This window comes from Macrotis lagotis, chromosome 7 (assembly GCF_037893015.1).
Source record: "Macrotis lagotis isolate mMagLag1 chromosome 7, bilby.v1.9.chrom.fasta, whole genome shotgun sequence".
Lineage (NCBI taxonomy): Eukaryota > Metazoa > Chordata > Mammalia > Peramelemorphia > Peramelidae > Macrotis > Macrotis lagotis.
The window spans coordinates 119796205-120038870 of NC_133664.1; the positions used below are offsets into that span (position 1 = coordinate 119796205).

Sequence of the window (242666 nt, forward strand, 5' to 3'; positions counted from 1 at the left end):
CACTCTCCAAACATCTAGAATCATTTAAAATAAAATGAAAGCACACCCACACATGACACAGCCAGTATCATTGTTCTAGTGTCTGTATATTATGAAATATTTTTTATACCAAATGACTCTTTTAGGAGGTCTTAATTCTCTGATTTTGCCCTTTAATGAACTTCACATTCTCCTTACAGACTTGAAGCTTTCTGTGCTGCTTCTAGAGCAACTAGAATATTTGTACATGCTATATGTGACATATAGTTGAGTTTAGGAAATGACAGTTCACACAAACTTCTCTTAATTAGCCTTAATTGGCTGGGAAAGACCTTAATTCATATTCAGTGGCACTGTTGAATCTTAGTAATTTCGGTATTTGACAGAGGGGGAATCACAAAGGTTATACAGATATCTAGTGCTGAAGATCCTTCATTTTCTGTTCCAGGAATGAGAACAGTGCTTTTATAAAGCTCAGAAATACTCTGCTTTTATAGTGTAGAGGGAACCCCATTTCCAGGATGGTTCTTGTTAAGGTATGTAAGAAAGACAAAAGGTCAGAGAGTCACAGAATAGTGAGTACAAAAAGACCTTAGGAGAATATCTAGTCCAGCCCATTCATTTGATAGTATTATTATACCAAGTCTGCTGCCCTTTTCCACTGCACCTTTTGGGCTGTAGCTAATATCCTGCTCTTAGGCCAGTTATAGGGCAGGGTAAGTGGGGATGGATCATAGACTACATTCCAAATACATTATGTATTTGAAACTCTGACTTTGACTTGTGGTATTCCGAATCTTAGATCTGTTTTTTAATCTCTATGATTCATGATCCCCAAGTTTGTAAAATGAGACTTTGTTAATTCAGACTCCATGGAGTTAGAATTTGTGAAAGTTAAATGCACATTAGACGGGTTTACTCTTTTACTCTCTAAAGAGAAAATTAATAGTATAAACAAGAGCATAGGATCTATATTTAATTCACTTAACAGAACAGACTGTTTTGAGACTTTGATACATTGTATGCAAATAGGCTTGCTTATTATAAATCATTCCTATCTATTCATTAAAGCAGGACATGTGCCTGGAATGACTTTAACAATCACAATTAGGTTGCCCTTGAAAGTAATAAAATTGCATTTAAAAAAAAAATCCTGTAATTAAGAACTCTCACTAATTTAGTCTTTCTCTCAATTATTTAGTGAGGTTTTGTTGTAATGCCCTTTCTTCTTCAAAGGCATTATGAGAATTGAAAGTGTTTGGTTTTTTAAATCTGCTTGTTCAAGCTCCTTGAAGATATGTATACTTTAAATAAAAAAGGAATGCTTATGAGTAATTATCAGGAATTACTTCTACCACCACAGCAGGTTTTGTAGGAGAGCTACTTATTGAAGCCCACTGCTTCTTTTACCTCTTTTTATTCCTATCCTATGTAAGGATGCTACCTTGCAGTACCACCCATCCTAGCTTCACAGAGCCCTACTTTGATCCTGGCTCCTTATGTCTCCTGTGCCAGACTTAAAACATCCCAGGCAATCTAATCTGGCAAGTAAGTACAAGAAAGGATTTATTTATTTATTTATTTTTTAATGGGAAAAGTGGCCCTCACAGATCTTGTTTCTCATTAACATTTTTCCAATCATTGCTGGAAAGTAATAATAATTGGTGGTATATGTGTGCATATAATAAAATGAAAACTAGCATACTAGATTAGCTAGAGATCTGATCCAAATTAAAATCAGGATAATCTTGTTCAAACTCTGCCTCTGATACATACTGAGCTCATGACTCTGGAAAAGTCATTTACTTTCTAAAGGACCACAAGAATCTTGCTTTTCTGGATGGATAATATGGTTCTCAACTTCCATTTTAGGTGTACAGGAAGCTTATAGCATTCTTTCTAATGAGATGTTAAAATGCCTTTAAATGTGATCTTTATATTATGAATTGTATTAAAATGGTAATAACCATTTGACAAATAAAATAAATTGGGCAGCTTGATGATGACTGGCCTTGGAGTCATAATTGGCTGTGTGGCCCTGGGAAAGTCACTTCTTTGAGAATGAAGTATAAACATAATGAAACAAATTGGTCATATTCTGGTGTCTCCCTGAATTAGGGGAGCCATTCAAAGATTAGAACAGTTGGGGAGTAAAACCCTGAAGGAGAGATTTCTCTGTCTTCTTCCCACCATGGTTTTTCCCCCCAACTAATGATTTTTTGTCCTTTGTTCTAAAGAAGACCAAGACATTAGGAAGGTGATGCCATGACAAGTACATGAATTGGATTTGAATGAGGAGAGCTGTGCTAAGTCACCAGCCTCTCTTTCTCTTCTAGAGCCATCTGAATCCGGTGGCCAGATACGAATCAGGATGACTGGAAATGGCCCTGGATGTGAGGCAATCAGGGTTAAGTGACTAGCCCAAGGTCACACAGCTAGTAAGTGTCAGTTGTCTGAGACCAGATTTGAACTCCCCACTTGACTCCAAGGCTCTATGCAGTGCCCACCTAGCTACCCGATTAGTAACCATAGACCCAAGGGGAATTTTGGGGAGGACTTATAATTGTTATCTACTGACATGACTATTAATGAGAAGCACTCTGATAGGGGTTCTGACTTTTTTTTATTAGGAGTTCAGACTTACAGGATAACCTCACAGAACATGAAGTAGCAACAACTTTCTTGAAGCCCAATCATCAGGTAGAAATATACTTTAGGTTAGTATCCCAGAGGGGGTTCTGTATCTCTCCTTTGTGGAGAAGGTGCCAATTTGCATGGGTGGAGGAAACTGCTCACCTGGAAATCTTGTCACTTCTGCAATCAATCTATTTCCACAAATAGACACACAAACATGTGTGCACTGTTCTAAGATTTGCAGCATGATTTCTTTAAAACAAATAGCATATGGTATAAATATTATTTTCATGAAGGAGGCTCATTCTAAAGCTACTAAGTTTTTTGTTTTTTTAGATTTTTGCAAGGCAAATTGGGGTTAAATCCTTTACCCAAGGCCACACAGCTAGGTAATTATTAAGTATCTGAGGTCGGGTTTGAACTCAGGTCCTCCTGACTCCAGGGCCGGTGCTCTATCCACTGCACCACCTAGCTGCCCCTGAAGCTACTGAGTTTTGCAAGTGGGATTTTAACCCATCTTTGCTGATTCAAAGTCCATCTCTTTTCCAACTACAAAAGTGAATGCAAACTTATGTAGTGTGTCATATTGACTCATAATATTTTTGAGCAGACTTAATAATTACCCTCCACAAGCTTGTCTGAATTAGATTGATATATTAACTATAGAACTTTTGAAAATTCCAGCTTTATTATTTTGAGTTATAGTGATTGGTAGCAAAGTCTATGAAAAATCTATCCTGGTTAAATACTTATGATTTTTAAAAATGTTAAACTGATAATAGAGTGTTGTTCTTACTGTTCCCTTGTGTCCAACTCTTTTGTTACCCCATTTGGGATTTTCGTAGCAAAGATACTGGAGTGGTTTGCCATTTCTTCTCAATTTCATTTTGTAGATTAGGAAACTGAGGCAAATGCCCAAGATCCAACTAGTAAGTGTCTGAGGCCAGATTTGACTGTAGAAGATATTTTCCTGTCTTCAGACCTAGCATTCTATCCATTGTACCACCTAGCTGGGATAAGTAGTAGACCATATTATTTTATTGCTCTAAGGAACTCCCTTCATTGATGCTGAGGGTACCTGCCTAGAGAACCCAGCTAGAATGTAACAGACTTGAATCACCTGGTCTTTCTGCCATTAAGACCAACTCTCTCTGCTAGGTTACCTCTCCAACTAATAATAGTTATTAAATGTTCAATTTGGGTAAAATTTATGGAGTGAACTGGTATTACTGTAAGCTCCATGGGGGAAGGAATCATATATACTCAGGAGTGTGCTAGCACCACCCCTTACCTAATTAGACTTTAGAAAGTAATAGGGGGAAATGTTAATTAAGTAGATTAAAAAGTGTTGTGTATATACTTTTCTCCCTTGAGTACTGGTTATTAAATATTTACCAGCATACTTAAGTATACTTAAACTTTTTATTTTTCCTGGATCCTAGGACAGTAGTTTGAATAGAATTATTTTAAGGTGTTTTTTTTTAAGGGACAGTCAATCATTCTATTTGGAGGAAACAGGATTTGACTCTGTTTAAAAATGTTTGTCTTTTAGAGTAAATTAGGTTAATACTTCAGTTTTTTAAAAGAACTAATGCTTGGGGAAACTTTTATTTTAATAGTGATAGGTAGACTAATCAGAAGAAACCCAAGAAGTTTAATTTTAAGTTATTTGAAAGATATTGCTGGAGTTCAAAATGAGACAAATGAATTTAATAGTTTGGATTTTTTATTTTAAAAATTTCAAAATTGTTTGGGAGCTATCACAGATGTGCATCAATATTAATTTTGCACATAGTACCCTTACTTTTATATGTATACAAATCATAAGTGACCATATTCTCTTATTTTATCTGAACTTAAATAAAAAAAGAGAAAATTTCCAATTTGGGGAATACAAAAGGAGAAATAGAGATATGAAACCATGACTTTTTTTATATGTATACCTTTTTTAAAAAATGGACAAGTGCTCCTACAGTTTACATAAAGGAAGTAGAGTGACCTGCCCTAGCTCTTTGGCCCAGGATCCTGGCAGTACCAGCACACCCCTGGGAAGGGACAGGAGGCAGCATGTGTACTGAGGATGAACCCAGCCACAGTGTTCTATCTTCTCAACCTGCCTTGGGAATAGCTCATAGAGGGCCCAAACACCAGGCCTGCTTCCAACCAAGCCCCTCAGCTAATGCCCGACTGATGCTGGGTAACAAGAAGATGTTACTGCTGTGGTAAAATGATGGGAAGAGGAGCAGCCTTTAGGAAACGATCATGGGAAATGAATATGGAGTTGATGGTTCCAGGGCCCTCACATTTACCTTCACAATTCACTGTGTATTCTGACCTAGTCTCTAATGTTGGTCTGACAGATAAGAAAATAGTATCTTATTGCATGGAATCATAGGTTCTTTCCTGGGTCACTGGGGATTTTGGAAATGAGTTCTAATAAATAGGCCTCTAAAGAAATTACAGATGTCTGGTGTGTTCTTCAAATAGGGCTTTTTTTCACTTTCATTTTCATTTTTAGACTTCTGAAGTTAATGGCACTGACCTGCACAGTTTCCAGTGCTAAGAAGTCTGTTTTAGTTTTGCCCTTAGGTTTTAATTGTTTTACTTCTATGTTGAATCAAAAAAAAATCCCCTTCAATAATTAGTCATATTTTTGGTGAATTTTTTTGTCTCCCTCCCAAGTACTGTATTACATTGACTTTTACCTTCCTCCCTTTTCTCTTTGTTATTTGTATTTATAATCTTGCAATACCCTAGGCAAGGGCCTGAATGAGGGCAATGGAAAATTCAGAGATATGTGAGTGATGTTGCTATGGTAGAAGTGATTAGACTTAATGGATAATGGTGTAAAGGAATGGAATAGTAAATAAGCCTGGGTAACTTAGAGGACAGGTATCTAGGTGGTATGGGAGATACAGTGAGAACCCTGGAGTCAGGAGAACCTGAGTTCAAATGTGACCTCAGATATTTATCAGCTGTTTGATACTAGGCAAAGACCCTTAACCTTTTTTGCCTCAGTTTCCTCATCTGTAAAATGAGCCAGAGAAAGAAATGACAAATCACTTCTCTTATCATTGCTAAGAAACCCAAATGAGATTATGAAGAGTCAGAGACAACAGAACCCAACAACAAAAGTTCATTTGGAGCAAAGACTAGGCAGAAATGCCGAGAAGAAAATTGTTCTACCTTCATGCTTGAGAAGAAAATGTACACTATTTGTTGTCATCCTTACTAGGGAAGGGAAAGGAATAAATATTTATATAGTTTTTATTAAATATTTATGTATATTTATATAGTATTATGTAGTGCTAAGCACTTTTGACAAATTTTATCGCCTTTGATCCTAAAAACATCCACTGCTGTTGTTATCCCTATTTTATGAATGAGGAAACTGAAGTTAAAGGACTTTCCCAAGGTCTCACAGCTGGTAAATGACTTGAAGCCCAGCACTCTAACCACCGAATCACCAGCTATACCACCAGTTACCCCTAACTCCCCAGCTTTCTTTCATCTTCTAATCATTTCTCATTCATCTCAATAAACTCTACATAGTTCTTGAGTTGGAAGAAGCCTCTTGGTACAGGCCCCCAATTTTACAAATGAGGAAGCTTAGGCTCAGAGAACCTACAAAAGGATCTGAATATTCCAGTCACCCCAGCTCCAGAGCCAGTTAGTGTTTCTTTCTACTCTACTAGTGGTATTGGAATTGATTCCATTAACTCAGATACCTTCCTCTCCTAGGTTCAAAGTCTTGAAAAGAAATTCATTGGGAATCAATAATATAACAAAATCATTAACATAGCCAAACAAAAAACATTCAAAGCCTTTTTATTTTTAAAACCATCAGCACTGGGGAGAACCCCTTTTCTGTATGAGGAATAATATCCCATTATGCCTATCTTGTTCTGTTTTTTCAAAATATATTACTTTTGATATTGCATCATCTTTTGTCCTTTTAATTTATTTTGATACTTAGATGCTAGTAAGCACAAGCTGATTTTTGTTACTGCACAATGTACTTATAATAAAATCAGATTTTTTAATGATGAAGTATAATAAGGACTTAGGAAACAGAAATCCATGACCTTATTGCATCAATTTCCCCAATGTGTCCAGGTTTGCAAGAATGAAATTCAGGAACACATTCAAACACAGAGTGGAACCTTTTGGTGAATTTTAGCATTTCTCCTTTGGGTTTTACACACTGCAGTGTGTGTTAAGATTAGAGAAAACTCTCTCATTCAATCAGTGCTGCAGCTGGTGTTTTGTTTGGTTACTTTGCTCATTGCCTGATCTTTAAATAATATTGAAAAACAGACTTTAAAATAAACCTTGAATAGATGTGACCTTTAGAGAAGCAGTTGCTTCAATAATTAAACTTTCTTTCCTCCCTGCACATTGCTTTAATCCTCTACCTCTCCCCCCCCCACTTAATTGGGAAGATTATGTCAGAGAATTCCATACATTTCTTCACTTTTTGTACTGTATGATCTACTCATGACTACATAATCCAAAGAGAGTATACTCAAATTTCTCTTACATTTTTCTGAGACCTGGCCTCTACATAATTTGCTTGTGGCATATCATATGATTCTTCCCTCACTAAGGATTCATTTAATATTCTCACTTCTTGATTATGCTGTCTACCCTACAGAAAATAAAACTGATAGGCGTGCTACTGAGCAAGAATTTAAAGGGAAAAATACTCTTTTTCTGTGTGTGTGTGTGTGTGTGTGTGTGTGTGTGAGAGAGAGAGAGAGAGAAAACATGTTTTTTTATTTGGTTTCTACAGGGATGTTTTGGTTTTTTAGTCTCCTCCCCTTCAGATTGACTCAAACTTTGCTTTCATTATAAAAAGTATGTACTAAATGGACTGGGAGTGGTAGTAATGTTCCAGGACTGAAATCCTCATCACTGAGAGAGGTCTCACTTGAGACTCTTTTTCATGAATGAAGAGTACAGCAACTCTCAGAAGGTAATGATTTGATGTTTCAGAAATTATAAATGGCCATAGCTTTGTCGCTGCCTGCTAGAAATGATCAGTTTTCTACAGACAGGATAACACTTGTTTTCTCTTGTGTCTTAAATTCTCTTGCAATTTTCCAAGGTGATCACATTGTTGTTATGGTAACCATAGGAAGGTTTCTCTCTTTATGATTGTTTAGCTGGAGCAGATTTACTTTGATAAACTCCATAGGATGTTTTTCTCTTTGCTTTAAGAAACAAGAACAGCCAAATGCATAAATATTTATTTGGGTTGTTTTTTGGGCAGTTTCTTGTGAGACTTCAGTATAAGGAGTTCCGATTTTTGTAGGTGGTTTCAGTGTAACAAAAAGATTAAAATCAATTCCAGATAGATTCCTCTGCTCCCATAGGACTTGCTGAATTTAATTTAGAGGTGCATTAGGGGTTCCCATACTTGGGGTTCATAACTTTGATTTTATTATATTTAAGAGTTAGGATTTATTACCAGAAGGATAATGCAGTTTGGTTAGTATCTGAGTTAACTGGTGTTAGTAGTGTTGTAGCTATAACTTGTTCTTTTTCTGTTAATATTTGAGAATAGGGGCAGTTTGAGTGATGCATCCTCTTTGGTACTTCACCCAAAATGTCCCTTAGGAAAGAAAATTTTGAGGACAGTCTGAGCCCTGGTTTTCCTTGTAATATCTCTCACAATGTACTTTATTGTGACCTGAGACTTTCCAACTTCAAGAAAGTTTTTAAGTCTAAGAGGAAGATGATGCGCTTGTTTCCAATTTGGAGCAACAGAATTTTTCCTTGAGGAAATAAAATAAAGCAAGCTTCATTGATGTTAAGGAATGTGAAGGGGTCCCTTGAAAAGTCACATGAGTATTTACAGATAAGTGCCTTCTAAGGGCAGAATGAGTTTGGGTTTGGTTTGGTTGGTGGTTGTGGTAGTAGTGGTGGGTGGTTGTTTCTTAAGAGGAGAGCAAGGGAGGAATCTGAGAACTCTGAAGTGGGGAGCAAGCCCAGAGACTGCTGACAGAAGGGAGCCCCCCAGCCTTGGGGAGGGAAATGGGGATAACGCAGGACATTTCTGGGTGCAAGGGCTCTCAGGCATCCAGCGTCTGGTCCTGAATGTTCCTGTCAGAGGAGTCAAGGAAAGGTGAAACCTGCTAGAAGTCGTCATGTGAATTGGGTCGGGCTGGGGAGGCTTGTTTGTTCTCGGGGAGCTCGGGAGTGTTTAGTCAACAAGCAAACCGACGGAGGGAGACAGGGTTTCAGTGTGTGCAGCCAAGAGAAGTGGAGGTGCGAATGCACGTTCAGTGATGTCAGGGCTTACGGGAGAGGGTTTCAAAAGGCAAAGGCTGCAGTAAACAAGGTCAGAGTGTCCCTTTGTGCTGGGAGGTTTGTTTAGGGAGCTGGGAAGCAGGGCTGGGACACGGGTGAAGTCATTTGTCAAAGCAAACAAACTTTGAATTTGTGCCTTAAAAAAAAAATGCTGCTGTTTAGCCAAATTCAACCCAGGAAAGCTGAGCGTCCTTAAGGAGAACTTAGTCTTGCCTTTAGTCACTCTGTGTTTTTAAACCGTGGCCCTCCTGTCTTTACCTGACTTTCCGCTGTTACCTCCAAGGGACTGAAAATACCCCTGGAAAAGCCCTGGAATTCTCCTTCAGATTATTAGAGACTAGCGCTTTTCCTTCTACCAAAGCTGACCCTTTGAAGCACTTCCATCTCCATTTTCTTGAAGTTTTGAACCGTGAGAGGCAGCATGGCCCTGAAGCTAGATCCCCTGATCTTTAGTTAGGAAGGCCAACGTCTGACACATTCTAACTGCATGACCTTAGGTAAGGCACTTGTGGTATTCCAGGCCCTTTCTAAGACTAGAACTTCCAGAGGAATGGCCCATCTCTGGAGACGGAGAGTTTTCCATCCACGAGTTACTGGTCCAGAACCTTTGCTTCAGTCAGTCCCAACATCTCTGAGTTTCCCACTGGCCTCTAGAGTTAATCCATACTGCTACTGTAAGGAGGCCAGAGAGCAACCTTGTGGGCCTGGGTCTGAGCTGCCAACCCATTTCCTCCCCACCATGGTGTGTGTGTCTGTGTGTGTGAGGTAACAAGTTGGTCCACTCAGCTGGGTGTGTTTGTAGTAACAATAGCAGCAGTGCCACGTGGCACCCACAGAGGTCATGGCGTTGTTCTCAGAGATAGTGCACAGGTCCTCAAGAGCTTCCCAAAGAGAGAGGGAGCCTGGGGGCCTTGGGAGCTCATATGATTGGGATGACGAGGGGTGTCACACAGCAAATTGAAGAGGAGAAAATGGATCTTCTCAAGTTTCCATCTGAAAACAGAACCCTTGAGGAGGACACATCCTTCACCTTATTTCAAACAGACTCATTATGCTGGGAGACCTTAAGTAAGTTTGACTTTTTTTCAACTCAGTTTTTGTTTTTTTTCTTGTCTCACAATTCTTCTGCATGTTTTTTATTTGACCTTCCTGACTGTTAGATATTTAATATCCCCTGCAGATACTCATTTTGTTCCTCCATTGGAAAGTAGATGATAAAAACCTTCTGGGGGCATGGACCTTGTTAAAAAAAGTCAGTTGTTTTTGGTGCCCATATTCTATCTCACTTCGTATCTCTGGCTTTCCAATACCCAGTAGGATTTCAATAAATATTTGAAGTTTTTTGGGTGAGGGAGTGTGAAGGGGGGGAAAAAATACTGAGAACCTTGAGGGAAAGCCAGTGGCACAGGTAGAAGTTTTTTGATCACTGACATCAGAAAAATACAATCACTGAACTGTTGGACTTTCAGCATCCACTCTTAGTGACTTAGTTTACCACATTTGTTTACCTTTAGAGATTGAAGGTGTGTTTGTGCATGACAGATTTGACTGCAGAGAACCTTTAGGGGAGGACTCCATGGGGGGAAGGGGAGAGGTGCTGGAGGGAGTGGGCTATGGCCAATCATCAAGCTACAAGTAAATGGATGGCGCAAAAGACATCGTTGTGTAATGCTGAAAAGTTGAGATTCAGCATCAGTAATGGCATTAAATATAGAGGCAACCCACTTTGCCACCAAAGCTTGAGGATTTTTTCTCACTCATATTTAAAGTATATCTACCTTAGAGACTTAGAGATTCCAAATTTGACTACTTCAAAAATTGAAAAGAAAGAAAAAGAAAACCTAAGAAAGATCATTGACTATACAAAATACTGAGTTTCTGGCACTTGGTCCCTTATCTCAACCAAAGATCATATTACTTCACTTCCTTCAGATTCTGTTTTCCCCTCTATAAAATGTGCCTCTCAGAAATGCAAAGCCAAATAGAGAGGTGAGGATAATTTCATGATCCTAACACATTATCTTCACTTCATCAGTCAGTTATTTGAACTTGAATTGTTTTTTCCCCATTTGATTTTGAACAATATATTTGTTACTTTGAAGAAAATAGTACATTATATACTAGTGTGAGACTGAAAACCAAAAGTAATTGCTTATTTTTCTAGATCTAATACAAATTTACTGTTGGACCCTTTGAGAGACTTTTTGTGAACCTTAGTTAGCTTGCCTAAACAGTAGGAATATTGGAATTTGTCTCCTTTTTAACCTCAAAATGAAAATTTATTAAGAATTGGGATCATGTGTGTACATACATATTTTTAAAGAACTTGATCTCCTCACACATGAATAATCTGTGAATCAAAGGTAGTTTGATATTCATTTAACAAATAAGATTGAGTATCTAGAGAGAAGCTCTTTTAATGCCCTTTAATTTTTCCACAAAAATTAAATTTATGGAGATTTTGATCAGAGAGCAATTTAAAGCAAGAATGTTTTAATTAAATATTTACAGACTCTTCCTTGTTGTGGAGTGTTGAGAACTAGAACTACACCATCTCTGAGCTACCCTTCTTAATTAAAGGTGAAGGTGACATCTGCCTCCTTTCATGCCAATCAGCAGGGGGTGAGGGGTCCCAAGTGGAAGGAAGCATCCCCTCTTTCTTCCTTCCTTTTTATAGCCAGCTTTTTCCCTGGGCACTGACCCAGAAGATTATTAATGTCTCTCTCCAAATGGATGGTAACACAAGTGTGCCTGGCAGCAGGGGGAAAAATTTACAGCAAGTATTTTTCCAGTTAATATTTGATATGAATATTATTGTAATCCCTCTGATAGTTGTTCTCACCATCATTTCTGAGTACTGTGGACATGAACATGTGCTTCTGTCTAGTCTTTTACATTCCTTTGGGGCATAATCATGCACTGACAACATGTGACCACCTAACTGGGATGTATAGGAATGGTGTTCTTATCAAGCCCAGGGACACCTGTTAATTATGACATGAGTTTTGGCATTTCAAGAGGAAAAAAGCAAACCAGGGTATTTAGCCGGTGGTGTCCAAGTCATTCTGTGGTTTGCTGAGGCCTCTTGCACAAATCATTGAAATGATTCACATTATTCATCCCTAAGTTAAACAATAAGCCTTTCAGTTCCTTTCCCATGAAAGCAGGTTACAAGAGCAATTAGCTACTTTCGGGTCATGGACTAATTTCTTTAGAGATGTGTAGGGTATGGACTACTGTTCTTGAACTTAGCATTGAATTGTACTTTTCTACCTCAGTGTCACTTTTAAATATCTGGTCAATACTAGTTTTAGAGGTTTTGAAGAGTGTGCATATTATGGTGAATATTTCCACCTCCCACCCCCTTAACTCTGTTTATTAGGTTAGTTAAGGAAGAGTCTACATGCTCTTGGTTTAACCAAAAATTTCTGAATGCATACAATAATTTTCATTTTCTATTCATATGTAGATCAGAAAAACCACTAGTACTGATAAAAAAAAATGTTTCAGTCCTTACGCAAGGAAATTTTTTTTAGAGCATACTTGGTTAATTTTAGAGTGCTTTGTAATCTCTTGGAAGTTCCACATTGCTTCAAATTGAGCATACATGTGAGTGATTCCTGATGTGGGAGTGATGGTAATAGTTAGATTTCTAACAGCATCTTACTTTTTATGGTATTTCTTAAGTTCATTTCACCTTTAAGATATAAATGGTCTTAAATTGTTGTGATCTGCAAAAAAACAATTAACAGTCCTTGAATTTTGAGAAGGGACCCTCTGTTTTGCAACCTCAGCAGTCTTGAGTTCACTTCTACTCAAGGATGTAAAGTAGTAGATATCTATATGCCTTGGATCATTTTCTTATTTTTTTTCAGGTTACATTTGTGGACATTCAGCTAGGTAGTTGTCTGTTTGACTTTTTTAGTTACGCAGTATTCATTTTTGGAGATTTTGTATATAAAATGAGGTACATTTATCCATGTCTGATTATAAAGTAATTTGACAGAATTTTTAACAAGCATACCAGAATTTAGGCATCCAGATAAATACTGCCTCCTCTAAGCATGGAGGAGACACACACATTTAAAAAAATGTAAACATTTTTTAACTCTTCTTTTGAAATTCCCTTCAGAGTTAATTCCATGAAGAAAGTTTATTTGATTTTTGGAAACAGTTAAGACATTCAAGGCTAAGTTAGGTAAATAAAATATGATCAAGCCAGAGTGATGTTCTTTTTTTGTGAAGAAAATATATAATGACTATAAAATTGATGACATTTTTCTTCGTTTGTAAAGTTATGCACTCACAAAATTACAAAACTTGGATGGATCTTCGAGATCATTTAACCCAACCTCCTCATTTTACCACTTGGGAAACTGAGACCCAGGAAATTTACCCAACCATCCCTTAACCTCATTGTGAATCAGACTAAGAGTAGGAACTTCCTTTCTTTTCCCTTCTGTCTCTTCTATGTCTCTGAAGGTAACAGAGGCATTAAAAAGTTGTTCTTAGTCCTTTCCCTTCCTTGTGTGTAAATTTATGTTCTGTTTGGGACATAATGATGAGGTGATAACCTCAAAATGACTTTTTGCTCTTAGAGGAAGGAATAATCTTTTAATCTGATCCAGTCATTTTAGACCTGAGGAAGCTCAGGTTCAGAAGGGTTTTATGTGATTTTTATATTGACCTCTTTGGGACTCATTCTTTTCATCTGTTGATTTACAGGACTGGATTAGATTAGGAAAAAATCCTTTCCTCAAAAAATTCAATGAATCTTCATCAGTCAGAACCACATGAAAAAACTAGTCTTAAGAATTTGCAGCCATATTCCATTTTGTATAGAAAAGAGAAAAATAAATGGCAATTTGAAAAGAATTCTAAAAGTGTTATGAACAGTGTCAGTATTGTTAGATTAAATTATGGTCTCCCACAATGAATACATTTGAAGGACAGTTGCATGCTTGTATATAAACAACAAAATACATATTCTTACCTCTTTGTTTATAAATTAGTCTCATTTTACGTGAGTGTATATTTGTGTGTGTATTTGTAAAAAAAGTTTTGTGAAGCCTCGTTTCATTTTGTTCTTCTTGGGTTGCAAGGGCTCTTAAAGATAGAATTAATTGTATTCTAGTCAGCAGTTTATGCTACCTATGAATCAGAAGTCTGTGCTAGTTAGCTAGCTAGACGACACCAGGGTTGAATAGCTTGAAGCTATGCAACTGACACTACTTTTTTCCAATATCGAATGACGCCTTTAGTCAAAAAGCTTGTTCTTCCCCACACCCAATATCCTTCTAGTGTATTGTTAACAAAAACAGTTTATATTCCATGTTTAAAGATCCAAATGTTAAAAGGATCAACCTCAATTACCTTCCAGACTTCTTCTATTTCCATTTATTTTTAAGAGACTCAGAATTCACATATAAAATAATGTCTTTGTCACCTGCATTACTGGTTGCTAGGGATAAGTTTTCATCTCAAGAGTAAAAGCTACAGTATACAATATCTTGGCCAAAGAATAGTGATTGACTCATTGCCTTCAGAAAAGACAATTATTTGGAAAGGGTATCCCTCCACTAAGGTAGTCGAGCCGTGAACAGCTGCCCTAGCTAGGCACCTCTGAACATTTTTGACCTAGGGGATTGGACTGGTAAAATCATACCCTTTATAGACTGGGAAACAAAAAATAGTTTACCCATGATAATAATAGTATTCGAAAGAAACTGAAGAGCCAGCCTTAGACCCCAAATCTCCGTCTCTGAGTTGTGTACTTTCTACATTGGCATGCTCTGTACCATTCAGTTGTGGCTTGACTTGAATGTTTCTAAGAGCTCTTAGCAAGAATAATAATAATGCCAGAGGTGACATTATGAAGATATTCTACATGAGTCTGTTGAACTTGTTTAGGAGACTCAGTTTTAACTAATTTGGTGGAACCTATTTTAAATAAGGTGATTTTTGAAAGACTGCCCACCCAGTTATATTTGCATGTCACCTCTGTGAAAAACAAAAGTCATTCCTGTTTCAGTAGCAGTGTGTGGGATCACCTGCTGGGTTATATTTTTAGAGACTTGACTTTTCTGTACAGCGGCAATGACGCAAGTCATTATCAGTATTTGTATAAGATAATACTGTAGTGTAATCAAGCAATGATTTGGGCAAGTGCTTCCTCTGTCAGACTTTAGCTTTTATGTTTCCATATCATTTGAGGGACAGCTCTTTGGGCAGCCAACTTCCTTGGTTTGCATCTTTCCTCTCCAACTAGAATCCATAGATCAGCTCCCTGGGTTTTCCAGGACCCTTCCCAAGTTGTTATGTGGCAGGAAAGGGGGGAGAGAAGGCGGACAAGCCTGACATGAAACCACCACTGATGTGTCTTCAACTTGGCTTTTCATTCATCCTTCTTTTCTAGTGCAAGGGCATCCTCCACATTCCTGCTTCTGCTGGGATGAGAGTGGATCTGCATGAACTTACATGTTGAATTGTATGTCTCCAGATGTAATCATGTACACACCTGCCATGAGCAGCATTCTGGACAGTGTCTTATGTAACGCTCTCCGTGAATGGGCTGGGGAGGTTCAGTGCAGGTCTTTTAAAATATTAACCTCTTGTCCAGTTTTTCTCCTCCCCAGATCTTAGCCACCATATAGACTCACACAGACCTGATCTGATCTTCAGAGTGGCCCCAAAAGCTAATTCTTTTGGGGTGATATTGCTCCACTCAGATTTTGTTCTGATAAAATCCAACAATAGGACCTGTATCCAGGTTTCCACAAAAGTAGGTAAAAGAGATACCCATGTCCCAAACATGCATAATTTAATTAATGTAATTATTGAATACAGGATGACATTTGTTTTACTCCACAGAATTCATAGAAATTCATCAATAAATACAGGAACAATGTTAAAGGACTTTACAATAAGCTGGAGACAGCACTGTGCTCCTTCTTCTCCAATGGATCCTACCTTTTCACAATTTCTACACATGTTCTTACACTCTTTCCTCCTTCTGCCCTATGCCCTTATTGTGCTGTGGTTTGCACCCCTTATGGAAGGAAAATTGTAGTCTATGACACTGTGCAGATAGCTCTCTCTAATTGAAGACTACAAAGTCTAGGCCATGTGTTCTTCTCTATTATGTCTTCAGTCCCTTGCTGCCTCTATAACTATTGGGGTCCATGTGAAGATCCTCTTTCTGCTCAGGAAATTACCGTTCTCTAGATAAGTCCCTTTTCCTACCTCCTATACCAGCTCTGCAGACATTCATCTTGGTCATGTAAATGAGCTACATCTCCTACTGCCACATCTTTCCCACATTGACATAATGACTTCTATTTGGAGTATAATCCCCTACCATACTTGCTTTATATCCAGGATCTCTCTAGAATAAAAGCAAATGGAAAAGAGCAGGTGAGAAGGAAATGGGATGAGATAAAAACCTTGAGTCTTAGAGGACGATTCCTTTTTAGGCCAGAGTGAAGGAGTTCATTTCAAGGGTCTACTTTCTCAAGAATCTGAACTAAACTATTTATTTCATCTTGGGAGTAGTCTCAGTCACCACAGCCCACCCTCTATAAGATTGACTAACACCAAGGAACCAGTCCATTCCCTCTCTAGGGATATCTAATCAAAAGTTCCAAAGAAAGACTTAACCCTTTGCTTAGATCTTCAGTCAAGAGGATCAGTGAACAACGTCTCTGATTAACTCCTTACATAAAGAATTATCAAATAGTATTTCTTTGTGACTTCCTGGGGTTCTTTGACTCTTTCATTAAATTAAAGCATCAATAAAACCCCTAAAGCTCAGGTAACTCCTGGTCCTAGTTCTGTTTTTTATTTTTTTCTAACACCACCTACTTTGTTTCCTGTGGTCAAAAAGACAAATCTTTTTAGATCATCATTAAATCAAGTCACTTTACTTCTTAAGGAACCATTTTGAGTATAGAATCCATTATGCATCCCTACTTAATAATAAATTTTGATTAGTCAGACCAAAAGTTAGAGAAGCTTACAGAATTCATTTAGGATTTTCTCTCTGGCATAATAAAGCAGTATTGTAATTAGTTAGTCAAGAAGAATGATGATGGTTCCTGGCAAACCAAGAATAAACAGTGTTAATGTTTTCTGTATGGCTTAGGGAAGAAAGCAGGCTGGTGATGTTTAGATAGATCATATAAAGAATATTTTATAATATCTATGTGTTAAAATTGCAAAGTCAAGAACAGTCTTTGTTTTACCTTTTTGATGTCAGATTTAGAAAGAATTCAGTCAGCAATTAGCAATAATTCTACATAAATAATAATAATAATTCTACATAAAATAATAATTATGCAATAACCGTCTTCTGAGCAAGCCAGAAAATTTAAATTATAATTAAATGTACTGTAGGAAGCAGATCTTCCTGTTGACTTTGGAAATCAAGCCAGGTAAAGCACAGGTCATTATCGGGAACAGTCATTCAGATTATCAGACAGATGTGGACATGTAAAAAGTAATTCTCATTTTCATCATAGTTCCTTTAAATTATAACTACTTGATTCTATTTTAACATAGGGAGCCTATATTAGAGAAGAACATAGTATTTTCATTCTTCTGGTTCCCATTATAACACTTGGTTGCACTTACTACAGATAAAGGAATAAAGGTGAACAGGCAGGTGAGCAGGTAGACTCCTAAGGGGGGCCAGAACTACAGAGACAACTGTAGAGAATAAATGCACGTTCTGGGCTTGCAAACTCCTAGGAGTTAAGCTGGAAGAGACACTAGAAATGATCTAGTCTAGCACCCCGCCACACACACACACTTCCATTTTACTGGTGAGAACATAGAGAGCTTTAGTGATTGATCAGAGTCATGGGGTGGCCATGTCTAAGAGGATCTAAGTCCTCTGACTGGAGGATCTGTGTTCTTTATGCTATCCTGCAAAGTCCTTCCCCCACCCCAGCTTCCCTGTCTAGGTATGCACATGTATGTGTAAATGTACATAGGTATGTATAAATTGACTCTCACCCTATAGAAAGTGAGTTCCTTTACAGAAGGGATTACCTGGAACAAATCTGCCTACAGATATCACTAGATTCTTAATCACTAAATCACTAGAGTAAAATGGCTCATTATAAATGCTTGTAGATCCACTGGTGGGGTATAACTTATTGAGGTTTTTTTTGTAAGATCTTAATCTTTATTTTATATATTTATTTGATTGTTTATTTTCATTAAGTTGTTAAATTTTTAATAAAAGCTTTAAATAAAGCCATGATTTGAGCAGCTTAAAAAAAAGATTCCTTTGTGTGGTAGATTGTGTTGCTGGCTTTGGAATCAGAAATTTGTTGTTCAGTCATGTCCAATTCTTTATGACTTTATTTGGTTCATTTGCCATTTCCTTCTATGGCTCATTTTCAGATAAGGAAACTAAGGTAATAAAGTGGATTATGTAACTTGCTCAGGATCACATAGCTTAGTAAATATCTGAGGCTAGATTTGAACTCAGATGAGTCTTCCTGTCTCCAGGTCCAGTGCTCCATCTACCATGCCACCAGTTGTCTGGAATCAGGAAGACTTGTCAAATTTTACCTCAGACATTTAAGGGTCTTTTTCTCAAACTAATACAAGAGGTGTTGGTGAGGTGAGATACAAAATGTAAATAAGATGTGATTCCTTACCTCATTGAGCTTTTAGTTTAGTGAAGGAAACCCTCATACAGAATAATAAATGGTAAGTGCAACAGAATGGCAGAATTCAGAGTACTCTCTGAGTTTCAAGGGGAAAATGTCTTCACTGTTCTGAGGAATTAGGAAAGTCTTCATGAAGGAAATGGTCTTGGCGTTAGGCATGGTAGGAATGGAAAATATATAATACATAAAATACTTAGGTTTACAAAGGAAGCTAGTTAGATTGAAATGGAAGTTATCAATTTTTTTTAAGAGTTCACAGACCCAGGTAAAGAATTCCAGGTGTAGAATGAGAAACTTCATTAAGGCAGCAGATTGTCTTCATTTCAGAGAATTGAAGAAAGAATGCACTGGTGAAAAAAGAATGCGTCATTTAAGGAAAACTACTCAAGTTCATTAGTGAAGGGTGGGACAGAGGAGGAGGTAATAGCTCAATGGGGCACAAAGGTTAAAAAAAAGCTTTTTTTTTCAAGTTTTGGGAAGCTTTGGAATATGTTGAAAACTGACTTGAAAGGACAACTCTTGATTAGATCAGTTTTGGAAGAGAAAGAGATCACACACAGTGTTTGCTAGCCAGCATGTCTCAGTCATGACAGAAAAGTGGTGCTGCTTATTGTTATTCCCTCATTCCGTTCTCTGCCAAACCCAGTGACTTCTGTTCTAACATGTGGTGACTTCTTCCTTAGAGACCCAACTCTTTCCAAGTTGCCACAACATTCTGAATTAGATGCAAAACCATCTCTTCCCCTCGACCTTTGCCAAATCTGAGTCAACCAACCCAAGATTCTCTTAGTTTTAGTATTTACTTGCTAGCCATTCATTTCCATCCAGCACGCATACAGAAGAAGTAGAAAATACACAAGATATCATTGTAGGAGGTGTTTCTTGCCTTTGTTGAACCATGAATACTGGGTAAGATAATATTCCTAATTAACTTTGGAGTTGAATTTAGTGCCTTGCACTGAAAGATTTTAATATTTAGGTTAAATGTAACTTCACAGGTCGTGGAAAAAATTCTGGAAAGAAAACCTTCACAGGAATCCATCTAGAATCAACCAGAAGAGATATGGATAATACAAATTAACAGGTAGGGCAAAAAGCAACTATATTTTTGACTGGATTTACAAACACCTACATGTGCATTCTAAACATGATTGTACATTTTAGTTAGCCTTCCTTCACCTCCTGGTTTGATCCTATTCTCAGCATCCTGAGCCTTGCCTGGAAGAGAAGAGATAGCCTACTTGTATTCAAGAGTTTTGTTTACTTGTTTTATTTTATATTTAAAAATAATTTGACAGAACATGAAAAAAAGTCAAATGAGTATTTTTCCATTCAGTTGAAAATTGCTTGATCTGATAATTTTTTTCCCAGGTAAATTGACTACCTCTGGAGCTTACTTTGATACTACTCTAAATCAAGGAACTAGGGCATTTCTTCATTCTTTTGAAGTGTGCTATTGTTGAGTTGTTTCAGTCATGTCCAGCTCTTCATGACACCATTTGGGGTTTTCTTGGCAAAAATAATGGAGTATGTCATTTCCTTTTCTAACTCATCTTTTTTAGACAAGGAAACTTGTCTAAACAGGGTTAGGTTAACAAACAGGGTTAAGTGACTTACTCAGAGTCCTACAACTAATAAGTGTCTGAGGTCACATTTGAACTCAGGTCTTCCTGACTCCAGGCCCAGCACTCTATCTTCCTTGTCCACTTGAAGTAGACTCCACTACCTTCTGATTAAAAAATACAGGTTTTATAGGGTGATGTTTCCGTTTAGAGTTTCATTTCAATGAGTTCCTTTATAAAGTATCACTTTATAGGATATGATTGTTTTTGGTCCAGATATGTGATTTCATTAGATACTCCTACTGCAGAAACTGAACCCTATCACCAATGTGTAACTTAAAGTCTTAGAAATTAATTCCATGTCTCTGTTGATGTTATGAACCAGTAGTACTTTGCTAAAGTGAGACTTGGAGATAAACAGGTTATAGTCCTGAAAAAGACAAATAACTTATAATTGTTTAAGTAGCACTGTAAAATTTGTGGGAAATTAGGAGATAGGGATCTGTAACGAAGCTTACTTCTTAAAAGTATATTTAAACATAAGATAGTGTAATAGTCAACGGCTGACCTACCGTGTAAATATGAAATATAATACTATGTAAAAGAAACAAATTGCATGTGCATATATACATTAAGCATATGGGAAACACATTAGGTATCAGATTACATGTGCATGTACATGATAGTATATCTGTATGTATATCTGTAATAATATGTAAAACTGTGGTATGCATATAAATGCATTTAACTTAAACTCGCAAACCTATCAAGTGAGTTCTACTTGAAACCAGAAATGTGAAAATAATTCACAGTTAGATGGTGCTTTAAATCTTGTGAAAAACTTTTCCTATAACTCTGTGGGAGTAGGTCATTCATTTTTCAGATGAGGAGACAGACTGGAAAAAAAAGATCAAATGACTTATATAGGACAACACAAGTGTCAAGGGTCAAAATCTGAACCCTGGCCTAATCACATATAGACATGCATCTTTTTTTTTTTTAAGTTTTTTGCAAGGCAAATGGGGTTAAGTGGCTTGCCCAAGGCCACACAGCTAGGTAATTATTAAGTGTCTGGGGTCGGATTTGAACTCAGGTACTCCTGCCCCTGACTCCAGGGCCGGTGCTCTATCCACTGTGCCATTTAGCTGCCCCCAGACATGCATCTTTATAGCAATCTGTTTAATGATGAGATCAGTTAGAATTAATGCACAGTAATTTAATTGGATTTTTTTTTTTACCATGGACCATGATTTTATTAGTTCTAGGACACTCCAGGTGAAGAAACACTCTCTACTGTGGGCAACTGTTGTCTAACTTAGAATCATAAAAGAAAAATCGTTCTGGAAATGATTGACCCAGGGTTATACTTCCAGTATGATTTAGAAGTAGGACTCAAACTTCTGTTTTCCTGATCCTAAGACTGATTCTATCAACTATGCATGTTAACTCCCACAATAATTTCAGAATGCTTGAATAATATTATATTCATAGATGTCTGTGTATATATTTATGTATGATTTTGTGTGTGTGTGTATATATATATCCCTAAATATATATATAGATATCTATAAATAATATTATTCAAGCATTCCAGAATAATTATGTATATTTAATGTATATGTATATATGACTTTTGTGCATTTGTATACATTTATTACATCCATCCATCCATATACATATATTATCCCTTACATAACTATTCCCTATCTGATATATAATATGCAATATATAGGAATATGTATATAATGTGTATATGTATGTATTCACTTTTCCCTAGTGATAGAGGCTCAAGGCTAGAAGCAGTTACTATGAGAGAGAGAGAGAGAGAGAGAGAGAGAGAGAGAGAGAGAGAGAGAATGAGAACCCATCTTTCTAGAGAGAGAGAACAGTAGAGCAGCTGACATACAACATAAACTGAATATTGGGAGGAGACTTGGATCAAACTATCCTGAGGAGAAGTTTGGTGCCAGAATGAACTGAATTCTCTGAAGAGACATCTGTTCATCCATATGTAGCCCCCTCCTCAGGAAAAAAGCTCTACTTTTGAGGGAAAACCTAGTTATAAGAACAAATCTCAATGTTCCTTATTGAAATTCCAAGAATAAACGATGCCCAAGTGAGCCTGTATTTATGATTCTGGGTCATAGATTACTTGTTCTTCTGCATGTCCATGAGTACACGTTCTGTTGTGTATTTTACTATTTCTTCTCATATATCAAAAAATTATAGCAAGTTAAATCCTTAAGGGGCGGCTAGGTGGCTCAGTAGATAGAGCACTGGCCTTGGAGTCAGGAGTACCTGGGTTCAAATCCGGCCTCAGACACTTAATAATTACCTAGCTTTGTGGCCTTGGGCAAGCCACTTAATCCCGTTGCCTTGCAAAAACTAAAAAAAAAAAAAAAAAGTTAAATCCTTAAAAGAACTTCCTGTTGCTGTTCAGTTGTTTCCAGTCATGTCTGACTCTTCATGACTCTATTTGGGGTTTTCTTGGCAAAGATACTGGAGTGGTTTGCTACTTCCTTCTCCAACTCAATTTACAGATGAGGAACCTGAGGCGTGTGACTTGCTTAGGGTCACATAGCAAGGAAGTGTGTTGGAAGCCAGATTTAAACTCAGTAAGATCAGTCTTCTAACTCCAGACCTGGCTCTCTATTCACTGGGTCACCTAGATGTCCATTTGCTGAATTAGAAAATAAATTCACATTTAATCTCATACTTCTCTTAAAAGATAAGAGCCGATATATTTATGGCCCTTCATTATATAATAATTATATAATGTTTTGTAAAAGTACATTATCTCATATGTGTGTGAATAAATAGTCCCAGAAAAACTGTATCTGCTTTAACATATTTATTTTTCCATTCCTTTCACCCTAAAAATTGCCTTCTTCTGCCTTCTCCTATGATTGGTGAACATATTATTAAATTATAAATTATATATATATATATATATACTACATAATACAAATTATATGTAAATTTTATATATATAAATTATACAAATTTTAAAAACTATAAATTCTCACTATATATCCAATTTATTTCCTTCATGGCCAATATTATTTTTAGCCACCACAACCTGGGCACCATGAACACAAATAATTTATGTGACTACTGGTGTTGGAGACCAAAGGAAGAATCTCCTTGGAGGTTGTAAAATTAAAGAACAAAGACTGATGAATTGTGTCCCCTGATACCTTCCATTTCCCTTTCACAGCATAAAGGGGCACAATGATAACTACTTAGCATCTTCTTCTGTATAGAGTGAATTCAGTGTCTTCCTATATAAAATGAAAGTTTATATCATGATATATTAGCATATATATGTGTTTATATCATGCATCTACAAGCACACATTTAACATATAGTTGTAGTTCCTATGGTCTTTATGATTATTGAATGTAGACTACTTCAAAGTGAATCTTTCATCTGTTTTCCCAGATCACATAGGAAACCATTGGACTATGAAAACAGACTAGGAAAGCTATAGACTTGTGTGTTTTATGGGGCAAGGGTGGAAGAGTGTTCAGTGGGGACTATACAAAGACTCTTCTGACCTGGAACATCCCTCAAGATCTAGAAGAGTATGCCTGCCAGTCACCTCCAGAAGAATCCCAAGGAATGCTCTTTAGTATTGATTAGGAGATAGATTTACAAAGCCAAGGAAGTGTTTTTTCCTTTAGAGGCAGTATGGACTTAATGGTCACCTTGTAATCCTTACTGGAAAGTCACTACATCATGAAGTTTTCCTCTACAGTATACTCGGGAGATAGCAAGAATATTCTCCTTGTTATTGCTTGGAGTTTTCTTGGCAAAGATACTGGAATGGTTTTGCCATTTCCTTCTCCAGCTCATTTTACAGATGAGGAAACTGAGGCCAACAGGATTAAGTGACTTGCCCAGGGACACACAGTTATGGTAAGTGTCTGAGGCTGGTTTTGAACTCAAGAAGATGAAAGCCCAGTATTCTATTCAGTGCATTACCCCTCTGACAGTACTTTCATTACCAGGGTAGTAATCTGAGACCAGTGCTGTCAGTATTGTGAATCCTGAAAGTGATTGGAAAAAACCACTTCTTGTTCCATGCTTGTTTATTCCAGCACATCACCCGATTATTCTGTGGAGCAGCCCAACCTAATAGAAACTTGCTATGAACAAGTCAAGGGTGACATGACCATACTCTGGTCCTGGGGGGGGGGTCATTTTAATCTTGTTAATTTTTTAAAGAAGCTGGGTCCTTCTGACCCTCCCAGGGTTTTTTCAGGGCAGCTGTGCCAAGAACTTCACAGATTAAAGACTTTTTAGTTTAACTGAACCTTTGACACAGTGCTGAGAATGGTCTCTCTGGACTCACAGGACACTCCCCACCCATCTACTCACCCCATCGATTGCCAGGGGAACTGTGTTTATTTGACTATGGCAGGGTGGTTGCTTAATTCTATAGCAAGATTAAATTATCTAAAGTCATTTATTGAGTGACTCAGTCATATATGGATCAGAGACTAGAACCCAGATTTCCTGACCCCTCCTTGAGTACTTTTTTCACTGCCTCCCAAATATCACATTTGCTTTTTGTTAATAAAGCATATTTCATCTGGATAGCTGGCAGTAGTTTTATATGCTCAATTTTACTGTAACCATGATCAAAATTCCTTTTTATAAGCAAGCAAATCAAAGCACAGAAAGAAAGAAGTGACTCACTTGAAGATTTTGTGGAATTGGGAATATATCTGGGAGGTCAAAGCTACTGAGACTTTCTCTTCATTGTACATTCTTATGAACTGAAGCCACCAACTCTTTATCACTGACCACAAGATTATAGCTCTATTTTGGAACTCCTTGTGCATTGAAGATTAAAATGAATTGTTAGTCCCTGGAAGATGGTAGATCCAGTTTTTAGTCAGTGAGAGTATACATTTAATGTAAAATTAACATAGCCATTAGAAATGGTAGTTTTCTGCTTGACTAATAGCCAGTGCTAATGTGGAAATCCACCCCACCATTTCCCAATTTTCTAAAACAATAAAAGTCAGTGAAATAGAAGAGCTCTAGGAGAAGAGTTCTAGGAGAACTCTAGATTATAAATTCTTTGTGAACGGAGACTTTGTCTTTATTTTTTTGTACCTGCAACTCCTCGTTAGATACAATTGACAAATATTAACTGAGTAATGATTGAGGAACATCTATATAAAATCTTTCTGAGTGTTATTACTACAGTAAGCCAAGAATATTCATAAAGTTGGTCAAGAGCTCTTCCAGGCTTAAAGTACAAACCCAGATGTGGATGCTCAATGGAGCCAAAGCTCAGGAATTAGGGTGGAGAAAAGTTGCTCTCAGATGATCTAGAAAATTCACAACTTTTACACCAGTAAGAGAGAGCGAGTATTGATTTTATGCCTTTTAAAGATACAGTCAGCAAGTCCAGGAGCCTAAGAATTATCTTAGACTGCAAAAGATGGGTCCAAACCCCATACTCAGACCACCCCAATCTTGACTCTTTAATGTGTTTAGAATTGGTTCATAGCCATTTAGGACATCAGGGGATAGGAGTATTCTTTGTTAATTCTCTACTTTAATGTAAAATCAGTTTGACTGAGTACCTAAATAGATTCAAGAAATTCAGGTAAAATTAAACCAGTTTTAGAAATTCAGTTCATTATTTCAATTCATTTCATTTCTTATTCAGTTAGTAGCCATTCTCAGACCATGTGATTTCTATGATAATATGTTCAGATTTTTTTTCCCTTTAGAAAGCCCATTTTCTTCACTCGTTAGCTCTTTGGAACATTTTAAAATTTTATGTTTTGGAAAAGTAAAGCAAGTGGAAAGAGAACTGAGTTTTAAGCCAATGGACATGAGATGGAATCCCTACTCTGCTGCTGAAGATCATTCTGACCTTAAACAAGTCACTTTTCCTTTATGGGACTCAGATTCATCATCCATAAAATGAGAGATGATTGGACTAGATGATCATTGAAGTTTCTTCCAGCTCTTTGATTTTGTTACATTGTGGGGCCTTTTATGTGATTCCTAACACATAGGCACTGTATAAAACACATTCATTTCTTCATGCATCCAGACAATGAAGGACTTGTATTATCTGTTTCTACAATGCAGCCAGTCTGCTTGGCTGTCAGTTCTGTTGTTGTACTTTGCTCTTGATGACATCTGTTATCTTGATCAATAAATTATGTTAATTGTGAGGTGTTCTTTGACCGAGAATGTTGCTTTTTTTTGCAGCAGCAGCCACAATGGGCATACTCACGTATAGTTTTAACTTGGAAGAGATTGACTCATTTGCAAAAGCTGAAGTTATTGTTGGATGGAGAATGAAAAACCAAGTATCTTTCCCTGAGTAAAACATAATTTTAAATATATTAGAGGTTTTGACATCCCAAATGGACTGAGTCTGAAGAATGTCCTTTAAATGGAGTTGCCAGAATTTTCATTGTTCTTTTAAATCCATTCATTCAGACAAGTCCTAGCCTTCTTATTTCCTAACAGGCTGACCATTCTATAATAGAAGCATCTAGCAGAGATAGCCAGCAGTCCTAACAACTCTGACATCTTGGAACTGAGTTCAGTTGTGGCCTTTTTCAATAATATCTTATTTCTACGATTTACTTTTGCCCTGGATGCTCAGGGTGAGAATAGTATTGAAACCCTAAAACATTTCGTTGAAACAAATGAATAGTAAAAAATAAGAGACCACATTTCTGAATAAGCATGGTGCCATTTCCCTTCTCCCTAGAGTAATTTTGAACTCCAGCTCCACTAGAATGCATGACCCTAAAAAGGAAGAAGTGACCAGTTTCTCCAGTCTGTGTGGACACTACGACAGGCCCAGGGTTGAAGACTTTAGTGAGAAGTGCCATCTGTCTCTAGGTCTTCACTTTGTGGAGCTGATTTGTGATTCCCAGCCACTTGGCCTCTAGGATTGCCTTGACTGAGGCCCCACTTAACTCCTCCTGCTATTGTGGTTGCTGTTTGCCAGCTTTTCCATGGGCAGGATGTTTCATGGACTCCTGTTCCAGGCAGGTGTTGCCACATGGATTCTAACTACAATCAAACCTGCTGTTGCTGTTGTCCATTCTTGGACGTCTCCATTGCTGTGTATGGTCACAAATCTAATAGTGATCTTGTTGCATTCTTTCACTTTATTTTCTCTGTCAAGTTATTTTGGAATTTTTTAAGTTCTTGCTCTACATTTTTTAAAGATTCTTTCATTTTGTTTTGATATTCTCATGGTCTCAGGAAGCCATTTCTTTTTTGTTTGGCCCATCTTCATTTTCATGGGGTTCAGTTCTTGATAACTATTAATTCTCCTTACCATTCTTTCTCCCTATCTATCCTTTCCGTTAATGTTAAATTTTGTAACTCTAGTTCCATTTCTCTCAGATACTCATGTGATAGTTAAGACCAGGACAGACTCTTTTCTGAGCTGCTTCTTAACCTTGTGTACTTACCTGGTTTTTTGGATTGGGGCTTTGGTGTTCTGGAATCACATGCTCACCCATAGTCTTAGAAGGAAGGGGCAGGACCTACTCTTTATCCTGCACCTGCCGTAAAAGGCTAGTCTTACTTTCTGCATGAATTCCTAGGTTTTGGCTCAGTCCTCTGGTAGTTGGCTTAGATCTGAGTCTTTGTTCCTTTTCTGTCTCTTCCTTGCACAGTTCCAGAACCAGAGTTGGCTCTACCCATTGCTGTGAATCTCACATTGTTGATTATACAAACACATTGTTGATTATAACTATAACAGTTCTCTTACAAGATCCCAGGAGGATTGCTGCTATGATGCTCTCTTGGGTCTTTCTCAATATCACCTTCTTCCTTTCCCCCCATCCTATTGGTTCCATGTCTATTGAAGGTAATTGAAAGTATTCTTTGGTTATTTTACCTATTTATATGTTGTTCTCCTATAGACCTCTGGTCTTCCCTAGGCTCTTACTGGGAAAAATGGAAAAGATTTGAGTAGGTCTAAGTGGCATTTGAGAACCTAAATCTATAAGATTCTGCTCCCTGCCAAGCCAGCTCACTGCCGCTCTTATCTTCTAGCCCTTCAAATTAGTATCTACCAAGATTTTTTAAAGCTAAAACTTTAAAAAAAAAAGATTTCTAAAAGCTATTTCAATGTTTGACTCAAAGGGAAATAGAATCAGTGGGAAATTGTAGCAACTCCAGAAGCTTAAAAAATTTATTAAATATCTTAAACAAAAGAGTAGGCTTCAAATGCAAGTTGAATCTGAATAAATAAGTCTGAAAATACTGACAGGTATCATTATAATAATTCTGATTGAGGATAGAGCATTGGGTTTGTAAATGATGTTACAAATATTTTAAGCTGAATCTTGATGCCAGATAAATAGTTACTGAACATATTAACATCGTGACTACCATCATTGTCCAGAAGTTCTAGGTCTTATGTGAACAAATTAAGTTCTTGACATGTGTTAAATCTAGATCTCATCTGATATTTTGGCTTCCTTTAAATAACCAGATGGCTACACCATTTGTTTCATATCAAGACATGTAAGGTTTGAATTAAATTGTGTTTTTTGGATTTTCATTTTGTAGTTTAGTCTTCTCAAAAGTTACTGCTTTAATGAACTGATCTGTTTTAGTGTTATACCTAATTGGAAAGCCTTGAGCCCTTAACAAAATTTTTATCAGTAAAATCAATTAAAATTCTTTCCTTTCTCTTTTCTCCATCTCTGTCCAACTTCCTTCTGTCCTTAAATTAGAACAAGAAAAGTGTGTTCTCTCTGTGTAGACAAAAAAAGAAAAACAAAATTTAGCTTTAATATTTAATTAAGGGAAATTAGATAGCATTTATAATCTTAAAAGTATCCTTCCTATAAAGCCAAAACGAGGGTTATAGAGAAGTTTGGACCATTAAAGTAACAGTATCGCCAAAAAAAAAAAAGTTTAAATTGTCAGTTTATCTTATTCTTGCTTACTCCCCAAGGGTAATTAGACAAAAATTATTTTTATAGTAGGGAACAGCATATAAGATTATCTTATTTATGTAAAATAGCAAAATTAAAAGAGTCTGAAGACTGGATTTAGCACTCAGATATTTTGTTTATTTTAATCAGAACAGAAAAATGAATTCACTGATTGGTATTGTAGTGAATATTACCAAAATTTGACATTTCTTTTTGTCTTTATCCTTGAATATGAATCAACTTTGCAAAGGTTTATTATGATGACTATAAAACGTTATGACTTTAAGTCATTTAATTAAAGATGTGAGAATTTAGGTGAAAATTTTCAGACTGGAAATCCGTGCATGTTTTGTATGACTCAAATCCAAATCATGTGCCTGTCTTGGCACCTCCTTGATATCGTGGTCTTCTTTGAAAATGAAGGACAGGGGCGGCTGGGTGGCGCAGTGAATAGAGCACCCGCCTTGGAGTCAGGAGTACCTGGGTTCAAATCTGACCTCAGACACTTAATAATTACCTAGCCGTGTGGCCTTGTGCAAACCACTTAACCCCATTGCCTTGAAAAATTTAAAAAAAAAAACCCAAAACTGAAACAAAAAAAACAAACAAAAGAAAATGAAGGACAGGGGCGGCTAGGTGGCGCAGTAGATAGAGCAGGAGTACCTGGGTTCAAATCTGACCTCAGACACTTAATAATTACCTAGCTGTGTGTCCTTGGGCAAGCTACTTAACCTCATTACCTTGAAAAATCTAAAAAAAAAAAATGAAGGACAAACATTATTAAACTTCATTCCACTTGTGCCACTTTACCTGGAGGAAGAGTCTTTTACATTTCTCAAATAATTTAATACTTGATTTCATGATTTTACCCGCCAGTCAGGGTTCAGTAGAATAATCAAGTTTGTTATAAGATATTAATGCTTATAAGCAAACATAATAAAATAATGAATACTGTTTGTGGTGGCAAAATAATACTATCCTCTATTAATTACAGATACTGATAAGGAAACCTGGCTATAAAATTGTCCACACTGAAATAGTGAAATACAGAACATTTTTCTTGCTAAGTGCAGTGCTGATTTTTAGTAATAGGTTGTCTCATATATAATATTTTTGTATTTCACATTTTTAAACTTTATTTGTATTGATATCATTTGTTTTTATATCAGCTTCATTTCCAAATGTATCCTTTCTCCCTACTTCCTACCCAAGGAATCATTTCTTGTAACAAAAAATAAAAAGGAAAGGGGGAAAAAATAGTTTCCAAAAAAACTGATCAACATGTCAGCCAAGTCTGATAGTATATGTGATGTTCTACATTTATAGTACCCCATCTGTCTGATGAAGGGAAAAAATACGTTTTCTCATCTCTTTTGGGAACAAACTTGCTAATTATAATTATACAACATTCAGTCATTCCCCACCCCCCCACCCATTTTTTGTCTTTCCATTTCCATTGCTTCAGTTATCATATGAGTAGCTAGGCAGCACAGTGGATGGATAGAGTGTTAGGCCTACAGTCAGGAAGACTTATCTTTCTGAATTCAAATCCAGCCTCAGACACTTACTAGCTACATGACCTGGCAAGTCATTTAATCCTGTTTTCCTCAATTTCTCATTTCTAAAATAATCTGGAGAAGGAGAGGGTAAACCACTTTAGTATCTTTGCCAAGAAAACCCCAAATGGCATCATAAAGAGTTGTACAGGACTGAAGTGATTAAACTAAATATAGAGATATAGATAGTCATCATATATATTCTTTTCTTGCTTCTATTCACTTTACTTTGCATCAGTTCATGTAATTCTTCCTATGAGGATCAGAATTCTTCCTTTTTTAATATTTGTTGCAATGAGATAATATTTCTTTATATTCATGTGCCACAATTAGACTGAAAATTCCTTAATAAATGAACATACACTTTGTTTCTGGTTCTTTGATACAATAAAAGTAGCAAAGCATTACTATAAATCTGTTGGTGTATATGAGACCTTTTGTTACTGTCTTTGACCTCCTCAGTGTATATATGTGATTTTAGGATCTCTTGGTGAGATGGTGAGGACATTTTAGTCACTCTTAGATATATATGTTTATAAAACTTCTGTGGGACCTTGAACATATAATTCATTTTGAAAAATAGATAATGGTGTCTGGTAATAAAAATTCAGAATCTAGATATTTTCATCCATTATTCAAACACTGGAAGCTGACTACTAAGTGCTCATATGTAAAGGAATTGCAAAGACAGTACCATTTGTACCTACAAATAAAACTCATCTCCAGGCACTTTCAGGAGCATCCCAACCATTTCCTAGGAAACAACTCCCATAGAGGCAATGTGATGTCACACGTCTGAATGAGCTTGCTTCTCTGAATATAAATGCATCAACTATATAAATATCTAAGCCATCCCTAATATTTTCTTTAGCTTTCTCCATTTTACTCAGTTCTATCTGAAGCAAGTTGAACCGAAGCATTTTACATTGATTTAGGGTAACTTCTGAATAGAGAATGTTGATGGCTCAGAATTTGTTCGACCATTTTCCCTTATTTTGTTTAGTCAATGCCAACCTTCTATTACTGTAATAGAGACTGGATAAAAATTGAACTTAAACTATTCCTAAATCAGAAAAAAAACACTAAAGCCTGTGCCTTCAGTTTGGAGTTGGGGTGTTTTGGTCCCTCCAAATGGCTCCTGGCCATTATGATGTCAAAGATGCCATTCAGAGGAGAGAGAAAGGAAACAAATGCTTCCATTCACATCCGTAGAGTAATCTTGCAGTCAGACTTTTTTTCCCAAACATCCAAAACATTCTCTGTCCAGTAGAACTATGCTTTCCACGCCTCAGTGACCTGGTTATGTGTGAGAAACCCAATACTGACCCCCAATTCTATGCAAAGCAGCTCTTCCACCCTTATTGCTCTCAAGCTAGGACTTTATGTCTTAAGTCTTATTTCTGCTTCTGCTATACCTCTTGCTGCTGCTTGTTATCAGTATCATCATCATCTTAAAATAATTTCTGCTGGGGATGCTATAGAAATAAAATTATCATCTTGTATATGTAACTTCCAGTTGGGTTTTAGAAAGAAAAATATAGTTTAACATCTATACTCTAACATTATTTTTAGATTCAATGACATTGTTGGAAACAAAAAAAAAGAACTTTTAGAGTAATCTCCTGAGTTGAAATCTGGACATTTTTCCAAAAAAAAAGTGGATGGAAGCTATAAATAAATGGTCAAGGGATATAAACAAGCAGTTTTCAAAGGAAGAAATCTAGGTTACCAACAGCTATATGATTTTAAAAAAAGTTCATTCACTAATTAGTCTACAAGTGCCAAAGAAAACAATTCATAAAACTCCACTTGACAAACATCAGATTGATAAAGATGATAAAAAATAAGGAGAAAATACTATTGTTTGAGGGGCTGTTGAAAAAAACAGATATATCAGTGTTTGATAGTGCTGAAATTTTTTCCAGCCATCTGGAAAGTAATTTAGAATCAGTCTCTCAAAGACATGATTGTGCCTATGCCTTTTTACTCATTAAAAAAAACTACTACTTTGGTACTTCCCCAAAGAGAAAGGAAAATAACCAATTTGAACAGGGATATTTATAGCAGGTATTTTAATAGTATCAATTAAACTGGAAACAGATTAAGTGCCCATTAGGGAATGGCAAAATAAATTTTGGAATATGAATACAATGGAATATTATTTGGCTATAAAAATTATGAAAAAAGTCATTTCAAAGAAACCTGGGAATACCTGTATGAATAGATGTATAATGAAGTGATTACAAACAGTAGAAAGGTTTATATAATACACTGTAAAGAGAGATTTGAAAGATTTAAAAATTTTGATCAATGAAGTGGCCAATCACAACTCCGGAGGCAAAGCACTCATCTCCTAAGAGAGAGATGATAAATTTAATATGCAGAATGAAATAAAAATTTCAAAGTAAGTCAATGTTAGAATGTTTATTTCGAATTTTTGTTACACATGTGTACTTTGTTTTTATTTGGGAGAGGAGGAAAAGGAAGGCTAGAGATAATAGAGTAGGCAAAAGGAAGGAAAGAGAATGATTGAAATAGAAAGACAAGTCAGGAAAAATCACAGACAAGCCAGGACAGTTTTGAAAGTTAAATATTGAACACTATTATTTTAAAAGAAATGCAAGCTGTATATATAATAGAGATTTGTAAGCTGCACATGTACAGTTTTCTTCTGTTTTCCTTATGTGAAAATGCCAGAGGCAAAGTTGCATCCTCTTTTGGAGTTTTGCAAACAAGGGGAAAATATATTGTAGTAATAGAAATGGAACATCTTATCAATGTGTGGATTTAAGTTTGTGATCAGAAATGCATTCCTCTTAACAGAGCCCTTCAGTCAGAGGCTTCAGATCTATTTAGAACAGTGAAAGAAAATAGAAATGAAGAATATAGTGATGAAACTTTTACTGCAAGCACTGACTGATTCAGTTTCTTTTAAAAATCTATTTCAGTTGTGTACTATTAAAATTACTGGAGAGGTGACTGATGCATATGAAAGCACAGCAACTAAATGACATATCTGAGACTAGATTTTGACTCTGGCCTTTAGTTTAGACTCAGCGCTTTATGTCTACTATATCACCTAGCTACACTTAACATTTTTAAGATAGAAAAAACTCAACTTGAATAAATTCTGTAAGGATAACAACACTTTTATTGGAAGAGAATTTTAAACTAAAAACCAATATTCATTTTTAATCTCAAAAATCCTTATTCTGCGACAGGTGATAGCCATTAATTTCACCCTATACTCTAGATGTCAAATAAGAAGGCAGAAGGGACTAAAGCTGTTTTCAAGTTTTTTTGAATCCAACAGTTGAAAGATAATTGCAGTTTTCACTTTAAATGATACTGATTTTAGATAATGTACCAGGACATTCAACTACATTGAGTTTATTGTGGGAGAACATGAGCATGCAAATTTGCCTAAGATATAGATAAAATTCTTTGCACCTAGCAGCATATGTGTGAAGATTTCAAAAAGAAAAGAAAGTTTAAAGCACACTGATAAAGTATTTTAAATGAAAATAATAGCATTTTATTATATTTTTAGGATTATTTTCAGATATGGTATTCAGTAAATAAAAATTTTTCTCTATAACTACTCTTTTCTATTTGAAATCTATTTTCTTATCTTTTGATGTTGTATTATATATTAATAAATAGATTAAAGATCATTTAAAAAACTTAATTACATATTTTCATTAGACTGGAACCAAATACCATATTTTGCATATAATTATAACTTCAAATAATTCAAATGCAAATAAAGTTAATTTTAACTTCTAGGATAGAAAGTTTGTGCCCTCTTTAGATTCCCTTTCCTTTTTCTCTGTTCCCATCTATTTCCTTATTGAATTTAATGTTTCTACCTTAAACTTTGTGTGTATTCAACATTCATTTACCTAGTTCAAATAAGAGTAAATTTCATGAGATTTTGCATTCCTTCTTCTATGTATATTCTTCTTACTCATTCTAATATGAAAAATGAGTTTTTCCCCTTTCATCTTTTTTTCCTAATGTATTCCTTTTCTTTCCTATCTTAAAACGATTAAGAATGAACAAAATTACTATCAGGTCTTGTGTTTCTTTTTCCTTTTTCTCTTTCTGATCCTTAAATGGGATTCTAAAATGACCTTTGTCTTTTCTACTTCTCTTGAAAATAAATTTATCATTATTTGAACCATTCCACTGCTCAAAAGCATTTAACTTTCTAGACTTCTTTTGTCTTCAATGTTTACAATTCAAAGATTCAAAGGTATAGTTCTTCCTTTTTCCATCAAGAATGCTTACTTGAGGGTGGCTAGGTTGCGTAGTGTAGGGTGGCTAGGTGGCGTAGTGTATAAAGCACCAGCCCTGGAGTTAGGAGTACCTGGGTTCAAATCTAGTCTCAGACACTTAATAATTACGTAGCTGTTGTGGCCTTGGGCAAGCCACTTAACTCCATTTGCCTTGTAAAAACCTAAAAAAAAGAATGCTTACTTGAAAGGTCTCTAAACAGTTAAAGATCCATTTTCACTCAGTGTAAAGTGAGTGTTTAATAAATGTATGTTTATCTCTTCACTATGGAAAGTTATTTTTGGTTGGAAGTCTTGTTTGGTTGCCTTTTAGGATATACTATTCCAAGATTTTCTCTCCTTCAGGTATTTGTTACATTGTCTTGGGTTGTCCAAACTGTGTTTCCTTGGTATATGAACTTTTTATTTCTAGCTACTTTATTTCTGATTGGATTTATTCCAGATCTAACGTGTTTTCTATTTGAAATTTCTTTCAAAAGGTAGCTAGTAAATGCTTTCTATTTTCATGCTGTTGTTCTCGTACATCTGTATAATTTGATTATTTGTATTTAAAATTTATCTTATCACTTAACAAATTTATTTCTTCTCATTCTTACCTTCCTCCCAAAATAAACAAAAATAGAATATCTGTATCAAGTATATATCATCAAGCAAAATAAATTCTCACAATGATCATTGTCAAGGATGAGTATCTTATTCTGCATATTTATCTAGTCTCATCTTTCTCAGCAGGAATCATGATGGATCCATTTTATTGATCAGAGTTCTTAAGGTTTTTAAATTGTTTAATTTTACAATGTTATTCTATATAAAAAAGTTCTCTTAATTCTGCTCACTGAAATATTATTAGTTCATCTAAGTCTTCTCAGGTTTCTCTGAAGGCATCCTTTTTTATTTTACTAATTTTTTTTTACTTTTTCCATTACATGCAAGCAAAAGTAGTTTTCTGCATTCATCTTTTGCAAGCTTTTGAGTTTCTCATTTTTCTACCAGCCTCCTTTCCCTCCCCCATTCTCATGGTAGCAAACAATCTTATATTGGTTGTACATATACTTTTCCTGTTTAAATATAATTCCATATTAGTCATGTTGTGAAAGAGGAATCAGAACTAAGGAAGAAAAAAATCATAAAAGAAAGAAGCAGAAAAGATATTTTAAAAATTGAACATAGCATGTGTGCTTTGCTCTATATTCAGACTCCATAGTTTTTTTCCTCTGAATATGGGCAGCATTTTTCATAACATCTTTCAGGCCTGTCCTTGATCACTGAACTACTGAAAGGAGCTGTGTCCATCATAGTTGATCATCTCACTGATTTATGTGGATTTATTTTATATCCTGCAAATTTTCTGAAATTATGGTTAAAATTAATTTTTGTTACTTAATTTTGTTACTCTCTAAATAAAACATCATATTATCTTTAAGTTGCTATTTGTTTACCCTTTGCCCATGCTAATTCTCTTAATTTTTATGCCTTTTTGCTATAGTTAGCATTTTTAGCAGATACTATATGAAGGAGTAATGACGACAGTGCATTTACTTGTTTCAACTTTGCATTAAAAAGGCCTCTAAATTATCCTCATTATGTATAATATTGACTTTTAGTTTAGTACTTCTAACTTTGTTAAAGCAAAAGTTCGCTCATTATGTATTCTAGTGTATTGTATTTTTTTTACTTTCAACTTCATTAATCTCCTTGAATTCATAATATCTATTTTGATGTTTCATTGCAATTTCTTAATTTGTTGGATTTCTTATATCTTAATTGCATACCCACTTTATTGATTTATTCTTTTTCTTTTTCATTGTTGTTGATTAAAGGTTTTTGAGTTATAGTTTTACCTGCAAGGACTTCTTTGGTTGTAGCCTAAAACTTTTGTTATGTTGTCATAAACTTTAATTAAATCATCTGTTATTTCTTTAATTTGTTCTTTGACCCATCAATTGTTTAAGATTTATTTAATCCAATTTTTACTCCTTTCTTCAGTGGTCCTTTATTGAATATAATTTTTATTGCATTGTGGTCAGTAAAGGAAATGGTGACCATCTCTGGTTTTTATGCAATTGTCTTTAAAGATTTTTATACCTCAACATATGGTCGGTTTTTTTAAAAAAGTTGTCATGCATGTGTACTCTTTTCTATATCTATTATCTTTGTCTACAAATTCATTCAGGGTCTTAATTTTGTTTTTAATTCCTTTTTAGGTTTCATTTGGGTTACTTCTGAAAGGGCTACATTGAGAATCCCCTACTATTACACTTTTATTATTTCTTGTTCATTGTGTAACTCATTTGGTTTTTCCTCTAAATATTTGTTTGCTTAGCCGTTCTGGACATATATGCTAAATATTGGCTTTAGTTCATTGTCTTTGATGCCTTACAGCAAAATATCATTTCCCCATTTATCTGCTTTATAATCAAGTCTATTTTTTTGTCTGAGACATTGATTGCTAATCATTTTTCCCTTTAGTTCAGCTGAAGCATCATAGATTTTGCTTTAGCCTCATATTTTAATTTCATGTAAGTCTTTGTTTCAAGTTTCTCTCTCTCTCTTAATATATATAGATATAGATATCTAGATAGATATAGATACAGATACATAAAATATATGTGCATAATTTTGAATCCTTCCTTCTAATCCATTTTACTATCCTTTCCCATTTTAGGGATAAGTTCATTCAGAATTAAAATTTATTATTTGTATATTTCCCTCCATTCTTTTCTGATAAACTTAACCTTTTTTTGCACTTTCCACCCTCTCTTTACAAATAAGAAGAGGGTGGTGGGAGAAGCACGTGCTCAGCACCACCGCTCCCCACTTGATTCAATGAGTTTTCGCTTTCTAGCTCCTCTTTTCATTCCCTCACTCATACCTCAGTCACAGTTTCTTATCCTTTGTTTCCTTTCAATTCTGTCTTCATGATTTCCCTCTGAATTTATAGTTTATTTTGTTTATGACTAAACTGTCTCATAACCTATGCTCCCTCTTAGTCCCCCTTGCTTTGCTGTTTAGTTGAATGCATTTCTAAGTGAGTTTTTGTTTTTTGATTTTTGCAAGGTCAACGGGGTTAAGTGATTGCCCAAGGCCACACAGCTAGGTAATTATTAAGTGTCTGAGGCTGGATTTGAACTCAGGTACTCCTGACTTCAGGGCCAGTGCTCTATCCACTGTACCACCTAGCTGCCCCTATTGAATACATTTCTAAATAAATTTATATGGGTGTATGCATTATGCTTCCTTCGAAAACTTTGAATGAAAGTAAGGTTCAAGTGATGCCACTCCCTCTATCCTTCCTCATTAGAATAGACTTCTATTTTCCCAACCCAGGTATGTGAAATGAGGTCTCAGTACTTCCCCTCATTTCCTTCCCATTTTCCTTTATTTAAAATAGTCACAATTTCCCCAAGCCACTCTCAGATCTTGTATTTTATTTAACTTTTAAACCCATGACCCCAGTAACATTTGAGTTCTGAGTAGACACTTGTATTATCTCTCCTCTTGCATTAGAATGTAAACATTTAATTTTTAAAAACTCTCTTCCTATTTCTCACTGACATTTCTCTTTTTTTTGTTCCTTTTCACTCTTATATTTTTATTTCAAAGTTTATACTCATCCTTGAACTTTTTCTTATGAATTCTTTTAAGTCCTTTATTTCATTAAAGGCCCCTTCCCCCCCCATAAGATTATGCTGTTTTTCTGAGTATTCTTAGTTGTAAGCCTATATATTTGCCTTTTAGAATATAGTGTTTCATCCTTGCTATTCATTTATAGTGGTATCCACTAAATCCTGTGTTCTCTTGGTCTTTTTTTCTTTCTGGCTTCTTTTCAGTATTTTTTCCTAGACATAGAAGCTTAGGATTGTAGTAATGATATTTCTGAAAATTTTTATTCTGAGGTTTCTGGTAGGACTTTTGTGTTTATTTCATCCTTTTGTCCTAATATATTTAGGAAATTTTCTTTCATAATTTTTTGAAATAGGATATTCAGATTTTCAGGTGGTCTGATTCTTAAAAATTTCTCATTGATCTGTTTTCCAGGTCACCTTTTTGTGACAACTCTTTTGTATATTTGCTAAATCTCTAAGAACTTTCTCCATGACACCTATATAAGGAAGTAGCCTTACCTTTATTTAATAAATTAGAAACTGAAGTATTGAGAATGTTAAATGACTTGCTCAGAGGTATATAGATAGAAAATGAAAGAACATGCACAGCCTCTTCTTCTTAAGCAACAGTTATTGCCCCAAGCTGTGACCTATTCAAAGACCTATTTTTTGGTGGTTGTTCCTATATCTGTTTTTTTCCCCTTTTTTCCTCCCTTTACATTGGAAGATACTGCCATTATTGAATTGTTAGAATTTTTTTAAATGACCATTGCTAGGTTTTCCATGAAGCCCTCTTTTTTTATGTTTTAGGGAATGGTCTAAGTGGCATCTGTTCTCAGACCATCCTGTACTTTCTTTCCTTTTCTTAGCTATGATCTGGGTGACCAAAGGTTGTTGATTGAGCAAGGTGCTTGACAAAGGGATTTCTCAATGAAAATATGTTGAATTATCTAAGTTAGCCCTCATGTGGAGTTTGGAAAGGCACCCAAATAGCCAGAATAAACAAAAGCTTTCTTAGCCTCCTGGATTAGGGAATAAAAGCAGTCATTTTCTACAGATGTATTAGTCACAAGAAATCTTATTTGTTTGTGTTATTTTTGATTCTCTCTGTCTGCTTTGTCTCCTTGGGAGCTATTTCCAGAAACTGGCATTCTTCTCTCCATCAAACATGGCCCATTTATGGTTACTATGACATTTTATCAAGTCTTCTCTCAGCTATTGTAGTTCTACCATGTGGGGACTCTGGCTCTTTTCAAGGTTTCCATAGTTCTCTTCTAAATTTGCATTTTCCTTTAGGACTACCAAGCCATACATTGCAGCTTGGCTTTTTTATCCTGGGTAGTCTCAAATTCTGTATAGATAGCCAGTTCACTTTAATATTCCATGACTGGACCAAATAGAAATGAATGACTATGACAAAGCAAGAAATATTAAAGCAAATTACATATTAAAGCAAATCAAGAAGTCCTTTTGATAATATAAGAAAATATAAAACATCTGATAAAAATTGAATGATGTGGAGACCAAGAGAATGACTATCACAGCTTCATGAGAAATAGAGCCAGTTTTTCAGAAAGATCCCAAAGTTGAGAGAAAAAACATTTTAACTTGAAACGTATTTTAACTTTTGAACAATTAAAAATTAGAGGTGGTACAGAGGTTATAAGCAATGGATTCTTTCTCACCAGGAACTTTCAAATCTAAGTTAGCAGTTCTGGTCAGGTAGAAGTTGTACCAGGTGGCCTTGGAGGTGGCCTTGGAGGACCTTACAGCTCTTGGACTTTGGATCTTGTGTGTGAGAAGAGCATTAGGCTTCTATGCAGGATTATTCAGCAGTCAGGTAGAGTTGGAGAACTGAAGATTGGTGAAAAGGTCCAGGTTAGAGGCACATGTAGAATTATGGATCAGAGCTTGGACACATTAAAGTGATAAGAGTAGGCAGGATCATTTCTTGTGAGCTAAGGCTTCTAAAGCTGTGGTGTATGTCCAAATCATGGTTAAGCCCCATCAATGGAATGCTTTCCAAGTCCTTATGTTGTAACCCACAAATTGCTACACCTTCATCATTTAAAAAACAGCTAGTGACTTGTGCATGTTTGAATGTTTATTTTTTTTAGATCAGTCTTGCTCAGAGACAGATTTCACTAAGTCCTGTTTTATAAACAAATCTGTTCATACATTCCTTCTATCATTCTGTATCTATATGGATTTTGTTTTGTTCTTCTACTTCCCTCTTCCCCTCCTCGATTTACCCACCCACCAGTACACAGGAAAATTTGAAATTTAGTGACTTTTAATACACAAACACTAGAGAACCACCCCCCCCTTTGGTAATGTGTATAAACACACTCAAAAACATACATCTTTTGGACTTTTATATTCTCAAGGTTTTTAAGCACTTGAGATAAATACAAAGTGAATCTAAGGACTCATGAGATCCTTCTACAGAGCTTATAATTCTGATGATAAAAGAAGACCATTTTTGCAATTTCTTTCTCTGCCCCAGGTGGAATTAATCATCCAGTATGATAAAGCTCCAGTCATTTTCCTCCTCCGCTCAGAGAGGTCTATATTCCTTTCTAAGATTGTATAGTTAGTGACCTTTTGAAGGAATAGGATATTGAAATAACGATATAGTTAATCACTTCTTACCTATATAATTTTTTTTAGTATTATAACCAGGTTCAAGTTTTATGGCAGGAAGTCTTTGAGAGAATATTTGATTTTATGATTCAAATACAAAAAATCTTATTCCAAGCCAAAACTTTTTTTTAACTGCTTAAGGAAGATGCCATTTTTCTCATAAATGTAATAAATTTTCAAACGTTTTACATATTGTGTTTAATTAGAATTATGGCCAGACTCTTACAATCACATTCTTGATGCCAATTATTCTTATGGCAAGAAGAGCCATTTTTAGTTACCATTCTGATAGGAAGTGAGAAAATTTTAGTCTTTAGGCATTTTAATACCTCATGTTCCTCTTCCAACTGATTAAAAGGAAAAAAATTATGGTAGACAATCCCAAGCTAGGTGACTTAGTGGATGGACTGCTGACCAGAAGCCAAAAAGACTCATCTTCAAATGGAGAAGTTATGAAGAATCAGACATGATTAAAACAACAAATGAGGTTTTAAAATTCAGCCTGAGGCCCTAAAGGATTAAGTAACTTAGAAGCACAGAATTAGACTAAGAGGGGTCATTGTAGAGGACTCACTGTTTCACCACACAGTGAGGAAGCAACAGAAACAGAATTTGAACTCAGAGCCCTAGAGTCAAAATTGCACTCTTTCCATTCACCCTACTACCTTACCTGCCACAGCAAGTAAGCATCAGAAGCAGAACTTTATCCAAAATCATATTATTAGACCATACTAATTTCATAAAAAAATAATTTTTTACAAATGTTGATTTTAATGCCAGAAATTTCTTTCCATGACACTTTGCTCAGTAGTTTAAGTTATGCCTTAAGTTACTGCTAATCATTGATTAGCAGTAACATTGTTTTCTTTTTAAAGCATGTGTTTTCTGAAGGGTTTTTTCCTGACTTGTTTTGTTTTTTCTTTTACCTTTTTACCAATTCTTACTTGTCCACCTGATAATTCAGAATGAGTCCCTCCTCTGCCCAAATTGCAACTGGAGAAGAAAGATCATTGTCAGTTTGAATACATTTGGCTTTGTATCCATGTATCTATGTAGAATGTGACATTCATGTGACCAGGAAGACATGTCTCTAGTGGATGAATGAAAATAGATATAAAGAGTTGTTCCAAATATGCACATTTTCCTTTGGAGGCATCATCTTCATACCAATGGATAGCTCTAGTTTCTATTTGCATAGACACTCTGAGTAACCTCTCCCCTAATTGGGCTAACATTGATCACTGAAGAACATGAGCATGCTTTCTGAGGGTACCTACTCCCCCACCACCACCACCCAGGTGCTCTCTAGTTTACTAGGCTTCATGATAGTTTAATTTACAAACTAAAGGACCAGCATCTGATCTCATAGAGTCATTTAATTCACTTGTGAAACACCACCTCTCTAAGGATGTTGCATTTTTGGAACAACTCTCTGTATCTATTTTAATTTTCCATTAGAGTAAGGGGAGAACCAATACATGCTCCTCTCTTTCAGAATAAGGGTACTTGGCTCTTTCATTCTGACAGCTCTCCTGTGATCATTCCTCCTTTATACTGTTATTTCCCTCTGGACCTGGAACCTGCCATGAGTTCCTTTTTACCACCACTATCACTACATTGTCCAGCCAGAAAATGTGGTCTTTATTCAGTCCTCATTTGTTTCCCACTATTCAGTATTACTCTAGTAGATACTTCTAACTAGCTATTCCTCTCAAGAAACTAAATCTTGACTAGCTAGTATCCAAGCCAAGCCACCATGGTATTATAATTCCTTCATTCATTCATTGGCCGGTGTTTCTGGGTTCTTTAAACTTTTATTTCATAACCTAGTCACCAAATAAAGAAGTATCTTCTAGTGCTTCTAAGAACACTTTTTAAAAAAACCATCCAGACAGATTTGTTTTCCACCACTGGTTAGGTCATGGTGGTCACAAGTTCAGAGTTAAGGAGTCAAAGGTGTTTATTCATTTATGTTTTTTTCCTAGGGTCCAATTATATTTTAAATAGAAATCCATGCCTCCCTAAGCTACCAGTTAGAAAGAATCACATTAAGAGTCTAAAATAATGTCTTCTTTTACATACAAAGTACTGAGTCTCCAAAAAGAACTCTTTAGCATTAGTCAGTAATTTTTGATTCCTCTCAGGGTAATTAATTCCCCTCTTTAAATTTTTTAATTTTATTTTACATTTTATTTTCTTTAAAATTTTGATCCCCCTTAAGGTGATGTCAACACTTGTTTTTCTTACATAACCCACTTCATTGGCTAGGGAATTTACCGCTTGTATATCACACAAACCTTCAGTCTTAGCCAGAGCTAAGAAATACAAAATGTCACATTTTAGCTATTGATGACTAGTTTCAAAGAATGGCTTAGTGTGAAAGCTGTTGAACTGCACTGCTAACGTGACTGGTCTAATAAGTATTTTGCTACCCATGACAAAGATTTTCAAGTTTGAAAAAATCCTTTCCCCTGATGCCTAAGGAAATGATATATAAACCTTCTTAATTTCTGCTAAGTTGATATGTAATGAAGTAGATTATTTCCTTATCTGACAATTGAGAAAATCGTTATGTTCTATTCACCCAAGGGTTAATTTTCTAACCAGGTCCAGACTAGTTCTCAAGTCTAATTACTTTTCTTGTCACGTGTAGTGAAGGTCTAAGCATTTGTGAAATGTTGGGATTTTTCTTCCTGATGTTGTTCTCTTTTGATTATATCGATTATAAGTAGGTCAAAAAATCAGATTAAAATAAAATTTGTCTGTTAAATGGTGATCATTTTTCAGGCTTTGAAGTTATTTCTCCTTCCTGTGGATTTAGTTTTTCCCTATTATTTTAAAATAAAAGAAGAAATCACAAGCTTTTTTAAGCTACTCACTGGAAGTGAATGTCCTCGTGCTAGTTACTCACCAGCATCTGAATAGTTGACAGGTGACTCAAAATAAAACGCTAAGGGAGGGAAATCTATTTGAGAATTTCCATCAAGGCAGGGGATTATGTACAGGGGCATATAGACATGGAGTTTTATTCTCAGAGGGAGTGGAAGAAGTAATTGGTCATGGCGTGTCATCTTGTGGCATGATGATTCAGGAGACTGTTGGTGGAGGTCACCAAGACACGTGGCTGCAGCCTCTGAGGTCTTTGTTCACTTCTCAGACAGCAAACCGTCTCCTAAAACTTAATGATCCCCTCTAAAACCTCCCCTTACTGCCCAACAATGATTCTTTTCCAGTGAATCATTTCCAGAAATGAATAGCCACAGTTTTTTGGAATGAATGTTGTGAAATCCCTTAATTCATAATGGCAGGTTTTCAGTTTGTGGTTTTATCAGACAGAATTTCTCAATATCAGAATGAATTTTTAAAATCTATTTAATGATGTGGAATGTAAAAATATTCCCAATTTTTTGTTGACAGTTATCACGTGTGTATATGTGTGCATGTGTATGTATATTTACACACCCGAAAGTGTAAGTTCTTGGAATTGTGGAATCATTGCCAGGAGCTAGTGATTTCCTGTGTAGTCAGTTGCTTGCTGCATGAAATGTTGAATGCAGTGAGTAGGTGGTAGTTTTAGGAGGTTATTACTAAACTAATTTTCATCATCTTGAGTCATGCACTTAAAAGAGGGTTAGCAGCCTCTTAAATACGCTTGCTTTTTTTGACTTAGACAGTGGTGCTGTGGAACTTCAAGAAGCAAGTGCAGACTTTTGGAGACTGGGGATAGACTGGAGAGTTACCGAATCTGTTAACTGTACTGGGGAAACAGGAACTCCTCTGAGGATGAAGGGTGGCGTTTTTGTTTTTACTAGTTTGCTGCTTCTGTTGCAATTTACGGCATTACTCTCTCACGTGGTGGGTAACAATGAAGACCATCGTTGAAAGAGACTGAAAATGGTGCAACAGATTTGTTTTTTAGGGGAAGAAAATCCATCCATGTGTGTCCTTGGTTGGGGTTTTTTCCCTCCTAATGATGTAAAAATTAAAAACTTCATTTTGGATATGAAGATATTTGCTACATCCTGGTATTATTTGGGAAATTTGTGGGTGCTTCATATGGTGGACTCTCACACGAATGGTTGGTAGTACTTAAATCCATGGAGAGAAGACTATAGATACAGTGAGTGCATTTAGGAAAATTTGTTCTCTTTCCAAAGTGGATTAGTTGTTGACCTACTGACTCATTTCAAAGGAATTAAGAAAACAGCTTATTGTGGTTTTCATTGTTGGTCCTGAAGGATTCCAGTGTCTGTGTGCTTACAAAATAAGATGAGCTTAAGAAAGGTAGCTCTAACATTTGCTTTTTTTTTTTTTAAACTTCTTTGGTGTCCCAAATGGAGGTTAATTTTTATACATCCAGGACAATCTGATCTGCACTGGATGATCCTGCTGGAAATCAAACAGTGGTAAGTTAACACATAAAGCCTAAAAGATCTTTTCTGATTAGTTTATATCTTTGCATTCTAAAATAATATTTCTTAAAAGGGAAAACTTTAAAGTGTAGTATTTTTATGAAGAAAAATACGAGTATTAAGAATTTTCAAATGAACACATAACTTAAACAGCAGCTATATTTTCTGTGAAGTAATTGGTTATGATGGATTAACATCTTCATAGTTCTGTTTATTTTTTATTTGTCATGCTTATTATTATTATATTGTTAAATGACTTTCTAGTGTTAATTAGCTGATTACCAGTCTTGGGACAGTAATACTTTAGCAACAATCAAGGTTAGGGAAGTATAGTACAAATAATTATTACAGGTATACTAATGAATATCATTAATTGGTTACAGGAGAATATGACATTAGACTGAAATGATACCACAGGAGGCTATTTTGTGAGAGTAATATTCCAATAGCCAGCTGAACAATATTGTACTGGGATTTGTGGAGTTTAGGCCTATTTATTTAGAATGTATTAAGTGATGTTCTTGTAAAACAACACTGATCAGGGTGATACTGTATGAGAAAGAACTTTCTTTGTAATGTCCTTAATAGTCCTTATATAAAAAGATAATATGCCCAAGATAGTATGCCCAATTTCACCAAATAAACTAAAAATATTAGAAACCATTATGAGTGTATTTGACAATCCAGTAGAAATTGTGGAAGAGCAACCACAGGCATTAAAATACATGTTTCATTACATAGATTTCCATATATGTTATTCCCTACCACCATCATATTATGTCATTTTTACTAATGCAACAAATGTAACTAGATACCATTATTAACAAAAGTTAAGAATTATATTTCTGAAGTTGTACTAATCTTCCTACATGGCAGTATCCTTCTCAGTATTTCATTTCTAAATAACCTGGGTTTCTGAAAGACAGTGGAAGTCTCAGAATTTCTCTTCCACTTTTGAAGTGACTAAGGAAAGTCCATGTTGGCAATTCTTCCTTCAAGAAAGAAAAGATCAAGTCAGAATTAGAAAATGAAAACAATTGTGTCAGTCTATCTAATTCAGTTTACTGTTTCTAGCTGAACTGTCTTAGAATGAAACCCATAGCCACGTCTTCTTCCACTTCCTAATGAATTAGCCTTGTCATTAAAAAAAAAGAAGGAGGTGTCAGGATCAAGGAGAAGTTATTCAGACTAGTTGCTAGGTGGGGCCATGAAAAGTCTGAGGAAAGGAAAAGATTGGGGAAAAAAATGTGACTTGAATGGAATAAATAACAGGCTATATTGTGTATAGTTCCAGGATCCCTAAAATTTTATCATGTCTCCAAATCTGACATGCTATTCTAAAAACATTAGGTGAGAATTTTTGTCATGCTTTATTCCCTTTTTTTAGAATGTAATTAAATGACTTGGAATTGGGAATCCGGCCTTTCTGAAATTTGTGACCTTTGAGTGATAGTGCACAGTTATACTCCTAGCTCCCCCGGAAACTGGGCCTGCTAGATCGCTTTAGTTAAAGAATTTTGAGATTCAGGGGGTTTTGCTGATGGACTGTTCACGCTGTCTGACATCAATATGGTAAGCCCTGGGAATGGAAGACCATCAGTTTGCCTAAGAAGGGGTGAATAGCACAGGTTACTAATGGAGCAAGTCTGAGTTTCCATATCTATTAGTAGTGGGATCAGGCCTATGAGCAGACCCTGTAATTCCTATTCCAGCCTTGAGTGAGATGGAGGGATCTAGACTTTAAAAACAAAAAAGAAAACAACATGTGGATGATTAGGTACGATTAGAAATACACCAGAAGTTCAAACCTACTACAATAATTAGAAAATAATCTTAGAGAAGCAAGTTGAAATTTTGTAGAGATTGCTAGAACTTATAAACCAAAACAATATAAACAGAAGATGGAAAAGTACTGGCTAGACTCGGAGAAGGAGGAGATAAGGACTGGGGGTCATAGTTGACCACAAGATAAATCTGAATTAGTAATGTAGTACTATTGTGAGGGGAGAACCCAAGATGATTATGAGATCTATTAAAAGAAGCATGACATGCAGAAGCCAGATAATATTCTGTATTAGTCAGACTCTTAGCAAAGTAGGTACACTTGTATTTAGCAAAGTAAGTTCTTGTCATTATGTTTTTTAAAAGATGTGGCAAAATTGTAGAAGATTGTGAAGATCATAACCAAAACAATGAAAAGAATGTGGATGAACCTCATGAGGAAAAATTAAGAATTGAATTTTATTCTAGAGAAAAGAGGTCTGATGAATTCTCTCCAGTTACAGAAAACCAAGCAGGAAGAGATGAGTGTAAATACAAACAAGAAAAATTTGATTATACATACTTGCCCAAAGTTATACCCCATTAGTATTTATTAATTACTTGGTAGATATAGCAGAACTCCCTTATGAAAAATCTTAATAAATTCTTAAGTGAAGTGGTAGAGTCTGTTCATAAGGTAACAATAAGAAGAAAGTAAAGAGAAGTCAATCCTTGGTGATAAAGTATTGAGCCAAATGGCCCTTCCTATGTTCAGGAGGCTATAGATGAATTGTTTTATGGATACTGAGATTACAAGAGTATTAGAATCTTTTGGTTTCCCAAATTAATTATTTTTTATTCTCTGGTATAATAACAGATTTATTTTACCTGGGTTTTCCTTCAGTGTATACGTAGATTTAATTTTTCAAGAAATTTTTAAGGATATCATTTAAAAAAGGATGAATGAAGAAAGCCATAGCAAAAAACAGGAAATTTTAATCTTTGTTTAATTATCTTCATTTGTGTTTCAACAAGGGATGAATATAAAACACATGCACACACATATACCTTAGTATATATGGTAGGAAACCAAGACTGTAATTAGAATTATTATTATTATTATCTTGGGGAAAAAATAGGAATTATGATTTTATAATGGAATTGTTTTATTAATCTCAAGTTTTAAATTTAGATTTAAAGAGAAAAAAATACTGGACTTTGAGACCCTAATTTGAATTTTCCTTCTTATACCTCCAAATTATGTGACCTTGGGTAAGTAATTTAACTTCCCTGAGCCTTAATTTCCTCATCTGTAAGATAAGCATAATGTTTGTATGCCTGTCTCACAGTGTTGTAAGGAAAGTGCTTTCCAAACTGAAAAAGAGCCTTTGGATAGCAGTGTTTGGACTTGGGGTTTCTTTAAATATAAAAGACCTCAGAAGTGTTAGGAGTCCAGACTTTGAATCCAAGTTTCCCTCACTCCTGGGTTAGCTCTTTATCCAATACACTGTACTGCTGTTTTTTTTTTTAATGAATTGATTCTTTTTATTTAATTAATTAATTTATTCATTCATTTCATTCATTTATTTATTTAGGGTTTTTCAAGGCAAATGGGGTTAAGTGGCTTGCCCAAGGCCACACAGCTAGGTAATTATTAAGTGTCTGAGGCCAGATTTGAACCCAGGTACTCCTGACTCCAGGGCAGGTGCTTTATCCACTGCGCCACCTAGCCGCCCCTACATTGTACTATTTGTCATATAAATGTAAGTTATTATCTTTGGATAATAGGATTTTCCGAATCCATTGTAGATGCATACTGTGTGCACAATAAGGTCCTGGTAATATGTACTACTGAGGTGCTTTTTTATAGGTTGACATTCAGTCATGAAGAACTTATTAAGTGATTATTTGTTTGGGGGGCATTATGCTAAGCTCTGAAGATTCAGAGAAAGGCAAAGCTCACAATCCAATGGGAGAGACAACTATGTACAAACATTGTATTCATTATAAAGTAGAACATCTCAGAGGAGGTCTGGGAAAGACTTTTAAAGGGAGGAAGATAATGACAAGACAGCGAACAAAAATAGTGACAGAAAGATTGCTTTGGAAATTTGTGGGGTTTTTCCCCTTCATTTTTATGAATTTAAGGATGTTCCTTGAAGCCAGTTTTGTTTTACCAAAATAATGTCTTATAATAAGATATCAGTGGCAGCTTGGCTTTGTAAAGAGAGCCAGCCACCAAGTCAGGAATTCCTGGGTCCTAAATCTGCTCTGATACAAAATGACCCTGTAAATCTGGGCAGGCAAGACACCTCAATTTCTTGTATTTGTTTGATACAATGGTAAAAAAAAAAAAAAGAAAAAGAAAAGAAAGGGAAAAAAGTTCACTGGATTCATAATTAGAGTACCTGACTTGAGTCCCTACTTTGCTACTTCCTCCCTTGGGGAAGCCCACCTCTTGACGCCTTTCGGTCATTCTCTTCATCTACAGCATGAGATGGTTGAACTAGACACGCTCTCTCAGACTTCTGCTAGTTCTAAAATGCTATGAAGGAAGGAGACTTCTTAAACCTAAACTTCTTAGACCTTTAAAAAATGTTTTTATTGATTTTTTCACGTCTTGCTTCAATTTTCTTCCTCCCCAACCTGTCAAGAATCATTTCATATAATAAATAATATTTTTGAAAGACAGGAAAAAAAGATGAAGAATATCTCATCCTTTACCTCCATCATAATCAGTGTTTGTGTATCAGTCAACAGAACACCTGACCTGATTTGTTAATAATCAGTGGAAAAGTATGGTTAAGTAGGGAGAGGATCTTAATTTTGTTTAAGAGCACTCCAGTTATGTGTTGAGAATTTTTATCCAAACATTGCCTCTCTACTTTAGAAAAGCAATTTTCTCTAATGTCTTGCACTGGGGATAGAGTGTCAGGCCTAGAATCAGGGAGGGTCTTAAGTTCAAATCTGGCTCAGCCACTTACTAGCAGGATGACCCTGAGTGAGTCACTTTAACCCTGTTTGCCTACAGTTCCTTATCTGTAAAATGAGCTAGAGAAGGAAATGGCAAACCACTCCAATATCTTTGCCAGGAAAGCCCCAGTTGGGGTCATGGAGAGTCAGACATGACTGAAACAACAGAATAATAAAAGATAGCCTAACAACTATTGTATTATACTTTGTAGGAGAGTTACTTGGCTCCTGGATCAAAAAGATTCCTACCTGTACTGAAGGAATCGTTCCTAAATGGGTATAAGAACCACTAAAGGTCTTCCATAGTTCAGATGGAAGGAGGCGTCTCACAGCCAGGCAATCAGATGAAGTGAGGTTTGGCAGTAAAAGACTTTGGAACTATAGTAGAATCACAGAAACCAATAGGAGAGAAATAAAGGAGATAGCGTGAGACTATATAGTAGTCTCATTTACGAAGAAAGAATAGAACGTAAGAGGGTAGAGATATAACTTTTAATTGAGTAAGAATAATTTAGTGTGAGACTATATAGTAGTGTCATTTAGGAAGAGAGAATAGTATGTAAGACGGTAGAGATATAACTTTTAATTGATTAAGGATAGCAGTACTCCAGTCCTATATTCCTTTAACTCTCCGTCTCTCTGTAGTCTACCCTTCTCAGTTTATAAATGAGGAAAATGAGGTAGAGAGATACTATGTACAGCATTTCTAGGTAGGTTTTCATCCAGAACTGACAAAGTCTCCACATAAATGAATTACTGAAGAGCAGAAAAGAATGATATCACAAGATAAAAATTGATATAAGCAATAGGGTGTCTCCTGAAATAAAGTTATGTGACCAAAGGAATTCTTGGTAGAACCACTGATTATTTTATTAGAGAATGCACTTTAGCGGGACTACAGTAAAAAATATCCTTGGGATCAACAGGCAGAGCAATCAGTGACTGACTGTAAGAGAACCCTGCCATTCTGTATGATGGGGCAATTTCAGAATCACCATGAGGAGAGGAATTTAAATAAAGGTGACCTGAAGGCCTCCTCTAATTCCCAGCTACTCCACGGTTCAGTTTTGACTAAGTGAAGTCCCAAAGAACCAAGGCAGCTGATCAATTCCAGTGAGATCTGAAGGGATGGAGAGGAGACTGAAGTAGCCTGAACAGGGGCTTACTCGCATCATCTTCAAGGTGAAGAAATGGAAACTCATAGGCCATATGTAGTGATAAAATTGGGATTTGAACCCAAGTCTCTCAACTTCCGATCCACTCTTCTTTGCTCTTATGCTTAGCTGGTATTCCTGTATCCTCTTGTAGAAACTAAGGATCTGAAAGAATTCCCACACAGAACTTTGGATCCAACACGTTCCCTAGTCGCCTGCCTGTCTTTGGGTTGGTAATTCACTCTTCCCTTGGCTTCAGAAATTTAAACTATCAATTATCATTCTTTTCTGCTCTTCAGCAATTCATTTATGTGGAGACTTTGTCAGTTGATCTGGATGAAAACCTACCTAGAAATGCTGTACATAGTATCTCGCTACCTCATTTTCCTCATTTGTAAACTGATAAGTGTAGACTACAGAGACAGAGTTAAAGGAATATAGGACTGGAGTACCATAAGCTGTTTCTCTCCAAGCCTGTTTCTTCCTCTGTAAAACTGGGATAATCACGCTACCCACTTTATAAAGTTGATTTGAACAAAGTACTTTCTAAACCTTAAAATGCTGTGTACAAGAGAGATGATAGATTCAGGATGAAGAGGGAGACATTTTTGGACATGGTCAATATTGGGATTCATTTTGTTTGATTCTGCACAATAAATAAACAAACAAACAAATACATAAATGTCTCCCCATGTGGGGGGAGAGTGGCATGGAGAGGCAGGAAAATCTATTTTTGTTCATCGAAAAAATAAAAATTTCATTTAAATCGGGAAGCATTGTGTGTAGGGGGAAGGGATGGAATGGGAGAACTAGTTTTGTAGTGACAAAATCTGATTTCACCCCTCTCCACCACTTGCGGATCTTGTGACCTTGAGCAACTCTGTAGAGCAGTTTTCTCATCTATAAAGGAAAGGAAAGGGTTTAAATACATGACCTCAAAGGCAGTTTTCAACTTTGATGCTATGTCAATAAGACATCATTATGGGAATCTAGCTTACTATAATGACAAATACCTTGTTTCCTTTAAAACCGTGCTCAGGTCTCATTGTCTATGCTGGTGCCCTCCCTCCATCCTAAAAGAGTTTACCCGGTATTTCTGTATATGGTATCCTCCAATAGAAGGAAGGGACAGCTTTATTTTAGTCTTTACATTCCTAGTCCTTGGCACACAATAGGCATTATTAAAAGAGGAGTCATTCTTGCACATAGAAGACAATTTTAAAAACCAACATTTTCTGATTAAACAATTTAGGCAGCTGTGAGTTAATTATGAGATTATCTCATATTCTGAGTGGATGTGAATGCAGACGTCTGACACAAAATTGACCCAATCATTACAAGTAAATGCTCGAGCTTAGAGTTCCTCGGGTTTGCATGATTATGAATTGCTTTGCCAAGAGTAAGAGAGACATTTAAATCTCTCCCAAGTTAACCTGTTCTTTTTTCTGACTAATATAATGAATACTGATATAATAGTCTGTTCTTCCCACAGGTAGCTCATTTCAAATGTATGTCTTATCACAGTGGTTTTCTTATGCATTTTGATTCACTTACTTCATCCACATCCAATTTTAAAACTAAAATTAACTTCTTGTGAAGTAAAATTATATTATTTCTTGGAATTTTCCTTAGACCCATGGAAATAAAGAGCTAATAATATTTTTCTGAATAAAAAGTTGGTTTCTTTGGGATTGGAACTAAAGCTAATCTTGTTTATTTATTTTATATATGCACACACATATATATATATAATATATATATATATTAGAGAGAGAGTCATACATACTTGGGTGTTTGTATATAAATTATTTGGATAAGAGAACATATGGTAAAATCATCATGTTTGTAGATGATGCCAGATTCTTTTAGTAGTAAGGTACTTAGCAGAAGGGAGACACTTCATAGAGATACTGTTATGGCTATGTGAGTGATACGCCCCAGGGATGTCAAAAAAGGGAAAAAAGGCTCCATTTTTACCAAAATAGTCATAATAGTACTTTCTGTGGTAGCAAAAAAACTGGAAACACAAAGGAGAATGACTGAACAAATAGTGTTCTTTTGAATCCAGTATAATATCATTGTACTGTGTGAAACATGATTTGAGTAATTCAGAGAAGCCTGGGAAGATTCTTATGAACTGCTGATTAGTGAGGTATCCAGAACCAAAAGAACACCATATGTAAGGACTAAAAATAATTTAAACAGAAACAAGATGTTTTTTTAAAAAGTAAGAGAAAACCAAACTTTGATTAATTATAATAATCCATTTGGATCTCCAGAACAAATGCTAAATAAAAAATTCTTCCTTTCCATAAATAAAAAAAATAATGTGTCACTTGATTTCAGTTAACTTCTCAATATTTTTATTTGTTTGTTTGTTTTTTTATTTATTGTTTTTGCATGGCAGTGGGGTTAAGTGGCTTGCCCAAGGCCACACAGCTAAGTAATAATTAAGTGTCTGGGCTCGGATTTGAACTCAGGTGCTCCCAAATCCAGGGCCAGTGCTCTATCTACTGCGCCACCTAGCCGCCCCTAACTTATTTATTATAAGACTGGATTCTTTGGGATGGAGAGGGAAGAATATATATCCACCTCCCCCCAAAAGTATCTAATATGGAAACAAAAGGCATAATTAATAAAGTTTTTTTAAATTATGTAAATACACTCCAAACTAGCAGAATAAGAAGCTTCATTGTAAAATATAAAGAGATGCATTTAAGGAAAAATATTACCAACTATTAATTAGCTTTGGTTGAATTTAAAATCAAATAGATCCCTTAATTATTTGTTTTCATTTTTATTTTTCTAGTTCAAATGTATACTAGTTACCAATATGATGTATTGTGAATACTCAAAAGCATGGAATTTGATGTGTTAGGGTTAGATGGATTTGTCTGATTTCAATTCCAACCTATGCTATTTAGTAGTATAGATTTGATCAGTTTATTTTGCTTTGTGGCCTAATTACATATGTGTAGAGAGTTTAGAGGTCATTTTGCCTTCCTGAAGGTTCTGCCAACACTGTATAAGCCCTTATACTAAGTGGCAAGGTTATAAATTGAACCTGGTGACAGATTGAATTTTTTTTTGTCTGTTGATCAATCTGATTAAATTTGAGGCAAGACTTGTCATTAGCTAAAGGTTGGCCACCCTCAACAGCTCATGAAACTATATTGCCAAGGAATGAAGGGTAATGAATTTGTTAAAATTAAGTCAGTTATTCTACCCAGGTCAGCAAGATACTGAATTATGCAGCTAATTCTTTCTTCACCTCCCACTTTCCATCTGGTCTAATAAGTATGCTTTGATCTGCCTTCAAATGCCATAGTTCTTTCTCTGGATGTGGATGGTATTTTCTACATGATTAATTTTCTTACTTTTCATTTCAAAGTCTATTTTCACTTTTGTTTTATGTTTCTTTCCTTCTTATGTTTTTCTCTTTTGTTCTGATTCTTCTTTCACAATATGACTAATATAGAAATATATTTAACATAGTTGTACATGTATAACCTGATTCAGATTATTTACTGTCAAGGGGAGGGGAAGGGAAAAGGAGAAAAATATGGAATTCAAAATCTTACCAAAAAAAGTGAATGTTGAAAACTATTTTTATATGTAATTGGAAAAATAAAAAATAAAAATATTTTTAAAAAATACAGCAACAAAACAAAATTAATCATGTTCTTTGACCCAGTGATTTTATTGCTAAGTCTTAGAGGGTCATTGATTTAGAACCACAAGGGACCTTGGAGGCAATTAAGTCCAACCTTCTCATTTTTCAGATGGAAACTCAGGCATAAAGTGGTTGAATAACTTGCTCAGTTCACAGAGCTGTCAGATGTCTCAGGTCTAACAGAGTCCAAGATTGGGATTCTGCCTCTTGGTCATAAAGATGAAATTAAAAAGAAATGGGGGAGGGAAAGGAAAGACCTGTCTGTGCAGAAATAATTCATAGTTACTTAATTTGTAATAATAAAGACTTGGTACTACCTGAGTGTCAGATGCTTAGAGAATGTCTGAATAAATTATGTGTATTTGTGAAATGTGAATTTTTTGTTGCTATTATAAAAATTGGAAGAATCAAAAGATAGACATAAAGTGATAAAGAGCAAAAACAGTACAGCCAGCCTGGCACAGACGTGTACTACAATTGTCCAAAAGGAAAGAAAACAGAGCCAAAGGTTAGAACATTTCAGGCATGTCTAGAAGGGGGCATAGAGCAGATCTGAATTGTTGTTTATTTGTACATTTATTTCATTCAATCTTGTTGAATCAAATGGCATGATATGTTTGTGACTATTAGGTTTTGTGCCTCTCGTTTAAGTTGATAGATTATTTTTGGTGATGACTGTCAGCAGCTGTCCTAACCCTAGAGGACATTCCACTCTTGCTGGTTCAAGTTGGGGCATCATTCTCTAATCAGCTGAACCCTCATCTGCAGTTCCCTTTTATCTTCTGTCCAGCATCTCTGGAGAAAAACCCACCAGACAGCTCTCCTTGGACTTCTCCTCCATCATTCCCCTAACCCATATTGTGATAGAAAACAGTAAAACTGGAATCAAAACATCCAGATTCAAATTCCAGAGCTGTTACTTTCTTACCTGTGTGACTTTGGACAAGTGACTTCACCATGCTAGACCTCAGATTTCACATCTGTGTAAAAGATGAGGTAGAAAGACCAGATAGTCTCTAAGGTGTCTTCCAGCATCAAATCTATTGATCTTGTAATCTTGATAACTTCAAATCTCATATTCTATTTAATTTACTTAACTCATTTTGGTCCCTTGAAAATTCCTTTGGGACTGAGGGGGCTAGCCAATTTGGAGTATTTTCTCTTTGCCCACTCTTTACCTATGTCAAAGGTAAATATATTTTTCCAAACCAAAAATCAAACTACATAATCTGACTAAGGATATCTCTTTTATGGAGTCTCATGAAAGCTATATGAACTGCTTCCTGAGTTCCTTACAATTGCAACTTCTCCAAACTGATCAGTTTATTCTTCTCTGTGACCTGTCTTTGAACCTAGTTCATTTTTAACATTGGCTTATCCTAGATGACATCCCTGTTAGCCTTTCAGGTGCAAGATTGGGACTAGATTATATCTTGAGTCCCTTCCAACTCTAAAATACATGCTGTGACCTAACTAGTACCAGTATGTAGAAATTATCAAGACATATATTTGAACAGAAAAAAGGAAGAATTTCCTAATAATAACTGCTATTCAATCATGGAATGATGAGACTGTGTCATTGACTCTTTGTATTCAAGTAATTTTTCAGTCGTGAGCAGCTCTCCATGACCTCATTTGGGCTTTTCTTGTCAGAGATACTGGAGTGGTTTACCATTTCCTTCTTCAGCTCACATTACAGATGAGGAAACTGAGATAAATGGGGTCAAATGATTTGCTTGGAGTCATATAACTGTTAAGTGTTTTAGGCTGGATTTGAACTCATGAAAATAAAATTTCCTGATTCCAGTCTCAGCTCTTCATCTCCTATGCCTCCTAGCTACCTATACTTATTGACTATAGGATAGCTAATTATACATTTTAATGTATTTTTTAGTTCTATAAAGAAATATTTTGGTAGTTTGTTATAAATGTGTTAATTTGGGTAATATTGTCATTTTATTAAATTGACATGGTCTTACCTTGAGCAATTAATACTTCTCCATTTGTTTAGGTCTGTATTTTTGTAACCAGCTTTATCGTTGTATTGATATAGTGATTGTAATATGTTTTTATTAATAGATATCCAAATATTTTTATGCCATTTTCTAGTAATGGAATTTCTCTTTCTATCTCTTCTTATTGGATTTTATTATTAATATCCAGAAATGCTTAAGATTTATGTAAACTTAAATCCTGCAACTTTCAGTTCATTTTTTAATCAATTCCTTATGGTTCTTCAGATAGACCAGCAGGTCATCTGCAAAAATAGTTTTGTTTCTTCTTTGCTTGTGTTTATTATCTAATTTTCTTTTTCTTATTGCTATTGCTAGTGTTTAATACAAATGGTCCTTGAATTTTGTGGGGAAATGTTTTCAGCACCTATTAATTAATATATGATAATGTGATTCTTATTATTTTGTGTTACTAATATGATTTTTGTCATTTGAACTTTTCTTTGTATAGAACAAACCTGAATTCTTCATATAACTCCAACCTGGTCATAGTCTATTATCTTTTTTTAATATGTTGTCGTAGTCTCAATATTTTATCTAATTTTTTTGCAGCAGTATTCATTCAGGCTATTGAGTTTATGGTTTTCTGTCTCTGATTACTCTCTAGGTGAGGTAACAATATCATATTTGAGTCAAAGAAGGAATTGGATAGGATTCTCTTGTTTTCATTTTTATTTAATATTGGAATTAATTATCCATTGACTATTTTAAAGAATTCATTTTTAAACACATTTTTTCTTTTTTTTTCTACTTTTCATTTTGACTTGCCTAACTTTTTGTTCTCATGGTAGACTGTTTAAATAATCCCTTTCTTTTTCTATTAATTTGAAACAATTTGTTTTTCCTCTCAAAACAACTAACTGTTTAATTTTTTTTAAAGATTTCTAATTTTATCATTTCAATATAGTTTTTGACTTCAGTTTTGTTATGTCTTAATCTTTGATTTTTAGAAGTTCTTTAGTTGTGGTTTTTCATTAATTTTCTATGTTTCTAACTATATCCGATTAATTTATTGGGTTTTTTTCTCTTTTTGTTGGTAAAATTATTAAAAGACTGCAGTAGCTGCATCCCAAAAGTCATGGCAATTCTCATTGTTGTCATTGTTTTTGATCAATATTGTTTTTATGATTTGTTCTTTAATTGACCAGCTCCTAAGCATTAAATTATTCAGTCAGTAATTATTTTTAATCAAAGGTCCTTTATCAAATATAACTTATTGCATTGAAGTCAATAAAAACTATGCTTGGTCATTTTTTATAAATATGAAATGAACAGCAGAAAAATATTTAAACTTATTTCTGTTCTCATTCAGGAATTACCAGAGATCTACCATATTTAACTTTTCTGAATTTCTATTCATTTTTTATCTTCTTTCTATTTGATATTTTTGCTTGATTTGTCTAGGTCTGAAAGAGGTATGTCAAAATCCACAATCATTATAGTTTTACTCTCTATTTCTCTTTGCAGTTCAACAAACTTTTAAGTATTTAGATGCTATGTGATTTGATGTATAAATAGCAAATATTGATATTTATATTTTCTAGTTGATGCTTTTAAGCATAATATAGTTTCCTTATTTATTTCTTTTAACCAAGTCTCTTACTTTTTAACTGAGGTAATGATTGCTACTCTAGTTTTTTAAAATTTTTGTCTGAAACATAATATATTTTGCTTTGAATCCTTTATTTTAACTATGCAGAGTTTTCTGTTTCAAGTCTATTTTTTATAAAGATTGTTGGAGTCTGCTTTCTAATTCATTCTGCTTTTCTTTTTCTTTTTATGGGTGAGTTCATCTCATTTGTGTCAACTGCTATAATTATTACAGTTTTAATTTTATCCTATCCTCTTGTAATTTTTCCTCTCTTTGCTCCATACCCCTTCTTTACAAAGATGCTAAAAAAAACAAGAGAGGTGCAGCCAGGTAGTGCAGTAGATAGAACACTGGCCCTGGAGTCAGGAGGACCTGAGTTCAAATCTGGCCCCAGACACTTAATAATTACCTAGCCGTGTGGCCTTGGGCAAACCACTTAACCCCATTGCCTTGCAAAAAAAAAAACCCAAGAGAATGTTTAATTAAAGATATATACTTAACACGATCTATAATTGAAATGACCTTTCTTCTCCACTGCTCTTCCTTCTCTGTATTTTTCCAGTCATAATTTTTTATTCTTTATTTCTATTGCCCCTTCATATTCCACCCTCAAATATTCAAATTTGTTCTGCTTATGTTTAATTTCTCAACCAATTCTGTCTTCCCTAATTGAATATCTCCACCTGTTTCTCTGCTGAGTTTGCTATAGTTCTTTAGCATATTTTGTGTTCACCCTCCCTTTGTCCAGTTCAAATGAAAGTGAGATTTATGTGATGCTTGTGTCACCCCCCCTTCCTCCTTGTTTGTATATTCTTCATCTCTTACCGATTTTTATTATGTGAGATGAATTCCCACATCTTCCACAATTCAAGTCTTACTGTACATCATTTGACTCAATAGTTACGTCACTGCTCTTTCCATTACAGACCTTTAATCAACTCCTCTTTTCAGTATCTTAAAAAGTAACAAATGTATACCCAAAGATCATACAACCTTCTTTATTGGTTTAGTAAATAAAGTAGAAATCAAGAAGAATTTTTGCTGTGGTCTGTCTATTGTAGAACATTCTGTTGATCATTAGAGGACTTGTCTGGAGTATCCATTCTGACCAGCATGATCTCTCCCCACTATTGAAGAACAGTTCAAGAATGCACAGTCTGTCTGATACAAGGCCAGTCCACCTTTGTGGATTCAAGGCTACCAAGTTATAAGGTTATGCTCCTAAGCAGAATCAGGATCAGAATTTTCAAAATGGTGTCAACATACAGAAATCTGTTATCTGAAGAAAACCTTTGTTAGAAAAACCTAAAATGAAATGACACACCTGAAGTTATACATTTGACATTTCCAAGATAAGTCTGAACAGATCCAAGATTCTGTCAATGAAGGGAGGAAATTCTTAATATTAAGATTAAGGGGAACTTTAGTGAATTTAATTTCTCCCCACTTTTGCTCCCCCTTTCCCCCCCCTTTTTAGATTTTTCAAGGCAATGGGGTTAAGTGGCTTGCCCAAGGCCACACGGCTAGGTAATTATTAAGTGTCTGAGTTCGGATTTGAACCCAGGTACTCCTGACTCCAAGGCCGGTGCTCTGTCCACTGCACCATCTAGCCGCCTCCCCCTTACTCCTTAAATTTCAATGTCATCTTTCAAGTAGATTGGTGGTAAATAACTCTTTTAAGCTTAAGTGCCTCTGTGGCAGAGCAAGTGCTTCCCTTCCTCCTGTGTTGGGGGTGATTGAGGAACCCGTTGGCTCAGGTAAGGCCCATGAGCCAGTGGAGGCTCTGAGACCACACTGGGGCTAGGGAGTGAGAAAGTGAATGAGGTGGGAGGTATGTGTGCTTGGGCGGATGAGAAAGTGAGTAAGAGAGTATGTGAGTGGGTGGCTAATTAGGCTGGCGAGCAAGAGAATGCAGGAGCGGCCCGATGGCTTCCTAATTAAACACTTGAACAGAGCTTAATAACAGTCTGGACCCGGCTGCTCCCCGGGCCTGCAGGGGAGCCTTGTAGAGGACAGGAGAGAGTTGGCAGCTCCCTCCAGACCTGTGGGCTCAGGCTGAATGACTCTGCTCCAGGGCAGGGGCTGCATCTGGTCCCATTTTATCTGCCACAGATAGGTAGTAATCCAAGGGAGACCGAATGTGCCGGAGGAAGGGAGAAATAAGGAGAGAACCAGGGCAGCAACCTTTCCTAAATATTTTAAAGCCTTTCAATTAAATACTGTAAGGGTAACCTTTGAAAGGTTTCAGGGTTAATAATAAACTTATTATACAGGGGGTATTTTGTGTGAGCTTATAAATGAAGAAATAGGAAATATGTTTGAATTCCCCATTGAGGGGTGTTTAACCATAAGAAGAATTTAGTTAGACCATGTGCCTGTTTGACAGGTTTGGCAAACCCTCTACAAATCCCAGTTATCCCAGTAAGACACACACACACACACACACACACACACACACACACACACACACACACACACACACACAAAATGTTTGGCGAGTTTGGGTGAAAAAAGAGGAGAAGGACCTATTGAAAAATGGGAAGGGTGAAACATTTTAGCAGACTAAAGTCAAATTGTACTTTGCATAACTTTTGGGGGGGCTTACTTTGGGGATGTGGAACAGGGATGAGGTGACTGTCTCCATGAAGTGTGTGGGAAGAAGGATAGGGAAGAACTTTCTCTTAGATTCCTCCTATTACTGATTATTTTGGAATGATAAGAGAATATATATTGAAAGTAAAGCTTAGTAGTAAACACAAGATCAGTTCAGGTACCAATAATCCTGTATGCAGGACAGGAGAAGTGTATGATTTTTTTGTGGAATTGATTTGAAAATTTGCCTGAATTGGTCAACCATCCCTGCCATTCAAATACTCATTTCCATAGTCCCATGGGCCCTTTCAAGAGCAGCAGCAATGGGGAGGGGGAAGAGTCATTTTCTAGAGCACAAATGAATTCATTATGGCTTTAGACAACCTTAATCTTGCCACGTTCTTCTCAGTTTTTCTGTAGAAGACCCTCCCCATACAAACACTAATCAGCCTTGGATGACCAAGTGAGGCAGAAGTGATGATGATAAATAAATAAATGTGTGAAGTTGGTGGAGTTTAAAATAAGTATGTTAATAATCTGAAAATTCAGGCTTGTATTGGATATTGTGTCTTTGATCACAGATTACTCAACATGTTAAATTCAACGGAAATTATTTTTGTGGTGGTTTTTCATCAAGGTCCTTTCTCTAATTTAAAATATGGCACAGGTTAGAAATCTTAAGCAGAAGAGGCAAGGTGCCTTCTTTCTTAGGAATGAAATTTGCTTTCAAGTGCTCTCTCTACCTAGCAACAAGAGTATACACAGTCACGAGATTCAATAAGTACAGATGAAAAGAATAAACCTTATGCTTTTTGTTGTTTCCCCCTTGTATTGTGATGTTTGTGCCAGTAGCAGGATTTTTGAAATATTATTGTAAGCATGCCTCATCCTTTGCTATTTTTCCTTAAGGGTGTGTGCTTCCTTCTCGGAGTGGTTAAATGTTCTTTTAATCACCACTCCCTCCATTTTAGGAATAAGAAAATGAACTTCGAACTTGGCAGAGGGTGGGGGAGGGAAGTTTTATAAACACTGTGGTTCTGATCCCTCTAATCTTTACTACCTGTAGGGACAGGTGAATGCAGAGAAGCTGCTGGCATGGTTGCCTGGATTTTTTCAAGGCTATGAGTTACACAATCAAGCAGAAGAGTCTTTGAAGCTACAAGAAGAGGTCAAAGCAGCATGTTCACAAGGTGTGTTACTCAGAAGTTTCCCTTTACAGATTTTATATGCTTGATTACCTTTAGGAATTCCCATGGCATCATTTGGCCAACTCTAGGTGAGCCGTTGCCTCAGATTCTACATTGAAATGGGTATTAATAAGAAGGAAGGAAAGAGAGAAGAGAAAAAAAGAAGGAAGGAAGGAGGGAAGGAAGAAAAAGCAAAAGAAGTGATGTGAATTTAAGTTGTTCCAAGGTACCAATTTGAGGCATGATTATCTTCCACCACTGCTGTTTTTAAACACTTCATTATTATAACCTAGACTGTAACCTGGCATGGTATGTCTGTAAGGAAAAAAAGATGACAAAACTATCTCTTATTTTTACTCAGGAGTATAAGAGAACAACTATTTAAATGCTGTAGATTGTATTGATCAAGCTGTGCTGAGCTTGTGTCTAGGACACATTGAAAGAAGTGAAAAATTTACTTAGGACCATATCTGGAAAAGTAAATATTGCATAGCCATCTTCCCTTATGATTTTGCAGCTAGAAGACTTGGGGAAAAGGAATTTGCAATAATTTAGCATGTACATCATTTTGCCTCTCTATTATATCTTAAAATAGCCTTTAAAAGCAGCAAATTCATGGTTTGAAATGTCTCCCTTTGCTCATTTCTCTATAGAAGTCCATCATTATCAACTTGGTATATGAAGCTGGAACTTAATGTTTCAGAGAGATTACTTATATTCTCTTGTAGCATGCTAGTTTCTAAACTATCTCATAGATAAGATCCTTCATGAAATCACAATTCAAAGACTCACATGGATCCCTGTTTTGTCTTAAAAACATATATTGATTTTCTCAGAGTGAACAACGTTTGCCTTGTATTGGAGAACAGGCTCTTAAACTAGTGGTTTTTAATGTGAGTGAATCACCATTATCTTTATAAATCTGATGTTGTATTGTAAGTCTAGCGGGGAGACCCACACAGACTGCATGGGTAAACAAAGACATCGCAATCTTTATTGAAGCCTAAAGAGTTTATAAATGTGTTTAAGATACTATTAGGGCCTAGAAGAAAACTGGGTCTTGGGGTAGTTAGGTGGCACAGGGACAGCTAGGTGGCGCAGTGGATAGAGCACCAGTCCTGGAGTCAGGAATACCTGAGTTCAAATCAGGAAGACACTTAATAATTACCTAGCTGTGTGGCCTTGGACAAGTCACTTAACCCCATTGCCTTGCAAAACAAAGAAAGAAAGAAAACTGGGGGTCTCTATTCCCATTTCATTTCTAGTCATTGTTTCTATTGTGAGGTCATGCTACTCTTGCACATCTTTCAATAAATTAGATATTAGTAAGAGCTGAACTCAGTAGATTTCACCTATTTATAATTATAATTCCTCCTTTCCAACCAAGAGCCAGTTCTAACTTTCAGTAATGAGATGAAAGACATGAAACTCTTGTTATAGGTTTATAAAAATATACAATTAAGGGGTGGCTAGGTGGTGCAGTGGATAGAGCACTAGCCCTGGAGTCAGGAGTACCTGGGTTCAAATCCAGCCTCAGACACTTAATAATTACTTAGCTGTGTGACCTTGGCCAAACCACTTAACTCCATTGCCTTGGAAAAAACCCCAAAATAAACAAGCAAACAAACAGTTATACAATATTCAGAGTATATGTCTGGGTTCCCACAGGAAAAGACTTCTTTAACCCAGCAGTAGATTGAAATATCTTTCTTTTAACAAGTAGGCAGGTATTAATGGAAGGCAAAATAGGATTGTCTGAGAGAAAATGATTCAGTACTCTACAGATAGAGCTAATAAATCTGTTTTAAAAATACAAATATGTTCTTTGATCTTCATTATGAGCACATTCAAGGAGAGTAGCATGGAAAGTTTTCTTTTCCTCCCTCTTTCCTTTCCTTTCCTTTTCTCTCTTAAATGTTATATTTCTGTCTATCTACATACATGTGTATAGAGATTTCATGTACAAGATAGATAAAAAGGTTAAGCCAAGAGGATCATTTGACCCAGAGGAGCAGGAGAAAAGAGGATGAGTTGTTGGTACCCCTGCTTTCCTGTGACAAGTCTCAGAACAAGATGCCCATAGATATGTCTTGAACCAGAAGGAATCCCCACAAGGATAAATGTCTGTTTTCCCCTTGAACTAGAGTAACCTTCTCCCCAGGATATGATTTGAGAATTTCCTCAAAGAATTCAGTCCAGGCATGTTAGGAAATGGATAGGTCTAGGACCACCAAGCCTGGAATTGAATCTTCCCCAAAATTTATCAGGGTCTCCAACAAACCTTAGCTAAAGCTCTCCTAAAAATGGAGAGGGGCAGCTAGGTGGCACCGTGGATAGAGCAGCAGCCTTGGAGTCGGGAAGACCTGAGTTCAAATCTGCCCTCAGGCACTTGATACTTACTATCTGTGTGAACTTGGGCAAGTCACTTAACCCCACTGCCCCACCAGAAAAAAAAAAGGTAAAAATGAAGGAGAGCTCCAAATAGACTAGCAGGATATGCATGTTAGAACAGAGCTGTTCACCAGTTGGTACTGGCAACCTCCAGACATTTCTATCACATGGAAATTTCTCTCTCTCAGTCTGTATTTATTATTCTTATGCAGAAACATGTTCCCCAGAAGTATGACATTGATATTGCTTCATTGAACAATTAGTTACTCTTAACATTTAGACTCTCATGAGATAAAAAGAAATATCTTTTCCATTCAATTTTCCTTGAATGTGTTCATAGGGGACACCTAAGAAAATATTTGTACTTTTAAAAGTTATCAATTGGCTTCATTCTGCAGGATACTGAATCATCTTGTCTTAGATGGTCTCATTTTGCCTTCCATTAAAAGCTGCCAAATTATAAAGGTCTTCCAATTTCTTGGTGGATTAAAGGAAGTCTCTTTCACTGTGAACTTGTTCATTTTTCTTCCTTCTGAATTGCAAAATTCCAATTGACTGACTAGTAATATTAAAGCAAGAGTCCTTTGGGGAGGTAATAAGAAAAACAGAAATAGAGCCTCTTAGATTTATAAGAGCTCTAGATCTCCTGTAGCCCAAATCCCACCCTCAAAGGTAATAAGAAAAACAGAGATAGAGCCTCTTACACTTAGAAGGGCTCTAGTTCTCACATAACCTAAATCCCACCCTCAAGCATAAAGTGTTTTCATGTCTTTCCTGAGAAGTGGCCCTTCAGCTTCTTATTGAATGTCTCCAGTGATGAGGATCTTACTACCTCAAGAGGTAACCCTTTCCATTTCATAGACATTCTAATTCTTAGAAAGGTGTACTTTTATTGAGTCAAAAATATACAACCCTGTGACTTTCTAGTTTTATATTCTGTTTCTTATACTGAACAGATCTAGTCAATCTTTATGACATTCCTTTATGTCTCTAAAGAGAGCTAACTTGCTCCCTTCTCTCCATCCCCCACTCTTCTTATGTCATAGTTTTAAATATCACTCATTCCTCCAACAGATAATACACTAATTAGGAAGCTAAGGACAAGGCAGTAAAGAAATTATACACATTGAAAATGGATTTTTTTAATTGTTCTATGTATCATTTGAGGCTAAATGCAAAATTTATATAGTCTATTATGGAGAAAGAAAATCTCTGAGTAAATTATGAATCATTTTGAAAAATAAAAGTATCCACTAACAGTAAATTATTAATTTTATATGTATAATATAAATAAATTATCTTCACACATTCCCTAACATTAAATATCCTTTATTATCATCTTCATAATATGTTATTCCAGAGATCCAAGTTTAATCATTTAGATCAGGGTGTTTTCTTAGCCTGAACTGAATTGAGTGCTTTGCTTAATGATATGACCTTCCATGTGGGCAGGGGGAAAGAGGGCCTTTCATGAACAATTGTCTATTACTGCCATCTGGTGGTAGACTCTATGCCATCATGAGTCCCTAACAAGGGAGCATCTCCTGGTTGGACCAGTGATGGACAAGAGGCTGAGCTCCACTTTTTGTCTTGGCCAGGAGCTTTGAAAATGATCATTTTACTTTTCTGCTTCTGTACATGGAAAATGCTCATCCATGTAAAACGTGACATCTTGAAAAGTCTTTCAATAAAGACTGTAAGTCACTGAAATTTCTAATTCAAACAGCATTTATTAAGCACCTATTGAGTACAGAGTTGACCCAAAGAAGCTCAAAATCAAACTATGGTAAAAAAAAAAATCAGATAATAATTAAATAATGTTGAAGATGTCTTGGAATGAAGGTCAGTAAAGATGATAAAACATTCTCATCTCATAAATAAAAAGCTTGGCAGATCACTTTTTAAAAAATGTGATTTCCTATGTCTGTAACATCCCTGCACAAATTATTCATTCATTCATTGAATATTTATTCATAACCTATCTTCAAGGTACCAAAAAACTATCAAGTAAATATGAGACAGAACCCCTGCCCTCAAGAAGCATATCTAGTTGACAAAAAAGAAAAAAATTAAGTTAAATATGAGTTAAATAATAGCATAACAACATGGGATATTACAAGGCAAAACATGATTAAATGCCAAATAAATGATACAGCTACTAATAAATTCAGCAATTAGAGACATTGCTTTGGACTAGATTGGTCTTGAGTTCTGCATGCAAGAGATAAGATTTTAAGGTGGGCCTTAAAAGATTTATATTATTTAGATCTCCCCTGTACAATAAATTCCAGTGGTTTCCTTTTATCTTTAGGATTAAATACAGACTATTTTATTTGGCATAAAGCCTTTCAGAAACCTGCCTCTAGCTTACCTTTCCAGATTTATTTTGCATTATTTACCCTTTCACTGAAACTGTGGCCTAGTCAGATTGTCCTTATTCTTCCTCTTATATGATGTTATTTATATATATATATATATATATATATATATATATATATATATATATATATATATATATATATATGTCTTTACATAGGCTCTCCCTCTGTACCTGGAATGTCTTCCCTCTTCCCTAAAGCCTCTTAGAACCCATCGTGTCCCTCAACACTGATTCATCTCACACGCTATTTCCTACATGAGGCCTTTCTGGTTTCAGGATCCTCTTCTCCAAATTATTATTTTATTTTTGACTGGACTGTGATATCATTGATATGGGTAGGTCTTGAGAACAAAATGACCTCTAATTTGCACCTATTCTCAAATCTAACATCTTAGAAAGTTGAATAAGGCACTAGGAAATTAATTGACCTACACTATCTACAACTTTGTATATATCAGAAGTGAGTTTTGATTTCACATCTTACTAATGCTAAGGCTAATTCTGTCCTTGCCTTCAGGCTGCCTCTCGCCTCATATTGATGTATACTGCTCTGAATACATCTTATCTCCCTCAGTAGAAGCATGAACTCCTTGAGGGCAGGGATGATTTTATCTTTGTTTAGTGCCTAGGACAATGTCTGGTATGTCTTAATAAATACTTAATTAATTGTGTGAGGGGTGGAGAGAAGATGGAAAGGCATTCCAAATAGAATGAATAATCTCTCTCTGATTCTCAAGATAAGGCTCTGAAATTCAAGAACTGGTGCACTGGTGGGGAGAGTGTTGGAGATGGCAAATTTAACAACTTTGTGTAGGAAAATCATGTAAAGATACTAATAACCACAAATAGTATTTATATAGTCTTTTAAGGTTTGAAAAGATATATATATATATATATATATATATATATATATATATATATATATTCTCATTTTATGCTCACACAGCTCTGGGAGGTAGGTGCCATTATTATCTCCATTTCATGATCTGGAAACTGAGGCCAATAGAGTGACTTATCTAGGGTCCCACAGCTGGTGAGTGTCTGTAGAGAGATTGAAGCTCACATCTTCCCTACTCCAGGCCCACTCTACCAACAGCTCTCTAGAAGATTAAGCCAAAAATAAGATTGGGAGCAGCAGTCTCCTAGTCAACCCCAAGGTGTGATGAGGCCACAGTTAGAAGCTGCTGCAAGTTTGGCATGAGGATGTGATCTCTAAGAATCCTTTTAGGAAGAAAATTAATCTCTTTACAGTTTACTCCATCAACGAGTTGGAGATGCAGAAAAGAGGTACAGAATTGGGATTTTCCCCGGGACCTTTCTTCGCCTTTTAGCATGGCAGTAACTGTCCCAAGCATCCGGGGCTTAGTCAGGGCCAGAAAAGCTTTCACTGAGAAGACCCTCTAGTAAATCCTGGCACCTCCTGTAAAACTGGAAGGACACATGGAGCTGTGAGTGGGGTCCCCTCTGCATCATCTGCCCTTTTTGAACCAGGAGTTACAATGTTGGAAGAACATCAAAGTCAACTCAACCAGCACTTATTAAGGGCTGATATGTTCCACGCTTCATGCAAAGACCTGAGGATTGTCCTTGTTCGTTTTCAGTTGTACCCAACTCTTGGTATGTTGTTTGACAAAGATACTGGAGAGGTTTGCCATTTCTTCTCTGGCTCATTTGATAAATGAGGAAACTGAGACAAACAGGGTTGCATGACTTGCCCAAGATCACACGTCTAGTAAGTCTCTAAGAACAGATTTGAACTCAGGAAGATGAATTTTTCTGACCCGAGACCCACAACTCAATCCACTGTGCCACCAAAGGCTCTCACTAATGTAGCAAGGGAGACAACATGTTACCAACTGTGTCCATACAAGATACGGACAGGATAGATCGGAGAGAAACTTAAGAGTGGAGATGTTGGGGCGGCTAGGTGGTATAGTGGATAAAGCACCAGCCTTGGAGTCAGGAGTACCTGGGTTCAGATCCAGTCTCAGACACTTAATAATTACCTAGCTGTGTGGCCTTGGGCAAGTCACTTAACCCTGTTTGCCTTGCAAAAACCTAAAAAAAAAGAGTGAAGATGCTGATTCTAATTAAGGAGGACTGGGAACGACTTCTTGCAGGAGGAGCCACTTAGACTGAGATGCAAAGGAAGCCAGAAGGCAGAGGTGAGAAAAGAGCATTTCTGACCCAGGGGACAGTCTGGAAAAATTCACTGAGTAGGAAGAAAAAAGTGTCTTTTTTGGAGTAACTATAAGGAGGTCCATGTCTTGTAACTACAGAGTAGATTAAAGAGAAAAATAAGGTGTAAGGAAACTGGATATAGGAAATAATCAGGTTAGGAAGGACTTTAAAATCTAAACTGAGGGTTTTATATTTGATCCTGAAAGTAATAGAGTTTTATAGAGTAGAGGGTGTCCTGATCAGAACCAAAGGTCAGTTTGACAGATGTGAAGTGGGGGCATGCTTGAAGATGGCCCAGGATGAAGGGTTTGAAAACTATCATTGCTTCAATCACCATTTCCACAGAATTGGTCTTACCTTATTAAAATAAAAGACTGCCCTCTCCCTCACACTCAACCCCATTCTCAACTTATTATCTGGAGCTATATTTTAAAGTTTTGCTAATGCCTCACTTTTATATCTCAATACTTTGCAAATACATATTCCCTTCTTTGTTACCAATAACTTTGCTTATGGCAAAAGAAAAGAAATCCAACCAAGACATTGACCCTATTCCATTAAGGGTTTGAACCTCCATTTCTCATGACTAAGAGTGATCTCCCCTGCTTTTTTTTTTTCAGTAAACACTCACGCAGCAGGTCTCCTCCTTGAACCAAATCACAGTAGCAGAAGGTCTGCCCTAAAGAGGCTGTAATCTTCACCCAGAGATTTGTGGAGCCTTTGACTGACAGTGCAGCAGGCCAGACCTCTAATCAGGAAAACTGAGTTCTCATTGCTACCTGATCATTAAGCTATAATGGCCTGGAGAAAATCAGATAACTGATATGGGACTTAATTTCCCCATCCGAACAGCAAATTTAGACCAGATGAATATTTATCATCTTATGATTCTATTTTGTGTCTCTTTGTATAGAATCACCAGATAGATGGATAGGTGGATGGATAGATGGTTAGAGATGGATGGATAGATAGGTGGACAGATAGTTGGATGGATAGATAGATAGGTAGAAGAATAGAGAGAGATACATGGACAGGTAAATAGATGACTTGATAGGAAGATGGATGGATAAATGGATGGATGGATAGACAGATGGATCATTTCTTTCTCTTACCACAAAGCAGAATAAAAAACTAAAGCTGACTTCAGATAGGCAGATAAGACAGAAGGAGGCAGAGATAGAGGGATGTAGAGGAACGGAGAGCACATTTCTTATTCTCTGCCAAGAACTGTTCTGAACTCTGGTAATGCAAATACAAACCAAAAAAAAAAAAAAAATGCAGTTCCTCACTTGAGAGAGCTTAAATTCAAATGGGGAGGGGGGAAGACATCAATCAAGAAGAGAGATGCATACCTTCCGCAAGGTTGAGGGTGGGGGAAAGTTCTGAGAGGCAGGAGTGGGTGTGGAACAGAAGTGACTCTTGTGGGAAGAATGGTGTGGGGCAGGGACCCTCCAGTCATAGATAAGCCACTGGGGAGGAGGCATCCCAAGGGAAGAAGACTGGGGACAGGTAATTTTCAGTATTGTATTTAAATAGCTTATTAAACAAACAAGAAAGATGTTTTTCTTATTGGAGAAATGAAGAGAAGGTAATAACAATGACATTGCAGATTTTTCTGAAATAATAGCATTGATTCCTTGATGTAAAAAAATAAGACAGTTCTTTAACTAAAGATAATAATGTTAGCTAATGGCACCTACTGCATGCCAAGGTACAGCCAACTTGAGTTCAAATGAATCTTACCACTTTACTCCTGAAGAAAGGGGTTAACAATTGGGAAGCCGCCCCTCTCTGGGCACTGCCTTTACCAGGCCAGGCTTGTTGCTGCTTTGGATGTTGTACACCAGTCAATGCTGCCCGTCCTCTCAAGCACATTGAAAGGCCCAGGATTCGTTTCTGGAGCACACAAAGCCCTGGTGCTTGGCCATGGGTTTGCTCTGCTCCAGCGCATGGGAGTGGAGGAGGGCACAGCGTGTCCCTGTGCAAGGCCTTCTCATCAGGCTGCCAGACATGCAGTAATCTGTGACCTGAGATTTGGACAGTTTCTGCTTTTGCTTCCAGTTGTTTACTCTCCCTACATTGAGACTTAAACTCAAAGAAAATACTCAGGCAATACTCAGACTCTTTTTGTCCCCACCCAAAATTTTCCTCATAGAAGAATTTCAACTAAATTACACTAAAGATTGAAGTCATGCTTTTTCAAAGAACCTGTTCTATGACTTTGAATACTCAATGTCTTTATTAACTTAGATCTGTCAAACCTGAATTAAATTCCCTGGAATCCTTTGGAAATTACAGGTACTGATGAGTTAAAAAGATGAGGAGGTTTTATTCAACTTACTGTATATGCAGTATGTGGAGAATACACACGGTTTGGACCCAGCTCTCAACTCTTTACTCCCTGTGTGATGTGAAGCAAGACAATTGGCCTCAGTTTCCTCATATGTAAAATAAATAAGCAGGTTAGACTGGATGAAATGAATGAAATATCTGGCTCCCACAGTTTATGGCCATTTGGTCATAAAAGACCACATAAAGCTTTAGCTGTCTGATGAAAATATAACATGGTATAATATAATCACAATGATTATATTATGATATAATGATATGTTATGATCTAATGATAAAATGATATAACATAATCACAGTATTTTACTGCTGTCAAAGTCAAGTGTGAGTGAGAGTGAGGAGTCAGTATGACATTGAGACTACAAACCTCAGAGACTGAGGAATGATGAAACCTTTTGATAGTAATAGGGAAGTTAAGAAGAGTTTTCCCCTCCATAAAGTTTTTGTGAGGAAAATTAGTTTGGTTCAGGATAAGTTGAATTTGAGAAGCTTTTGGAACATCCGGCTTGAGATGTCTAAAAGATGATTTTGTGATAATATGACTGTACCTGAGGTGAGATGTCTAGATCTGGAACTCTTGTAATTTTTTCAGTGAAGTATGAACCAATGCGCTCTCAGCTTAGAGGGAGGAATGGACTTGAGGGATGGGAATCAGACTGGAATAGCCTCTGGAGAGTGGAAGAGTAGCTCTATGAGGGAAGAGTCAAAGTTTGGCTGCCTTGCTGCAGGAAGGGCCATTTGAGATGAGAAACAAACTTGTGGTAGAGCAGAGCATCATGGTTTCATGACTTTCTGCATCTCTCTTCAACAGAACTATATTAAATATTGGTGACAATGGGTGTTTTTGCTTTGATCTTATTGAAAGGCCGCTCATGTTTCTATTGTAAATAATGCTAACTCTAGGTTTTAGAGAGATAACTCATATTAAGGAAAAGTGCTTTAATATGTGTCAATCTTATTTTGCATTGACAAAATCATATGATTTTTATTTGTTTTTGTTATTGATGTTGTCTATTATTCATAATTTTCCTGGTGTTGCACCAGATCCAAATTTTCTGGGTTAAATCCAACCTGATTATAATGAATAAATTTTTGAATATGTTATTGGCAGACTCTTTGCTAATATTTTATTTACTAGTTTGGCATTTACATTCTTGAGAGATATTGGGTCATAGTTTTCTACCTCTGATTTGTCTTTTCCTTGGATTTGAATATCAGGACCATATTTATCTGAGAAGAGTTTGGCAAGATTCCTCCTCTCTCTTATCTTTACAAACAATTTTTCTAATATTGAAGTTAATTTTTTTTAATGTTTGTTAGAAATCTTTTGTAAATTCATCAGGGTCTAGGGGTTTTTCACCATTTGGTGAAACTCCCTTAGAGTGTTTATCAATGACTTGTTCAGTTTAGTGAGGTGGGAGGAGGGGGTAAATTGTACGAGATCGTGATATTTAAATTCTTTATTTCTTGTTCTCTTAATCTTGTATTTTTTATTGTTATATAATTGGGTATATGATAGATTATAGTAATTTATTTTCCTTTCATTTGTTATAAATTCACTTTATTTTTTAAATCAGTTATTTGGTTTTCTTTTTATTAAATTAGCTAATACTTTGTATATTTTATTAGTCTTTTTTGAAAAATCATCTCCTTATTTTTCATCCCAACCAAAAGATTTTTTCTGTTGTTTTACATCTTTATCTTTTCAGAATTCCTATTTTGTGTTTATTTGTAATTTTTTGATTCATTGATTTTCTAGTTGTATTATTTCACACCCAATTTGTTGATCTCTTCTGTCTTTCATTAATTAAAGTTCTTAGTGATATAAAATTTCCCCCAAACTACTCTTGACTGCATTCCAGAAATTTTGGAATATAATTCTGGAATGAAATCCTTTATTCAAATGGAACAAAATTCTTTAAAATATTCTCAAACTCAATTGAGAAAATTAAGGAGAATATGGAGTGGGGTAGGGGGCACAGTATAAAATATTAGTAACAGGAGCAGCACTGTTTCTAGAAATAAACTATAGATCATCTAAAAAGTCAGAAGAATTAGAGAAAGAATTTGGGAAATAGATTTTTAAATCTAGCACAATATTTTAGCACTGGTAACTTCAACTGTTAAACTCTTCCTTTGACAAAAACATAATATCTCGTATATTTGGGACTTGACTTAATGATAATTTCTTTCTTCAGAAGTAGAATGACAAGGCAACTCCAATTCTGTATCTGATCTTCACCACGTTGGAAGGAATAATTGTTAAAGTAGCAAAGATGAGAAATTTAGGGGCAAGTGATCACATCATGATAAAGTTTTATGATAGAAGAGAGGATAGCTAGGCATAGTTTGATGTTCACACTAGATGTGGGGAGAAAGAATTTCAAGGGCTTCAGGGAAAAGCTAGGTTGACTAATGTTTGGGCTAATATTTTGCTAAGGAAATTGGCCCACGAAAGGTAGTAAGCTTTCAGCAATTAAATTTTTATGACTCAAGGAGGAGGAAAAGTACAGATGACTATAAAGACAACTTAAATTGTAAACGGCACGTCTAGAACAAGAGAAGCAATGATGAATGTAAAAAGGTAGGATAATCATAGAAGATGACTTTACAGCTTTGGTTTTTCTACTACAGAATTTGCTTATCCCATTGCTGAAAGTGGTTCCAATTGCAAAATTAGGCCATTTAGGCAATAGCATAATGTGGCTTGGATTTGGCTATATTGTCTTCCAGATTCAGAGGCAGTGAAAGGAAACTACTTAATCCTGATGCTATCCTTTTCAGGTCTCCTGAATTATGGGCTGCTTGGTCATGATGTTGTAGATTTAGTTGTAGAAATAGAAATCTCCAGGTATCTTTTGTTCATTCTGTTTTCCCTCCTTTTCTTCTGTTATTGGATCTCTAGTTTTGCACCATATTTTATCTCACTAGACATCTTGAGAAGCAAACCTTGATGATCTGTGAAATAGCAACTAGTTCCCATAGCAACAACCACACCTCAACTTCTCAAACACCAGGAAAAGGAGACATATGTCACTGCCTGAACAGCAACTTTTCCAGCCCCTATTTCCTAAGCAGAAAGAATGGTTTGATTTGGTTTGCTTATTTTAATCATCATTTTTTCCTTCTTAAAAAAATTCTTTTTTGCTGTGACAGAGAAGGAAGATACTTAATGGGCAAAAAGTATATTTTTGTTATTATTCTAGAAGACTTAAAGTGCAAACAGCTTAGATTTCTGAAGTATTAATATTTTTGTTTAAATTTTAGATGCTGATCTTCAGATCTTCTGCCTCTGTGTCCTCTTGAGAGTCAATGGGAAGGTTTTTCCAATCTATATAGACTGCTTCTGTCTCCCATGTAAGTACAAGCTTGATCTTATAAATTATCCAGTGAATAAAACTTGACAAGATGTTTGTCAAATGAAAATGAGAAATTGGTTGATGAACACGTCTTAGCCTCTGGTCTATATTCCTGGATTCCTAAGACATAATAAATTAGGAAATATTTAATGGTTTCTACCAAACTCCTATGTTACCATTTATTAAGTCTCCATTAGAGGAATCTCTAATAATATATCCACTTAAAATTCAGGATGCAGACCCAAGGGTTAAGATGATCTCAGTATAAGAAGAGGAAGAGTTCAGATAAAACTAGTATTTGTAATTTACATTTTAAAATATGTATAAAACAATTTTTCAAATTATGAGTAAAAACAATTTTAATCCTCATTTTTCATAATTTTTAAATTCCAAATTCTCTCCTACCATTTCCCCCATTGAGAAATCAAGCACCTTTGATAAAGGTGCACAGCAAAACATACTTCCATATTAGTCATTAGACAAACATTTTTTAGCATTTTTTAAAATTTTGAGTTCAAAATTCTTTCCCTCCCTCCCTCCCTTTTTTCTCCCCTCCTTGAGAAGGCAAGTAATTGGATATAAATTAAACATGTATATTCATTCAAAACTTTTCTATATTGGTTGAAAAAGAAAACGGACCAAAAAAGCAAGAATAATCCTTTTTAAACAGAATTCTTCAGTCTGCATTCATAAGCTGTCAGTTCTTTCTCTGGAGGTAAGTAGCATTTTTCATCATAAGCCCTGTGGAATTGTCTTGGATCATTCAATTGCTGAGAATAATCAAATCTTTCACTGTTCATCACATCCTTTATAGTTGCTGTTACCATGTACAGTGTTCTCCTGGTTCTTCTCATTTCACTATATATTAGTTCATGTTAAGTCTTCCCAGATTTGTCTGAAAGCATCCTGCTTATCATTTCTTATAGCATAATTTGTAATCATATGTTACAACTTGTGGTATAAGAAACAAGTATTATACTTATTTTTGTTTCCTTGGTCTTGAGTTCTTATTTTTTGGTCTGTATTTTCTTTTGCAACAAAGCTAATATAGAAATGTTTTGCAGGAAGAACAAAGAAAGGAAAGCATTAGAAACAATGCAAAAAACTCCCAATAACTTAAATAAAATTGAAATAAATCACTATTTACAAAAAAATCCAAATTGACAGAGCAAGTATAGAATCTGAAAAACACAGTCATAGAAAAGAAATTAAGCAGGTCATAAAAGAACTCTCAAAGAAAATAATATCTAAACCAGATAGACTTCTCTAAAAAATCCAAAGCACAATTCATTGTAATATTATATAAATTATTTACAAAAACAAAAAATAAATATTTCTACCAAACTCCTGTTACATGTATGGTTCCCCTCTTAAACCAGGGCAAGATAAAGTAGAGAAAGAAAATCATAACACTATTATTTCTTTTTTAATTAATATTTTTATTTATTTGTTTTTCTAATAACATGCAACAGTAGTATTTGCCATTCTTTTTTTGCAAGGTTTTGAGTTTTACATTTTTCTCCCTCCCTTCCTTCCCTCTTCCTTCCCCAACAGAAAGCAATTTAAAATAAGCTCTACATGTGTAATCATGCTCAGCATAGATCTATATTGATCATGTTGTGAAAGAAGAATCAAATCTAAACAGAAGGGAAAAATACAACATAATATATAGAGCAACTTTTAAAAATTGAAGATAATAAACTTTGATCTGCTTTTAAAGTTCACAGTTCCCTCTCAGGATATGGATGGCATTTTCCTTCACCAAGTGTCTTAGAATTGTCTTTGAATATTGTACTGCTGAAGTGAACAAGTCCATCATAGTTGATCATTACCTAATGCTATTGTTAGTGTGTATAATATTCTTCTAGATCTGCCCATTTTCACTCAGCATGAGTTCATGTAACAAGCTTTTTTGAAGTCCTGTCCCTCATGATTTCTTATAGAACAGCACATGTGCTAATATTTCTAATTATTATTCATGCAAAAAACAAGACACCTCAACAACATATTTAAAAGATAATGTGCTGGCCTACAGCTAATCAAGGTGGAGACCTAGAAACTCATCAACCAGGGGACAAGTGTGAAAATTAATAGAACATGTGGAGAAGATAAAACTACCTTGTCCAGAATGGTTATGATGAAATTAGTGAGAATCTGATTGTTAGATAGATAGATAGATAGATAGATAGATAGATAGATAGATAGATAGATAACTTTTATGTTGAATCAAGTATTCTAAGGAAAAAAATTCTGGGTGAAAATTTAGCCTAGTAGGGTTAAAAAGTTATTTCAGTTGACAATTTAAGTCTCATACATCCAAAAGTTTTAAAAAAAAAAAACACACAGAAAGGTTAGAATTAGAAGGGAAACCCTATCAAAACAAAAACTTTGGAGTGATTTCTCATATCTAAGAAATATAGGATGCTGATTCAAATATGTCAGAATAAGAGTTTTTACTCATTAGTCAAATAGCCAAAGGATATAAATAGGCAATTTTCAAAAAAAGAATGGAAGTTATCAATAGGAAAATTTTAACATGTTTCAAATAATTTATAATAGAAATGAAAATTAAAATTATCCTGAGCTTTCCCTCTAACATATCACATTAGCAAAAATAATCAGAAAAAAAAAAGAAAATGGCTATTGTAGGGGTTGTGGGAGAGAAAGTACATTAATATATTTGTTGGTGGGGTTTAAATTACTTCAACCTTCTAGAATGCCATTTGAAACTAGAACCCAGAAGTCACCAAAAAGCTTATCTGCTTTTACCCAGCTATGTCACAATTAGGCCTAAAAAGATCAGAGGAAGAACACCCATATTTATACACAAATATTTATATTAGCTCTTATTATTGTAAAAAATATTGGGAAAAATATGTCTGTTGATCGGGAAACTTGAACAAATTATGGCATATGACTAAAGAAGATCATTGTGCTCTAAGAAATAACAAAAGTGATGGCTTCAGAGAAACCTGGAGGAACTTGCATGAACAGATACAGAATAAAATGATCAGAAATCAGAGAACAGTTTATAAAATAAAACATCAAAAAAAGTAGAAAACTTTTAAAGCTATAAAAATTTTGATTGATTCAATGCCCAGTCAAACTCCAGAATTTGATGATGTTTCAAGGTTCCCATCTCTCAGCAGAGAAGTGAAGTAGTAGAAGGAAAGAATGGGAGATTACATTTTAAAAAACAATCAGTAATATAATAAAGTTAGTTAACTATAAAAACTGCTCAAAAGGAGGGCTTCGACTGTTTTGGTGGGAGGAAGCTAACTGTTGGGTCAGTAAAAGGGAAGGAAAGAAGGAAGGAAGGTAGCTTTTTAAATACTCATTGTTGAAGTTGTCATCAACATGCACATAATGTGTTTTTTCACTTGATGTTATTTGTTATATGTATGTGCATATGTCATCTAGTGCACGTGCTGACACAGTTAAATCATGCTAATATATCATTATATACTAACTGTTCTCCTACTTGTAGGCATTTGATTTACTGCCAATTTTCCTTATTAAATTTTACTGTTGTGAACATCTTTATGCATTTTTTCCCCTTTTACAGAAATGTCTTTATCTAGTAACAGAGTTTTTTCCTAGCTGTTATTTGTTGTCGTTGTTGTTTCTAGGTTGCTCTCCAAATGTACCATAAAACCAATTTACATTATCACCAATTGTTTACAGGAGATCCCCGAAGGAATATTAATATAAGCACTTGTTGACTGTACCATCCTCATTTTGCAATTATACAGGTAGGTAGAGGACCAGTTGGTGGAATGTCCTGTAGACATATCTTGATGGTACCTCATTCCATTTAAAAAGAGTTGATATCCAGAAAAGAAATCCTTAGTCATAGTGGCAATGTGCAACATATTATCTAAAGGACAGCTCACAAAAACTAAAGTCTAATTCTTTAATGTGACATCATCAATGCCGCTTCTTTAATTTCCTTTTCTTCTGTTTGTATTGAATGTAATAGAAAAAAAAAATATTGTACTACATTTTTGTCTTTTAAAAAAATAACATTTAAGATGCTTCTCTTTTTATAATATTCCCTGGGACATTCCAATCCCTTATTTGGTAAATTGCGGTCCCCCAATCTCTCCATTTTCACCCATTCTACCCAGAAGTTGTTAGAAGATTTTTAAAAGATCATTTCCTCTTTTCATACAAACTATCTATTTTCCACTTCTGAAAAAGTGAAACAGAAAATGAAAGGTCTAGGATTAGTAACCTTGTGTATCCATGTGTAGTGTTAGTTGTTAACCATTTTTCTGGAGGCAGATTTTTCTGGACTGTGTTAAAAATTAATTAAGCACCGGCCCTGGAGTCAGGAGTGCCTGAGTTCAAATCCGACTTCAGGCACTTAATAATTACCTAGCTGTGTGGCCTTGGGTAAGCCACTTAACCCCATTGCCTTGCAAAAAAAAAAACCCTAAAAAAAAATAAGGGCTAAGATACTTGGTGTGGTATGCTTCTAAGGTGCTTAATTATGGTCCCTTTAAAAATGATTAACAGATCATTGAGACTGGCACCTTTGTAGACATTGAATCTAACAATGACATATGAGGACACGAATGAGGAACAAAGAATATTCAGACAACTTGAAGGATTTTATTTCTTTCTTGAAGAAATGAACAAATGAAGTACTTCATTGCCTCACAAACTGATTTTTCCTTCTGGTAAAAGGATCTCATCATCCTTCCCTCTCTTAAAATAAATACTTTTTGAAACACATCTTGTCATCAAAGAAAAGAGAAGAGAAAAAAATTAAAGCCTAGTCATTCTTTAGTAATTTATTCATGACATCAGATATTAGGAAAATATATTCAAATGACAGCTGTTAACAAACTCAGGTGATGAGTTTCTAAGGTACTTCTAATACAGCTTGTCATTGACCCTGGTGATGAGATTAAAACAGTCAATAAAAGGTTTTGTTCTGGGTTATGAACCTACTAACCTCCTGCATTCTCCCCTATTATGGATTTAATACCAAAATAAAAAATTTCTTTTTTTAAAAAAAAAAGAAATATGATCTAATTCAGTGTACTATCTTGTCTTAGAGACCTACTTTTTTTTTCCTTTCTTGAACCCAGAAAACAGGATTCTTTTGTCTTCAGTTCTTTTCTAATTTAAATAAGAATTTATGATTCAGGACAACAATCAGCAATGTTGAATTTCAGTTGTTTTCAGCAACCTTCACCATTTATTGACATCAATTTACCGACCCATTGAGATTATTCTGTCCTGTCTCCATAGCAACTGATGGCTCTGCCCCATTTTATTTACCCTGTAAAAGACCCAGGCACCACTCTGAGTCACTGTGGGACTCATGCCTTGTAAGAATATGCTCTGACTGACCATGGGCTGGATCCTGATCTCTGCCTCTGCCACTCAACCTGAGTAGGAGAGAGGCTAATACAAGACTTTCATTGGCACAATGCTTTATGCAAAGAATAGTTGTTGGTCTGTCAGTTATTGCTCAGAGGGCTATAGGAAAATCAAAGAGGCATGAACTTAGCATATGTCTAGCTCTTCATGATGAAACTGAGCTTAATGTTCATTAACATTCATTCATTTAACATGCCATTATTACCAGGACTTTTAGTAAAGGGGGGAAAGGACATTTTGGAGAAGAAGAGCTTAGGAAATGTAAATAATTCCTAACTTGAATGATCAGGTTGGGGGGCTGGAGCATCCTCCCTCTCTCCTTTCACTAAATCCACACAACATAGTCCAGACTGGTTTTGGTTTTGAGGCAGCCTGCCTCTAATAAAAGAGAAGTTAGGCCCTTTTCTTCTAGCCCTGGTTCGATGGGTGCCCAAAGAGCAATTTATCCAAAGTTTAGATTTTAACTTATATCTAGAACAGGAACATGCTGGTGAACGTTTACAACTGACTCTCTAAGGAAGAAAAAATGTAGCTGATATACTTTTAAATTTAGTCTGCATTATTAATAGTTTTTCTGTCAGTTTCCTTAAATCTAGATAATAAAATAGTAAATCAAGACTAGATTTGTAGCTTGCTGATTTCCAAGTGTAAATGCCCATTCTGAACATTTAACAAACAATTCCAATTTTAAAAAAATAGGAAAAAAAAAGTAGAAATAAGAACTTCTACCCTAAATTCCTAGGAAGTTGAAACTTACTAACATAAGGTATTTTCCAGTCATGCTAATTTTCATTTCACTTCCTCTCCATACTCTTCTCCTCACAGTATATGTTTTCTAGTTAACCAGACCAGGGCTTACTTAGTCTCATCCCTGAGACACAGCAGGCGCTTTATAAATGTATATTGATTGATCTGCATCAGGAATGGTGGAGTAATTGGCAGAGATTCCTCCCCTTGGCACCAGCTAACCCTGATTGAAGGACCCTAAACCAACAACATCTTGAACTCCTGAGGTGGCCTCCAAATTGTATGGAGATTGATATTTGTTTTTCTGAAATCAAGGAAGGACAGAGAAGGCAGCCCACAAGCCAGGGTCAGACTTGCCCTGGCAGGACATGGGTGTTAGCTGCCACGTGTTCACTCTGCGTGGGAGGGAGGGTACCAGGCAGGGCAAGCTGCCCGTACCCCCAAGCCTCACCCGAAGTGAATTGAAACAGTCCTGGCCTGACCCACAGCCAGGAAGAGAAGTGGCATTGGGGGGGGAGAATGGATCCCTTTTGAAGAGCTACTAAGTCATTTTTCTGAAGACCACCCTAGCTCAATTTAATGTAAATAACCCAAAACATATTGTTCAGGTTTTTCCTTTCTAGGTCACCCCAAGTTCATTGTAACAGGAAACAACCTGAAGACCAAGTATGATTTTAAAGCTTCTTCAGGAAGCTGGTTTCATATGGTGGTTTAGATTTAACTACTGAGTGTCTAGCACCATTTGAAATCAGTGTTCTTGGAGGAGAATGGCTGCGCTTCTCAAGCTAAAGGGAGTCAGTTGTGGAAAGCCCCATGGTCTGTAAGTAAAAAGACAAGACTGTTTTGAAATGTAGCTTACAGTAAAGAAGCTCCAGTTCTTAGAACTGCCAGTAATGATGCTATAGAAATATATTTCTTGGTACTGTTGTTTTTCCCTCTTGTAATTTCATAATCATAAGTAATTTTTCTAGCAATTTCAACTTATCCCTTATTGTTTGATGTAAAAATCAACATGTTGTGGTTAAATAGAATTTAAATGTGTAGTAGGTAAAATTCTAATGGTTTTCTATGTCTTCCCCATCCTCAAAGGCTTCCATGACCCCTTAGAGGATGACTGATTTCTTTTGGTGTTCAGAGTCAATATCATTTTCTAGCACCATTTGAAATCGGTTATAATGATTGGGGAATAGCACCATTTAACAGATTGATGAAGAGAGAATACAAGGACAATATTTAATCTCATTAATAATAGGTTAGTGTTGCAAAGAGAAATATCAGTTTCTTAGCCTTGGTTATAAATTGTTATATATATAAATTGTTAGAACCAAATGATCATGAATATGAAAGCATTTTGAAAACTTATGTATTCTGTAAATGTAAGGTTATTAGTAGTGGTATTGATGAGGTGGGTCTGCCACGGACAGATTATTTTTTCTTTTGCAGTTTAACAGTTTTTTCTTGGATTGTTCCAGTTGCTGTAGTCATGTTAATATATGTATAAACTGTTGATATCTGCTTCCTATGTTCCCTCCTACACCTCCAAACAGGATTTCAATTCCACCTGGGAATCCCACCTTGGGCTTCTGATTGGTAAGGATTCACTTTATCTTGCCTGGACCCAGCCCTACCACAGTTCTTCCTGGCCAACATCATGTTCTGCCACAGCATGCACACCTTCGTCCTTCCCTTCCTCTCCACCCCTTTCCAACTCCACTTTGAGAGTAGCAATTAAAACAACACAACCTTGCATTCCTCACTTGAACGAGTCAATCCATTTGCCTTACAGCTTCAACCGCCATCCCCACTCTTTCCTTGTCCATCACTCTCTGTCCTACCTAGGACTTTTCCAGATGTGTCATCTTCCCCTGTTAAAATATAAGCTCCTTGGGAGCAAAGGACTGTCTTTCTTGGATGCTTAGCACTTCATCCATCCCTCATTCATTCTTTATTGAGAAGAAACAAAGCATAGTACATAGAGAACTGCCCTTATGGTTGGAAAGACCTCTGCCAGTCTATTTCTGAACCCAAGCAACTCTGCTGAGATTATAAATAACAGAACAGAGGTAAAAGGAGCTTTTAATTTTGGGGGAGGAGGGTTGTTGGTTTCTTCTAATTGGCAATTCTTATTCAGTGGAATCATTGGTCTAGACTAAAATCTGAAAAGACAAATACTGGCTATTCAGTTTTATGTTAATTCTATTTTAGGAAGAAACTATCTTGGTGTGGCTAGTCTTGCTTTTCAGAAAATTAACCTGAAAAGGAATATAATTGGTGATGATCCCCAATGATGTAAAAGGAGTAAGGCAGCATTTCCAAGTCTACTGTGACCATCTCAAGGGGACCAGCTTAGAAGCTTGTATTTATCTTTTCCTCCAGGACTTGGGGATCTGCTCTGAGGCAGAAGAACTGAGACTGGGGTCAGGAAGACATGAGTTAAAATCTCATCTCAAACACTAATTAGCTGTATGATTCTGGGCAAGTTCTTAGCCTCTGTCTGCCTCAGTTTCTTCAACTGTAAAATGGGAATGGTAATAATAGCACCTGTCAAAAATAGCATTGTCATTAGGTTCAGATAGTATTTGTTATATGCTTAGTGTGGTATCTGTCACATAGTAGTTGTTCCTTCCTCATTTCATAACTTTTGGCATAAGTATGGCCTACTTATGGTACAACAGGCTACATATACACATTTCCTACCTTGTGGACAATTCTCACATAGCATTCCCTCCCTCATCAAAACTAAATTCAGAGTTTTGAAACTTGCTGAGTCTTCAATCAATTTATCCATCAATATTTACTAAGTACTTACATGCAAAAGGAGAGACAAAAGTAATACAAGCTATCAGCAGCTGCTCCTTCCCAGAAAGGCATAATAGAGATAGATGTGTATTTATATGATATATACATGCATATCTGTGTATATGTGTGTGCTAATTCTTTGAAAGGGTGAAACTGCTACTGTCACTCATAGGATATCATTGACTCTTGGCAATACTTTGGGTTTTTTTTTCTTTTTTCCATCTCATTAAAAAAAGGAAAACATGCCTATTGTAACAAATATGTAGGAAAGCAAAAACAAATGACTAGGGCAGCTAGGTGGCTCAGTGGATAAAGCCCCAGCCCTGGAGTCAGGAATACCTGGGTTCAAATCTGGTCTCAGACACTTAGTAATTACCTAGCTGTGTGGCCTTGGGCAAGCCACTTAACCCCATTTGCCCTTGCCAAAAAAACCCAAAAAAAGCAAAAATAAAAAATAAAAACAAGTGACCATATTTGTCATGGCCTATATTATGTGTGTGATTGTGTGTGTGTTTTGTGTATATATGTGGTAGATAGATAGGTAGATGTATATTCTTATTCTGAACTTTGAGTCCATTATCTCTAGAAGTGGATAGTATCATTGATTCTCTGGAGTTATGGTTGGTCAATGCATTGATTAAAGTTCTAAAGCCTTTTTTATAGTGTTCTTATTCTATAAATTTTTTATTCTATAAATTTTTCTCCTACTTCTGCTCACTATATTCAAGACTAACAAGTCTTTCCAGGTTTCTCTGAAACCATTCTGCTATTGTTTCTTATAGCACAATAGTATTTCGTTATATTTATACATCATAATTTGATGAGCACCCCTTTAGTTTCTAGTTCTTTGCTACCATGAAAAGATCTGTCATAAAAGTTTTTGTGCATGTGGATCTTTTTCTTCTTTCTTTGATCTATTTGAGATATAGAGCCAACAATAATATTGCTGAATTCACGGGGTATGACCAACTTATTGCCAATACTATACAAGCAAGGTAAGATAAAAAAAAGTAGCAGTCACAAGGATTCCTTAATAAGACCAATTTTACCTGTTTTGCTAATTATGTTTGGTTTAGCCAGGCCAATTTGTTAAGTAAAGTTACATATCCTATTGCAGTTCCTCCTGTGATCTGTCAACAGATAACATCCTGTTTAGCCTCATTTCTTTACCATTTAACCATATTCGAATCCATCACCATTCTTGTTACTCCTCCTGTTAAAGAAATATATATATTTTTAGGGATGGCTAGGTGGCACCGGCCCTGGAGTCAGGAGTATTTGAGTTCAAATCTGGCCTCAGACACTTAATAATTACCTAGCTGTATGGCCTTGGGCAAGCCTCTTAACCCCATTGCCTTGAAATGAAATATACATATATACATATATATATATATATATATACACACACACACACACACACACACACACACATATACACAAATACACATATATTTGGAGATTTGCTTTGTAATTTGAGAGTGAAAATGGAATACTTGGACTTAAAATGATTGAAAAAAGAATCCCTTTCCTCATTTATTCATATATTATGATGGATAAAATGACAGTGTCACTAGGAAGCCTGAGGAAAAAAAGCAGGAGTAGCTTAAATTGTTTTTACAATTGAGAATATATTCCATTGTGAAAGATAGCAATCATACATTTAACAAAAATTTGTTAGGAACAAATGCACAAACTAAGCAAAATCTGAGACACAAAGGCAAAAATTCATATTAATAAGAATAATACCAAAGAACAAACAGGACACAGTACTGGAAGTTTGTGAAAGCAAATTCTTAAACAATTCTTCCATGTAGCAGTGAGTCTTACTGCCTTACTTTTATTGGCAGATTTTTCCAGTTTTCAATCACGTTAGTCCTAGGAAAGACGGAAAGGGCTGCTAAATGCTCTAAAGTATTGATGTTGGCAAAAAAAAAAAGGTAACTTATACTAAAACCTTTAAAGGAAAGCTAGAGACTCATTTCTCCTTAGCCAAGACCCATGGCCCCGGGGAGTCCTGTTGACTTGATGTCCATCTACCCTCCTCTTCCTCCTTCTATCAGAACCTTGAATCCTCCCCTAAGGGCTGCTAAGCCTCATCTTGTCTGGGTCTAGGCCTCCATTTTTATGCCCACCTCCTTCCTAATCCTCATGTGAGGTCTTTCTCCATTAAAATGTGAAAAAAGAGCAGAAACTGTCTTAACAGTGCTTAGTACATTGTCTGGCAATGCTAAGAGTTTAATAAATGTTTTATCTATATCTGTCTAATAAAAAGATAATAAAGATCCTATGAGCTACTGAAGTGATCATATAATTAGAAAATGCAACTTTAAGTTTGCAGAGACTCCAAGGCTACTTCTGGGGGGCATGGTGGTGGACCCTGAAGTGTTACATCTGAAGTAGAACTATTAACAATTTATTCTTCCTAAATATTAAGCTCAAGTACAGATGATGTCAACAGTCTGTATATTTCAGGACCATGAAGCCCTAGTCACCTTGTCCTAGTTATAACTCTAATCCAGTATCGGGGAGTTTTCCCTGGATGCTTGGATATGGTGTCCTGAGGTCCTTACATTGATTAGTCGTTGCTCCAGTCAATGACTACATACTCAAATTCCAGTCATATTTCTAGGCCATCTTCTCATCAACCACCATGTTGTTAGGTTCTTCTCCATCTCCAGGAAATATAATCAAATCAAGTCTCTCATTGTCTCTGCAAAGGGTATATTTATCTTCTTCCCTATGGCTCCATTCACCAATGTTTTTTTCCCAACCCATAATATTTCTTTTTTAATACCATTCCCCTATACTTTTGTCTTTCTTTATTAAATGTAAGCTTCTTGAGGGCAGGGAACTGTTTATTTTCTATTTGTATACCTTTTGCTTTATCTAGTGTTTTTCATAGCTAGAGTTTAAAGCTTTTTCATCAGTTAATTTAATGAAAATTGCCTAACATAATTAGTGAGAGGTGTGAAATAAAAAAAATTCAACACAATGCAGTGGATAGAACACCAGGTCTGAAATCAGGAAGACCTGAGTTCAAATCTGGCCTCAGATATTTGCTAGCAAGTCACTTAACTCTATTTGCCTCAGTTTCTTCATCCGTAAAATGAGCTAGAAAAGGACATGGCAAACCACTCCAGTATCGTTGCAAAGAAAACCCCCAGAGGGTTCATGAAGAGGTAGACATAACTGAGAACAACTAAAACAACTTTACCTTATCAGATTATCCTTGTCATTGCTTTCATCTACTAGCATGGCTAATCAAGAGCCATATAAAATAAACTAGAAAAGCCATACAAAGGAAATGGTAACATAAATATATACAAATGCAGAAAAGTGTAAATATAGGGACGTGTGGGAGTTCATATGTGGATATTTTGAGAGTTTATAAAAATATATCTTTATAATTTATATGCATATATCTATATATATATATTTATACACACACACACACACACACACACAAATATGTACCTGGACTTGGGTTCATTGAAAAAAAAATTACCTACATCTTGTTTGTAATTCTATTATGCATTTTAATGATTATTTTTGAGTGTGACCCCTGCTAAAAAATATAACAGCCCTGTGATTCAAACTTGTAGCATTCAATTGTGATATCTTTCTGTCAAGCAAATGATTATAAAACTAAGGAAATATTTGTTCAAGCTAATATATTTTAGTTGGCAATCAAAATAAAAACATTATTGTAAACTATGAATATGCCATTGGTTATTACCTATTTGTAACATAACCTCAAGTTTCCCTTAGATGCACACATTTCTATGTGTATCTTTCACATCTGTTTTAACTAGACTCAGGATGTAGATTCTTGTTTCACTTTGCCCCTGTGATTGTGAGCACGTTGCTTGGCCTATCTTTCCTCCACTTTTCCCCAGGATAGTACTAATTTACTTCACTAAATTTTAGCAATTATTTTAGTTATTCTCTGTAAACACTTAGTAATTATAAAATATTGTAAGAGCAAGTGTCATATTATGAATAATAAAATTACTCACACCCTCTATTACTTAACCTCTAGCTTTATTGTATATAGCATTCCAAGAAGACTTTAAAGATTAAAACTGTTTGAAATTAAACTACTTGGAATAGGGGAAGTGTTGCCATTACAGGAGATCCAGATCTCTATAGTCCCTTAATCTCTGGTAGAGTTTAAGTAAATAAATGTTAGTGGGACAGCCAGGTAGCACAGTAGATAGAGCACTGGCCCTGGAGTCAGGAGGACCTGAGTTCAAATCCATCCTCAGACACTTAATTACCTGTGTGACTTAGAACAAGTCACTTAACCCCACTGCCTTGCAAAATCCAAAAAAAGAAAAAAGAAAAAAAGAAAAAAAACCATTAGAGAAAAAAATGAAATGACAAGAAATTAGCAAATAATTAAGGTTTGTATAAAACAAAAAAAAGCAAACTAGACATGTCAGTTCATCTCAGTGGCATAGGTGGAGGGGTAGATAATCATAGACTATAATGAGCAAGTTTGACAGGATACTTTTCTGTGATAAACAATTTTTCCGTGATTTAGAATCAGTCTCAGTTTCTTATCACTAGAATCCATATTGTTGTTCAATCATTTTCAGTCCATATATGCGTATTTCAAGAGTTTATACAAATATATATTTATAGTTTATTTCTATCTTCAGATGTACCTGGACTTAAGTTAAAAAACACATCTGACTCTTTGTGTGACTGAATTCTGAGGGTTTTTTGGCAAAGATACTGGAGTGATCTGCCATTTCCTTCTCCAGCTCATTTTACAGATGAAGAAACTGAGGGAAATGGTTAAATGACCTGTTTAGAGTCAGAGCAAATTATTAAGCACCAGATTTGAACTCTGGAAGGTGAGTTCCTGACTCCCAGTCTAGTGTTCATTTTTAGCTGCCCTGGGGCAGTCATAGGTAGTAAAAACAAGAGGTAAATGGTGAGAGTTGAGAGAAAAGAGATTTGGACAAATCCCTTACCTTCTGTGGCTTCAGTTTCCTCCTTTGTAAAATGAGGGAGGTAGATTAGTTGATTTGTGAGGTGTCTTCTAGTTTTAACAATTTTACAATTCTTTCTGTATAGATAGATCACAAAATCACAATACTGAATGCAAGAGTCAGGAGAGACTTGTTTGGCCGTCTAGTCCAACTTACACATAGAGAGGAAGCCCCTCTTTTACATACTAAGAAAGTAAGCCAGCCTCTGCTTGAAGACTTCCAAAGAGAAGGGGAACCACTAGCTTAATTTATTAAGAATTTTTTCCTGACAGCAAGCCTAAATAGGCTTTTTTTCCAATTTCCACCTGTAGTACCTAATCCCTCCTTTTCAGATTTTTGAGGACAGGTACTTTATATCCCCACCTGTTTAACTCTACTTGCTTCTACAGGCTAAAAATTCCCAGTTCCTTGAACCAATCCTCATATGATATGGAATCACCACCTTTCACTGTCCTGGCTGCATCAGGTCCTTCTACAGTTTATTGATGTCCTTAAACCATCCCAAACCAAATATAATTCTCCAGACAGGATTGATGGAATCAGAGTGTGGTTGGAATATCATCTCTTTATTTCTGGAAGCCAAGTCTCAATGTTACATTAACTTTTTTGGCCACCATATCACTCTGTGGGTGTCTGTTGAGTCTGCAATCCACTAACAAACTTTTCCGAAAACTGATAATATGGATTCCTAGCATTTATGCAGGATCTTCTGCATGCCAAACACTATACTTAATACTTCACAAACACAATCTTATTTTATCCTCACAACCCTAGGAGGTAGATGCTATTATTATTCCCATTTTATAGTTGAGGAAATAGAGGAAAACAGGAAGTGACTACTAATAAGTATCTAAGGTAGAATTTGAACTCGGGTCTTCTTGACTCTATTATCAGAACTCTATCCACTGTACAACCTAGCTTCCTCTGTATCAATCCATGTATTCCCCATCTTGGTATTGTGAAGCTCATTTTTGTAGCTGAGTAAAAAGCTACATCTAATCCTATTGAATTTCATTTTATTGAATCCAATGTTCTGACCTATCTTTTAGAGCTTGATTCGCTCGTCCAGTGTGTTACCCACCTCTGCATATTTGATGAACATACCATCTGTGACTTTATTCGAGGTGTGCCTATGAAAAAAGGATCAAGAACAACACCCTGCTTGCTCCCCACAAGGTTGACATTGCACCATTAACAATTACTCTTTGAGTTCAGTTAATCAGCTAGATCTGAATCCATCTGATTGTTTTGTTGGCAAATCTATAGCTCTCCATTTTTCCCATAAGAGTATTGTAGGATGCCTTATCAAGCTTTGCTAAAAGCCAGTTAAAACCAATCTATAATACTGTTCTCATCTACTGGTTTGTTAATCTTGTCAAAAAAGGAAATTAGCTTAACCAAACATGACACTCTTGATGAAGTTCCCTGCTATAATCATCACTTTCAATTCTACTTGTACACCAGCCACCTCTTGAATGATCAATTTTACTGGAACCAAAGCTAAACACACTGGGTTATAGTTTGATCCTTCTTTTCCCTCAAAAAAGCCAAATTACCTTGTTCTAAAACAGTTATATGCAACATTTTCTTCCTTGGCTACCCCAGTCACCTGATTTATATTCACCTTTCATGTGAAGACATGTCAAAACTGTTGTGTATGCATCAAAATTTCATTCTTGAATGACCTTAAGGCTAAGATTACAAATACAATCCTTTCAGTCACTGAGTGGCAGCTGATGAAAGTTTGTATAAAGTTTGAAAATCAGCTAGAAGTGATATGTAGCAGAAAGAAATTATGATGAATTTTAAATTTAAAAATCAGTATTTTAAAAATTGAAATAGTCTTCCATAACTTTTGAAGTTATTAAAGCTTAAAACTGCACTAAGATATTTGAGGCACTTAGTATTTGCCCTTCCTAATCTTATGGTCTATCCCTCATTTCCCATGATCTTTTAGATATCACTAATAGAGGCTTAGCAATCACATATACCAGTTTTTTTTAAGACTCAAGCATATAATTTACCTTAACCAGGTGAATTGAATTAAGTGGCAGTCAGGACTTCTCTTACTGTCTCCTTTCCATATTTATCTTGGCTATCAACTCGTCATTTTTCCTCTTATCTTTAACAGTATAAAGATCATTGTCCTTTTTTTCTTTAAAAAAAAGAAAAATCAAAATATAATTTTTTAAAGTGAGTGTTCATTTTGTCTATCTGAAAATCAGTAGATTCATAGGAACCAAATCTTGTAGTGTGTATACTCAAGCCCTCAACTGTATCTACAGCCTATCTCTCTTAATAGCTGACCTTGTCTCTTATTCAATTTAGAAGACTAAAACTTAGATTCCAGCTCCTTTATCTCTCTCCTTGGACATCTCAAAACCTCTCTCCTCCAACCTTCTCCTCATTCCCTTAGACAAAACTTACCTGTCATCTGAAACACCCTCTTTCCCCTAATTCTCTGGGAGTTTATTTTTTCAATCATCCCCTTTCACTTTCAACTTGAAGGGATTCCTCTCTCTTTTCTTTCCCCTTTGCTTATAATGGAAAAGCTGTTCCTTATTCCTCAACTTCTGACAACTGGTATTTTTAATTTTTTTTCATTTATTTAAGGTAATGGGGTTAAAGTGACTTGCCAAAGGTCACACAGGCAATTATTAAGTGTCTGAGGCTGAATTTGAACTCAGCTCCTCCTTGCTCTAGGGCCCATACTTTATCCACTGTGCCACCTAGCTACCCCTGACAACTGGTATTTTTAAACAAATATGAACTTAAAATAAAACAGGCATTTCCATATCATAATAAAATAGAAAAAAAAATTGTACCTGAAACTGCAAATTTGTTGTGTATAAATTGCTATTCCTTTTTTTGTTGTTTTTGGTTTGTTTGGGTTTTTTTTGCAAGGCAAATGGGGTTAAGTGACTTGCCCAAAGTCACATAGCTAGATGATTATTAAAGTGTCTGAGGCTGCATTTGAACTCAGGTCCTCCTGACTCCAGGACCAGTGCTCTATCTACTATGCCAGCTAGCTGCCCCTCCACTGCACCACCTAGCTGCCCCTTGCTATTCCTATTAAATATATAATGAAGGTATCACATAACTTTACTTTTTTCTTCCCTCTCCTCCCACCCTTGAGATGCTTGCCATTACACACAAATGTAAAATTATACACACACACACACACACACACACACACACATACACACACACACACACATATCTATTTATCCATTCATTCTCTAGATACAGATAGTGTCTTCCTTGAAATGACCTTTATAATAGATTTAGGTATTTGTTTTAGTCAAAATGACTCATTCACTCAAATATGTTCTTAAAACAATATTGTTATAACTGTATACAACGTTCTCTTGGTTCTGCTCATTGCACCCTTCGTTATTTTGTGCGAGTCTATTCATGTTTTTTTCCTAAGATAAAACTGATATTGGCTCCATAATACAAGAAGTCAGAGAAGTCATCTCCAATTCAACGAACACTTATGAAGTATGTACAGTATGCAAACTTCTGTACTGGAAGTGCAAAGACAAAATCAAAAGATCTTATCTACAAGATCATACCTTCTGTTGGAGTAGGAGAATATAACATGGTCACAGTTGAATAAACACAGAGGAATGAAGATGCTTGCATGTCTTGTAGGAAGTGCTACCTGGGCGAGGCTTGAAGGAGAACAGAGATGAGCAAGAGCACCTGGGAAACTGAATGTTTTAGACAAAGGGAAAAGACTAAAACAGAAAATACAAGAGTTGAAATCATACGGAATAAAAAAGGGAAAGAAGAAAAAAAGAAAGGGCTGTAGTTTGTGTTAATAGACTGATACCTAGTGAGGACTTGGTATTTTGCTGTAAAGGCAAATAATTAGAGAAGCACTGAGGTGACTCCATTGTGTGGTAGATTTTACCCAAAATAAGACTTCATTCATATAGGAGAAAGCAATATCTTGTTATAGGTTCAGTTTGACACTTTTTTTTATCATATTGTAGCCACTTGCTATTTGAGTTCGGTTCTGCCTATGAAGAATCATTCAGACTTGGGAAAACAAGGGTGGAAATAAAACAAAAAATTATTTTTTTGTTTTGTTTTTTACAAGGCAAATAGGGTTAAGTGGCTTGCCCAAGGCTACACAGCTTAGGTAATTACTATGTGTCTGAGACTGGATTTGAACCCAGGTACTCCTGACTCCAAGGCCAGTGCTTTATCCACTGTACCACCTAGCCACCCCCAAAACAAAAAATTATTAAAAAGGTTACAAGATATAGGAAGGGCGAGAGAGAGAGAGAGAGAGAGAGAGAGAGAGAGAGAGAGAGAGAGAGAGAGAGAGAGAAAAGAATAGCCAAGAAGCATTGGTTGGGCCACAGGTTGGTAGAGAAGACTGTGGCCCTGAGCCAGGGTCCAACCCAGGTTTTTAACGTCTTCTAATCCAGAGGGCAAAAGGTGTACTCCCTTTCTCTTACTGGACCAGGAATTAGGTAGAGGGCAAAGCCCAAAGAGATCAGGATACAAATATTACATTAAACAATGAATCAATGGTACATTAAGAAGGGGGGGGGGTCTCACCCAAGCAGCTTTTAAGATTACAATTGTTTCTGTTACAATCATAATTCTCTACTTCTAGTCAATTTACAGCTCCAACCAATTTCTACATTCACAATTCTCTTTATCTTTCCCCTGCATCAATATAAATCAAAACACCTTGACTTTCCTTGATTCTTAACCTTGGCTGCAGGGGTATCAGGTTCTTATGATATGTAGAATCCCTGAGACCTCATGGCAGCCGTCATAGCCCTGTTTCACTTTTTTTCCCCTGTTTGAACACGTGCCCTTCTGGTCATTGCTTATGAGAATTTTTTATTATCAGAGTTTGAGCCTACCAGATGAGGATTCTATTTGATTCTGGATAGCACATAAAATACCAGTAGTATCCAGAAAGTTCATGGTGTGATTGATTAAAAGGTTTGTAACTGGTTCTCTAATATGAGCATTCTCTTGAGCACTCTACATTCTTTAAAACTGAAGCATCAGAGGACTTGCAGATAGATCACTTTACTCATCTGTACAATGAGGGGGACAAGCTTATTCCAACTCTAATTCCTAAGAGCCAATGATTTGTTCAACATTATTACAAAGTCAGTGAGAATTAACTGGGCCAGGTCTCTTTAGAGCTTATTATTTCTAGGTCTCTTTAGAGCTTATTATTTCTAAAAATTGTAGTATCTTGTAGAAAAGTTCCATTTTATTATGGATTTGATATTTGGTTGGAAGTTTATTTTATTTAATCACTGCTCTTTGGGAGGTGGTATTGGGTAATTTGCCATTTTTTTGTTTTCTTAATTTTAAGAAATCTTTTGCCTTTCAACCATTCATCCCCACCCTGTAAAGGGGTGAGCATCTAAGGACAGTGAGCATCTAAGGACAAACTTTATCAAACTTTTCTGGAGATACTTGGCTTGTACAAGCTCATACAGTCCAGGGGGCCTCTGTGCAAAGTGACCACCCATGCCCAGTGTTTGAAAACAATAGAAATTGCCTTAGAAGGAAATAAGCAAGTTGGCTGAAGTACGTGGTATGTGGGTGTGGTGGGGAAGCCTTGGACCAAGCTGTGCAGACTTGTTTTCTTAGGGTAAGCACTTCCTGAAGCCAAAGAAGAGATGAGGGGCCAAGGAAGTCATTATTGTTCCTGAAATCCAGTGGAGGTCTGTGGGTGGGCAGGGACTTGTGCCGTCATGGACAGAGGAGCAGGCCAAACAGTGGAAGAGGAGGAGAGAAGGGTAGTAGTGGCACCATTCCCAAAGCAACTGTTAATTCTTTTGTCTCAAGCAACAACAAAAAAATTATTTTTCAAACTGGCCCTATACCAGCCCTATTCCAATAAAGAACATGTTAAGAGGTACCACCCACTATGGGTTGGGCAGAGGATAAAACAAGCCTGGCATCCAGGATTGTGCCAGGGGTTTGATGAGGCATGAGGTGACAGGACAAAGGTAATAGAATGTGCCAACTGAATGCCAACCTTCTTAGTTGTCAGAACTGGTCTCTGAAAAAATCATAGCCTTTGGATGTGTTTTCATGTAAAGCTTTTTTTTTTTATTCTCTTGCTCTTTGTAAGCAACTGCCACTTGCTTATGGTTTCCTATGACTTCAGACCAGAGGGGTCAGTAAAGGAACAGATGGATTTGTGAATGAACAGGACTTTAATGTTTTAAAAAAACTGACATCATTATCTCCATGATAAACATCAACATTACTCTTTGAGATATGCAACACACATAACATAATTTGCTCTTGTAGGGCAGGATCCTACTCCTGAACAAATACAAATAATCACATTGCTCAGCAATCTTTATTTAAATTGCTAGGTAATGACAGGGCAATGGGCTTGGAGAAAGACTTTACTTCATCATTGGCTTCCTGTATGATCCTAAAGAAATGACCAAATTTATTTTTCTCATCTGAAAGATAAGGTCCTTAACAGCACCTCTTAGAGGCATCATGAAGATAACAGTTGACAACGACAATCAGTGTGATCATGTCTATAATGAAACTAAAGTTCCCTAAAAGGGGAGTAATTAAAGCAGTAATGTGTGTGTGTGTTTGTGTGTGTGTGTGTGTATGTATTGCCCACCTTCATGCCATCAAATCTCACACTGTTCCTGGGTGTGTTCCTGCAGAGTTCAATCAATCCTGAGTATTTTAAATGATGCCCATGGCTTGTCATGTTGGAGTAGTATCTCAAAGGATAGGAACATGTTGCAATGAGTTCTTAGGCATGTTCTGTAGTGTGATTGGTAAAATAGATTAGTATGCAATCTTGTCTTTTATGTCCTAGAATGAGTAAGAGTGCAAGATCCTATCATGTCTTGATGAAACCAAATGTAGAATAATCTTAATGGTGAGATTTTATTGATTAGTAACTGCCAAAGTGTAGCCCTACAGTATCTATCATAGTAAAGGATTGGTTTAGTCGGAATTTGTATTTTCTATAGAACTAAACTCCACTATGTCTCTGAAGTAGGTCAGACAAATAAACCATTTCTTGCCTTCCCTCTTTTGTCATTATGCCCACCTTTTCATGTCCCCATGGACCATAAGCATGCCTGATTCATCAATCTTCCACTATCAGTTCAAGTCCATGTTCATTGTTTGCATGGTACTATCTATCCGTCTCATCCTCTGCTGTTCGCTTTTCCTTTTGCCTTTTTTCCCAACATCAGGACTTTTCCATTGAATCCCATCTTCTTGTTATGTGCCCCAAATATTTAAGTATCAACTTCAGAAGTCAATCTTCTAATAGCCTGAATTTATTTATTTATGTATTGACTGGTTTTATCTCCTTACTGTTCAAGAGACTTTGGAACATCTTCTCCGGCACCACAATTCCCACTCTCACCATCAATTTCCCTACCACAACTCCTATCAACTTAGAATCTCTTGTGACATGAATCTCAGAATTGGCCCCAACAAATTCTGAATAACATCCATGACTCCACAGAGCTGAACTTTGGAGAGTGGTATCCTCTGTGCTGTGGAATCAAGTGGTATGACATCTCTCCTCCCCAGGAAAACTGTTCACTTTAGGTCTGTATAGTTCCTTGGGGGTATGCTCCTGAGCATGTTTCTCAGGGGTTTATTTATCCAAGTAAATTGAAACCAATTTCCTCTAGTTTTCTACTAATAATCCAAAAACGTTTTACCCTTCAGATGTAAAGTATCTTTACCTCATTGGCCTTTAAAACTCAGAGGCTCCTGTTATTCATGGATACTATTAACACACTTGCTTTTGTACCCCTCAGAATAAAATCAGGGAAAAGAGCTCCCTTCTGGGTGAGTTTTCAGATTGCTTTGGGCCTAAGACTTTGCAATTTATGCTTGACCTTTCAAAGGTCTAAAACAAGAGGGCTAGGTCCATCATTTCCTCCCAGATGTCACAGGCCAGGATCTCTCCAGAACTCTCGCATAGAACTTTCTAGGCTACAAGATTCAATCTCCCTAGAAATTTTCACTCTGGACTAAAATTCAGAGAACCAGCATCATGGAGGATACTGGCCACTGATTATTTGAACCACGAGAAGAGGAAAGGGCACATCCTTACATTTCATCATCTAAAGGCTTAAGGGTGCATCTGTCATCTACTGCCTATCAAGCATGTTGGGTTTTGGAGATCAGGGACAATTTACCTCAGTGTGGATCAGCACCATGGTCAGAGCCTAAGACAAAGCAAACTTGGGTCAAAAGTACAGAAGGATGAAAGGCCGCTGTTTTGTCAGATGAAGGACCTCTTCCTTTATTCTTCTAGCCCTTGGACCTGCCAAAGGACACATTCTTCAGATTGTTCCTAGAAAATGGACCTGTGATTACTCTCCATTTTACTTTTTCCTCATTTACCTATTACTGTAGATATTGTAATAACCATATTCACCAAACCAAAAATCAGAACCTATTATGTTTGGAATTATGATGTTTCTTTTACAAAGTCTGATTTAAGATAAAATTTTATTCTTGAAATCAGAATCTCCTATCCATCTCCACCTCATATCACCTCTATCTATCTATGCCAGAACATCTAAAATGTTGTATCATCTTAACTATTATTCAAGTCTCAAGATAGGTCTTACTGCTTTCCTCTTCAAATTCTCCTCTTGGCTCCTTTACAAGTCCCCAAATGAAATTTTACCCTGAAGAGATCAGATTACTGTAGAATACAATAGTTCTTAAATGATACGCTCCTTTATATACATTATGTTACCATGTAATCTATTTTTTCTGTTAAATATTTATGCTTATCACAACACTATGGTTTGGCTTGTCCACTTTGTTCACTCAGAACTTTTTCTATATAATTAGGCCATATCTCCTAAGTATTTTGAACCCTTTCAACCAAAACTTTGTTGTGCCTTTTAATGTGAGGCTTTTTAAAATTTTTAGCTTGCATACAAATACAAAATACCAGCCTATAAAGTTTTTTAAACCAAACTCCATAACTAAGTAGTCAAGCTCACTGGGCTACAAAGATGTACTGGAAAAGCATCCTGAAGGTATGATGTTTATTTTTCCATTCTGAGATATTGGAGCAGCCCTGAACATACACATATAGATGTACATATATACACACAGCATATCTCCCAGGTTCAGAATCCATCTTGAAGATTTTGGCTGAAGGTATCAGAAAAAGGTGGCAAGAGCTTAATTGTGGTTTATTTGGCAATATAAAATATGAGAAAAAAATGCTCTCAGTTCCACTTTTCCTGAACTCCTGTTATCAGTAGCTGGACTTTACTTAATAAAAAAACATCTCCACCTCAAATGTTCATTTGAACTGTTTGTGCCTAATCCATGGTAGCTCATTCCAAGCTCATCTTGTTCTGATCAGTCACCATTGGACTCACTTTAACTTGACCCCAACGAAATGATGCCATTTTGGTCCTGTTGAAGAATGAAGGACAACAACCAATAAACTCTCCATTCTCTTCCTGAGATTACATTTCAAGTACAAATCCTCTATCCTGTGTCTAAGTAACATGTGTCTGCAGGTGACCTAAAGAAAAAATTCATGCATTTAGAGACATATCAAGTAACTATGGTGCCCTCTTCTTAATTCCAGACTTATTGGTGACACAATTGCTTTACCATCATTAAATTTAAATAGAAGGGCATTATCATAAACATTTTTTAGAAAACCTGGCTAGTAACATGCCAGAGACAATAACCAATAATCAAGAATTCTCTGAAGAAGTAAATCAGAAGAACCAGGGCAGGGGCCATCTTACTCAGCACCTTAATTTTATAATCCAAGATTTTAGGGAAGTAGATGGGGTTTTTTAAAATTAAATTTGCAAATGGCACCCAAACTAGAGGATGAGACAAATGTTCCCATGGACCAAAATATGATTTAACAGCTCCAACTGAAGTAGCAAGTTTTTTCCTCAACCCATGATTCAGTTTCCCCATCTGGTAATGGGACACATCAACACATGTTCCAATTTCCTTGAAATGTTAGAGAAGGTTAAAAACCTCCTACTGGTAAAGAACTCCAGGATTTGGAGAGGAACAACTTTCTCAATCTCTCCCTGATAAAGGCCCACTTATCATCAACTACAAAATATGACATTGGTGGAATCTTTGCTCTTCAAAGCTAACTTGAAGTCAACTTAGGAACTTTCCACATGATTTAGAATGAATTAAGTATTGCTTCTCATACACATCTTGCCTCCACATTATCTTCCATTACATCTAAGTCTTTTTCCACCCTAGAAATTTAATGTTATCATTCGGGTATCTGATGATTAGAGATCAAGAGAAAGTCGATACTTTATGCACATAATGTTTTGGTTTCTTATTGTTGTGTAACAGAAGTTATGAGTTGCTGCTAATCTTTTTCCTCCCTTGGGGAAGAAAGAGAGAGAAATTATATCTATCTACCCAAACAAATTAAATCCATAAGAGAATCTCACTAGGAAATATCCACAGATTAGCACAAGAATTAATGAAGAGAACACATTTTTCTCTCAAAGATTGTACAATTTATATCCACAATGTACTGTCATCCAATAAATTCCAACAGAATGAACAAATTAATATGAGGTGGCTTTGTTACTAGCGTCCTACATTTGTTTCTTATTCTGCCCAGTCTTGTTCTGCCATGAACTCCTTGGCTAACTCACATCCGCATTCTGCTTTTTATGAACTTTCAAATGTTCTGCCTTGTTGAGCACATGAATTATTCCTCTAATTTAAAGATGGAATGTATAGAGTCAAGGCAGGGGATTACCTGTGACTGTGTTTCATTGGGTTTCAAACACCAACAATCTATCAGAACTTTGTTTATCAAACTCTATGTTTAAAAATAATTTTCCCTAGCATATCTGGATGAACAAGCACCTTGCTCTATATAATTCACATTCATACTTAGGTTACCACTAGTATAAAAAATAAAACAAAAGTTCATTTATCTGTCAACCAGAACACTGCTGAGCAAAACTTCTGTCTTAACCAGTTATCTTGATGTTATTGATGAATTTTGTAGCATACCAAATGATTCTGAAGGGCTTTTTCAATTAGTTTTAATGTGTTTTATCAGACTTGATTTCTTCTATCACTCCCCAGGCACTTTCTTCAGTCACCTATAACTTCATAGGAGTTGTCCTGTCTGAGCCTGCCTCCCTGAGCAACCATTCCAACTCACTCTAGGTACCTTCTCTGGTCATCTACAGCTCCACTGGACATCCCTAATGGATGAGAGCCTGCCTCAACCCATTCCTCAGTGATTAACGTACTTCCACTCTACCAAATCCTCCCCATTCCAGTGATTCTGAACTCCTGCCTGCCATTGTTCAACCTTGCTCTCCATCTCCTGTTGATCATTCTCTTATTTCCATATCCTTTAAGACATCCTTGACTCCAGTCTCTGTAAATCCTATTCTAAAACTACCCACTCCTCCTTGGTATTCTCTGGAATGCCTGCTCCAAAGCTAACAAATGAGTTTTCATCTTAAATGCCTGGCTTTCCCTCTTCTTACCCTCATTAAGCCTGATCCCTTCCTGCTGACCCAGGTTCCTGGCTATATTTTCTACACTGTTCTTACACTTATATCCCCCAATTCAGGGGTCATCATGGGGGAGATGAGTTCCTCCTTGTTCCTCATTGCCTCTTCCAGATACTCTGTATCTTTTTAGAAATCTCTTCTTCTTTATGGTTTATTCAATTCATATTTTTTTTACCCTATCAAAGCTCTAGTGGCCATTGTCTTCCAACCTCCAAATCAGCCTTCCTTAATAAGTTCATCACCTGGTCCTTCCTCCTCAACTCCTGTCATACTAGGGGACCTCAAAAGATATATTGATATTCCCTGAAATACCCTCACCTCCCAAATCCTCAACTTACTCTTTTCCCATAATCTATCACTTCTTCCTAACCAAAGCTGTATTCCCAGAGTCTTACCCCTGTAAGTATTCCAGATCCATGTTCAGAAACTGTGAATTTGTCTTATATTCCCATAATCTGTTGCATTTCACTTCTCCCTCGTCTTTGCTCTTCATATTATCACAACCTCCAATCCTTTCACCTTTCTGAGGTCATCATCCCTGAATTGGATATACTTGCTTTCCTTTACCCAACTTGATCCCTAGTGAACCAATACAATTCTCTTTATTCTCCTGCCCCCTTTCCTATTTAAAATTTTTTCTTAACAAACCCCAGTCTTGAATTATTCCCACCATTCATTTCCTTCATTCATATATTTTTTAACAAATCTGGAGGAAAAATCTCAAAACTATGCTGATTGGGCTCAATAGAAATGTATATTACATGATCTCATTTGGACTGTCACTGTGTCAAGACCATGCTTTTATACCTCTCTATTCATATTCATTATCCCATTCACCAGGGCAGTTTTTTCAAGCTTTTCCACCCCCTTCTCAAACTTTCCATAGCATCTGCTCTCCCAATCCTGACAGCTGAGAACTTTGCCTTGCATTATTGAAAAAATTGAGACCCCAATCTCCCTTTTCTGCTCTCCCCTTCATGTCATATTACTCTGACATCTTCCTATGCAACTCCTGTCTTATGTGAAGAGGTATTCTTCTCCTTGCCAAGGAACAAATGATCTCATTCGATCCTGTCTTCTCCATCAGATTGTTCCCTTCATAATCTATTTTCCTTCACTATTCACTAAAGTCTCTCTGTTTAATGGATACTTTCCTCCTGCATACAAACATGGTCATGTCTTCCGTGATCCTCACAAAACTCTCACTTGAATTTTTTGCTAGCTATTGTCCCATGACTCCCCTGTTTATAACTGAACTTCTTAAAAAGACTATCTATAATTAGTGCTTCCACTTCATTTTCTCTCACTCTCTTTTTAACTTTCTACATTATGGCTTCTGACTTCAATATTCAACTGAAACTGCTCTCTCCAAAGTTCACTACCAAAGATTTTATTGCCAAATCTAATGTCCTTTTCTCAATCTTCCTTTTTCTAAGCAACACTGTTTACCATCCTCTTCTCCATGATATTCTTTATTTTCCATGAAATGTAGTAAATTGGGAAACAATTTTTACAACTAGTATGTCTCACAGAGGACTCATTTCTAAAATATACAGAGAACTGAGTCAAAATTTTTTAAAAAAAACAAGCCATTCCCCAATTGACAAATGGTTAAAGGATATGCAAAGGCAATGTACAGATGAGGAAATCAAAGTGATTTATAGCCATATTAAAAAATTGCTCTAAATCATTACTTATTAGAGAAATGCAAATTAAAGCATCTCTGAGGTACCACCTCACACCTCTCAGACTGGCCATTATAACCAGAAAGGACAATGATCAGTGTTGGAAGGGATATGAAAAATCTGGGACACTAATACATGGTTGGTGGAGCTATGAACTCATCCAACCCTTCTGGAGAGCAATTTGTAATTATGCCCAAAGGGCAACAAAAATGTGCATACCCTTTGATCCAGCAATACCACTACTGGGTATATACCCTGAAGAGATTATGATAAAAACATCACTTGTACAAAAATATTCATAGCAGCCCTAGAAATTAAATGAATGACCTTCAATTGGGGAATGGGGGAATGGCTTAACAAACTGGTATATGTATGTCATGGAACACTGTTGTTCTATTAGAAACCAGGAGGGATGGGAATTCAGGGAAGCCTGGAGGGATTTGCTTGAACTGATGCTGAGTGAGATGAGAAGAACCAGGAAAACATTGTACACTCTAACAGCAACATGGGGACAATGATCAAACTTGATGGATTCACTCATTCCATCAGTATAATAATCAGGCACAATTCTGGGATATCTGTGATGGCGAATAACATCTGTATCCAGAGAGAGAACTGTGGAGTTTGAACAAAGACCAAAGACTATTAACTTTAATTTTAAAAAACCCATTATCTTATGTAATTTTGCTATCTCATACTTTTTTTCTTAAGGATATGATTTTTCTCTCATCATATCCAACTTAGATCAATGTATACCATGGAAACAATGTAAAGACTAACAAATTGCCTTCAGGGGGGGTGGAGGAGGGAAGCAAGATTAGGGGGAAAATTGTAAAATAAATAAAATCTTTCTAAACAAAAAATAATAAAGGAGATCATGTTTCTCCCTCAATTTTGGGAAAAAAGTCTAACAAATGTTGGAGTCAAAAGGAAAAGACATTTACTACTGTGGCAATTACAAAAGAACAATTTTCCTTGCCTCTACTTTTGGGATCTTCCTACTCAAGCAACTAGAAGAGTGATATATTTGAAAACTGGAAATAGAATTTCTGGAAGAGAAGAAATAGGTGCATAATTGAGAACTTGGCTTACATTCTTCTTGTCTACACATAGATCCATTAAATATGATTAGGAGTGAAATGTGTTTAGATGAGCTAAGGCTTAAGATTTAAAAGCTCAGGGCTTTTATAAAAAATGTTTTTTTGATGATTTCTCTTCTTAACACCATGGTCACTTACTGGCACCTCCAATAATAGGCTCTTCCTTTATGAGGAAAAAATTATGCAAAACCAAAGAAATCACTTTTGGCAGTAGATTCAGGATTCCATACCTGTTTTCTACCACATCTCTGCCAGGAGATTATCTTCAATTGTTCTATCATCAGTTCTCTGGAACCAAAGTTTTGTTGCATTTAATCTGACTTCTGGTATTTTCATTGACATTATTGTAGTCATTATGTAGCAAACTTTTTTTTTTCAAGGCAATGGGATTTGCCCAAGGTCACACAGCTAAGTAAGTATTGTCTGAGTCCAGACTTAAACTCAAGTCCTCCTGACTTCAGGGCCAGTTCTCCCTCCACTGCATCATCTAGCCACCCCTAGTCATTGTGTGTATTATTGTACTAGTTCCACTTTCTTCATTCTCTATCAGTTTGTACAGATTCCAAGATTTCTCTAAACTTATCATTTCATTATTTCTTACAATGTAATATTATTTCATTATTTTCATAGGCTGCCATTTGTTCTACCACTTTCCAAATAATAAGCATTTATAATTTATTTCCACTCTTAGGTGAGGGAGGGATACTAAAAAAAAGTGCAATCATCAATATTTTGATATATTTATGTATACCCTTTTTATAATGTATATATGTACACATGTACATATGTGCATGTATTTTTATACCTTTATATGTATACATACATAAAGTCAGAAAGACCTTCTTGCTGAGTTCAAATCTGACCTCATGCACTTAATAGTTGTGTGATCCTGGGCAAGTCATTTCATCCTTTTTGTCTCAGTTTCCTTATCTATAAAATGATCTGAAGAAAGAAATGGCAAACCACTCCAGTGTCTTTACCAAGAAAACCCCAAAGGGGTCACTAAGAGGTAGATACAATTGAAAAGTGACTGAACAACAAAAGTGCATATATATTTTATGTGTATATATACATGGCAACATGTATACATATGTATGTATATATCCACACGCATGCATATACACTTTCCAACATTATCTCCTTGGGGCATAAGCTCAATAAAGAGATTGCTGGGTCAAACGATATGAGCCAGTTTAGTAACATTTCTTAAATAGTTACTTTTTATTTTCCACGATGATTGAACCAACTAATTCATAGTCTTACCAATATTATATTGGTATGCTTGATTTTCTTCATATTCTCTGGATCTCAGTTTCTCTCTGTAAAATAAAAAAAATTGAACTAAGTGACTTCCAAGGCCCATCCCAGATCTAGGACCTATTAAACTCGATTGATCTCTCTGTAGCTCAGCATCCTCATTTGTAGAATAAAATGCCCTTTCAGGATTGCTGTGAGGGTAAGGGAAAAAACACTTTTAAAAGTATTTGACTTCACAGTGGATGGAGCACTGGTCCTGGAGTCAGGAGGACCTGAGTTCAAATCCAGTCTCAGACACTTAATAATTACCTAGCTGTGTGGCCTTGAGCAAGCCACTTAACCCCATTTGCCTTGCAAAAACCTAAAAAAAAGTATTTGACTTTTCAGTGATATGAAATTCTATAAAACATAATGTTAGAACTGCCTTTTTATTGTTCCTTTTTTTCCTTTATGGACTGAATAAATCTTCAAGAACACTTTAAGTATAGCACAGTAGTGGGTGGAAAACCTGACTTGATAATATGATTAAGTCTTCTAATCAAATAATTTTAAAACTGGAGTAACCATTAAAAATCATTAATCCAACTCTCACTTTGCTGATGAAGAAACTTGAGTCCCTCAGAGGCTGCCCAAGGACAATACAGCTAATTAAGAGACAGCCTAGACCAAAACCGAAGACTCTCAACTCTTAGTCTATGCTACCAATTCAGAGGACAATAAACAGTGCTTTAAAAGAAATTAGCAAGGATTTCCATGGACACATTTTTAAGATAAGGAGATAACTTTACTTTCATATCAATTTATTTGTAGTTAATGCTGGATGAAGAGTACATGAATATCTGCAAGTTACTCTGACCCATTGTCAAACAATAACAAATAAACAAATTCCTCTCATTTTGTTCTTAGTCACTTCCTTTTGAAGGTCATTGGCTTGTTCATCTCAATAATAACATTTTTGGGGAAAATCGTGAGTCAGGATTGATCACGCTAGTCTACATATTTTGTTTTTCTCTCACTTCTCATTCATTCTTTCCTCCCTGTTCTCTTCCTACCATAAACTACTTTGTTTTCCCTATCTAATGTTCCCAATGGATTTCTTGGATATTGTGCAATAGATGAATATATGACAGGCAAGCTAGCTGGCCCTCCCTCCTTTGGCCTCCCTGGTTGTCTTTATCTCCTCCCCTTCCTTTACCTCCCTCCTAGTCTGCTCTGGATCAGGTTGACCTCCAGGAGTGATGATTGAGGGCAAGCAGCCATCTCAACTGTCAAGAGCCAGACTTAGCTCTCAGGGTGTTTTCTGTTAGTAGGTTATGAAGAAATGTGCTAGCAAGAACTCTGAATTTGGAGTCAAAAGACTTAGGGAAAATCCTGTCTCTGCTCCTTCTTATTGTATGATTTGAAGGAAGTCATTCCTACTATCCCAGTCTTCCCCCATGGTCCCCAGTTTTCTCCTCAATAAAATGATAGATTTGGAGTGGATGGTCCCCTGAGGTTCTTTCCAGCTCTGAAATTATATTATTCTGTTATTTTAGAGCTGCCCAAGGACTTTAGGGGAAGAGAGGAGGAATCACAAGAAAAAAATTGGCATCTATTGCTTAGAGAAATCCAACCCTAATTCCAAGTTACAAACAAGAAAGGGTTAGAAATGTGCCTGAGATGGAAACTAGATAAATAGAAAATCATTTGTGCAACAATCTGATACAGGAACTGTGTGCCATGATCTAGTGTCTATAAAGGGTCCAAATGGGCAGTGTGATGTGATGGGGAGAGCACTGGGCTCTGAGTCAGCTAGACCATTCTGCCTCAGACCCAACAATAACAGCTACTTCACAGGGTTGTGGAGGAGAAGCAAAAATGGCAGACCTTGAAGTTTTCTTTGAGGAATCCCAAGTAGTGCAATGGATAGGTCACTAGTCAGGAAGACCTGAATTCCAACCTGGTCTCAGACACGTGCTAACTATAAACCTGGGCAAGTTACTTAACCTCTGCCTCAGTTTCTTCATCTGTAAAAATGGTGGTGATGATAGCACCAAGGTCATTGGGATGCTCAAGTGAGATAACAAGCACAAAGCACTTTATAAATCTTATGAAACTATGTAAATGCTATCTATGATTATCATGTAATTGCAGACTATTATTAATAACAATATATGTTTATTAAGCACTTATATTTCTATATATAGCACAACACTCTGGGCTAAGCATTGCAGCTAAAAAAGAAAGACAAAAATAGTCCCTGACTTTAAGCAACTTACACTTTAATGAAGGAGACGACACAGAAATGACTAGATACATATAAGATGCATTCAGAATAGAGGTACAGTAATCTTCAAAGGAGAGATATTAATTTTTGTTTTTGAATACTTGAAAAATATTTGACTCTCTTTGTTCAAAGGAGAATGGAGAATAAATATGAGTTGCCCTTCTGGGTCCTTAGTCCTTGGTGCTGAGGAATCTGTGTAAGTCTTGTCTCTACAACTAAATTGTAAGTTTTTAGAAGACAGGAATCAAGAATCAAGGTTTTGGTATTTCTTTCATTGCATAGAACAATTCTATACAAATAGTTTGAGCTCAGTAAATACTGGTTGACTGAGCAAAATGTATTATCAAAGGATTTTTAACTCTGTCTCAGTGAGGAAGAAATAATCAACCAACAGTTTCTCATCTGTAAAATGAACTGGAGAAGGAAATGGCAAACCACTCCAATATCTTTGCCAAGAAAACCCCAGATGGGTTCATGGACACAATTGAAATGATTGAACAACAAGTTCAAGGCACCATACTAGCTGTTAGATAGAAGGTAACAGTTGTCACCTTCAAAGCACACATATTCTAATTGGTGGAGGCAAGGAGGGGAAGAGAGAAAAACAGAGAGAGGGTGGGGGAGAGGAGAGAGAACATTTTCATAGCTAAATAAAACATTTGAATCTGCAGTCCCGGAGGAGGTGACATCTGAACTGAACCCGAAAGAGAAGGATTCTAATGGTTTGGTTATATAGTTCTTTCATTGTGCCAATGCCAAATGTGCCAGACATCATTCCCTCAGTCATCTCTGGACTTCTGTCTGGTAAGGTTTACCAATTCCAAATAATTTATCATCCAAGTTTACTTTTCCCTTCTCTTTTAATTTTTGGAATCACCTTTGGTCAGCCTTATTCAGCCTAATCAATCATGCCTTCCCTTTCCCAACTGGTACAAGTGGATGCTTTGACGTGAAGAATAGTGTTTCATTCCTATGACAATTCAGTGTCACATGTGATAAGAAGAAAGTACAACTTTGCTTGATATGATAACCAGAAATAACTTCTTGTCCTGAACCCTATCTGGGCAACTTTAGAAACTTCCCAGCTGTACTTTTGTCTTCTGACTTGGACGAGAGTACTTGTTCTCATTCACTGAAGAAAAAAAAATTAAAGCCATCATAAGAACCAAGGACCACACACACACACACACACACACACACACACACACACACACACACACACCCTCCCAACAGTAGAACTAGAGAATAAATTAAGAATTTAAGTTTCTCAACAGCCAACTCCTGGGCTATTTCTATTTTGGAAGTTTGGCATCACAGCCCACAGGAAAATAAACAATCTTACAAACTCCCTGAAGGGATCAGAAAAAAAATCTCAAATGAAATTCCTAATTCAGGTTACTGACATTTGAGATGCGACTCTCCATTCCCAAAGACCTGAAGCCAATCACTCCTCTATATGAACAACAGGTGAGGTATGTGTACTTCTACACATCCATATTCAGATGTAAATACATAGGTAGATCTTACATCCTCATCGGCACTGCCTATTTGTGGGTATACATATAATAAAATTAGGAACTATCCAATGCTAACAGAGAGTGAAAGAATCAGAGAGAGAGAGAGAGAGAGAGAGAGAGAGAGTAAAGAAAGAATAAGAGAAAAGAGAGATAGTAAATAGATGCAAGATAACAGAGATGAGAGAGAGATATAGAAAACCAAGATATAGATGGAGCCAGGAAATAGATGAGAGAGAGATGATAGATGAAATATAAAAGGTGAAAGATAGATGAGAGATGGTTAAAGGTAATACATGAAAGATAATTGATAGATAAATAATAGAGATGGTAAGAGGTCATAGATGAAAGATAATTGACAGGTAAATAATAGGAGAGATAGACACTAGGGATAGACAATAGATGAGAGATAAGTAACAGATGAGAGAAAGAAGATAGATGAAAGATAAATAATAGGTAAGAGAGATAATAGAGATAGACAATAAGTGAGAGGTAATAGATGAGAGATGGATGGTAGATAAATGATAAAATGTGATAGATAATAGAGTTAGACAATAGCTGAGAGATAGGTGATAATGAGAGATAGATGAAAGATGATAGAGAGATAGATGAGAGACAGATAAAATAAACATTAAGTGCTTACTATGAGATAGGCAAAGTGCCAAGTAAAAAGAAAAAGTCCCTCCCCTCAAGGAGCTTACATTCTAATGAGGGAAGAGGGAACTGATCTTCCCCAGGGTTAGTGCCTTTCTTCTCTTGAAATTAGTTCCAATGATCTCATCTCTATCTTGTATTTAATGTTTGTATTTTGTCTCCCCCATGAGTCTATCTCTCTCATTTCTTCATTTCCCCAAAACTTAGCCCACATAGTAGGTGCTTAATAAACTCTTATTGACTGGCTGATAAAGGGACTGGAGTAGGGGTGAGAAGGTCTAGATTAAAAGACTCAATCAGAGCCAGGAGAGAAGTGAACTAACCCTAACCCTAGGTACTTGCTTCAAGGTAGATTCCAGGCAGGGACTTACCAATGGGAGAAAGGGGCTGCCCACAAGGGCTGAATCATCCTTAGGGTCTGGGATAGGGATGAAAAAGTCCACAGAGAATCAGAAGGGAATCTTGGGGAAGAAAGGAGGCTACAATTCTCTGGGGCTCTTTTTAGTTTTCTGTAAAATGAATAGTTGGACCCACTGACACTTCTCTAAATCTATGATCCTATAAAGATTTAGGCTCCAGAAAGAGCCTTCCCTTGGCTCACCAGGTGTAGAGGATTGCGTGGCTCTCTAGCACAACACTATAGACATAGACAGGGTCCCATGTTGAATGAATAAACTAAAAACTTTTCTAGCTGTTGGTCTCAGGCAGCTTAACCCAAAATTGTGGGCACTTTCCTACAGAAGGGAGTCATCAGAATCATGAACAATGACTAAATCTTCTTTGAAGACTTGCCGTAATGTGTTGCACGCCCTCTGCTGGGAATAAATTGTCCTTTCAGACTGAGGGTGGTCCATTCACTGCATTGGTGGCATTTCTTGGACATTTCTTGGTCCAAAGTGAGGTTTGCCTTCAATATCTAGCCTTTTATAATAGTTGTGACACTTACAAAGGCATTTCTTCCTTATCAGATTTCCCAATACCTTCTTTCACTATCCTAGGGGGAGCAGTGGATAGAGTTCTGGGCTTCTAGTCGTGAAGCTGTTGTGGTTGTTGAGTTCTTTTTTCATTTGTATCTATTTCCCTAATTGGGATTTTCTTGGCAAAGATACTAGAATGGTTTGCCACTTCCTTCTCCAGATCATTTTCAGAAGAGCAAACCCTGAGACCAAGAGGATTAAGTGACTTGCCCAGGGTCACACAGCTAGTAAGTGAGACTCTTACTCAAGAAGATGAGTCTACCTGGCTCTTGCATCCAAATCTGGTCTTAGATATTTACTGACTGTAAGATCCTGGACAAGTCACTCAACCCCATCTCTAGAATGGAAATAATAATACCACCTGCCTCCCAAGGTTTTTGTGAGGGTCAAATGAGATATTAATTGCAAAGAAAGCGCTATATAAATATTAGTCACTGTTATTTTTATCATTATTATTCCTAACCTTTGTGTATAGAACCAGAAGTAAGCTCTACCAGCCTTGTTTGGAGAAGCAATACTAGACAAACTATGATTTCACAGGTAGCCCCATCCCTTAGACCCCATTACTATATGCTTACTAGAATAACCAACCATAAACTCTCACTAAAATATAACTCCCCTATTCCCCCACAACACACACATACACACACACACACACACACACACACACACACACAACACACATATACACATGCTACAGTGACAACACAGGAAAAATGCCCAGCCCTGTCTGGCATAGATCTATTCCAAATCCATTTAGAATCCATCTGGTCCTAAAATGAATCCCAAGAAAGTTACCCAACACTGACGGAAGAAACATTTCTCCCATTTTCAATACAAGCTATGATTATGAGACTGATTTAAAACTTTCATTATGTGGGAGACAAATACCTTCTCATGGTATGAAAATGTAAAAATGTTATCCACTTCTACAATAACACTCTGACCCAAAAAGTCAAAGGTCATCACTGATGAAACATTGAAATGTTCCTTGGGGCACTGGCAGGCCTGAAATGCCTAACCTGCTATTTACTGTGTCCAAATGTAATGTAGAAAATAATTTTTCATTTGTCCTCAGCCTTAATTCTTGAAAGATAAGATCTCCAAAAAATCCACAAAATGCTTCTCCAGTCCAGTGAAATTCAGCCACTCCCTTCTTCCCCAACCCTGTAGTTTATTTTGTTTTGCTTGGTTGGAAGTGAGATCTTAGAAATACTTGTTGAATATAATCGAATGTCAGTCACATCCAATGTCACATCCAACTATACTGCTATTTGGAGAAAGAGACAGACAGGGTTAGATTCCCCTCCTGTGACATGTTCATTTTGTGATTCACAAAGTAGAAAGGGAGGGAGCCTTGAAACCATTGTATGACTGCAAAGTATTTAAATTAGCCATGCTTCCTTCCAACCAGATAGGATAGATAGAAGATGATAGATAGATAGATAGATAGATAGATAGATAGATAGATATAGATATAGATAGGTGATAGATATAGATATAGATAGATATAGATAGATAGATGATAGATATAGATAGATAGATAGATAGATAGATAGATATAGATAGGTGATAGATATAGATAGATAGATAGATAGATAGATGATAGATATAGATAGATATAGATAGATAGATGATAGATAGATGATAGATATAGATAGATAGATAGATGATAGATAGATAGATAGATAGATAGATAGATAGATAGATAGATAGATAGATAGATATAGCTAGATATAGATAGGTGATAGATATAGATAGATAGATAGATAGATAGATAGATAGATAGATAGATAGATAGATCGATCTGGCCGCATCTGAGTTGGCTGTGTGCAGACTAGTTGTACTCATTTATTGTCTTATCAAAGGCCATTTCACACTCCATTCTCTCTGAGGTTACATCAGTTATCTCCTAATAAGACTATCTACAATGAAGACCCTATCTGGTGCTCCAAGAGATTGCAATAAGAAGGAGGTAGCCAAGGGCAGCAAGGTGGTGCAGTGGATAGAGCATGGCCCTGGAGTCAAGAGGACCTGAGTTCAAACCTGACCCCAGACACATAATAACTGCCTAGCTGTGTGAACTTGGGCAAGTCACTTAACCCCATTGCCTTGCAAAAAAACCAAAAAATAAAGTAAAATAAACCAAGGAGGTAACTGAAGTTGCCTTGCTATAGTTGCCACAGACAGAGTTCCAGAGTTCTCAAAGTTCCTGCACTCAGAGAACTGAGATTGTCCTTACTGTCCCCAACTTCTAGAAATCTTAAAAGCCAAGACTAATCTGATGCAGAAGATGCTAAGGAAGAGAAACAACCAAAGAGAGAGATCTTAGACACTTCCATGTCACAGACACACATGGTGAAGAATAAATGAACCCACCGAGGCCTCCTTAGCAGGGTGCTAAAAGATTTATGGTGAAATAAAATATTGGAATATCTTTTACCCATCCCACATCCCAGTCTAAAAAATGAAGCCTGAATTCATTCTAATTTTAGTGGAGAAATCCTTGATTGTCTTGGGGAGGGAGGAAAAAGATTGGGTTAGGAAACTGGAAAAATACATATGGATATCATTGTTAGCATTTATATAGTGTTTTAAGGTTTGCAAAGCATTTTACCTAGTTAAATAATTTGATGAAATGATCATTTGACCTTCACAGCAACCCTGTGAAGTAGGTACCATTTAGAAATGAGGAAATTGAGGTTGACAGAAGATAACTGATTTGCCCATGATCATATTGCTAATGAGGCAGGATTCAATTCATGTTTTCCTGACTCCAAGTCCAGAATACATTCCCCCTGAGTCTCCTAGCTGTCTCCTCTGGTTCTCTGAGAATTGAACAAGTACCTTGGTGATGGTTTAAAGAAGAAAGCTACCTAACATCCATTCCCTTCAGGGAGACATTGAAAAATAATGATGGAGGATTCTTAAGAATGTACAAGTTTCCAAAATAAACTCTGACTGAAGAAGGCTTGGGGGAGAAGGAAAGGAGGAGAGAGGAGGAATGATAAGTGAGTAGATGGAGAGAAAGGCACTATGAGTCCTGCACATGTGGCTTGAGATTAGATCTCTCGCCTTGAGGGATAGATTCTAGGGCACAGTACAAGGAGAGGGCCCAGGGGCTGAGGGGCATATGATTCAGTGCCAGCCCCTAGTCATCACCTTGGTGTTGGGGACATAGGAGGAATCCACCTTTGTTTTATACATTTGTTAAGGTATAGTTTGGGAAGTAAGGGTTCTGTAAGGGTTAGTTCTAGTCTTGATGGTTCCAAAGGTTGTGGTTGAGACAGAGTATAAACAAAATAGCACAAGTTAGGAACCAATAAACAGGACCACACGAGCAAGATTTATTGAGGAAAAATATTCACAAGTTGAGGGACAATCATGAAAGAGAATTCAGAAAGATCCTCTCTCACCCAGATAAGAGTCCTTTAATAATTAAAAGGGGCTTACTAGCATTTGTCTCATTTTTCCATCAGGTGCCCCACTGCATCTGCCATTGGAGAGTGAAGGTATTGGTACTGATTCATGTTGGGGGGGGTGCCTGAGGAATTGATGAACTAATTTATATTTACTCCCTGCTGGGCAAAAGGAGGCATATGGTCATTGCCTCAGGCTTTTCTTTAACCAGGTCATTCAAGGGGTTTGGGCTTCCCCTGACTTGACTGTCAAGCAGAGCAGGAAGGTATATAGAGCCATACTCAGATGCCAACTTCCCAACATATAATAACACCTGATATTAGATACAATTTCAACACTTCATAGTCAAAAACTTTTATGATTTAATCCTTTCTAACCTGTTAAACTTTCCCTTGAGATGCCCTGTACTCTAGCCAAACAGAACTGTTCCCCCTTCCCTAATATGTCCCTTCCTTTCCTTCTTCATTTGTCTATCTCTAGAATTCTTTTTCTCCTTAGATTCATTTGACAAACTTCTTTCCATCCTTCAAAGGCCAACTCAGAGGCCAGTTCCACCATGAAATCTTCCCTAATTCCTCAGTCAGAAATGACCTCTCAAAGCAGTGACCTCTCAAAGCAGTGTTTATTATACTGCTATTTGGAGAAAGAGACAAACAGGGTTAGATTCCCCTCCTGTGACATGTTCATTTTGTGATTCACAAAGTAGAAAGGGAGGGAGCCTTGAAACCATTGTATGACTGCAAAGTATTTAAATTAGCCATGCTTCCTTCCAACCAGATAGGATAGATAGAAGATGATAGATAGATAGATAGATAGATAGATAGATAGATAGATAGATATAGATATAGATAGGTGATAGATATAGATATAGATAGATATAGATAGATAGATGATAGATATAGATAGATAGATAGATAGATAGATAGATAGATAGATATAGATAGGTGATAGATATAGATAGATAGATAGATAGATAGATAGATGATAGATATAGATAGATATAGATAGATAGATGATAGATAGATGATAGATATAGATAGATAGATAGATGATAGATATAGATAGATAGATAGATATGTTTGCTTGTGTCTATAATTTATGTCCCCTATTAAACTATAAGTTCCACCAGGACAAGGTTTGTCTTATTCATCTTTGGATGTCACTGCATGAATTTTAAAGTAAAACTTTTGACTTCCCTAGAGCCACCCAAGGTTTCTTCTGCCAGTTTTGGTTCCTGTTTGCTCTAGTCCTCCTGGGTTTTCACAACTGGGCAACTATGACCAATCTGTGCCAGATTCATTCTCATGCATAGCGTCTTCTTGCATAGACCAGTATTAGAGGAAAATATATGAAAAATCTAGAATTTTAATAGAGGATTAGGCAAAATTATAAGAATCTAAGAAAACTCTCCTTTGATAATATGTTTATATCTGAGTATGTATAAAAGTATATATATAATCTATGTGTATGTATGTATATATGCATATATACACACATACATTTATTCATATATACATGTTGCATATATAAATACTGTATATAGATTTATATATTTTATATAAGCCTATATACATGCATACATAGATCTATGTAGGCACATATGCACACATACACACCCATATGTGTGTACATATGTCTAGATAGATAAGTAGATAGATAGATTGATAGATTGATAGATAGATATGGATAGATGGATAGAGATAGATAGATAGATAGAAACCTCTGTGTGTGTGTGTGTGTGTGTGTGTGCATCATGCACACCCATCTTAGGATTTACAAGCAGTAAGGAAAATACTCTGACAAAAATCATACCATCCCCAAGAATGTGCAACTGGTGATAAATCCCTGCTGTGCCCACTAGAGGGTAGTACATCTCCATTAGGATGTTTAAGGGAGCTAGGCTGCTTATGGAGGGGGGTGGTCTTGTATCTATGTTTAGTCAAAATCTTTTTTGGAAGAGTTTTGGAGGATATCATGAATACATCCCTAGATCCAAGGAAAAATTGTGCCTAAACCCCTAAGTATTCTGTTCTTAATGAGCTCCAAAAATCTCTTCCTTTCTTAAAGTCCAGGAATATGTAGTCCACAAATGTGCTCAGATTTCTCCCAGCCTTAATGACAATAAAATAAAAATAAAAAATAAATTTCGGGGCGGCTAGGTGGCACAGTGGATAAAGCACCGGCCCTGGAGTCAGGAGTACCTGAGTTCAAATCCAGCCTCAGACACTTAATAATTACCTAGCTTTGTGGCCTTGGGCAAGCCACTTAAACCCATTGCCTAGCAAAAACCTAAAAATAAATAAATAAATAGAAAATATAAAATAAATTTCTTCTCTCTGGCAGCCCTATAGCTTGTGGTGGGAACAATGGAGCAGTGAGTTGAGAACACATATTTGTGGCCATTTGAAAGGATCCAGGAGAAAGAATGGGATGGAAGATAAGATATGGTGGGGAGTAGGAGGTGGGAGTGGGGAGATATGGAGAATGATCAAAGATGGCAGGTCAGAGAGATTGATATAAAGAAAATAAGTAAAAGGTTAATCTTGAAAAGAAAAGGGAGGGGCGGCTAGGTGGCTAGTGGATAAAGCACCTGCCTTGGAGTCAGGAGTACCTGGGTTCAAATCTGATCTCAGACACTTAATAATTACCTAGCTGTGTAGCCTTGGGCAAGTCACTTAACCCCATTTGCCTTGCAAAAAAAAACTAAAAAAAAAAAGAAAAGGGATACTTTTTCATCAGCAAAAAGTTAAAGGATAAGTGATATAACCACTTTCTGTTTCTGTGACATTATCATTAGATGTCATTCATATATATATATATATATGTGTGTGTGTGTGTGTGTGTGTGTGTGTGTGTGTGTGTGTGTGTAACAGTTACTCTCTGCTAGATATTTTATAAATATTATCTCATTGAGTCTTCCCAATCACCCTGGGAGGTAGGTCCTGTAATTCCTTTTAACAGTTGAGCAAACTAAGATATGCAGAGGTTAAGTGACCTGCTCATTGTTACACAGCCAGCAAGACTCTGGGGTGATTCAAACTCAGGTCTTCCTGACTCCAAGCTCAGAGCTCTATCCATTATACTATCTAGATGTCTTTATCATTTGCTCCTGGATGTCCAGGGTAACTTAAATATAAAGGTATTAGTTAAATGCCAAATGAGAGAAGAACACCTTGCTAGATGTTGAAGGAAGATACAAAGTTTAGACAAGACAGACCACACTTTCTTAGAATTTAACATTTAATAGGGAGGATTTGAAGGAGTGGGATCATGATGAGCTTAAAGAAGAAGAAACTGAGGCCCAAGGATATTAAATGACTTGGTCAAGGTCACACAGATAGCAACTGTCAGTGAGAGGGTAACCCAAGTCCTTTGACTGCTGAGATGTCCTACACTGCTTCAGGACCTTGGAGGTGAGGTTGTTTTCAGGTCTTGGTGAGGTCTATCATGTTACCACCTTCAGGGGTAGCTGAGGAGCCTAAAAATTCAGAAGGAACAACATGTATGCTGAAATAACCAAGGTTGAATACAAGGGGAGGGAGAAAGGAAACTAGTGAGCCAGGTTCTGAAGACCCTGAAGAAGAGAATCTCCTAGCAAGATCTGCCCCAAGGCAACATAATTCACCCACTGCTTACTTCAAAGGGTTCTGAGTAATGGACACAACAGGAAGATCTGGAAGTGCAAGTGGTGAACAAGAAATCTGATTTCTCCTGGCCATGTTGTGGTGGAAGGGGAGAGGGGAATGAATAAGAGGAATAGCCAGCAGTATAAAAAGTGAAAGGAATTTGGTGGAATTTGGAAAAAGTTAGTTTTCATTCAGTACCCAGAATTAAAAGAACCATAAAAAGAAAAGTTCAAGGACCATGGTGAATGTTTAGTCTAGAGCAGACAATTCAAAGGGAATAATATAAAGGGCAGACAGAAGATAAAAATTAAGAAGAGATAAAACTATGGTTGATGTAGAAAGAATTATGGGAAAATATAGGAGGTAAAACTATTTTTCTCTAGTCTAAATGACATAAATTAGAGATTAAGAGAACGATATTTGTTAGCCATAGGGAAAGAGATGTACCAGATGAGCAGAGATTGTGGAGCAAATTGATCCTCAAGCTTCTAACTAGAATGTTGATGTCTAATAGATCTCTTCTCCCAGATGCAACACACTCATGATTACTATGCAATGAGGATCACAAGTTAAAGTGACTAAGAGTCCTGAAGGTTAAAGGATGTTTTTGCCAATCTCCCTCCAGAAGAGAGCACAAGGTATTGCTTGTTCAGTGGGAAAAGAATCTGAAGAGGGAATAAAGGACCCTAAATGAAGTCATGACACTGTAAGATAAAAGAATGTGACACAAAGAAAGAAGGGAAGAGAAACCATAATGGATAGGAAATACTTCTCAGAGAAGGTAGAGCTAGACCTCTGAGAAGTACATGTATAGTAGTGAATAAACAATTATTGAAATTTTCTCTCTTCTCAAAGCAGGGCAGCTGCTAATTTTTCCTTTGCCTTAATGATATCTTCATTCTTTAAAAAAAAGTAAAGGAAACAATTATGGAAACCATTATTATGATCCTCATGCTGACCAATAATAAGTAAAAACACCTAGAACTTTCCAAGGAAGTCATCCCTCTATCACATTATGACATTATCACAAATTCAAGAGAGCATGCGAACAAGAAGCTGAACAAGAGTCAGACCCTTGGGTCTGATAGGTACCCTACATTTGGGGAAAGATTTCGATCAATCCATCAATGAATTGGTCCTTAAATTCTATAGGAAAAGAAACATGGATCATCGATTCTAGAGTTGGAGAGGAAGATCTTAGCACAGTGGATAGGATGCTGGGTTTGGAGTCAGGAAGACTCATCTTTCTACTACCAGTGTGACTCTGAGCAAGTCATTTAATCTTATTTACTTCAGTTTCCTCATCTGTAAAATAAGATGGAGAAGGAAATGGTAAACTACTTAAGTGTCTTTGTCAAAAAAAATCCCACATGGAGTCATAAAGAATCTGAAACAACTGAACAACAAAAAATTCCAACCTCTCATTTTACATTTAAGGAAGCTGGGATGAAGAGAGGTGGGGTACACATCTTTCCACTTACAATACACTTGCAAATTCTCATTGTTTTGCAGTTTTGTGCAAGTCCTCCCATAAAGGGTTCTCAGAAGGTGTGCCTCTTATACTGTGAGCTTTTCTTGTCATTACATGCAAATAATTTCTATTCAATTCTGAACCTATTTCATATTTATCCACACTCACATCTACATATATATATATATATATATATATATATATATATATATATATATATATATATATATATATACGATTCTCTGTGCTGTCTATCTAACTGTTGATCATGCTCTGTACAATGTGCATTACTCATCCACTTGGTTTTTCCTTCATGGAGAATTAGGTCAAACTCTTCTGTGTAATTCTCAGTTTTATTTAAGTTACAAAAAATCCTCTGAAAACAAGGATACCTGAAGGTACCTATCTGCCTCTCTTCTGGCAATATGAAAAGGAGATTTGGGTTACTTGTTACTGACATTTTTTCAGATACATTTTTAGTAATACATCCCATGATTTTGAGAGCATTTGGCACTCTTGCATATTTAATGTATCTTGAGGATTGATTCTTAAATGCTTATAAAATTGTATTGCCTCAAGCATAAGATCTCTTTTGTCTATGTTAAGCATAGACCAGCTGTTCTTTTCATCTTTGTTTCATTGGGGTCTTTCCAAATTCTCAAGCAACATATTAATGGCTATCATGTTAGAGTCCAAATGTGATGTCTCTGCTGTCATTGATAGAGAAGAAGAGTTTGAGGGAATTTTTACAACTATTTCCTTTTTAAAAATCTGTTCATTGTCTCCCTTTCAATTCTATCCTTAAACTCCTCTGGGATGACTTTGTAAAGTTGGGCCTTTTGCCAGGCCTTCTACAATTTCATTTTCTTCTTTACTTCTCCTCATTGTTTTATGGGGCTGTACTCTTTAAATATTTCACTATCCTCCATAAAATTTTACAAATCATTTTATATTTTAAACTAGTGTTCTCTTTAGCTGTCTTCTCTCCAAAAGAAAGCTCTAGGCTCTCTTGTTTTTTTCAACAAGATAATTTATTTACATAAATTAAACATTCTCAGCAAATGGCAACAGTTTATAATGATGTGTAGTTTTTTTATATATTTCTTAATTTTTGTGTAAATAGCTTGTTGGAGTTTTCCCAAACATATATGATTCTTATCCTTTTTATTTTTTCTAATTTTATATTTACTTTTGCCATTTGTCTATGAAGTCAGTAGTAAACCTGCATAGACAGATGATTTGGAAATGAATTCTATGACAGTAAACAGTTATTTTCTGTCAAAAATATAATGTTTTATTTTTATGGTATTATTTGGCACTTACTGGATGCAGAGTTTTCTGACATTCTTTTAAATGAAACTAATAATTATTTATATATAGATATATTATATATATAGATATATATATATATATATATATATGTATACATAGTGGACTTCTTTATAGTTTACAAGTCTTTGACCTCTCTTATTTCTTTCCTGAATCATGTTTTACAACATATTTTTCACTCTCTTCCCTTTGGAAGAATAAGATACAAATACTTTCTCAGATACTTCCTTAAATGACCCTATATAATTAATCATTCTGAGCCTGTTTTCTCATCTATCAAATGAGTATAATAATGACAAATGGTTGTTGTGAAAGTCAAATGAAATAATATATGTAAGTAAACTTTGTAAGCTTTAAAGCACCAAGTCACCAAGTCTCAAAGAATATATTTACTTAATTTAGATGATCTTATCAAGCTCCTTGTAGTATTTCTCTAACTGTTCATCCCTTGCAACAGATGTTGATACATAAACTTCAGGTATCTTCATGGTGGTCTTTTCTCAAATGTTCCTTACAAGAACTACAATAGAAGATGTCAATTCTTTATATGAGATGTAGATATTAATTTCCAAGACAGGGAAGATAAATCAGAGCAAGAAATGAATATGACATAAATATGTTGAACAAAATATCGGTGAAAGAATCTATCCATAATTATAAAAGTATTCATTATGATTATTAAAATCATCCTAAGAATGCAAGAATGTGTTGCTATTAGGAAAAAGTAACATAATAATCACAACCTCTCTTATGTTTATAGTCCCAGTGCCTGGCACAGTGCCAGAAACATAATCATCACTTAATAAATACTTGTTGATTGATTAATTATAGATGAGAAAACTGAAGCCCAGAGAGGTTGTGACCTGCCTTTGGTCACATAAATGGTAAGTATTAAAGTCAATATGCATACCTGGGTTCTTTAATTCTTTCCACTGTGCCATGCTGCCTCTCTGAAAACAAATGATTGCAGTACAATACATAGAATAAGTCTTTGATTAAATTCCCCTTTCATATTTTTAAAGGAAGTCCTAAAAAAGATAAGAATGAAAATACTTTCCTTAATACAATAAAAATACTTATTTGAGTTCAAAAGTTAGCATTATAAATAATGGGGAAACCTTACAATTTTTCCCACTCAACAAACATTCAGTAAGCATTTATTGTGCACCTATATGTCAGGCACTCTAGGATACTAATCACTGGGAATATTTCTAAAAAATGAAATAGCCCCTAACATCAAGGAACTTAACATTCTATAATGGGAAACAACATATACGTATTCAAGAAAGAGAGAAATGCAATACAGGGAGAGCAAATAAAAGACTGTCTAAATCATCTAAGCAAGAGGTACCTGAACCAGGCTAGTTGCTGTCAGGGTAGAGAGAAGGATAATGTGAGAGATATTGAGACAAAAACAACATTTAACAACTGTTTTGAGTGAGAATGAAGAATCAAGGATGACCCCCAAGGTTGAAAACCTGAATGATGAGGATGACAAAGATTATCCTTGACAATAATAGGAAAGGTCAGAAGGAGATATATTTAGGAATGAGGATGAGTTTTATTTTGGACATGTGTTTGAGATCCTTAGAGAATATACAATTGATGTGAACCTGGAATTCAAGAGAAGGACAGAGATTGAATATGAAGATCTGGAAGTCATCTGCAAAGAGATTAGTTATGAACCTATAGGAACTTAGGCAGTTTCCAAATGAGAGTGGGTAGAGAAAATAGAGGAAGGAGCTCAGGTGAGAGCCTAAAGGTATACTCACAATTTGTAAGCAAAATGCGGATGATCATACATCGGTGGAGATTAAAAAAGAGCAGTCAGGAGAAAAAGCAAGAGAGGGTACTATCCCAAAGACTCATCCTTGAGCTTAGGAGGGTTGATCACATCAGGTAAGGTTGAAAGGTCAGGAAGATGAAGACTGAGAAAAGGAAGTTAGATTTGGCAGTTAGGGATTGTCTCCATGAATCATGTTTTGTTTTTGGATACATAAAAACACACTCCTTTATTTGTCTCCCAAAGGAAAATGTGTGACATTCTGCTATATAACTATAACTTCTTTTATGGTTTTGGTTTTGCCTCCCATCTGCACTTTGCTCTATGATTCCCAATCATTTCATAGAGGAAAAACTTGAAATTATTCCCAGACCAAATAATGATCAAGAAATCTAGTGAGAAACTATAGCAATTGACTTCTACCTCAGAATTATGATTTCTATTTCCTCTTAAAAATAGAAAGAGGGTGCCATAAAGGCTGGTGCCATTTCAAATAACCAAGCCAACAGCCTTCTGCAGTGACCAGAGACAGTCAAAGATATTGTGGTTCCCTTTCCAGTGGTAACAGAAACAAAGTGGTCAGGAAGCCCTAGGACATGGACCTTGGTGACAAGGAGCAGCAGCACTTGAACCAGTACAGTCTAGGTAACTAAGGACTCCAAAATCCTTAGCACTCTGTCCTCAAAGATCCAGATGAGCCTAAGTCTGGGAGACAGAGGTCCTCAAAGATCCAGATGAGCCTAAGCCTGGGAGACAGAGGTCAGCAGCAGAACCTAAAGGATTCAGGGTGTTAAACAGGGCTAGCCACCTCATCCAGAGTCTGACTCTGGTTCAAAGTCCCAAGTCAGAAACTAAAGATCTAGAGAGTGACAAAAAGAAGACCAAAAAGAAAAAGAGTGACAATGTAGCAACTGTAAGAAGACACAAAGAAAAAAATGTTTTTCCCCACAACAACATGAATACCAAGAGAAAATGAAGTGAAAGGTTAAAAAAATTAAATAATAGCTTTACATGAAAAAATGGAGGAAAATAAATAACTTAGAAGTGAAATGGTAAATCTTAGTTAAATAGCATGTTCCATAAAAATTAGAATAAACCAAATAGAAATCAAGGGCTCCATGAGTTAATAAGAAATATATTAGAATAAAATCAAGGATTGAAAAAATAGAAGATAATGTAAGATATTTGATTAATAACAACTGACCTGGAAAACAAGTAAAAGATAAAGCTCATTTGCCTCCCTGAAACATATTATTTTTGATTTTAAAAGAAAACTTGACTATTTATTTCAAGTGTCATAAATAAAAACTTGCTAAATCTATGAGCATCAAAAACCAAAGTGAAGATAAAGAAAACTCTACTAGCAGTTTTGTGAAAGAAATGCAAAAAGGAAAAATTCCCAGGCATATCATAATCCAAGTTCAGATCTCTTAGGTCCACAGAAAAAAAAAGAATATATAGAATATATATGTGTGTGTGTGTGTATTTGTATGTGTATGTGTATGCACATGTATAAACACCTATATACAAATGCACATACATAGACACAGACACACATACAGCCAGAAGGAAACAGTTCAATACCCAGGAATCACAAGTCCTGGAAGCTTCTACTCTAAATGAGAAGAGATTTTACATCATTCATTTCTTCTATTTTTCCTTTCTCTCTCTTATTTGATTTTTGAAATCCTTTTTGAATTCTTCCATGACCTGAGCTCAATTCATATTTTTCTTTGAGGCTTTAAATGGAGCAGTTTTGACTTTGATAACTACTTCTGAAGTTGTGTTTTGCTCTTCCTTGTCACCATAGTAATCTTCTATGGTCGGGGTCTTTTTTGGTTATTGTCTGCTCATTTTCCCAGCCTATATCTTGACTTTTAACTTTATATTAAAGTTGAACTCTGCTCCTAGGATGGAGGAGGCACTGTCCCAAGCTTCTGGGGTTTTGTGCAGCTAATTCTGAGGGATCTATGAACTTTCAGTTCTTCCCAGTTGATAATGATCTGAGGAGAGAGAAGTGTGCTTACTACTACTCCCTTTGTGTTCTACACCCTTGCCATAAGCTCTGGTGTGGTTGTCCTGAAACTGCAACCCAGATCTGAATATGGGGAATGCAACGGAGTTCTGTGCCCAGAGTTAGCAAAGTGACCCCTGTAATCTTCTCCCCACTAGTTGCCAAAACCCTTTACAGTAAGAAATAGCCATTCCACTGGTAATTCAGTTGCTCCCAGGGCACATATACCAGTAACTTGTGCTCCTCTCTCTCATACAACATTCTCCCACTCAAACCCACCCCCACAGATACATCATTCCTGTTACCTTCTAAATTGTCTTGGTCTGGAAAATTGTTTTATCTTGTCCCTTTATGGGTTCTGACACTCCAGAATTTGGTTTGGAGTGTCATTTAAAACTTGGAGAGGAATTTTGGAGAGCTCAGATGAGTCCCTCCCTGCCTTTGCTCCACCATCCTGCCCTTACCCTGATTTATAATGTTCAACTATTTCCAAGGTAGAAATGCTCACAACTAAAAATCTAACAAATCTCTTGAATTGATCAAAGTTGGCTCCAGCACACCCTTGCTTTTAATGAATAGAGGACTTTCAATCATTTCTGATGAAAAATCCAGAGCTTGAAATCCAAACACAAGAGTCAAGAGAAACCCAGAAAGGTAAGCTTACTTAGGGGATGATGATATAGAACTAAGATTCTAAGTAGGGGAGAAACAACTGCCCATCAGAGTATTACTGTCTTCAGTGGAAATTGAGAAAGTTATATAAGGAAAACAAAGGACCTGGGGATGGATGGGGGTTTAAGGGTTTAAGAGGGTTTAAGGGGAGAAAGTGAAGGGAGAGTAAAAGAATATATTAGTGTAGATAGGAGGAAGAACTTATTGTTTCTCATAATTTAAGGAACAGGAAAATAAGAGCATAAAAAATAGGGAAAGGGATTAGGGGAGCAATTGTTAGTGCCAATATCTAATGATGAATCTTATCTTAGACAAAGGAAGTTTGAACATACAAATGTATACATAGTTTGGTAGAGAAAGATGTCAAGAGAAAGGGGGGCACTATATGTAAAAATATCAGGATTGAAATATCTATTAGCAAAACAAAATTCTTGATTATGAAAGGGGGATTAAAAGAAAAAAGAAAACCAGAATCTAAGGCACTACCCATCATCTGGGGAGTGGCTGAATAAATTGTAAAATATAGATATTATGGAATTTTATAATGCCATAAATTATTAAGAGATAAATTATAAAGTTTATCAAATCTATAAGAATATGAGTCACACACCAACTGATAAATAGTCAAAGGATATGAACAGGCAGTTTTTCAATGAAGAAATCAAAACAATTTATAGTCCTATGAAAAAATGCTCTAAATCATTATTAATTAGAAAAATGCAAATTAAAACCTTAAGAAACTATTTTATACCCATCAATTTGGGTAAAATGATTGAAGGGGAAAGTGACAAATCTTAGAGGGGATATTGAAAACCAGGACACTAATTCATTGTTGGTGGAATTGTGAACCATTTTGGAGAAAAATCTAGAATTATGCCTAAAGTTAAGCAGGTATTAAACTACCTAAACCCTTTGATTGAGCAATATCACTACTAGGTCTATTTCCAAAGATGATTAGGGAAAAAGGAAAAGAGTTATCAATTAGGGAATGACTGAATAAGTCGTGGTATATGACTGTGATTGAATTCCACAACGCTATAAGAAATGATGAGCTCAATGATTTTTAAAAATGGAAAGATTTGCACACTAGTGAAGAGCAGAATACACAGAAACAAGAGAATATTGTATATAATAACAGCAATATTGTTTCAAGAAAGACTTAAGTGAATAAGTCATTTTGATTATTATAAATATCCAAATTAACAGGGCATGTAAAGAAAGATGCTATCTATATCTAGAGGGAAAGCTGATAAATAGAAGTATGCAAAGAATAATTTTCTCCATATTTTCCTATTTATACCTAATGATAAACGTTTCTTAACTTTGGGGGGGGAGGAAAAAAGAAATTTACATAATAATTTCTATATATTTAAAAGAAATAACCAATTGTACACAAGAGATATGTAGTTTCACATACATGTTTTTATTTTACTATGTTATAGAAATTCTTGTTTTATTCTATTAATAAAAATAAAATAAATGTGAAGAAAAAAGATAATTTTAGAGAATCCTGGACAGTATGAACTGATTAAGAATGACATAAAAGAAACATGGAAAACATTTAATGCAAAGACAGCAATGAAAAGAAAAATAGCTTTGAAAGACTTAAGAACTCTGATCAGTGAAATTACCAATCGTGTTTCCAGAGGATCTATGATGAAGTATGTTATCCATCTTCTGGCAGAGAGGAGAGATGGGCTAAAGATGAACAAAAGGTATTTTTGTATGACAACTATGTAAATTCATTTTGCTTGATGATATTTATCTGATACAAGGGTGCTTTTTCACAATCTTTTGTTTTTTATTTGGAGGTTGGAACTGGTAGGAGGGGAGGGTAATCGTAAGGTCAATTTAAATGAACAGAAGAAAATTCAGAAGGAAGCATAAACTTGGGGGTAATGTGTAGAATTTATTATATATTTTTAAACAAATGGTATGAGATGGAAATTAATGGTTTCATAAACAATCTTCTTTTTTTGTTTAGAAATGTAACCTTATTTCTTTTTCTGACAAGGTTATCAAACCAGTAGATTATGGTGATGCTTCAGATAGGTTTTACCTAGATTTTTGCTAAGCATTTAGCACTTTAGGAAGTATCATGCTATTCTTGTGAAAGATATGGAGAGTAAACAGTAATTAAGCTGGATGAATTCTGAATTGATTGAATGTTTGAACTTAAAGCGTAATCACTAATGTTCAATATTCAGTAATGTTCAATATTGCCTTGTTTAGCGAAAGACTTCCAGTAAACTAGCCAAGGATCTCTGATTAGCTCTATGCTGTTCATATTTTTTATAGTAACTTGAATAAAGGCCAATTTTCTTTGACATGGTCATCATTTGATGAGTTTGCACACACAAAGTTGGGAGGAATAACTTCCAGACTGAATAACAAAGTCAAGCTCTGAAACAAGGGTTCTTAACCTTTTGTATGTCATGGACACCTTTGCAGTGTAAGGAAGACTTCTTAGAATGTTTTAATGCATAAAACAAAATATATGTTTTCTCTTTCTAATTCATGGACCCTTTGAAATCTAACTCTATTCTAAAATGATCTAGACAGAGTTGACCACCAGATGTAATCTAATAAGATAAAATTTATTAATGGTTCTTGAGTTCAAAATATCCACTTCACAAGAACAAGTTTAGATAAGCATTCAGAGTTCAAAAACCTCTGAGTTTACCATAAGTTGGAGGGGGGGGGTTACTCATAATAAACAAAAATGCCTGAGTATCAACTGAACCATTTATAGTTTAGAACTGTAATAGAATATTATTTTGCCATAAAGAATAATTATGAAGAACACAAGAAACTATATGAAGACTCACTACAATGTGATGCAAAGAAGAAATGAAATCATACACATTGACTACAACTAAATAAAAGAGAATAATAATAGCAACCAAAAAATGTTATTCCATAAAAATAGGAAAAAGCATTTTTCAGAAAGGAACAAAGAAACATGTTGTTTGGTTACATTGTTAAAGTTAATCTACATATCTTACAATTTTTAAATTATTGATGGACTTTATTGCTTTTCCATTTTTTAAAAATGTTCTTTGTGTATTTGGAAGTTTATCTTTGTTAGTGGTTCCTAAGTTGGTAATAGGAAAATTATCCAGAATCAGATAAATTTGGACTTATTTCCACAATGAAAGGATTTTATATACATATATATACATATGTGTGTGTATGTATGTGTGTGTACATGTATATATATCGATATATTAGTTGTTACAAGGAAATAGGGTTAAATGGCTTGCCCAAGGCCACACAGCTAGGTAATTATTGTGTGTCTGAGACTGAATTTGAACTCAGGTCCTCCTGATTCCAGAGCTGGTGCTCTATCCACTGTGCCACCTAGTTGCCCCAAAAGGATTATATCTTAAAGATGTTCTCTTTTTTCCCTAAACTATGGTCTCTTAATGTCCTAAAAGATACAGTATATCAGACCTTTCCATTGTTTTTTTTTTTTTCTGAGGGGATATGGGGAAGATATTTGTAGTTTTTTCAGATATGAAAAATTAGGAAGGAGAAAAATGGAAGCTACAGCTTGGATGGAATTTCAGATTATTAGATTCAGAAGCAGCAGCATACTTCACACAATCCCCATCATTGAAGGTGAGAAAAGACTATAAGGTTTTTAAAATCCATTTTCCTAGAAAAGAATACTTTGCAGACTTCATGCTTTTTAGTTTTCAAAAATCATTTTTTTCTTTTGCCTGATAGCAGAGTCCCTAAAAAACATATCTTCCAAACCAATAGACCCTAGATGACACCAATAGCATGTGAGTGTGATTAAGACTCGATTTGGAGGAATGAGAGACCTGGGTTTGAATTCTGCCTCCTACACTAGCTAAGGGACCATAACCCTCTTAATATCTTTCATCCTCAGTTTTGTCTCTGTAAAATGAGGATATTAATACTTAAATTATGTGTCTCATAGGGTTGAGATAAAATGAGATGACATATGTAAAAAGAAGCAAATATAGGCATATCTGAGTGGTTTGGTCTTGGAGGAAGGACAACTTTGCCTTGGACATGTGCTAGTTCTAGGTCCATGGACAGAATTATCTAACTTCTCAATTCCTCTAAGGCAAGGGTTCTTAACCCAGGATCTGGGAACTTAGTAGTTAGATAGCTAGGTAGGTAGATAGTGAAGTAGAAAGGGAGGTAGAAAGGAAGGTAAGGAGTGAGAGGGAAAGGGGGGGAGGAAATAGATATCTTTCTGATAGATGATGGTAGGGAGGTAGGAAGGAGGGTAGAAAGGTAGATAGATAATAGGTAGGTAGGTAGGTAGGTAGATGACAGGTTGATAACTGGATAGGTAGGTAAGTTAAGTGGATGAATGGATGGATGGATGGATAGGTGAGATAGGTAGATAGATGGATGGGTAGATACATAGGTAGATACATATCTGATATACGGGTAGATGGATGGGTGGGTAGAGACAGAGACAGATGAGAGAGAGCGAGAGAGAGAGAGAGAGAGAGAGAGAGAGAAACTATTCCAATAAAATTGTAAATTGATGTAATTTTTATGCATTTAAAAACATTATTCTGAGAAAGGGTCTATAGCATTCATGAAACTGCCTAAGGGTTCATGACACAAAAAACAGTTAAGAATCCCTACTAAGACTGTTACAAAAGATAAAATTTTTACATCAAGAATTCCATCAGCACTGGCCAGGAGTACCTGAGTTCAAATCCAGCCTCAGACACTTAATAATTACCTAGCTGTGTGGCCTTGGGCAAGCCACTTAACCCCATTTGACTTGTAAAATCCTAAAAAAAAAAAAAAAAGAATTCCATCAAGGGGTGGCTAGGTGATGCAGTGGATAGAGCACTGGCCCTGGAGTCAGGAGTACCCAAGTTCAAATTTGACCTCAGATACTTCATAATAATTACCTAGCTGTGTGGCCTTGGGCAAGTCACTTAATCCCATTGTCTTGCAAAAACCTAAATAAAAAAAAGAATTCCATCAGTGAAATCATTGGATTGTGTATGTATGTATATATATATATATATATATATATATATATATATATATATATATATATATATATATTAAGGAGTTTCATAAATCTTAGGGTACTTTATAAATGTCAGAGAATGCCTTCTCATTGAACCTTACCTATATATCATATTATAGTGAAAATACTTGGCACCAGAAGTTCTAGTTCTTGGATTCTAATCTTGGTTCTACTATTTCCTAGATGTGTGACTATTAATGTCATAAATCTGTAAACCTCAGAGGTCTTTGGTGGGTAATGATTTTCCTGTCATAGAATTTTTTTTCTTTCAGTTTCCTACACATAATTGAATTTCTGAAGAACATCAAGCATGAAAAGATAGTGTCCTCTGAAACTACACACACACACACACACACACACACACACACACACACACACACACACATTCACACACATATTTTTCTGACTTTAGACCCAGTTCTCTATACCCCACATAGCTTCCTTTAGGAAGGTATAAAGGGACCAAGATTTATAGAGGGAACAGAGTTAATTGTCTTTTCCTTACATAGAGACTGAGTCTTAGGGAAGGAAAATGGGATAGTGACAAGGACTGGAAGTAATATGCTATCCCTTGCCTTGTACCACAAGAAGCAAATCATTACTTGGAACCTGGGATAGAGGTTACTAAGCCTCAGATCTCCATGGAACTTGGTTGCTTCCCAACCTGACTTCATTTTAGCTCCCCCAAAAAAGCCCTGGCTGTATTCTAAACAGCCAAAGCTAATATAAGATCCTAGCTTATGTTGTCTAATGAGCTAAATTTTAAGAACTTTTCTACACTAAGCAGTTTCCTGGAACCTGATATTTGCTAGAGACTATTCTTAGAAATTTAAAGGCATGGAAAGTTTTGAGTGCAGATTAGAGAGGAAATCTTTTCCTAAATCTCTCTTGAGTTTTTTGGAAAAAAATCACAGAAAACCACATTTCTTTTCGATTTTCACATTTTAATGCAAATTTTTATACATCCAAATATATCAGACAGTACCATTTGATAAGTAAATCATGTTACAGCTGGATCCCAGTTAGTGCAAAGAATGAGTCCCATAGAGTGGTCACATGTATTTGAAGTTACAAGTATGTAAGATATAGTAACTGAAAAAATGCAGTGCAAAATTAATGTGACCACAGCATTTTTATTTTCACTCGTTTGATCTAATATATATCCAATGCTTTTGAATTCTTAAGCTAATTGTTTCTGGAATGTGAAGGACACCAAATAAAAAAATTATTGTACATATTTTAATGTCTTCTTTCTCAAATTTCTAATCTTTGAAAAAAGTTTTCTGTAAATGACTTAGACATTTCAAAAAAATGTCTTCCTCAAGGAAGCTATTCTGGATATGGTAGACTGAGCAGGAGTTGGATCCTTTGTGGGATAGTTTGGAAGATATCAATTGATCAAGCAAGAGTGAAGTCTTTCTGAAGACTATATCCTACCTGGAAATCTACCTCCAAGGGAGGTAGAGGGCTGACAGAGTCAGCATGTCCAATATGGGAGGTCCAGGCAGAAGAAACAGGATTCAAAGCCAAGAAATCAGGACCCAAAGAAGGACACCCAGGATACAGACTTGATTATTGCCCACTTGGGGTTCTGCATACCTTTTTTTCCAAATGCCTCTGTAAATCCTAGGTATCGGGACCCAGACAATCCCAAATAGTACTTACCAACCCTGGCATTTTTCTCTCCAGGATGTTCCACATGGTTTTGCCACTTTTGACAAATTTCCTTCTCATTGTCTTCTTCACTACTTTTAAAATGTCTGCAAATAATCAGCACCCCGTGTTGATGTCTCCCCTTCCCTCTGTGTCCCCACCTGCCAAACTATTCAAATCTTAGATAGTAGTCAGCTGTGAAGCATCATTAGGGCAGGGAAGGAAGAACTGATATAAAGGGATCAAGATTTATAGGGGAAATAGAGCTAATTGTCTTAACCTTACACAAAGAAAACAGTCTCAGAGAAGAAACATGTCGTGGAATCGGGATAAAGGTTACTACTAGCCCTTCTAACACCCCACAGCTTGCTTTTATCTCCATGTATCTTGGCGACTTCCCAATCTAACTTGATTTTAGCTTCAAGAACAGCTCTGGTTGAATTTTAACTGATGATATAAAGAAAAACATTGAACAAGTGCAGTTATCACTGTGCCTGTTTATTATTTCTTCTTCTACTGAGGTGCTGCCTCACTTTGACTTGTTTTCCTTCAAAATGAACTATGCTTAACTTTCATGATTGGCTCTTGCTTTCTAGTTCCATCATTTTTTGCTTGGTTATCAACTGAATGGTCTCTAAGACACTAGGTCTAAGATCTGGGTCACAGGTGATGGGATCAAAAGGGTTCATAATGCTTACTGAAAGCTCTCAGGTTCAGGGAGTGATGAAACCACCAAAAAGATCCTTTATGGGAGGATACAAGGAATGTATTCGAATATAAGAGCCTACAGAAACAATGATCTTGGGCCTATACTGGCATATCCTAGATGAACATTTCCACTGGATTCTTCCTTTCCTTCAGTGTAAGAACCAGTGGGAATGCTCCACCATGATATGCTGGCACACTAAGGCTCCTACCCTGTTGCACATCTCTGTGTAAGAGGGTACACCTAGTTCATTGTATAATATACTGATATAGCAGTATCTACCCTTTTGGCCTCCTAATGTGATGTGGATGGTGAGTAGGTGGGAATGAAATCTGTGATGATGTATGGAACTTTGAAGGAGAAAAGATAGTGAAGAACAATGGCAGTTGAGGGATATGGTCCAATAAAGTGTTGATCCCACTGATGCTGGCCTTCTGGTGAAAGGGAGAGAGAGAATTTCAAAGAAAGATAGGTGCATGAACCAGCCCTTTGACCCTAGAGCCAGCTTTCTGTTCTCCCATTCCCTCATGCATCTAAAACCTTGAGAATCACTAAAAGGTTCCATAGCACTTTCTAATCTCAAGGCAGACAACCTATTGTGTGATACAAAAAGCTGTAAATGTTCCTGTTTTACTAGGAGTTGTCAGGTCTTTTAAAGGACCCTGACTTTTGTGTTGGCTCTACCCAGACCCTGTACTGAGAGACTGAAGAGGAAGGAATGGGGATTCCAGCTTGAGATGGAGGAGAGGAGAGTTGTTTTCCCTGTGAAGGAAGAGGATGCTGAACAAACATATCTATTGTGTTTACTTGCTATGTCATTAACAGTTTTTTCCATTCATAAAACTTTACTAATGTCAACTTTATAAATACATGCACTCACACACACATATAGATATTAATAATCACGGTGATTCATAAAAGTGAAACAAAAACTAGCCATCATCTCACATTATTTCCCTGTTAACTACTTTTATAATATATAGGCAAGTTAGATAAGTAAAAAAAAAAATCACAAAAGTAAAAATATCCAAAAGGTTAAATAGGAGTTTTTGATTTTTCCTTTTACTGTAACTATCAAAAGCAAGCAATTACAAAAATCTAAATAAAAATAACAAAAATCTGTCAAATCATAAAGGATGGATAACAAATTATCTGTTGTGTAAATTTTGTTTTTTCTGGGAATTAATTAGGTTAGCATATAATCAATAATATAATCAGTAATCAAAAGCATGGAGATTACTGAAAGCTTAAATACCTTTAGAAAAGAGGTTGCCCCTGACAGGTGAAAATCGGCCTTGATTAGTTAACAATGAGTGGGTGGAATGTGTAAATTTTAGAATGAGGTAGACAAAAATTAAAAATCTGCTTAATTGCCAACTTCTTCAGTTCCATCTTCTTGGATTCTTCCAAGTCCGCAATGTCAAGTTGCCTCGTAGGAACTGCATTATTAGTGATTAGTGTGATGCTTCATTTAATGTAATAAGTTCAGTAATGGCTTCATCAAAAACTGGCTTTATACAAGAGAACAAGTTTTCTCCAGAGAGTTCAGGATCTTGTAATAAAACACAGAGAAATTCAAAGCCATTCTTAGAGCAGAGAATGACTGTCTCCTTTCTGCCAATTTTAAACTCTTCTTGATATGCTTGTTGTGACTGATCCACTTCTCCTTTCACGTCTCAACATCAGTAGCAAACTCCATCAATAATGGTAGGAGACTCATTTTTAAATAGAAAATTGTTCTTGCTGTTTGTGAAGCATTAGGAATCAAAAACTTCTCCAACAGAGACAATAAATACATCACTGCAGATATTTCTTAGTTCTGTCTCAGTTTTCTCTCTGTATTCTTAGGCCATCTGTTGTTTTTTCTTAGCACTTTCTGTCTTTTGCTCAAATTTGAAACAAGCTTCCAAAATGACTTCTGAGTTTTTATGATATTTTTGTAAGCAACAGAAAGAAAATTCCTATCCTCATTGGTTATTCAGTTCTTTGCTTTGTGACAGATTTCATGCAGTCTCATGTCTCTGGTATGCTCAACTGATTTGGTCTTCTGCTCTAGCTCATTTTTAAGCATGACAGAGTATTTTGTGCCAGCACAGCTAGGAGTAGATTAATTGAGTTTCAGTGATCTCTGGGCATCAGCAATGATTTACTATGCTTATTAGCTAATAATATAATGTAAATATAATATAAATTATATTTTCTGAACTATGACTGTCTAGGGATAAATGACTAAGAAAATAAGGTCTTAAAAAGGAAAGATTATCGGCGGCTGGGTGGTGCAATGGATAGAGCACCACCCTTGGAGTCAGGAGGACCTGAGTTCAAATCTGACCTCAGACACTTAATAATTACCTAGCTGTGTGACCTTGAGCAAGCCACTTAACCCCACCATCTTGCAAAAACCTAAAAAAATAAAAATAAATAAAAAGACTATGTCCAGTAGGGATGGAGAGAAGGGGAAGAGTTATATGACAAGACATGTCATGATTGGCATATATTCCTAAATAATTGCCTGGGACTTGGTAGTAAAGATGTGGATCACTGAGTAATTCATAGCTACCTGTCCCAGGTTCTTGATTATCACCTGAGACTACCATTTTAGATCAGTTAGATAAAAAGAAGGAACTGGAAGGATTAGAGATTGAAGATAGTTCCTGAAGCCAAAGTCGACTTTAAACTAGTAATCATGAATTAAACAAAGAAGGAAGGAAAAGAGTGGTGAGACTCAGGACTCCAGTTACAAGATACAGTGCTAGACAAAACAACAAATAGTCTAAATTTTTTACAATATCTGATCTTAAAGGTCCATGCAAATTTTAAGTTCATTTAATGTAATAAGTTCAGTAATGGCTTCATCAAAAACTGGCTTTATACAAGAGAACAAGTTTTCTCCAGAGAGTTCAGGATCTTGTAATAAAACACAGAGAAATTCAAAGCCATTCTTAGAGCAGAGAATGACTGTCTCCTTTCTGCCAATTTTAAACTCTTCTTGATATGCTTGTTGTGACTGTGGCTTGCTCAAGGTCACACAGCTAGGTAATTATTAAGTGTCTGAGGTCAGATTTGAACTCAGGTCCTCCTGACTCCAAGGGTGGTGCTCTATTGAACTCTGCCTTCCAGCCTCACTAAAATGCTCATTAACTGGAGTTACCACCACACATTCTGGCTTCTAAAATCTTTGTGGTAAGTAAACTATTCTTCCCCTCGAGATAGGGGAGAACACCCCAAGATTTAATGTTGTATATTAATAAAAGGCCTTCACCAAGCTCCAGACAGTTCTTATGGTTTTCTGTGCTATGAATCCTTTTAGCAATATGGTAGAACCTATGGACACTTCAGGGAAAAATTGTCTTTAAATGCAAAAATTAAAATATGGAAGATTATAAAGGAAAGCAATTTCACTGAAATATAGTTATCAAAAAAATTTTAGCTAATGAAGTTATCAATTAGGAACTCTTATTCTAAGGCATAAAGTTTGTAGATTGACTCCTGGTTCCCTTTCCTGGTCTGTATGCTCTCCATATCACCAATCCAATACTTGTGTCAATAAAAGTTCAGAATTTGCTTTACTAATAATTCTTCCTATCCTTTTCCCAATAAGGGACATGGGTATATTTGTTCTGCACACAGGTCTGGATCACTGTGTACATGGTGGAAGATTGGATAAGTGTACTTATGAGGGAATACATATGAATAGAGAATGTTTTAACTAATAAGCTACCAGTCTTTCTGTTAAAATAATTAGGAAAATTTCTACCAGTCAATCAACTGCTTTTTGATAGTTTATACCTAAATCATTGCAGCCTGTGGGTTGACTTTCCTGCCACAAGTCTTTCCCCATTCCAGTTCATCCTGGACCCCATATCACCCCACTATTCAACAAACTCCAGTGGCTCCCTGTTCCCTTCAGATTCAAAAAGAAAATCTTCTCTTTGACTTTCAAAACCCTCATGACTCTTCAAGTTTTCTTATACCCCACCACTCTGATCCAGAAATAAGATACTATCTCCCAATTTCAGCAGCTAGTTAGATAGAACATTAGCCCTGGAGTTAGGAGGACCTGAGTTCAAGTCAACAAGAATGTATAAAGTTCACAATGAATTATTTTCTGGATGTCATTGGTTCTCTTCAAAAAATGGACAAACAATAATGTCTTGCATGCTTGGGAATGCTCTCCTTCCTCATCTCTACTTCTTCGCATCCATGGTTTCCTTCAAGACCCAACTAAAACTTTACTCTTCTACAGAAAGTCTTTTCTAATTACTCTTCATTTTATTGCCTTTCCTCTGTTGATTATTTTCAATTTATCTTGTATGTTGCTTGTTTATATACAATTATTTCCATATTACCTCCCCCATTTAAGGGCAGCAAGGTGGTGGAGTGAATAGAGCACTGTCTGGAGTTTGGAAGAACTGAGTTCAAATCCCACTTCAGTGTAACCCTGAGCAAGCCCTTTAACCTCTAGGTTTGCCCCAGTTTTCTTAACTGTAAAATAAAGATAATAAAAGTACTTATCTCACAGAGTTGTTATAAGAATCAATTGAGATATCATTTGTCAAGTGTATGGTACATAGGGTACATATCCCCTTCTGGACTCCCTCAATCTTCCCCAGGTGACCATTGGAGGGGCAGGAGACAAAGATGACAAGAGAGACAAGTATTCCATCAACATCTCCAAGTGCTCTGTTTATTCACCAGAATATAAGTGCTTACTTAAATATCCTTCCCAGACCATAATCCATTCTCATTCCCATGGCACTTAGTAAAATAAGGTTCTGATGCCCAAAGGCACCAGGTGATGGAAATTCCCACAAACAACAGTCCCTAACATATCCCCCTTCTTGTTTTTGAAACAAATTACATAAGAATATCAGATAAGTTGTCAACATAAATTCAAAATTAGTATGTACAAATGTCAATTTAACAAAAGCAATATTCCCAAATTCCTTGAAATACATTTTATCCCCAACTTACAGACAAAGATTACAAAGTTTTTCTTTTGCCAACAAAAAATCTTTCAAAGCAATCAAATTCAAAACCCAAACTAAAAGGAGCAACTTATAACTCAGGTAACTATTTCAGATCTGAATTACACACGCACACACAGAGACAAACACACAGGAGTTTTGACACTAACACAAACACAGAAACAACTCTCTTGTATCACATTTACCAAGCTGAGACTGATACCCTGGCCAGTACCAGATCTCAGAATATAGAAACATTTTCCCACCTCTTCAGGCCAGTAGAGAAATGTAAAATGTCCTATAGATGTTTAAATACACATATATACATACACCAAAATATCAGCCATAAGCACAGGCTTCAATAACAGATAAAATCTAAATTTCCCAATCCCAGAAAAAAAAGTCTTCTTTCCCTTTTCTATTAACTAATTGAGCCATGAAGTTTCCCAATCCATAACCTATTGAAAAACATAGTCATTATCATTTTCAAAGAAGGATTACAGGAAAATTGTCCTGATATCCTAGAAGCAGAGGGCAAAATAGAAATGGAGAGAATCCACCGATCTCCCCGAGAAAGAGATCCAAAAAAAAAAAAACAACAACCCCCAGGAATATTCTAACCAAGTTCCATAACTCCCAAGTCAAAGAGAAAATATTACAAGCAGCCAGAAGGACACAGTTCAAATATCATGGAGCTGTAGTCAGGATCACACAGGACTTAGCAGAAACTACATTAAAAGCTTGTGGGGCTTGGAATACAATATCCCGGAAGGCAAAAGAGCTTAGAATGCAGCCAAGAATCAACTACCCAGCAAAACTGAACACCCTCTTCCATGGAAAAAGATGGACTTTCAATGAACCAGGGGAATTTCAAATGTTTCTCTTGGAATGGCCAGAGCTGAACAGAAGGTTTGATCTTCAGATACAGGACTCAGGTGAAGCATAGAGAGCGGAGGAGAAGGGGAAAATATGAGGGACTTGATGATGAACTACATGTATTCCTGCTTAGAAAAAATGATTCTGATAATATTCATATGAACCTTCTCATTTAATAGAGCAGGTAAGAAGGAGCTTTTATAGTTGAAGCACAGGAGAAAGCTGAATTTAAAGATAAAATATGGTGTAAAAATGGAGTCAGATAAAAGGGAAATGTAATGGGAGAAAGAAAAAGGAGAGGGAGAATAGGCTAAGATATCTCATATAATAAGATTTTTCTTTATTACAATGAGCTATTGAAATTATATGGAAGGGGGGAAGGCAAGGGGGAATGAGGGAATCTTTGCTCTCATCAGAGGTGATTAGGAGAGGAAACAGCATATATACTCAATGGGGTATAGACATCTGGAGTAAGAAGGAGAGAGGGGGGACAGGGGAAGGGGGGGATGTGAGTGATGGAGGAGAGGATGGACCATGGGGGGAGAGTGGTCAGATATAACACATTTTCTTTTTTACTTCTTGCAAAGGACTAGGATTGGATGGCCTGTCCAGGACCATAGGGCCGGGTGGATGCTGGGCCTAAGGGGTGGTATGGGGGCTCGGGGCCTCTTGGCCCCAGGGCCAGGGATCTGTCTGATGCACCACTCAGCTACCCTGCAGCAGAGACAGAGTGAAAGGAGAGAGAAAAATATAGTTCATGGTAGTAGAGAAGTACGAAAGGAGGGAGTTGCGATCAGCAATGGCAATGGTGGAAAAATATGGAAGTAACTTTTGTGATGGACTTATCATAAAGAATGTGATCCACCTGTGACAGAGCTGGTGGTGTTGGAACATAAACTGAAGCACATTTTTTTATTATTATTTTCTGGGGGGGGTGTTACAGGGCAAATGGAACTGGGTGGCCTGCCTGGGGCTGCACAGCTTGGTGATTGTTGGGTATCTGAGGCTGGATTTGGACCTGGGTGCTCCTGGCTCAAGGGCCAGTGATCTGTCTGCCACCCAGCCACCCTTACTATTATTATTATTATTATTACTATTTTATTTTATTTTGGGTCTTTTTTTTGTTTTTTTATAGGGCAATGGGATTGGGGTGGCTTGCATGGGGTCACACAGCTGGGCAATGTTGGGTGTCTGGAGCCAGATTTGGGATCGGGTGCTCCTGGCTCCAGGGCGGGTGCTCCGTCCACTGCGCCACCTGGCCATACCTACAATTATTGTTATTATTATTATTATTTTTTTAATTTTAATTTTCTCTCTCCCCTTTATCACTTATGCAGTTCTATATTTTCTTGGGGGAAGGGGGGTATTATGTTTACTCTTAAACAAGAATATTTTAGTAATGTATAAAAAACATTATTTGTACAAAATAAGAATAAATAAAATTATAAAAAAACCATAGTCATTACCCAACCCCCTCCTCCTCCCCAAACCAGGAAGATTTCTAAAATAAGTTTTTGAAGGAGTCTTGTCCTTGTAGCAAAGCCTGCATTCCATCTGAGACACAAGCTTGAATTTTGAAGTTCCAAAAAGGAAGATTTCCCTTCTCCCTCTCCCTCCCTCTGCAGAGGGTGGGAAGGGCAGAGAAGGAGAGAGAGCATTTGAAATCACCTAAGTGGTTAAGTACAGTTAAGTACACCAGTACAACCTGGAGTTGCCATACCTTGTGAATAGTAGCCCTCACCATAACAAAATGTCCAACAGCATGTGACACTTTTGCTCTCAACACAAAAAGCGAACAATTCACAGCTCTGCTGCCTGAGCAATGGTCTCAATGTCCCCCACTGTAGGCTGAAAAGTGAAACTAGCTGTATTTGTTGCCAGCATGGGGTCTGCATCAGGGTCTTCATCAGTATAGGTGGCAGGGTTTAATACACATAACTCAATCAGGCTGGCAGCAGGGGCCAAAAGGAGCAGCAAGCTGATCCCCTGCATCCTGTTCATGATGCTGGTATACGCTTTTGCTGGCTATGATGCTGGCACTTGGTGGCACACTGCTGCTTGAGGAAGCTCGGTCCCCCTGTGGTGCTGCCTCAAAGACTCCACTTCTCAACTCAACAGCAGCCCCGATCAGAGAATCTGTACTAATTCTAGCCCAATTTATATATCTCTTCCCCATAATACTGTAGGGAGTCATAGGAGTGACAGTCCCTTCTTTTCCCCATTTCAAGAGTTGACAAGAAAATTTTGTTTCCTGTCTACCTCTAATGCCTACTAGGTTAGCATAAGCAACCTGCTTAGGCCAAGCTTGTGGCCAATTCTGTATGGAGTACACAGTCTGATCTGCCCCACTGTCAATTAAGCCTAAGAAAGCAATTTCTTCTACTTAGATAACAAAAAAAAGGTTTTTCTGAAGAAATTGTAGTTGTAAATATAATTGCATTATGGTTTCTCTGTTTTGACCCCTTTTTCAACTCACTTTCCTTCATATTTATACCAGATCTTAAAAAAACACATAGCTGAGCTATGCATTGGTTCTCATTTATGTAGCTATCATCATCATCATTAGCATTTATTATTTCAATAGAGAAAATTTCCCCACTCACGTGCTTTATTAAAGGTATAATGTGACTATACTCTGGATTAGGTGAAGCCAAAATGATTGCAAACTCCTCATCCATTAATCATAAAGGGTGAATAGGTACTTCAGTACAAGCATGGGGAGGCACCCTAAATTTCCCAGCACTTTTGATCATCAATAGCTTGATATGGGTCGGCTTGCTGGTGCTGCATGCTGGTTTTTCCATTTCATCTATTGCTGGTCCTGAACTGTCATACCCCATGATTGTTTTTGAGGGGCCCGGGGAGGGAGGGCTCCTTTCTCTGCTTAAATTTCCTTATCTACTTTCTGTTGCCTAGTGTCCTGCCTTTTTACACTTTGGGCACAGAGTTTTAGGATGATGTGCCCTGACCTTTCTGCGTTTAGCTCCTTGGGCACTCCAACAATCTATCTTTAAATGTCCAGGTTTTCCACAAAGTCCGTTTCTCTTTATTTCCAATGCGCCTATTAGCAAATGCCTCTGTCATTAATTCTGTATGATACACTTGAGATCTGACTCTGTCACATCTTTGAGTCATTTCCTCAATGGTGGCATCCCTTCTTAAGTCAATCATTGCTTTCTGACAATCAGCATTTGTATTAGCCCATGCTAATTGTTTTGTTAATACATCTATTCCTGCTACATCTCCTAAAGTTCTTCCTACTGCCTCCTGAAACCAGGCAAGGAAATCTACGAAAGCCTCATCATTTCTTTGTCTGATCAGTGCAAATGGTTCTTTCTTATCATTTTGTGTTGGAATATGTCCCCAAGCATTTTTTTTAGTTTTTTGCAAGGCAAATGGGGTTAAGTGGCTTGCCCAAGGCCACACGGCTAGGTAATTATTAAGTGTCTGAGACCGGATTTGAACCCAGGTACTCCTGACTCCAGGGCCGGTGCTTAATCCACTGTGCCACCTAGCCGCCCTACTGTGCCACCTAGCCACCCCCAAGCATTCTTTACACAGGAGAAATTCTTTCATATGTTTCTAACCCATAATACAGTTGGTCTGCATTGTTGAAAAATTGACCTGTGCCACTTAACTGTTCATAATATGTGGTGGCATTGGGACCTTGTGCATGCCTCAAAGCCATCTGTTTACACTGTTCTATAAACTCCGTCATCCAAAAGACAGATTGTCCAGGTGACAAATATGCTCTATCTGCTTCCAATCAGGTGTTAATATGGAGTATGCAAGAATATCCAATTGTAGCTGGACAAAAGGTGATCTTGCCCCATATTCCCCCATTGCCTTCTTTAAATCTCTGACTGCTTTTATACCTAGGGGCTTATGTCTTTGCCTAAGGTTTCCTGGCTCCTCAATAACAGGATATGACTGAAACTCATCTCCTAGATCCATCAAACTGTCTCCCAGATCTTTTGCTTTTTTTGATGTTTTTTTTGTACTCCTGAAATCTTTTCCCTAGGTGCTGTAGGGCTTTTCTTGAAAATACTTCTTTATTTCTTCTGCCTCAGGCCATGGAGGCAAATGCACTCTCACTTTACCTTCACTTTTGTCCACATCTCCTTGTTCCAACTTCCTTAACATCAGCCCCATGGTAAACTTGTTACCTTCTCCAAAGTCTTTCGGATGTCACCTGGAATTTTTTCTTGCTTATATCTGTTGGTCTTTATCCTGAACTTCACTCAGATAACTCTGTCTTCTTGTCCCTGTTTGGGCACCATTGTGTTGAGTTCTGGACTCCCTCAATCTTCCCCAAGTGAATGTTGGAGGGGTGGGAGACAAAGATGACAAGGGAGACAAAGATGACAAGGGAGACAAGTACTCCATCAAGATCTCCAAGTACTCCATTTATTCACCAGAATACAAGTGCTTAAATATCCTTCCCAGACCCTAATCCACTCCCACTCCCATGGCACTTAGGAAAACAAGGTTCTGATGCTCAAAGGCACCAGGTGATGATAATTTACAGTATTCCCACACACAACAGTCCCTAACACATAGGATCATAGATCAGAAGGGAAGAGCAACAAGTTCAACCTCTTCATTTTACAGATAAGGAAACTGAAGCAAATAGGGTTTAAGTGACTTGCCAGGGTCATACAGCTAGAGCATGTCTGATACAGGATTTCAACTCAGGTATTCTTGATTCCATATCTAGAAAATCCAGTTTATTACCTAAGTGCTTTCTCAATGAAGGAATCACTTGAGAATTCTACAATGGTCAGGAGGGTAGTCAAAGTTGTAATGCAGTGACATTAATCTAATACCTTCTTGGTCTTCCAAATCCATATAATCAGTCAACAAGTGATGATGATAATGTTTGTCCAAAAAGGACTGTGACATCAAGGAAGTGATGCTGAGAGGAACACATGAATTGGGATTGAGTGAGGGGATGCTGTGTTGTTACTAGCCTCATTTTCTCCTCCAGAGTCAACTGTGTCAAGTGGCAAGATATGAATCAGAACTACTAGAGATGACCTGGATGTAAGGCAATCAGGGTGAAATGACTTGCCCAAGGTCACACAGCTAGTAAGTGCCTGAGTCTGCATTTGAACTCAAGACCTCCTGACTCTAGGGCTGCTGGGTGGTGTTGTAGATAGAACGCAAGCCCTGGTGTCAGGAGGACCTGAGTTCAAGTCAACAAGATTATATTAAGTTCGCAAACAAGATACCCCACCTCTCTGCTCTGTGTACTTTTTCTGGATGTTCGCCCTCTTCAATTCTGCCCACTGTTTTCCTGGCTTCCTTCAAGTACCAACTAAAACCCCATTTTCTACAGGAAGCCTTTCCCAACTCCTTCTAATTTTAGTGCCTCCCCTCAATTAATTACTTCCCACTTATCCTGAATATAGATTATTTGTACAGTGTTCTATTTACTCCACCTAGTGTTTGTTGTCTCCTCAATTAGATTATGAGTTCCTTGAGGGTCTGTCTTTTGCCTATTTTTGTCTCCCCAGTACTTAGTAGAGAGCTGACATTTAGAAGATGCAAAATAAATAATTATTGACTGACTGCCTAATATATGCCAAGCTTTGCTATATGGATTGGGGATACAAATGCAATGAATGAAACAACCTTACTTGCAAAAAACTTCCATATTAATGGGGGAGGCAACAAGAACAAAACTAAACATCACATAAATATAAAGTTTAGATATATATATGACATTTATAGATATATGAAGATACATATTTCATATACATGTATAGTAGTTAAATACGAGGTAGTTTGGAGGGAAGGCATTAGCAACTGGGGGCATCAGGAAAGACTTCAGGCAAAAGATAGTGGCTGAGTTCCATCTAAAAGAGGGGACTCTGAAGTAGAGGAAAGGAGGGAGGGCATTCCAGACATAGTACAAAGGTATCAAGATGAGAGGCAGAGTGAAATGAGAACAGATACTATAGGGTTCACAAGTATGAGGAGGAATAATGTCCAAAAAGGTAAGAAACTAAAGCTTTGGCCAGGTAGGTAAGGGTTTTAAAAGTAAACAGAGGAGTTCATATTTGGTTCTAATCTAGAGGGCAAAATAAACCACTAAAGTTGGTAGACTAAGAGACTTGAGGCAGGAAGGCCAATTAGTAGACCTTTACAATAACAGACCAGAGAGGATGAAGCCTGAACTAAGATATTAGCTGTGTAACTGGAGAGAAGGGGTCAAATATGAGTGACCTTATGAAAGTAGAATTATAGGAGGCTATGCTCAGATGGGGAAATAACAGTATTATTAATTAGGAAAGTAGAACATTTTGAAGTAACAGAAATACTTATTAAGTGACTAGGTAACGACTGAGGTGGAGTGAAGAGATATGTCTTGGTACTTGAAGTAGAAGAAATAGAAAATTAGGAAGGAAGAGGAGGTTAGGGAGAATTTTCCTGCCTTGTTAGATTTAGGGTGATATAAAAATGCAACCTCTTGAACCAGAATCCATCCCTTCAAGCTCAACTCAACTCTAAGTCTTCTATCTAGGTATGTATACTCTTTCAAACTACCCAAGGTAGGTCAGCTAGGTGGCGAAGTGAATAGAGCACAGACTCTGGAGTCAAGAGAACCTGAGTTCAAATCCTTCCTCAGACATAATAATTACCTAGCTGTGTGATCTTAGGCATGTCACTTAACCCCACTGTCTTGTAAAAAACAAAAAAACATAGTTCAAACTACCCAAGGAATGATAACATTCTCAAGAATTAAAGGTAAAGTTTTACCATATTAAAAGTAAGCAGTTCTTAATTATGTCTCATTGATCTATTCTCAAGGTTTTTCTAGTGAGATGTTTCACATTTTCTTCCATTTGTACATTCTTTTTATTTTGTTTTACTCTTTCTTGGTGTCTTATAATGTCATTAGCTTCCTCTTGCCTAAATCTAATTTTCTTCCTTAAGTTTTTGGACCTCTTTTTCTAATTTTTGATTTTCTTTTCATAATTTTCTTGATTTCCTTATACTACTATTATTTTTCCTAATTTTTCTTCAACCTTTTGTATTTGATTTTTAAGGTCCTTTTTAAGCTTTTCTAAGAATTGGGGGGGGGGGCTTACCATTGGAGATTTTTCTTTAAAGTGGAAGCATTTCTTTTAACTTCACTAATCTTCTCCTGAGTTTAAACCCAGATCTTCTTTTCTGTTACCATAGTAGCTATTCCTGGTCTGATTTTTTCTCTTTTGCTTATTCATTTTCTTTAGTGGATTATTTCTTAATGATTAATTTTGGGAAGGATTGAAGTTCTAGTCCTGAGGTGTGGAGAATACCTTAGACTTCAGGTTTTTCATGCTTTTGTCTTCTGAGATGTATGGGGAAGGAGGGAGGCCTGATCTGATACTCCTCTCTGTACCTGAGCCTCAACCAGGGACCCCAACAATGCTGTCAGTCCTAAAAACTCTTACTCATTGTGATACCTACTGTAACTACAGTTTATCCCTCTTCCCTGGAACCAAAACCAGGACTCTATTCTCCTGAGAGTGTGCACAGCCAGCAAGTCCCTGTCCTCAGCAACTATGCTCCCCTGGTTTGTGCTTGTTCCTTCTCACCCATAGCCATAGCCTGGGACCATGGTCTGGTCTGTGCCCCTGAGTCTCCTGTTCCATTGCCAGCAAAGGGCCCTGGAATCTTTTCCCTGAGCAAAAGTGCTTAAAGCTGAGGCTGCCTTGCTTATAGTCATCCCTATTGCTTGTAATTTGTTAATTCGATATAATCTGCCAGGAGGTATATGCATTTCAGTAAGACCAGATATCACACAGGGAGGTCAGTTCTTTCCTAACATCTTGTCTTAGAGACAACTGCTTTACTCTGATTTAATTATTTCTGCTACTCAAAATTCACTTTGAATCATAATTTTAAACTGTTCATGGGAAAAGTCTCACATGTTCAAAAATATTTATAGCAGTTCTTGTAATGGAAAAGAATTGGAAATTGGGAGGCTCATCAATTGGGGAATGGTTGGACAAGTTTATGATATGAAGTACTATTGATCTACAAAAAATCTTGAATCAGGGGTGGCTAGGTGACACAATGGAGAGAGCACTAGCCCTGGAGTCAGGAGTGCCTGAGTTCAAATCTGGCCTCAGACACTTAATAATTACCTAGCTGTGTGGCCTTGGGCAAGCCACTTAACCCCATTGCCTTGCAAAAACCTTAAAAAAAAATCATGAACCATCAGACTTTAAAGAAGCATGGAAAGATGTGCATGATCTTCATTGAAGGGAGCAGAGCCAAGAGAACACTGTACATATTAACAATACTGTGAGATGGTCAACTATGATGGTTGCAGCTTCGCTCCATAGTACAGAGATCAAGGACAACCCTGAGAGACACCCTATAGGCAATACCATCCACAGAATCTGAAAGCAGAGCAAAGCACACTATGTTTATGTTTTAAAAACTAATTTTATGCTTTTCCTCCCCCCCCTTAGTTCAAATTCCTCTTTTACAACATGACTAATATGTAAACATGTTCATCGTGAATGTACATGTTCAACTTTTACCAGACTGTTCACTGCCATGGGGAGGGGGAAAGGAAGGGAGAGTGGAAGGAAGAAAGGGTGATAGAAAAATGTGGCACTCATAAATTTGCAAATGGATGATTGTTGAAAAACTACCATTGCATGTAATAAGAAAAAATAAAGTAAAATTTATGTTTAAAAATGAATAAATTGTTTGTGGAGAAATTTGAGAGAGCTGGATAATCTTTTGCCTTATTCTTCCATCTTTCCAGAATTCTCGCTTGACTACCATCACTCCCTATCTAAATATGTAAATGCATAGTGATCCTAGATATTATTAGGAAAATTTTAATTGGCTCTAGATATCTCCTCCTCATCCTTTTTTGTCCACACTTCCTCAACTTTGATAAAAAATCTTCTCCTTTTCTCCCGCCTCCTATTTTTTTCCTTCTCCTTCTCTCTTCTTCTCATCTTCTCTTCCTCCTCCTCCTCCTTCTTGCCTTTTTCCCTTCTCCTCCTTGTCCTTTTTCTCACTGATGATCTACATAACTACCTTTACATATCTTTCTCCTGAGTTCCAGTTTAACCTCCCCAAATGCTCACTGACTATTTCAAACTAGATCTGAAAATCAATACCATTCTCCTTTTTTCCTATTTTGATCTATGGTGCCACCATCTTTCCAGATATTTCAGGTTTATAAGTTTGCAACCTCATTATAAGCCTTGACTTCTCATTTTCCTTCACATAGCACATTCAATCATTTATCAAACCTTGTTCCTAGATCCACAGTAACTAACATCAGGATACTACCCTGGACTCACACTGCTATCACTCTAGTTCAAACCCTTATCACTTCTTGCTTAGATTATTGCAAAAATTGATATCTAGGTACCAGCCTATCCTTCGAAAAGCTGCCAAATGGATGTTTCTTTTTTATTTTTTATTACTTCTTTTTTTATTTTTTTATTTTTCCATATTCTTTTATATTTAAATTTTATTTTTTATTCTCATTTTGTACAAATTTTTTTTACATTAATAAAATGTTCTTGTTAAAGAGTAAACGAAATACTCCCTCCCCCATGAATATAGACTTGCTTCAGCAATAAAGTAGAGTGGATAGAAAAAAATTAAAATAAAAAATATTAATAATTGTAGGTATGGCCATGTGGCACAATGGACGAAGCACCAGCCCTGGAGCCACGAGCACCCAAGCCCACATCCAGCCCTGTAGACCCAACAATCACCCAGCCGTGTGACATGCAAGCCACCTGATCCCCACTGCCCTGCAAAAACCAAAAAGAAGAAAAAAAAGACCCAAAATAAAATAAAATAAAATAGTAATAATAGTAGGGGTGTCTGGGTGGCAGACAGAGCATTGGCCCTTGAGCCAGGAGCACCCGGATCCAAATCCAGCCTCAGACACCCAAAGATCACCCTGCTATGTGGTCCCAGGCAGGCCACCCAGCCACATTTGCCCCGTACACCCCCCAAAATAATAATAATAAAAAATGTGCTTCAGTCTTTATTCCAACACCAACAACTCTGTCATGGGTGGATCACATTCTTAATGATAAGTCCATCACAAAAGTTACTTCCATATTTTTCCAACGTTGCCATTGCTGATCGCAACTCCCTCCTTTCTTATTTCTCCAGTACCATGTACTATATTTTCTCTCTCCTTTCACTCTGACTCTGCTGTAGGGTTGTTGACTGGCTCAGCATACAGATCCCTGGTCCTGGGGCCAAGAAACCCTGAGCCCCCATACCGCCCCTTAAGCCCAGCATCCACCTGGCCCCATGGTCCTGGGCAGGCCTTCCAATCCCAGCCCCTTGCAAGAAGTAAGAAAGAAAATGTGTTATATCTGACCAGTCTCCCCCCATGGTCCATCCTCTCCTCCTTTATTCACATCCCCACCCCTTCCCCCTGCTCCCCCCCTTCTTACTCCAGATGTCTATACCCCATTGAGTATATATGCTGTTCCCTCTCCTAGCCACCTCTGATGAGAGCAAAGGTCCCCTCATTCTTGCCTCTCCCCCTGCATATCATTGCAATAGCTCATTGTAATAAAGAAAAATCTTATTATATGAAATATCTTGGCCTATTCCCCCTCTCCTTTTTCTTTCTCCCATTACATTTCCCTTTTTTTCTATTGACTCCATTTTTACACCATATTTTATCTTCGAATTCAGCTTTCTCCTGTGCTTCAACTATAAAAGCTCCCTCTACCTGTTTTATTAGCTGAGAAGGTTCATATGAGTATTATCAGTGTCATTTTTCTATGCAAGAATACATGCAGTTCATCATCATTAAGTCCCTCATATTTCCCCCTTCTCCTCCAATCTCTATGCTTTACCTGAGTCCTGTATCTGAAGATCAAACCTGTTCAGCTCTGGCCATTCCAACAGGAACATGTGAAATTCCCCTGGTTCATTGAAAGTCCATCTTTTTCCCTGGAAGAGGACATTCAGCCTTGCTGGGTAGTTCATTCTTGGCTGCATTCTAACCTCTTTAGCCTTCTGTAATATTATATTCCAAGCCCTATGAGCTTCCAATGTAGTTGCTGCTAAGTCCTGTGTGATCCTGACTGCAGCTCCATGATATTTGAACTGTGTCCTTCTGGCTGCTTGCCATATTTTCTCTTTGACTTGAGAGTTCTGGAACTTGGCTATAATATTCCTAGGGGTTGGTTTTTTGGGATCTCTTTCTCGGGGGGATGGGTGGATTCTCTCCATTTCTATTTTGCCCTCTGCTTCTAGAATATCAGGGCAATTTTCCTCTAGTAATTCTTTGAAAATGATGTCAAGGCTCTTTTCCTGATCATGACTTTCAGGTATTCCAATAATTTTTAAATTATCTTTCCTAAATCTGTTTTCCATATCAGCTGTTTTTTTCAATGAGATATTTCACATTTTCTTCTAATTTTTCATTTTTTTTTTTTTTTGGTTTTGAAGTATTGATTCCTTATTTCTGGTAAATTCATCAATCTCCTTGAATTCTATTCTTTGTCTGAAGGATTTGTTCTCCTCAGAGTTTTCTTATCTCTTTTTCCATCTGGCCAATTTTGCTTTTTAAAGCATTCTGCTCCTCAATAACTTTTTGAACTGTTTTATTCATTTGACCTAAGCTGGTTTTTAGCATGCTATTTTCTTCAACATTTTTTTGGATTTCCTTGACTAAGCTGCTGACTTCATTTTCATGTTTTTCCTGCATCTCTCTCATTTCTTTTCCCAGTTTTTCTTCTAACTCCCTCATTTGATTTTCAAAGTCTTTTTTGAGCTCTGTCATAGCCTGATCCCAGTTTCTGTTTTTCTGGGGGTCTTTAGATGCAGGAGCTTGTGTTTCCCCATATTCAGACTGAGTATATTGATCCTTCTTGGGATCATAGATAATGTATTTCTCAATGGTGTTCCTCTTGTTTCTCTGCTTGCTCATTTTCCCAGCCTAAGCCTGTTTTTGGGGTGCTTCCTGAGCTTTTGGGACACTCCCACAAGGGTCTCAATGTGTGAGACTCTGTCCTCCTTCCTGGTCTGTGAATAACCATATGCACTCCCGTCTGCCACGGGCCTGAGGTGGAGGGGGCTGCTGCTGTTCTGTGTGGAGGCCTAGACTGCTATCAGGATCTGAATGTGGTCAGAGCCCCAGAGTCCTGTTCCAGGGGCAGAGGACAGAGCTCCACAGTCTCTCTCTTCACTCCCCTCCCTCAGCTCAATGGGCTCATGCCCTGGGGGCTCCTGCTTACCGGCTCTGCCTGCTTCTGGGCTGCGGAAAGACCACACTGTTCGCTGTGTGCCCTGAGGGCTGGGCTCCACGTGCTCTCTCTGGCAGAGATCCCCCTCTGTTCCCCCACTTTGTGCCCGTTGCTCCCTGGGGTGTAGCTCAGAAGACTCCCCGCTGCTGTGAGCTGGGGCTCCCAGCACCCTGGGGCTGCCTCTGGGAGGCTGAAGTTCTTTCCCTCTGGTGGGCCACCCCTCTGGCAGCCGCCCCTCCAACCCCGGGATGCAGAGCCTTTCTGCTCTTTTCCAGGTTACCTTGAGTTGGAGAACTGCCTCTCTGGGTCCCTCTGTGGGTTCTGTCTCTCGAAAGTTTAGTTAGACTCCTTAGTTTAGAAGTTTTATCAGAGAGTGCCTAAGACTAGATCCTTTCTTGTCGCCATCTTGGCTCCGTCCCCCCAAATGAATATTTCTAAAGCACAGATTTGACTATATAGTTCCCTTGATCAAAAATCTTCAGATCTCAATTGGTTTGAATTGAAGAAATATATACCAAGAAAGCTATATTTTCAGGATAACTAACAGAAGAAAGGCAATAGAATTAAGGGGGATTAAGGGAAGCTTACTAAACTAGGTGAAATTTTGAGATTTAAAGGAAACCAGGGAAATCAATAGTTGAACTGAAGGAGGAAGAGTGAGAGCAGAGAAAATGTCTGGAAATAGAGTAGAGAGATAGAGTGCTTTGTTTGTGGAACAACAAAACCCATGTCACTGAATCAAAAAATACATATTCAGGAGTAAGGTACTGGAAAGCTTGGAAGGTATTAGGTTTGAAGATATGAAGAATTCTGAATGCCAAACATGTGAAACATGCCAAACATGAATGCCAAACAGTGTTTGATCTTGGAGGGTTCAAATAGGGAGTGAGTGGAGTTCATTAAGTGAGGGTGATGGAAAGTGATATAATCAGACATGCACTTTAGAAATATCACTTTAGTGACTGAAAGAAAGATGAATTAGAGTAGGGAGAGACCTGAGGTAGCAGACATACACTAATAGGGCCCCTCTGACCAGCAGGGGGATTAGTTTGGTTCAAGAGAAAAATGAAGTGTGCACACGCAGGTAGGGGAGCTAGCAGAACAACTAGCAGAACCATTTATTCACAGCATCAGACAATTCTTTATAGCAGAAAAACCACAAAATTAGCATACAAGATAAAACAATGACATATCTCAAAGTTGCACAGGATGTAACCTAGCAGGACACAACCTAAGTCAAGAAGTGAGGTCATGGATGACACAGTTGTGTTATCACAGCAGAGTTCCACGGAGAGCCTTCAGCTTGAGGATCACCTAAGCCTGGGCTTTTAGTCATAAACTGACCTTTCACCCAGACTTACCCAAGTAGCTCTCAACACATACATCAGCAGAATATTGCAAGAATCCAGGTGTGAGGAGATGAGGATTAGAGTGGTGGCATTGTTAAAGGAGAGAAGTGGACTCACTACAGAGTGGATTTGATAGGGAGTAAGGAGCTCAGGAAGGTTGCTAGATTGCAAGCCTGAGGGACTAGGATAATGGTGTTATTCTCTACAAAAATAGGGAAGGTGTGGGGGAAGATTAAGGGGAAAGATAGTAAATTTGGTTTTGATCATAGTGAGTTTAAGATGCCATTCATTTTGAGATATCTGGGAGTTAGAGATATGAGACTGGAAGCCAGAAGAGAGTTTGGAGCAGAATAAGTAACTCCTCAGAATCAGCAGCATTGGGATGGGTAATGACATCCTCGGCAACTGATACTCTCACCATGAGAAGCACAATAGAGGCAGATGAGAAGTAGGTCCAAGGCAGAATCCTGTGGGACACCTATGGTAGAATGGTGAAATCTGGAAAAAGATACAGAAAAAGATATAGAGAAAGAGTGGCTTGATAGGTAAGATAAGAGCCAGGATAAAGTGGCAAGCAGTGTCAAAGACTACAGAAGCATCCAGGAGAAAAGACTGAGAAAAGGTTATTTGATCTAGCAACTAAGAGTTCATAAGTAACTTTGGAGAGAACAATTTCAGTGTAAGGAGAAGGTTTAAAGCCATATTAAGCTACTTCAGGGGAAATTTATTATTTGCCCTAATTGGACCCAACTGTTCAGATTCATATTGACTTCTAAAACCTATCACAATCTGGTTCTAGTATATTTTTCCAGGTTATTGCACATACCTCACACATTCCATCCTAGCCTAAATGGAATGTTTGCTGATCAAATCATTTGTCATTTGCCTGGGTCTTACTCAGACCAGTCTCTAGGTAGTTTCAGCCCAAAACTAGAGGGAAATGAGATAATCACAATCCATCCAAGAGTTGACAAAAGATTTACTAACTATAATAGGGGAAGGACATTCAGTGAAGGGAAAGGATTCTTATCCAAGTTGTAGCCTTGGTTCAGCTAAATATGCTCTCCTATGTAGTATTGGTCAGTCTGCTATTTTGTGATTGGAGGCTTGAGTGAGAGCTCTATCTGCTCATTTTTTGGTAGTTTTGTGCCCAAGTGACCAGAAAGCTATATCAAAAGTCCCAGGCTTAGTGCCTTTGAAACAATTAAATACTGAAGATAGTGCTAATGTCTTTGAAGGAAAAATTAGCCTAATTTAGGAGTAGATGAGCTTAAGATAGTGTTCCTATCATACCAGATCATATGGTGGTAGACTTAAGATGTTTAGGGTAGACATGTCCTTACTTTACCAACTCAATAACATTAATTTGACTTAACCTGTCTGCCTTAGTGTTTTACTATAGCCACTGCACATGTTACAGCTTCTTAGAGCTATGATCACAGTTGGGTAAGAGGTAAATACCAAAGGTAGAAAAGTAGCCTTGAAAAGGGCTTGGTAAGGGGATGGCTAGGTGGCGTAGTGGATGAAGCACCGGCCATCAGGAGTACCTGGGTTCAAACTGGTCTCAGACACTTAAAAAAAAAAACTAGGGGAGAGGCTAGAGGCATTGCCAATAAGATTAGGGGTGAAACAAGGGTGCCCATTATCACCACTACTATTCAATATTGTATTAGAAATGTTAGCATCAGCAATTAGAGAAGAAAAAGAAATTGAAGGAATTCGAATTGGGAAGGAAGAGACAAAACTCTCACTCTTTGCAGATGACATGATGGTCTACCTAGAGAATCCCAAGAAATCATCCAAAAAAATACTGGAAACAATTAGCAATTTTAGCAAAGTTGCAGGTTATAAAATAAACTCTCATAAATCCTCAACTTTTCTATATATGTCTAGCAAGATACAGCAGGAAGAGCTAGAAAGAGAAATCCCATTCAAAGTAACCTCAGACAATATAAAATACTTGGGAGTCTATTTGCCAAGACAGACTCAGAATCTTTTTGAAAACAATTATAAAACACTTCTCACACAAATTAAATCAGATTTAAATAACTGGGCAAATATCAACTGCTCATGGATAGGTAGATCTAATATAATAAAAATGACAATTCTACCAAAACTAAACTATCTGTTTAGTTCCCTACCAATCAAAAATCCAAAAAAATTACTTCAATGAGTTAGTTAAAATTATAAATAAATTCATATGGAGAAATAAAAAGTCAAAAATTGCCAGGAGCTTAATGAAAACAAAGAACAAAAGAAGGGGGCTTAGCCCTACCTGATCTAAAATTATATTATAAAGCATCATTCACCAAAACTGTTTGGTATTGGCTAAGAAATAGAGTGGTGGACCAGTGGAATAGACTAGGTGTAAAAGCAGGAGATGATTATAGTAATCTGCTGTTTGATAAACCCAAAGAGTCCGGCCATTGGGATAAAAACTCCCTCTTTGATAAAAACTGCTGGGATAAGTGGAAGTTAATATGGAAGAAGCTTAGATTAGACCAACACCTCACACCCTTTACCAAGATAAGATCCAAATGTTGCAGGATTTAGACATAAAAAAACAATACTATAAGCAAATTAGAAGATCAAGGACTAGTTTACCTGTCAGATCTATGGAAAGGGGAGCAGTTTATGACTACAGAAGTGTTGGAGAACATCACCAAAAACCAATTAGATGATTTCGATTACATTAAATTAAAAAGCTTTTGCACAGATAAAACCAATGTAACCAAGATCAAAAGAAATGTAGTAAATTGGGAAACAATCTTTACAACTAATGATTCTGACAAAGGACTCATTTCTAAAATATACAGAGAACTGAGTCATGTTTTTAAAACAAAAAAAGCCATTCCCCAATTGACAAATGGTCAAAGGATATGCAAAGGCAATTTACAGATGAGGAGATCAAAGTAATCCATAGCCATATGAAAAAATGCTCCAAATCATTAATTATTAGAGAAATGCAAATTAAAGCTTCTCTGAGGTATTACCTCACACCTCTCAGATTGGCCAATATGACCAGAAAGGATAATGATCATTGTTGGAAGGGTTGTGGGAAATCTGGGACACTATTACACTGTTGGTGGAGCTGTGAACTCATCCAACCCTTCTGGAGAGCTATTTGGAACTATACCCAAAGGGCAACAAAAATGTGCATACCCTTTGACCCAGCAATACCACTACTGGGTCTATACCCTGAAGAGATGATGAAAAAGGGTAAAAACATTACTTGTACAAAAATACTTATAGCAGCCCTGTTTGTGGTGGCAAAGAATTGGAAATCAAGTAAATGTCCTTCAATTGGGGAATGACTTAACAAACTGTGGTATATGTATGTCATGGAACACTATTGTTCTATTAGAAACCAGGAGGGATGGGATTTCAGGGAAGCCTGGAGGGATTTGCATGAACTGATGCTGAGTGAGATGAGCAGAACCAGAAAAACACTGTATATCCTAAGAGCAACATGGGGGGCGATGATCAAGCTTGATGGACTCACTCATTCCATCAGTGCAACAATTGGGAACAATTTTGGGCTGTCTGTAAAGGAGAGTGCCAGCTGTATCCAGATAAGGAGCTGTGGAGCTTGAAAGAAGTTCAAGGACTATTCCCTTTAATTTAGAAAAAAACAGATATCTTTTTGTCTGATCTTGTTACCTCTTAGACTTCTCTTCTCTTCTTTAAGGATATGATTTCTCTCTCATCACACCCAATTTGGATCAAGGTACAACATGGAAACAAAGTAAAGACTGGCAGATTGCTTTCCATGGGGGTGGGGGGAGGGAAGTAAGATTGAGGGGAAAATTGTAAAACTCAATATCTTTAATAAAAATTAATTTAAAAAAAAAGAAAAAGAAATGACCTAGCTGTGTGGCCTTGGGCAAGCTTCTTAACCCCATTTGCCTTGCAAAAACCTAGAAAAGAAAAAAAAGGGCTTGGTAAGCCCTCACAGCAGAGAGGCTAGTCATCACCTTAAATTCTATAAACTTCAACTAGATATAGTCCTAGTATCAATATTGCTAGATTATTTATTAGCTTTGGGGGCCTAGTTCCAAATTGCTTTGTAGAATGGTTAGGACAGTTCAAAGCTCCTTAGTGAAACTATTTCATAGAACCACAGAATTTTAGAGATGGAAGGGACATTAACTCTCTACAACCCATAGATGAAAAAAAAAATCTCTTCTACACCATTTCAAATATTCCAGCCTATGTCTGAAGATCTCCCAGAGGGTTTTCTTCTGGATGCAATCCTCAGCACTGGAGGCACCCATTCTACCTTTTTTTCATAATTGTGAGGAAATATTTTTCTGATGTGAAGACATCCCCCAGTAGAATGGGCAGATGAGAACAATTTGTTCCAATGTTCATGAAGGCTGCTGAAGTTGGCCCTGTAGAGTACTTAGAACTTGGTCAGACAGGGAAGATGCCAAGATCTACTACTGCATCCTGGGCCATCACCATTCATCTGTACTTCAATGACTCAGGAAGAGAGAGTGAGACTTTTGAGCAACTCTGCCTCACTTACAAATCTAATTCATGATCAAGACAATATATCACCCTATAATGTCATTGGTGCTCTTCAGAAATAAAGGATAAACAACAATAAACAAAGAGAACTAGGTATTTCAAGACTCAAAAACGAAATATGAAAGTATTCTAGGTACAGAGTTGTGCAAAAACATGGTGATGGCAGTTGAAGAAAGTTGTGTACAGGGAACAGCAAGTTAGATAGTTTGGTCAGAGTAAAGATTGTATACAGAGCAATAAAATAAGTTTGGAAAAATTTATTGTTTTGAAGCCAGATTATAAATGATTTTAACTGCCTTCCTAAAAAGTTTCTTGAGCAGTGGAGTGATTTGGTTTCAAGTATATGTATTTGACAGCTATGGAGGATGAATTACAGGCTGAACCACAGAGGAGAGCCTGGAGACAGGGAGATCAGTGAGAATATTGCAGTATCACAGGTAGAGGTGATGAGGTCCTGATCAGAGTTTTAAGGTTGAATGAGAAGCAGGGGATAGATATCAGAGATGTTGTGGAGATAAAAATCAATAGTACTTGGAGGCCGATTAGAGCAAAAGGGGGGTGGTGCTAGGGTTGAGAAAGACTCTGAAGCTATAAACTTATATGACTAGAAGTTTGCCTGTTCCCTCAAAAGAAAGAGACATCAGAGAGTGATTTTGGGAGTGATTTATAATGAGTTCCAACTTGAACATGTTGAGTTTAAGTAATCTTTTGGTCTTTCAGGAAGTTGGGAAAGCAGGATTTGAGTACAGAAAAAAGATTAGGGCAGGATTTGTTATTTAAGGATCATCCACATAAAGATGGATTATTGAACCTATGAGAGCTGATGAACTCAACAAAAGAGAAGGTTCAGAGAGAGACAAGAAGGTCCAGAACAAGACATTGGAATAGAGCCACATGGGACATGTAAAAAGCTCTAGCAAAGGAGACTGAGGAACAATCAAGCAATTAGGAGGAAAACTGAATTCACAAGAGAAGGGTGTCATGAAAACCAGGTAAAAGAGGTTATACAAGAGAAGCAGAAAGTCAATAGTATAAAAAACTGTGGAGAGAATTTTTTAAAAAATCATCGGATTAGGAATTAAGAAATTATCCATAATCTTAGAGAGGACAGTTTTAGTTAAATGGAGATATTGGAAACCAAACTGCAAAGGAGTGAGCAAATGGAGTCAATGAGTATAGTTTCTTTTCCTAGAAGCTTGACTATGAAAAAGATGAGTGATAAAGTATTATAGAGTAAAGATGTGGGGTTATCAGGGTATCTTTGTAGACAATAGGGAAGAAATCAGTGGATGAAAAGAATTTGGAAAAATTAGAGAAAGGAGGATCAAAGGGGACAGAAGTACCTGATAAGAAGAACCCACTTGGGATAATATTTGGTTTTGGAAGTATAGTAATATCATCACAGAGTTTTTGGAAATATAGGTTATATTATCACAGAGGCACTGGTGGTACTAAGCAATGAAGAAAAAAGAGAAAGGCAAGAGATCATTTCTTCCCTCAAGGAGTTCAAAATCTAAAGGGGAAGACAGCATAAAAACCAAGGTGTACATACAAGCTATATACAAGATAAAAATAAATAATTATCAAAGAAAAGGCATTAGGATTAGAGATTGGGAAAGTTGTCCTGTAAAAGGCAGGATTGGGGGGGGGGACTTGAAGGAAGCCTGAGAAGCCAGGAAGTAAAGATGAAGAGGGACAGCATTTCATGTATGAGAAACAACTAATGAAATAGTGAAGATGGCCAGTGTCACTGGATCAAAGAGGGCATGAGAGAGGGAGGAAAGAAGATAAGAGGTAGAAGGATTGGAAAGTAGGGAGTAGGTGATGAAGGACTTTGAACATACACAGAGGGTTTTATATATGATTTTGGAGATGACATGAAACTGCAGGAACTTATTGAGCTGTTGGGGATGTCAGACCTGCACTTGAGGAACAGTAGTCCACATGGACCACAAAGGACTTGGGAGTCAGATGATCTGACTGAAATTACAATTCTTCCAGTAAACTTACTGTGTGACTTTGGGCAAATTATTGAGCATTTCTAAGCCTCAGTTTCCTCATCTACAAAATGGGCGGGTTGCATGATAGGTTCCTTACAATCCTTCCTGGCTCAGATTTTATGTGAAATTTATTTAAGTCTCTGGGAGCCAAAGAAGATTAGTTCAGTCAATCATCAAATATTTAGAGGTACTGTGCTAAACCTGGCAATCAAAAGAAAGGCAAAAGGCAGACTCTGCTCTCAAGTAACTCAAAGTCTAATGGGAAAACAACATGGAGACAACTACATATCCTCCCCCACCAAAAAAGGACAAGTAGGAATACACTAGCAATAAGAGGAATAAGGAAAGATAGGGGGGAAAGATGGGGTAAGATAATGTGATAGTAATAGCCCAGATATCTAAGAAAGTGATGGATATCCCTTACAATTACTCTTCACTGTACTTTCACCTTTCAGATATTTATCTTACACCCCACCCTCCTCAATATATGGACCACAACCTATTCATCATGTGTCCCAAAGAACTATAATTTTTCTTGCTAAAATTTACATTTTTCCCAACTTTGCAAATAGTTGGTCCTAATACAGATCCTGAAGGGCAATAATAATTTTAAAGGGATTTTTTCCTATTCTGAAGTATTTTTCTATCTACTCCTCAAAATGGATATACAAAGTAGAAACACAAAATAGGATTATATGTAAAACTATAAATCTCTCTTAGGTACGGCTCTTCTTAATAAATTCATGTTAATTTCAAAGCTGTCCTACTTACTAAAGTATTGACCAAGATAGCACTCTATCTGGAATCCCAAGAATAACTTAAAATGTCAAAAAAAATACACCCAGTCTCTGATCGAGCAAGTCCTGAATAAATGATTTCATATAACACCAAAAAATTTTACTCTGTGGGGGATGGGGGGTGGGGGAGGGAAGCAAGACTAGGGGAAAAATTGTAAAACTCAAAAATAAATAAAATCTTTCTAAAAAAAATTATTCTTTACCTGCTTCTAAAAGTGACCCCAAGAACTCTAAAAAAGTTTCAAAAGACAAAAAGGTTTCCTGATATACTTGCTACGACAGGTCAAGGATAAGAGTGAAGTAGTACTGTTCCTTCATTTTCAATTTCCCAATGAGAAGTTTCAGGGAAGGATGAATGCATTTATATTTTTCCCCCCAGGAATTAAGTTATTCCTTCTTAGACCTGGTCAAGGAGAAAAATCCAGTGTGAGAAAGTGAACTGCCTGAGACTAATCTAATCACATAATCAGAGAGAGGTGGAGACTCCCTGACCTTGCTGGCACTAAAATTTAATGATACTGTATTGTCAGCAAAGAAGAATGTAGTGTGGTCTTTGCTTCTGGAATGGTTGCTTGGCTTGCTGTATCCTTGTGTGATTCTGTTTACAGGCAGAATAGAACCTAACTGATCTTGTGTTCCAAGATATTCCCAGATTAGATCAGATCAAGGACTCAATCCTTAGGTCCGCTGGAAATAGAGGAGATCATCCAACATTTTGGGTGAAGTACGCCCTGTATTTCCCAAACTGGGCCACAAGGATTGTAAACTAGTCAATCTGGCCCTGCACCTGGGTGGAGACCAGGCCGGGGTTTGGGTTGAGGTCTGACAAAGACCTGGTGGCTGGGCAGGGTCCATGGTGTTGATTGAACTCTCCCCTGTTTGGGGAGCAAGGAGAAGAGTAGCAGAAAGGTCCTCAGAAAGATGGAGAAAAGTGATTGGCAAAAAGCCAATACCAAGATGCAGGGCTCCAGACCTTCAACCTCATCAAGAAAAGATTCAAGAGTTGGTGCCAAAGAAACTGAAACTTCCTCTGGTTTGGAAACTAACAAAGATCTGGGAAATAATGGGATTATTGCTTGGCAAAAAGCCAAGATCAAAATGCAAGTCGACAGACCTTCAACCCAGAAAAGAAAAGAGTCAAGAGACACTACCAGAAAAGCCAGAACTTCCTCTGGTTTGGAGAATGACAAAGAGATCTCAAGTAAGATAGATACTAATGTTTGGCAAAAAGCCAGGATCAAGATGCTAGTCGCCAGGCCTTCCACCTGGAAAAAAGAGACAAAAGACAATACCAAAGAAACTGAAACTCCCTTTGATTTAGAGAATGACAAAGAGGTCCCCAAGATAGGGATTAATGCCTGGCAAAAAGCCAAGATCAAGATGAACATCACCAGGCCTTCAGCCTTGGGGAAAAAAAGGTCAAGAGAAAGTACCAAAGAAACTGAAACTCCCTCTGATTTGGAGAATTTTAAAGCGGTCCCAAGAGACATTGAGAAGAGTACTTGGCAAAAAGCCAGGATTGTGATGCAGATCATCAGGCCTTCAACCTGGAAAAGAAATGAGGCAAGAGACCAAGATGACAAAGAAACCAAAACTTTTGAATTGGAGAATGGCAAAGAGGTCCCCAGCAAGATGGGGGAAAATGGTTGGCAAAAACCCAATGTCAAGATGCAGGGTACCAGATTTTCAACTGTATTAAGCCAAGATTCAGGAGACAGTGCTAAAGAAACCAAAACTCCCTCTGGTTTGAAGAATGGCAGAAAGGTCCACAGAAAGATGGTGAGAAGTGGTTGGCAAAAAGCCAAGATGAATATGAAGGTCTCCAGGTCTACAACCTGGAAAAGAAAGGAGTCAAGAAACAGTAGCAAAGATATCGAAATTTCCCCTGCTATGAAGTTTAGCAGAGAGATTCATGCAAAGGTGGTGGGGGACAAAAAATGGCAACATTCCAGTATTTGGGTAGCCAGGCCTTCAATATGGAAATCACCAGAACAGCTCTATAATACAAAGAGCAGAAGCGATGGTTTGAAGAGAGAAAGAAAGACCAGAAAATGTTGGCTAAAAGCCACTAAGGCAATGCAAATCATGAGGTCCACAAAAGACAGATCCTTCTTAGGCGAAGGTAAGAAACAGTTTTTTAGTTTTTCTGGGGTCATTGAGGTGTTGTGGCATAAGGAATAGGAACTGAAGCTAGGAAAGACCTGGTCTTAAATCCTAACACTTGACAAAGAACTTTGTGTACCTTAATCTCCCTAAACCTTAGTTCTCTCCTGTAAATGAGGGGCAGCTAAGTGGCATGGTGGATAGAGCACTGGCCTTAGAAACTTAATAATTACCTAGCTGTGTGATTTTGGGCAAGTCACAACCCCATTTCCTTACAAAAACAACTAAAAAAAATAGGTTAATGATCCCTAATTAGTTTAGAGAAAGAAAGCTTGACAAGATATCAAACTTTATTGGGGCATTTAAGAATGAAAATAAATTTAGGAAAAATGGAGAAGACCTTAAAAGATTTTTAGAACTCCCTATTTTAATGTTTAAGGATACCAAGTTACCACACTTGGATTGTAACATCAAAACCCAGATGTTCTTTTAGAGGAGGTAGAAATGGTATAAAAGGGAACCAAGAAAAGAAAATTAGCCCTGTTAGATTAAATGTACATAGAGAAGGTTCAAGCTGTAGACAATACCACAGTGAGACTTTTAAGAGTTATCTAGAGAAGTGGAAAGTACTGAGGAATGGAAAAAAATTTGATCTTTATTAGAACTGAGAAAAAGGTGACTGAGAACATCAAAAACTACCAATCTGAATACTACTTTCCCCTGCTTTCTTCTTTATAGTTTATGAACATAAAATATTTGAGTTGAGGGCATTTTCTTTTTTATTAATATTTTATTTGTTTTCCAATTATATACAATAGTAGTTTCTACCTATCATTTTTGTAAGGTTTTGAATTTTACAATTTTCCCCCCACTCTCTCTCTTTTTCCCCTCCCCCCATTCCCCCACAGAAGGCAATCTGTTAATCTTTACATTGTTTCCATGCTATACATTGATCAAAATTGAATGTGTTGAGAGAGAAATCATATCCTTGAGGAGAAAATAAAATATTAGAGATAGTAAAATTATGTAGTACATAAGATACTTTTTTAAATTAAAGTTTAAAAAATGAAAAGTTTAAAAAAATTGCTTAAACTCCACAGTTCTTTCTCTGGATACAGATGGTATTCTCCATCACAGGTGCTCTAAAATTGTCCCTGATCCTTGCACTGATGGAATGAGCAAGTCCATTAAGTTTGATCATCACCCCCCATGTTGCTGTTAGGGTATATAATGTTCTTTTGGTTCTGCTCATCTCACTCAACATCGGTTCATGCAAATCCTTCCAGACTTCCTGAATTCTCATCCCTCCTGGTTTCTAATAGAACAATAGTGTTCCATAACATACATATACCACAATTTGTTCAGCCATTTCCCCAACTGATGGACATTCACTCGATTTCCAATTCTTAGCTACCACAAATAGAGCTGCTATGAATATTTTTATACAAGTGATGTTTTTACCCTTTTTCAAGATCTTTTCAAGGGTACAAACCCAGTTGCTCTCCAGAAAGGTTGGATGAATTCACAGTTCTCCACCAATAATGTTTTTTTGTCCCAGATTTCCCACATCTCTTCCAACACTGAACATTGTTCTTTCTGGTAATATTGACAAATCTGATAGGTGTGACATGGCAAGTTGAAGGCATTTTCAATGAAGTTATTAGAAGACAGGCTTTCTCTGTGTTCTATAATGGACTATAGCATCTTTATTATCTTAGAACTGACAAAAATGTAGAGACTATAAAATTCCACTGTTATTCTTTCCAGAGTATAAAAAAACATTTTGTGGTAGAGCAAAACACCACCTACAAAGCTTTCCTACAACAATGTGTAAAAAATCATTCAAGATTCTTTGAGAGATATAACAAAATCATCTTGTTGAAAACCCCTCTAATCAGAAACATTGGGCAAGATATTGAAAAATTGGAAAATTAATTGGGAAATAATTGGGAAATGTATGTTCACAAAATATGTTTTATGGTAATGGAAATGATTCAATGGAAAGTCCAGACTGAAAAATGATTCATAAATTAGAAGCAGATAAGTGGTACAGTAAGTAGAGCACCAGGCCTTGAATCAGGAAGATTCATCTTAGTGACTTCAAATCCAACTGTAGATACTTCCTGGCTGTGTGACCTTGGACTTGATTCTGTCTGCCTTAGTGTCTTCATCTATGAAATGAACTGAAAAAGGAAATGGCAAAGCATTCTAATATCTTTTCCAAGAAAACCCCAGATGGGGTCATGAAGAATCAGAGACGACTAAAATGATTGAACAATACCATTATGGATCATAAAATTCTCCAGATGAACCTGTATGTAGATTTTTAAATAGAGATGGGAATAAATATGTCTATATTATGTGCTATATGTCATAAATATACACTGTGCTAAATACTTTACAAACATCATTTCTTTTGGTCCTTAGAAAAACACTAAGAGGGAGGTGCTATTATTTTCTCCACTTTTAGTTAAAGAAACTGAGGCAAACAGAGGTAAGTGTCATATAACTAATAACTATCTAAGGTCAGATTTAAACTCAAGTCCTCCTGTCTATATACCCAGGGCTCTTAACTACTATGTCACCTAACTACCTCATTATGCTGGTTGCTTCAAACCCAGAAATATTGCAAGAATGCCCTGGAAGAGATCAGTAATCATTCAAAAGAATTTAGCCTAACCTAGGATGAAAGATGGATATTGCCCAGATTGAGACATGGATTGCCTAGAATATCTAATAATAATAATAGTTAATATTTGCATACTGCTCATTATTTTTCGGCCTCTATGCTAAGTAAGCACTTTACCATCATCTCATTTGATCCTCACAACTACCCTGGGAAAGTAGGTGCTACCCTATTTTACAGAAGAGGAAATTGAGGCAAACAGAGGTGATGTGACTTGTGCTGAACCACACAATTCATAAGTTCTTGAGGCCAGATTTTAACTCCTAACTCCAGGCCCTGTGAGACAAGTAACTGTCATAAACCTATAGTTTGTCCATCAGAATGTTTGTAGGTATTGTTACTGTTCAGTCATAATTGTGTCCCATTCTTTTTGACACCATTTAGGGTTTTCTTGGAAAAAGATAATAGAATGGTTTGTCATTTCCATGCTAGATGAGGAAGCTGAGGAAGCTGAGGCAAATAGGGTTCAGTGACTTGCCCAGGGACACATAGTAATTATGTGAGGACAGATCTGAACTCAAGAAGATGACTCTAAAGCCAGCACCATGCAACTGCCCTATGCTTATTGTGCCCAAAATTAAACAGAAGAAGAGTAGATTGGATTATCTTTAAATAACAAAGCTCCTTTAATGACCCCCAAGATTCTTCCAGAAACAAAGACCCACCATTTTAATACCAATATTCTTTAAGGGCAGCTAGATGGTATGGTGGATTCAACTCTAAATCCTAGAGTCAAGAGGAACTGAATTCAAATCCAACCTCAGTCATTTACTAATTATTTATAACAGTCAGTGACTGCATGGGTACACTGAAGTTGAAAATCTGCCAATGTGCTAGTTGGTTTCACTCTCCAAATTCACCTAAACTGCCATACTGCAGTCTTTACTCATCTCCTTGGAAACTGCAGGACCATAGGGCACATTGCTCTCTACAGAGGATCCTTCTGAGTCCTAGAGTCTAGAAAGTAGGGGATGGTGCTGATGGAAGGCTTTTGGCCAATTCTGGAACATGAAGGTGATGAACTAGCTCCTAGGTCATCAATTTTGGTCTGTATCCTTTCCACTAAGAACTGAAGCTGATCTCTGCATCAACAGGAATTATCATTTTCCTTCACAGAAAATTCATCCTACCCTTGGATGAGTACCAGGAGTAACTATGGAATCTCCAGGTATAAAGCAGTGTCAGTGTATGCATAATAGAGGAAAGACCAGTGAAATTTATAGTGAATGTATGTAGACAAATGGAACTGTCATCTGTGGGCCATTCGACTTACTTGCAGATGAATAGGAGTCCTATAATTTGACCTGCCACCGTATTTGAAGGTCTTTCAATCTGAAAGGTAGCTCTGTGCATAGAAAAACCTGGAGTACTATTTACAAGGGCTCTCTCCAGAGTTCTATGTTTCTATGCTTGGATATTGGTGGCCCACTTGACTGAATGTAAATTATCTTTTTCCTTTGGTTGCTTCTGTTCTCTTACCCATTCCCACCCCTAACACTGATGCTGAGATTCAGAGAATGACAACAGGCAAAAGATAAAATTCATAGTTTGACCCTCCCCCAAAAAAGGCATACTGTGGAGTAGTGGATCAGGACAATACACTGAATTCTTTTAAGGGGAGACACATTGGAAGTGTAATTGGGCTTGTAAGAATGGAGATATTCTAGTGTACCTTTGGTTCTTTCAGTACTTTTTATTATATTTGGGATAATATGCCTGGTATCAAAAAACATGACATAAATTGGGGGGGGGGGGTCAATCCAATGTGAAATAGGAGGTGAGGCCATACTGGTGGAGGATTTCCTTGAGTAAATCACAGATTATTTTAAGAAAACCTGTGAAGGGGATTAAGAATACTATCTTTTTGAAGGTACCTCTACCTCTGTGGAGGATGACAGACAGCTCTATGACAATAGTCTATTGTTACAGCAGCTCAGGGTCACTGAAGTGATTTTTCTATGGGCTTATTTATTTTTCCTCACACTTCAAAAGTATCCTGACAATATTAGGCTCAGATGAAGCTCCCAAATTAGAGAGTCTGAGATGGTTCTACCAGGGGAGAGAGAGATGAATCAATCAGGTGGGAGAAATAGGGCTCCGGATTGTCATGGTATTCTTAGTACCAAACACAGAACTTCCTCAAAAGGTAATCATACCCTTGATCATAGATAAAGCATCTCATTGACTACTATCCCTCCTCCTTTGAGGGGATGAGAATGTTTCTCCTGCTTAGAACATCTGAGTCTGAGAGTAGGAATCCCATATCTAGAGTTGAATTAACTTGATATTTAATTTAGGTTGCTTGATTGTCAGATTCTTCAGACATAGTATTCCAAGTATAAGTCGCTGAAGAATGAAGTAGAAACAGTCCCAGTTTTTATTAAAGGGTATCTCCTCAATAATTGGGGTGACCTGAAATATTAACCTTGGTGATATTAAAACTAGCTCGAGAAAAGGGATCACTTTATCTGTTGTTAATTGAGTTTTCCAGTCTCTTAAAGATGCCCCAGATTTTTGTAATCTAGCTAAATTACTGTTGATGTAAATAAACCTTGCATGCTCTTTTCCCAAAATTGTATGGTTTTTTTGCTGGTTATAAATTACTTATGAATAATAAACAGAGGAGAGAGTTGAAGTACCAAGGTACTTCAAAGAGGAGAGACCAGTTTGGGTGAAGAAAAAGTGAAAAAAAAATAAGATTGGGGATAATGGCTATATAGCACCTCCCTTATAGGAGTGTTGTGATCATCAAATCAGTTAAACTAAGTAGGGTGCTTCACAAACATTAAGGTGTCAGTTATTATTATTATTATTATTATTATTATTATTATTATTATTATTATTATTACTGCTAAATTGGTGATTATCTGTGGCTCTCAGAGGTCTGAATATGTTAGCACCAAGTTACAAAGATAGGGAAGGGACAAATTAAATTCTTTTGCTTATTATCCTTTATGTATTCTTGGAACATTTCTATTTTTTGGTTATTGTTCTATTCAATAGATGCAACTTGATGGAATAGGGACAGTTGAGATCAAATCAATCAATGAGAGAGACCTATGTTCAGTAAGGGAGTTGCTTATCAACCTTATTGGCCTTTTAGCACTGAAGATGGACTAATTCTGGAGTGTTCATATGATCTCTAGTTATAAGATGTCTTGGTATAAGACCTTTCTTTCATCCAACTCACATTCCTGTTAACAGAAGGTAGAGTGAGTGCCTCTCTTTTTCAAGAAGTACTTTGGTCATATCAGGCTAAATACCCAGTGTCCAGAACTATAGTAAACACAGGGAAGTGGATGATATCTAAAGTTTATCACTGCTCTTATCCAGCTTTGGACCAAAAAGATTAAATTTCTTGTTTCTCCATTCCTGATCACAAAGGAATGGTCTTCATGGACTCCAGTTTCAACCAACCTCATTTCAACATTAGAGCAATACTATTTTTCATCTATGAATCTGGAATAGGCTCCTGAGTCATCAGATCCTGGACTCAGATGTCTAATTCTGACTAGTTTTAAGTGATTCCAGTCAAGATTTAGTAGGATGGTTTTCAAGGTGGGTGGGGAGCATGCCACTGTACCCTGCTCTTTCTTTTCTCCCTTGGGTATTGTTTAAAGAGCCTGCAAAAATGGCAACATTGACATGTCCTATCCACAATGTACTAAGATCACACTTTGGTACAGGAATCATTCTCTTTGTTCAAGGTAACCTTTCTGTCAATAACCATCACACATTGCACTGTGGCTCAAATCCCCTTGTAGGGAAGTACTCTGAGTTTCTAGTTCTGACAACTGTTGTTAGAGAATACTCACCCCAGATGCCAGTTCCTCAAGAGATGGGACTGGGATGACTTGCCTGAGATGTGGAAAAGCTGTGTTGGTTCATCTTGTTCTTGAGAAGTGGGGAAGAGAGGTACCTGTAATGGCAGTTTATCCTTCCACAGTTTACTGTGTAATCATGGCCTATATACAAATCACTAACTCTACCTTTTGTTCTATTTATTGCAGGTGATGAAGGAGTATCAAACTTTGTCTTAGAAAACTGTGAATACTACAGCAAACACCCAAATTTGGTAGGTGGGAAGACCTCTTCCCCAAGCTTCATTTCCTCTCCTTCCTTAGGAGCCAAGCAAGGGATTTAACTTCCCTAGTTACTGCAGGCCTGACCTTTTTCTTTTTTTCATTATTTTGCATGCAATATTTCTTTCTCCTTCAAAAATTAAAATAAGCCATTTCCCAAATCCAAGCTAACCATGAAGAATATACTACAGCCTCTCATTCAGAAGGAGAAGTAGGGTTTTTTAATATCTTATATTTTTCATCCCTTCAATTTCATATAATACTTCTGACAGTGGATGATAGCATCCCAAAGCCTGAATCACTATAAAAGAGTACAAAAATGTTTTCTAACACTTCTCTGCCTCTCCTGGTTCACTGTAGATGAGATTATTTCAAGTCCAAGAGCAAAGTCATAGTGTATTTAGAAAGTGCATTAGAATCACAAGCTCTGGTTTCAAATCCCAGCTTAACTATTCTCAGTGTGACCATGGTCTGGAGTTGGGTTAAATCCTCTCAGAGATTCTTTCCTTCTTCAGATTTATTCTGAATCTAAACATGCCTATCCTGTAATTCCTCAGTGCCACAATTACTCTTATTTTTTCTGAATGTTAAATGAAGTTTTAAATTTTATTTTTCAAACTGGGTCTCAGTTTCCACATCTGTAAAATGAGAAATTCAAATTAGATGTCTCTCTAAAAACCCCTTCAGCTCTAAATTCTAGGCTCTACCTCTCTGTCATGGTTATCAGTTTCTGTCCTGCTAGAACTGATAGAAATTAAGGAAGCAGAAGGAGACTTTCCTATCAGTTCATGGTTTTTTTTTTTTAAAAAAAGTGAAGATTCACACTGAATTTATTCCCCCAACATTTATTGAGTGCCAACTCTGTGCCAAATTTTGTATTATTTGGTTATCTCACCTGTCAGGCTATCAGGCAATAGCTTCTCTTCATTTCTACAAATACCTCATACATAGGTTTCTTGTTACCCTTTTATAACATTTTTAAACTCAAGTTGCTTTTTTAGATTATAGAATAGGGCTAAAAGGGACCTTCAAATTCAATTTTCCAATTCCTTCATTTTTACAGATGAGAAAACTGAAGCACAAGGAAGTTAAGTGACTGGTCTAAGGTCATACTAGTAGTTTGCATAGAAATGGGATTTGTATCCTTGCCCTTTAACTGGAGCCATGATTCTTCCATTGTACTATGCTGCTTTGCTTTTCAACTGACGAAAAATATTTGGGGAATGGGGAATGCAGTGAGAAGAGTATGCCACATAGTATGATTTGGTATTAGAGATGCCTCTTAGGGATGAATCTAAGTGATATTCCTGGAGGATTTTGGGTACCTGTCCCTTCTTCTGCACTACCATAGTGAAATGGTCTGGAAGTTCTTAATCCAGGAAACCTGGGATTTCTGTTGCTTTGTCAGAGATCTTTGAGACTCTGAAAGAGAAAATAATTTGAAAATAATAATAAGCCAAAGTCAGTGGTCTGAAGTCTTTCAGTGACCCAGTGGTAAACATCTGTTTTTTTCTGGTGCCACAAGTTTACTGAGAAATTATTTTTTCCCCTATCTTGCAGTATGGTGATAATGAGAATAATGAAGTCTGCCTTCTATTCCTTGGATAATTTCTTTCAAAAAAAGACTATATGTCTCACTTTTATTACTATTTCAGACACAATCAGTTTGTACTTATTCCCATATTGGAAAATAAGCAAAAAGTTGTAGTGAAGATGGGAGATATGGGGAGTAGAGAAGGGAGAGGCTGGGGAAATGTATTCGTCTACTTAGAATGAATGCTACAGAGTGGCATTCCAAAAACTAGGGTTGCAATCCTGGCAACTATTTTGTCAACTATTACCTGTGGTACCTGTATTGTCACAAATCATTCATTTAACTTCTCTGAGATTATCTCCTCATCTATAAAACAAAAAGGTTGGCCTAAATCATTTCTGGGTTCCTCTCCTGCTTCAAATCTATGATTTTTTAAACATAGTGTTACCTCTATGCCATAATTTCTCCAATATTAGCTAAATGTTAAAATGTAGCTTTAAAGTACAATTTTTTTTACTGAATGGAAAAAAGTTATGAATGAGAAAAAAAAATCTCCTCCTAGACAGCTTCTTGCTTCTTTAAAAATCAGCTCTTCTTGTTACTTTTTCCTAGAACTCCTAAAACTCCTTAGCATTTTTTGGTATGCCTTAGCACCATAAATTTGGGCTTAAAAAGTATTAGTTCCAATCTCTTTTATTTTACAAATGAGGAAATTAGAGATGAAATGTACTGCCTAAGGTCACTCACATAGTGTCAAAATTAGGATTTGGACCCAAGCTTCCGATTTCAAATCCAGCTTCCTTTCCACTGTATTTAATACTCATTCTATTAAGCTATAGAACAGAGCTTCCCCCAGCTTCTACTTGGCAACACATCCTTTTCCCTAATAGTTCAAAGAATGCAGTCCCATTGATAGTCATTATTGTTCTACTACTCTAACACCTTCTTTTCCCTCTTCTCAGATTCAGTATTATGAACCTATCAAGGTCACAGAACCATACAAGTTATTTATGAGAAAACAAAAAATCAAAAGATTCGTGTCTCGAGTAGCAGAGTTTGACCAGAATAAGACTTTACTGATTATGACCAACAACCCACCTCCTAGCCCTGTCAATTGGGAAGGAAAGGAGAGTATACCCTACTACTTTTCCCAGGAGCTGCTTGCCCAGGTAATTAATTGCATTTAGGGAGGCTCATGGTCTCCTTTATGATAAGTACAGCATTAAAGTACTGGCCAGAGAAATTAGATTGTATGAAAATTAAATTATTAGACTATAGTTTTCTCTTTAAAATAATTACAATTTGACATTTTGAGTTCCAAACTTGTACACTAATACATTGGAATTGGTGGAACTGAGAACTGATCTTGCCATTCTGGAGAGCAATTTGGAGCTATGCTCAAAGGACAATAAAATTGTGTGTATCCTTTGATCCAGCAATATTACTACTAAGACTGTATCCCAAAGAGATCACTAAAAGGGGAAAAACCCACAGGTACAATAATATTCATAGCAGCTCTTTTTGTGGTTGCAAAGGATTGGAAACTGAGGGGATGCCCATCAGCTGGGGAATGACTGAATAATGTTGTATGTATGAATATAATGGAACATTATTTATAAGCTCATATTTTTATGAGCAGGGGAGCAGCTAGGTGGTGTAGAAGTAGTGTAGAGCACTTATCCTGAAGTCAGGAGGAGCTGAATCTGAGGCCTCAGACACTTGATATTTACTAATTTGTGACTTTGGGAAAGTCACTTAACCCCATTGCCCCATCAAAAAAAAAAAACAAACATTGAACAGGCAGATTTCAGAAAAACCTGAAAAGACTTACAGGAACTAATGCTGAGTTAAGTGAGCAGAACCAGGAGAACTTTATGCACCTTAACAGAAACACTGTGGAATGATCAACTATGATGGATTTAGTTCTTCTCAGCAATATAGCGATCAAAGATGATTCTAAAAGACTAGTAATGGAAAATGCCATCCACTTCCAGAGAGAGAATTATGGAATCTGAATGCAAGTCATGCTATATTCACCTTTTAAATTTTTTTTGCTTTTCCCCTTCTCATGATTTTTCCCTTTTTCTTCTATTTCTTCTCTCACAACATGACCAATATGGAAATATATGTAACATGATTATTACATGTATAACCTATATCATATTACCTCCTATTCTAGCGTAAAGGGAGAGAATGATGGGAGAAAATTTTACAAAAATGAATGTTGAAAATCACCTCTCCTAGGATTGGAAAAAAATTTTTTAAATTATTTTTAAAAATTATGAGTTCCAAATCCTCTCCCTCCCTCCAGCTCCCCCAGAAAGCAAACAATATATCACTAATACATGTGATATTATGCAAAACATTTCTATATTAACCATGTGGCAAAAAAAGAACAAAGCAAGTGAAAAAAGGTAAGTTTCAATTCTCACTCCAAGTTCAATAGTTTTTTCCCTCAGGTGATAGATGGCATTTGTCCTAACAAGTCCTTTGGAATTTTACTGTATTAACAGTTTTTCAATTGCGATTCCCAGGCCTCTTTACCAAAACTGAGATGGAAATGACTCTTCTGAACCAGAGTGGTTGCTAGCAAGGGTGCTCACTCTATACTGATACTGCTCACTCCCCCCAGTCCCAAAGGAGTTGAGGGACTCAAGGGAAAAATCACTTATCCTGTTAGAGAACCTTAACTTGCAACTTATGAAGGAGAAGAGGGCCAAGTCTGCAATATTTGGGATCCCACAATTAAAAAGACACCACCAATTTCCCTCCTGGGAATAAGATAGAAACCCTTTATTAGAGAATAGTAGAAAAAAGGGGGAAAGAAATAGAGGATCAAAGTTATTTATGAAGCTTAGGGAAAGGAAATTTCTCTTACTTGTAGTAGCCTTGCATTGTCAAAGAGAGGCTCCTTTGCAGAGAAAATTTTCATTATCTCTTATTTTCTCAAGTTTGTGGATTGACCTTACTCTCTCAAACACTTGGTTTTTGACCAAGTATCCCCAAAACCTTTAGCATCTTGTTGCTGGTAATGAGATAGTCTGCCAAAGGGAAGCAATATCAGCATTCTAGCTGTACCAAACTATATGAATTTATTAGCACTTACTATAGTTCTCGAACTGTGTTAGGTGCCAGGGATGCACCTCCTACTATTTCTACGATATTTTTCTCTTTTTTAGAGCAAATAATCATCTGAGTACTTATTTAAAAACAGATGACCTTGACTTTTCTGCTGAGTCTATGTGGGAACAGCCCAGTAAGGCTCTGGGTTTTGGGTAACAGAAACAGATAAGTCAGTGGTTTTTGAAAGATCACAGTCCAAAAGAGAAGATCTCCTAATTTTCATAAAAGGGAAGAAAGTCTGAGAATTAGAGATCAGTGAGTTTTGTTTTGACTCTGGTTCCCAGCAAAAGAGTGTTATTGAAAGTATTTTATGAACATCTAGAAAAGAAATGATCTCAGAAGGCTGCCCAGCATGATTTCATCAAGGACATGTCGTACCAGACTAGGCTCATTTTTTTAACAGGATTACTAACCTGGTAAAATCATGAGAACAAATTAAATACAAACTAAATATAGTTTGCCTAGATTTTCTAAAATACTTAACAAAAATTCCTTACATTCATATGGAGAAGATGGAGGGATATGTTCTTAATAAATTAGGTAGATTTGGAACTGCTTAAATGACCTGACCTAAAAAAATGTTCACAAATGGGTCAAGGTTACCTGAAAAGGAGGTTTCTAGAGGATCGCCCTAAGGAATCTGTACTTGGTCTGGTATCATTTAAAATAATTTGTCAGGTTAGAACATTGGGTTGGATTAAATTTGATAAGGATAAATGTTATAGTGTATCCTTGGATTAAAAGTACAAGATACTGGACATAGATTATCTGAAACAGATTGAGGGGTAAGGGATTTTAAATTGGGGTCCATTAGTTTTTAAAATATTTATTTAGTTACTTCACTATAATTAGTATCTTTTATGATCCTATGCCTTTTATTTTATTTAAAAATACAGTACTAAAAAGGGGTCTATAACCTTCAGTAGATTACCAAAAGGGTCGTTTACCCCCCCCAACCAAAGTAAAGATTCCCAGTCTAGAGGATTTTTTTTTTAGGTTTTTGCAAGGCAAACGGGGTTAAGTGGCTTGCCCAAGGCCACACAGCTAGGTAATTATTAAGTGTCTGAGGTCACCTTTGAACCCAGGTACTCCTGACTCCAGGACCGGTGCTCTATCCACTGCGCCACCTAGCTGCCCCTTAGTCTAGAGGATTTAATGGAGTACACATTTAGTGTCAATTAAGTATGTTGAGTAAAAAGGCTCTAAAACTTTAATGTAACCCTAGGTCATATTACTAGAGAAATAGTGTCCAGAACTAAGGAAATAAAAGCCCTGTTACAGTTTGTTTCTAAACAAAGCGACTCAGGATTATTCTGGTCAGTTCTGGGAACTACATTTTGGATGGGCCTTGATAAGCTGCAAAGAATGCAGAAGTAGGGGCAGCTAGGTGGCGCAGTGGATAGAGCACCGGCCCTGGAGTCAGGAGTACCTGGGTTCAAAGGTGACCTCAGACACTTAATATAATTACCTAGCTGTGTGGCCTTGGTCAAGTCACTTAACCCCATTGCCTTGTAAAAAAAACCCTAAAAAAAAAGAATGCATAAGTTAACATAGATTTTGAAAGGTCTTTAGGTCATACTACATGAGTATTAGTTAAAGGAACTAGCGATATGGAAAAAATTTGCTGTGAGTTGTCATGATTGTCATCAAGCATTCAAAGGATGGTCACATAGAAGAGGGGTTAGATTTTTTCTCCACTTCAAAGGGCAGAAATAGGAGCAAAGAAGAGAAAATTTAGGCTTGATTTAAGGGAAAAATTCTAGCAATTAGAGTTAGTCATAAGTAGAATAGGCTGTCTCTGGAAGTAAGTGGTTACTAGAAATTTTTTGCAGAGAAAATTTTCATTATCTCTTATTTTCTCAAGTTTGTGGATTGACCTTACTCTCTCAAACACTTGGTTTTTGACCAAGTATCCCCAAAACCTTTAGCATCTTGTTGCTGGTAATGAGAAGGCAAGGGGGTTAAGTGGCTTGCCCAAGGCCACACAGCTAGGTAATTATTAAGTGTCTGAGGTCAGACTTGAACTCAGGTACTCCTGACTCCAGGGCCGGTGCTCTATCCACTGCGCCACCTACCTGCCCCTAATTACTAGAAATCTTAAAGGTTGAATAACCACTGGTTGGGTATGATCTAAGCAGGTTCTTGTTTAAATGTGGGTTATATTTGGGGGATTATGATAACTCTTCCAACTTCTGTGAATTTTGCCAGCCCTTCTGGGAACAGCCCTACTTTGGTTGGATGCTGAAATCACACTTTATCAAGTGCTACTTTCTGTCAAGTCCTTTATGTGGAACTGGAAGCTGAAGGTGCCCATCTTATCTCTTCACTTACTATCATTTTTCCCTTCCTCAGCCACAAAAGCAACTAAAAACCACAAGTCACACTGGTCTCCCTCTGATGAAGAAGAAATTAAAGGCTGAACTCAGGGCACCCTTTCCTGTTGTAATCTTAGAGGACGCCAAACCTAAGCGGGAGCAGTGGTACAGGTGAAGACTCAGCCCTTTCCCTTACTCCACTTCCCTCCTAGCTCTCTCAGCCTTCCTAGATCTCCCTTGTTCATGTGTCTGAGCATCATATATAGGTCAACTAGGGAGAAGGGTGTTTCTGGAATCATTACACTAGCACAGTGGAGAGGTCTGGATCTGGAGATGGGAAGACCTAAGTTCAGATCCAATTTCAGACTTACTGACCTTAGTCAAGTTACTTCACTTCTGTCTGCCTCAGTTTCCTCAAGTGAAAAATAGGGATAAAATGCCTACTTCCCAGGATTGTTGTAAGGATCTATGAGATTTATAAAGCACATAACAGTGTTTGGAATGTAAGTGCTTAATGTTTGTTACCTTCTTTCTTTCAACCTACTTCCTTCCTTTTCTTCTTCCTCCCATCTTTCTTTTCTTCCTCTTTATATACCCTCTTTCATTTCCACCTTTCTGTATTTGCTGTAGGGTCAATTCCTAGATGCATCCTAGAGCTCCTAGTAACAGCTGTTGTCACATCCTCACCTTATTCTTTTTATTCATTAGATTCCATAAGCCTCTTTCCTTTCAACTTCCATTAATCTCAACTTCTTTTTCCCCTCTTTTCTAAAACCCAGAAAATGCAATTAACTTTTATCTGGTATCCCTTTTGTCATGAAACTTGGCTCTAGTTCCATTAAATGAATTTTATTCCCTGTTAAGGTTTTCCACCAAGGCTGATTTCAAGGGTGAAGCCAAATTTTCAAAGCTCCATGCCCTAAAGAAACAAGAGGAAGAATATCCTGAACTATCCTTTGTTCCAGATTTTAGTTCAGGTAAGAAGAAAGATGATGAACTCCCCTGCCCTCTTTACATTATTTCTTGAGCTGGAATGTAAATAGTTATTACAACTCATTTGAAAAAGTGGTTTAAAAAAATATTTGATGAATGTCCAAAGTGAACCTTCCTGTCACTTGTTCAAATACTTTGAAGATCAAGGCAGCAGAGAATCTGGTTCAAACCCCTACTCTGATGATTACTACCTGTATGACCTTGGACAAGTCAGTTAACCTCAGTTTCCTCATAACCATGTGAAGTCGATACAGCATTGGATTTAAAAGAGTTGGACACAGAAAAAAAAGTTGGACAGTCCTGGATTCAAATCCCAGCTCAGATATTTACTAGCTGTGTGACTGTGGACAAGTGACTTAACCTTTCTGTGCCTCAGTTTCCAGAACTGTAAAATAAGAAGGTTGGCCTTCTTAGACTGTAATGTCCTTTCCAAGTTCTAAAGTTTTGAACCTTCATCTTTCCAGCTCTAAATGTCTTTTAATCTTAGTCTCCAGACTTGAATGGCAAACTAAATAAATCTCGGAGATTTTCCTCTTTGCTCACTGAAGAACAATGAATGATTTAGTCACACAACAATCAATGGCTGGCATAGAATTGAGGATTCATTTAGTTGTGTTTGGTCTCAGGGAGCCGAACCTGGGTTGAAATCATAGAAAGCAGATATAGTTGTGATAGAGGGGGAAATTTCCTTATGAGTAACTGTCCAAAAGTGGAATGGGATCCCCCTCCCCCATTAGAAGTCTTCCAACAGGGGCGGCTAGGTGGTGCAGGGGATACAGCACCGGCCCTGGAGTCGGGAGGACCTGGGTTCAAATCCGGTCTCAGACACTTAATAATGACCTAGCTGTGTGCCTTGCAAAAAAAAAAAAGGAAAAAAAAAACTAAAAAACAAACACAAACCCCAACGAGGAGGTTTTTCATCAGGGCTTTTTAAGTGGGGGTAGAAGCCGGGAGGGACGTTAAGGATGCCTGCCCTTCACCCTGGCCCAGTCGGAGTGGCGCGGGACCCGAACTGCGGTCTGGCGTCCCCGGGCCCTCCGCCATGCCTCTCCGCTCCCGGGCCCGGGCCCTGCGCCATGCCTCTCCGCTCCCGGGCCCTCCTCCATGCCTCTCCGCTCCCGGGCCCGGGCCCTGCGCCATGCCTCTCCGCTCCCGGGCCCTCCTCCATGCCTCTCCGCTCCCGGGCCCGGGCCCTGCGCCATGCCTCTCCGCTCCCGGGCCCTCCTCCATGCCTCTCCGCTCCCGGGCCCGGGCCCTGCGCCATGCCTCTCCGCTCCCGGGCCCTCCTCCATGCCTCTCCGCTCCCGGGCCCGGGCCCTGCGCCATGCCTCTCCGCTCCCGGGCCCTCCTCCATGCCTCTCCGCTCCCGGGCCCTCCTCCATGCCTCTCCGCTCCCGGGCCCGGGCCCTCCGCCATGCCTCTCCGCTCCCGGGCCCTCCTCCATGCCTCTCCGCTCCCGGGCCCGGACCCGGCGCCATGCCTCTCCGCTCCCGGGCCCGGACCCGGCGCCCTGCGCCATGCCTCTCCGCTCCCGGGCCCGGACCCGGCGCCATGCCTCTCCGCTTGCTTTGCAGACGCGGCCGCGGCGAGGAGGCGCAAGGTCTCCATGGCGACGTGGGAGCCGCTGACGCTCGATGCGCTGCTGGAGGAGAAGCCGGTGCTGGCGCTGCCCGTGGCGGCGCAGAGCCCCTTCCGCTACGGGAAGGCCCCGCAGTGGCTCGTGCGCGGCGCCGCGGCCCCCTAGGAGGCCCGGGCCGGGCCGGCCCCGGAAGCGGCTCCTCAGTACAAGCTCACGCACTCTAGCTCTGGCCCCGCGTGTCTTGTGTGCGAGGGCGGGACCGCCGGGCGGGGGCGGGGCGGGGGCGGGGCTGGCGCCGGAGTGACGGCCGGGCCGCCCAGCCGGCGGAGGCGTGGGGGCCGGGCTTCCGGCGCAGCCCGTTCCTCTCGGCGGCGGCGGCGGCGGCGGCGGCGGCGGCGGCGGCGGCGGCGGCGGCTCGGACGGTTCCGGTCGGCCCGGGGCTCGGCTGTCGCGGGAGATGATTAAAAAATTCGACAAGAAGGACGAAGAGTCTGGTACACGCGGGGGGCCCGGGGGCGCCTCCGTCCCTCCTCCCCCCGGCGCGCGCCGGAGCCCCTCCCGCAGCCCCGCCCTTCGGTGCCCCGGGGCGCATGCTCCCGCCGCGCCGCCCCTCGCCGCCCTTCCCCTTCGGCCCCGGGGGTTGGTGGCGGAGAGGAGGCGGGGCCATGGCCGGAGGCGGTCGAAGTGAGCAGGGGGGAGGGGAGCGCGGCGGGGAGGGGGCGGGGGGAGCTGGCACACGCCCGAGGCAGGAGCGGGGGGGCGCCCCCAGACCCACGTCCGGCCGCGCCGCGCCGAGCTGGGCCGGGGCTGCGGCCATGGAGGAGCGTGCGCGTGCCCGCGGCCGCGGCCCCAACCGCCGGGGCGCAGAGCCCCCCCCGGGCCCGGGAAGGCCCCCCAGGAACCTGCGGCCCGGGCCTGGGCGCCCGCGCCCGGCCCCCCGGGGCCCCTCTCACTCACCCCCTCCGAGGCCCGCCGGCCTGGACACCGTGACCGCCTCCCGCCTGACTAGCCACGAGATGCGCCCGCGGGGCCGGGGGCACTGCCAAGGTCACTTCACCAGCCCAGCGGCGCCTGGCGTGGTGCCGGCCACGCGCCGGCCCCTTAGGCTTTACCCCACTTCTGTCTCTGGTGGCGCTCAGTTGTTGGCAAATGAATTGACTCGGTGATCAACGCTATTTTGTTTACTTATTTAGGTAGTGGCTCTAACCCTTTTCAGCATCTGGAGAAGAGTGCTGTTTTACAAGAGGTAGGACTTATTAGTGTCGTTTTTTTTTGGTTTCTTTTCCCCAGAGGAGGTAACCTTCAGATTTTGTGTTTTAGCCATCATGAATGAAAAATAGTTTCATACAGCTGAATGAAAGAAGTTCATGAGATACCTTAAGGGAGTGCATGACACAAAATGATACAGCCTAAAGGAAAAAGGAACAGTGCTGTTTTTTTTGACATGGGATATTAGAAGATAAATAATGTTATGATGGAATAAAAATGTTGGCACTATATCAGATGCCAAACAGGTATTTTGGATGAAGCTACTGACCATATTTATAAATGTTAAGTACCAGATTTTTGAGGTACCTGAATATTGTAATTCTTACCCAAAGATTTATTAAACCAAAGTAGAAAAGGATAACATGGAAATATTTCTTAGTTTTTTCTAACAATTTAAATGCTTCCTTTAACTTATATTGACTTTATGACTTGAAGAGTTTAACATTTCTTATTTTGTTGAAGACAATCTATTGGGAGTTGTGATTGAGAAGGAAAAGATGTTTATTGTTCCCACAGGCTCGCATCTTCAACGAGACTCCTATCAATCCAAGACGATGCCTACATATTCTGACCAAGATCCTTTATTTGCTGAACCAGGTAAATGAAGCTTAGAAAGGTTAAGTACTTTCAGGGAAAAAAAGTCTTTTATATTATTAAAAAGCTGTTTTTGAAGTCAGTTTTTTTTTTTTAAGTTTTTGCAAGGCAAATGGGGTCACAGCTAAGTAATTATTAAGTGTCTGAGGCTAGATTTGAACTCAGGTACTCCTGACTCCAGGGCCACTGCACCACCTAGCCACCCCCTTTTTTTAATCTAAAAAAGTTATTTTAATTTAATAACAAGACTGAAAAGTCATTGAGGGAGAGCCATATTATACACCTTTTTGGTGTTGCCCTCAAATCAGCTTATCGAGTATTTATTTATTGGGGGGGTGTTGGAAAGGCAAAGGGGTTAAGTGACTTGCCCAAGGTCACACAGCTAGGTTATTAAGTGTCTGAGGTCAGATTTGAACTCAGATCCTACTGAACCACCTACTTATCCCTTATCAAATATTTATTAAGCGTAACTCTGTAGCAGCCCTGGTGACACAGACTAAAACTAAACAGTCTGACTTTAATGAGCTTGAATATACTGCTAAGTCTTATAGGTTAGACAATGAAATATTTTTTGGTTTGAAATTAAAAAGTAATTCATTGTTGAAATATTTTGACTGTATTTATACAAAGCTTTTTATGTTCCTTTCAAAATATATTTTAAAAAACAAACCCCAAGCTAGACAACTGATGGATTTACTAGCCTTCTTGTAGATTAGATAATATATATGTTATGCTCTATCGTTTAATTTTCCAAATGCTGGGAAATTTCTATCTCAACTATTGGGGGTCTAGAGAACCTTAGTAAATCTCACTCTCAGTCATTATCAGTGGCCATTGTGATAGTTAAAATCACTTGTTAGTAAGACTGAGGTTACCAATTTAATTTCATAGGAGTAGTTTTTCTTTACTCTCTCTGGACCAAGCATTCTGGTCAACTATTTCAAAAATTTGTGTCATTAGTTGTAGCAAAGTATGAATAACTACAAACCTATTACCAACATTAAAAAAAAGAACAAGCTAAAAATCTATACTCTATGGTAGGTCAGTAATATGATGTATAGAAAGTACGTTAAAAAGTTTTAATGGAAGGCAAAGTCTCTTTAATTTTTTTAAAAATGCACATTTGTAACTCTCTGCCCATGATGATGGTAAATTTTGAGTTTTGATCAAAAGGCATTTTTATTAGCTATCCAGATGGTCCAGTTCATGTTGTTCTCACATACCTGTAGATGATTAAAAGGAGGAACAGGAACCATAAGACTAGTTTTTGCTAGTTTATTGTTTATGCAGTTATACTTTAAAACACTGTACCCAAATTTACTTTTCCATATGTTTTCAGAGGTTAATCAGGAAATGATTCATAAATTTCTATTAAAAATTCATGTGCCCTGAGGGTATTCAATAAAATAAAAGAATATGTAAGCTTTTACAAATGGTAGATATCCTCCCTTAAAAATAAATTACATTTCAGTTAAATATCGTAAATTTATATTACATTTCATTTAATGCCTTTTACCATGGGTATTTAATTTAATTTAATTTTCTTTCTTTATTCTTGAAATATATTTTGAGTAGTAGTTAGATTTTTATGGGAAACCTGAATTCTAAAGGGTGAATGAGCCAGAGCTGTTTTGGATCAATAATTTGATAAAAAAAAAAAAAAGTTAAATTCCTGAGAGAGTGAGAGTTCTTATTGATCCCAGATTTGTTGTATTTTTAATCTTAGCAAATATGTTTATTAAGTAAGCTACACCTTCTAGAACAGAGGTCCACTCATTAGTTTTTCCTTCTCTTGGTAGGTCTTCCAAGTTGGATTATCCCCACCATGTTCTATTCTCTGTGATTTACTGGGATTCCTAGTAAGGAAGAAGGCAGAATAAATTACATTGTACTCTCTCCCCCCCATTTGCTAATATGCTTTACTTTGTTCTAAACCTCACCATCCAGATTAGCTCAAGGTTTTAGAAAAATGAAGAAAAGTAGAGCTTCTGCACAAAGAGTTGCAATTGTTGTTCTAAAATTGAGTTGCATGGTTGGCAATACTAATATTTTTCAAATAAATAAATGTGGAAAAGAACTCTCTTTGCTATTACATACTTGAAAAGGAGAAAATTTGACATTTTAAAAATAGGATTATAGAAAAAAGAATTTACATAAATGATGTATAAGCTCTAAAGAGCTTGTAAAGTAATATAACTTTTAGAAGAAAAATGCCCAATTAGTTTGACAGATTTTTTAAATTGACTTTTATTTTGGTTAGGGTGAACATTTTGGAACAACTGAAGCCACAGAAGCCTTCTTTGCAATGACTCGATTGTTCCAGTCTAATGATGTAAGTCTTTAAGCTAAATTTGTTTTTTCTATTTACATTGATAGTAAATGGATTAGTGATTTCCACAGATATAATTAACCTTTGTCTACGATTTGTGGTGCTTCACGTTTGTGTGAGCTTTAAAATGCCTTTTTAAAAAAAATCATATTTATTTTTTGGTTTTTGCAAGGCAGTAGGGTTAAATGACTTGCCTAAGGTCACACAACTAGGTAATTATTAAGTGTCCAAGGTCAGATTTGAACTCAGGTCCTGTAGGCTCCAGGGCCAGGGCTATATCCACTGCACCACCTAGCTGCCCCTAAAATGCTTTTTAAATGACTTAAAGGTTGAGTTCAGTTTAGAAAACATTTTCCATATAACCATATCATAGGTTTTTAATAGTATGTATATATGATTGACATTTCAGATAAAAAATTTACTCTTGTTCAATAACTTTTTTTCATAATATAATTGTGCTTATGAAACATACCTTAAGTCTGAATACTTTGTGGATTGTTTAGTCAACTACCTCCATTGTGTTAGCCAATATAATTAAGGGAGGGAAAACCCATTTTTTTTACGGGGCTTGTTTAATAATAAAATAATTAAACAAAATTATTTTGTTCAAAATTATTTTAATATTTTAACAGGATGTCTCCACTTATATTTTTATTCATATTCCAGGAGACAAGGATTAATTCAAATGTATAATAATTCTGGTAGGAAACAGATAGTTTCCTCCTCTGACCACATTGTCTAGCTTAGTCCTTCATTTTGATGTTTTACTTGCCCCTGTTGATTTTGCTTCATTTGTCACTCTTGACTTGACAATAGCATAGATAAATTTAGAACTGGTTGAATGGCTAGACTTAGAGAATGGTTGTGGCAAGTGGTAAGAGATCTCCAGTGGAAGGATCTATTCTTGGCCCTGTTCTATTGAATGTTTTTAATCAATTACTTGGATAAAGACATAGAGGACATGCTTATAAAAATTGCAGATGATTCCAAGTCAGGAAGGGATAGCAACAGAGATAAGATCCAAAAAGTTCTTAGGCTAAATCTAATAATTCAATATGGGAAAAATAAATATTGGGTTAAGAAATCAACTTTGCAAGTACAGGCTGGGGGAGGCATGGCTAACCAGCATTTTGCCCAAAAGATTTGTAGGAAACTGTGTGCTACCAGTTCTATGTAAGTCATCATTGTGATATTGCATCCCCTAAAGCTAATAAGTTAATGTGATCTTGGGTTGCACAAGAGCTTCTAGAGATAAGGAGGTCATAGTCTCTATAATTCTGCCTTCATTAGACTTCATCTGGAATATAGTGTTCTGTTCTGATGAATATAGTTTAAGAAAAACATTGATAACTTGGGGAGCAGTCCAGATGGTGTAAGCAAGAAAGACAGATGAAGTTTATTCTGTTTGGTCCAAGGGGCAGATGTTTTCTTGATGTTAAGAATAGCTTTCTTAATAGCTAGAACTGCTTCAAAAAGGGATGGGCTACATTGAAAGGTGACAAGTCCCTTGTCTTGAGAAGCCTTCAGGCAGAGACTGGGTGAATGTTATTGGTTATGTTATAGTGGGATTCCTTTCCTTGTAATAGGATGGCTTCACTGTTGCTGTAGCAAGCTGTCATCAATAGTGTCAAAAGCCAGCTTAGTGATGGTGGTGAGTGCTAGGACATGCAGGTACAGCTACACTAAATGTCAAAGGCAATGAGCAGGGTTAGAGATTGAAATACAAGTTGGTAGGTAATCTTGTCCTTCGTTATCGAAGAAGACCAAATGACATCACTATATTTGAAACAAATTACAATGTATCCTACTATGGCTGACCAGACCAATACAAGCTCAGAATGCTCTACTACAGGGTGGGCCCAAATAGTCCATGTGAACTCCTGGGGTTTCTTTTGAGCTGCTTCAATTCTGCCTTCTTCCTAGAGTGCAGCACCATCCCTGACTAGGGCACTCCATGCTAGGCAGTACTGTGCCAGTGTCTCCCAAGCTGTACAATCAATTCTAAAGTTCTTCAATGAGACCTTCAGGGTATAACTTCTTCTTATCCCCTGGTGAACGCTTGCCCTGTGTGAATTCTCCATAAAGTAGTTTTTTTGGCAAGTGTATATCTGACATTCTAACAATATATGCAGCCCATCATGGTTGCACTTTCATTAGTAATGTTGAAGTGCTAGGCAGTTTAGCTAGCGAAAGGACCTCAATGTCTGGTATCTTCTCCTGCCAGGTGAGCTTCAGAATCTTCCTAAGGTAATTTAAATGGAAGCGATTCAGTTTCCTGACATGGTAGACTGTCCAGGTTTCACAGGCATATAGCAATAAGGCCAACACAACTCTTTGGTAGTCAGACTAATATTTCTCTCCCATATTTTCTTTCAGAGCCTCAAGTAAGTATAATGGACCAAAAAGCAAAGCCTGCCTGTTGCAGAAGAATGGTCAGGCTAGAGAAATTTAGGCTTCTTTTTCCTGCCCACAGTAGTAGATCTAAAATGAAGACTCAGTGAGAACTAATTTGGAAAATTTTTCTTACGGTTTTCTTAGTGTTTAATTTAAATTATAAGGGGTGGTGGTGGAATAGCTTCTGTTTAGTTGTGGCATCCTTAGTATATTGTTTTTATTCTTTTACCGTAATGGAGTTAAATCTGTGTCATCTTAATTTCAAAACCCTCTATACTTTAGGTTTCACCTGTCTTTTAATCACTCTGGACCTCTTCATTTGTAGCAATTCTAGTTTAATAGATTTCCTGGATAGGGGGTGGAGGAGAGAAGGGGGGGATGTCCATATTTTTGTAATTCTTAGAAATATCTAGATAAAGAATTGAGTTTTTCAGCATTCTTCCAGATGATGAGTGCTATGCTGGCACAGAATTTGTTTGATTTTCAGAGGTGATATTTAGGATTGTTCTGACTTAGAACCTTTTGTTTTCTATCATACAAACACCCAGGAACTTTTGTCTTGAGGACATGATTGAAAATCACTTGAACAAATCCCCAGTAGAACTTTAACATGTTGCCTTTTATAAATGATTTTCTGCAGCAAACATTGAGAAGGATGTGCTACCTCACCATCAAAGAAATGGCCAACATCTCTGAAGATGTGATTATTGTCACAAGCAGGTATGTTAAAGTGAAGACCACAGGTGGGGATTATATACTATTAGAAGTATAATAAGTTTTACTTATTATAGTAGACCAGAAATGCAAGGGATCTCAGAGGCTCCAACTCATATCTGTGCATTTTAGAAAATGTTTGAATGACTCTTTCTTTTCCATATCATTTTGCTTATTCTCCTTCCCCCCTCCCTACTATCAACAAAGAGTAGGATAGAATGGGGGGAAAAGATCTTTGTAACAAATAAGCATGATCAAAACAAATCTCAGCAATGCTGTGACCCTAGAGAACTCTAAAGGACTCATGATAAAGAATGCTATCCATCCCAAAGATAGAGATGATGGTGTCTGAATCCAGACTGAAGCATATTTAATTTTCACTTTAATTTTCTTGAGGTTTCTCTTTTTGGGGAGGAAGTGTTTATTTTTACAACATGACTATTGTAGTAATGTTTTTCATGGCTACACATTTTTAACCTACACCAAATAATTTACTTTCTCAATGAGGGGGAGTGTAGTTAGAGGAAAGGAGGAAATTTGGAATTCAAGATTTTAGAAGTAAATGTTGAAACTTATTTTTGCATGTGACTTGGGGGATTAAAAATGAATAAATCAGAAGTGGTGTGAAGGGGAGATTGGTGCTTAACATCCAGAGCTAGCTGTTAGAGGAACTAATTAAAGTCATGGAATTAACGAGATTAAGGGCTAGAGTAGAGAGAAGTAGACAAATGATAAAGGCTTAAAGGAATAACCAGACCTGGAGAGCAGTAAGAGGCGGAAGAGGATTCCCCAGTGAAAGAGAACAGGAGGGAGCAGAAGAATCATGAGAGAGAAATTGCACAGAAACCAAGGGAGGAGAATGAATCTATAACAGTATTATGCAGAAGAAAGGTTAAGAAGAATAAGGATTGAGAAAAGACTATAACTTGAGAAAAGTAGTGGATGGAAGCTCCAGATTACAGGGTTGGATGCTAGAAAGACTGAAGATTCATAATAGAGACCTAGGATATTATCTTAAGGAGTATAGCAGAGTTGACAGATTTGTATTAGTTTGGGGAGCCTAAAAAAAATGTTAACCTAGTGTTCTCTGTTTTTATTAGGAATACTGTTTTCCATGGCCTGTTGTTTTAAATGTTTGTCCTAATTTCTTTTTCATATTTAACTGAAAGTGGGGCATATCACTGAAAGCTAGCCAAGTAGAAGTCTTTGGAAGAATGCATATTATTGTGATTAATAACATATTAACAACTATTTCAATTTCTCTAGTCTGACCAAAGACATGACTGGAAAGGAGGATGTGTATCGAGGTCCAGCCATCAGGGCCCTCTGTAGAATTACTGATGTAAGTTCTATTTATGTGGTATCATAGGAAATGCTGTATCTCTATTTGATTCTCTGAAGGCAATATGTAACTTTTGCAGGACTCTATGCTGAAAAGAAGATGCTTCCTTAAGAAGAAATAGATTTGATTTTGATGGTCAATAGTTTGTACATATATATTTATACAGCATATCTACATATATGCATATTTGCATATATATACAAAAAGGACAAGTGCTTATAATATCACTTGTTTGTCTCTGTTTTAAAAAACTCATACTTTCTGTTTACCCTGACTTTAACTGTATTGATCTACTAACTATAGACCATATTTCTTACCTTGAAAGGAAAAAAATATAGAGAGGTATATACTGAAAAATAACATTCATAATTGACTGCACTCAGTTCATGCAGATTTGTAGAAAAATGGTTTGGAGGAGACTGAGAAGCAGCTAATGATCTAATTTGGCTAGTATGGCCTATATTTGAATCAATATGGCATTGGCTTATCATCTCAATTGTTCAAGTTGGAATGAGATCATAATATACTACTAACATAATACTGAATTGGCTTGAAGTGCAAGGAGGAATAAGGTTCAGATAAATATAGATCTGGGCAGTTAGATGGTACAGTAGATAAAATGCCAGGCCTTGAGTTAGGAAGATTCATCTTCCTAAATTCAAATCTGGCCTCAAACATTTAACGAGCTGTGTGACCCTGAGAGTCACTGTTTACTCAATTTCCTCCTCTATAAAAGGAACCAGAAAAGGAAATGGTAAGCCACTCTTGTTTCTCTGCCAACAAAACCCCAAATGGTATCATAAAGAGTCATACATGATTGAAGACTGAACAATAACAACAAAAAATTTAAGTTCTGTAATCTATCAGCTTGATTGTTGCTGCTATTATTTACCTAGGTTTCAATATTAGCTTTTCTTTTTTATAGAAAGGATAGAACTAGAACTTTCAAATTGAATACAGTAATTAAAGAATAACTACTTGTCATTTAAAAAATACCATAGAATTTTTTTAGCAATTTTGAATTTTGGCTTTAATGGACAGACCAATCTCCTATTTATTTAGCTTTGGGTTTATGACTTTTCCATCTTTTATAAAACTCATCCTTCTACCAGACAGTAAGTTTTCCCGACATGGATTGTGGCACTTGAACATTAACCAGATAGTTTCTCTTTGAAAATATGTTTCTTCCTATACTAAAAAAAAATTATGTAATTTGAATTCAGCAAATTTGTGTTCAGCATATATACCCTGTGCCTACCTGGCAGTATATAGAAAAAATACAGTCCATAAGTAGGAAATGTTATCCCTTGCAAGTCATTGGAGAGATTCATACAAGAATAATCATCTTGGGCAGCTAGGTGGTGTAGTGGATAAAGCATCGGCCCTGGAGTCAGGAGTACCGGAGTTCAAATCTGGCCTCAGACACTTGATAATTACCTAGCTGTGTGGCCTTGGGCAAGCCACTTAACCCAGTTTGCCTTACAAAAACCTAAAAAAAAAAAAAAAACAACTTGATAGAAACCTTCTTTTCAAAGCTAGAATAGGGATAAATGCTCTCTATATATTGCACTTACCTATCATCTCCCCCCCAAAATATAGAGATTGCAATACTCTATTACTCCCAATTTGTTTAAAAATTGAAAATTTTTATTGTGAATTTATCAATAAATATTAACATTTCAGCATCCAAAGATCAAAAAAAAAAGATTGTACATGAAAACCATGAACTTCTTCTCTTACATGGTTTTTTAAATATGTTAGTTTTAATAGAGAAGTAACAAGATTGCCTAATTTCTCACCTTCTGAACTTTCTCTTTTTTCTGTGTATTTTTAATGTTTGTTTGATACCATTTTGATACCTTCAGAACATTATCCATGTCTAAAAAATGGATGGTTCATATTCCATCTCTAGTTTATCACCTCTCTGTGAACAGCTCTGCCTAGCATATTTGACATCTTTGACTTCTGATGTCATAAATATTGTTCTGTAATTTTTCAGTTATTTTTCTTTACATTATTGTAATCATCTTATAAATTATTTTGATACTTGCATGAACTGATGTTGAGTGAAGTGAGCAAAACCTGGAGAACATTGTACAAAGTAATTAGCAACATTGTGTAATGATCAACTAGCAATAAAGTAATCAAAGACATTTCTGAAAGACTAGTGATGGAAAAGGCCATCCATCTCCAGAGAAAGAACTTTGGAGTCTGAATATAGATAAAAACATACTATTTGTAAATTTTTGTGATTTCATTTGTTCCCAGTAAGTAAACATGTTCTTCATGTTTTTTCCCTTTTTTGGGTTCTGATTCTTCTTTTGTTCTTATTTTCTTTCACAATATGACTAATATGGAAATAAGTTTAATATGATTGTGCTTGTATAAACTATATCAGATTATTGGCTGTCTTGGAGAAGGGGGAAGAAAGAGAAAATTTTATAAAAATGTTGAAAACTCTTTACGTGTAATTGGAAAAAATAAGATACTATAAATAAGATATAATAAAAAATTTGAATTCTAATATTCATTTTGCTCTGCATTAGTTCATACAAGTCTTCCTCCTCTGCTTCCTCCTCTGTATAGTGTCACAGAGACCACATATGGCCATGGTCATAGCAGGACTAATTTCTTTTCAACTCCAGAAGAATAGTCTTTCACTCACTGCATCTAGAATTTTCCCCTGTTCATTCTGTGTCCAGGCTAACTTTGACTCAAATGAACTTTAAGAGGATTTGTTGTTGAGGAAACATGATTATGTGGTCTATGGTAACATATCAATTGAAGGAATGGGACATTTCATGTAAAATAATTTTATATTTAATTAGAACTCTAGACATCAAATCTTTTTTAAAAATCATTTTGGTTTCAAATCTTTCTAAAATGTTTTTATAAATCCCTTTGTCTTAAACAAGATACTGAGCATAATTTAATCTTTTCAACTTGTGGATATCATAAATGCTCATTGAAATGTCATAATCTATCAATAGTACAGAAATTTGCTGTTTATTTTTTTCTGATTCTTCCCATTTGTTAGACTATCAAATATTACTTCTCTTAACTTCACATCAATCCCTCAAACCCCATTGCCTTATCTTATTCTAGAAATATGGGAAATAAGATGACACAAAGTGTTAATAATTATATTTTAAATAAGATTGAGTATGGTGCTGTAAGGGAGAGCCTAGCATAAAGTGCATGACTTGTGAACACGGCACGGGACTTTGGAAATAGCTATTGTATTCAGAGGATCTCTTCTTTCCCTTCTCTTACTTTCTGCTTTGAATCTATTTCAGATGCTCAAATTATATGAACTTCTAAAAACCCTTTTTGAATTAGATAAATTTCAGAAAATTAAAGGTGGAAGAAGCCTTAGAGACCATCTTCTTATCCAATTTAGGCATCTTCTATACAATATCTACTTGAACATTTGTAGTGAGAAGAAACTGATTGCTCTGAGTTAACTTGTCCATTGTTGGTTTCAGTTTTTAGAGAATAATCCCTTAGATTTGAACTAAAACATGTCCTATTATTACTTTGTGTACGTGTGTGTGTGTGTATGTTTATAATTGTCTTTTAGATGAAGTTTTGCTTCAAAACTGAATATTGTGTTTACTTTTTCCAAATTTCATTAGGGGACAATGTTGCAGGCTATTGAAAGATACATGAAGCAAGCCATTGTGGATAAAGTCCCAAGTGTGTCCAGTTCAGCACTGGTGTCTTCTTTAGTAAGTAGAGAAATAACCGTATGCTTATTATTTAAGGCACAGTTTCTAGTTATTGAAAAAAGGTGTCCTTAGGATTCTCTCTTTTGATCAAAGAATTTTTGTTTTTTTCCAAGCACTCTGTTATACAAAAAGGAATTGAACAATTAATGTATTATCTGTAGGTTAGGAAAATAAGCAGGGAATCTATACTAAATATGGAAAAGGAAGAAATGAAGAAGTGAGGGCCATCTAAGAGTTAAGTTTTCACTCTTGTCCTTTTTCCTCACAATGAGCCCTTATATCTTCTTTTTCCTTTTCCTTCTCTGTATACATATTCCACCTCATGTCCTTAAATACCCAGTATCATCATATTGCCCTTGTACAATCCAAAATCCCTCACATTCAGGCAGCCCTATACCCCCTGAGAATAAATTGTGCTTTAAAAATCACTCTACTCTTTCCCCATTTCAAACTCTTATTCACTGGGAAAGTACAGTTTAGCTTATCAAGGCAGTTGACACTGGACATATAAGCCTAATATTTCTGGAGTTATTTTATCTCCTTAGAAAGAAGCTTGTCACTGAAATGAATCTCCACTTGCAGAAATATATGGAGCAGATAATTTTAAGCAAAATAACTTTTTTGTGTCCCCTGCGCCCCCTATTTTACCAGGATTAAACATGAAATCATTAGGTAGCCACAGATCTTATCCCAAAAATCCCTTTTGCAAGCATCTCTGTTCTCTGGGACCCTAAGAACTGAATGTAGATATAGAGGAGAGAAAAGAGACCTACATTTATTAAACTAACAGGAGTGATGTAGATCAAGAGATGACCTAAGTCTTGAATCCTTCAATGGAGAAGGTCTCCTGGAAATTTGGAAGATTGAACACTTGAAGTCAATTCATAAATTGCCAACTTTTGTCTGCTTCAATTCAAGATTTCCAAATAAATTTCCAAGACAATGCTTCTCAAAGTCCAGTGATCAATTTTTTTTTCGATTGTTGAAATCTTTTAGTTTTTATATTAATTCTATTTTCCAGTATATCCCTCCCTCAAAAAAAACAACAACCTGGGAAATAAAAGCAATAAAGCAAAACCAACCATCACATTAACTCAGTCTGCCTAGTCATGAACCACCATGTGGTGGTTCATACCCCAAGTTCCCCTTTTCTCTCTTTTTGAGTTAGCCTTGTCATTCTCATTACACAATGTTCAGGGTTTTTTGTATCTTGTTCTCTTGGATCTGCTTACTTGGCAATGGTTAAAAGAAGTCTTCCCAATCTTATCTATATTTTTCAAAGTCATAATCTTTTTTTTTTTTTTTTTTTTTTATTAGATTTTGCAAGGCAATGGGGTTAAGTGACTTGCCCACATGGCTAGGTAATTATTAAGTGTCTGAGGCCGGATTTAAACTCAGGTACTCCTGACTCCAAGGCCAGTGTTCTATCCACTGTTCTATCCACCTAGCCACCCCAAAGTCATAATTTCTTATGGTATAATCCATTATGCTTTTATACTACAGGTTGTTTTGAGCCATTGAAAGTTCTGTATCAATTTTGAGGTGTATTAAATCATTCTTTTTTAAAAATTACTTAGTAATTCTTAATTTTTGTATTCAGCACATGATGAAGATAAGCTATGATGTAGTCAAACGGTGGATTAATGAAGCCCAAGAAGCTGCTTCAAGTGATAATATCATGGTTCAGGTACTTGTTATTAAGTCCTTTCAGGTTATATCCTGGGAGTAGTATATATTCAGCATGTAAATTTTTATGATTTCATTTGTTCCCAGTAAGGCTAGACAATTAAGGGCATAATTATTTAATATATATAATTATTAGAAGTTCTAAAGCTCCATTCTTCTAGAGAATTCTTAAAGTAAGCATTACCATAATTTCTTATTTGATATCACAATATAAGCTACACTCCCTTGAACTCTGTCATATAAGCAGAAACTGAATGATTTTTTTTCAGAGATGTCATAGAAGGATTTTCTGTATTTGGTGGGAAATAAAATTGATGCATTCCTCAGGTCTTTTCTACCTCTTAGATTGTGTGATTCTGTATCAGCTATTTTCTTCTGAAGAATTTAGCATTGGTGTTGTAAGAGAGCCATATCCAGACTTCTTAGTCCTTGGTCATCATTATAGTGCTTCTAAAGAAAACTACTTAATTCTGTGCCATTTTGAAATGATCTTGGAGGAATTAGAATAATTCCACATTGTTGCCCTATCAAAATGCATATGTAAACTGCTTGTGCTGATTCAAAACTTCTCCATAAATTTGAGGTCTAATTGGGCCATGGTTATTTCTTTTGAAACTTGATAGGTTACCTCTTAGTGAAAGAAGCAACACTGGGCTATTAATAAGTAAAGAAACTCACTTATTTGAAAAATATTTTATTATTCCCTAAATATTTGGGCTTTCTGAATTGTGGGAAAATAATGTTTTAGGAATGAGAATCTCCTATAAACATCTCAGTAATGCTCTGAAAATGCACTAGAAGGAGCAATGATAAAAGCAAAGAGAAACAACTGAAGAAGAACTAAGATCCCTTCATCCAGTTCATGATTGGACAAAAAAGACTGCAGAGACTTGTAGAGACTTTGAGCAGAAAATGAGCCATGGAGATGAAGTCAAAGTGTATAACTGATCTCACAGCAGGAGATAGGGTGAGGCCAGGAGGCAGATGCTTTGGCCAGTGCCCAGGTGATACAGCACATCTGAGAGTCGCAAGGCCCAGTGTTCTTACAGGAAGCCTGCTTATAGCACAACTAATAACATTGTGTTGGACACAGAAAGGATAGAATCAACTCTGAATCCAGATTTATGCAAGTGCAAAGAGCCAAGGTGGAAGCCAAAGGCAAAACCTATGTTCAACCTCAGAGACAGAACCAAAATCCAGAAGCTCGTCTTAGCCAGTTTCTCCTGGTCAAGCAGATCCTGCCTGCTCCATCAAAAAAGTACAGGAGGGACTAGAATCTTGACAAAAGATCCCAAACAGAAACTTAAGACTTCAGAGAAATGAGCGAACAGAAAAAAATGCCAAAAACATTGCAAATGACTGTGAAGTGAGAGAAAAGCATTGGGTAAACCCAGAAGAAAAAAGTAACTCATGATGAGCCCAGTAGAGCTTCAGAGAAAAAGGAGTATAAAAGTACTTAGAAGAAATGAAGCAAGAGAGATATAAGACATGTTAAATATTTAGAGGGTTTTTTTGTATTTTTTTAAGAAAGCTGTTTGAGAAGGAAATTGGCTAGTGATACATATCTTTGAGAAAAAAATTTTCTTTTCTCACCATAGCCCTAAATGAAGTAGAATGTAGCCAAACAAGCAGTTCTTCCCACAATTCAGAAAATCCAAATTTGCAAGCCTTTTTTAAGAAATGTATGATCCAAGTGAAGCAGAATTCTTGAACTTGTCCTAGAAAGGACCTTTTCCTACTGATTTAGCCTTAAAAATTCCAATGAAAGGTCTGAAGACCTTCCCGTTAAAACTTTCTCAGTGCAGACTTGCAGGCTAAGATTGAACAGGGAGGATAGGACAAGGGAAGTTATTTTTCCCATTTCATTCTTTCTTATGTTCTTCCTTGTTAGCCATATTTCCATACTTCCGTCTTGATTGGATTTGAGTTTTATTTTTAAAAAAAAGGAAGTCTTTAAAGTAAATTTATGTCACTTCTTTTTTGTCAGGGAATCATTAATCTAGATCCATATGACCACATAAATAAGCATTTTTTTGATATGATTTTGGCAGTGTTTTGACCTGCTTCTGGCTGACCACCTACAGGTTATATTTTCTTTCTGGTTACTCTTCCTAGTATCATGCCTTGGGAGTCCTGTACCATCTTAGGAAGAATGATCGTCTTGCCGTTTCCAAGATGTTGAATAAATTCACGAAATCTGGATTGAAGTCCCAATTTGCTTACTGTATGCTGATACGAATTGCCAGTCGCCTGTTGAAAGAAACTGAAGAAAGGTAAATTGTTGCCTTCTACCCAGACCAGAGCTGATTTCAACTTTTGAGTGCAATACAGATTGAAGTTTTAGTTTTCAAGTTGCTTTAATAAGTCCATGTAACTAGGGGCAGCTAGGTGGCGCAGTGTATAGAGCAGCAGCTCTGGAGTCAGGAGTACCTGAGTTCAAGTCCGGCCTCAGACACTTAATAATTACTTAGCTGTGTGGCCTTGGGCAAGCCACTTAACCCCATTTTCCTTGCAAAAACCTAAAAAACAAAAACAAAAAAAAAAGTTATGTCATTGGAGTTGCACTGCTAATAGCTCCTGCCTCACTGAAATAGCTGTATAAATCTGTTCTCTGAAGACACCTAGCTAAGGCCAGAGAGGTTCAACAACAGAGATCTGGCTCTTGGACAATAAAGTTTGATGAGGCAACCCATGAACACGCCACCTGTGGAGGGAGCTTCTGTCTATGTCAGTAGAATCACTTGGAGTGTTAAAGCAAACCTGTTATCAATAATGATGTTTAAAGATCGCCAACAAAACAAACTAGAATTTGAAAGCTTTAAGAGAACTTAGATAAGATTTACCCCGATTGCCTGATCTAGACAAGAGAACTACAAAAAGTTGAAGTGAGAAACCTAGAGTCACATTGCCACCTACTGGGAGAGGACTAGAAGACCCCAAACTTCCTGATTTACCAATCATCATTCTTTAAGAAAGTTAGGATTTTATTTTTTTCAGGTCCTATCTGAGGTACAAAACTGAAGTTTTCATTGTTTTCTATTCTTTTTCCTTATTAAAAAAATAAAAAAACTACATTTATAGCAACAATTTCCATTTGGATTTTAGAAAGTATTGTAAAAGCTAGCTGAAGTTGGAATGTTTTTATTTTCCTTTAAGGGTACTATTCCTTTCTGATTTATAGAACTCACAACGATATTGTTAGTGATGAATTATAAACCATAACTCAAGAATGCAGAAATGTTTTAGTAAAACTGTGATAGAAAGGGCAGCTAAGTGGTACATTAGATAGAGCAATGACCCTGGAGTCAGGAGGATCTGAGTTCAAATCTGAACTCAGACACTTTAATAATCACCTAGCTGTGTGATCTCTGGCAAGTCACTTAACCCCGTTGCCTTGCCTTCCCCCCCAAAAAAAATCCAAACTGAAGAAATTAGCAGATTAGATTAGTGAGTAGCAAATTTTAATGATAAGAATGTTGGAGGAAGGTGTAGAAGGCAAATATTTTCTGATTTTGTTGTTTGTATCCCATTTATACATAACTCCAAGGAGAATGGGAGTGTGTGTGTGTGTGTGTGTGTGTGTGTGAGTGAGAGAGAGAGAGAGAGAGAGAGAGAGAGAGAGAGAGAGAGAGATGGATGATGATGATGAAATCATGCCTGCAAAGCAAATAACCCTCTGCAGTAGATAGGATAAGAATTTTTTTAAAATAGTTGAGTTGTTAATTTTAGTTGCTAACTTCTTAGTAAATTAAAAAACATTCCTCGATTGAGGGCTGCCTGTTATTTCAGGGTGTAGATTTTGTTGTTAAATCCAGCTGTTTAATTATGGACCTATTTTCCTTCTAGCCATGAAAGTCCACTGTTTGACTTCATTGAGAGCTGCTTGCGAAACAAACATGAAATGGTTATCTATGAAGCTGCTTCAGCTATTATCCATCTCCCCAATTGTACTGCGAGGGAGCTAGCACCTGCTGTCTCAGGTTGGTTGAATATTTGGACAGCAATATATCATATAAGCTGCTGGATTTTTATGTCCTTGTCCTTATGTTCATAGTATCATGTGCAACCTGAAAGTTGGAAGTTTACACTCTAAAGGGAACCTCAGTTGCATTTTATTCAAAACAATTCTTGCTCTATTTAACATTTCTCCCACATGCAAACTTTTAAAAGGTTTAGTTAGCAACTAAGTGACTTCACTGTCATACTTTTGTATGCCTGTTCAGTTCAAAAGCATATTTTCACATTTCAGATTTTTTTTAAAAGCCAGACAAATAAAATTGTTAAAATAAATTTAATCACCTGTTATTTTGAAGTCTTCTCAACTTAACAAAATACCATCTTATCATTTTGCATCTATACTAAGATATAGTTTGAAATTGTTGAATTCAGGTTTTCCCCCTAGATATGATCTGGATAAAATTGTTTTTATATTCATTTTGAGTTGTCACTATTAAGGCAAACAACCTCATATTTGCAATTCTTTGTTTTTAGTTCTTCAGCTCTTTTGCAGTTCTCCTAAACCAGCCTTGAGATATGCAGCTGTGAGGACCTTGAACAAGGTAGCTTTCCTTTATATTTATCCAGTGATCCATTCCAGGATTTAATTTTAGAAGTAAAGGATATGGAGAATTTGATATTCAAGTTATGTTATCTTTGGCTAGAAGAGTCTGGTGAGTAGGACTTTTAGACTCAGGTTTCATGACAGCTTGTAGTTTATCCTGTGAATTTTTATGAATCTTTTGGTCTCCAGTTTACTATCTGTTAAACGGGGAAAATGATATTTGTCTCAGACTTATCTAAGATAGGACTTCTATTGGAGGTTATCCTTGTATTGAGGTTCTTGGATATGCTTGCATAACAGATATTATTCTTCCAATAGACACAAAGCAGGAAGCAGCAAGGGTGTTGGGGAGAGAGAGAGAGAGAAGAAAAACTCACTTTAAGAAGCCATAATGTGGTTGAAAAGACTTAGTAGTTTATCTGTCTCAAATTCAGTAATTCAATTCAATAAACATTAAGTATCTTCTATATGTCAGGCACTGTATCAAGTGCTGGAGATACAAATAAGGGAAAAAACTGTCTCTGCCCTCAAGGAGCTTCCTATCTAAAGGGGAAAGACAGCACACAAGAGGAAGCTGGAAAGGTGAAGTGGGGTGGTGTTGATTCTTCCCTTTCCCCTCCTTTTGTCCTGGGGACTTGAGATCAGAGCTACTGAAGTAAATGGAGTGAGGAGTAAAGCCCAGTGGAAGGGGGGGGCGGGGTATGGCAAGGCACTGCATGACTCGATGAGGATATATTAAAGAGAGGCACCTGAGAGCAAATAGACCTCTAGATGAAGCACTCTCAGATACTTATAAGCTCTTCTCTCTGGAGTAGGCTGAGCCTGATCCAGCTAATCTGGTGCCTCTGACAGGAATGGAATGAAGCCCCGTTTAGGAATAAATGCAAGTCAATCAGGCAACAAGTGCTCATTGAGCATTTACTGTGTTCAGGCCCTGGCTTAGAGCTAGCAAGCCAAAGAAAAGCAAAAATCTTGTCACCAAGGAGTTCACATTCTAATTAGGAAGACAGTAGGAAAAGAGCTACATATGAGATATAAGTATATATGCAGTGTGGAGGAGAGGTGAGCTCAGAGAGGAAGATTCAAGCTTCTAGGCAACCAGGAAATTCTTCCTTCAAAAGGCCAGGTCAGTGACCATTCATGAAGTGCCTGCTGTGTGCGCCAGGATTGTTGCTGAATTTAGTACAAAGCCAGAGGAACAAAGAGATAAAGATGAGGAGAGTGTTCCAAGCCTGGGGGGAGAGAAGCTAGATTCCTTCTACCACAATTAATATATTCTAGTATTTATATTAGATACAGAGAAAGTAGCAACCTTCATCCATAAAAAGATAGTAATCTAATTGACAACATGTAAAAAGTTAAATATTGATAAAAGACTTGAATAATTCAGGATCTTTGTTAAAAAAAAAAGATTTGTATCATAACCAAATATAATGTTGCCCAAACTGTGGCTTTCACTAAAGTGAATACTTTATAACAAATCCTTATCTTGCTTAAGTAGGGTTTTCCCCCGTAATTCATTCAGGATAGCAGAAGGGGCTGAGGCCAGTAAATGTGTGGATCTAAGCTAGATTGTGACCTGTTAATTTTTTTTCCTTTTTTACCCATTTTCCAGGTGGCCATGAAGCACCCTTCTGCAGTGACAGCCTGCAACCTGGACCTAGAAAATTTGATCACAGATTCAAACCGCAGCATTGCCACCCTGGCTATTACCACACTTCTGAAAACAGGAAGTGAGAGCAGTGTGGACAGACTCATGAAGCAGATTTCATCTTTTGTGTCTGAGATCTCTGATGAATTCAAGGTAATATTTGTCCTGTTGGCTTAGGTTTTCCAGTGCAACTACTATGTTATCATTAGGCTTATCAGTTTATTATGATGGCACTGATCTTTGTTTAGTGCTGTTTTTAAAACTATGTTCACACAAAAATGATTCTTGTGTCTTCAGAGACTTTGTGTTAGTTGGAACCAATGAAATTTTTAGGGGAAGTAAGCTATTGAAAACATCATTCTTGCTTATTGAATCTTCTTTTTTCCCCACATAAGATACATTGGGTTAAATTTAATTAAGATGAAGCTAGATTTCAGTATTTAGAGCTAGGAGAGACGCTTAGGGAATTCTTTTTGGTTTTGAAACCAGAATTTTCCCTCAGCTATATCAAAAAGTGTTTTGTTAAACCTTTTATAACTTAAGATTCAGATACAACTCAAAATTAAGATAGGGAGTTTATGCTTCTGATTTCTTTTGGAATTCATTAAATCCAAATATGTTATAGACTTGCTTTTTTTTCTTTACTAGAGTTGATATTTACATTAAAATTTTAGGAAAAATTTTTTTATTCCTCAGCATAATTTCTTTAAAAATTTATTTTTAAGGTATTTTCTCATTTTGAATAAACTTGGTTTTACAGTCAGGAAAGGATAGTTTTTTTACCCATTCTTATTTAAAAGTTAGTTTTGTGGCCATTAATTGATAACTTAAATAATCAACCTTGTAAACTCCAAGATTTGCATATATTTGCATATTTTTATTAAAGGCTAAGTTAATATAACTAACATAGCAAAACTTAGCAGTTCCAAAGCTCTCTTAGTTTAGGAAACTATAGCTCCATACCAGCTTTCAGAAAAAAGAAAAGTATGCAGTGGCTCAAGCTATGAAATGTCTTTTTATTCCTGTATTCTTTGCTTTTTGCAGGTGGTAGTAGTCCAAGCTATCAGTGCTCTATGTCAGAAGTACCCTCGGAAGCACAGCGTCATGATGACTTTTCTCTCCAATATGCTACGAGACGATGTAGGTGAATTACTTCTTTGTTAAGAAGTTAAAAATAACTGATTACTCTTCATTCCCTTTGCATACTGATATTTGAGGTAGAGAGAGGATTCTCCTACCTCTAGACCATTTGCCAAATTATTCTGACAACTTTTTACAGTAATAAAACTTGCTATTAAAAGTGAAACTTAAATAAAAAAATAAAATAAAATAAAAAGAAGTGATACTTATTTAGACCCTTTCTAAAAGGAAGAGAAAATGAGAATTGTATATTGCAAGCATGAACTTTAGGTAATTTCTCAGGGACTAACTTTTGCATGACAGACTGTTTTCCTTTCTTATTTGTCAGGGAGGCTTTACATATAAGCGAGCCATTGTAGACTGCATAATCAGCATTGTGGAAGAGAATCCTGAGAGTAAAGAGTCAGGTCTGGCTCATCTCTGTGAATTCATCGAAGACTGTGAACACACTGTGCTGGCCACCAAGATCCTCCACTTGTTGGGGAAAGAGGGTCCCCGAACACCTGTTCCGTCCAAGTATATTCGCTTCATTTTCAATAGGGTAGTCCTAGAGAATGAGGCTGTCAGGGCTGGTGAGTCACATGAAAACTGACCTCAGTTTGTTGCTACTTTCCTTCTTTTGATATGTTGCTTGATCCTTCCCTCAAAAAGGGTGGGTGAAGGAGGGCCAGCATGTCCATATATGATGATAGAAAACAAGCTTAAATTGTGGGTGTGCAGATCTTTACTTCTGCAGTTTCCATTCTGGTTTTTACCCAATTTTCACTAACAGAGGCTAGGGTCAGAAGGAATTATCTGATGAAATACTTTTTTTCAGAATCATAAGACTTTGCCTCTAAATGGATTTCTTAAGGTTGTGTTTGGTAACGTTTTACCTAGAAGCATTAGTTCAAGTCACTAGTATCACCAAAAATTTGTTTAGGACTATACGTGTGTGTGTGTGTGTGTGTGTGTGTACACATATATAATCATTATTATTCCCTATTGTATATATATGTATGTGTTCTACCTATTATGTATCCTGTAGTCTACATATTCCATATATATATATAGATATATAGATATATATACAAATATTGAAAAATTTAACTTAGATTTTCTTGTAAAGAATTAACCACCTAAAGTAACCAAATGAACAGCATATAAGCCTTTCTCACTTAAGTGACAAATAAGAGGATTTTTCATTCTTTTGAAGAAATACGCAGTTTGTTACTGATTTTTATCCTTTCCCCAGAATTGTTTTAGAATAGGGTTTGCAAGAAGAGAGGAAGGGAAAGCAACCAAAAAAAATGTTTGTAATATCTGTGCTTCCTATACGTACAGAAGATTTGCTTCATAGGATCATTGGGGGGAAATGGTTTGCAAATCTTAAAGTATTGTATAAATAGGATTTTTTTCTTTATATATTATCTGAGCTCATTCTACTCTCATCCTGAGAGCAGAGGCAGGTCTAGCTCACCTCTTTGATTTCATTGGCCCTACTAAATTCCCTTAATGCTTTGTGGTGTAGCAAAGAAATAAGATGAAAGAATCCCTTAGCAAAGCAAACAAGTCTGTCTATTGGATGAATCAAGAATTTAGCACTGTTTTAATTCTAGGAACTAATGGCTATTTTTTTGTTTTGCTTCAGCTGCTGTTAGTGCTTTGGCCAAATTTGGAGCTCAGAACGAAAACCTTCTCCCAAGCATCCTTGTACTCCTACAGAGGTAAGAAGGTAAATTGTGGCCCTCCTTTAGAAGGAATCTCTTTTGCTGAAAGGACAAGGTTATGACATATGGAGCCTAAGTAGGACTGGTGAGTTGTCAGCAGCAGGGATATTCCTTTTTCTTATATATAGCCTATATGTGTTCAAACAATAGATAGTTCAGGAACGAATGAATGTGTAATTTTATCAGGATCTGTCTCTTCCCTGGATGATATAGAGAATCCATCACTGGGTCCATTCCTGAAGTCATTTCAACTTGGTGTAGGACCTATCAGAACTTATGCTTTCTTGACATAGCCTTTAGAAACCAAGTTTCACACTACATGAGCATGACTTGAATTCTGCTCACACTATCTACAAATAGTAACTGTAGGGAGAGTTAAATGCATATGGTATTTGAACTAAACATATAGCTACCATGTTGCTTCTCTTATGTGATTCTCTCATGACTTAAACTTACATAAACTTAGGCATACTGTTTGAAGAGAAGGCCTGAGACAACCTGGCTACCTCAGTAGAATGAGACATGCTCACACCTCCTTGGGAGGGCTGTCTAGGGAAGTAGTAGTACAGTGGATAAAACACTAGGCCTAGAGTTAGGAAAATCTGAGTTCAGATCCATTCTTGGACACTTACTGGCTGTGTGATACTGGGCAAGTAACTTAACCCTGTTTGCCTCCATTTCCTTATTGTAAAATGAGCTGGAAAGGGAACTGGTGAACCATTCCGGTATCTCTGCCAGCAAAACTCCAAATGGGGACATGAAGACTTGAACACAACTGAAATTGCATAACAAGGCCTGGGACAATTCACTCATCAAAGTAGAATTTTGAAAACATAATTCTAGATAGCATTAATTCACTGGAGCCATAGATGATAAAGAATGGAACTGCTAGGGAATGAAGCCAAGATGGCAGAGTAAAGGCAGGGACTCAATAAAGCTCTCGCCCAAACTACTACAAATACCATTAAATAATGACTAAGCAAATTCTAGAGTGGCAGAACCCACAGAAAGACTGAGTTAAAATAATTTTCCAGCCCAAGACAACTTGGAATATTCATAGGAAGTGTCTGTTGCACTGGGGTTAAAGGCCTATAACACAGCCTGGTCCATGCCAGAGCAAACCAGCTTCAGTGATCCAGGAACAGACCTTGGAATGCCTTGCCCCGTGGCAGTGGTGGCAGTTTCCAGACCTCTCAACTCAGAGATTGCCAAGGACAACTTGGAAGGTCAGCTGGTAAACTCTGCCGTACCAGAGTGAGAGGGGACCCAGTCCAGCAGCTTGTGCTCCCGGGGACTAGAAGCAGGCCTGGGGAGCCACCCAGCAGCTGCTTTCAAAGTGCACAGTCCATGGATGGGAAAGAGTTGGGGAAGATTGTAGATGCCTCTTTGCTATCTCTGAGGCAGAGCTCTGTTGCTTTACCCATACTCAGATCCAGGTCACAGTCTGGGGTCTACAATCCCAGGAAGAGGAGCAAAAGCACAATAGAGCTTACTGCCTGCAGCTAAACAGGGACCTTCCTTACAGTTCCAGGGCAGAAAGGAGTGCTTGTGGTCATCTAGGAGAACAATCAGAGTCTCTCATAAGGCCTTGGAGGAACTGAAAAATTGCAGATCCTTGTGGGGGTTATTCCTGAAATTCCTGAAACCCACAAAAGTTTGGGATAGTGCATCTTCCAACCTGGAAGTATTACCCCACCTTAACAGAAAATTAAAATTAAGTCATAGGCTGAGGAAATAAGCAAACAACAGAAGAAGAAAATCCAACCATAGACAATTACTTTGGTTCTATAGAGGATCAAAATGCACCATTCAGATCATGATGAAGTCAAAGCTTTTAAATCCAAAGTCTCCAAGAAAAATATGAATTGGTCTCTAGCTATGGAAGAGCTCAAAAAAAGATTTTGAAAATCAAGTAAGGAAGGTAGAGGAAGGGGCAGCTAGGTGGTGTAGTGGATAAAACACCAGCCCTGGAGTCAGGAGTTACCTGGGTTCAAATCCGTTTTCAGACACTTAATAATTACCTAGCTGTGTGGCCTTGGGCAAGTCACTGAACCCTGTTTACCTTACAAAAACCTAAAAAAAAAATACAAGGAAGGTAGAGGAAAAACTGGGAAGAGAAATAAGAACGATGCAGGAAAATCATGAAAACCAAGTTGGCAACTTGGTGAAAGAATTAAAAAGAAAATACTGAAGAAAATAACATCTTGAAACCAGTTTGGTTCAAATGGGAAAAGCATTCCAAAAGGCCAGTGATAGCAGAATTGACCAGATAGAAAAGGAGAGTAAAAAAACTCTCTGAAGAAAGTAATTCCTTTAGATGTGGAATGGAGCTAAGGGAAGGTGATGACTTTATGAGAAATCAAGAAAATTTAAAAAAAAGCCAAAAGAATGAAAAACTAGTAGAAAATGTGAACTATCTCATTGGAAAGCTACTGACCTGGAAAATAGAAACTGGAGAGATAATTTTAAAATTATTGGACTACCTGAAAGTCAAGACAAAAGAAAAGCCTAGACATCGTTTTTTCAAGAAATTCTCCAGGAAGATTGCCTTGATATCCTAGAAGCAGCAAGTAAAATAGAAGTTGAAAGATTCTACCTCCTAAAAGAGATCCCAAAGTGAAAACAGGAATGTTATAGTCAAATTTCAGAACTCCCAAGTTAAGGAGAAAATATTACAGGCAGCCAGAAAGAAACAATTCATATATCATGGAGCTACAGTCAGGATAACACAGGATTTAGCAGCATCTATATAAGAGCTTGTAGGGGAGTGGCTAGGTGGCGCAGTGGATAGAGCACCGGCCCTGGAATCAGGAGTACCTGAGTTCAAATCCGGTCTCAGACACTTAATAATTACCTAGCTGTGTAGCCTTGGGCAAGCCACTTAATCCCATTGCCTTGCAAAAAAAAAAAGCTTGTAGGTCTTAGAATATGATATTCAGGAAGGCAGAAGAGCTTGGATTACAACCAAGAATAACTACTCAAAAAAACTGACCATATACTTTTGGGGAAAAGATTCAATTTAATAGAGTACTTTCAAACTTTCCTGATGAAAAGACCAGAACTGAACAGAAAGTTTGATCTTCAAGTACAGGACTTAGGTGAAGCATAGAGAGGGTAGATGAGAAGGGTAAATTATGAGAGATTTAATGATGTTGAACTGCTTGTATTCCTGCATGGAAGATGACACTGATAACTCATATGAAACTTCTCATTCATTAGGGCAGTTAGAAGGAGCATATATGGGCAAGGCACAGGAGGCATTTGAATTTGAATGTGTAAGATATTAAAAAGATGGAGTTAATGTGGTAGAAAGGATTGTATTGGAAGAAAGGGAAAGGAGAGATGGAATGGGGTAAGTTATTTCACATAAAAGAGGGAAGAAAAATCTTTTGCATTGGAATGTAAGAGGGGGAAGTTGAGGGGGAATGAGGGAGCCTTACTCTCATCGGAAATGACTCAGAAAAGGACCAAAATATACACTCAATTGGGTATAGAAATCTATCTTACCTAGAGGAAAATAGGAGAAATGGGACAAGGAGAGGGGTGGGAATGTAGGTAATAGAAGATAGGGAAGATTGTGCAAGAGGTGGGTCAAGGTGAAAGAGAGAATAGAATAAAGGGGAGAGAATGGAATTGAGGGAAATACAGCTAGCAATTGTATCTGTGGTGGGGGGGAATATTGAAGCAATTTATAATGGACTTATGATAAAGAATTCTATCCATCAAATGGTGTCTGAATAGAGACTGAAGCATACTTTTTTCTCAATTTATTTTTTTCTTGAGGTTTCTGTGTGTGTGTGTGGAGGGGTGCATTTACTTTTACAATATGACTTTTGTAGTAATGTTTTTCATGACTACACATTTTTAACCTACACCAAGTAATTTAACTCTCTCAATGGGGAGTAGGGTGGGAGAAAGGGAAAAAATTTTGAACTCAAGGTTTTGGAAATAAATGTTGAAACTTGCTTTTCATTTACCTGGGGGACCATTTTTTAAAATTAATTAATTAAAAAAAGAATGGAACTGCCGCAGCATAACTTTCTGAGCCTTGTATTTACCATACTACTTTCATTTGAAGCAAGCAAGTTTATTGGGTTTAATTTAGTTATGAAGGCTGGTCTGAAACAAATTTTAAAATCAAATTAATAACACCTTGCAGGTAACATTTCTTCAAGGATTCCTTTTTTTCTACATTCATTCTCAAAGAGCACTATAAGCTACTATTGTGGGAAACATCCATGACTTTAACTGCAGAATATGTGATCACATTAGTGGTTCAGCAGCAGAGTCAGGACATCCTCTACGGAGTGTTCTTGGCTCTTTCCATTCCTCCTTGTGTCTGATGTAGAGGGGCAGCTGTGGATGATCTCCTACTTTATAGCAAAGCTACCCTGTCATTCAGAGTAGTCTATGGGTACTGCAGTGGCTCTGAGATTTTACTCATTGCAACTGTTGAGCCTTTTATACAGAAAAAAACAAATAGTGATGTGAGAATGTGTTTGGAAGTACTTGAGGCTCTGTGACTCAGCTGCTCTGATTCCCCTGGGCAGGTGCATGATGGACACTGATGACGAGGTGCGGGATCGAGCCACCTTCTACCTGAATGTGCTGCAGCAGAAGCAGATGGCACTGAATGCTGCCTACATCTTCAACGGTCAGTGGGGGCCCAGAATACTGTCTCTGGCAGCTGTCTGGAGGCACAAGGTCTCTTGTCAGAGTCTGAATGAAATCTCAGAGCTCCAGAAAGCTGAATTCCTTAGGAGAGAAACACTTCATGTGTTTATTTTAGTATGTGGGTTTCTAAAGTTCATTATTTTATTAACTATATTTCATAATATGGAGTCTGATAGCCCATGTATGTCTACTTAGCTCTCCTTCCTGGGAATGAAGCAGACCAAGAATCTCTCCTCACCCTCTCACTGTTTTCCTTGAACACTGTTCTCCTTCTTGCTCTCCCCAGGTTAAAATTCTTATATCTGATCTTTTCCTTGCTCATGTATGTCATGTTAAATGGGCTTCCTTACCCTAGAAAGATTACCTCTTTGTAAAAACTCTGCATATTCTTCTCATGTATTTGAGGCTGCTGGAGTGTTCTGTAGAACTGTTTTTATTTTTCTCATTAACTGTGCTACCAAGTCTTTGATAACAGACAGGCCTGACCCTGAAGGCCACTCCAGGTGACAAGGGCTCAGTGGTCAACCCAGATTCCAAGGCCTCCTGTGCTGAGCTGCTCTCTTTCACAGGTCTGACGGTCTCAATACCAGGGATGGAAAAAGCTTTGCACCAGTACACATTGGCACCCTCAGAGAAGCCCTTTGATCTGAAGTCTGTCCCTCTTGCTACTGCCCCTATCTTTGAACAGAAAGCAGGTAATGTGGCAACTACCTCACTGCTCATTTGCTGGGCAGGACAGCATCAGCCCTGTGGCAGTTCTGTAAATAGAACATTGTTCCAAACACCAAAGGTACTTGTTTCTTCCCATCACTCCACATTCCTCATTCTTTAAGATCTAGGTTGGTAGATATGATTTTTTTTTGTCTTGGTTTGGTTACATCTCCTAGTCTCTGCCATATAAGGCAAGAATGTGAAACATAACCCAGAGATAGTGACCAACAGGAGGGTTGACTTTAAAGCCAAGTGATACAGCATCTGAAATAGGCTTGCATTATCTTCCATAGCAGGAAGAAATAGAGCTAAAGGCTGCTGTTTTGTCATCTGTGGTTTTCTGGTTTTAAGTTTTGCTACAGTTCATTGCAGGGAAAAGTGTGAGTATCAGAAAATAAACCTAGTGAGTATCCAACTTGAAAATTCAAATAAAGAAAGGAAAAATATTTGAGCAGAGAGCCAATCAGGGAACCATTAGTCTTAGATTCAGTTCCTACCTCTACCACAGTTTACCTGGTGATGGATACACTATTTCCCCCTCTATTCCCACTGCTAGGCCCTTGTTACTAGTTCTCTACCTAGGGCAAGCACTCCCTACCAGGATCTCCCAAATCTACCCTTTTCCCTCTCTAGTTCAGCTTTCTTGTTCCTGTGGAACTAACTTTTTTTATGTATCAGTATGACTGTCATACATCTGCTCAATTCTTCAGGCCTTCCCTTTTGCATTAACTCCATTGCCTATCATTTAAGACCTTCTACAATCTGATACTATTTTTGCAATTTTCTTTAGGTTTTTTTTTTTTTTTTTTTTTTTGCAAGGCAAATGGGGTTAAGTGGCTTGCCTAAGGCCGGATTTGAACTCAGGTACTCCTGACTCTAGGACCAGTGCTCTATCCACTAGCCACCTAGCCACCTCCTATTTTTGCAATTTTAAATGTTACTGTTACATATCTTGTACTCTATACTCTAGACAAGCCAGGTTACTCTGTGCCCCCTGCAGTTTGCTACCTTGGCACCTTTTGCCTTAGTCTTTTCTAACTTGAAATTGCTTATTAAATTCAGATCTAGACTTTAAAATACCATTTCAAATACCACCTTTCCCATAAAACTGTCCTTGATTTTTTTCTCCATCTGTTATCCTTGTGTCAGTTCTACCTTTTTCCCTGTAGCCCTCATATAGTACTTTGTTTTGGTACCTCTCTAAAAGTATTATTTTGTTATTTTTATAGAACTGATCTGTTATGTGATTTTTTTTTTACCTAAGTAACAGAATCATATCCAAATTTTGTATTCCTCTATTGCCTAACACAATATACTTTACACAGTAGGTGCTCAGTAGATTAGGTGCTGATAGGATTTCTTATCTTTGTAGAAATCACACTTGTGGCCAATAAGCCAGAGAAGTTGGCCCCTTCCAGACAAGACATATTTCAAGGTAAGAGGCAAAGAGTCTGACATATAGAAGTGATGGAAAGAATGGATTTTGGATCCTAGTCATATACAGAGTACCCTTACTTTCTGTATCATAAATTGTACAACCTCCTGAAGGAAATCTATATTTGATGGAATTGGGGATACAAGTTCCTGCTGTGGTCTACTATAAGTTCAGTCAGTCAGTAAACTTTGATTAAGCACTTCCTAGGTTCTGGGCTAAAATGAAAGTTTTGGTTTTCCAGAGAAAGAGTTATTCTGTGACTTGGTGAGTTTTCTCAAGGATGTCACCAAGCTTGACTAGAAAGTTCTACTTTGACACTTGAATTTGCTTGCTGAGAGAATTAAATTGTTGCATTTGATTTCTGGATTCAAGGGAATAATACTGAAGCTTCTAATGAGGGTATTTATATAATAATAATTTATTGTTGTCAAAACATAGGATAAGAAGAGTTAAAAATCACCTTTCTGTAAGGAGGGCAGATTGTGCCTAAGTGGACAGCTCACCATCTCTCCCTGGGATTATATTTCTTTGAATACAAGATTAAACAAACTATTTAAGCCAGTCTACTTAAGAGAAGCCCTGAAGATGCCTATCAGAAGGAAGCCTGAAAAGCAGGCATGTCTGGACTGGACAATTTGGTACATAGTGATTAAGACTATGGCAATTCACTAGTTGTACATACATCTCCCCTGTCTTGGGAGAAGGGTTGGGAACCCCCTCAAAACCGATACACCTGGCCACTTCTCTGATGGCACAAAGTAGAGAGACTGGGCTCCCTAAAATAGGATTTGGGAAGTATAGAACCCAGTATGGCTCTGTTACCTGGGTAGAGTTGTTCAGATATTGAGATGCTCTCTTCCTATATCTCACTTTCTTACCCTATTTTTTTTTCCTTATTCCTGGACAGAACAATTGGCTGCCATTCCTGAGTTTAAGAACATAGGGCCTTTATTCAAGTCATCTGAGCCTGTGCAGCTCACAGAAGCAGAGACAGAATATTTTGTCCGCTGTGTCAAGCACATGTTCAACAATCACATTGTATTCCAGGTGAGAAAGGTGCCATCCCAGACTGTTAAACAATTAGCCCTAAATAGACAAACCTAGAAGCAGATGACTGTTCCTTGTTACTATAGGCCCCTGTATGCTAGTCCCAGCTTCACAATTGGCCAAAGAAGAGTCACTTCTATTCTTTTAAGCCTTCTTCGATGCAGTGATATTTACTGATTATATCAGAGTGGAATGTCCAAAAAGTGGTACAAAATGGCCCAGTTGAGAACAGACTTGACTTAAAATTATTGTTGTATTCAATGAACACTTCCTGGAATGTGCTTGTCAAGATGACTCTACCTCCTAAAGAGAAAGGTCCTTAAGAGAAGTAAAATAGGATTATAATTGTGGTTTCCTACATAATGTTAATCCTTGGGCAAGCATTATCCTTATTTTACTTGTCTTTGAGAGAGAACTACCTTAAGTAAAAATATGCTATAAAATCTTTCCAGAGCAATAACAGCCCTTGATGATCAAGGGCACAGACCTCGAGAAAGCTCCTTAGTAGTTTAAAGGGAAAAGTATTGGTTTCAGGCAGGAAATGGGGAGTAGATTATTTCTGGGCAGCAACAACTTTCCTTAGGGCAGCTCTTGTCATGTTACTTTCTTGTTAAAGAAAACTGACATTCTTACACTTGTTTATTGTTTTTTTTTTTTCAGTTTGACTGTACAAACACCCTTAATGACCAGTTCCTAGAGAAGGTGACAGTGCAGATGGAGCCTTCGGATGCCTATGATGTGCTCTGCTGCATCCCTGCCCCCAGTCTCACCTATAACCAGCCAGGGATCTGTTATACTCTTGTTCGTCTACCTGATGATGATCCGACTGCAGGTATAGCCCCCAGGAGAAGGATCTGCAACAAAGGACTAGAAAATGTTGAGGATGCCCCATTAGACCTCAGTGGACAGGCATAGACATACTTTTTGAGATGATTGAACTTAGTACTGAACTGCTCCTGGTGTGGTATCTTAGAGAAGCAAAATAGGATTTAATCAAGTCACAACTTGTGCAGTCACTGGTTTATTCACATAAGTTTACTTGACATAACCTGCTAAGGAGTATGTCTTTCTATCCCTTTAATTGTTGTCAGAAAGTTCCAATATTACCAACAGTGAATAAAACTTTTAAATGTAGAAGATAATAGGAAGCCATAACTTTGAATTTCATTGTGTGAGGTGAAAGGCAGGTGGAAATAACCATTGTTATTGTCCATATCTTCCTCAGAAATTATCTCATCCCCTAACTTTGCTCCCTCCTCTGTTCCTGCCTCACCCCTCCCAGTTTGTTCTCAGGGTTTTATGTCAGTTAAACTTTGAGTCATTTTTGTGCAAAGCTTTCTGTCAAGGCTTCACTTAAAGGCAACTTCTGGATCTTTCTAAAGCAGGAGTTTTGTGAGGTTATTTTTTATATTGTGCATTTCAGTATAATTGGTTTCCTTTGTAATCCTGTATATTTTATGTCATCAAAAATAGTATTCTGAGAAGGGATCTATCACACAACAAAGGTTAAATTTTTCCCTGCAGGCAGCTTCTGAAACCTCCCCTTTTTTAAGGAGTATTCCTGTTCACCTGCAGAGAATGAATTACCCCAAGCTCTGTGCTCTAGACATGCTATTCCATTTTGTTCCTTTGCTTAAAAAACTACAACATAAAACAACCTTTAACTTTAGAAAGGGGATTTGACTTAGTGTGCTTGCCCAGAGGTAAGAATTAGGGGCTGTGAGAGGCAAGAGCAGAGTCCAAATTGAAGCTTGCCCTCAGGAAAAACATCACAAGAAAGCTATTCAGAATGGGGCAGGAACTGCCTGCCCCCAGAGGTGCTGGAATTCCCTCCTGGGAAATCTTCAGGGAGAAGTTATGACCATGTGTCAGATGTTATAAAGGGGATTCCTTCATGAATGAGTTGGACCAAATAGTTGCTGAAGTCCCTTTTCAGTTCTCAAATTTTGTTATGTTTAAAAAGATTGGGGCTAAAATTTGAAAAATCTTATCAGAGTTGGGGTGGCTAAGTGGTGCAGTGGACAGAGCACCAGCCCTGGAGTCAGGAGTACCTGAGTTTAAATCCATCCTCAGACACTTAAATAATTACCTAGCTGTGTGGCCTTGGGCAAGCCATTTTAACCCCATTGCCTTGCAAAAGCCTAAAAAAAAAATCTTATCAGAGCTGCCAAAAATAGATTGATCGCTTTGAAATATGGTGGGTTTCCATCATGAAGGTCTTTGATTAAAGGTTGAATGACCTTTGTCAGGGATGTAGAGTGGATTGCTGCTCAAACATGAATGGACTAGATGAAATTATGAGGATAACTCTAAGAGTAGGAATTGGTATAAGGTTTAAATCCTCCTATATGGAAACCAGAGGTTAGTTTTCAAGTCTTTGGTTGTCTGTGTGCTTTAATCTAGAATGCTTTTTTTATATACAATTATTGTGACCATTTTTTCTGCTTATGTATTTCTTAATGTAGACTTAGATCTTTAATGGCAAATTAATATTTTTATTCTTTGGTTGTGTGGTTTACATTTTTGACCAGACTGCAGCCCACATCTTGAGAACTTCCATCCAGGATAAGAAACTGCATCTGTTTTTGGGGGTGTAGCATTGTGCTAAATAAGTTAGTGGTAGCAAGATCCTGATACTGTTATCCTTTGACAGAGGCAAACTTGCTTTTCTTTTCTTTCACCCCCAGTTGCTTGCACCTTTAGCTGCACAATGAAGTTTACAGTTCGGGACTGTGATCCTAGTACTGGTATTCCGGATGAGGATGGATATGATGATGAGTATGTGGTGAGTTTCATTTGAACATTTGGCCTTTCACTGTACAAAGTGGTTTTTATTTTTCCTAGGAATGACTGCAGGGATGACTGACTTACACTGGAGTTGAGGGAGATGGTCCAGCTCTTAATATATTGTACCATGAATGCAGTTCATTGACATCGCTATCTAAAAAGTCAGTTTGACCCTATTCTACGTTGAGAGATGCGATGTCCAGAACAAGGGAAATTATAGTCCTTAACATACCCTACCCTGATCAGGCTTCATCTGGAGTACTTCCTTCATTTCATGGTACCATGTTAGAAGAGGTGTTGAGAAATGAGAGTCCATCAAAGGAGAGCAACTAGAATATAAAGAAACTGGAAATCACTCCAGCAGCGATGAAACTGGAGATGCTTTAGCATGGAGACTTGAGGACTGGAGGGACACAAAGGCCATCATCGGATTGAAAGGCTATTAAACGAAGTTAATTTATCAGAGGAAATGAACAGAAATCTTAAAGCATGAGGATAGGATATGGATGAATTGTAGTCTTCATTAATAGAAAAGAGTACACACCTAGATGAGATCAGATTCATGCAAGTAAATCCATCAGGGTATTAGATTTGTTTCCTGCCAAAGGCAAAATGAGAATGAAGGAGTACTGGGGTGCGGGGGGGGGGGGGGGGGGGCGGAGATAAGTTGCTGGGAGGCAGATTTGAGTTTGGTGTAAGGATAAATTTCTAATAATTATAACAATTCAAAAGTAGAATGGGCTGCTATAGGAGAGAGTGGCTCCCCCCTCACTAGCAGGCTTCAGGTTGGAAGCTTTCTTTGCCTTCCCAGATCTTTTCCCGGGTTATTAGTGTTCTTTTCTCTATTTTCTTTTGTAACAAACTGATGGGACATGAGATAGAAACTGCCTTTGTCTAGTGCCTTATACACTATTAAGTGTTGAATCTTGGACAGATTTCCTATTCAAGCATGAGTTGGAATAGACCACTTTTTAGGTTACTTCTAACTCCGAGATTCTGTGATATTCTGCTGGGAATTGATCTTTTCATTACCAGAATCCATAGATGATTTTTAATATACAGTAGAATTGTTGTCAATAAGTATTAAGAGCCTGATAAATACAGAATTTGGAATGGAGCATTTTATTAATTGGTGGACTTAGTTTCCCTTTTCTGTTAGAGAAATTTTGTGCACTGACAACAGTCTTATTTGACCATCAGCTGGAAGATCTCGAGGTGTCCATGTCTGACCACATCCAAAAGGTGCTTAAGCCCAACTTTGCTGTAGCTTGGGAGGAGGTTGGAGACAACTTTGAAAAGGAAGAGACCTTTGCCCTCAGCACAACCAAAACCCTTGAAGGTGAGACTAGCCTCTCTCTTTAGTGAGTTCAGCACAGCTGCACAATCCTAGCAGATTTGAAAAGTATTGTTAAGGGGCAGCTAGGTGGCACAGTGGATAGTCAGGAGTCAGGAGGACCTGAGTACAAATCCAGCCCTAAATGGCCACTAGTTACTTAACTGTGTGACCTTGGGCAAGTCACTTAACCCCATTGCCTTATAAAAAAACAAAAACAAGTCAAGCAAAAAGAAAAGTATTGTTAGTGTGTATATAGCCAGTTTAGTAGACTATGCTGCTTTTTTTCTCCATTCAGTTTAATCCTAATTTCTCCAGCTCTGTTTTCAGTTATTGTCTTCAGTAGAACAGACTTCATGAGATGTCTAAATAGAACATGTCTAATGCTCTTCCTTTTGGTCTTCTAAACACAGAAGCTGTCAACAACATTGTCACATTTCTGGGCATGCAGCCATGTGAGAGGTCAGACAAAGTACCTGAAAACAAAAATGCCCACACACTCTATTTGTCAGGTAAGAATTCTCATTCCTTTTCCACCTATTGATTCTTATTTGTCTACAAAATTCAAAACTCAAATCAAACACCATCTTTTCTGTGAAGCCTCCTCATAAACTTTTCTCCAGAAAGCAAAAATTTTCCCTTCTCAGACCTGAAAAACTGTTGTTTGCATTTATGTATTTTTGAATTTTATTACATAGGTGTGTAGATGTCATCCCTCTCACTAACTTCCATCAGTGTCATCTCAATTTTGTGTTAATCAGCACACAATAGGTTCTTAAATGTTTGTTGAATTTAAAAGTCTGTTAATGGGAAAGACTTTGGCTAGGCTCACCCCCTTCCATTATATGAATTAAAATTTCAAGCCTACTCAATTGGACTTAAATTCATTTGAGTTATTTGAATAACTGATCCTAATTCATTCTTGCAAATTATTTTCTGAAATCATTAAGTCCATCCAAATGTTATTTGGCCAAAGAAATTTGCATTGGCTTCACCTTAATAGCTCTGGCTATTTTATCTCTTTTTTGTGCTTCCAATTGGGCAACAAGTATTGAGCCTGGTTCTGTTAACTATTTGTTTGTAGAATTTAGAGCTAGTAGAGACCTTAAAAACAATCTGTACCGCTTGTAAAGTTTGATTCCATGCATTTAAAAAAAAAAGATAAATATAAAGATAAGAGTTTGGCTTCATGTGGTTTTCTTAACTTTTCTTACCCAGGTGTATACAGAGGTGGCTATGACTTACTGGTGAGGTCTAGATTGGCCTTGGGAGATGGAGTGACCATGCAGGTGACAGTGAGAAGCAAAGAGGAAACACCTGTTGATGTCATCTTGGCTTCAGTTGGATAAATTTTTACCTAAGTTTTGTAATGCACCCTCCAGTCAATTGGCTTTTTTCATGGTTTTGGAAAAGTAAAACTCTCTAGCCAGATCTACCAAGCAAAATGTCTGTCCTTGTGTCTGTCCTTATGCACGTTGTTTTTACTCCAGCTGCTCAACTTCTTTACATTCCTTTCTCTAACTTATTGTGTCCACTAGCTCCTGGCAAAGTTGAGAACTTGTGTATCCTGAATGACGGAGGCTGTTACAAGAGTCCAGTTTTATCAAAAATTCATTTTTATTAATAGAAAATAAACAATTACTCCAGTTTCAAGTTTTGAAATTTGTTATATTTGAAGTTGCTAATAAAAAAACTTTAAAATAATGAATGTTCCTGCTTCACTGAGACATTGCAACTGTAGCTAACATAAGACCTTTTAGAACTTTCTTTTATAAATCCCTAAAAGAGAAGGTCACTTGAGCAATCTTCATAAAAGGAATTCAACAGAGCAAATTAGCTTATGTGATAATCCCCTTAACACTGAGGTATAAACAGACTGCTGTGTAGCTAAGATTATCTTGCCTACATATTAGTCAAACTAAGTAGTTCTCTTGATAGACATTATTGATCCTTCATGCCCCAAAATTTTAGGTAACTTTGAAAAACAATTTGGATTTAATGTAACTTATACAAAAATTAAGCATATTTAATAGTTCATTAGATTTCACTACTCAGCTGCAGAATATACCTGCTGGTTTAGTTTATTTAAAAAAATACATTTTTAGGTGAAACACAATTCAATCTTTCAGTAAGATGCACTTAATACTGTATTATTTCAACTAAAAATTGTACTTCATAGAAAATTGCAAAAGAAATACAAAGTCATGACCAAAACAGAATCTGGCTTACTGTGATGCTACATGTTAGTTAAAGAATATGCAAGCATACACATACACACACATACATGTATATGTGTGCCATTCAAGCCATTTTAAGAGAAGTTGGGAGGCTTTCCAAGTCATCCCACTTTCCATACAGCCTAGTTATATGTTTGGGATTGAACTTAGAAAGTGCTATCTCCAAATTTTAAGAGTCCATAACTTTAAAATCTTTTGTGAAAAAGAATGTTGCTGGCTTCCTGCTTGAAAGCTCTGGGATGGTTTATTAGAATTTCTGATATATAAGACATGGTCAAGTCCATACATTTGATCAACTGTCAGTCTAAAGAGCACAGGATGCTTGAGACAAAACCCACTGAAACTCATGGTGCTACTTGGGGGTACTGTTAGTAATGTGGCTGTGTCCTCTGACGCTTTGAAAACTGTGACTGAAAAGGAAATAAAGCAAGGAAAACCATTCTTTTGTCCTTCAGAAAGAGTTGATGAAGTTCAAATATGCATTCAGAAAACCCATAGGATCCTCTAGCTGTGGATAGTGGCTAATGTGGTCATCCAGAATCGATACTGTGGACTGGGGTAACGTTTTCCTATTGAAAGAGAATGTGGAGGTAAGGTGTTTGGATGGTCCATTATGCAACAAGTTAAAAAAATTAAACCTGCAACAAATTTCCAGGTAGGAAAAAAAAACCCTTTTCTTAAAAGCAGGATAACTGAGCCAGGCATGAGGAAAGACATCAGTTACCTTCATGGGTATAAGTGAAATGAGCAGTAAAAGAATTCTTTAAACTTGATCTGACCACAAATGCATTGTTTCTTAGAACCAGAGTAACCAAAGTCACAAGAAGGTCCCACCTACTTCAGATGATTAGAGAGGGAGAACATTAATCAGAAGAAATCTATCCCTGGTTTCTCCTTGCAGCTCAATAGGCTCAAGTTCCTAATGTTTCACTCTGACTACAAACGTCAACTCTACCTGCAACATTCCACAGCTAACCCACTGGTACTTTTTCTGAGTAAAAAATGTTTATGGACACAGGCAATATAAACCAAAGAAATTCTATTTTATTTTTTGGAGCACTGTTGGAGTCATTGTGGGAAGGAGATTATCTCTATTCAAAGGCCTAATTTTACCTCTCCTTCATGAAATTCAGGGAGCCTAGAACAGATATGATAGAACATCAGCTTTATTCTCTGTACTTGAGCTTATCTGGCCTACAGAGCAACTACAAGAGCAACTCACCTATACAGATTCATAAATTCTGGATGAGGGTTTACAGGATCTAATGGCCCATAGATAAAATGAACTGAAAAAGAAATGAAGGATTAACGACAAAGGCATTCTCTCTCAACCCTCCAACCAAACTCGAACCAGAACCAGAATCAGAGTTCTCCCTGTAAAGTCCATCGCTCTTGGCCTACTCTTGCCCTCCAGGAAAGATAAGTAACTCAAATTCTTTAATTAAATAATAGTCACAGGAAGCTTCTGGAAATGAGGCAGTTAATCCACATGTGTCATTCATAATCTTTTTTCCTTCAGTGATCTATTCAATCTAACAATATTATTATAAACACCTTGCTTTATCACCAGAATAGTTGGAGTTGACCTTTGATATATAAACCACATTTATTGAAAGCCTACTATGAAAATGGCAAAACTTGGGAGGCTGGGTTTGTTGTTAGTTTTTAATTCTTAAATACGGATATATGGCTGAAGAGACTACTCTTTACCCTAGCTAAATCTGCATACTTTGGTTGCCTCCTAAGGTAAATGCCTGTCACTAACAATTACTCCTAAAAAATAAACAAATAATGGATTTATTAAGCAATTATTTATGCTAAATTCTGAGACTGTTCCTATTCTTATATAGTTTACAATCAAATTAGGGGAGCCACCACATTTGAGAAGGGTTCAAGGGTGGGGAGAGCAAAGCCCCAGTATACTCTTATAACCCTAATTAGTGATCAAACAGTGCCACATCTCTGAAATGATGCACAGCAGAGAGACCAGTCCACTTTTTGGTTTCCTGATTACCATACACAAGAGTATTTAGCTATTGTTGCAATACTTCTTGGTTCAATTTACAGTATAGTCTATTTGTACTATTGAGTCCCCTGGTATTGATTATCATCTCATTTTGATTGTTTGATTTCCCTCCAGGTAGACTGCCTCCCTTAAGAGCCAAAGTTTAACAGAGGCAATGAGGGAACACTTACGGGGAACAGCCATGGAAGTGAGAGCCCCTACCCAGCGATCTTCATGCTTCTTCCTCTGGTTGATGTACTGTAAGAGACTTCAAGGATAGATTAGTGAGAGCTAGGGTACAAGCCTAGGAAAGCCACACTCTGGTGAGATCACAAAGACAAACACAAGAAAGCATTTAAGTCCCATCAACCAAAGGCTCCTTTTCATTAGATTATAGGGAAAGCTGGCATCTGCCCACCTGTTACATCAATTCCAGTTAAACTCCAGAACCAACTAATCACACTTAGTGATGTCAAAATCCAATGGCTCTGGGAGGATATCAAGGCAATGTGAGGCAAGGATCTGAATGAACTCAACAAAAATATGAGGAGGAAGTAAGTATAAATATGAGGAGTGACTAATTTATCGAAGACACAGACTATCATCCCATGTTCTTGGGAAGGACAGATGCAGCCCTTTTTTCTGCTGGGTCAATAGGAACATATAGAGGAAGATCATCTGTGCCCATTAGGGCAGTTAAATACTACTCGAAGAGAATTGTACCAGATGATCTCTATGGTCCTAGCCACCTCTACAATTCTTACTCCATCTTAAAATGAGCATAACCTCTTCTGTGTGACTCAAGTGATATCTAAACCAATATTATCAGAAGAGAGAGTCATATTTAGAACCCACAAGCTCTAATTTCTAGAATGGAATTCTGTTTCCTCTTAAGCTTCAGGATGGCATATACATGAACTTGGAGCATCAATTCTTAGTATGAGTACTTTCTCTTTCCCATGAAGAAAAAAGCCTTTACTGTCTAATGTTTAAAAAAAAGAACTAACAGATACTCTATGTAAAATAACTTATAACTTGTTATTTCCAACATAGACATCAATTAGAACTTGGAGTAAGCAAGACAAGATGGAAGCTGGATCTCACTGGTAGAAGACAAAGACTTGTCTGAAATTTCCAGATAATCAGCACCTTCTCTGAAAACTGTCAAACTCTCATTTGTGTCTAGACATAGGGATCCATTTGCTATCAATGGTAATATCCCTTGCCCCGTCCCTGTTGCTGCTAAAAAAAGTTACAATTTACATTTTAGCAAAAACAGCAAGCTCTTCTCAAGGATATTTTATTTTATTTTTATTTATTTATTTAGTTTATTTTATTTTTTATCTTAAATGGTTATTATTAGCAAAAGCAAAGAATGAATGAAGACTTCACTAAAGGTTAGGTGGCAAGTAACAGATCAAACTGAAATTAGAATTTGCTGCTGCTTAGCTAAGTTTTTTTTTGGCCACATGGGCTTCCAGATCATGATTCCATCTGTTTCCATTTTTCTCTCTTCTCTAGCAGTTTCTCAAATGAATATAAAAGCAAATTAATAATTCTGGTTTTTGCTCACCAGTATTCCTTTTATGATGGTGTATGGACCATGAGAATAGGGTGGGAGCAGGGGAAAGTAGCCATTTTCCCTTTAATAAAATATCTGATACTAAAGTAATGGTACATCTCTTACCTGTCAATGACCAGGTTGCCATCATTAGTTCGAATCCCAGTCCACATATCCCACATCTCAGCTTCTGAGGGTCGTGTGTGTGGCCCAAAGACCACTGCAAGGCTGAAAGATTTCAAAACATTGAGAGGATGGGTGGGAAGACAGATATAAACATAAATTCCCAGTATTAGTGTCAAGACACAGAGTAGGTACTTTGTAAAACCTTAGTAAATGCACTATCTAGTTAGCACTTTGGGCTACTGTGTTGGAGAGGAGAGATTTGGGGCATCTTTACTCCCCTGCAAACACCCCAAAGCTCTCTCCTCACAAGTTCCTCATGTCCTCTAGCTCCTCAAAGCAGTAGATGAGTCAGGGGGCTTGGTAAGAGATGCTGAGGAGAGGGTTGGAGAAGGATTTGGACCCCATCATTTATAAGTTCCCAGTGCTAGAATTGGGGCCAAGCTTGAGGCTGGCAGCAATTTTTGACTATAGTGCTTTCCAAAGATCAGCCCCAGAGCTCAGACACTGAGCGAATTGACTTACCCCTGAGCAAAGAAGAAGAAATTCATCAGGCGAGTGAGGATGGGAGATATCAGGCCTCCATCTTTGAGCAGCTGTGGGTTTAAAAAGAGAGAGAGAAAAGAGTGATATGAAATAACAGAAGAGGCAGCACATGGGAAGCATCAACAGTAATTTGGGATAAGCCTCTCTATATCTGAAAAGTGGGATTTCCTTCCTCCCTGAAGAAAGAATTGCCTACTTCAGTGGCAGGAATATTTCATCTTTGGGGGTTCATGGCAGACTGATGAAGTCTATGGGACCCTTCACAGAATCATGCTGTTACAGGATTACCAAGGAAACCAATTCCACTGAAATAAAGATCTCATTGGAATCTATCTGCAGACCCCAGATACTCTCACACGTGGTCCTTGTATACTAAAATCCCAACTTGACCTTGGTGAACTTGGAAAAGCCCAAGGGTTTCAAATACAGGGCTTTCTTAAGTCCCAGATATTCATCAACATATTAAAAAAAATCAATCTCTCAAATAAAGGATATAAACCAGCAAATCTCAGGAGAAAGATAAATGAAGCCATCACATGAAAAAAATGTCCAAAAACTTGACACTAAAACTGCTCTGAGGTTCCACCTGGCAACTATCAAATTGGCAAAGACAATAAAAGAGACCACAATTCACTTTAGTATTACTAGTTAAAAAAAAAACACAAGGACATTGACTTGCAGCTTCTGTTGCAAACTGATCCAACTTTTTTTGGGAAATCAATATGAAATGATAAAAGTTACAAAATGTACATATTCTTTGACCAAGTGGACTCACTTCTGATTTTATAAGCACACAGACATTACTGAACACGTACAAAAATAATCATAACAGCACTATTTCAAAGTGCAAAAGAACTGGCAGTGAATTGAAGAATAGCTGAACAAATTATGGTCTGTGATTGCAATGGGATAAGGCCTCCTTAAAAAGGAGTTGTTATCCCCAAAATCCCCCATGAAATATATAGTTCAGCTGGACCCGAGTTCAAAAGCTTCCGCAGACAATGAATAGTCATATGTCCCTGGGCAAGTCATGTACCCAGCTGCCTCAATTTCATCATCTATAAAATGGGGATAGTAGCAGCAGGCCCCCTCCTGGGATTGCTGGGAGGATCAAATGAGATTTTATATATATATATATAAAACTGCTTTGCCAACCTCAAAATGCTATGTAAATGAAAGCTATTATCATTACAGTCTCTTTAAATAGATAAGGATGGAAAGAGGGGCTCTTTAAAGAAGGCAATCTAAGGAAACAATTGGATCTGAGGTGGTTGTCATGGAAACAAGAGAATATAAATTTTCCTTTTCACTACAAACCCTTCTCCCACCCTGGCCCCAGCTAAACTACTGATCAGGAAAGATGCTGGGGCCAATACTTTTCAAATGGGGAGTGGGGGAAGAGCTGGTAAAGATTTAGTTGTCAGGAAAACTGATGATTAGGAAAAAATATTCTCCAAGGAGCTTGATGATTGTAGAGGATAATCCCCTATCCCCACTGTTTCTTCTCACACACTTTATCAGGAAGCTAGAGTCCCTAGGGCAGTTAGTAGGGGACCTTCTATATGATCAAGAATGCCAGGAAAGACAGTGAAGGCTCTACCAGCCTAACCAGAATGAATATGTGTGTTTATTCTGTGTCACTCCAAGGAAACCCCTGGTGATGAAGGGAGGAACTGTGGAATCACATATGGCAGCTGGCTCTCATTCTGAGAGGTGCCCAGGGTCTGAGATTGACTATGAGGCACCAGCAGATTCCTCTCTCTCTCACCTGGGCTCACTTGGGGAACAAACTCACTGAGTGGAATGATGCATCTATGAGCAAAACGGCAGACCATAGCAGTATTGAAAAGGTTTGTTTTCTCCTAAAGTGGAATTTGTATAGGTTAAAAAGCATATGTTCCATCATAAGAAACAATTATGAAGAACTCAAAGAAGAAAAGACTTTTATGAAGTAATCCAGAGAAGAAAGCAGACTCCAACAAACAAAAAGCCCACTGACTTCAATCATGTAGTTAAAACAGGAGTTCTTAATCTTTTTTGGGTCATGGATTCCTTTGACAGTCTGGTAAAACCTATAGATCCACTTTAAGAATCATGTTTTTAAATGTATAAAATACACATAGGATTACAAATGAAACCAACTGTATTCAAAGGCAGATACCAAAATACAAGTTTCCAGACACGGAGAGTCCCTGACTTACTACTAATTAAAGAAATGCAAAGGTAAACAACTCTGATACCACCTCACTTCTATCAGATTGGCTAATATGCCAGAATAGGGAAATGATAAATGTTGGAGGGAATGTGGGGAAACTAGGACATTAATGTATTGTTGGTAGAACTGTGAACTAATCCAACTTATGGAAAGGGCTATAAAACTGTGCCTACCTACTGAAATCCCAACTTGACCTTGGTGAATTTGGAAAAGCCTAAGGGGTTCAAATACAGGGCTTTCTTAATTCCCAGATATTCATCAACATATTTTAAAAAAGGCATTCCAGCACTACAACAACTAGATCTGTATCCCAAAGAGATCACAAAAAAGTGGAAAGGCCTACATGTACAAAAATAATTATAATGGCTTTTATGTGACAGCAAAGAATTGGAAACTTGATGGGATGTCCAGCAATTGGGGAATGGATGAACAAGCTGTGATATATGAATATAATGGAATATTGTTCCTCTATTGAGAATTGATGACCAGGCAGATTTCAGAAAAACCTAGAAAACCATGAACTGAATGAAATAAGCAGGAAAAGGACGACATTATATACCTTAATAGCAACATTGTTCAGTGATTAACTATGATACAGACTTACATCTCAGCAATACAAGAATCAAAGACAATTCTAAAAAACCTGCAATGGAAAAGTACCATACACAGCCAGAGAAAGTACTATGAAATCTGAATGCAGGTCAAAGAATACTATTTTCACCTTTTTAAACTTGTTTTTGATTTTCCCTTCTCCCCTTTAATCTGATTCTTCTTTCACAGCATGACTAATATGGAAATATATATAATAAGATTGTACATGCATAAACTATATCAGATTGCATGCTATTCTAGGATGGGGGAAGAAGGGTGAGAGGGTGAAAAATTTACAAAAATGAATGATAAAAACTATCTTTAAATAAAATTGAAAAAATAAATTAAAATTAAAAAAAGATGATGATGATGATGATGATGATAATGATGATGATGATAACAGCACCTACCTCCCAGGATTGTTGGTGGAATTAAATGATTCTGAAATGCTTGGCATATTGGAAGAAGAAAAAAAAAGAACCCCTGACTTAAAAACAAACAGCAATAAAAAAAAAAAAAAAAAAAAACCAGAAACAGGTCAAGAAGGGATTACAAAAACATGAGATGTAAATACTTCTTTTATGTTCCTTTTAGCTAAAAGTTGGGAATAAGTAAATAGAAGTTTAAAGATACATGCATAATCATTTATAATCTCCTGTTTCATTTCGCATTTCATTTGTTTTTTAAATTTTCCAGTGCTCTTGCCCATATATCAGGTATCCAAGTTGTCCAAAGATATTAAAATAAAATGTTTATGTAGGGGTCATTCCCTGAACTCCCTTCCAGGAGAAAAAGAAAGGAAATGAAAATGTTTCATCCAAATGTCTGTCTAAGGAGAAAGATGAGCATCATGGATGTTGCCCTTCCCAATGGAAGGAAACAACCTCACTAACATCCATCCTTCCATCATCAGAGAGGCAACAGGCCTTAACAAGGGACCCCACAAGGCTCAACTCTGTACAAACAGAGTTTCAAGCTAAAAATTCACCCAGTGGACTGGCCAACCTTCTGGAGAAAGGTGGGATGGTTTGTCTCAGGAAAGATACCTGCAAGAGAGGCAGAAAACTTGCCTTAGTCACTCACCAATAACTTCAGCCCAAGTGAAAGCCCACAGTTCTCCCCCCACCCACTTTTCCCAAGTCTCCTCCCCTCAGGGCATTTCACTGAGAAATGAAATTAAAAAAAAAATATATATATATATATATAGATATGTGTATATATATATATATAAACAACAAAAAAGTCACATCTTAAGGGAGCTCTTCAGTGCTTTTACAACCAATTATGTCTCCCTCCTTAGAAATGAATAATGAGCAAGACAGAAAGAACAAATTTATTTTCCTTTGTTTTGGATGAAGAGACTCCCAGGGAGAAAAAGGAATGTGGTTAAGGCTACCCAACATTGAAAGGTCAGCATTGCCCTCCAGAAAGGCTAAACTCTATTCTCAGGCTCTGACTACTGGGTCTCTCTTAGTTTCCATCTGCCTCCTACCACACAAAAGGTTGCTCATTATTCCAAGGGCCTAGCTGGGAGAGTGCTGAGCAGGGAGTCAGTAAGACCCAAGTTCAAATGTAGCCTCAGACATTTACACGCTGAATGACCCTAGGTTTTCTTCAGTTTCCTCACCTATAAAATAGGGAATAATAACAGTACCCTGCAGCTGTTGTGAGGATAAAATGAGATATTTGTAAAGCACTCAGTACACATGGGAAGGGTCTGTGGAAATGTCATCACCATCATTATCTCTAATGTTAAACATGCTGAAAAGGGGGAGATTTTCCTAGGATACCCAGAGCCTAGGAGGAAGTGGTATCTGCTTCCCCATTTCTCCTAAAGACTAGGAAGGAAACTGTTCCCTCAAGATGACAAACATGGGTACAAAAACCATCCCCATTCAGCTGACTTCTTTGTACGCCAGCCCTGCCACTTGATACTAACTCTGGAGTCCAGAGCACCACCATGAACAACTCATTAAAAACTTAAGTAAAAGATCCCAGGCTTGGGAATAGGAATAGGGGTGAACCTTGGCTCTCCAAAGTATAAGCATGGTTAAATCACTTGAATGCTCGAGGTCTCATAGGTCTGGCAGATGATCTGTAGGTTCCTTTTAAGAGACTATTCTCTAAGCTCTTCTCTCAAGATCCAAATCAGGAGACCAAAGTGCTGCCTTCTGTACAAGGTCTTCCTTGATCTCATCCCTCTTCCCCAAATGGTTTCTCCAATCCACCCAGCAGCCTACCAGGTGCAAGCCAAGGGACAGGAGCAAGGAGAAGGGACAAAAGTGCTTGCATCTGATGTTGCCTCCTGGTCTGATGCCCTACATGTAGCAGGGTGCTAAATGTTTGTTGAAATGCACTGAAAGTGGTTCTCTGATTGATACAGTGCTTGCTTCCTCAGCGGATGAGGGGAAAGCAAGTGGGAGGGAAAGACCTTGGGCCTCAAAAGAAATGTTTAATGTTAAAAAGCAACAGTAAATAATAAAAAAAAGAAAAGAAAAGAAAATTGTTCCCCACTATTAGCCCTAAGGAGCAGGTAGTTCACTCATATAGTAGCAAAAATGAACCCTTGAGGCCATAGGACTTATTCCCCCCTCCACTCCTCAGCCAGAGAACAAGAAGAGATGATTCTGCAATCATTGCCTGGTCAGGAGATGGCTTCAAGCAGGAATATTTTCCATCCTTCTCTTTGCTCCTATCATCTTGCATCTAGTAGACTGTTTGATAAATGGTTGTTAAATTGAACTGAATTTCAGGCAGAGGGTATCCCAGGAATATTTAAATTCCAGTCATGTAATTGAGTTTAATTTCACCTAAGGAAAATCTAAGCACTCATGCCCACTGCCCCCTGGGTCTCTCAAGCCCACTGAATCCTGAGACATCCTGCCTTTGAGGTCACATACTGTGGCACCTGGATGGGGCTAGACCAAGTCATTCCCCAGTTTTCATCCTCGCCAGTTGCCAGGCAGTTACCTCCGTTTGACAGACAAAGGCTGCCGATGAGAACCCGACCAGTCCGGTTATGCTTGTACCTGGGAACGGGGAGAAGGAAACCATTCAATTCCATTCCATCAACCCTTTGTAAATACCTACTTTATACTCCTAGGATTAAAAATACAGAATCCTACAATATGTTGTTTACAAGAAACACATTTGAAGCAGAGGGATACACACATTAAAGGTAAAAGACTGGAGCAAAATATATTATGCTTCAGCGGATGTAAAAAAACTCAGGGGTAGCAATCCTACTCACAGACAAAGCAAAAGCAGAATTAGATCTATCTCATTAAAAAGGATAAGGAAGGAAAGAAACTACATCTTAAATACACCATAGACAATGAAGCATATGCACTAAGTGGTATAAGCATCCAGATTCTTAGAGAAGAAGTTAAACGAATTACAAAAAGACAAAGATAGCAAAACTATAATGGGGGAGACCCCAACCTTCCTCTCAGAATTACATAAATCTACATACATACATTACATAAAACTACAAAATGAACAAGAAGGAAGTTAAGGAGGTGAATAAAATCTTAGAAAACTTAGCTATGAGGGACCGCTGGAGAAATTGAAGGGAAAAGAAAAAGAATATACCTTTTTCTCAGTAATACATAGTACCTATACCAAAATTGACCATGTATTAGGGCACAAAACCCTCACAATCAAATGCAGAAAGATAAATAATAAATGTATGATTTTAGATCATGATGCAATAAAAATCATGTGCAAAAAAAAGGGGGCATGGAAAGATAGACCTAAAATTAGTTGGAAATTAACCTAATTTTAAGTGGATTAAACAAGTCATAGAAATAATCAATAATTTTATTCAAGAAAAATGACAACACTGAGACATCATACCAAAATTTATCGATGGAGCCAAAATAGTTTTTAGGAGAAATTTTATATCTCTAAATGCTTATGTGAATAAAATAGAGAAAGAGATCAATGAATACAGCATGCAACTAAAAAAGTTAAAAAAAAGAACAAATTAAAAATCCCCAATTAAATACCAATTAGAAATTCTGAAGTTCAAAGGAGAAATAAATAAAATTGAAAATAAGAAAACCACTGATCTAATAAATAAACCTAAGAGTTGTTTTTATGGAAAAAAACAATAAAATAGATAAACCCTTGGTTAATCTGATCTTTAAAAAAAGAAAGAAGAAAACCAAATTGCCAGTATCAAAAATGAAAAAAGTAAACTCACCACCAATGAGGAAGAAATTAAAGAGATAATTCAAAGCCATTTTGCTCAACTATACGCCAATAAATTAGATGATCTAAGTGAAATGGATGAATATTTATAAAAAGATACTAGCCAGAATGCTCCCAAGCACCCAGGGAGCAGCAAACAAAAACAAATCAAGTGCTGATCCCTTTGCTGACATTGTAATACAATGACAGAGCATGTATATAATTCACCATAATACAAGATAGAAATAACTAACTACAAAAAAGAGAACATACACTCTGACTGTTATGTCTAACTTTTCCAGTTACACTCTCCAGAAAACTCTGGAGTTTTCTTGGCAGAGATACTGAAGTAGTTTGCCATTTCCTTCTCTGGTTCATCTTACAGATGAAGAAACTGAGGCAAACAGGGTAAATGATTTACTCAGGGTCACAGTTACCAGTGTCTGAGACCAGATTTCAACCCAGGAAGATAAGTTCCTCATTCTAGACCTGACTATCCACGGAGCCACCTGGTTACCTGAGGCCCATAGTAAGTGGTTACTGAATGAATGGAAGAACATATGGATGGATGGGTGAATAGATGAATGAATGAATGAATGAATGAATGAGCAAGCCAGGAGGAGATTCTGATCAACATGGCAACCGAGGTCAGATGACCAGTCAGGTGAAGGGATAGACTTTTCTCTGAATGAATACAGAAAGAAAAGGGTGAAGTGGTTTATCACTTCACCAACCTGTAAAGCAGCTCCTGAGCCACAGTGTCCCCATAGTCATGAGAAAGAAGATTAATTCTCTGGTTCCGAAGCCCCAGATGTCCCAGCAGACCCTCCACAATGTTGGCCTGCTCAAAGATGGAGTAACGGTGGGGTCTCTACAAAGACAAAAGCACAAGAGTGAATCCTCCGCTGGGAACCATAACTGCTAAGGACTCTTGGCAGAGTACACTTACTGGTTTGTCACTAAAGCCAAAACCTAGGAAATCAAGGGCAATCACCCGGTGAAACCGCTGGGTCAAGCCTTCCCAGATCTGCAAGAGAGACAAGGGCATTAGCAATAGACTCTCTTCCTGGGAACAACTTTATCCCTAAGGTTTCTCTCTGTGGGAGGGAAAGCTCATCATTTTCCTCTTTTCCTTTAAAAATACCTACCTAATTTCATGATGAGTTTGCTAAAGAGCTACTCCATCTTGCATTAATTTTGCTATCCCCAACTCTCTAGTCCTATTTGCAGCAGAATGACAGAACTATTGAGATTGCTTCCCTCCGACCATTTCATAGAAGGGAAAAACAACTTGCCCCAAATTTCACAAGGAGTGAATGACAAAACCGGGTTTAAAACTCAAGATCTCAGAGTTTCTTAGTCTTTTCTTGAACTAGAGCATGAAAGGAATTAATGAGTAAATGAATTTTGTAATCCAGTCATGCAAATTTACTGTGCCCCATTCCACACTGAAGGTGGCTTCAGCAACCGCTACCCTTTTTTTTCACGGGGTGATGGGGAAATATTAAGACATACTTCTTAGCAGAGGACAGAGTGCCAAGCTTGGAATTAGGAAGGACTGAATTAAAATCTAGTCTAAGATACTTACTAGCTGTGACCCTGGGCAAGTCACTTACTCTCTGTTAGCCATAATTTCTTCATTTGTCAAATGGGAATTATAATTGCACCCCCCTCCAAGGACTGTTATAAGGATCAAATAAGATAATTATCAAGGGTTTAGCACAGTGCCTGGCACATAGTAAGCATTAGCTAAGTGTTAAATTTATCATTATTATTATCATTATCATTCAGCAAAGGCTAAAATGATCACCTTGCTTCTAGGCTTACTCAAAAATCAAAGAGACATTTCTTTTTTCTCATGAGAAAGGGAACTAAGAACAGGTTCAAGGCCAGACTCAGAAGGGGGAATGGGCAGATGTGAGATGAGGGGGGTAAAAAATAAAAAAAAAACTATTTCTGGTTCTTCAAGACTTTCAGGGGTATCAATCACCTTCCCAACAACAAGTGGACAAGTTTTATAGTTTAAAATAAACTCAAAGTGCACAGAGGACCATAAGGTTGGCAAAGGCACCCTAACACTACCATATTATTTGATCCTCATGACAACCCTGGGGTAGCAAGCACAGTTATTGTTATCCCATTGTAAACTAAGGAAACTGAGGCCCAGAGAGATAATATAATCCTTGCCCAGAATCACAGCTGCTAAGTGGCAAAGACAGGATATAAATCCAACAGTTTCTCTACTACCCTCATGTCTATCATCTCTTTCATCTGAATGGAAGCTGGTAGAACAACTCTCCAACTTTTTTTTGCCTCTCTAGACCCTGCCTCCAACCCCACACCAAGCTCAAGCCCCATCTTTTACCAAAGATCTTTCCTGATTTCCCCCACCCAGTACAAGAGCCTCCCCACAAAATTACTCTGTATTTCATATCTGCTAATTGGTATATGTTGTTTTTCCCAATAAATGGAAGCTCTTTCAAAGGACTTTCATTTTTATTTTGTATTCCTAGTCTATAGTATACACAGTTGCTGGCACACAGCTGGTACTCAATAAATGCTTATTGACTGCCTGCTTAATACAGATCTCTGAATGAGATATAGTTGTGATTAGTGATTGCTGATGAAAAGATCACTGAACTACACTTTGAAAAAAGAATCTTTTTCAACCATTGTCTCCAAAGTGTCCAAATGAGTTCCTGAGAATCCTTGGATTTGGGTTGGTTTTTGTTGTTTTGTTTTGACCATCTCTGCAAATCCAGGAGTTGGACTTCTTGATCCTGGGTCTCTCTCATCTCACCTTGTACCAGTCATAGCTAGAGGTTGGAAAGCCATGTAAAAGCAGCACAATTTCGGAGCTTCCGACTGCACCCCAGGAGTCTGAAGAGAAAGAAAGGAAGGGGGAAGGGGTCTTCAGGTGGAAATCCCACAAAGTAACCATGAATGCAATGGAATCTCCCTAATTTAGAAAGGTGTAGAGATATAAAGATCCTCTCAGAACCAAGGAAAAGTCCAAATGTTAGAATATTTAGAAATAACTGCAGGTCTGTTACTGGTAAATTCAGGAAAATGAATACCTGGCTTTTCTTTCCTCCAGAAATGAATAGGGAAAAAAATTGGAATTGGCCTGCCACAAATGCAAATAGTGACAAGAAAAGTGTTCCAAAATTGCTCTGACAAAATCTGTCTTCCCTGAAATCCTGAGACTCAGGAAACTAAAGGTACCAGATCAACTGTAGTTGAGGATCATCATCAGATAACAACTAACATTTGTAGAAGGAAGCTAGGAGGCACAGTGAATAGAACTAGGTCTGAAGTAAGGAAGACCTGAGTTCAAATCCAGACTCAGACACTTACTAGCTCTAAGATTCTGGGCAAATCATTTAACTCTATTTGCCTCAGTTCCTCATCTATAGAGAAGAAAATGACAAACCTTCTGTGCCAAAAAAATTTTAAACAGGGTCATAAAGAGTTGAACACAACTGAAATAACTGAATAACAACATTTGTGAAGTTTTTTTAAGGTTTGCAAAATACTTTACAAGATTTTTCACTTGATCCTCATAAGAGTCATGAAAAGTAGATACTATTATTATGTCCATTTTTACAAATTCAGAAACTGAGCTAAATAGAAGCTAAGTGATTTATCTAGGGTACTAAGTTCATATTCTGAGAAGCCAGACTACCTTTTGGATGTGGTTCTTAACAAACAAACTTAGGATAGGGCCATGGAGTCAGAAAGGCATGCAAATTCAGCCAAATCCCTGGAACCCAATGACTACCCCCCCCATCGGGGTCTCAAAAATCAAAGGAGGTCCCAAGTTTCAGGGAGCCAAAAGAGCTGCTGAAGACTCAAAGATGGGAAGTCAAGGGATGATTCCTAAGTATATATCTTCAAAATATGTCTCAGACCCTGCCATTTAGAATACAACAGTCCAGTGTTTAAAAAAAAAGGCATGATCTCAGTCTCAAAGAAGGTCAAGATCCATTGGGGGGAGAGAATGTGCAAACAATTACATATATGTGTGTACATATATGTAAATATATGTACAAATACATATATATATATATATATATATATATATATATACAGAGAGAGAGAGAGAGAGAGAGAGAGAGAGAGAGAGAGAAACTATAAGATAATCTCTAAGAGGGAAGGGGCAAGCAATAGGAAGTAGCAGGAAAGATCTTTTGGAAATGAGATTACAGCTGAGACTTAAAGGAAGCCAAAGTCAGAGGTGATTTCAGGCATGTGGGAGAGTCAGTAGTAAAGGCCCATAGTCAGAAGACAAGAGGGGGAGTCCAGTGCAAAGAACAACAAAAAAATCAGTACTTACAATATACACCAGTATGTGAAGAGGAGGAGGTGTAACGGGACTAGAAAGGGAGGCAGGAAGGAAGCAGGTGTGAAAAACCTTTAAAAAACAAATAGAAGGGGCAGCTAGGTTGCACAGTGGATAGAGCACCAGCCCTGGAGTCAGGAGTACCTGAGTTCAAATCCAGCCTCAGACACTTAATAATTACCTAGCTGTGTGGCCTTAGACAAGCCACTTAACCCCATTACCTTGCAAAAACCTAAACAAAGAACAAAAACAAAAACAAAAAAAATAGAAGATGGTCTATTTGATCCAGGAGGCAATAGGGAGCCACAAGTTAGTGATTGGTATAAAGGGACACCATGGTCGGATTTGTGCTTAACTTAAATGAAAGCTGAGTGGAAACTAGGTTGTAATACTTGAGGCAAGGATACTAATTAGAAAGCCAATAGGATAGTACAGAAGTAAGGACAGCCTGCCCCAAGTTGCAGCTGTGGCAAGAACTAAAGGAGATGCAGATGAGAGATGTTTATGAAGATAAAAACAAGACTCAGAAACAGATCAGAGACAGGGGGAGTATAAGGGAAGAAAATCCAGTATACACTAAGAGACAAGGAGTAGGGTGTGTGTGTGTGTGTGTGTGTGTGTGTGTGTGTGTGGAGAAGGAAGAGAGAAGCAACTGAGGAAGAAAGAGATAGAGAATGATAATGGGGATGAGGAGAAGGAGAGGAAGAGAAAAAAGAAAAGGAGAGAAGAGGACAGGAAAAGAGGGAAGAGGGAAGAAAGGTAGGAGAAGGAAAGAGAGTATAGAGGGAGGGCAGAGGAGGAGAAGGGGGAGAGGAAAAGAAAGAAAAACAGAGAGGAAGGGAGGGAGGGAAAAGGAAGGAGCAGGGAGAAAAGAGGAAAGAAGGAAGAAGGGGAGGGAGGGTATAGGGGGATGGGGAAGGGGAGAGAGAGGGAAAGAGAAAAATAAAGGGAAGGATTGAGAGGGGAAGGGGTAGGGATGCAGGAGGTGGGAGAGGAGAAGTGAGAGAACAGAAGGGAAGGTATGGAGGTAAGGGGAGAGGGGGAAAGGGGAAGGGGAGAAAGGGTTAGGGTGGAAGGGAGGTAGATTCTCAGAAGCTTCATATATGACATGATGATTAAGCCCTTGGAGGTTCATGAAAATACAAAGAGAGAAGAAGATGGAGGGGAGTGCCTAGACACAGGCTTAGGTGACCACAGTTATCTAAAATGAGGAGGAAAAAAAAATACAGATCAACAGAAAGAAAAGGAAAGGCAAAGAAGGAACTCATATTCTGGAGGGTGTAGTTGACAATGTCTAAGATTAGAGAGATGGATGTGAAAAATGGGATACAGCAAAAGGGATATCAGATTTAGGATTTTAGGCGATCCCTAATGGTCTCAGGAAAGACTGCTCTGATGGAATGGTGAGGTCAGAAGCCAGAAGGTTGGGGTCAAGAAGTGAATGGGAATTGAACTACTGAACTGGGGGCAAGATCAAGTGAAGAACTTTATGGAACAAGGGAGCCTGTTTTTAAGTATAAGGGAAGAAGCCAGCAGGCACACAAGATGAGAGAGACAGATAAGGGGTGGGAGAGGAATTGATAGAAGATTAATAGGGGTCAGATCAATAGCCTTGTGATGGAGAAGGGGTGGCAAGGGAGGATAAACATCAGAGGAAAAGACTGAAGATTTAGCTCAAGGATTATTAGCCTTGGGTCTGTGAACTTTTTAAAAATATTTTGATAATTATATTTCAAAATAACTGTCTTCCTTTGTAATCCTATGTATTTTATTTTATGTCTTTTGAAAAATGTTATCCTGAGAAATCCTAGGCTTCACCAGAAAGGGTCCATTACACAAAAAAAGGTTAAGAGTCCCTGATGTACAGAGATTTGTGGATTGGATTAGGAAAGATGAGAGAATTCAGGACAGACTTAATTCATTTTTTCAGTTTTACTCTAATGATCTTTTATTAAAAGTCTTTTTTTCTTGGTCCAGACCTCTTATCCTCAAAGATAATTATGTAACATAACCTTGGATGAACTGTAGAAGACAGTGACTGAACACACAGTCAGCTAGCTAATACACAGTCCTGAGCACAAGAAAAACCTGTCCTGGGGTCACCCCGGGCTTCTAAGGAGACATTTGTCAATAGATGCAGGTGAAAAAGCAGAAAAAAAATCCATTTATCTCTATCCAGTGATGAGTATTCTGGGCCACAGAACAGGGTTCTCACTGGGGACTTCACATTCAAAGAAACTGCTCAAAGAAACCACTGAGTTACTAAAGCTTTTGTATTTCTACAAAAAGAGATGAGGGGAAGCAGGGAGGGAGAGAAAGGGGAGCTTGAGTTAAATGACAAATGGGGAGGGTCCAGAGAAGGTGATAAGTGAGGAATGAGAAAGGAACCAGATAGAATGATGTGGGAAGGGATCAAGAGAGAAAGATGAAGGGTAAGAGAACTGGGAGGGAGGAGGAGGGAGGAGAGGAGGAGGATGAGGAGGAGGAGGAGGTGAAAGATCTGGACCTCCCCACTGCCTATTTTTGAAAGAGTGCTAGGGTGAAAAGAATAAAAAAATAAAAAAAAAGTGCTAGGCTGGAATCAGAAAGACCTTAGTTCAAATCCAACCTAATCAGATACTTACCAGCAATCATATGTAACCCTGGGTAACTGATTTAACCTCAGCCTCCTCAGTTTCTTCATCTTTAAAATGAGAAAAATAGTAACACCCACCCCCCAAGGTGGTTATGAAGGCAAAATGAAATATTTATAAAATGAAATTCCTTCAAATCTTAAGTGTTCTATAAATGCTAATGAATATGCATGTATATGTACATACATGCATATGTCTGTATATAACAGCTAGTATTTTTTTTTTAGGTTTTTGCAATGCAGATGGGGTTAAGTGGCTTGCCCAAAGCCACACAGCTAGGTAATTATTAAGTGTCTGAGACCAGATTTGAACCAAGGTACTCCTGACTCCAGGGCTGGTGCTTTTATCCACTGCGCCACCTAGCTGCCCCAATAGCTAGTAATAAATACATTTTATGCACATCCATCTACCTGCCCTCACCTAGAGCATTGCCTGGCCCAGCCTCAGCCACCATTCTGGGAAGCAAGGCATCACTACTGAAGATCCAGAAAATGGAGTTCTTGCCCCCAGACTTCTGGACATGGTCAAACAATTTAACATCAAACTGATGAGATTTTTATCAATGGAAATGACAATAAAAAAGAGGTATTCCCTTCTACTTTGCTGCTAGACTCTAAGGACCATGGGGCTTTTCCATCTGATTTAGAGTTGAAAATCCCATCCATGCCTCTCTTTCATTCAGATATGAGCTTTCTGAAGCTATTTTAGTATTCCTATGCCTATCCCCAGGCAGTGTTTTACATAAAGGAATCATTTAATGTTTTCTTCATTCAATCAAATATATGCTTTTATGTATATTATGGGCAGCTAGGTGGTGCCATAGTGGAGAGACTTCCAGGCCTGGGATCAGGAAGACTCATCTTCCTAAGTTCAAACCTGGTCTCAGACTCTTAATAGCTGTGTGACCCTGGACAAGTCACTTAACACTATTTGCCTCAATTTCCTCATCTGTAAAATGAGCTGGAAGGAAATGGCAAACCATTTTTTTTTTCGGCCAAGAAAACCCCAATGGGGTAACAAATAATAAAACACAACTGAAAACATGACTAAACAAAATGAATATATACTTACAGATTTTTAGATATACACATGTATCCCCATTTTATTGATGAGGAAACAGAAGCAGAAAAGTTAAGTGATTGGCCCATGATTCCCCAACTAATATCAGATAATGGATATGAACCAAGGTCTTCCTGACTCAACTCTCAGACCTTAATTCATAATCCTAAGATGCTTGTCTAAAAATTTTTTTTTAGCAATATGGCTTTTGGTTAAAAAGTCCTCTTTAAAAGATCCATGGATAAGGGACATGGCACAATGGATAGAGCATCAGCCCTGGAGTCAGAAGGACCTGAGTTCAAATACAACCTCAGACACTTAATAATTACCTAGCTGTGTGACCTTGGGCAAGTCATTTAACCCCACTGCCTTGCAAAAACCAAAAAAAAAAAAAATAAGGAAAAGAAAGGTCTTGGTTAAAGATTCATTCATTCGACAGTCAATAGATTTTCTATTACTTATTCAAGCATTGGTTGACGTTCAAGCAGAGTAGGGAATGAACACTCTACTCTCTACATTCAAGGAAGTGACATTCTTGTGAACCACTCTAACCCCAAGGCACAGGAGGACCCCCAGGCACTTTGCCTACCCCTAAGAAACTCACAAGGGTCCAGAAAAGATGGGAACCAAAGCAAACCAGGAGACAAAACAGAAGATGAGAAAGGAGGAAGAAAGAAGAAAGTGCCAAGTGGAAAAGGACCCCCACCCCCACCCAAGAAGATACCACTCTGACATCCACAGTCCAAGGGGGTCACTGCCCTGCTCAAGAAATCCAGGGCTTCCCCATGTTTCTCTAGGAATGAAACTCTAAGTGCCAGTGAAGCTGAACCTCCCTTCACTACTCCACTTCCCATCCCTATGACTTTGTACTGGTTGTCACTCTCTTCTCCCCTCCCTGCTTTAGAATCCCTAGCCTCCTCCAAGGCTCAGATCATATCACCACAGATGTTCACACATGCATATATGAGAAAGGAGAAAGGGGAGGAAAGAGAGAGAGGCAGAGAGGAGACAGAGAGAGGGACAGGGAAAATGGAAGAGGGAAAGGGGGGAAAGACAATTCTAAAGGGCTTATAATGGAAAATAACATCTGTATCTAGAGAAGAAACTATGGACTCTGAATGAAGATCAAAGCTTACTAGTTTCAATTTTTTAAATTTGTTTTATGTTTTATGGTTTTTTCTCCCTTTTTGTTCTGATTCTTCTTTCACAATATGATTAATAGGGAAAATGTTTAACATAGTTATTCATGTATAATCTATATTAGATTGGGTTTTTTTTCGGGTGAAGAGAAGGGAGGGAAGGAAGGGAAGGAGAAAAATGTGAAACTCAAAACCTTATAAAAATGATTGTTGAAAAGTATATTTCCATGCAATGAAAAAATAAATTAATTTAAAAATGGGGAGAAAGAGGAAAAGGGAGAAATGGAAAGGGGAAAAGAAAGAGGAGAAAGATGGAAAGGGGAAGAAGGAGAGAGAGGAAAAAGAGGCAAGGGGAAGGGGAATAGAGGGAAAAAGAAGTAAGGAAATTGGAAGGAAAAAAGAAAGAGAAGTGGGGAGAGGGAAGAAGGGAGAAACAGAAGAGAAAGGGAGAAGAGAAAGGGAAACTGAGAGAAAGAGAAGGGAAAATAGAGGTAGCATTTACAAATACTATTTCATTTTATCCTCCTTATTTTATAGATGAGGAAACTGAGGCAGGCAAAGATTCAGTAACTTGCCCAGAGTCACACAGCTACTAAATCCAGATTTGAACTCAGGTTTTCCTGACTCCAGATCTCATTTTCAATCCACACTGCAAAAGCAAGGTAGCTAGATAGATAGAATATATATTTATAGTATTTACTTAGCCATACACATGACCAAGTAACTAAAAATCTAGATTTTGAAGACCAGAAGGGTATGATGGTCATGATTATGGAGAATTCAGACTTTGCTAAAACTGTGGAAATGAAATCATAAGGATTCCTTTTAAACCTAAAAAGATAAGTTTGAAAAAATTAAAGTGAGGTACTCTTTCACACAGTAAACTCCTTAAGGAACTTCTTATCCCCAAAGGAAGTATGGTCTGAAAATATGAACAGATGCCAAAAGAGTTTTGATAAATTAATGGATGACAGATCTGGAACAGATTAAAGAAAGGAAGCCAAGAATGTTCCGAGTCATGGTCACAGGACTCAGAGCAGAAAGGAATGGGAGGTCCTCTACTGTAATCCCTCCAATTTGTGGTTAAGGAACCCAAGACCCAGCAAAGCATCCAGACCAAGGCAGCATAGCCAGGAAGCAGTTGAGCTGAGATTCAAACCCAGTTCCTCCCATCACAATGCCATGCTCTTCAAGAGCATACCTCAGAGCCTATAAGTCTAGGATATATACACTGCTGTGTGAGTCTGGAAAGTTGAAATTAAAACTAACATATTTTCAAATTTACTTATTAATTTATTGAAACATTATAATGAAGTCAATAAATATTCTTGCAGTGACCTAGGCAATTCTACAAGCAGATATTGTGTTGGCAGAGAAAATTTCATTATACAAGCTCTCTAAGGCAATTAAATACAGGTCTGGTTTAAAAAAAACTAAAAATTCATTTAAATAAATGCTTATTAAACATCTATTATTTCTTCTCACTGAGAATTCCCTTCTTATATTCATGAAACTGCAAGTCTCAATAAAACCTAAAAAAAATTTTAATTCCATTAAAAATGAAATGAACATTCATCCTCTGAGGATGCTGCCACCCAATCTACCACAAAGAAGTTCTGGACAACTCCTTTTGCTGAGCCCCCAGGAAGCAGAATTCATTAGGCAAGAGTTCTTGTCCTATGTCTCACCTTGGTAGAAGATATTCAGGCCCTTATAGGTGAAGAACCTGCCTGAAGTCTTCCAGGAGTGAAGTTCTGGAGAGAGCTGGGGGGGAGGGATGTGCAGGTAGACAGCAAGAAGAGGAATTCCCAGGAGACCCACCTGGATCCACCACTCCTTCATCCTGGGGGGAGATGAGAGACCCAGAGTGAGCCACACCTACTACATCCCCTCAGATAGGCATCTCAGAGGCCTCCAAGGAAGGCTGGAAGGAGGCAGCCCTCTGACCACAAGTTTCTGAAGTCTGTGGCAAGTAAGGTACCACATTTTACACATACTTGTCTTTGCATCTTCTACACTGAGGCAAGATAGTAATCTGCCTTACTGTGCATCATTTCCTCTGTCTGTTTGTGGCTGTCTCTGAAGGTTCAATAGAAGAAAAGAAAAAAAGGCAAAAAACCAGCCTGCAGTCTCAGAACCACAGATCTAGCGGTGGCCACCAAATTCATTCCTAACATTTATCAGATTGAGGAAACTGAGGCAGAGGAAGATTAAATGACTTATCCAAGGTCACACAAGTAGTAAATTCATGTAACTCTAGAGCTTCTTTCTCCAGTATCATGAGAAGGCTCTATTTGCTTAAAATAAAAGAAATATAAGGAAACATTGACCAGCCTCCTTTGCATTTCAACAAATCTTCCATCTTTTATTAATTTTTTTTGGTTTTTTTGCAAGGCCGTAGGGTAAAGCGACTTGCCCAAGGTCACACAGCTAGGTAATTAATAAGTGTCTAAGGTTGGATTTGAACTTGGGTTTTCCTGACTCTAGGACCAGTACTCTATCTACTTTACCATCTAGCTACCCAAAAGCAATGCATTTTAAAATGTTTTAAAATTCTTTTCAAAATAACAAACTCATTTCAAATAAACCTAAATAATGTAATTTTATGAAAAACTATATTTTTCCAATTTAAAAAAATGACTGAGAATAATGACATTGTTGTACATATTTTTGCAAATCTCTTGAACATATGATTTAATAGAACCCAAATGAATTCTCATTTCTGCTTCTGTCTTCAATCTATTGCAATATGCGGTTTCAGCTGAAGTATATATATTTGCTCATCTGGGCCAGAACAGTCCCACCACCAAGACTGGTTTGATGGAAATAATGGGGAAATACAGAAGCTGGTAAATGAAAAACAAGAACTCCACAGGGTTTACCAGCAGGATAGCTCATCCATTTCCAAGAAGGCAGCATTTAATTCTATCAAAATTAAAATCCAAGTAAAGCTTAGAGAGATGCAGGACTGTTGGCTCAGTAAAAAAGGCAGATGAAATTCAATTTTATGCAGATAGTAACAAACCAAAATACTTTTATGATGTCCTGAAGGCTATTTATGGTGCATCTCCACTACTCAGTGCTGATCAATCCATACTGATTAACAATAGGAACATGATCCTAGAGAGATGGGCTGAACACTTCCATGGTCTCCTTAACAGACCATCCTCAAACAATGTAGAAGCTGTTGATCATTTACCTCAAGTTGAAGTCAGTCAGTCCCTGGCTGAAGTTCCAACTGAAGAAGAGGTTTGGAATGCCATAAGGCTCTTTTCAAGTGGCAAAGCCCCGGTGCTGATTCTATTCCAGCTGAGATCTATAAAGTGAGGGGTTCATTACTCATCCAAAAACTGACTGAAATTTCCCAAGTTATATAGAATGAAGGGGCTATCCCCCCAAGAATTCAAGGATGCCTCCATTGTCCATCTTCTATAAAGGGAATAGATTGTCCTGTGACAATAATAGGGAATTTCTCATTTAGTTATTGCTGGTAAGATTCTTGTGCTTCTCAATAGGCTTCACCTGATAGATGGCCACCTCCCTGAGAGCCAGTATGGATTCTGAAAGGGTAGAGGAACAGTCGATATGGTGTTTGCTGCCCCACAACTCCAGGAAAAATTCTAGGAACAGAACAGATCTGTATACAACATTTGTAGATCTGGCCATGGCCTTTGATGGAAAATTATGTCAAAATTTGGTTGCCCAGAAAGTTCATCAGAATTGTAGGTCAGTTCCAAGATAGAATGCATGCCCGGATTCTGGATAGTGGATGATGCTCTTGAGATTTCCTGGTCCCCCCTGAAGTGAAACAAGGATGTGCCCTTGCTCCCATACTTTTTAGCATGATGTCTTCAGTCATGTTACCAAACACCTTCACTGAGGATGAACATGGCCTCAAAGTCAGCTGCCACACTGATGGTAAAGTCTTCAACTTGAAAAGGCTACAAGCCAAGACCAAAGTAGAGGGAGTGTTGGTACATGATCTTCTGTTAAAAGATGACTGTACACTCAATACATCCTCTGAAGCTGAGATGCAACAAAGTATGGATCGATTCTCTGCTGCTTGTGCTACTTTTGGTCTAACAATTAACACCAAGGGGCAGCTAGGTGGTGCAGTGGATAGAAGAACATTGGCCCTGAAATCAAGAGGACCTGAGTTCAAGTCTGGACTCAGAGACTTAATAATTGCCTAGCTGTGTGACCTTGGGCAAGTCACTTAACCCACTGCCTAAAAGAAATTTAAAAAAAAATCATAACAATTAACACCAAAAAAATGCAAAGTGCTCCATCAGCCAGCACCACATCATCCATATGTAGAACCAGTGATTACAATGAATGAAGAAGTTTTGAGTACAGTGGACATGTTCACTTACCTAGATAGTGTCCTTTTCAAGGAGGCACACATTGACAATGAGGCAAACAACTGCATTGCCAGAGCTAGCTCAGTATTTGGGAGATTCCAAAAGAAAGTGTAGAAGAGAAGAGGTATTAGACCAACTCCAACCCGAAGGCCTACAAGAGCTATTGTGCTGACCTCACTATTATATGCCTGTGAAACTGGACAGTCTACCAGCACCAGGTCAGTAAACTGAATTGCTTCCATTTAAATTGTCTTGGGAAGATTCTGCAGATCACCTGGCAGCAGAAGATACCAGACACTGAGGTCCTTTCTTGAGCTAAACTGCCTAACATTCTGGCATTACTACGGAAGAGTGCAACTACAATGGACTGGATGTATGCTAGCTGAAAAAAAAATTTTTTATGGGGAAAAATTTTTATGGGGAACCCATACAGGGCAAGTGCTCACAAGGCAGTCAGAAGAGGTGATACTGAGACACCCTGAAGGTCTCATTGAAGAACTTTAGAATTGATTGTGCAGCATAGGAGATAATGGCACAGGACCACCCTACATGACACATCCTCATCAGTGAGGGTGATGCTGTCTATGAGGAAGGCAGAATTGAAGCAGCTCGTAGGATACATGATGTCCATAAGTCTAGGGTACCCACCCCTGGTGTTCACTTGAACTCTTTGTGCCCAACCTGTGGTAGAGCATTCTGAGCTGGTATGTCTGATCAGCCACAAGAGGACACACTGTAATTTGTCTCAAATATGGTGTTGCTGTTTTAGTCAACTTTGATAACGAAGGACAAAAATCAGCCAACCAACCTCTAGTGGAGAATGCTGTTATTGGTTTGGCTTTCGTCGTTGCTTTCTTTTGCTTTGGCCAGACCTGTGATTGAATCAGTATAGAATGTCCATCCTCAATCAGGATGGAGAGACAATTTCTCGACAGCTTGAGAGTAGTGGGAGCTGAGAGCCCGGTCCACTTGCTTAGTTCACCCAGTCTCACCTCTCCACTTATGGAAACAGCCTCTTAATCGGTGTCCTGAATTCCAGATCCCAGTCTCTCCAAACCACCCTCCACAATAACCTCCCTAATGCATTGATGTCATTCTTGCACCTCTCCTCTTTAAAAAACTTTCCAGGGCTCTCCATTTTCTCAAAGATAAATTTTTTACTGTGCTCTGACCTTTCAGTTTTATTCTATAGTAGGTGAGTTCTAGGTTGCAGAAAAACGTGACTAGTCATTTCTATATCCAGGAAGGCATGTTGGGGCCAGCTTAAATTCTGGTCAATTGCCAGAATTTTCTGAGTATTTGCAACTCAGAACTGCCTCAAATCAGTACTGGGATTATTGTTTTGCTGATCTTCTAAAGTTAGCATTTTTAAAGTTAAATTCATTTTCAGAGAGCCAGTCGTTAAGACATTTATCAGCTCACCTTCTGAACCAATCTATTTTCTCTATCAGCAGGGGCTGGCATCACTCCATGCCTGGACTGGATTCCCTCTTCTCAGCGTCACCTCTCGGAACTGATCTTTCTCCAACGTTCAGTCCAAAAGTCACCTTTCCCCATCAGTTTTCTCTGAAATGGGATGTATTTTCTTATGTTCCCCCTCCAGTAAGAGGTGGGCGCCTCGTATCCCTGGAGCGCGCGCTGAACCGAGCCAGCCGGTGCGGTCCGGGCCGCCTCCGCCGCGCCCCAGGAGGCCCACCCCGCGGGCAGGCCCCTCCGCGCGGCCCACCCCGCCGGCAGGCCCCTCCGCGCGGCCCACCCCGCCGGCAGGCCCCTCCGCGGCCGGCGCACGGCTGTGCCTCCTGGCGTTTCAGGCCGGCGTGGTCTCACACACGTGCACGCACACACACACGTACACACAGACATACGCGTACACACATACATGTACACACACACAGCCAAGGTGTTATCCAGCTAAGAGGAGGGGGGCTGTCCCAGGGGGAGGGGGAGGGGAGGGAGGCCCCGGGACACCAGCCCCCGGACCTGGGCGCCCACCCCGCCCGCTCCCCCTGAGCTCAGACTGGGGCGGGGAGGGGGCGCCGGGAAGGAGGTGGGGGGAGGGGAGGGGAGGGCGGGGCCCGCGGCCCACCTGAGCTCGCGCCCGCGGAGACGCGGGAGCCTCGCCTCGGCCTCTGCCCTGGGCCCCGGGGCCAGCGCCGGCGGCGTCCGAGCTGCGGCTGCGCGGACAGAGCGTCGCCCGGGCGGCCCCGCCCCCCGCGGGCGCCGGCGCCCCCTAGCGGCCCCGCCCCGCCCCCCCCGCGGGCGCCGGCGCCCCCTAGCGGCCCCGCCCCGTCCCGCCCCCCCCCGCGGGCGCGGGCGCCGGCGCCCCCTAGCGGCCCCGCGGAAAGCAGCGGGCGTCCCGCGCCCGGCGCCCCTTCCGCCCGGCCCCCCGGCGCCTCCGAGACCCCAGCGGGCCGGGGCTGCGGGGAGCCCCGCCGCCCGTGACGGCTCCGGAATCCAAGACGCGGGGCCCGAAGGGGCGCCTTCCTCGGGGGGACACGGGCCCTGAGCCCGGGAGCCCTGCCCCCGCCGCGGGCCCGACCCCCGTCCGGCTCCGGCCTGGTGCGCTGGGGCGCCCCGAGGAAGGCTCCGGACCAGGGGCTCCCTGCCTCCGACACGGCTGGCCGAGACCGCGAATTCCGGCCTGTGTCCGAAGCGCGGCACAGCGCCTGCCAGCTCTGCCAGCCTCTGCCAGCCTCTGCCAGCCTCTGCCAGGCGCTCCTGCCTGCGGAAACTGGGGAGGAAGAGGGAGGGAGGAGGAAAGACAGAAAAAGGGGAGAGGGGGCGGCTAGGTGGCACAGGGGATGGAGCACCGGCCCTGGAGGCAGGAGGACCAGGGTTCCAATCCGGCCTCAGACGCCGAATAATGACCTAGCTGTGTGGCCTGGGGCAAGCCGCTTAACCCCATGGCCTTGCAAAACAAAAAGGAAAGGAGGAAGGAAGGAAGGAAGGAAGGAAGGAAGGAAGGAAGGAAGGAAGGAAGGAAGGAAGGAAGGAAGGAGGAGGAAAGGAAGAAGAAAAGAACTAGGAAGGAACAAAAGAAGAGGAAAGGAAAAGAAAGGAAGGAAAGATAGAAAGGAGGAAAGAAGGAAAGGAAGAAAGAAAGAGGAGGAAAGGAAGAAAAGGAAAGAAAAAGATGGAAAAGAAGGAAAGGAAGAGAGAGAGAGAGAAAGAAGGCCTTCCAAAGTAGAGAGTAAGCTCCTGGAGGGCAAGATCTGGTTTGTTCTTTAATTATCTCCTAACCAATACTTGCTGAAAAATTTTCACAAGTACAAAAGGTGTTGAATTGTAGCTTATTACATTCTACTGGAAGGTGGGGGAGACCAGAGAGGAGCATACATTACCCTGATCTGATCCCAGTTTTCCACAATGTAGGGTCATTAGTTTCCACTATCAGCTTTGTAGTTATGGCAAAAAAAAAAAAAAAAGTCTATCTTAAAGTAAATTAAGATCTAGACAGGAGTCATGCGACTGTGCAATCAATTTAAAGCTGAGTCAATTTGATGTAGAAG

General features: G+C 37.5%; 3 protein-coding genes and 1 long non-coding RNA gene across 8 annotated transcripts; 2 read left to right on the plus strand and 2 right to left on the minus strand.

Moving 5' to 3' along the window:
- Positions 1-97165: 97165 nt before the first annotated feature.
- On the minus strand, positions 97166-178096 carry LOC141492936 (uncharacterized). Of its 2 annotated transcripts, none has more exons than XR_012470081.1 (3): positions 178008-178096; positions 104761-104816; positions 97166-97376 (listed from the first exon to the last, which is right to left on the minus strand). It is a non-coding gene; the product is annotated as an uncharacterized LOC141492936 (long non-coding RNA). The 2 variants fall into 2 exon arrangements; XR_012470082.1 differs by lacking the exon at positions 97166-97376 and adding an exon at positions 98329-98592.
- TSGA13 (testis specific 13) lies at positions 159249-177340 on the plus strand. Its single transcript, XM_074193685.1, has 6 exons — positions 159249-160757; positions 167435-167499; positions 170003-170209; positions 174516-174649; positions 175343-175455; positions 177046-177340. The coding sequence occupies exons 1-6, from the start codon at positions 159557-159559 to the stop codon at positions 177213-177215; spliced, it is 1890 nt and encodes a 629-aa protein (XP_074049786.1). The 5' UTR covers positions 159249-159556; the 3' UTR covers positions 177216-177340.
- On the plus strand, positions 177417-213858 carry COPG2 (COPI coat complex subunit gamma 2). 2 transcript variants are annotated; one of them, XM_074193684.1, is made up of 24 exons: positions 177417-177544; positions 178244-178296; positions 178836-178916; positions 181174-181245; positions 184277-184356; positions 185617-185692; positions 189328-189420; positions 191021-191107; positions 193222-193379; positions 194953-195086; positions 195598-195665; positions 197283-197471; positions 198363-198458; positions 198787-199030; positions 200089-200164; positions 204718-204821; positions 205411-205536; positions 206925-206987; positions 207895-208034; positions 208695-208866; positions 210722-210819; positions 212022-212160; positions 212568-212666; positions 213373-213858. In XM_074193684.1, the coding sequence occupies exons 1-24, from the start codon at positions 177508-177510 to the stop codon at positions 213501-213503; spliced, it is 2616 nt and encodes an 871-aa protein (XP_074049785.1). In that variant the 5' UTR covers positions 177417-177507; the 3' UTR covers positions 213504-213858. The 2 variants fall into 2 exon arrangements, with proteins under 2 accessions (XP_074049785.1, XP_074049784.1); XM_074193683.1 differs by lacking the exon at positions 177417-177544 and adding an exon at positions 177589-177734.
- On the minus strand, positions 213753-241341 carry MEST (mesoderm specific transcript). 3 transcript variants are annotated; one of them, XM_074193687.1, is made up of 14 exons: positions 241244-241341; positions 240580-240723; positions 237996-238112; positions 236485-236639; positions 228424-228503; positions 226573-226650; positions 226358-226494; positions 224403-224461; positions 222438-222478; positions 218606-218676; positions 218084-218185; positions 216588-216664; positions 215614-215677; positions 213753-214960 (listed from the first exon to the last, which is right to left on the minus strand). In XM_074193687.1, the coding sequence occupies exons 4-14, from the start codon at positions 236636-236638 to the stop codon at positions 214843-214845; spliced, it is 981 nt and encodes a 326-aa protein (XP_074049788.1). In that variant the 5' UTR covers position 236639; positions 237996-238112; positions 240580-240723; positions 241244-241341; the 3' UTR covers positions 213753-214842. The 3 variants fall into 3 exon arrangements, with proteins under 3 accessions (XP_074049788.1, XP_074049787.1, XP_074049789.1); XM_074193686.1 differs by lacking the exon at positions 237996-238112; XM_074193688.1 differs by lacking the exons at positions 237996-238112; positions 240580-240723 and having other exon boundaries at positions 241244-241306.
- Between the last annotated feature and the right edge of the window lie 1325 nt (positions 241342-242666).

Coding starts and splice junctions, on each gene's coding strand:
- TSGA13 (XM_074193685.1), top strand. CDS start 159,557: ATGGAGAAAAGTGATTGGCAAAAAGCCAATACCAAGATGCAGGGCTCC. Junction 170,210..174,515: donor CCCAGGAGCTGCTTGCCCAG/GTAATTAATTGC, acceptor TCCCTTCCTCAG/CCACAAAAGCAACTAAAAAC. Junction 175,456..177,045: donor TGTTCCAGATTTTAGTTCAG/GTAAGAAGAAAG, acceptor CTTGCTTTGCAG/ACGCGGCCGCGGCGAGGAGG.
- COPG2 (XM_074193683.1), top strand. CDS start 177,641: ATGCTCCCGCCGCGCCGCCCCTCGCCGCCCTTCCCCTTCGGCCCCGGG. Junction 177,735..178,243: donor CATGGCCGGAGGCGGTCGAA/GTGAGCAGGGGG, acceptor TTACTTATTTAG/GTAGTGGCTCTAACCCTTTT. Junction 197,472..198,362: donor AGATCTCTGATGAATTCAAG/GTAATATTTGTC, acceptor TGCTTTTTGCAG/GTGGTAGTAGTCCAAGCTAT.
- MEST (XM_074193686.1), bottom strand. CDS start 236,638: ATGAAGGAGTGGTGGATCCAGGTGGGTCTCCTGGGAATTCCTCTTCTT. Junction 226,651..228,423: donor CTAGCTATGACTGGTACAAG/GTGAGATGAGAG, acceptor TCTCTCTTGCAG/ATCTGGGAAGGCTTGACCCA. Junction 215,678..216,587: donor CACTTCCATGGCTGTTCCCC/GTAAGTGTTCCC, acceptor TTTCTTTTTCAG/TTCATTTTATCTATGGGCCA.